Source organism: Schistocerca cancellata, chromosome 4 (genome assembly GCF_023864275.1).
Source record: "Schistocerca cancellata isolate TAMUIC-IGC-003103 chromosome 4, iqSchCanc2.1, whole genome shotgun sequence".
NCBI lineage: Eukaryota > Metazoa > Arthropoda > Insecta > Orthoptera > Acrididae > Schistocerca > Schistocerca cancellata.
This window is the reverse complement of record NC_064629.1, coordinates 827,501,159-827,769,085: the sequence shown is the minus strand read 5'-3', so window position 1 is coordinate 827,769,085 and position 267,927 is coordinate 827,501,159. Positions and strand designations below refer to the sequence as shown.

The window sequence follows — 267,927 nt, the reverse complement described above, 5'->3', positions numbered from 1 at the left end:
AAAGCAAAATTGTACTTCTCACATTATTGAAGGGTGAAAGAATTTAGTAGTAATATAGCGCCTGGATATTGCAAATCATCAACTTTCGGTTGCTGGAGGAAATATAGAATACAGATAAATAAAACCGTATGTAGAAGGGAACATAAAGAGCCTTTTTACTTTATCGACTGCATTTTGTTTTATTTCCAAGCATCAGGTAACGTCAAAGAGCTATTTTTCTACCTAGACAGATCTGACATTTTCACTGATAACAAGGTTTCTTATGAAAATAATTTCATGAGATTATGTTCTCATTCATGCCCATTTCAGATTTTCTCTTTGTCCTGTGGAACCTTTGCAAAGTCGCACAAAACAAAGCAAACAGTAAAATAAATATTAACAGGTGATATATTTCACTACCATAACATGAGTGAGTGCTGCAAGAATAGCTTGCCTTCTGTTGTTATCAGACTAACCTCTCCTTTCGTTGATTGAACACCTGACTAAGCAAATGTTGATTTTCTATTGGCCAGTAGTACATGTTTCTTAATTTTATATTCCTGTGATTTATGAACATTGTCTCATTACTAAACAATACTTTCTCCAAAAAACTATTGTATTTCTGGAGAACCCATCGACAGTATTCAAAACGATGTTGAAAATCGCTTCCTCGTAGCTCTTGATGTAGAAATATATGAAACGAGTGATATTAACGTTTTTTTTTAGAATAAGCAGAACGTTTATTTGGCTAATACCTACCTCTTCTTGTATCTGATGAGAACTGTCATTTTGATTTATTGCAGCAGCTACCAGAATTGCAGCAGCTACCAGAACCACTACTTATGCAGCTTTGTTGGTAGCAGTTTTCTTTTGTATACATTTTCTTGAGGCACAGCTTCAAGTCTCGCGACGTCTTTTGATGGTATTAACAGAGATGCGACTGGTTGAACAGCACCTACATGGGAATATGCTGTTCTTGATGAATTTTGGTAACAGTCACCTTAAATTAAGAATCCCTGAAGATAATAAAAAAAACTGATCTATGTCGACAGTGTTCTACTGTAGTCCAATTAACTTCAGTTAATTTTTCTGGTGGCAAAAACACAACTGACAACATATCCCTTGACTCGACTAACCAGGTTTCCTTCGAGAATAGCTAACTTAGGGTGTTATGAGTGGAGATAAGTTGGATAGTGGCGTACATTTATGGGGGGGGGGGGCGCTGAACAGGAGCAACAACAACACAAAATTCCGTGCGTCCGATATATTTGTACTTTATGATTTCTTGTTAGGCCTACAAAAGAGTTTTATAACTGAATTTGTCTCCTAGAGATCTACTATTCAGGTGTAAAAAATAGCATAGTATCGTTTAAAAGAATAAAACTGATGCCTGTATCTAGCTGCAGATGAAATTTTAAGAATGAATTGTCATTTGTTTCGACTAAGCGAAAACAGATTTCAGGTCACAGGTCTAAAGTAATTTCAGATGAAGCAGTTAGACACCTTACTACGTAAAGAATGTTCAAAGAGTCTGTGCCCAAAATGATAGGTATGACGATGGAGACAACAACAAAAACATTTCGTCAAGCAACCAGGTCTTCGAAATTTACACTGAATGAGTATGGAGTATCCAGAAGGCCATTGGAAGTGACTGAGAATTTAAAAAAAAATGTTAAATGTGCGTCAGTTCATTATTATTCTGATCAGTTACAATAATTGTTCAAAATGAGCAAGACGTAGCAAGGTGTTTTGTATTCAGTGGAAAATGTGTGTTGTGTTCCATATAAATGTGATAGCTGCAAGAAATCTTTCTAATAATCACTTCTTTTAGTTCATAGGGGTGGAATACATTTCCAGTGAAAATTTTATCTCATATAAAAAGGAGGCTACTTGCGTGGAGTGAGGTACAGAGAACTTGCAGGCAGTACGTAGTGCTCCATGCTATGTACTACAACCACCAAGCAGGCACCATGTACTGTTTATTGGCTCAATGGGAACGTCGTTACGTCACAACACTATGAACCTCAAATTAACTTTGGTGTGATGATGTTTGAAAATGGTACTTTTTTTGTTTATCCCCTTAGCTGCCAGAGTACTTACATATGCATAGTGTTCGCTCAGTATATGTTTCCGACACCTGGTTGCTTAACGAAATATGCCAGTTGTTGTCTCCGTCATCATATCTGTCAGCCTGGGCACTGAATTTTGGAACTCCCAGCTTTAGGTAACACTAAATTAGCACTTTTCACATGCTTTTCCACACTGCGGTGTGAGCAACCGAACTCGAAGCCTGTCAGTGATCGTGTGCATCGTCGCACACCTCCTGCTGTCTCTCATAAGTATGGCAGGAGCTCTGAAGGTTTATTTAAATGGGTCATTTTTTAGGAAATGTGCGGCCACGTGGTGTTGCGTCAACATTGTTGTAGCTACAACATTGTTGTAGCTGACACACATGGCATTGTTGCAGTATTAGCCGAAAAGATTGCTGATAGAGCAGGTTGTTACAAGTAGTTACAGATGTATGACCAAGGTGTCGCTAGTGTTGTGCAATAAGGTGGAGTACATTTAGTATGCCGACAACACTGCAGTGCCAAGTCAAGTAATCTGAGAGATGAAACAGTATTTTTTGCTTCAGTTCGAAAAGGTGGCATGGACCTGTAAAGGCACTCGATTTGTCTGGAAGAATGTAGAAGTGGACAAATAAATTTGATATTTACAGTTATGGCTGCAGCTATGGAACATACAAACTGCTATTACAGATACAGCAAACTGAAAAAAGTTCTTGCTGCTACTGTTGTAGTAGAAAATCTGCAACAGTTAGATATAATTCTATTTCACACAGGATAAATCTTCTAAACCTTTTTAAGCCTCTTCACACATGTTTCATATTCATGGACAACAACTTGCCAACTGCCTCTTTTTATTACTGTTTTCATATATGTTCCACAACATTGGTTGTAGATGTATCATATTTGTTATATTCACAGTTCTCTCATTGTACTACTGACCGAAAACAAAATATTATGAAACTTATTCCCAATTGCGGAATCTATCTGACATAAGCTTCGTTAGGTATGATGGTATTACCCATTAATGAAATGTGAAAATTTGTTCCACCGCGATTTGAACCTAGATTTCCCACTTGTCACAAGTGGTCACCTTAACCACCTTTTCTATCTGAGTACACTTACTCGACCGACCCAAACTTCTGTATGTCACACTGTATTCGACACCATCGCTCGCAACTTTAATGGGATTTCAACCACAGGGCTTCAAGTAGACAAATGTATTCCATGTTAATGTCACAATTTTGCTCATCGAAGCTGATGATCCTGTAATACTTCTTTTTAACAATATCTTAAGGAACAGATATTAGTGAAGCTCTTGTAGATTTACTAAATTTATGAAATTCATTCGCAACCATGTAATCTTTCTGACATTAGCGGCGTTAGGTATGAAGATATTACCTGTTGATGACACATGAAAATTTGTGTCTGTCTGGGTCGGATTTCCCACATGTCTCGAGTGGCTGCCTTAGCACTAGAAGGACCATACCGGCATTTCGAAGGGTGCTTTGCTTTAGTAAAGTTATTTTCTTATAAATGGTTTATTCTACAGTTCCCATTTTCTACAACATTTAATAAATATAGTAGAAGTACATGTCTGCCAAGAACTAAACGTTTAGGACCTTTCTGAAGAGTTGCACAAGGAACTCCTGCTAGATTGACCACCATCTGTCAGTTTGACAGGTATGAATGTGTGAAAAATAGCTGTCGCACTTGCCCACTACTATTGTTGTATACATTTGTAGTAAGTATATTGCATTCTGCAGACACTTTGCTGATGAGAAAGGAAGCTTCATTGTTCAAGTAGCATAGTTTGTGTTGAGCACATTTCAGTTGCTTCATAATGGCGTTTATAAACCATAGTTTGTATGGTAAAGAAATTTTAAAATATATGATCAGTTTTCCGCAACACAATGAGTAGAAATAAATTCACTGATAATTTGTGGTTTATGCAATTTGATGAAAAGGACGCACATTCCTAAGGACAAGGATAGATCGCTTTGCACCTGCTACCTCTGCATAGAATCGTTTTATTGCTAATCCCAGGTGAAAATATCACTGTGGATGAGCAACTGTTTCCATGCAAGGCTTAATGCTCTTTCGTCCGCAGCTCATGGTCTCACAGTCGCGTTCTTGCTTCCTGAGCATGGGGTCCAGGGTTCGATTCCCAGCGTGGTCAGGGATTTTCACCTGCTTCAAGATGACTCGGTGTTTGTGTTGTCCTCATCATTTCATCATTATTCATGAAAGTGGCGCTGATAACCGCGTAGTTGAGCGCTCCACAAACCAAACATCATCACCATCATCAATGCTCTTTCATTCAATATATGAGCAATAAACCTGACAAATTTGGAATAAAGTTTTTGCTGCAGTTGATACAAATTCGAGGAATCTGGTGAATCGTTCCTCTTGCTTAGGCATAGATGGGCAGTGCCCCTCAGGCATTCCTCTTGCAGAGCATGTTGTAACACATTTGTTTCCATAGGAAAAATATTACATGTGACAGTTTTTTCGCAAGCAAATGCCTTGTAGAAAGTTTGAAATGTAAGAATAGAAGCTTGCTGGGCATAGTGGAAAGCTCTAAAACGGAAATCTCTCAGTCAGCGAAAACTGCTGTAGCACCTCTTGCATACAACTACGCTTTATAAGTCCTGTTATATGACTAACATGCTATCAAGGGAAAAGAACAACAATGTGCTTCTTTTGAATCGAATGCATAACTCAGTAACTATCGATTAATGACACCTGGAAAAGCTACCAATGTCAGTCGTGGGCCATGCATGTTTCTTTCAATATATTGGACTTGGCAGCTATTAATGCATGAGAATTCTGCAAGAAATAAACATGTGAAAAAGTAAGCAGATGTCAGTTTACATACAAGTTCGATGAAGACCTTCTGCATATAAGGCCATGAGGGTATAAAATGTGCTTCCTAACACAGTATTGCAACATAGCAACATTCCCAAGACTTGTCAAACTGGAAGATGCAGGGGGGAGAATAGCTGCAAGCATTTATGTACAAAGTGCAGGAAGTATGTCTGTGGACAACATTTAGGCAATGCTGAATACATATGTGCTAGGTGTCACGATGCAGCAGGAGGCTTTGAAGAAACCAAATCACAGCTAGGAATGCTATGTATATGTTGTGATTCATGAAGATATGCAAATATTTTAATATGTTATTCTACAAGTAAAACTAAAGAAAAAAGTTCCTATAAACATAGGTCCACAAATGACTAGTTACGACGTTACGCCTAATAAAAGATTTTGTCAGAAATTTAGCAATTTCGCTAATATGAAGACATCACAAAATTGTATGAGGTTTAAGTGAAGCACGATTTCTATTTATTAATTGTTATTGATCAAGTGAATCTAATAAAACATGTCCCAGACGTGTCTCTGCAGTAGTTTTCCAGAACATCCAGAGAAGCAACGATTATTACACAAGTAAATTTGTTTACTTTCCATTAAGAATGTAGAAACGTTTATGTCACTGTTGGCAACCGTTAGTGAGTTGTTTCAGTCGTTTTTTAAGCCTTAAACGAGTTAGTTTTCTGCAATGTTCAGTGAAAGAACATAATAACAACAGTGTATTTAAGTGAAACCACACAGTAACTGTCGTAGTTTGTAGATTATTTATGAAATAGGGATGCCTTTCAAATTTACGACAGAGGAATACGCCGATATGGTGTTTATTTATGGCAAATGCGATGCAATGCTGCAGCTGCAGTTAACGAATATCGCTAAGTTATCCAACTCGGAGGATTCCGAATTCACGAACCATTAGTGGAGTATTTCGAATGTTACAGGAGACATGTTCTCTACCTAGCGTTCATAATCAGTACGAGGGCTCGATACATAAATATGATGATGGGGATATTATGGATGCTGTTCACTGTAGCCTGGGTACCAGTACACAACGTATCTATCAACGATTAGGCATTTCAAAATCTAAGGTATGGCGTACACTGAAGTACACAAATAAAAACTGCATCATTTACATTTCGCTTGGAGCTGTGTAACTGGTTAAATACTAATAGGCAGTTATACAAATACATTTTAGTTACTGATGAGGTACAGTTTACTCGAGATGGTATAAACAACTTACATAACAAGCTCATATGGTCTGAAGCAAACCCACCTGCAACAGTACAACACAATTTCCAGCAGCGATTTAGCATATATGTGTGGTGTAGTATAATCAACACACACGTTATTGGACCATTCATTTTCCCAGGACGTCTAACTGGCGAGACGTACTTACAATTAATTCAAGAAGAAATGCCCCGCTTGCTCGAAGGTGTTCCACTTATTACACGATTGCAAATATATTTTCAACATGACAGCGTGTCTCCAAATTTCACCAATGCCTTACTAAACATTTAAATGAACACTTTCCCCAGAAATGGATTGGTCGTGGTGCTACAGGTCTGTGGCCTTGCAGATCGCTCGATTTAACACTAATGAATTTTTGTGTGTGGGGATGGATGAAAGACATAGTTTATGAGGACAAAGTCAATACACATGTGGCATTACTTGCTCTCAATATGAATGAATAGACGAAATTAAGAAAAACCCTGTGAAACTGAGACGAGCAACAAAATCTGTTCATACACGTGCAACTAAATGCATTGAACTCGTTGGAGACATTTTTGAACATTTATTGTGAATGTATTGTGAAACTGTATGTACACTGTATAATTTCCTTAACACTGAGCTTTGTTTTTTTCCGGATTACCACGAATTCACGTGTGCTATGGTATTAATAAAAGCTGATTATATGACACAGTCATACAGTTTCAGTTAACGTTATTACCATCATTTTTCCAAAATTAAATTCTCTATAACTTCTGGTAAAAACTTTTGGCAGTTATGTGGATTTCAGACAACAAATTGGGTTAAGTAGTTAATAAATTAAAATTTTTACAAAATTACTTCTTTACTTCTCTAGATGTTCTGGAAAACTACTGCAGATACATGGCTGGGACATGTTTTATTAGATTCACCAGTTCAATAGCAACAACATAAATGAAAGTTGTGCTTTGCTTCAACTTTGTACTTCATATTAGCGTAGTTGCTAAATTTCAGGCATAGTCTTTTACTAGCCATAACTTTGCGAGGTGCCGGGGCTAGCAGTGTATTTAACACTAAATTCTTCTAGCATCTACAAATGTAAATGATGCTCTAAGCCCCCCTCCCGCTATTCTAACTCCAAGTTTTGCTGCTGCACATGGATTAAAAAGATACACGAACTGACTGTAACAAACCCTGCAAGTGGAGTAGAAAAAGAGTTTGGCACCTGCAATAATTTAATTTGATAAATAAGTTAAATAAAGGAACGTTTTATTAATGTAGTGAGAAATGATAGGGTTGCTCTACCGATTAATAGAATGAAAGTTCTGTCCAAAATAACAATATGATTTATTAAGACTAAACACAAAATAATAAACAAAAACACATGAAACATTTACAATACATCAAATTGGCTCAAATTGGATACTCAAATAAACGCTGTGAAGGTGAAGTTGTCACTAAACTAGATTCTGACGTTTATGACGAAGTGGTATGTGGAGCCAATTCCTAGCAACTCAAATCTTAAGAGAGACACACAGCTAACCCAACATTAATTGCTACTACATTAGTGAGAACTCAGACAATGAACACCCAAGACAGAACAAAGTTAGAAAAGACGAACAGGCACGCTCTGCTGAGCTCTGATTATCGCCTAGCAAAAATACCTGCTTTGCCGGTGCTGCAGACGTACATTACCAAGCTGTCTTCTTAGCTGCAAGGACACGATCTGGCGTACTGGAAGCGATGGCTGGTTGCTTCGACGTCCCGTCGTGGTGATGATAATGTCGCGAGTATAGCCCGAAACAAATTGTCCTGGTCTGGTTGTTCCAGACTAAAGACTTCCTAGCAATACAAATGCGCCTTTGAGGGAGACGAAGAAGGCTCGCCACACAATCACTGACGGTACAGTGATTCAAAATTGTTAAGGCTTTCGTGGCCACTTGTTGACAAACTGCCTATTGGCTTCTGTCTCGGGTTCTTCGGCCGACGTTCATCTAATGATTTTTCTGACGATTCGCCAGCACGAGTGGCTGGCATTGTCCAAGCTTCACCCTCCATTGCCGGTGGTGAACTGGAGGCGAGCTCGCGGCCGCAGACTATATGTACCTGGCGCGCCAACGTCCGAGGGCTCCTCCGCGGTCATTTCCGGTGCGGTTCTCCTCTTGCTACCTGCGATGGTCGTTCGCTGCAGTACGGGAAGCCAGGATCCGTTTACCTTAAGGCTTTCCTCTTTCTTGTTGAAACTGTTCTCGTGTTTTTGGATTTCTACAGCTTAGTGCTTCTCTACAGCCAGAACTTCCGTGTCGGAGAATTTTATTACGTGGTCGGTCTCATTCAGTGCGTGCTCCGCCACGGCCGATTTCTCCACCTGCCCCAACCTGCAATGTCGCTTATGCTCTTTGATCCTGGTGTTAATGGATCGTCCAGTCATTCCGACATAAACTTTTCCGCATGTGCAAGGTATACGGTATATTCCCGACATTGCAAGTGGGTCTCTTTTCTCCTTCGCCGATCTAAGACACTCTTTGACCTTCCTTGTCGGTTTGAAAGTCGTCTTTACGCCGTGTTTGCGCAATATAGGCCGATTCTGTCCGTCACTCTGGGAATGTATGGCAGAAAGGCCGTACCCGACATTTCTTTTTCTGGTTCCTTACTTCGCCGAGTGTTTGGCTCTGTTACACGTCTAATGTAATTTGTGGAGTACCCATTGCTCTTCAGAACAGTTTCCAGGTGTTGCATTTCTCGTTTGAGGTGTTGAGGCTCACATATTCGTCCTGCTCTCGTTACGAGCGTACTAATCATGCCTCTTTTCTGGCTCGGGTGGTGGTTTGATAGTTTGTGCAGGTATCGGTCCGTGTGTGTCGGTTTTCGATACACGCTGTGTCCCAGGCTTTCGCCGTCCCTTGTGACCAGCACATCTAGAAATGGCAGTTTCTTGTCCTTTTCTACTTCCATGGTAAATGTTATGTTGGCATGGAGGCTGTTCAAGTGTCTCAGGAATTCACCAAGCCATGGTGAAGAACAGCTCGGTGAATTTCTGAGGGAATATACCGTATACCTTGCATATGCGGAAAAGTTTATGTCGGAATGACTGGACGATCCATTAACACCAGGATCAAAGAGCATAAGCGACATTTCAGGCTGGGGCAGGTGGAGAAATCGGCCGTGGCAGAGCACGCACTGAATGAGACCGACCACGTAATAAAATTCGCCGACACGGAAGTTCTGGCTGTAGAGAAGTACTATCACACACGCTTGTTCAGAGAAGCTGTAGAAATCCAAAAACACGCGAACAGTTTCAACAAGAAAGAGGAAAGCCTTAAGGTAAACGGATCCTGGCTTCCCGTACTGCAGCGAACGACCATCGCAGGTAGCAAGAGGAGAAACTCACCGGAAATGACCGCGGAGAAGCCCTCGGACGTTGGCGCGCCAGGTACATATAGTCTGCGGCCGCGAGCTCGCCTCCAGTTCACCACCGGCAAGGGAGGGTGAAGCTTTGACAATGCCAGCCACTCGTGCTGGCGAAACGTCAGAAAAATCATTAGATGAACGTCGGCTGAAGAACCCGAGACAGAAGCCAATAGGCGGTACAGTGATTGATTTTAACAAGCGAAGTCACACAGTAACTCCGATACAGTCAACTTTAGCCAAAACTGCTCTAGACAGACAACATAGGCCTCTCGTACGCAGAACGCTCAATTGCCTACTGTACTCGGAAAGTTACGTTGAAGTCGAAACTTCAGCAACTTTGTCAAGCAGTTACAATAAAATAAACGTATATTAGACAACCAACGACGGGCGCTGATAACCACGCAGTTGAGCGCCCCACAAACCAAACATCATCATCATCAGACAACCAACGAAAGCAGGCTGACCAGAGCAGCGAGAGCTCAGTCTTGTAACCTACTCCGACCGAAAGTCGAGAGCCGACTACCCCACAAGAGCGCCCATACAAACCGAACACAGAACATTCCCGCCCCCACGACAGTGGCCGTGGTTAACCGTTCCAGTCAGCAACTCGAAAACCGGCGGAAAATTCCACTCTATTGCCGGAGCACTACCATTCCACCAATGGAGATTCTTGGCGCCAATTTCTGCGCCGATTTTGCTACGTCACGGAGTTATGCCCTGAGCAAGCCAATCACAGTTACGATTTTGCAGAAAGCGCGGGAATTTGCCCGCCACAACTGCCTGGGTACACAAGTCATACCCACGCCTCGCTGGTAGCCCGCCAGAAAGTGTTTTCGCTAAGTTTCTGCGAAATAACGGAACCTCTAGCCCAGCTGATACTTCAGGCCCCTGCGAGCGTGTCTGCCGCTATTGTACAATGTCGGCGTCTGGAGAGCATTCACTCGACTCCCTCACATCCGTCGGATTACCCTTTCAAAATCAGCAGATCCCGCCTGTCACCGGACCACCCGGGTGACGAGAGACGCTGCGTGGGAAGTCCGCGTGTGAAGGAATAGCAACTTTTCACCGCATGCAATTAGAGAGGGAAATCGTAAGATAGAAAATGAGAGGGGGCTCATGCCACCTCTCAACTTCATAACTAAACATTAGTGGACCTATGTATACATGAACTTTCTCATTAGTTTTACTTGTAGAATAACATATTAAAGTATATGCATATCTTTGTGAATCACCCTGTATTGCACTATTCAAAATTTTATGTCGAAACAAGTTTGTGTTGGGTGAAGCTATCCATTTCACAACTTGTTATCATATATAGTTCGTATGAAGTGTTCATTATACCACACAATGTTTCCCAAAAAGTAAAATGACATCCTGGCAACATATATAAATACTACGAAATAAATTGGTATATAGACAAATTTGTTTACTATTTTAAGTAGGAAAATGAAACTGTACCTGTCAAAATGGCAGGTTGGTCCTGGGGGGACCACAACCACCAGTCCTTCTAGTGTTAACCACTTCAGCTGTCTGAGCGTGCTTCCAGAACTGACCCCAACTTCCATGTCATACTTCTGTATGTCATACTGTATACAATCCCATCACTTGCAACTTTACATGGATTCCCACAACAGGGTTTCAAGTAGACAAAGGTATTCTCTGTTAGTATCACAATCGTTATGTACCCCTCAAGACATGTAATACTTGCTTGAAGAAACAGATATTGAGGAATCTCTTGAAGCTGTACTAAATTTGTGAAATTCGTTTGCAGCTGTGAAATCTTTCTGACATTAGCTGTGTTAGGTTTGAAGATATTATCTATTGATGACACATGAAAATTTGTGTCTGACTGTGAATCAAACTGCGATTTCCCACACGTTGCAAGTGGTTTCCTTAACCACTCCAGGTCTCTGACCATGCTTCCAGAACTGACTCCAACTTCCATATGTCATACTGTCTATGACACCAGTGCTCGAAATTTCTTGGATTCCCGCGATTGGGTTTCAGTATTACAAGCCTTGATGAGCAAAATCATGTTTGTAATACTGCCATTGAATATTTTTGTCTCTTTGAATCGTTTTGGTGGGAATACAAGTAACGGTAGGAGTGATGGGATTGTAGATAGTATCACATATGAAAGTTTGGGATGGTCCAGGAAGTTTGCTCCAACAGCTGAAGTTGTTAAGGTGACCACTCGCGATAAGCAGGAAATCTGGTTCTGAGTCCTGGTCTGGCACAAATTTTCATGTGTCATCAATAGGTAATATTATCATAACAAATGCTGCTAATGTCTGAAAGAGTCTGCAATTACGAATAAATTTCATGAATTTAGTATAGCTGCAAGAGGGTCACTAATGTCTGTTTCTTCAGAAATGGTTAAAAGTAAGTAACAAAATATTAATTTAAAAATTCAATTCCTTGAGCTCTTTTGCCAAAGTGTTGCAGTTAGTGGTACAAAGAGGCATACTCGTGAAGAGTGTACTTTAAAGAAGTATACTAAACTTGTACATGAATCATCAGTAGCCAGTGATATTACAAACTGCTATACAATCTTTCATATTAGTATTTATTTTATTAGTCCTTGGACCAATTGCTTTTCTGACAAATTTATTTTGTGTTTCAATATTCTAAGTGAGGTGTGCATCCAGCATGAGTTGTACATTAAAAATTGATAAAGGTTTGCTTATTTAAAAAAAGAATACACCTACAAAGCCCAAATCATCTTCATATTTTATCTTTTTCGTTGTGGAATTAAAATGCAGTGGAGTGCAATATAAATTTATAAAAATACAATGGCGATGTTGATTTTGTTGTCTAGGGGATGATAATTAAAAACAGTACTGTCACTTTAATTAATAAAAATAACGAAATTATTTCTGAATTGTTAACCAGCTTTAAATAATGTTTAGTTGAATGTAGGTGCAGCAAATGTAATTAAAGTTCCTCAACTACTAATTGTTACAGTTCAATAATGAAGTTTACTCTCCTTTTTCACGTATTCTGAATGCAGACTGGTGATTAAACTCAACTGTGAATTTAAGTGACTCGAAAATAGCTTGAGACTCAATGTTGTAGTTAGTAAACACACTATATAATTAAAATAAGTGGTTAACACAGCAAGTGTTTACAGTTGAAGTTTTTCGAAGTGACAAATCAACACAAACACAATAAAATACAAGTCTAATAGAAACAAGATATAACGATCATAAATATCGATCAGCATTGCAATGTACAATGTCCCCATTAGCGAACTAGGTTAAAGTTAGACTCAGTGCATAAAACTATTGCGCCCCAGAATAATGTTCCAGGCAGATAATAAGCAAAGTTCTTTTTTGGCAAACCAGAGGCAATGCATAATGGTCAAACACCAGACAGAATGCCAGCAAGTGAGAAACACTGATGCAGTAGCTCCAAACATTCGAGCGACCGCAACGTTGTAGATGAGCTGGTACTCAAGGAAGCGAACACAGCAAACTGGAGTCATGGCAGCACAGGCAAAACGTCATAGTTTTGACTGCACAAAGTGTCACAAAAAAGCTCAGATGTAATGCAGGAGTAGGTAATCATTTAGTTACTGATTCAGGTGAAAAGAATGTCTGAAAGGTGAAGGTGCGACATCCTCAAGTGACCAAATGCCCGGACGAACTCCGAAAACTAGACCACGTTCGGTCAGCCCCGCTGAAAGATATCAGCATCGACACAGGCCAACAAGTACTTACACCCTGGCTACCATAGCTTAGCTCTCAGTTATTGTCAGTTATGATTCAGTGTTGCAGTAAGTAGTACCGACGCAGAACCTGTGATACTCTGTCTGCAGCCTACTGCAATCTAAGATGCCATCGCCAACTAGATGTTATGAAGTTTGGTGCCGAAAACTGCTGCTACCTCATCCTCACCATCACTGATGGGAATACTTTGGCGCCTTACAACATCAGTGCCTCTGCAGGTCTTACTGATGGACCTTGGCGAGCTGATCAATCATCATCCTTCCAGGGGAATGCAGTAATTTCTGTGTCCAGACTTCCAGATATGACCAGACACCAGCTCGTGGGTTGATCTCTCTCTCCTCTGGTGCCAAGAGAAGCTGCTACCTCATCCTCACTATCACTGATGGGAATACTTTGGGGTCTTACAACACCATCTACATCTACATCATACTCCACAAGCCACCTAATGGTGTGTGGCGGAGGGTACTTTCGGTACCACTATCTGATCCCTCCAACCCTGTTCCACTATCGAATAGTGTGTGGGAAGAATGATTGTCGGTAAACCTCTGTTTGGGCTCCAATTTCTCAAATTTTCTCCTATTGGTCAATATGCGAGATGTATGTGGGGGGGAAGTAATATATTGGTTGACTGCTCCTGAAAAGTGCTGTCCCAAAATTTTAATAGTGAATCTCTCCATGATGCACAACGTCTCTCTTGTAACATCTGCCAGTGAAGTTTGTTTAGCATCTTTGTAACGCTCTCTCGCCAGCTAAACGATCTCGTGACGAAACGTGTTGCTCTTTGTTGGATCTTCTCTATCTCCGGTATCAGCCCTACCTGATAGGGATCCCTGATAGTTGAACAATACTCAAGAATCTGAGGAACAGGCGCCTTATAAGCCACTTCTTTCGTGGATGAGTTACATTTCCTTAAGATTCTTCCGATGAATCTGAGTATTGTGTCTGCTTTTCCCACTATCTATTTTATATGGTCATTACACTTAAGGTCACTCTGAATAGTTACGCCAGACGCTGTCTCCAGCTGTTTGTCATCAATAGTGTAGCTGTACAGTAATGGATTTCTTTTCCTGTGTATGCGCAATATGTTACATTTATTTACGTTCAGGGTCAACTGCCAGAGTCTGCACCATTCATGAATTCTCTACAGGTCGTTCTGCAAATTCTTACTATCTTCTGGCGTTGCTACTTTGGTTTAACCAACTGCATCATCAGCGAATAGCCTTAAAGACCATCCGATACGTGTTGAGTGCCATCTGCAAGAAAGTCTTGAATCCAATCACAGGTCTGCTCCGATACTCCGTTGTTTTCATTAAACGCCAATGCGGGACAGCGTCAAATGCCTTACTAAAATCAAGGAAGACGACATTAGCCTGAGCGCCGTTGTCCACTGCACTGCGGATCTCATGGAGGAAGAGTGCGAGCTGAGTTTTGCAGGATCTCTGTTTGTGGAATCCATGTTGCTTTTTGTAGAGGAGCTGTTCATTTTCCAAGAACGTCATAATTCTTGGGCATAAAACATGTTTCATAATTCTACAACAGACTGACGTCAACGATGTAGGTCTATAACCGTGTGAATCAGTCTTGTGGCCTTTCTTAAAAAGGGGAATGACTTGGCGAATTTTTCCAGTCGTTAGGTACCTTTCGTTGCTCAAGCGACCTACGATAAATTACTGCTAGAAGGGGAGCAAGTTCTTTTGCATAATCTTTATAGGAGCTTACAGGATCTCATGCGGTCCTGCAGTCTTTCCACTACTAAGCGACTGTAGCTGCTTTTGAATTCCGCGATCGGATATCCCAGTATCTGTCATTTCGACGTTCACACGATGATTGAAAGAAGGGACAGTGTTACGATCTTCCACCGTGAAACAACTTCAGTATTTCGGCCTTCTCTTTGTTATTTTCCGGTTCTGTGCCGGTGTGGTCGCTGGGAGAATGAATAGATGATTTAGACCCACTTATTGATTTTACATACGACCAAAATCACTTAGGGTTTTTACTCAGATCGGTCGACAACGACTTACTTTCGAAATCATTAAACGCTTCCCTCATTACTCTCCTTACGCTCATTTTCCTTTCGTTCAGCTTTTGTTTGTCAGCTACTTCTCTTGAATCTGAGATGAAGTGCTTTTTGTTTACGTAGCGCTTTTCTAACACGGCTATTAAACCATGGTGGATCTTTCCCGACCCTTAAAATCTTACTCAGAACATACTTGTCTAGGGCATACTGAATGATTCCTTTGAATTTTTTACATTTGTTCTCTACATCTTCGTACTCATCACAGAATATTTGATTCTGACTGCTGAGATATTCTGAAACTTGTATCCTGACACCCTCGCTGAGAAAATATATCTTCCTACCTTTTTTAACATTCCTTGTAGGAACCGTCGGCATAGATGCTGTCACAGCCTTATGATCACTCTTACCTTCCTCTAAGTTACTGATTCGATAAGTTCAGGTCTGTTTGTTGCCAGGAGGTCTAAGACTTTACCCTCACGAGTTGGTTCTCTAACTATCTACTCAAGGTAATTTTCGGACAAAACATCCAGAACAATACCACCGATTCCCTGTGTCTGGCATCAGTTTTGATGGCATAACACTCTCAATCTATACATGGCAAGTTGAAGTCACCGCCTATTACAACTGCATGGTCAGGAAAATTACTAATGTCTGAAGGGCTCTTCAACTACAGATCCTGACTTAGGTGGTCTATAAAAGCATCCGATCACCATTTTTGATCGTTCCTTGATTCTCAATTTCACCCTGGTTAATTCACATTCAGAATCCGTGATAACGTCGCTAGACTTTATCGAGTTTTTTACTGTAATAAACATGTCGCCACCATCCTTACGATAAATATTCCACTCTGAACTTAGTATTACGTTGTCATTGACGTCTGGCTTCAACCAGCTTTCTGTTCCCAATACTATCTCTGCATTATAACCTTCAAAAAGCAGTACTAATTCTGGGGCCTCTACACGCTGTACTGATGGACCTAGGAGAGCTGATCAGTCACCTTCATTGTAGGAGACTTCAGCAACTGCTGCCCCCTGATTTGCAGCTATGAACAGACTCCAGCTCGTGGGCTGGTCTCTCGTAGAGAGGCTGTGAGGTAACTCTTCATGACTACAGCCACCTTGAACAGAGCTGCTGGGTAATTTTCTGAGGCACAGTCTATAATATCAGCAACAGCGCCCTGGGAGTTCAGTGGGAAGAGCTGCAGGCAGCCAAGCAGAACTGGCTGTGCTTGCAGTGCTACTGGGTAAGCAATCATCCCTAACTTAGTGGCTGCTATGTGAGCTTCTCCACTGCTGTGCTGACAGAGGGGTGGTGCCCATGTCCACAAATATTAGCCATTGACCACTCTGCTGCTGCCTGTCTGCCACCAATCTGAGGAAATATGGCGCTGTACTAATTGTTAATAAATATTTAAACTGACAGAAATGTTTCTTCAACACTTTCGAGCATTTGACAGATCCTCACTACCGCATTCCACAGGCCTTACTGATGTAATTAACTGCCAGTATCTTGATAAAAAAGTGCATTGATGTTATTTGATTTCAGCAAGTGGCTGCCAGCAGCAGAAATGTCTACACCTGGTTCCACATCTATATGTCAGTAGATATAGTTCTGGTTTTGACTCAGTTCCCAAGAAAATGGTTTTCCATATCCATTTCCTTCGAAACCGATCCATAAATTCCAAATGATATCTACTCAAAGTTAGTTCGTTTAGACAAAAACTTTTCAAGCATGAACTCGAGATATAAAACTTTCAAATCATCTCCTCTTTTCACCCCTTTTTGTGCTCTTGAAGATCTGGATAAGAAACTGGAAAAACTCAGATGCAATAACTTTTCATTTCTCTCTCTCATTTAATCCCTTAAACATTTATATCAAAAATTCTATTTCATTTATATGGGTTTATTCAAAGTTTTGGAAGAGTTAGGAAATTTTAACATTAAACATATTTTATCTCGAATACTTTCACCATTTTTTGAGTAATTTCACAATTTTTGAAGTTTTTAACCCTTTTTTCAAAACCGTTTTTAATGACCAAATATCCCCTCATCATTTCGTGAAATTTCCTATCACAGTCCACAACATTTACTAGTAATTTCGTGGTTTTCCATTTCTTTGGAAACTGACCCATGAATCCCAAACAATATCTATTCAAAGTTAGTTCGTTTAAACATAAAACAGTGCAGACTTTTCAAGTATAAAATCTAGATATAAAACTTTCAACTCATTTCCTCATTTTCACCCCTTTTTGTTCCCTTGAAAATGTGGACAGAAAATGGAAAAACTCAGATGCAATACCTTTTTCATTTCTCTCACTCATTTAACCCCCTAAATTTTATGTCAAAAATATTTTTTCAATGTAAATTGGTCTCTTCGAAGTTTTGGAAGAGTTATAAAATTTTAACGGTAAATTTTTTTGTTATTTGATAAATATATGAAAATGTTAATTGAAACATACACATTCTATAATGGGAATTAAAAGTTTAAAAGTTGCTTATGATGGCCGGGAATATAGACTAGGAGTCAAATAACATATCACTGATTATTTTTTTCAATGAAAAACATGAATATTAAACATGAATTTTAAAAAATTGAGAATATATGAAATGTAAATTTTATATTGTGATATACTTTCATGATCTCCATATGTTAACATATTTATTTTATTTTACAGAACATATCTTATGTTATCATGAGAACAAAAAGTTTTTGTACTAAACTCAACAGAATAAATGGGGACCTAAAGTGGTTTTATAAACCTCAACAGAATAAACTACATGTTATTTTCTTTGAAAGAAATTCTGTTCCGTGTTGTTCAATACTATTAAGAAAAGAATTTTTGTAATTTTGTAAGCTTATTTTGGTATTTAAACGCATTTATTAACTTCTTTACATTTGTCTCCTCAAAATAATCAATTTTATATGTATATATTTTTGATGTTAAACAACAAAACTCTTTCATTATTTTTCCATTACATTCATCTTTCATTTTACCTAATATCATTTTATTTACCCAAGGAATAACGTTAAAGTCATCTTTTGGATATTCACAAGGTTGAGATGTATCAAGCATTTTCTTCATATCTTCATTAAGATCTTGTAATTGTATATGATAAAAGTAACTGTCTGTATCTCGATAACAAAGAGCAGTTTTTGTCGAAATTTTGGTTTTCTAACATGATTGTGAAAACTATACATAATTCTTTAGATAAATCCAGTATAAATCGAATTGTTTAAGATAATTTCTCTCTTATTTGTGTGAACTACAACAATTTTTTTATTTATAATGTAATAAACATATAATAGAACTACTATAATACTTATTTACAGTGAACACATTACTGCACTGAAATGGTGCAGAACCTGATATAGGTACAAAACTTGGATATTTTACTTCCAATTATCACATAACAGAGTTACATATTTTACTGTTAAATACCCAGGAAGACGATTGTTTGTGGATAGTGATTTCTTATGTCTCAATTGATGCCTTCAGATGTTAATGGTGCCACTTCTTGAATTACAGTGTATAAATTACCTATTTTTACAACTTCTTTTTTCATGCATTCTACAAATTTTTAGGACAGTTTGGTCCTATGTATACAACTAGATTTTGTGAATGTAAATTCATATATTTAATGTAATAACAAAAACCATTTGGTACATGTTTTGGCATTCCTTTGTACATGATTTTTCAGGGCCCGGTTGTCAATTACCGTTCTTTGAAATTAAAGTTTCTAATTAAGCATAAATAATAAAAGGAAATTTCATTGGATGTTGAAAATTTTTGAATTTGCATATGATCCTTTTTCTGGTAGTCTAGTTTTAATTGTTTGTTACCTGAAGAATTTGGAATGTGACTTCATAATTTTTCTTTATTATTAAAATGGATTTAAACACATATAAGAAATAAATTTCGATTCCTTATCTTTTGAGATATGAGTTAAAATAAATCAAGATAAATCTTTAATCCAACAATAATGTGAGTTACTTTCATCATTAATATATAATAGCTTAATATGCTTCTTTTATTTGCATTTACTTATTTTCAACAGATTATCTTAAGCTGCTGATTGATAGCTTGTCCAACATTTTTATATTTTCTTACTCTTTCTACATTTTTGTCTGCAGAGTGTAATGCTGATTTTTTAGATCACAGAAAACATTTTTGATCATTGTTTTTAACATTAACACAAGCTTTCTTATTTTTATTTTTGTGGTAATTCCCTGTAAGACGACCCTGTTTATGGAAGTATTCATTAATTGCTAACTGTAATCCAAGAACGAGTTTTAGGCTCCAAGCACATCCAACAGCCTGATATTTAGGCATTTTACGCATATTTATAACGTATAATCAAATCACTTTGAATCATGATTATATAGCTATGTGCTTGAATTTTAATTTGCATTTTTCACACTCTGATATTTTCATCTTATAATCACAACAAAGTATAAAATTTAATTGCAACCCATTATGTAATTTTCAGCTTTCTTTCACTATTTTCATAATTTCTTGTTTTTATGTATTCAAAAAGGAATATGGATCAACCACCTTTTGATTATAGATACGTGCATGCGGATACACTGAACAAGTGGCCACAATTTGATCTGTACTAGTTTCATTTCGAAAAAACCAAAAGAAAGTCTGTTGTTGTCAATAGCAACACTCTGGTCCAAATAATTATACGAACGATCGTTATTTGTAATTCATAAGTGAAGCAAATTTTTTCATGAAGAGCAAAAACTGTAACTTGCTGTAATACTATGAGCAGAAAAACAGAGGATTAAAAGCTAGAATAGAGTATAATGGCATGTTCTATATAATTGCATCATACTTACTACTGTTATAACCATAAAATTAATTATATCGAATTATCTATTATGATACTGGTGAATACACAGGTAATAAATTTTATGGTGTATATAGGAAAGAATGTATCAATTATTACATATTTGAAGAAAAATTTAAATCTGCTTTTAAACATTTTAAAATATTTGGAGGTAAAGACATATACAACTTGAAATTTGATGGCATTAAACATTATTTAGATTGCTCTGTTGATGGTGAAAGTAATTTAATGCTAAAGAAATATGAATTAAATATTGATGAATCATAAAACACATTATGTGAGAATCTTCTAACACCAGAAAAATATATTCAGTCACTTATTGTCGCTCAAGAACTTACAACTAATGTTAGCATCAGGATAATTGATACAATTGTGTTAGGTAACCTCAGTGATGAAGAAATAAAACAAACAATAAAATATTGTTAGTCAATTTATCCTGACACAGGAAAGAACATCAAAAAAGATTTTGAACAACATTGATGTGATAGAGCAAACAATGGATAGGAAGGTGCAAGTATGCAATTTTAGTAAAGAAATACTTTGGGATAAAATTAAATATGTATTTTAGTCCGCCACTTGTGATAGTAACAAACAATAAAAATTTCATCATGATTCAGATTACATAAATAATTGAAACAATTATAGGTCAGTTGATTTATGAATGTAGATATATCATCGCCATCAAGATAACAAACACATAGAAAAGGTGAGAGTGCAAATTCCTTTGTTGAGAATGCATCCATATTATGTTAATAAATTCTTATACAATAATTTTATATTCATTTATCCAAGTATTATATCAATTGCCGAATCCTAACCTTTTAAGATTTATTTTATCCTCTTTTGTTTCAATATCTTTTTTAGGATATATCTACATCCAGAAATTTGGTTCTTGAAGTTATTTCAAATAACAATTACCTTCTTAATCTTTCAGGTTGTAAGTACCTGAATCCGAACATATAACATCCTATATTTCAAAATTTTCTGTCAACCAGTTTGTCAAAAATTCTTTTCAGTTTGCTTAACCCTTATTTTAAATTTGGGTTTATAATCGTTAGATACAATTTTATTCTGATTTTAATTAGATTTGTTTACATCTTTTTGTTCAATTTTTCGAATTGAAACTTTAATATTACAATAATCATCATTCAATTTTACAGCAAAATCAACCCAACTGTAATGAACTTGAACAGACAGTTTTTCACATTTTATTTCTTTTAGTGTTTTATGGAATATGTTAACAACAGATGTTTTAAACTTACAAAATTTCAATAATGTTAATGTTATATTTTTTCATAAGTTCTTGAAAATCTTCTTTAAGGAAGGCATTTCCACTATCTGTTGTTAGATCTCTCATAGCTTTTGTTACTAACATTTCTTCAAAACCTCCTGAAACATTTATACCTGTTTTATCTTTAACTGGAATACTCCAGGTGAATTTTAAAATAATAACATCAGCTATAATTAATACATATTTGTATACATTATTTATTTTTGATGTTCCTTATAATTTACAAGTATCCATTTCTACTAAATCTGCTCCAATAATTGTCTAACTCAAATGACAGAACATTTCTTGTACTAGACATTTTCCTTATTGACATATGTAACTTATTAATTATTTCGTCACAGACGTATAAAATTTTTTTAAAACATTCACATTTTTAAGTTCTACATACCACACAAATTCCTTCAATCCTCTGACTTCCATCTTTACTTATTTTTCTTTGATGGTGATGAGTTGAAGAAAGTTCTTACACTTGAAACACAAAATTGACAAAATAACTTTTTTAGATCACATGCTACTGTTTTAACTGAATTTTTTATTTTACTGTTAAAAATTTCATTTATTCACTATTATTGATTGTGTCTTAATATTTACTTCATACTGAGTATCATTTACACTTAATGTAATATCAAAATTAATAAATGTTAAATGTTTGGTTGTATTTTTACCTGTGACAAATATTTATTCAGCATAAAATCATACTAAAAATTATATATCTGACAAACTGCCTATTGGCTTCTGTCTCGGGTTCTTTGGCCGACGTTCATCTAATGATTTTTCTGACGTTTCGCAGCACGAGTGGCTGGCATTGTCAAAGCTTCACCCTCCATTGCCGGTGGTGAACTGGAGGCGAGCTCGCGGCCGCAGACTATATGTACCTGGCGCGCCAACGTCCGAGGGCTTCTCCGCGGTCATTTCCGGTGCGTTTCTCCTCTTGCTACCTGCGACGGTCTTTCGGTGCAGTACGGGAAGCCAGGATCCGTTTACCTTAAGGCTTTCCTCTTTCTTGTTGAAACTGTTCGCGTGTTTTTGGATTTCTACACCTTAGTGCTTCTCTACAGCCAGAACTTCCGTGACGGCGAATTTTATTACGTGGTCGGTCTCATTCAGTGCGTGCTCTGCCACGGCCGATTTCTCCACCTGCCCCAACCTGCAATGTCGCTTATGCTCTTTGATCCTGGTGTTAATGGATCGTCCAGTCATTCAGACATAAACTTTTCTGCATGTGCAAGGTATACGGTATATTCCCGACATTGCAAGTGGGTCTCTTTTCTCCTTCGCCGATCTAAGACACTCTTTGACCTTCCTTGTCGGTTTGAAAATCGTCTTTACGCCGTGTTTGCGCAATATAGGCCGATTCTGTCCGTCACTCTGGGAATGTATGGCAGAAAGGCCGTACCCGACATTTCTTTTTCTGGTTCCTTACTTCGCCGAGTGTTTGGCTCTGTTACACGTCTAATGTAATTTGTGGAGTACCCATTGCTCCTCAGAACAGTTTCCAGGTGTTGCATTTCTCGTTTGAGGTGTTGAGGCTCACATATTCGTCCTGCTCTCGTTACGAGCGTACTAATCATGCCTCTTTTCTGGCTCGGGTGGTGGTTTGACAGTTTGTGCAGGTATCGGTCCGTGTGTGTCGGTTTTCGATACACGCTGTATCCCAGGTTTTCGCCGTCCCTTGTGACCAGCACATCTAGAAATGGCAGTTTCTTGTCCTTTCCTACTTCCATGGTAAATGTTATGTTGGCATGGAGGCTGTTCAAGTGTCTCAGGAATTCATCGAGCTGTTCTTCACCATGGCTCCACACCACGAAAGTATCATCGACGTACCTGTACCACACCTTAGGTTTGCAAGTCGCCGAGTCCAGTGCCTGTGCTTCGAATTGTTCCATGAAGAAGTTGGCCACCACTGGACTGAGAGGACTACCCATGGCGACGCCTTCCAGCTGTTCGTAGAAATCGCCATTCCACGTGAAATAGCTCGTGGTGAGACATGCATGGAAGAGCTTTTTAATGTCTTGCGGGAACATGGAACCGATATGCTCCAGAGCGTCGCTGAGTGGCACTTTCGTAAATAACGAAACAACATGGCGATTTCTACGAACAGATGGAAGGCGTCGCCATGGGTAGTCCTCTCAGTCCAGTGGTGGCCAACTTCTTCATGGAACAATTCGAAGCACAGGCACTGGACTCGGCGACTTGCAAACCTAAGGTGTGGTACAGGTACGTCGATGATACTTTCGTGGTGTGGAGCCATGGTGAAGAACAGCTCGGTGAATTCCTGAGACACTTGAACAGCCTCCATGCCAACATAACATTTACCATGGAAGTAGAAAAGGACAAGAAACTGCCATTTCTAGATGTGCTGGTCACAAGGGACGGCGAAAACCTGGGACACAGCGTGTATCGAAAACCGACACACACGGACCGATACCTGCACAAACTGTCAAACCACCACCCGAGCCAGAAAAGAGGCATGATTAGTACGCTCGTAACGAGAGCAGGACGAATATGTGAGCCTCAACACCTCAAACGAGAAATGCAACACCTGGAAACTGTTCTGAGGAGCAATGGGTACTCCACAAATTACATTAGACGTGTAACAGAGCCAAACACTCGGCGAAGTAAGGAACCAGAAAAAGAAATGTCGGGTACGGCCTTTCTGCCATACATTCCCAGAGTGACGGACAGAATCGGCCTATATTGCGCAAACACGGCGTAAAAACGATTTTCAAACCGACAAGGAAGGTCAAAGAGTGTCTTAGATCGGCGAAGGAGAAAAGAGACCCACTTGCAATGTCGGGAATATACCGTATACCTTGCACATGCGGAAAAGTTTATGTCTGAATGACTGGACGATCCATTAACACCAGGATCAAAGAGCATAAGCGACATTCCAGGTTGGGGCAGGTGGAGAAATCGGCCGTGGCAGAGCACGCACTGAATGAGACCGACCACGTAATAAAATTCTCCGACACGGAAGTTCTGGCTGTAGAGAAGCACTAAGGTGTAGAAATCCAAAAACACGCGAACAGTTTCAACAAGAAAGAGGAAAGCCTTAAGGTAAACGGATCCTGGCTTCCCGTACTGCAGCGAACGACCATCGCAGGTAGCAAGAGGAGAACCGCACCGGAAATGACCGCGGAGAAGCCCTCGGACGTTGGCGCGCCAGGTACATATAGTCTGCGGCCGCGAGCTCGCCTCCAGTTCACCACCGGCAATGGAGGGTGAAGCTTTGACAATGCCAGCCACTCGTGCTGGCGAAACGTCAGAAAAATCATTAGATGAACGTCGGCCAAAGAACCCGAGACAGAAGCCAATAGGCAGTTTGTCAACAAGTGGCCACGAAAGCCTTTACAATTATATATTTGTTGCTCATTTCCTAACAGAAATGAAGATTTAGTTTTTTGATTAAAATGTGACTTTTTTTCTAGTACACCAACAAAATCTTTTGCACAAATTTCTAATTCTCTTTTCAATTTATTAATCTCTCCACTAAGATATGTTATAGTGATGTAATTATCATTATGAGGCTGATGAATTTTTTCCTTAAAATGAGTTTTAGTTAACTAAGTACAGAATTGAGTTAGAATACTTTTGTCTTCAGATTTTGGAAAAGGATTATAAAATTCTCTTTCTAAGTTCCTTTTATTAACTGCATCTTTTTTGTCAGCTGGACTATTTACATCCATTAATGTTCTGCTGGTGGATACAGTATCAATTTTTGTTACTTGAAAAATGTTACTCAGTTCGATACAAAACTGTTGAACTAAATTTTTTGATTGCATACATTCCCTTATTCTCTTAATTTTATTTTATAACGCTTTGCAAGTTTATTATACCTCCCAAAATGTAAATCAATTAGATTCAAAATATCGTTAAACTTATAATTATTTGCCAGCAGCTGTACCACAAATAAACAGAAATGATGACATATGAATTCAAATGATCTTGTAATCCTTCAATATTTTAATATAATTTATTTACACCTAAATATTTAATCAGTAGTTTCTGAAAGTTAATGCTGGTGGGGAATGGTTAATGGACTGATTGTGTTGGCATAATATTAGTGTTCAAGCAACATTTATTTTTCTTAACCAAAAGAGAGATAAATAATGCTAAACAAGTTATTGATTGAATATCGTAAACAATTAACAGGTGGTTTAAGACTACACAGGGCAAGGATCCTAGGTTGGCAAAGACGGTTTAACTCTTGCCCTAAAAGTGTGGATAACGCAATCTGAATTGATCTGACGCTGAGAAGACTTTGATTGATCAAATCTACTTAAGTTTCTCTATATAGCTGCAGCTGAGAGCAAGTGGTGATTGAGATCTGTACGCCATGACAATGCTTGAGTGGCAATACGTTACCCTGTTTACTCCCTGTGACGATGTAAACTGCAGCTGGCGAGATGTGTGTGGCGGAGGTGAGACGTGAAGGCAGCACCTGTGACTCTATCGTGGTCACGAAAGAAATGCAAAAATCTCACTGTCTAACGATCAGGCAAACGGATCGCAATTTACTCTCTACCAAAGCCTTGAAATTACAGTAGATTTCAGTGTGTGACACACCTGTTCGCTGGTTTACCAAGGACCAATTTGGCTCGCTTATATGACAGAGCACACAAGGATATCAAACGTCAAGACCGATAAACCAAAAACGAATAAGTGTACCCTCAGAAAATGAGCAGTCTGAGACATTTGAAGTCACACTGTTGGTAGAGTAAGATCTTCACAACAGGCCCCGCAGTATAAATTACTCGCATGTGAAGTCAGTCTCAGGACAAGTATCATGTACCAAATACACATGCCATAGCCTCGACTAGAAGTGCTTACCAGACCTAAGTCCTGCACCAGAGCCCAGAAAAAAAATCCGCTTTCCCGCAAAGTGTATGAAAGATACCGCCATCACCCCATCTTGAGCCAATCACAGGGCTCTAGAGGCGCTAAATGTCCCCTCCCACATGACAGCACCAACTCATGCCAAAAGCAGCACAAGAGTTAAGAAATCTGCATCTCTGGAAAAAAGAGAATCCGCCAATTATTGGCTTTTTTTAGTTTTCATAGAGGGGGAAGAGGCGATTTTCTCTGGTGTCATGTTGCTTCCCATGGAAACAAGCGCACAGATACAATCTTGTGAGTCCTAGCTATGAGGTGTAATAAAGATTCTATCTCCAAACATTTCTCAGACACCGGATTTTTCTTATACAACCAAGACGGCCTAGGGGTGTGACTCACTGGCCTATTTGCACTTTCGGCGAATATGAAAACTTGTGAATTTGTATTACGTGTGGCTCTGCACACAATGCCCGGTTTATGTCTTTACTGTGTAGACGCATTCCTTCTGACTGTCACCTCACCCCAGGCCTTCTGCTGGGGCAACGGCAGGTATCACAGTATTGTTCTGCTGGAGACCTGTCTAGATGAGGAGCTGTCCTGTCTGCCCTGTCTGCCATGTATGGCTGTGGGTCTGTCCAACAAGATTTAGTAAGGGATGGGCTGGCTGCCAATTCCTTTCAACTCCCAACATGCCGTTTCTACGAGCTAATAATCATAAAAATACCTCATGTTTTTGTCACACTACCAGGCTCTAAAAACATCTGCTCTGGTCTTTAACTTTCCAAGTCTCGTTCAAGGTGCATCACGTTGTAATAAAATCGTTAATAATTTTCCATATGTGGAAAATAGGTGAGAGAGTAAGTTGTCCTCTCTCAATTTTGGCATATTGCAACCAACTGAATCAAATACAATTTTTGTATTCCTTTATAATAACAAATCCAATGTTTACATATATGATTTGAAGTATCTAATGATTGTTGGTACAAAAAACTTCGGTTTATTATGAAATTTATCAATCATAAAACACAAAAAAATTTTTAGTTTTCAACTGTTTGACTAAATTTTCTAGTTCAAAATTTGATAAAGATCTATAATATTTTTGATTTATCTTTTCGAATTTTTAATTCCATTATTTTCATTTCTGTTGTTAAATTATATCTTTTTTGGTCTTCTAATTCAACATTAATTTTTTTTTCATGATCTGATTTAGCAATGGCTGCTGTTCCGCCAGATAATGAATCAACAGCTATTAATTCTACTGATAAAATAGGTAAAAAACCTCCAAGGCAGCTTTTTTCATTAATTATCCAATTTTTTGTGTAACTGGCACATGTAATGTAATAAGCAAATTTCCACCAATATTTTACCTGTCTTTCTTTTTTGAGCAACAACTACAAAATTATCAATACTATTTGATTGTTCATTATTGAGTTTAATTTTAATTGACTAAGCTTTTGGTTTTCCTAATCTCTTTATTTCCATACATTACTGCTCTAAATGTTCTTCCACCTAATTTTTCTCACAATGATGCATTGTTTCTTTTGTGATTTTATGAGGTTGTTTACCTGCATCATGCCTAGATTCCAATAAATTTTTTGTGTTTCAAATATCATGTTTTTTATATGCTCTACCTAACAGATTTATAATGTGACCTACTCTAGCTAATCTCTTTTCAAGTTCAGTTCCTTGACCACAACAATTATAGCAAGGAAGATGCATTTAAAAACTAATTTCTTAATTAACATGGGCTGCTAAACCATTATCATATTTCTGACATTTACAAAATGCATGCTTAAATTGTTCAAAATTTAATTAATTAATGTATACCTTTTGGACTGTTGATAATATAATCATTAGGCTTCCTAGTTAACATTTAAGACATACCAAAATTATCATTATGTTAATTCTTATTTTCACCTAATTGTTCATAAAAAATTATCATTAATGTGTTGATTACATTTCTTACATAATTCATACACACATATTCTACTAGTTTTACCGTGTAGATTTTTGTGAATCTTTCACCTGTTAAATTATCATCATAAGAATCTGCTGCTAATGTTGGAAAATGAACCAAGAATTTCAGTTACGAAATTATTGTGTTAATACCATTACTAGACTTCATTTTATTTGCATTTTTTCAGAATATAGTACTCCTGAATCAAACAATATATTTCTATATTTTGAAAAATGAACAAACACAAATTTTGAAACTGTATCTTCTACCATACATCTACATCTATATCCATACTCTGCAAGCCACCTGACGGTGTGTGGTGGATGGTACTCTGAGTACCTCTATCAGTTCTCCCTTCTATTCCAGTCTCGTATTGTTCGTGGAAAGAAGGATTGTTGGTATGCTTCTGTGTGGGCTCAAATCTCTCTGATTTTATTCTCGTGGTCTCCTCACGAGATATACGGAGGAGGGAGCAATATACTGCTTGACTCCATGGTGAAGGTATGTTCTCGAAACTTTGACAAAAGCCTGTACCGAGCTACTGAGTGTCTCTCCTGCAGAGTCTTCCACTGGAGTTTATCTATCATCTCCGTAATGCTTTCGCGATTAGTAAATGATCCTGTAACGAAGCGCGCTGCTCTCCGTTGGATCTTCTCTATCTCTTCTATCAACCCTACGTGGTACGGATCCCACACCGGTGAGCAGAATTCAAGCAGTGGGTGAACAAGTGTACTGTAACCTACTTCCTTTGGTTTTGGATTGCATTTCCTTAGGATTCTTCAAATGAATCTCAGTCTGGCATCTGCTTTACTGATGATTAATTTTACATGGTCATTCCATTTTAAATCACTCCTAATGCCTACTCCCAGATAATTTATGGAATTAACTGCTTCCAGTTTCTGACCTGCTATTTTGTAGCTAAAAGATAAGGGAACTATCTTTCTATGTTTTCGCAACACATTGCACTTGTCTACATTGAGATTCAATTGCCATTCCCTGCATCATGAGTCAATTCGCTGCAGATCCTCCTGCATTTCAGTACAATTTTCCATTGTTACAACCTCTCGATACACCACAGCATCATCTGCAAAAAGCCTCAGTGAACTTCCGATGTCATCCACAAGGTCATTTATGTATTTTTTGAATAGCAACGGTCCTATGACACTCCCTTGCGGCACACCTGAAATTACTCTTACTTCGGAAGACTTCTCTCCATTGAGAATGACATGCTGCGTTCTGTTGTCTAGGAACTCTTCAACCCAATCACACAATTGGTCTGATAGTACATATACTCTCACTTTGTTCATTAAACGACTGTGGGTAACTGTATAGAACGCCTTGCGGAAGTCAAGAAACACGGCATCTACCTTTGAACCTGTGTCTATGGCCCTCTGAGTCTCGTGGACGAATAGCGCGAGCTGGGGATTCACACGACCGTCTTTTTCGAAACCCATGCTGATTCCTACAGAGTAGATTTCTAGTCTCCAGAATAGTCAATATACTCGAACATAATATGTGTTCCAAAATTCTACAACTAATCGACGTTAGAGATATAGGTCTATAGTTCTGCACATCTGTTCGAGGTCCCTTCTTGAAAACGGGGATGACCTGTGCCCTTTTCCAATCCTTTGGAACGCTACGCTCTTCTAGAGACCTATGGTACACCGCTGCAAGAAGGGGGGCAAGTTCCTTCGTGTACTCTGCGTAAAATCGATCTGGTATCCCATCAGGTCAAGCGGCCTTTCCTCTTTTGAGCGATTTTTATTGTTTCTCGATCCCTCTGTCGTCTATTTCGATATCTACCATTTTGTCATCTGTGTGACAATCTAGAGAAGGAACTACAGTGCAGTCTTCCTCTGTGAAACAGCTTTGCAAAAAGACATTTAGTAGTTCAGCCTTTAGTCTGTCATCCTCTGTTTCAGTACCATTTTGGTCACAGAGTGTCTGGACATTTTGTTTATATCCACCTACCGCTTTCACATAACACCAAAATTTCTTAGGATTTTCTGCCAAGTCAATACATAGAACTTTACTTTCGAATTCATTGAACGCCTCTCGCATAGCCCTCCTCACACTACATTTCTCTTTGCGTAATTTTTGTTTGTCTGCAAGGCTTTGGCTATGTTTATGTTTGCTGTGAAGTTCCCTTTGCTTCCGCAGCAGTTTTCTAACTCGGTTGTGGTACCACAGTGGCTCTTTTCCATCTCTTACGATCTTGCTTGGCACATTCTATTTATGGCTGAAATCATCAAGGCAGTAACCGCTTTATGATCACTGATTCCCTGTTCCGCGTTAACTGTTTCAAATAGTTTGGGTCTGTTTGTCACCAGAAGGTCTAATAGGTTATCGCCACAAGTCGGTTCTCTGTTTAACTGCTCAAGGTAGTTTTCAGGTAAAGCACTTTAAAAAATTTCACTGGATTCTTTGTCCCTGCCACCTGTTATGAACGTTTGAGTCTCCCAGTCTATATCCGGCAAATTAAAATCTCCACCCAGAACTATAACGTGGTGGGGAAATCTACTCGAAATATTTTCCAAATTATCCTTCAGGTGCTCAGCCACAACAGCTGCTGAGCCAGGGGGTCTATAGAGTCATCCAATTACCATGTCTGAGCCTGCTTTAACCGTGACCTTCGCCCAAATTATTTCACATTTCGGATCTCCATCTATTTCCTTCGATACTATTGCAGTTCTTATCGCTATAAACACGCCTCTTCCTTCACTGTTGAGCCTGTCTCTGCGGTATACATTCCAATCTGAGTTTAGGATTTCATTACTGTTTACGTCTGGTTTCAGCCAACTTTCTGTCCCTAGTACTATATGGGCGTTGTGACCGTTTATTAATGAGAGCAGATCTGGGACCTTTCTATAGACACTCCTGCAGTTTACTATTAGCACATTAATGTTGTTATTCCCTGTTGCATTTTGCCTACTCCTACCTTGCCGCGTCTCAGGAGGCGTCTTGTCGGGCCAAGGGAGGGAATTCTCTAACCTAAAAAACCCACATGTGCACACCACACATACTCTGCTACCCTTGTAGCCGCTTCCGGCGTGTAGTGTACGCCTAACCTTTTCAGGGGGACCCTACATTTCTCCACCTGATAGCGGAGGTCAAGAAAATTGCAACGCAGATCTCTGCAGAATCGTCTGAGCCTCAGGTTTAAGCCTTCCACTCAGCTCCAAACCAGAGGACCGCGATCGGTTCTGGGAACGATACTACAAATAGTTAGCTCAGATTCCACCCCGCGAGCGAGGCTTTCCGCCTTCACCAACTCCGCCAACCGCCTATACAAACTGAGGATGACCTCTGAACCCAGACGGCAGGCGTCATTGGCGTCGACATGAGCAACGATCTACAGTCAGGTGCACCCAGTGCTTTCTATCGCCACCAGTAGGGTCTCCTCCACATCTCGGATGAGACCGCCCGGCAAGCAGACAGAGTGAACACTGGCCTTCTTCCCCGACATTTCCACTATTTCCCTAAGGGGCTCCATCATCCATCTAACGTTGGAGCTCCCAATAGGTAATAAACCCCTCCCCCCATATAGTATATGTTATAGTTAAAAGATTCATGAATCCATCTCTACCAACGTATTCTCTTTAGTCAATAATTTATTTACATACATGAAATTTTACAGGTAAGGTACCAATATTTTTAAACATATTAACAGCTCCCACTCAAAAAACTGTACCTTATCTATCGTTAACAAATTTCAACATTTGTTACCTTATTCATATTTACACTTTATTCCTTTCAATTTTTCTTCATATTAATTTAATATGTCTTGTATTTCTGATTTGCTTAATATAGAATCACTTGGTGGTACATCTTCAAATTTTCATAAATACTGCATAAGATTCGCTGCAATAAGTAATAACTTTGTTTTTCAGCTTCTTCATTTTCTTCAATAGCTTTATCTTGAATTCCTTATTTATCTTTTTATGTTATATCGCAAACAGGCTGATGTTCTCTTTTAAAATTCTCATATTCTGTTCTCTGTTGTTTTTTCTATTTTTTAAATTCTTCTTTTGATTCTCCTACATTTTCTATTGCATGTAAATTATTTAACAGCTTCAAAACAGAATGAAGTAATTATCAGATTGTATTTTGCTAACATTTAATTAGAATATAAAAATTAGTAATGTATTATTTTAACATCTGGGTATATGTATAAGATGTTTAATATTTATGTCTAATGGTCATGTTTAATGGTTATGTTCAACATATATGTTTAAAGTTCAACATCTATGTTTCTATTTAAGATTCATTTCTAATGTATATCTTTAAAAAATTATTCTTAAATTTTACTTTCAAAATAATGTCCCAAAAATTAACATTTAGTTATATTAATAGGTTTTTCATGTCCCTTTTGTAAGATCATTTAACTAAGATGGAAAATTAGTTCCTTCTGTGGAAATTTGTTTTCTTACTTTGATATTTTCGAACATGAATTTTTATAGTTGTATGTGTTGTAAAAAATTCGAAGCTCTCTCACTCCAACATTTACTACATTTTTCATTAAAATCATTAAAAATTAAATTTCCACCAACATTTGTAAATATGACTTAAACTTCTCTCATTTTGTCTTGATGTATTTTAAAAATTGAGGTTATCTTTGATCAATTCTGTAGCTAGTATCGGATATGTGTGATGCAAATAAAAGCAGTCTATTCTTTTTTGTCTGTTTCTGGTAAAATAATTTTTCATTCCATCCTTATTTTCAAGAATGAAATCACGAAACAAAACAACTGTATCGTTTCGAACCCTTATCTGTTGCTGCAATTTCAGTTTTTTTTTAAAGAGTACCAATATGCTGTTTAAAATTTAGACGTTTCTATATATTGTAGGTAATTTCTTTTAGAATCAAAATATAAATTATTGATATTGTCTTATTTGAACTGTCTTATAGCTAAAATGTAATTAGTGATCTTTTTTATGTTATTTTTCCAATTCTGTTTAGAACAGTTATTTGCATTAACCTGAATTAGGTATAGGTTTTATATGTTTATTTTACAATTTCTTCTTCTAAATTTTTATTCCTGGATCCCAATCATTTTTCAATTGAATTAGTAACAATTTATTAGTTCTAAATGAGTCAGTTATTTAAATTAAGTGGTAATTCACCAGTTCCCAAGGAAAGATCAACTGTACCCATAAGTTATGGTTATAAATATGTTGCACTCATTATTTTTATTCGACATTATTAATTCCAAATATTATGTCAAAAAATATTCAACTGTATTATGAAGGAGGAACAGTAACAAATCCTGTAGATCAATGTAGTTTAAAAACAGCTGAAAAATTAATTAACACAAATTATTTGGTATTTATACTGAAGCAGATGAAAATTTAAATATATTTACTATTGATAGTCATATTAAATTTTATAAGGACTTAAAAGATACAATTCAAAGTGTGTTACAATTTACTAATCAAATTAATGAAGTTAGTAAAATTATTATTAGATATTACATTAGAAAACTATACCATATCATTTAATGAAAATTAGTTTCAATTTAGCTGATGGAATCTTTGAAAAATGGTGATTCTTTTGACCATGAAACTAGTAACATTGAAGACCAATGTTAAATTAGGTGTGCCTATAATTATGAAACAATTAATATTTTATTTATTCCAATTCATGTTATAATTCATAATTTAGAAGTAAAAATTAATGCTGAAAATGATATTTTGATTGACTTCAATGCTAATAATTGTAACAGTTATTTTAGGATTGAATTAATAAATTTTAATCTTTATAAATGAACAGGATTTCAAGATATCAGTTTTATTGTTTTGCAGTGCATGAGAAAAATCATGATAGTATAAATTTTTCCTGATAAGAAAGTAGGCGTTAACATTGATATTAGTCATGGGTGCTTCTATTCAAATCATATTCAACTGTACATAAATTTTAAAATTATTACAGCTGATGAAGCAGATAATCCAACATATGAGGGAAGATCTAAGCAGAAATTAATTGATACCCATGTAACAAAACCACCGGATTTTGTAACTATCAAGGAAAGAAATAATGATTTATCTAGGCTAGAACATCCTTTTATTTCAACATCAGTTTCATTACATTTACCTCTATCTCTTGCTGATAAAATGTGTGCGTTAGGACATCTTTAATAATGATAAAATAAGGAGCATCAAATGGATTATTATATTAACTTGAGATTTTTGTTGGATTTTTAAATATTTTAAATAAGTAATGTGGGAAGGAGGCTTAGTTATATTTTTTACTTGAAGTTCAAGTTCAAATGACGTTAAATTCCGATTGCCTCATTTTAATGATGCTAGAGTCCAAATAAAACTTGCAAAATCAAAATAATATAAAATTATAGTTGGAAATGTGGAAATTTAGCTATCAGTTTGAAATATGACCCAATTTTGAGCTTGAACAACGTTAAATTATATTGAATCTCCTAATATAATGATTTTTTATATAAGTAGAGGGAAAATGTATGTTCCACTGTCAACTTACACTTTTATACAATTATAAGGCATTTTAACCAATTTTGATGTAAATTAACAAATCCTATAAATGCATGTGCATAACTCGTTCACAAAATGGTAATCTCATTTTAGTGTATTCATGAAAATAAATTAATGCAGCTAGTGATTACAAATGTAATATGTACAACAAATGTTGAAATATTATGTAAGATTTTCGAATGCATATTATAAATTTAGTAAGACTGTATGGAAAGTATAACTCTAAAATAAATATTGAAGTAGCTTGTAGAAAAAGTAAGAATCAGTTTAGATAAATAACATATTTATATGAAAATCTGGAATCAGATAATACCTAATTAAATGATGAGGTTTGAAAAACCAATTGTGATTAATCTACCTGGCCTACCTGATTATGATCAATCAGGCTTTTGTCAAAATTGTACACAGTGGTGGTGTGATGGTAAAAAATGTTACTATCGCTATCCTAACCAGTCACACTCGCATAACAACCAAATATATATCTAAATATTTTGATAAGCATTTAATGCATTTTTGTAAAATGGATAATGAAGGTGTAGATATGTTTATGTTGAAAACAAATAAAAAGGATTTATTGAAGAGTTGATAAGATGGATAGTTTTTATGAGGCACTCAGTGATGTAGTTGTTAGAGTAAAGGACAAGGATAGTGTTCTGCTCATGGGTGATTTTAACGCCAGGATTGGAAATCGAGCAGAAGGGTATGAAAAGGTTATGGGTAAATTTGGAGAGGATATGGAGGCCAACAGGAACGGGAAACAACTCTTGGATTTCTGTACCAGTATGGGCTTAGTAATCACAAACTCCTTTTTTAAACATAAGAACATTCACCGGTATACTTGGGAAGGTAGGGGAACCAGATCTGTCATTGACTATATAATAACAGATCAGGAATTCAGGAAGGATGTGAGGGACACACGTGTATTCAGGGGATTCTTTGATGACACTGATCATTATTTAATCTGCAGTGAAATTGGGATTGTGAGGCCGAAAGTGCAGGAGGTCAGGTCCATATGTAGGAGGATAAGAGTGGAGAAACTTCAGGATAAGGAAATCAGGCACAAGTACATAACAGCGATCTCAGAAAGGTACCAGTTAGTTGAATGTAGTCAAATACAGTCATTGGAAAAGGAATGGACAAGGTACAGGGACACAGTACTAGAAATGGCTAAAGAATGTCTTGGAACAGTAGTGTGTAAAAGTAGGATGAAGCAAACAGCTTGGTGGAATGACACAGTCAAGGCAGCCTGTAAAAGGAAAAAGAAGGCGTATCAAAAAGGCTACATACCAGAACCCAGGTAGACAGAGAAAGTTATGTTGAAGAAAGAAACAAAGCCAAACAGATGATTGCAGCATCGAAGAAGAAATCTTGGGAAGACTTTGGAAACAGGTTGGAGACTATGGGTCAAACTGCTGCAAAACCATTCTGGAGTGTAATTAGCAGTCTTCGAAAGGGAGGTAAGAAGGAAATGACAAGTATTTTGGACAGGTCAGGAAAACTGCTGGTGAATCCTGTGGATGCCTTGGGCAGATGGAGGGAATATTTTGAAGAGTTGCTGAATGTAGGTGAAAATGCGATCAGTAATGTTTCAGCTTTCGAGGTAGAATGGGATAGGAATGATGATGGAAATAGGATCACATTTGAGGAAGTGGAAAAAATGGTCAATAGATTGCAGTGCAATAAAGCGGCTGGGGTGGATGAAATTAAGTCGGAACTCATCAAATACAGTGGAATGTCAGGTCTTAAATGGCTACACGGGATAATTGAAATGGCCTGGGAGTCGGGACAGGTTCCATCAGACTGGACAAAAGCAGTAATCACACCAATCTTTAAACATGGAAACAGAAAAGATTGTAACAACTACAGAGGTATCTCTTTAATCAGTGTTGTGGGTAAAATCTTCCCAGGTATTGTTGAAAGGAAAGTGCGAGTATTAGTTGAGGACCAATTGGATGAAAATCAGTGTGGGTTTAGGCCTCTTAGAGGTTGTCAGGACCAGATATTTAGCTTACGGCAAATAATGGAGAAGTGTTATGAGTGGAACAGGGAATTGTATCTATGCTTTATAGATCTAGAAAAGGCATATGACTGGGTTCCTAGGAGGAAGTTATTGTCTGTTCTACAAGATTATGGAATAGGAGGCAAACTTTTGCAAGCAATTAAAGGTCTTTACATGGATAGTCACGCAGCAGTTAGAGTTGACGGTAAATTGAGTTCATGGTTCAGAGTAGTTTCAGGGGTAAGACAAGGCTGCAACCTGTCCCCATTGTTGTTCATATTATTTATGGATCATATGTTGAAAACAATAGACTGGCTGGGTGAGATTAAGACATGTGAACACAAAATAAGCAGTATTGCGTATGCGGATGACTTAGTTGTGATGGCAGATTCGATTGAAAGTTTGCAAAGTAATATTTCAGAGCTAGATCAGAAATGTAAGGACTATGGTATGAAGATTAGCATCTCCAAAACGAAAGTAATGTCAGTGGGAAAGAAATATAAACGGATTGAGTGCCAAATACGAGGAACAAAGTTAGAACAGGTGGACGGTTTCAAGTACTTAGGATGCATATTCTCACAGGATAGCAACATAGTGAAAGAACTGGAAGCGAGGAGTAGCAAAGCTAATGCAGTGAGCGCTCAGCTACGATCTACTCTCTTCTGCAAGAAGGAAGTCAGTACCAAGACTAAGTTATCTGTGCACCGTTCAATCTTTCGACCAACTTTGTTGTATGGGAGCGAAAGCTGGGTGGATTCAGGTTACCTTATCAACAAGGTTGAGGTTACGGATATGAAAGTAGCTAGGATGATTGCAGGTACTAGTAGATGGGAACAATGGCAGGAGGGTGTTCACAATGAGGAAATCAAAGAAAAACTGGGAATGAAATCTATAGATGTAGCAGTCAGGGCGAACAGGCTTAGATGGTGGGGTCATGTTACACGCATGGGAGAAGTAAGGTTACCCAAGAGACTCATGGATTCAGCAGTAGAGGGTAGGAGGAGTCGGGGCAGACCGAGGAGAAGGTACCTGGATTCGGTTAAGAATGATTTTGAAGTAATAGGTATAACATCAGAAGAGGCGCCAATTTTAGCACTGAATAGGGGATCATGGAGGAACAGTATAAGGGGGGCTATGCTCCAGACTGAACGCTGAAAGGCATAATCAGTCTTAAATGATGATGATGATGATGATGATGAAGAGTTGGTTAGTATATTTAACACGTGCTACAAAAGTAAAACTTTTTCCATATAAAGATTTCATTGTAAAGATTACGAACTGTTAAATATTGATCATCAAATAAAAATACATATCACATTGTGTTACATTAATTTAAGGTATTAATTTTTGAAGATGACACCATCTCATGTGATTCAAAAACAGAAGAAATTTTATGGATATGTGGAGGCTCAGCCTGTGGAGTACCACTAATATAAAATGAAATTTCATTAGGTAATGTAGATGGATAAAGTTAATAATTTTCATTTCATATGTGAGATTTTTCTTACCATACATAATTTTCTAGGTTTTGTATCATTTTGTATGTAATCATTAGGAGCTGCACACATTTTTATAGGAGTTTTTTCAACGTGTCATATTAATGAGATAGATACAACAATCTGTTCCAAAATTATCAAGGGTTATTTTAGGATTAATTTGAAATGCAACAAAAACAGAAGAAGGCATATAAAATTCAATCAAATTATAATAATTTGTGATACTTGTTTCAAATTTTTTTCTTATACTTTAATCGAGTAGCGTCTGCGGTTTGTACTTTATTGAATGATATCGATATTTATAATTTTTCAGCTTTTTTTCTCGAATTATGTTCGTATTTAACAATTGGTGTTCGAATTTTCGTATTTTCAACTACAATTTTACCTTTTTTTCTAAGACTGTTTTTTATTTTAACTCCTGCATCATTATAATCAGTCCATCTAAGAATACAGTCATTTGCACTTGAACACCACATGAAATATACAGTAATATCATCATACAACATAACTTCTATGTTATAATCTTAAAAAATTCCACTGTGTAAGTTAATCAGATGAAGTACACTATTTTTCTTGCTTCTTAATTTGCCATTGTGATCTAGATGTCCTTCCATGCTTATTTTATCAACAATATATCATGTCAAATGTTACAAAACTGATGATGAAATAAATGGATGTAGAATTATAGATAAAACATTATTTCCGTTTTTTATTGTTACAGTGCAAATAATTGCATATTACACATTACATATTACATGAACCATGGACCTTGCCAATGGTGGGGAGGCTTGCGTGCCTCAGTGATACAGATAGTCGTACCGTAGGTACAACCACAATGGAGGGGTATCTGTTGAGAGGCCAGACAAACTTGTGGTTCCTGAAGAGGGGCAGCAGCCTTTTCAGTAGTTGCAAGGGCAACAGTCTGGATGATTGACTGATCAGGCCTTGTAACAATAACCAAAACGGCCTTGCTGTGCTGGTACTGCGAATGGCTGAAAGCAAGGGGAAACTACAGCCGTAATTTTTCCCGAGGGCGTACAGCTTTACTGTATGATTAAATGATGATGGCGTCCTCTTGGGTAAAATATTCCGGAGGTAAAATAGGCCCCCATTAGGATCTCCAGTCGGGGACTACTCAAGAGGATGTCGTTATCAGGAGAAAGAAAACTGGCGTTCTATTGATCGGAGCGTGGAATGTCAGATCCCTTAATCGGGCAGGTAGGTCAGAAAAATAAAAAGGGAAATGGATAGGTTGAAGTTAGATATAGTGGGAATTAGTGAAGTTCGGTGGAAGGAGGAACAAGACTTCTGGTCAGGTGACTACAGGGTTATAAACACAAAGTCAAATAGGGGTAATGCAGGAGTAGGTTTTGATAATGAATAGTAAAATAGGAATGCGGGTAAGCTACTACGAACAGCATAGTGAACGCATTATAGTGGCCAAGATAGATACGAAGCCCACACCTACTACAGTAGTACAAGTTTATATGCCAACTAGCTCTGCAGATGACGAAGGAATTGAAGAAATATATGATGAAATAAAAGAAATTATTCAGATTGTGAAGGGAGACGAAAATTTAATAGTCATGGGTGACTGGAATTCGAGTGTAGGAGAAGGGAGAGAAGGTAACATAGTAAGTGAATATGGATTGGGGCTAAGAAATGAAAGAGGAAGACGCCTGGTAGAATTTTGCACAGAGCACAACTTAATCATAGCTTACACTTGGTTTAAGAATCATGATAGAAGGTTGTATACATGGAAGAACCCTGGAGATACTAAAAGGTATGAGATAGATCGACAGGAAGTGCAAAACGGCTAAGCAGGGATGGCTAGAGGACAAATGTAAGGATGTAGGGGCTTATCTCACTAGGGGTAAGATAGGTACTGCCTACAGGAAAATTAAAGAGACCTTTGGAGATAAGAGAACCACTTGTATGAACATCAAGAGCTCAGATGGAAACCCAGTTCTAAGCAAAGAAGGGAAAGCAGAAAGGTGGAAGGGGTATATAGAGCGTCTATAGAAGGGCGATGTACTTGAGGACAATATTACGGAAATGGAAGAGGATATAGATGAAGATGAAATGGGAGATACGACAATGCGTGAAGAGTTTGACAGAGCTCTGAAAGACCTGAGTCGAAACAAGGCCCCGGGAGTAGACAACAACCAGTTCTTACTAAACTCTACCATCTGGTGAGCAAGATGTATGAAACAGACGAAATACCCTCAGACTTCAAGAAGAATATAATAATTCCAATCCCAAAGAAAGCAGGTGTTGACAAATGTGAAAATTACCAAACAATCAGTTTAATAAGCCACAGCTGCAAAATACTAACACGAATTCTTTACAGACGAATGGAAAAACTAGTAAAAGCCGACCTCGGGGAAGATGAGTTTGGATCCCGTAGAAATACTGGAACACGTAAGGCAATACTGACCTTACGACTTATCTTAGAAGAAAGGTTAAGGAAAGGCAAACCTACGTTTCTAGCATTTGTAGACTTAGAGAAAGCTTTTGACAATGTTGACTGGAATACTCTCTTGTAAATTCTAAAGGTGGCAGGGGTAAAATACAGGGAGCGAAAGGCTATTTACAATTTGTACAGAAACCAGATGGCAGTTATTAGAGTCGACGGACATGAAAGGGAAGCAGTGGTTGGGAAGGGAGTGAGACAGGGTTGTAGCCTCTCCCCAATGTTATTCAATCTGTATATTGAGCAAGCAGTAAAGGAAACAAAAGAACAATTTGGAGTAGGTATTAAAATCCATGGAGAAGAAATAAAAACTTTGAGGTTCGCCGATGACATTGTAATTCTGTCAGAGACAGCAAAGGACTTGGAAGAGCAGTTGAACGGAATGGATGGTGTTTTGAAGGGAGGATATAAGTTGGACATCAACAAAATGAAGACGAGAATAATGGAATGTAGTCGAATTAAGTCGTGTGATGTTGAGGGTATTAGATTAGGAAATGAGACACTTATAGTAGTAAAGGAGTTTTGCTATTTAGGGAGTAAAATAACCGATGATGGTCAAAGTAGAGAGGATATAAAATGTAGACTGGCAATGGCAAGGAAAGCGTTTCTCAAGAAGAGTAATTTGTTAACATCGAGTTTAGATTTAAGTGTCAGGAAGTCATTTCTGAAAGTATTTGTATGGAGTGTAGCCATGTATGGAAGTGAAACATGGATGGTAAATAGTTTGGACAAGAGGAGAATAGAAGCTTTCGAAATGTGGTGCTACAGAAGAATGCTGAAGATTAGATGGGTAGATCACATAACTAATGAGGAGGTATTGAATAGGATTGGGGAGAAGAGAAGTTTGTGGCAGAACTTGACCAGAAGAAGTGATCAGTTGGTAGGACATTTTCTGAGGCATCAAGGGATCACCAATTTAGTATTGGAGGGCAGCGTGGAGGGTAAAAATCGTAGGGGGAGACCAAGAGATGAATACACTAAGCAGATTCAGAAGGATGTAGGTTGCAGTAGGTACTGGGAGATGAAGAAGCTTGCACAGGATAGAGTAGCATGGAGAGCTGCATCAAACCAGTCTCAGGACTGAAGACCACAACAACATTACTTAATTATCAATCACGTTTTTATTGGATTTTTCACCATGTGTTGAGTAATCTGCTCCTTCTGCTTGAACAATTTTAAAACTATTGTATAACTGAGCATGATTATCATGTACCTGTCCATCACCAATATGAATGCTAATTTCTGTATCCTTTTTAGGAATAGTCAGATTATCTTTACTCTTTTCGTTCACAGGAAAGGAATGGAATTGATAACTTTCAATTTTGTACACTTATTACAAATAACAGTTACAGTAGCATCACTGAAACCAAGTACATGATCATTCGTTCAGATTTAGATTATCATTGTTGCTTTAATATAAATTAACCTGCCGCATGCAACATGGGTCGCAAGATGTTGCCTTTTGTAGCATAGTACAAGACGACGCATGTCACATTTCTGTAGCATGCCACAATGTTGCAAGATGCTTCCCCAGAGTAAACGGGCCTTAAGAGTAGCGACACTCCCTGCTGTTACAGGGTTTTACCGTTTGACAGCTGGAGCGACACTAGCGCTTCAAGCGGCGACAAAGGAGAACGTCGGAAGCGTTGTAAGCATACCGTTTGTTTTGCATCCCTTTCCTACAAGATTTACAAAATATTTGAATTATTTTCTTACCTCAAGAGTTTGTGTACTATCAGGAGATGTAGATGTTTCTAAAAATGATTCCAAAATAAGTGCAAGTTGGGATAAAAATCACGAATCCAGTGGCTAGCTACAACACTTTTGTGTAGAAACACTTGTGACTTTGGATAGAACTACAGCTTACCGCGTTGATATCAGAGGAACAGAAACACATAGATTCACACATAACAAGCACAGACATGTACCTCTACATGCAAAAGGGATCGACGCCCCATTTGTCATCCCGTAGGCCTACTGTGTTTTAGTCATTGTCACCTGTTGCCAATAGTACGACCTTCATGTTTATATTATTCTAAGTGGGACTAACAACAGCCAAATAGTGGGAGAAATGTGCAGTACATGTAAATTCAAGGTTCTCAAAGACAATAACACTGTCAGAAATGCAGTCATATGTTAAATTTGACATTAGAGACATTTCATCCAATGAGATATTCACTAGTTTATCTGTGTCGGAAAAATGTTGTACTTTCTGCTTTAAAAGGTGGAATATATTGTCAATTACTCATATTTTACTTGTATGCCTTCCACATACCTTTGTAATGTACGCACTGATGGAAGCATAAAACATTCTGACGAAATCTCTATACCTGAATGCTGCAATATATTAAATTTAGAGCAAACAGCTTATTTTCCTCTTTCCAGCTTGCAGCACATTTCTCCTTCAGTGGCGTGTTAATCTGACTTAACAAAAACTCAAGGGCATCTGTTTTTAAATATCGGGACATTATAGTCTTCGAAAATAGTTCGTCCTTGTTCACTTGATCCTCCTGACACAGTTTCTGTTGCTGTCTGTACTTAAAATGATAGCCACTCTCCTTGTCCCGTAATAGTTTAGCACAAAGTCTAGCGATCTGCACATCCTGACACTTCACACGCTTCTGCAATACACAAATAGTTGCACTTAATCCAACCACTTCATCATCAGAGCAGGCCTGTGTTGACGATTCAGATGAATGTGGCACTGAGATATGGAGAGTTGAAATGGCTGCTTTCTTGCAATAGGACTATTCTACAGCCTTAGACGAATTGTCGAATCTTTGTGGCAGTTTCCTCCTCGTCGTCAGATGAGGTGGCTTATTTGGGATGTCAAAGAGTGTGGGTTACTGCATTCCACATACGTTTATTATTGTCTGCATTCATGAACTGGTTTTATTCGAAGTGTAGTGAACAATACTTAACATTATATATAAAGGTAAGCTGGCTCTTTTTCAAAAGATCTTGTCTGCTATTCAAGAGTCATTTTCTGCTTCTAAAACGGAACATTAATCATTAACACACACATAGAATGAAATTTTCACTCTACATCGGAGTGTGCGCTGATACGAAACTTCCTGACAGATTAAAACTTTGTGCCGGACCGAGACTCGAACTCGGGACCTTTGCCTTTCGCGAGCAAGTGCTCTACCAACTGAGCTACCCAAGCACGACTCATGCCCCGTCCTCACAGCTTTTATTCCGCGAGTATCTCGTCTCCTACCTTCCAAACTTCACAGAAGCTCTCCTGCGAACCTTGCAGAATTAGTACTCCTGGAGGAAAGGATATTACAAAGACATGGCTTAGCCACAGCCTGGGCGATGTTTCTAGAGTGAAATTTTCGCTCTACAGCGGAGTGTGCGCTGATATGAAACTTCCTGGCAGATTAAAACCGTGTGCCGGACCGCGACTCGAACTCGGGACCTTTGCCTTTCGTGGGCAAGTGCTCTACCAGTTTGTAAGGTAGGAGACGAGGTACTGGCAGAATTAAAGCTGTGAGGACGGGCCGTGAGTCGTGCTTGGGTAGTTCAGTCGGTAGAGCACTTGCCAGCGAAAGGCAAAGGTCCCGAGTTCGAGTCTCGGTCCGGCACACAGTTTTAATCTGACAGGAAGTTTCAACACACACATAGTTTGCAAGCGAAACCTGTTGGTACAGTTTAGTAACATGATGGTCTATACCTCTCAGTGTCGTTAGGAAACCTACAAAAAGACAGATGAGGTGTCTTCTTCTTCTTCTAGTTGCTGCGATTTAGTGCCCTACAGACGCTGCCGTTTGTAAAAACAGTTGTACAAACCAAAATAAACCACTTATACTCGCTTTCACTATCGCGCCGAACTCAACAGACTTACTTAGTGGCCACTTTGGCGCGCTACTGCCGCAGTAGGCAACCAAATTGAGGAGAAGTGTCGCGACTGTTATGTTAGACTGTGGCGGCACTGTGTATGCAACTACTGAAATGGATTTTTTCTTCACAATAAAGTTTTCATTTTATACAACTAAAGCATTGCCAATTGCAGAGTTTTAATTTGTTTCTTGCTTACATTTAGGAGATGATGCCTACATGCAAGTTTGACTAAAATTTTCCTCTTTGATATCGCCGCAATACCGGCACATAAAAATGTAAAAGAAATGAGCGATCGTGAATGAAGAACAATGAAACACAAAAAGACTGACAATGAAGTCTCCTGGTAAGTTAATGTTTTTCGGGTGGACAATAGCACAGACAATTGGCCGCAGAAGGGCGGACGACAGAGAGATGCACGAATGTTTCCCGCTCCATATCTCACACCTTTTAGGAATTTTTCTGAACTGGCTACTGCAAGTTTTACATTACGTTACTAATGATAATGGCTGAAAAGTAACTACATGAATTTGTGCAAGACAGGCGGAGATCGGTTTTTATTTTTAACTACGGCTTTATTCATGTACTGTACACTATAAAAGACTGTCATTAGACTTTTTCAACAAAGACAGTGTCGTATAAATGTGCAATTTTCATTTAATACAACAAAAGTAATATTTTCCGTTTCTGAAAATCTATACCTTAATTCATAACATGGCATTTTCTTTTTTCTGAATGACATATCTGCGACATCCACACAGAATTCAACACCACGATATTGACACAAAGCGAGTAACAACTGAATGACAGTTTGTGGTTCGTTATCTGTGGTAAGGTTGTTGAATATGGCGGAAAAACAAAGTACAAAAGTTTCGGCAGATAATGGGCAATGAATTCTCTAGCTTAAATTGACTTAATCCGTGTGTTAATCGTTACTGACGCGTGTTTACGTTTCTCATGTGATGTGCTACTCAGCAGAAGAGGAGGACTTCTTCAATGCCGATAATATAAGGTGAGGCACGAAATGATAGCATTTGTTTTGCTGAGAAGTTTGTTTGAGCAAACTGTCGCGTAAACACAAACAATTCTGTTTCCACTGAGATATTTTCAGAAATTTAGATTCTTGTGTGACCAGACTCCATTGAAACATCGGGTCTACGTCCGTACTTACCTCTCTCGTGAATTGTCAGTGCCTTTCATGTTTGTTTAGTTCGTGTGTTACGAGTTCGTAAAACTCCACGAAATAAATCTAAGTCTCATATCACGCTTATCTCCTTTGTTTTGGTTGGCAGCTGCTGAACGTGAATAATGAGATATTTTTACCATGTGATTCTGGTCGTACCTACTGTTAACAGTCAAGCAAGGTGACATGATACAGAGAGACACTTTCTTTATGTTTCGGTTTGTATCGTTCGTTGATTAGTAGATTGTAATATTCCGTATTCATGTCCCAAGCCCATGCCCAATATTGTTGAATACTACAAGCGAAGACAGGGGTTGATGTGCAGTAAACATGCATTCTTCCATGCAGAAGGGTGTGGTCATTGAGTATCTGGTAACAAGATACTTTATACTGTTGAATGGAGTTCTTTTACATCTGAATATCACACTTATTTTCTAAATTTAAACATAGTTTTGGCAGTATATATATGTAATATATGGATTATTATTTTGACCTGTAAAGTAATAAAAGTTTATATTTTGTAAACAAAAGTACCCACCCTTTCTAATAGATAATATCACTTTCTGACAATGTGACTAGAGTTGTTATGTGCTGATTATAAATGCACATGTATACCTGAAGTGAATTGGACAGAAAATCTCACGTTAGTTAACAACTTCTTTTTTACTATTTTCTCAGAGATCACTAGACACACATTCTGTTGAGAGCATGGTAACTGGAATACGTACTGTGGCGAGGATTATCATTTTTTACCCATACAGTTTCAACAGTATGAGCTAACATGCTTAGGCGACATTGTTTGGTAAATGTTGGTAATGAAGACTGTTGATTATTATAGTGCTCGTTGGTGGTCATAAATGATGGGAATAGAGCAGTGTAGTGAAAAACTCAATATTCTGCCTCTTAGAACAGAGAAATTAGATCTGTCATTTGACTGTAATTAACAGTACATTGTATGTAATTCCGTGTTGGAATAAAATTTCACTCTGATTATTAAAACTTTGTTAAGTTATGGATCTCGAATAATTTTTCTGTAAATATTATCTAACTAAAAAGATAAAGTTCTGTGCAGTAGATTAGATTAGATTAAATGTACTTTTCATTCTAATATACCCATCCATATTGAGGTGGTCCTGCAGGGTCTAGAACATGTCAGAAAAACAAGAATACACTATAAATATTTACAGAGAAAACAAACATACTGATGTAACTTACTAGATCCCTAGTGAAATGATCCTCATGGATGGGGAAAAACAAACTTAAATACATTTTCATTTAAAAGGTAATACATAAATTATCACAAATCATGTAAATACACTGATTATTAGGCGATTCCATTATGGTTAGTCATGCGTGGTCACATTACTGTAATAAATTTTTACAGGAGACAGACTGTACAAATACTTGCATTATTTGATGTTATTAGTAACATGTACACATTAGTTGGTTCTACTAAGACTTCATCAGTGGATTAGAAGGAGTTGGCCACCAATAAATCCTTTATGTTCTTCTTAAACTGAACTGTATAAATATGTAAACTTTTGAGGCATCAAGGGATCACAAATTTAGCATTGGAGGGCAGTGTGGAGGGTAAGAATCGTAGAGGGAGACCAAGAGATGAATACACTAAGCAGATTCAGAAGGATGTAGGTTGCAGTAGATACTGGGAGATGAAGAAGCTTGCACAGGATAGAGTAGCATGGAGAGCTGCATCAAACCAGTCTCAGGACTGAAGACCACAACAACAACAACAACAACACATCAGTGTGTGCACCATTAGTGGCATAGATGGCTAGTCAAGATTCCATTTCTCTCCATGTATGATTCAAGATCGAAGTGGTGATTTGTTCAAATGCATTGGAAATGCGTGCCTTGAAGTCCTGTAGGTTTGATTCGGTATACCAGATCCTTTACAAAACACCACAGGAAGAAGTCTAGTGGTTTGAGGTATCAGATGTCATCTTTATGAACCAGAAATATTTTTGTTGTTTGTATGGGACACTTTTGCCTTGCCCTGCACTGAGCTGCTCTGCTCTCATACTGATGCAGGCACATTTTAAAGAATGGGGCACTTCTACTTTACCCTTCGCTCACCGTAGTATTGACTAGATGTGATTGGTATGCCTATGGTCTTTTAACGTTGTTCACCTGATGATGCGGCTTAAAGTCACGAAATAGTCTTATTTTAATAGACAACAATTTTACCAGCTGTAAGCAGAGAAGCAGAGTTCTTCCTGACATCATGTACGAACCAGGTCAAACACTGAATTTTTGACTGTGGTGTCCACATTTTATGAGATTTTAAGTTCAATTTTGCATCAAGTTATGTCACCCTGAGATTAAAAAAAAAAAAACTTTATAATTTATCTTATCACATGTTGAAAATCATTTGTTTATATCTTATATAATTTTCAAGTTGTTAAAGTGTTAGGCTGTAAAGATAATGTATGGACACCCTGTATATTTTAAATGAAAAAAATTATTAAGGAATAAATGTATTGGGAAGCAATAGTTAATATCCGTGGTTCCTTGAACAGGCATCTGCAGGATGTTCTTTAGTTCACATCATAAAAATTTTGAATGTGGAAAACTTTGAAATGAATTGATTTATTTGGCTGTAAACAACTGTTGTGCAGTCCAAGGCATCATCAGTAGATACATAATTGTACAAATGGTTAACATATGTAAATATTATTACATTGATATTGCTTGCCTTGTACTCCTCACATAATTACTTCTACATCCGTACTCTGCAAACCACTGTGAAGTGCATGGCAGAGGGTACGTCACATTGTACCTACTTAGTAGGGCTTTTCCCATTCCATTCACATGTGGTGTGTGGGGAAAAATGATTATTTAAATACCCCTCTGTGTGCTGTAATTAATCTAATCTTATCCTCAGGATCCCTACGAGAGCGGACACTTCAATATGTAACTGTAATCAACATTTGTCTATATTCAGCACAAGCTCCTTTGCTAACATACTGTACAGCTTTTCTGGGTGGGTATTCCAACATAATTTATTATCAAGGTATATGCCTAACAGTTTTCTAAAAGAGGGTGTGTTCAGTTTTATTTTTATTTAATGTCAACGTATATTTTTGAAACCAGTGAGGTGCCTTTCCCGTCACAGAGCTGTTGATTTGTTTGGCAGTTCATATCATTATGTGATACGATAAGAGTTTGTGTCATTGGCATATATCATGGATTTATATGGTAGTAAGTAGGGTAGGTCATTCACATAGACAATACATAAGCAAGATCCCAATGTAGATCCTTATGGGACCCCATATTTTATCTTGCTAAGGTCTCATGTTTTATTTGAGTTTACAAACACCATTTGGTTTCTTTTTGTTAAATAGGATTTCAGTAGTGCTTGGTCTATTTCAGGTATTCCATATCTGTCAAGTCTCTTAATTAAAATGCTACACGAGACAGTGTCAAATTCTGTAGTTAAATCTGCTATAGTTGTATAGGTGTGCTCCCTATTTTCAAAACCCTGCACTACTGATAATACAACTTCTTCAACTGCCTTAATTGTTGATAGCCCACTTCAGAATTCATGTTGGGTCTCATTAAGTAGTAACACCCAAACGAATCATTTCAAGGCTGCCACATGTTCTGGAAATCACGGAATATCCAGGAATTTTCATACATGTCGGGGAAATCAAGGAACTATCAGGAAAATAAATAAAAAATAAACCAAACTGGGAAATCTTGTTTCTGTATCAGTAGATGAAATGATTTGTTTACTGAGATATCATGCATCATCGCAGGCTGGGTGCAGATGACTATGTGCGCTGCTTCCCTACTCCCTCATTCTTACTGCTTCTCTCCTCCCTACCACTCCCCTCAGCTTGTAGTCAGTGCTGTCACCACATCTTGCCACTAGCCTAGCAGCTGCCGACAAGAGGCAGGGAGGCTTGAGGAGAGGTTTGTTTGGATCTGATTCTCAGATACTGTTGATGCAGTGGCCAGAGATGGCAGTCATGTGTGCATGAGTTGTGTGAGTGATTGTGTATGTGCACTCTCGTTTTCTGACAAAGGCTATGCCCGAAAATTTAGTTGTCAGAGTGTGATTGTGTTTCCTACGTGCCTGTCTGCAGCTCAGCGATCATCATTACAGTGAGTTGTTACATATCTTCATTAGTATTGACTCTCATTGTATTTGTGCAAGTTACAGTGAAGTGCTAAAGGAACTGGTATAGGCATGTATATCCAAATACAGAGATATGTGAACATGCAGAATACAGCTCTGCAGTCGGCAATGGGTATATAAGATAACAAGTGCTTGGTGCAGTTGTTAGATTGGTTACTGCTGCTACAGCAGCAGGTTATCAAGATTTAAGTGAGTTTATACGTGGTGTTATAATCGGTGCACGAGTGATGGAACACAATATCTCCGAGGTAGCGATGAAGTGGGGACTTTCCCATATGACCATTTCACGAATGTATCCTGAATATCGGGAATCTCATGAAACATCAACTCTCCGACATCGCTGTGGTTGGAGAAAGATCTACATCTACGTCCACACTCCGCAAGCCACCTGACGGTGTGTGGCAGAGGGTAATTTTAGTAGCTCTATCGATTCTCCCTTCTATTCCAGTCTCGTTTTGTTCGTGGAAAGAAAGATTGTTGGTATGCCTCTGTGTGGGCTCTAATCTCTCTGATTTTACCCTCATGGTCTCTTCGCGAGATATATGTAGGAGGGAGCAATATACTGCTTGACTCCACGGTGAAGATATGTTCTCGAAACTTCAATAAAAGCCCGTTCCGAGCTACTGAGCATCTCTCTCGCAGAGTCTTCCACTGGAGTTTATCTATCATCTCCGTAACACTTTCGCGATTACTAAATGATCCTGTAACGAAGCGCGCTGCTCTCCGTTGGATCTTCTCTATCTCTTCTATCAACCCTACGTGGTACGGATCCCACACCGGTGAGCAGAATTCAAGCAGTGGGTGAACAAGTGTACTGTAACCTACATCCTTTGGTTTTGGATTGCATTTCCTTAGGATTCTTCCAATGAATCTCAGTCTGGCATCTGCTTTACTGATGATTAATTTTACATGGTCATTCCATTTTAAATAACTCCTAATGCCTACTCCCAGATAATTTATGGAATTAACTGCTTCCAGTTGCTGACCTGCTATATTGTAGCTAAATGATAAGGGATCTTTCTTTCTATGTATTCACAGCACATTACACTTGTCTACAGTGAGATTCAATTGCCATTCCCTGCACCATGCATCAATACTTTGCAGTTCCTCCTGCGTTTCAGTACAATTTTCCATTGTTACAACCTCTCGATATACTACCGCATCATCCGCAAAGAGCCTCAGTGAACTTCCGATGTTATCCACAAAGTCATTTATGTATATTGTGAATAGCAACGGTCCTACGACACTCCCCTGCGGCACACCTGAAATCACTCTTACTTTGGAAGATCCTGCAAGAAAGGGACCAACAAAGACCGAAGAGAATCATTCAACGTGACGGAAGTGCAACTCTTCTGCAAATTGCCGCAGATTTCAATGCTGGGCCATCAAGTGTTAGTGTGCGAACCATTCCATGAAGCATAATCGCTATGGGCTTTCAGAGCCAAAAGCCCATTTGTGTACCCTTAATGACTGCACAACACAAAGCTTTATACCTCGCCTGGGCCTGTCAACACCAAAATTGGACTGTTGATGACTGGAAATGTGTTGCATGGTTGTACGAGTCTTGTTTCAAATTGTATCGAGTGGATAGACGTGTACGGGTATGGAGACAATCTCATGAATCCATGGACCCTGCATGTCAGCAGCGGACTGTTCAGGCTGTTGGAGGCTCTGTAATGGTGTGGGGCATTTGCAGTTGGAGTAGTATGTGACCCCTGATAAGTCTAGATGTTACTCTGACAGGTGACACGTACATAAGCTTCCTGTCTGATCACCTGCATCCATTCATGCCCATTGTGCAGTCCAACGGACTTGGGCAATTCCAGCAGGACAATGCGACACCACACCCAGAATTGCTCCAGGAACACTCTTCTGAGTTTAAACACTTCTACTGGCCACCATACTCCCCAGGCCCGAACATTATTGAGCATATCTGGGATGTCTTGCAATGTGCTGTTCAGAACAGATCTCCACCTCCTCGTACTCTTGTGGATTTGTGGACAGCCCTATAGAATTCATGGTGTCAATTCCCTTCAGTGCTGCTTCAGACATTAGTTGAGTCCATGCCACGTCATGTTGTGGCACTTCCGTGTGTTGCCGGCGACTGTACGCGAAATTAGGCAGGTGTACTAGTTTCTTTGGCTCTTCAATGCGGGTGTTGCGTGGATTGATTACCTCCTTATCATCTAATCAGGATGCTATCTGTGACATGTGAATAGTTGGCCACGTGAGTGGACTTCCACTACAGGCCATAACCGCAGGCCATTTCTGTGGGTATCTCTAACGGATCAAGCCTTCTGATCTGAAGCCCATCATTTCCCACTAATGCGCAAGCTCTGTCCGTCAGATCTTGTCTCATCAATCTGACCACAGGCTGCGTCTGTTTGTGTGTTGCATAATGCTTTGGATTTTTGTGATTTATCCAAGGACACAGGACTGCGGTGCTTCTTGGCAGGTCAGAGGCCACAGATGATGGATTTCAGGAATTTTGACTGCGTCACCCCAAGTACATTGTACAGTGCGGCATTTTATAGACATTTTATTTATTCTATACATTTTGGCACTTTGAAAGTAATTTATATATCAGAAAGCATGGATGATAGGAAGAAAATTGTGGCTGTCGCTGGCAGTTTGTATGCTATGTACTAATATATTTCTCAAAAGAAAAATTGCACACTACCTGTAAAATAATAGACATAACACAGTGGTTAATAACTGACAATAACGAACATAGTAGAATCAACATTTTAATGGCGGTCACCCATGCTGTTGGTTTACACAGCTCTTCACTGCCTTATACACTTCTTTCAAGAGGCCTACTTTTGTCTGAGGTTATTTCTCAAATCAGTGAAGGTATTTTAAATCTGTCTTGCAACTCCAAGGAAATGTGTGTTTTTGTCACCAAATGTGTTTTGTTTTATTGAAATAAAATAACAGTGGTCTTAGCGAAACACACATACTATTTTGCCTGCTTTCTCCATCTATAAACAGTCATTACAAAAGATCTTGATGTTGGTACTTAACATTTTTGCTCACACGGGGGAGAAATACAGAAGTCGGTAAAATTTTTTTGTCTACTTATGTCTTTACTTACCCTTGAGAGCTCAGAATTTGTCAGGGAAAAATGCTAAAACTTGGCTGGAAACCAGGGAATTCCACTTGAGGAAACTTGTGGGAACGCTGCATTTAATTGGTCTTCCATTAAACTTTCAATAATTTTTTTATATTATTGGTGCAGGTCTATAATTTTAGGGTGAATTTCTGCCTCCTTGTTTGTACATGGGCAAGACAATTGCCAGTTTCAGGCTGTATAGAAATGTTCCCTCTCGAAACATCCTGATGTTGTAAGGTAAGACAGTGGAATGTATATAGTATCTATTTTCTGCAGGGACTGTTAGACCAGTGTAAGTAAAAAGGTATGTTAGATTTCAGTTTTGACAGCACTTTATCTCAACAGTCAAGATTAGGTATTTTGTGTATCATAAATTTATTAAAAGTACATAGCTATGTTTCATTCTGACAGTGTATTTCTTCTTTAAATATTAGCAATTCCAGTATACTATAATGTATTCACATATCTTAACAATCTCCTAACACACAATCAGGAAAGTGACTATTATATTATCACATGTTGTATGTTTTTTATGTTATACTTTCTGATGTGTTCCATACCCTCAAGAATTATCTCATTTTTGGGCTTACAGAACGAGAACTGAATGAAATCTAATCTAATCCAAATCCTAATGTATGTTTTCAGTTCTGGAGTTGCTTTTGGCAAGTCTACTGCTGACTCTGTTTCCTGTGAATATGGAAGTCTATCCTCATTGTCATCTAAATTACTTTTATCTGCCATAATTAATTTTCCAGACTTTATGACTCTATTATTTAGCTCATCTGCTCTTAAAGGAGCCCTGTTTCCACTTTAACTATGTTCCTTGCTGCTTTACATTCATTACTAAAATGAAAAATATAGTTATCATTGGCTCTTTTCTTTGCAGAAAAGGTATATTTTCTGGAAAGCTTTTTTAATTTGGAACATGAATGTTTATACTCATTATTAGTGCAAGACTTGTCGTGGTACATTTCTGATGTAATCCTTATATTATTTAAGTAAAGTGTATACTCATCAGTTACATTTCTCTTTTGTTTTTTCCTTGCATTAAATCTATCGCATTTAATGAGGAGGAAACACTATTCATTAAAGATAGTGAGTGGTAATGGTTTGTAAGAAATAATCAAAGGCATCACTTAATGACTCATTCTCCATGACAGTGGTACACCAATGCTCAAAAGACTTTGTGTGAGATTTGTGACATTTCGTAGATCTGAGTGTGTCATTGCCCTGGGTTCTGTAAGTACATAAATAGATTATCTTTATCTTGGACAAAAACTTCAGTACCAGGTTTGGGCTTGGCTTGATGAGTCAACCCGAAAAATAACCCTGTAAGACATTATGGAATGAAAGCAAGCATAGTATGCCAGCTTTTTAATTTTTCTATGACCTATGTCTGACAACATTCACTCTGCAAATAGAGATTTATTTCGGGGCTTTGGAGTTCTGTGGTGTGCTGCTTCCAGTTGAACTTACCATCGTGCTGTAATCCCAATAATTTAACACTGTCAACTTCTATGTGTTTGTCATCATATTTTAGGCATATACTGGTTGGAAACACCTTACAAATTCTGAACTGTGTATGGTGTGTTGTTTCAAAGTTTTGTGACAAAGAATTGGCTAGGAACATTTTATTAATATCCATGAAAATTTCAGTACCTAATATTTCTGAAACTATACTTGATGCACACAGAAGTGGTGCAATACAACATGCCATGGACTCAACTAATGTCTGAAGTAATGCTGGAAGGAATTGACACCATGGATCATGCGGGGCTGTCCATAAATCCGTAAGAGTATGAGGGAGTGGAGATCTCTTCTGAACAGCCTGTTGCAAGGCATCCCAGATGCACTCAATAATGTTCATGCCTGGGGAGTTTGGTGGCCAGCGGAAGTGTTTAAACTCAGAAGAGGGTTCCTGGAGCCACTGTGTAGCAATTCTAGACATAGGGGTGTCAGATTGTCCTGCTGGAACTGCCCAAGTCCGTCGGAATGCACAATGGACATAAATGGATGCAGGTGATTAGTGAGGATGCTTACACATGTGTCACCTTTCGGAGTTGTATCTAGATGTATCAGGGGTCCCATATCACTCCAACTGCACACGCCCCACACCATTAGAGAGCCTCCACTAGCTTGAACAGTCCGCTGCTGACATGAAGGGTCCCTGGATTCATGAGATTGTCTCCATACCCGTACACGTCCATCCACTCGATACAATTTGAAATGAGACTCGTCCGACCAGGCAACATGTTTCCAGTCATCGACAGTCCAAATGTTGGTGTTGATGGGCCCAGGCGAGGTGTAAAGCTTTGTGTTGTGCAGTCATAAAGGATACACGAGTGGGCTTTCATCTCTGAAAGTCCATGTTGATGGTGGGTCATTCCACGTCAAATCATCCAGAAATTTTAGGAAATGACACCCATCATCATGCAGATCCTTGAAATTTTGGGTGGTGGAACTTTACATACATATATTTACATTTCCAAAATGTAAATGTTGCAGGTCAATTACTTTTTCACTTATGATGATAAGAAGTTGTATAAATTCAGGAATTTAGGCTTTCATACACAAGCTCCTTTGTAATTTAAAAACGAATAATTCCTACAGATTTTGCAGTGGAAGCTTGATTTTTAGTTAAAGAGGAAGCTTTATATTTTTATAGTAATGCTTCTTTTAGTGAATATCCATCATCTACATCTCAGAAAAAATTGTAAATAATTTCTTTTAAACAAAATTCATGCATGGCCATTATAATTTTTTAAGGTATTGCCCCCTCATAGATACCTTCGAAAAATTTACAGTATTATTATAAATATTCCATTATGTCACACAAAAAGAAACAGTTTGTAGAAATAACGGGAAGTGTGAAAAACAACATTATTTTAAAAGAAATATTGATGTTGCCAATTCATGTCACCCCTAAATTGCTGAAATTGACTTCACTGGATTTTCCTAGGAACAAATCATATCTGAGAACACTGTTTTATTGCCACTACATGTAATGCATCATCAAGTTCCTTTGTTTTGAGTCATGTGTTCACTGAGCATGCAGTTCTGAGCTCTTCTACCGAGTTGTACTCAGAGTCAATTATTGGTTAAAAATTCAGTTGTTGCAGTTTTTAACTATTCATTCCAAAACATAAGTAAGTACCCTAATGTTGCAATAATAATGTGAAATACTTTTGTAATGAAACAATGGGATAGAGTGATTTCTCATTATTTAATTACTTTTTATTTTACTCCAATCATATTTTTAATTATTTATGACAGATATTGGTTTTTTGACTGAAACAGTATGGAAAGTACAAGTAGGCAGTGTTTTCTTGGACAGTATCTGCAAGATAATGCTCTGACTTGCGTGAATGAATTGACCAGTGAAGAACAAGAACAAAGCAACAGTCATTCATACTGTGATTTAAGTGTTTCGTGTGTGTGTGTTAAACACAAAGACAGATTCTCTCACAGATTCTCTCTACATAAGAAAGTTTGCTGTGATCCCTTCAAGCGCCATGAATGATTCGTTTCATCTGGATTGCATAAATTAGTTTAGAAAAGGCAAAGACCTTCAAAATGAGAGGCTTTAGTGTTATTCCTGGGGAGAAAATGTGCCCAACCTGTATCAAACTTTTTATTAATTAAAAAAAAAAACCAAGCAAGTGGCGACTCATCACCAGACTATATAAATGACAGTAATGTGAAGGTGCATACTCCTGAAAAAACTGTGCTCAATATTAGCTTAACTAGCTTAGGAATATCTGCTGCAAAGCTGCATTCAGTTTTTCGGCATAGTCGGTGTATAGCAGCCAAATGAAAATTGGATTCAGCAGCTGGGGCTCTGAAAACTAAAATTCATATACATATCAAATTGAGCTGGCTGCTGATGCAAGCACTATCCCTGACAGTGATTTAACTGAACTGGAAGAAAATGCAAAAAATCATGATGAACTCATCAACAAAATCAAACAGAAAATTGAATATGCAAATAATCATGAAAAAATTTAGTTACTTACTCTTGTGCCACCAACTTGATCTCGACAGAAAGTCTGTTCCAAATTTCAGGTTTCTGAATATTTGGTACGACAAGCACGAGCTCTCTTAATGCAGAAGGGTATTTTATCAATGGCTGAGCAGAAAAGAGGAAAGACATTGCTACATTATACAGTGCAAAAAGTTGAGAGCTTACTTGGATGACGAAAACACAAGAATAATGCCTGGGAAAAAAGACAAAAGTGAGCACCAGCAAAAATACCTATCAACAAAAACGTCTTGTTTTAAGTAATTTAACTGAACTGTATTCTCTCCATAAAAAGAAGTATCCAGAAGACAAAGTAGGATTATCAAAATTTGCTTCTCTTCAGCCAAAACAGTGTATACTTGAAGGATCATCAGGAACACATACCGTGTGTGTGTGCATTTACCACCAAAACGTAAAATTGCTTCTAAATTCCATTTCTGGTAAAGAAACATAGCAAGATATAATTAAAATAACAACATGTGATATAAATAACTGAGCCTGTATGCTTCGTCTGTCTGAAAAATGCCCCACCAGTTCATTACTTCAAACCCACTTAGAAAATGAAATAGAAGACTATGATCCTGAAGAGATGGTTCAGTATGGTCAATGGGTATCAACTGATAGAATGACTTTAAGTGTTCAAATCACTTCTCTATCAGAATTCTGTGACACACTAATTAAGAAAATTGAAAAACTTACTCCACACTCTTTCATTTCTCAATGAAAATCTGATTATCTGAAAATGAAGAAGGAAACACTTGAAGGATCAGTGTTAATTTTAATGGATTTCAGTGCAAATCTCAATTTTGTTGTTCAAGATTAAGTTCAGGGGTACCATTGGAACAGTGGCACCTGCACTCTTCACACTGTCCATATATATTACAAAAAGAACAAACAGTTGCATGCAAAAAGTATTTGTATTGTTTCTAATGATCTAGAACATCTTGTTGCCATGGTGTACCAGACTCAGAAGACTGTATTGAATTTTTTAAAGTGTGAATTTCCAGAAATTCACTTTACGTATGTTGAATATTTCATTGATGATGGTTGTGCTGCACAATATAAAAATTGTAAGAACCTCAGAAATATGTGCTACCATGAGCACGACTTCAACATAAAGTGCAACTGGTCCTTTTCTTGCTACCAGCCATGGCAAATCTCCCTGTGATGGTATTGGTGGTACTGTTAAAAGACTTGTTACAAAAACAAGTTTTCAAAGAGTTTACAAAGGTCAAATACTTACAGCTTCTCAGGTATTTGAATTCTGTCGCGAAAACCTGCAAGGCATTTCAGTTGTCTTTGTTTCAAAGGATGAAATGGTAGAAGTCAGACATTATTTTTCTCAGTGCTTCACAAGTACAAAAACAATTCCTGGAACATGATCTATGCATCACATTGTACCAATATCACCAACCACGATCGGAGCAAAATGGCGGAGCTGTGATACAGATCTTAGTATTGTGCATGACTTCTCTGATGCACTTCCGCCACTAATACCAGAATGCACTGTGCAGCCCAACTGCTATGTTGCATGTGCATATGACTCTTCTTGGTATTTGGGAATTGTTGAGAAGGTGAATTGTGGAGGAGGAGATATTACAGTAAGGTTCATGCATTCTCATGGACCATCCCCGTCCTGTTGGCCTGATGATGATGATGATGATGATTGTGATGTTTCTTTCTCTCATTTTCTGTGTGAAGTTGATATAATCACAGCCACAGGTCATACTTATTCTCTGAGCAAAGAGTCCACAAAGTAGCCTGGTGACCTCGTCTGGATCTTCACTCCTGTTCGGAAGGTTGGTCTCTCTGAGAAGCTCCTCAGGTGCTACTTTGGACCTTATAAGGTTGTAAGACAGTTGTCTAATGTTACTTATGAAGTTGAACATTTTGACCCTGACGCAAGACAATGAAAGGTCAGAGATACGGTCCACGTCCTTCGAATGAAGCCCTACAAGGATCCTGCCACCCAGGGTAAATTCGAAGCTCCGGACTGTACAATTTTAATTTCTATATTCGATTTGAGTACATTCTAGAAGTATCCACAAATGTCAAGAATCATTGTACTGGAATGTTCTGTAGCTGTATATATACTGTATGTGTTCTGGCCGGAGGCAGTTCACTTCACGCTCTTGTATGTGCAAGTGCTGAATAAACCTTCGTTAAGTGGAGTTAGTGTTCGTCATTCATCTAATTACATCTTCTTCTACGTGAGAATATGGACGCCTAAGAACTTTGAAGTTTCCACCCTATTTATTATTTCCTCACCATGTGTTAGACTTACCATTGATGTTGTACCCTTAGATGTCGGGAGCTGAATATATTGCGTCTTTTTAAAATTTAGAGTGGGACCATTCCCAGAAAACCAGTCAGTAATGCTTTTAAGAGCATGGTTTTCATTTTCTTCTGTTTTTGATGTATGCTTGGATTGATTACAATACTAGTGTCACCTGCAAAAAGAACTAATTCTGCTTGTTGTATATTAAATGGAAGATCGTTTACATACATGAGGAACAATACTGAACGTAAACTTGAGTCTGACGGAATCCCACATGTGATTTCCACCCAGTCAGAATAATGTCTCTGGATTATATTGGTTCATTTTCTTAGTACAACTTTCCACATACTTTTGGTTAGATATCACGTTATCCATTGATTGGCTATACCATCAATCCCATCAAACGTCAATTTATGTAGGAGAATGCTGTGATTCAAACAGTCCAGTACCTTAGCTAAGTTGCAGAAAATACCAACTGGTGCTACTTTATTATTTAACGCATGTAAAATTTGAAACTTCCTTGCAGATTAAAACTGTGTGCTGAACCGAGACTCAAACTTGGGACCTTTTGCCTTTCCGGGCAAGTGCTCCCCTGTGGGTCTTGAGGTTAGAATAGGCCTGAGGTATTCCTGCCTGTCGTAAGAGGTGACTAGAAGGAGCCTCTCACTTTTTGGCCTTTATGTGTTAGTCCCCCTGTAGGGCTTGACCTCCATTTTTCAAAATTTTCCTGAAAAGCAAGCCAATTTGGGAAGGGCACCTTACATGGTGCATCGTGTCCATCGTGCATTGAGATCTTTAGCCCACTTTCTCGTCGTCACATTGCAGTTCCGCCCATTCTCCATCTCTTGGGCGAGGACACCCCCTGGGTGCATTTTCCACCATGCACTATGCAGTGTCACTACTGTGCCGACGATAACCATGGACTTCCTTGCACCTCATATCCAGTAAGGTAGCCAGTCTGTTGTGGTGGGGCCGACATGTATCCTGTTGGTTGTAGTCCCCTGACAACACAGGTATGGCCCTGTTGATGCCTGCACCGTTAACTCCCCATGTATGCCAAGGAGTAAATGCTCGTCACCCTGGGGCATTGGGACTCCCGGCAATGGCCATCCTGCCAGCTGGCCTTTGCTGCGTCTGGGCCCCTGGTCGGATTGGGTGGCATCAGGGCGGATGACACGCCATGAAGTGTAGTATGTCATCTCTTGCTTGTGGTCCACTGCCAGCAGTCTCTAAGCAGGCAAATTCTAACTTTAATGCTAAGAAATGTGACCCCATGTCATTCCCCTCCCAGGCCACACCATCGGAGGAATGCCAGGCTAAGGATGGCAGTGAAGCTTATTCGCCCTATTACCTCATATGTACAAGAGTTCATGGGGAATCTTTCATGTCCATGAAGCCTCAGTTTTTTGTGGAGCATTTGGAGGACAAGTTTGGGGAGGTGGAGGGCTTGTCCAAAATGCGCTCTGGGTCAGTTTTGATAAAAACAGAATGCTTTGCCCAGTCATGGGCATTAATCACTTGTCGAAAGTTGGGGGCTTTTTCTGTTACCGTCACGCCTCTGAAGAGCTTAAATATGGTTCAGGGTATTATATTCCTGTGGGACCTTCTTTTGCAGTCTGACGATGAGCTGCGCGCCAATTTAGAGTGGCGATGTGTTCATTTCGTCCGGCACGTCCATCGGGGTCCGAGGGATAATCAAGTAGCCACCGGTGCGTTCATCTTGGCCAAGAGGGTGACACATTGCCCGAGAAGGTCAAGGTGATGGTCTACCACTGTGACGCCAAGCCATATATTCCTCCCCTGATGCGGTGCTTTTAAGTGCTGGAAGTTCGGCCATGTGTCTTCCCATTGTACTTCCAGCCCCACCTGTCGTGGACATCCATTGCATCCCAATACTCCATGTGCCCCACCTCCCATCTGTGTCAACTGCAGAGAGCATCATTCACCTTGCTCACCAGACTGCTGGAGTTTACAGAAAGAGAGTAAAATCATGGAATGTAAGACCCTGGACCGACTGACCTACACAGAGGCCAAGAGGAAATTTGAGCACCCACATCCTGTGGCTATGACCTCCTCATATGCCGCCGCTATGAGAACAGTTGTCGCCCCATCAGTTCCTCGAATTCCTGTTGTTGCCTCTCAGAACTGGGAGACTACACCTGCCCCTTCGATGGTGGGGGGCACTTCCCTCCCTGTTGCTCCCGCACCATCTACTTCAGGGGCTACACCCTCCCCCCCTCCCCCCCCCCAACAATTGGGGATTTCAGTCCCCACTTCTGGGCCAGAGAAGCGTAAGGCTTCTTTGGCTCCTCTCGCTAGGAAGGGGTCCCTTGGGTCACTCCCTTCCCAGGTTTCTGCTAGTGGGACTCCTGCCAATAGCTGAAGAGCCCAAAAGCAGCCAGGGAAACCTGAGGAACTGCACGAGAAATCGAAAAAGAAGACCCATAAGAACAAGGAACTTGCATTGGCACCCACACCACCGCTACCTACCAGCTCTGCGTCTGAGGATGGGCTGGAGATTCTGGCGTCCGCTGAGGACCTGGATCTCACCAGACCCTCAGACACAATGGATATAGACTGCTCAGGCAAAAAGTCAGTGGCAGCAGGTGACCCTGAGGCGTAAACTGCCTCATTGAATGTTCCATGCTTTCCCAGTCTCACTATGATGTCATCCTCCAGTGGAATTGCGGCAGTTTTTTCCACTGCCTGGCTGAGCTATGGCAACTGTTAAGCTTTACACCTGCCTTGCCCTCCAGGAAACCTGGTTCCTGGTAATGTGAACTCCTGCCCTCCACGGCTATAAGGGATATTACAGGAACCATAGCGACTAATCGAGTGTCAGGTGGAGTTTGCGTTTATGTCCTAAACTCAGTCTGTAGTGAAACTGTGCCCCTTCAAACCCCCTCGATTCGGAAGGACGATGGTTCAATCCCGTGTCTGGCCATCCTGATTTAGGTTTTCCGTGATTTCCCTAAATCACTCCAGGCAAATGCTGGGATGGTTCCTCTGAAAGGGCACGGCCGACTTCCTTCTCTAATCTGATGAGACCGATGACCACGCTGTCTGGTCTCCTTCCCCAAAAACCAACCAACCAACCAACCTTCAAACCCCTCTTGAAGCTGTGACTGTCAAACACGAATGATGCAGGCAATGACTGTCTGCAGTGTATGTCTTCCTCCAGATGGTGCAGTACCCCTGAATGTATTAGCTGCACTGATTGATCAACTCCCTAAACGTTTCCTACTTTTGGGAGATTTTAACACCCATAACCCTTTGTGGGGTGGCACTGCGCTTACTGGCCGAGGGAGAGATGTCATAACTTTACTGTTTCAGTTTGAACACTGCCTCTTAAATTCTGGGGCCGCCACACATTTCAGCGTGGTTCGATGTAGTTACTCGGCCATTGATTTATCAATTTGCAGCCCAGGACTTCTCACATCTATCCACTGTAGAGCACCTGATGACATGGGTAGTAGTGACCACTTTGCCAGCTTCCTGTCACTGCCCCATCGTCAGGCCCACAGACGCCTGTCCAGATGGGCTTTAAACAAGGCAAACTGGGAAACTTTCACCTCTCGTGTCACCATTGACTCTCCCCCACATGATAACATCGATGTAATGGTTGAGCAGGTGACTACCACAATCGTTTCTGCGGCAGAAAACTCAATCCCTCACTCTTTAGGGTGCCCCCGACAAATGACAGTCCCTTGGTGGTCGCTGGAAGTCGCTGAGGCAATTACAGAATGTCTGTGAACTCTACAGCGACATAAGTGACACCCTTCCCTAGAGCATCTGATAGCCTTTAAGCGGCTCTGTACGCGCATTCGCCAACTTATCAAATGACGGAAGCAGGAGTGTTGGGAGAGGTACGTGTCGATCATTGGGTGCCATACGTCAGCTTCCCAAGTCTGGACAAAGATCAAACATCTTTTTGGGTACCAGACCCCAACAGGTGTCCCTAGCATTACCATCAGTGGCATGCTATGTACCAACACAAACGCGATTGCTGAGCACTTTGCTCGACCCTCTGTATCGAACTACCCCCTAGCCTTTCGCACCTTCAAACGGTGGATGGAAAGGAAAGTCCTCTCGTTCTCTACATGCCACAGTGAACTGTATAATGCCTCATTTACGGAGTGGGAGCTCCTCAGCGCACTTGCACATTGCCCCGACTTAGCTCCTGGGCCGGATCAGATCCATAGTCAGATGATTAAACATCTCTCATCTGACTACAAGTGCCATCTCCTTGTCATCTTCAACCGGATCTGGTGCAATGGCGTCTTTCCATCGCAATGGCAGGAGAGCACCATCGTTCCGGTACTCAAACCCAGTAAAAACTCGCTTGATGTGGATAGCTATCGGCCCATCAGCCTCACCAACATTGTAAGCTGCTGGAACGTATGGTGTGTCAGTGGATGAGTTGGGTCCTGCAGTCACATGGCCTACTGGCTCCACGTCAGGGCGGGTTCTGCCAGGAGCGCTATACCACTGATAATCTTGTGTCCCTTTAGTCTGCCGTCCGAACAGCCTTTTTCAAGATGCCAACACCTTGTTGCCGTCTTTATTGATCTATACAAAATGTATGACACCACCTGGCAACATCATATCCTTGCCACATTATATGGGTGAGTTCTCGCAAGCCTGCTCCCAATTTTTATCCAGAATTTCCTGTCGCTCGGTACTTTCCGTGTCCAAGTTAGTGCCTCCCATAGTTCCGCCCATATCCAGGAGAATAGGGTCCCGCAGGGCTCTGTATTGAGTGAGTGTATCACTATTTTAGTAATCATTAACGGTCTAGCAGCAGCTGTAGGCTGCCCGTCTCACCCTCTCTGTATGCAGACAACTTCTGCATTTCGTACTGCTCCACCAGTACTAGTGTTGCTGAGTGGTGCCTACAGGGAGCCATCCACAAGGCACAGTCATGGGCTCTTGCCCACAGCTTCTAGTTTTTGGCCTCTAAGTCGTGTGTCATGCACTTCTGTCAGTGTCGTACCATTCATCCGGAACCAGAACTTTACCTTCATGATGATCCACTCACTGTAGTGGAGACCTATAAATTCTTAGGAATGGCTTTCGACGCCTGATTGACTTGGCTACCTCACCTTCGTCAGCTTAAGTGGGAAGTGCTGGCAGCACCTCAATGCCCTTTGCTGCTTGAGCAACACCTACTGGGGTGCAGATCGCTCTACTCTGCTGCAGTTGTACAAAGCCCTTGTTCAATCCTGCCTTGACTATGGGAGTCTGGTTTATGGTTCGGTGGCAACCTCAGCGTTGCGTGTACTTGACCCAGTGCACCACTGTGACGTTTACCTAGTGACAGGAGCTTTAAGAACGAGTCCGGTGACCAGTGTCCTGGTGGAGGCCGGAGTCCCTCCATTGCAGATCAGACGTTCACAACTGCTCACCAGTTATGTTGCCCACATTTGTAATTCTCCTGCGCATCCAAATTACCGTCTCCTTTTTCCACCTACGGCAGTTCATCTCTCGCATCAGTGGCCCAGGTCAGGGCTAAGAATTGCGGTTCACGTGCGATCCCTTCTGTCTGAACCTGAGTCCTTCCCTTTACCACATCCCATCTAGGTCCATCTGCATACACCTCTATGGTGTACATCTAGACTGCAGATTCGTCTAGACATTTTGTGTGACCCTAAGAACTCAGTTACTCCTGCCGCTCTCCACTGTCACTTCCTCTCGGTTCTTGATGTGTTCTGGGCCTCTGAAGTGGTTTATGCCAATGGCTCAATGGATGATGGCCATGTTGGCTTCGCCTATGTCCACAGAGGCCATTTTGAGCAGCATTCCTTGCCTGATGGCTGCAGTGTATTCACTGCAGAGCTGTTGGCCATCTCTCGTGCACTTCAGTATATCCTTTCTTGCCCCGGAGAATTGTTTCTTCTGTGTACTGACTCTTTCAGCAGCCTACAAGCTATTGACCAGTGCTACCCTCGCCATCCTTTGGTAATGTCCATCCAGGAGTCCATCTGTGCCTTGGACTGGTCCTGCTGTTCAGACTTGCCAACAGGCTGGCCAAACAGGCTACGCAGAAACCGCTTTTGGAGATGGACATCTCTGAACCTGACCTGCGTTCTGACTTATGTTGTAGGGTTTTTCGGCTTTGAGAGACGGAATGGCGTAACAGTACACACTACAAACTGCTTGTCATTAAGGAGACTATGAATGTGTGGAAGTCTTCCATGCGGACCTCTTGCAGGGATTCAGTTGTCCTCTGCCGGCTCCGCATTGGCCGCACTTGGGCGACCCAGGTTTACCTCCTGCGCCGTGAAGACTTTCTTGAGTGTCGGTGCGGCGCCCAGTTGACAGTGTCCCATATTCTGGTGCACTGTCCCACTTTGACTGCCTAGCTATGAAATCTTGGGTTACCAGACTTGTTCCCACTAATTTTATCTGACAATGCCTCATTGGGTGATTTAGTTTTACGTTTTATTCGTGAGGGTGGGTTTTATCATGTGATCTAAGTTTTAGTGCATGTCCTTTGTCCCTCTGTGTCCTCCACCCTAGTGCGTTTAAGGTGGAGGTTTTAATGTGTTGCAGAGTAGCTGGCTTCTCCTTTTTTTTTTTTTTTTTTTTTTTTTTTTTTCAACCAGCCGTGGTAATTGTTGTTTTAATTTCTTCATCCCGTTTCTTGGGTTTCTGTTGTTTTTGGGTCCCTTTTTGTCCGTTTACATGTTTGGTGCCCGTAATTGTTCTTGTGATTTTTCCTTTCATTCCGTTTTGAGTTGTCAGTCTCGTTTATTTTATTCTCACACTTGTGGCATTGTTTTATTCTGAACAAGGGACTGATGACCTCGTAGTTTGGTCCCTTTCCCTGTCTTTTAATCCAACCAATCAATCACGGGCAAGTGCTCTACCATATGAGCTACCCAAGCACGACTCACGCCCAGTCCTCACAGCTTTACTTCTGCCGGTACCTCGTCTCCTACGTTCCAAACTTCACAGAAGCTCTCCTGCGAAACTTGCAGAACTAGCACTCCTGGAAGAAAGGGTATTGTGGAGACATGGCTTTGCCACAGTCTGGGGGATGTTTCCAGAATGAAATTTTCACTCTGCAGCAGAGTGTGCGCTGATATGAAACTTCCTGGCAGATTAAAACTGTGTGTAGGACTGAGACTCAAACTTGGGACCTTTGTCTTTCGTGGGCAAGCTCTCTACCATTTGGTGAGTGAACATGTAAATGTCATTCTCAGTAGAGTAATTCTTCTGAAATCCAAATCGTGATTTGCTGAAGATATTATTATTGTTACGGTGAGATACTATGCAAGAATAAATTACACCCCCCCCCCCCCCCCCCCAAAATATTTTAAAAAATATCAGCAGTGGAACAGATTGGTAATTACTGACATATCTCATATCACCTTTCTTAAATAGGGGCTTGACAACTGCATATTTCAGTCTCTCTGGAAAAATGCCTTGAGTTAGTGATGTAATGCATATTTGAAATAAGATAGGTCTTATTATAGGGGAACAAATATTTATCATTCTGTTGGAAACCCCCATCAAAACCAAATCAGTTTTTATTTTTTAGAGAATATATTATTTCCTTACTTTCAGAAGGAGAAGTTGATAATACATTCATACAATTGAATGTTGTTGGTTTTACTTTTCAAACTACTACTTAAAGCAAAGGCAGTGCTAAGTCGTGATGATGGCACTCGAGTTAGATTTTACATAGAACATGGCACAGAATTCTCCCTATCCTAGCTCATATTTGTTGAGAATCTCTTGTGTGGTGAATAGTCTCATGTGGCTGGCAAAGAGTGCAAGTCACTCCTGTTTGCCAAAGGGATGAAGAGACCAATATCTCTGTTGTCACGCTGTTGCAGCTCAGTAAAGCGTATTTTAAGCTCAAACATTGCTGGAGGAAATGATGAATTCACGGACATGGATTCAGGAAAAACATTGAATCTCTCTCTCTCTCTCTCTCTCTCTCTCTCTCTCTCTCTCTCTCTCTCTCTCTCTCTCTGTGTGTGTGTGTGTGTGTGTGTGTGTGTGTGTGTGTGTGTGTGTGTGTGTGTGTGTGTAAAAGTAAGCAAGTAAGATATAATTCATTACATTGTACCTGACAGCAACACATAAATACAAAAGAAGGTGGTAGGGCTTGTATAGGAGCATACTGGCTATCAGTTTCTCCATTTATAATTGGAACAGGAAAAGCAACAATATAGTACCTTCCGTCATGTAGTGTACAGTGGGTTGCAGGGTGTTGTCTTCTGTAGTCCGGGGCCACAAGAAAACTATTTTCATTACAAAAGGAAACAAATGTGATACATACTGAGCCAGGCTCCATAGCTGCATTTGAAAATGGCATGTAAGGTTGAAATTGGCCAATAGTGCAAGCTTTAATAAAGTGAACACTTGTCAACAATTACCAAGGTGGAAACCTAAATCTTCTAAGAAATACATGGTACACCTCATGAAGAAAATGATCAAAAAATATTGTAATTTATTTGAAACATTATTCGATTGAGGGAATGTAAATTTGTAGGTCATATGTTATTGAATATGTACTACAGCTACATCTACATATGTGCTATGGTACTTGGTGGGGGGTACCTTGTACCAACACTAGTCATTTCGTTCCCTGTTCAACTCACTAATAGAGCAAGGGAACCATACAAGCCGTAATTTGTCTCACCATATCTTCATGGACCTTGTGCGAAATGTGCATTCGCAGCAGTGGAATCGTTCTGCAGTCAGCTTCAAATGCTGGTTCTCTAAATTTTCTCGGTAGTGTTCTTTGAATAGAATGTTGCCTTCCCTCTGGCGATTCTGATTTGAATTCCTGAAGCATCTCTGTAATACCTGTGTGTTGTTCGAACCTATCGGCAACAAATCTAGCAGCCTGCCTCTAAACTGCTTAAATAACTTTTGCATTCCACTCAGTGGTGATCACAAACACTCAAGTAGTACTCGAGAATGGGTCGTACCAGTACCCTGTACACAGTCTCATTTACAGCTGAACCACATTTTCTTAAAATTCATCCAAAAAACTGAAGTCAACCATTTGCCATCCCCACTACAATCCCCGTGTGCTCATTCCATTTCATATCACTTTGAAATGTTACGCCCAGATATTTAATAGACATGAGAGTGTCAAGCAGCACACTACTAATACTTTATTCAAACATTATGGGTTTGTTTTTCCTACTTGTCAAAACTGACGTACATTTTTTGACATTTAGAGAAAGCTGCCATTCGTTACACCAACTAGTAATGTTATCTAAGCCATCTTATATCATCCTACAGTAACACAATGATGACACTTTCCCTTTCACCACAGCATCATCAGCAAACAGCTGCAAATTTCTGCTCACTCTGCCTGTATGGTCATTTATGTATATTGGAAAATAATAGCAATCATAACACACTTCCCTGGCGCACTCCTGATGATACCCTTCTCTCAGGACAACATACTGGGTTTTATTACATAAGAGGTATCTGAGCCACTCTCATAACTGGGAACCTATTCTGTATGCTTGTACCTTCATTAACAGCCTGCATGGGGGCACCCTGTCAAATGCTTTTTGGAAATTCATAATATGGAATCTGCCTATTGCCCTTCATCCGTAGTTCACAGAATGTCCTCTGAGAAAAGGACAAAAAGAGTTTCGCATTAGCTTGATTTGTGAATATAAGCTTTTCCATCTCAAGGAAATTTATTATATTTCAACTGAGAATATGTTCAAGAATTCTGCAGTAAACTGGTGTTAAGGATATTGGTCTGTAATGTTACAGGTCTGTTCTTTTACCTTCTTGTATACGGCAGTCACCTGCATTTTCTTGCAATTGCTTGGGACTTTGCGCTGGGCAAGATATTTGCATTAAATGCAAGCTAAGTAGGGGGCTAATGCCCCAGAGTACTCTTTGTAAAACCAAACTGGGACTCCATCGGGACCCGGATACTTACTTGTTTTCAACACACTGTTGTTTTTCTATGCTGGTGATGTCTATTACTGTCCCCTCTGTATGGCAGTCTGTGTGATGTTCAAATGATAGTATGCTTGTAAGAGTCTTGTGTGTGAACAATTTCGTAATTGCGAAATTTATAACTTCAGCTTTCCCTTTGCTACCATCTAGTGCTACACCATACTGGACAACAAGTCACTCATAGTAGCCTTCAGCCCATTTAGCAATTTTACTTAGGACCAGAATTTTCTTGGGTTATCAGCAAGATCTTTTGCTAAGGTATTACAGTGATCTGATAGTTGAACGCTTTGCTCATCGATCCTTTTACAAACGCATTAATCTCTACTAACTTCTGCCTGTCATCATTTGCACTTTCTCTTTTGAACTGAAAGTGCAGCAGTCTTCGGTTTCTCAGCATTTTCCAAATGATGATGTTAAACTGCAGTGGAGCTTTTCCATTCTTAATCCACTTACTCGAGACACACTAAACTTCACCCATAAATCCTCTATGTCAATCATACTGCAAGTAAATGATGTGAATTCGTTGTCTAAGTGGGATGCTAACAACTGATTATTGGCCCTTTCCGATAAGAACACTGTCCAAGGCTTCTTGACTGATTTATTAACTTTAGTAACCATGATCCTAGATGTGAATTGTCAGTGGCGGAGTTTAATATGAATCAGTTATGAAGCAATAATCTACCAGTTGGTCTCTCTCTTGAATTGTTATTTGTCATGAGTGTTTGCCTTGTTTGCCGACTAGATAGGTGAGAGTGAATTGCTGAGCATGGGCCTCCGAGGTAAAGTGACGAACTGCAAAGAGAACTCGAGGACGCGCTGATTGTATAGGCAGTGCAGAAGGTGCCACTGTCCATCACAAGGTGTCAGCTTTGAGATCGTCTCTGGTAATGCCAACATTCTCTATTGAAATTAACCAATCATCACACTTCCGGTGCAACACTGACATCTAAATTTTATCCAGTTTAACACTTTCCTCTTTCCTGTTAAAATTATTATGGTGTTAACCAATCTCGATAGCCTCTCTATTCGTGTGCGCATAATAATGCGAGGCTTTAGATATGACACTCATCTCGCTGAATTTTATTTCATGATTACCTTTCCGGTATACATGTTCTGCTATGTCCGATTTATCTGTGTGACCCAGGCTGCAATTCCTCTTATGTTCAACAAGATGGGTGTTAACACTTTTCTTTGTGGTACCGATTTAAACGTGTCCACAACTACAAGGAATTTTGTATACCCCAGTGTAGCCAAAGGATGTCTTGCATCTTTTGATGATCTTAAATATTTTTTTATTTTCCTAGTGGGTCTGAAAACAGTATGCACCCCGTACTTGCTTAACATTTCCCAATGCGATCTTATGAACGAAAGAAAAACCTTGCTGTTGGGCAGCTGTTGTTCATCGTTGCTCCTGATTCTCTGCCTACAGCGAAGTGCTCGATCTATCTCCTTGCTAGAATTGCCATTCTTCACGAAGTCGACCGTAGATGTTCAGTCTCATCTTTTAAATAAATAGGTTCACAAATGTTGTACCAAGGTTTTTATTACACCTCTTGTTTGTCGAGGGTGGTGGTTTGAATCTTTATGCAGATAATGATCAGTATGTGTGGCCTTTCTACACTCCTGGAAATTGAAATAAGAACACCGTGAATTCATCGTCCCAGGAAGGGGAAACTTTATTGACACATTCCTGGGGTCAGATACATCACATGATCACACTGACAGAACCACAGGCACATAGACACAGGCAACAGAGCATGCACAATGTCGGCACTAGTACAGTGTATATCCACCTTTCGCAGCAATGCAGGCTGCTATTCTCCCATGGAGACGATCGTAGAGATGCTGGATGTAGTCCTGTGGAACGGCTTGCCATGCCATTTCCACCTGGCGCCTCAGTTGGACCAGCGTTCGTGCTGGACGTGCAGACCGCGTGAGACGACGCTTCATCCAGTCCCAAACATGCTCAATGGGGGACAGATCCGGAGATCTTGCTGGCCAGGGTAGTTGACTTACACCTTCTAGAGCACGTTGGGTGGTACGCGATACATGCGGACGTGCATTGTCCTGTTGGAACAGCAAGTTCCCTTGCCGGTCTAGGAATGGTAGAACGATGGGTTCGATGACGGTTTGGATGTACCGTGCACTATTCAGTGTCCCCTCGACGATCACCAGTGGTGTACGGCCAGTGTAGGAGATCGCTCCCCACACCATGATGCCGGGTGTTGGCCCTGTGTGCCTCGGTCGTATGCAGTCCTGATTGTGGCGCTCACCTGCACGGCGCCAAACACGCATACAACCATCATTGGCACCAAGGCAGAAGCGACTCTCATCGCTGAAGACGACACGTCTCCATTCGTCCCTCCATTCACGCCTGTCGCGACACCACTGGAGGCGGGCTGCACGATGTTGGGGCGTGAGCGGAAGACGGCCTAACGGTGTGCGGGACCGTAGCCCAGCTTCATGGAGACGGTTGCGAATGGTCCTCGCCGATACCCCAGGAGCAACAGTGTCCCTAATTTGCTGGGAAGTGGCGGTGCAGTCCCCTACGGCACTGCGTAGGATCCTACGGTCTTGGCGTGCATCCGTGCGTCGCTGCGGTCCGGTCCCAGGTCGACGGGCACGTGCACCTTCCGCCGACCACTGGCGACAACATCGATGTACTGTGGAGACCTCACGCCCCACGTGTTGAGCAATTCGGCGGTACGTCCACCAGGCCTCCCGCATGCCCACTATACGCCCTTGCTCAAAGTCCGTCAACTGCACATACGGTTCACGTCCACGCTGTCGCGGCATGCTACCAGTGTTAAAGACTGCGATGGAGCTCCGTATGCCACGGCAAACTGGCTGACACTGACGGCGGCGGTGCACAAATGCTGCGCAGCTAGCGCCATTCGACGGCCAACACCGCGGTTCCTGGTGTGTCCGCTGTGCCGTGCGTGTGATCATTGCTTGTACAGCCCTCTCGCAGTGTCCGGAGCAAGTATGGTGGGTCTGACACACCGGTGTCAATGTGTTCTTTTTTCCATTTCCAGGAGTGTATACACCTTATGGCCCAATGTTCCGTCCCATGTTTAATCACGGACACATCCAGAAAGTTCATGCCTGCAGTGACTCTCTCATCCCTCCAGTCGCAGTTAGCTGAGCTGACTACAGAAATTGCTGCACTCCAAATGACACACTCATCAATGGCTGTGTGCCAATCGTCCTGCTATACTGAATAGCTGCTGGTACCATAAGAAGTTTGTCAACAATGTCTGAAAATATAGTCTTCTGAGTTTAAACAGTTCCACTGGCCACAAAACTCCCCAGACATGAATATTATCGACCGTGTATCAGATGCCTTACAATGTGCTGCTCAGAAGAGATCTCCACCCTCTTTTACTCTCACAGATTGATGGACAGCCCTGCAAGATGTTAATTTTCTCCAGCACTACTTCAGACATTAGTTGAGTCCATGTCATGTCGTGTTGTGGCACTTCTCTGTCTCCATAGTAAATTGGATTTTTGGGCTGTTTAGATGTGTCAGGAAGGCATTCAACTCTTCTGCTCCATGTGTCCATACTTTGAAAGTGTCATTGACATAGTGATACCACCTGGCTGGTCTCTTACTGGCAGTCTGCCACGCCTGTTGCTCAAAAATCTCCTTAAACAAGTTAGCCACAGCAGGACTAAGAGAACTGCCCGTAGCCACCCGTGAATCTGTTTATAAAAGTCACTATTGTGTTTGTTGTTGGTTGGCAGGAGAGCCAACACCGTGTTACTAGAGGAATCCGAAAGGCACGCGTTTTAGCTCACGCAGGCTGGCGCGAGGTCTGGAATAGGACCAGGAAATTAGAATTTAGAAAAAACGGACGTAGCTGGTGGAATACTTAACTTTAATCCATTTATGGCGAACGTTGCTCTTGACGGCACATAATTACAGTATCAATAATAACTGGTAATGGCACCTTGCTAGGTCGTAGCAAATGACATAGCTGAAGGCTATGCTAACTATCGTCTCGGCAAATGAGAGCGTATTTTGTCAGTGAACCATTGCTAGCAAAGTCGGTTGTACAACTGGGGCGAGTGCTAGGAAGTCTCTCTAGAACTGCCGTGTGGCGGCGCTCGGTCTGCAATCACTGATAGTGGCGACACGCGGGTCCGACGTATACTAACAGTCCGCAGCCGATTTAAAGGCTGCCACCTAGCAAGTGTGGTGTCTGGCGGTGACACCACAGTATTGAAAGTAGGTTGTGGTGAGACAGTGTCGGAATAATGCCACAATGTCAGTAGGAAAAATATCTTCTATGCATGAGATAGCTTTGTTTACCAGAATCACGGTAAATAACGACACATTATCAAAACTCACGAGGATATCATCTGGGCCCACACTCATTTCCTTTAACTTGTTAATGAAATGAGCTGAATTTTTAATATGACTGTCAGTCCTACCAACATAAGGTTGCAGCAATGAGGCAATGTGTCTAGCTAACTTGGTGGGGCCACCTACAGTGCTGAAAATTGACCTCCAAGGAACCTCAGGTTCATGCACTTTGGGTAATCCATAGTGTCTAGGTGGGTACGCTTCTCTTTTACAAAGCAGCTTCTTATCTTCGGAGGAGAATGAAGATACTTTTACCAGTTGATTTTTAAAAATCTTCATATTCGGATCCTTCTGAAGTTTTTTGTAATTGGAGTAATGTTGAAGCACTCCCAAGTTTTAGGAAGGAAGGTGGGAGCACATGTCAAGAAACTGTAGATAATAATTTTTCCTATGAAACGATGTTGTATTCTTTTATAATTAGCACCATTAATTATTGTAGTATACTGGGCAACTTGTAGAACTTTTTTGCAATTTCTAGTAATAAACAAAAGGTAAAATTTTATATTTCAATTGAAGCATCTTTTTGTTGAAATTTAACCATGTAGTGGGACACATTTCAATAGGGGATATGTTGTACTTTTCAGCACCTAAATGAGATCAGTTCTTTTTATTTTTAAGTCAACTAAAGATATATTTTTTGACCGTATCACACACACACACACACACACACACACACACACACACACACACACACTTCCAGGACTAAATTGGTGATCCCTTGATGTCTCAGGATATGTCCTATGAACCAATCCCTTCTTCTAGCCAGGTTGTGCCATAAATATCTTTTCTCCCCAATTATACTCGGTACCACGTCATTAGTTACGTGATCTACCCATCTAATCTTCAGCATTTTTGTGGAGCACCACATTTCAAAAGCTTCTATTCTCTTCTTGTCTAAACTGTTTCTCGTCCAAGTTTCACTTCCGTGCAAGGCTACACTCCATACAAATACTTTTAGATAAGACTTCCTGACACTTAAATCTATACTTAATGGTTACAATTTTCTCTTCTTCAGACACATTTTTCTTGCCATTGCCAGTCTACATTTTATATCCTCTCTACTTTGGCCATCATTAGTTATTTTGCAGCCCAAATAACAAAACTCATCTACTGCTTTAAGTGTCTCTTGTCCTAATCTGATTCCCTCAGTATCACCTGATTTAATTTGACTGCATTCTATTATCCTTGTTTTGCTTTGTTGGTGTTCATCTTATATCCTCCTTTCAAGACACTGTCCATTCAGTTCAACTGCTCTTCCAAATCCTTTGCTGTCTCTGAGGGAACTACAATGTCATCAGTAAACCTCAAAGTTTTTATTTCTTCTCCGTGAACTTCAATTCGTACTCCATTTTTCTTCTTCTTCTTCTTTTTTTTTGTTTCCCTTAATGCATGTTCAGTGTAAAGAATGAATAATGTTGGGGATAGGCTACAATCCTGTCTCGCTTCCTGCTCTACCACTGCTTCCCTTTCATTCCCCTGGACTCTTATAACTGCCATCTGGTTTCTGTACAAGTTGTAAATAGCCTTTCGCTCCCTGTCAGAGAGGGTATTCCAGTCAATATTGTCAAAAATGTTCTTTAAGTTAACAAATGCTATAAATCTAGCTTTGTCTTTCCTTACCCTATCTTCTGTGAGAAGTCATAGGGTCAATATTGCCTCGCATGTTCATATATTTCTCTGGAATCCAAACTGATCTTCCCCGAGTCTGGCTTCTACCAGTTTTTCCATTCTTCTGTAAAGAATTTGTGTTGGAGCGACTTATTAAACTAATAGTTCAGTAATATTCACACTTTTCAGTACCTACTTCCTTTGGGATTGGAATTATTAAATTCTTTTTGAAATCTGATGGTATTTCACCTGTTTCATACCTCTAGCTCACGAGATGGAAGAGTTTTGTCATGGCTGGCTCTCCACAGGCTATCAGTGGTTCTGACAGAGTGTAGTTTACTCCTGGGGCCTTGTTTCGACTTAGATTTTTCAGTACCCTCTCAAATTATTTTCATGGTGTCAAGTCTCCCATCTCATCTCCATTTATGTTGGATGAGGTCTGTTCAAGAAATTCCATAACATTTGTGATTTTGCGCCAATGAGTGTTGGAGCGAAATGCAGTTGGCATCCCTGCACACACCTGTGTGCAATGTGTAACTACTGGAAGTTTCATTGTTTTATGTCTGTTAGTTATTGTTCAGAGCTGTATTGAGTGGAACGTTGTGTCACACAGTTTGCGAATTTCGAGATGGCAGAGTTAGAGGAGCAACGTGTCTACATTAAATTTTGCAGGAAACAAGAAAATCTGTAGACGTACACCAGATGCTGCAGGAAGCCTATGGTGATGAGTGCTTAAGCCATACTCGGTGTTACAAGTGGTTCACGCGATTTACGAATGGCCAGACAGAAGTTAAAATGACCCTTGCTCAGGACGCCTTTCGACGTCTACTGATGATGCTCATGGCAGTAACGCCAACAAAATTGTCCATGCCAATTGAAGACGGACTGTCTGAGAGTTTGCAGAAGAATGTAACATTTCAGTTGGATCATGTCGTGAAATACTGACACAGCATCTTGGAGTGCACCGTGTTGCCACCAAGTTCGTCCATGGCTCATGAGTCAAGACCAGAAAAACTTTTCCGTCGCAATCTGTGAAGATCTTTTGGATTGCACAAATGAAAACGAGATGTTCCTTAAGAGAATAATAACTGGTGATGAGACATGGGTCTATGATTATGATGTTGAGATCAAGGCTCAATCTTCAAAATGAGTTGGGAAAGATTCTCCAAGACAAAAAATACTTGTCAGGCCAGATCAAATGCAAAGCCATGCTGAGAGTTTTCTATGACTTTGAATGATTAGTTCTTCATGAATGTGTGCCACAGGGACAAACTGTTAATCAGTGGTACTATTGGAACGTATTGCAATGCCTGCAAGAAAATGTGAGAAGGAAATGACCTGAATTTGATGAGACAATGTATGGCTCTTGCATCATGATAACGTACCCCCACATTCATCCATTTTGGTGTGTGGCTATTGCACGAAAAGTGCAGTCACTTTGCTACCTCATCCTCTGTACTCTCCAGACCTGGCCCCTGCACACTTTTTTTAACTTCCGAAGTTGAAAACCCCATTGAAAGGATGAAGATTTGCAACAATAGATGAGATGAAAGAAGATGCACAGATGTCATTTCACACGATCCAGCAAGAGGTGTAACAAGACTGCTTTCGGAAGTGGAAACGATGTTGGGAGCAGTGTATGAATTGGGAACATAGTATTTTGAAGGGGACCATGCTCAATGAGCAAAAGGTAAACATAGAAAAATTTTGTGATTTTTTTTTTTAAACAGACCTCGTATTCTATTTCTATAATACTGCCCTCAAGTACGTCTCTCTTGTATAGACTCTGTATGTACTCCTTCCACCTTTCACCTTTTAGCTTTCCCCTCAGTGGAGGACTGGTTTTCCATCTGAGCTCTTGATATTCACACAGGTGGTTCTCTTTCCTCCATAGGCTTCTTCAACTTCCCGTAGATGGTATCGATCTTTCCCCTAGTGATCTATGCTTCTAAATCCTTACATTTGTCCCTGCTTAGCCATTTTGCACTGTTTGTCAATCTCGTGTTTTAGACATTTGTATTCCCTTTTTCCTGCTACCTTTACTGAATTTTTATAAATTTCTCCTTTTGTCATTTAAGTTCAACATCTTTTGTGTTACCCAAGGATCTCTACTAGTCCTCATCTTTTTCCTTATTTGATCATCTGCTACCTTCACTGTTTCATCTCACAAAGCTACCCATTCTTCCTCCCTTGCTCTTGTTAATTCTTCCCTAATACCCCCTCTGAAACTATCAACAACCTCTGGTTCTTTCATTTTATCCAGGCCCCACTCCTTAATTTCCTACCTTTTTGCAGTTTCTTCAGTTTTAATGTACAGTTCATAACCAATAAATTGTGGTCAGAGTACACATTTGCCCCTGGAAATATCTTACAGTTTAAAATCTGATTCTGCAATCCTTGACTTTTCGCTATGTAATCAATCTGAAACCTTCCGGTGTCTCCAGGTCACTTCCATACACACAGACTTCTTTCATGGTTCTTAAACCAAGTGTTAGTGATGATTAAATTATGCTCTGTGCAAAATACCACTTGGCTTCATTCATGCCTTCCCCTCAGCCCATATTCACCTTCTATTTTTGCTTCTCTTCATTTTCTTACTATCAAATTCCAGTTCCCCATGACTATAAATTTTTTATCTCCCTTAACTATCTAAATAATTTGTTTCTCATTGTACATTTCCTCATTCTCTTCGTCTGCAAAGCTACTTCGTATATAAACTGTACTACCATGTTAAGTGTGCGCTTCATGTCTATCTTGGGTACAATAGTGCATCCACTATGCTTTTCATAGTAGCTTATTCACATTTCTATTTTCTTATTCATGATTGAACCTAAACCTGCATTACCCCTATTTGATTTTGTATTTACGACCCTGTATTCACCTAACCAGAGGTCCTGTTCCTCTTTGTGTCGAACTACACTAATTCCCACTCTACCTAATGTTAACCTATCCATTTTCCTTTTTAAATTTTATAACTTACCAGCCCGATTAAGGGATCTGACATTCCACACTTCAATCCATAGAACGTCAGCTTTCTTTCTCCTGATAACGACATCCCCCTAAGTTGCGATCAACAGGGGGGACTATTTTACCTCTTGAACGTTTTACGCAAGAGGATGCTGTCATCATTTAACCATACAATAGAGCTGCATGCCCTCAGGAAAAATTATGGCTGAAGTTTCCCCCTTGCTTTCAGACATTTGCAGTTACCAACACAGCCAGGCTGTTTTGGTTGACGTTGCAAGGCCAGATCAATCAATATACAGACTGTTACCCCAGCAACTACTCAAAAAGGCTGCTGCACCTCTTCAGGAACCACACATTTGTTGGGGGTTTCTCAACAGATGCCTCTCCATAGTGGTTGCACCTGTGGTACAGGTATCTGTATCACTGAGGCCCACAAACATCCCCACCAACGGCAAGGTCCATTATTCATGGAGGGTGGGGGGGTGGGTTCTATGTTTTTCACATTTTACTCCTGCCTGAGGAAAAAACTGGATTTTGAAATGTTCTGCATTTGTGCTTGCTTAAAACAGATATTTGATTTTTCTCTTGCAGGCGTAGGACTACATCTTGTGAGTTGGCACGAAAGCAGTGCTGTTCTCAGCTTTCAGCTGCGTAGCACTAATGGTTGCAAGCGAAAACAACAGCTGTGACAACGCTGAGGCGTATTCATATTTATGTTTACAAAATTGCATTACATGATTGGTTGATGTAGGCACACTACAATTGTCGGGGATCTTCTTAATGCTGACTGAACTACAGGTTCTCATGCAATAGTGCAGCTTCAAGCAACTAAGTGAAGCGTCTGGGATGTGTATTCAGTCTACTGTTGAATCATCTGAAATAATAGTACCTGCATAATTATGTGTCATTTGCTTTATTAAAAGTTGCTACTCTTGTTATGCTAGTTTGTTCAGGTTTTCATTAGGTGAACTATTGATAACGACCCCTGAAACCCTTGACCAAGTCAATTCACAATATTTATTTACATTCCAACTACTTTGTATGCTTGAACCCAGCTATTTTGCATATTTTTATGCAAGCTGTCATATCTGTTTGTAAGACATTCCTTAAATATTAATAATGTAATCACCAAGCTTATGTTCTTCATTTGCAATGAAAACTTGTTGACTTGTATACATAAAGTGATAACAGTTTGGTGATGGTGGTGTTTCATTACTGTCGCTCGGCCACTGCATTACTGTTTCTTAATCTGTCAAATAAAGCAGAATAGTACATTCTAAATAGCTCTACAGCATAAGAGACATTTAATCTTTTATTGCGTTCATGCCCATTACGATTTGTTCTTCGCTTGCTACTAATTTAAGACACATCTTTCGACTTACTTTGTACGAATTATTCCTCAAGTATATTATTCTTTAAAGAAATAATTTAGATGCACTGCGAGGGACATTTCAACAGTGTTGAAATCTACCCCCAGGTTTGGTTGAAATCTACATCTACATACATACATACATATATATACAGGGTTATTACAAATGATTGAAGCAATTTCACAGCTCTACAATAACTTTATTATTTGAGATATTTTCACAATGCTTTGCACACACATACAAAAACTCAAAAAGTTTTTTTAGGCATTCACAAATGTTCGATATGTGCCCTTTTAGTGATTCGGCAGACATCAAGCCGATAATCAAGTTCCTCCCACACTCGGCGTAGCATGTCCCCATCAATGAGTTCGAAAGCATCGTTGATGCGAGCTCGCAGTTCTGGCACGTTTCTTGGTAGAGGAGGTTTAAACACTGAATCTTTCACATAACCCCACAGAAAGAAATCGCATGGGGTTAAGTCAGGAGAGCATGGAGGCCATGACATGAATTGCTGATCATGATCTCCACCATGACTGATCCATCGGTTTTCCAATCTCCTGTTTAAGAAATGCCGAACATCAGGATGGAAGTGCGGTGGAGCACCATCCTGTTGAAAGATGAAGTTGGCGCTGTCGGTCTCCAGTTGTGGCATGAGCCAATTTTCCAGCATGTCCAGATACACGTGTCCTGTAACGTTTTTTTCGCAGAAGAAAAAGGGGCCGTAAACTTTAAACCGTGAGATTGCACAAAACACGTTAACTTTTGGTGAATTGCGAATTTGCTGCACAAATGCGTGAGGATTCTCTACCGCCCAGATTCGCACATTGTGTCTGTTCAATTCACCATTAAGAAAAAATGTTGCTTCATCACTGAAAACAAGTTTTGCACTGAACGCATCCTCTTCCATGAGCTGTTGCAACCGCGCTGAAAATTCAAAGCGTTTGACTTTGTCAACGGGTGTCAGGGCTTGTAGCAATTGTAAACGGTAAGGCTTCTGCTTTAGCCTTTTCCGTAAGATTTTCCAAACCGTCGGCTGTGGTACGTTTAGCTCCCTGCTTGCTTTATTCGTCGACTTCTGCGGGCTAAGCATGAAACTTGCCCGCACGCGTTCAACCATTCCTTGGCTCACTGCAGGCCAACCCGTTGATTTCCCCTTACAGAGGCATCCAGAAGCTTTAAACTGTGCATACCATCACCGAATGGAGTTAGCAGTTGGTGGATCTTTGTTGAACTTCGTCCTGAAGTGTCGTTGCACTGTTATGACTGACTGATGTGAGTGCATTTCAAGCACGACATACGCTTTCTCGGTTCCTGTCGCCATTTTCTCTCACTGCGCTCTCGAGCGCTCTGGCGGCAGAATCTTGAAGTGCGGCTTCAGCCAAACAAAACTTTATGAGTTTTTCTACGTATCTGTAGTGTGTCGTGACCATATGTCAATGAATGGAGCTACAGTGAATTTATGAAATCGCTTCAATCATTTGTAATAGCCCTGTACATACATACTCACTCCGCAAGCCACCGTACATTGGGTGGCGGAGGATATACTGTACCACTATTAGTAGTTTCCTTTCCTGTTTCACTGATAGATAGTTGTTGTTGTTGTGGTCTTCTGTCCTGAGACTAGTTTGACGCAGCTCTCCATGCTACTCTATCCTGTGCAAGCTGCTTCATCTCCCAGTACCTACTGCAACCTACATCCTTCTGAATCTGCGTAGTGTATTCATCTCTTGGTCTCCCTCTACGATTTTTACCCTCCACGCTGCCCTCCAATACTAAATTGGTGATCCCTTGATGCCTCAGAAAATGTCCTACCAACCGATCCCTTCTTCTGGTCAAGTTGTGCCACAAACTTCTCTTCGCCCCAATCCTATTCAATACTTCGTCATTAGTTATGTGATCTACCCATCTAAGCTTCAGCATTCTTCTGTAGCACCACATTTCGAAAGCTTCTATTCTCTTCTTGTCCAAACTAGTTATCGTCCATGTTTCACTTCCATACATGGCTACACTCCATACAAATACTTTCAGAAACGAGTTCCTGACACTTAAAACTATACACGATGTTAACAAATTTCTCTTCTTCAGAAACGCTTTCCTTGCCATTGCCAGTCTACATTTTATATCCTCTCTACTTCGACCATCGTCAGTTATTTTGCTCCCCAAATAGCAAAACTCCTTTACTACTTTAAGTGTCTCATTTCCTAATCTAATTCCCTCAGCATCACCCGACTTAATTCGACTACATTCCATTATTATCGTTTTGCTTTTGTTGATGTTCATCTTATATCCTCCTTTCAAGACACTGTCCATTCCATTCAACTGCTCTTCCAAGTCCTTTGGTGTCTCTGACAGAATTGCAATGTCATCGGCGAACCTCAAAGTTTTTATTTCTTCTCCATGGATTTTAATACCTACTCCGAAATTTTCTTTAGTTTCGTTTACTGCTTGCTCAATATACAGATTAAATAACATCGGGGAGAGGCTACAACCCTGTCTTACTCCCTTCCCAACCACTGCTTCCCTTTCATGTCCCTCGACTCTTATAACTGCCATCTGGTTTCTGTACAAACTGTAAATAGCCTTTCGCTCCCTTTATTTTACCCCTGTCACCTTTAGAATTTGCAAGAGAGTATTCCAGTCAACATTGTCAAAAGCTTTCTCTAAGTCTACAAATGCTAGAAACGTAGGTTTGCGTTTCCTTAATCTTTCTTCTAAGGTAAGTCGTAAGGTCAGTATTGCCTTACGTGTTCCAGTATTTCTACGGAATCCAAACTGATCTTCCCCGAGGTCGGCTTCTACTAGTTTTTCCATTCGTCTGTAAAGAATTCGCGTTAGTATTTTGCAGCTGTGGCTTATTAAACTGATTGTTCGGTAATTTTCACATCTTCTTTGGGATTGGAATTATTATATTCTTCTTGAAGTCTGAGGGTATTTCACCTGTTTCATACATCTTGCTCACCAGATGGTAGAGTTTAGTAAGGACTGGCTCTCCCAAGGCCGTCAGTAGTTCCAATGGAATGTTGTCTACTCCGGGGGCCTTGTTTCGACTCAGGTCTTTCAGTGCTCTGTCAAACTCTTCACGTAGTATCGTATCTCCCATTTCATCTTCATCTACATCCTCTTCCATTTCCATAATGTTGTCCTCAAGTACATCACCCTTGTATAGACCCTCTATATACTCCTTCCACCTTTCTGCTTTTCCTTCTTTGCTTAGAACTGGGTTTCCATCTGAGCGAGGGAAAAATGACTGTCAGTATGCCTCTGTATGAGCCCCAATTTCTCATATCTTATCATTGTGGTATATTGGCAGAATAGTATTACTCTGCAATCAGCTTCAAATGCCACTTCTCTAAATTTTCTCGATAGTGTTCTGTGCAAAGAATTTCACCTTTCCTCAAGTGATAACCATTTGAATTCGTGAAGCATCTCCGTAATACTTGTGTGTTGTTCAGACCTACCAGTAACAAATCTAACTGCCCGCCTCTGAATTCCTGAACATCTTCCTTTAATCCAAGCTGGTGAAGATCCCAAACACTCGAGCAGTACTCGTGAATAGGTTGCACTAGTGTTGTGTTTGTGGTCTCCTTTACAGGTGAACCACACTTTTCTAAGATTCTCCCAGTAAACCTAAGTTGACCGTGCACCTTCCCTACCACAATTCTCACTTGCTCATTCCATTTCATATCACTTTGCAGTGTTACACCCAGATATTTAAATGACGAATGACGCAACTGTCGATCGTGACAGTGCTAATGCTGCATCTGTACAGTACGGGTTTGTTTTTCCTACTCATTTGCATTAACTTACATTTTTCTACATTTAGAGCCAAATACCATTCATCATACGAACTAGGAATTTTGTTTAAATCTGCCCCACCTTCAGCCATTAAGGTAAAGCTCTGTTACCCACTTTTCAAAAAAGTGCGTCAAGTGGTTTATAGTATATTAATAAACAGAATCTCCTCCTTGATTGTGTGAAAAAATCTCACTTACCTCAGTTAATATTAAGTACCAGTAATGTGCTATTGAAAACAAAAGTACTTGTTAAATAACAATCCTCTTATGGATAATAATGGAGAGCAATCTGTGGTCAGCTTTTGTCCTCTTGAGGAACTCAATTGTTGGCCTGTTGATAAGTTAAACAGAGGTTCTGGCAGTGAATGACTAATGTGTGCACCTATGAGAAAATGTTTTGTGACTATGACCAAAGTAAAAAAGTTATATTAGTGATAGTGTTTTTTGTGTACTGAGTGGGGGAAAACATAAAATCTTTTGTTTAAATTTGATTATAAGAGTTTTATTAAAAAAATTATTTTATGTGTTAAACTCTCTCCTGTTTCAGACAGTATTGTTAATTTGGTTTGCTAGTTTCCAAACTGTGTGCCTTATAATGAGTATGAAGAGGATTCGCCGCAGGCTTTCTCAGACGTTCCGTTTCAGCATTGAAGGATCATTATCTGAGTTAGCTGAACAGTTGACTATTGATAATAATGAAGAAATTAAGAAGAATGGTGAGTCAAATAAGTCTTTACAGATTTTTTCCTTCTTATTGCTCATTGGCACTTAAAGTGGAATTGTAAAAGTTAAATAAATTTGCGATAATTTACTATTGCTGAGGCTCTCCAGTATTGGAATAGAACCCCAGCATTGTACGTAATGGGGAAGTCATGCCTGTACCTCAGGCGTAGGTGATGTATAGATCTGATATAATTAAATTTTCCTTGAGACATTTGAATGATGATCTAAGAAGGGGAAAATAAGCTGAATATGTGAATTGAAGTTTGTGTTAGGGAGGGGATTTTACTAGGGTATTCCGTGCAGCTATGCTAGTTGTAGTGCTGTGGTTGTTTAATGGCTTGCATACCTGCCTAGCAACCAAGGAGACCTGGCTACAAGTCCCAGCTATGGCACAAATTTTAAATCATATCTTCAGCTTCCATTATTATTGTTGATAAAGATGAGACTCAAATGCCTTGAGGAAAATTTAATTATATCAGATTAACTAAATTTAATCCACTGTACAGTGTGTCCCACCCCAGTATTCATGTGAAATTTTTTAAAACAAACAATGGAAACTATAAATTTAACTGTGTGGATGAAACCTGCCTCCACTAAAACAAGTCCAATGTTTAAACCTGCTAGGTGTTACAAAATGCTGTGTAATTGAAAAGGCCTATAATTTCACAACTGTTCAAGGATTGTCCTCAGTGGAGTGGCATGTGCATGTGTGTGTAGCTATTATGTGTGAGGCTACCAAAGTACAAGATACAACCTGCATCCCTCCATGTTAATAAATGTTCTATAGCCAAGAACTCAGCTTACTTCTGTGTTTTCACATATCTGTAGGATCATTTGGTATCAAGAGAGGGTACGGAGGGCGGAAGAAGAAAACCCATAGGCCTGTGTAATTATTTGACTTGAGTTGAAGGCTGTCAGTTGGTCTGTGCTTTAAAGGAATGGCTCCTTTGTTTACACCACTTTACGGTATTGAGATGATTCAAAGAGTTGCAGGATGAAATGTCAACCTCAAGGACTCTCCCCGGATAGCTTGACTTCCTCTGCCATTTATTAAATAGAATATTGCTGCAGTACTGAAACTAATGGAAGAAAATGAATGTGTGTTCAAGCATACTATAGCAAGGCAGCTTTGTTCTTTGTGGACACCACAGTTCTTTCCACAGGAACAAAACACACATCATGTCTCATGGTAGAAAAGAAGAATTTTTACAAATTTCTTACATAATGCATCTTGCTATGTGAGTAATACCTCTACAGGCAGCAGAAAATGGGTTTATTACTATGGTCTTCAAACGAAGAAATGAGTTTTGAAGATGGTGGTACACTTGTTAGTCTGAAGACCCTTATCTTTCTTGCTATAAGGAGAGTGTCCAATCATTTGATGTTTGACTATCATAAAAAAGCCACTGGTATGTGGCACAAAGCTCGTGTTGAATCACAGAGTACTTCAAATTATCAATCAAAGAACAAAACACATTTAATTTTTACTTTGTTCAAAAGTTTTTTTTCTGACTATTCAGATTCGGCAGGCTTCAAACATCAGGTGCATCATTTGGTACAGCCTTGATCGTGCCACATGCAACTTGGCTACTTTCTACATGTAAAGACTTCTGAACTGATAAAAAATTTGCATTGATAAAGAAGTCTTAAGATACATGGGATAATGAAAAAACTCACCTGCTCAAAGACACGTGGAAAAGTATTTTAATGAGTGAGTTTGAAAAATGGACAGATACTTTGACTGTAACTTACTTTTTCTTTTTTCAACTGAGTAAAATAAATAGTGATGTATTACTCTCCTAATATCTCTCATATATATAGTATATAGGGTAATGGCATGGAAATTTTCTGCTGGTATTGTTATTTATGAGAAATAAATTCCAACTGAATTCTACCAAGTATACAGCTTGAAGTAATAAAGGAATTCTCTAGTGGAAGATGAGTATTACCACCATTATTTCAAACCGAGTCTGGTGGCGGAGTGGGTAGCACACTGGACTTGCATTCAGGATGATGACGGTTCAAACTCGTGTCGGGCCATCCTGATTTAGGTTTCCTGTGATTTCCCTAAATCGCTTCAGGAAAATGCCACAATGGTGCCTTTGAAAGGGCACAGCTGACTTCCTTTCCCATCTTTTCCTAATCCAGCAGGACTGATGACCTCAGGTTTGGTGCCCTCCCCTAAATCAGCCATCCAACGAACCAACCAATCACCATTTAAAAAGCAACAGCAAGAAATACGAATCAAACACTATTTTGTGTGTTACTTGATATGTCACTGAGTCACCATATCCATTATTAAACATAGTTGTTTCCACTTCATGATTGGCAAAAATTTAATCATTTTGTTTTTAGTGATTTCAGTTTCAAGTATTACTCAACTTCAGGCAGTTTGAAGCGTACAGCGTATCACTTATTTACAGCACTTGGTCAGTCCAACTTCTAAATGCACAAAGCTTTCCACACAACTTAATTTCCATTATCGTGTTATAAAGACACATGCATCGCCTGTCAATTTTAACCGTGTTATATTCAGTTATCGGTCATTTGACAAGTTGCGAAAGTCACTACAGCCTTCATATTCTCAAGAAAAACTTCAATTTTTTTCCCAGATTTCCTGTCGAACAGTGCGATCAAAGCAGATGTAGTGTAGTCCAATACTGGGGTAGGTGAACTAGGAGACACTAGGGTTTCTTCCCCTCTGGCTATGCTCAACGTATTTAGTTATCAGCCAAACTACAATTATCCACATGTAACTGTGCAATCTAGCACAAAAATGGTGCAATCAATCTTGAGCAGTAACTTTTTTGCCCCCGTCCCCTTCTTGTAACTATTAATTATTAAGGATAGAGAGGGAAAACACAAAAATAGATAGGTCGCAGTAGGTCGCACATGGCAAAAGCACCCACCCCGTAAATCCATGCTTACTCACACTGTTGGCTACGATCTGGCAGAAACAAAGTATGCAGTGGAGTCATGTTTGAGCACACCAGTTGAATTAGTGCAGTGATGTGCTGAAAACTGACCACACTAGTTTACTCAATGCCACTTCTGTCACCAGTTGTAATGAGGGCGGAGTAGAACAGCAGAGGGTTGTCAGGATGGCGTGCCTAACAACATATCAGATGGTTGTACTGGGTCTGTACATTATCGGTTTCTGTTCGTAGGCTGACACAGCAAGGCTGTGAGTAGCAGCAGTATCTGTGTTTGTTATCTGCAGCTGTGGCTCGGTGATGCATTCTCAGGTTTGAGAACTGGCTCCAGTAAATAATCGAAGACCTGGACAACTTTAATGGATTTATTATGACTGTCCATCCAGTACAGTTCACGTCTTTGGCAAGTCTAATGGTGGTCAAACTCCACACACCAAGACATCTGTAGGCTTCAGTACTATGAACTGACATAACCTGTTGGATAGTAGCCACCACTACCACCATCACTGTCTTTTGGGTGGGTTGGTGAACATATTTATAGGCTGTGAGCCAGCCCAGCCCACACCATTCAGCAACTTGAATGAGATGCTGATAATGGCCTAGGCACCTGCATCTTCACCATACACACTGACAGCAGTTTTCTGTCTCTTATAATCAATTATCCTTTCAATCATACTCGGCCCTGTGCTTCAACGGTGATGACTGCATGTAGGAAGAAAACTCCACAGTATTTACATTGCAGACACGATTGTTATTTCTAGCAGTTCTTTGCTCCAGATTCCTATGTGATTTGGTACACTGTAGAATATGACCTCCTTACATAGCTCCTGTAAGCAAAGAAATGAATTTTGGACGTTCTGGCCTAGTTTCTCTGAGAAATACATGCAATGGATGGCCTGAAACACAGTTAAGGAGTGGGAGTGGATTGAGGAACTAGAGTCATAAACAGATGTGGGTCATAACGTACTTAGAAGCTCACACTCAGATCGGAGGTGACGTTGAATTTGATGTCCTCTGCCTCTTGGTACACGAGCTGCTGCATACAGAACTTATGTAGCGATGGGGTCAAGTTGAGATTTTTCAGGTCTCTACTGTTTCTTCACGTGTTTGCATTGAACATGTAGAAGACCAGAGACACCAGTTAGTAACATTAGTAAGTGTAAAACACAGACATAGCATAGTAGATTTTCCATTAATACATCCCTGTGACGCAAGTGCATACTATAAGTAATCACATCTTCTCCATCCTTCATCTGCACTCCCAGAATTTCCTGTGAGCCGGATTGCAATTCCGTGCACATGGTCATAACACTTCTCTTCTTTTTCACTTCATGCACTGGATGCTGCATGTGAGATATCTAAGCATCACTCCTTTGGTTACGAATGTGGTGGTGGTTACCAACGTATAGATGGAAATGCGTGTTTTCCAGTTGAGTCTCTCAGTCTCTGCTACCATTTTGTATAATCCAAAGTTATTTTCTAATTCATTCATATGCTATCCTATCCCTCCTGTGTGCTACTGCTGCCAGGGTTAGGCTAATAGTGGCAAAGTGACAGGGGCTCATCATGTCTCTGATGATGATCACCTCGTCTCCCTCCCCAGTACCTTAAGAATTCCTATACACAAGTCATTAATCAGTTTTGAGATAGAATTTAGCCTTTTCTTCTTGCTTTGTATTTCAGAATACATCAACTCAACTTTTATCACAACCTCACATGTCTAAAGTTAAATGAGCTCCTTTAATCTGTACACGTATACTGTTATGAACTTTTTATTTGTTAATTGGAGGACTGCATTTGGTCCAAGCATCCTTAAAACATGAAAAACACCTTGTCTCCTGCTCTGAATTCCTTGGGGTTTTGAGCACATTGATAATACTCCTTATTCTTCTCCCTATATTCCTTATGACCTCTGTATGTGTTTCCTCTATCTTTCTCAAGGGTGATGGTGGATGGGGTGTCCATTTCCCCGCTCCAGTGCAACTCGGTCACATGGTGTCTCTTATCCTGATGCATCTCTCTATAGTGCAGTTCCTTGCACAATGACTTCCTCCCATACATCTAAAACAGTAATCTCTCATAGACTGGATTCACCAGACTTTTCTTTACAAGAGGCGATGAATGCTTTTTTTTTTGTTAATGCTAGATCCACTGCTTGGGCTAACATTAAATCTTCTGTGCTTGCTCTCATGACTGTTTCAGTCCTCTCATCTTCAATTCACCGTATGAATACTGCTCGTGCCACTTTCCCAATTAGCACTAGGCTTCCCAGAATGTCAGATTTCCCATTATTTCCAGGATGGCTTCTCAAAATTGGTCCTGCAATGTGTCAACAAATCATGCCCATTTGGTCGTATTTTCGGCCCTGTTCTGCGTACCAGAGAATGACAGACGTGCAGGGTAATCCAAAGTCCATTTTGTCTCATAGTTCTCCAACAAAATACCCTTCACATTTACCCAACTTGTTGTCAAATTGCATACAAGTGGTTTTCTTTGAACTGCACCCACAATCCTAATTTCAATAGCACACTGTGACTTGGTCACAATTGTCTATGAATTCTCTAATTTCATCATACAAGACTATATAGTGAGCAGGGCCCTCACTAACTTCCAGATCCATATTAGGTGGTTTTTTATCCTTTCTGAGAAAGGATAGTCTATGGCTCTGAGAGTTTTCGTAACAGCTGCAAAGCCATTTTCTGTTGTTTACTCCAGTGGGCTGCTCGCTGCTTTATTGTAATTTTCCAACACAGGACTGTGGACAACCTCCTGACTTCTTGTTTTGCTCCTGCTGTATGCTGGAAAGGACTGGTCTACCTCGGTGGACAACCTCCTGACTTCTTGTTTTGCTCCTGCTGTATGCTGGAAAGGACTGATCTACCTGTTCATTGTACCTGATGTACCTCGAAAGCTCAAGCCGATTCATTCTAAGATGGGGTTTGCTATTTCTCCTTAGAAAAAATTCTATCTTTCATGCTCTAAGGCACCTTACTTTTTAGTAAAGATAGTAAGCCAGGTATTGAAGTCTGGACCCAACACCTGGCACCAGTTTGTGTGTGGTAACCTGACATGGACCGTAACGTACTTACTTAGTTGATGCGGGATTTGAGGTGATATGCGTCATGGTACATGAGTGGCTGTGTCTAGGACTGAGATGATGATGGGTTCAAGCTAAGGTTTTTCTGGTTTCTGTGGTTAGAGACAGCATGGTATGACTTGGATGTTAGGCTAAGGAGATAGATGCAGTGATGACAAGGAAATGAGACTCTGTGTTGGTTCACTGGCCTGCTTTTTATTGCTTCTTCATCTTTGAAATGAAAATGCAGAAGAGGACAGACACTAGGTTACAATATTGTATGTGTAAGGCATAAATGAAGCTTACTAGATTCTCCAGTCAGTAACCAGAAAAAATGGCCAATCCGGCTTATAACTTCATTAAGATTTGGGTATACACAGTACCGTATGGTACTGCAGACCACAAACCATGGAAGTGCCTGATCATCACTGTAATCGAACCTTTAGTTTGAAGTCCTTGTCACATTGAAAGTGATGTGCAGATATAGGTACATGCAGATAAATGTATGGTTGTTGTTGTTGTTGTTGTTGTTGTTATGGTCTTCAGCCCTGAGACTGGTTTGATGCAGCTCTCCATGCTACTCTATCCTGTGCAAGCTTCTTCATCTCCCAGTATCTATTGCAACCTACATCCTTCTGAATCTGCTTAGTGTATTCATCTCTTGGTCTCCCTCTACGATTTTTACCCTCCACACTGCCCTCCAATGCTAAATTTGTGATCCCTTGATGCCTCAAAACATGTCCTACCAACCGATCCCTTCTTCTAGTCAAGTTGTGCCACAAACTTCTCTTCTCCCCAATCCTATTCAATACCTCCTCATTAGTTACGTGATCTACCCACCTTAACTTCAGCATTCTTCTGTAGCACCACATTTCGAAAGCTTCTATTCTCTTCTTGTCTAAACTACTTATCGTCCATGTTTCACTTCCATACATGGCTACACTCCATACAAATACTTTCAGAAACGACTTCCTGACACTTAAATCTATACTCGATGTTAACAAATTACTCTTCTTGAGAAACGCTTTCCATGCCATTGCCAGTCTACATTTTATATCCTCTCTACTTTGACCATCATCGGTTATTTTACTCCCTAAATAGCAAAACTCCTTTACTACTTTAAGTGTCTCATTTCCTAATCTAATTCCCTCAGCATCACCCGACTTAATTTGACTACATTCCATTATCCTCGTTTTGCTTTTGTTGATGTTCATCTTATATCCTCCTTTCAAGACACTGTCCATTCTGTTCAACTGCTCTTCCAAGTCCTTTGCTGTCTCTGACAGAATTACAATGTCATCGGCGAACCTCAAAGTTTTTACTTCTTCTCCATGAATTTTAATACCTACTCCGAATTTTTCTTTTGTTTCCTTTACTGCTTGCTCAATATACAGATTGAATAACATCGGGGAGAGGCTACAACCCTGTCTTACTCCTTTCCCAACCACTGCTTCCCTTTCATGCCCCTCGACTCTTATAACTGCCATCTGGTTTCTGTACAAACTGTAAATAGCCTTTCGCTCCCTGTATTTTACCCCTGCCATGTTCAGAATTTGAAAGAGAGTATTCCGGTTAACATTGTCAAAAGCTTTCTCTAAGTCTACAAATGCTAGAAACGTAGGTTTGCCTTTTCTTAATCTAGCTTCTAAGATAAGTCGTAAGGTCAGTATTGCCTCACGTGTTCCAACATTTCTACGGAATCCAAACTGATCTTCCCCGAGGTCGGCTTCTACCAGTTTTTCCATAGAATTCGTGTTAGTATTTTGCAGCTGTGGCTTATTAAACTGATTGTTCGGTAATTTTCACATCTGTCAACACCTGCTTTCTTTGGGATTGGAATTATTATATTCTTCTTGAAGTCTGAGGGTATTTCACCTGTTTCATACATCTTGCTCACCAGATGGTAGAGTTTTGTCAGGACTGGCTCTCCCAAGGCCGTCAGTAGTTCCAATGGAATGTTGTCTACTCCGGGGGCCTTGTTTCGACTCAGGTCTTTTAGTGCTCTGTCAAACTCTTCACGCAGTATCGTATCTCCCAATCTCCCATTTCATCTTCATCTACATCCTCTTCCATTTCCATAATATTGTCCTCAAGTACATCGCCCTTGTATAGACCCTCTATATACTCCTCCCACCTTTCTGCTTTCCCTTCTTTGCTTAGAACTGGGTTTCCATCTGAGCTCTTGATGTTCATACAAGTGGTTCTCTTATCTCCAAAGGTCTCTTTAATTTTCCTGTAGGCAGTATCTATCTTACCCCTAGTTAGATAAGCCTCTACATCCTTACATTTGTCCTCTAGCCAACCCTGCTTAGCCATTTTGCACTTCCTGTCGATCTCATTTTTGAGACGTTTGTATTCCTTTTTGCCTGCTTCATTTACAGCATTTTTATATTTTCTCCTTTCATCAATTAAATTCAATATTTCTTCTGTTACCCAAGGATACCAATGTATGGTGGAAACCAATAACCCTAGTCCAGAGGTACATACAGGCATACTTTGCAAGTCCTTCTTAGTTTACAAAGTTAATTCAATATAATTTTCACTCCCTTGCTATCTGCTGTGGGCTGTTTGTCATCCAAGGCTTCTGGCTGGAAGTCTCCCCAGACTGGAACTCTACTTTGTTTGATGTGTGAGGGCCCTTTGGTGCTGTTTGCTTACTAATAGTATATAACAGCATCATTTTATAGCCACAATTTGCAGCCATTTAGCATGAAATCAGTTTCTCAATGTGTATGACTTCTTTGTGGAGTCACAAAAGCGGTTTGCACTGTACCTCTCTAAGTTACAATGCTTACTGCTAATAGGACAGGAATTCTGCCTTATGCAAGACACTTTTTCAGTTTCGTTTTACACAGACATGGTTCAGCACTTTTTGCACTATCTTCACTGGGTTATTTTATTTAGCACAAAAAGTGCTGAAATGTGTCTGGGTAAAACAAAACAGAAAAGGTGTCTTGCATGAGGCAGATTTCCTCATTCTATTTTCATAGCAAGCATGGGCATAAGAAGTACTGCATCAGCACAAGATGATTATTTATTTCTAATATTCATATTTAGACGATTTTTTTTCGGCAACCGTTCATGATTCGGTCAAAATTTCTTTTGACATCCATCCATTATTGGCTTGAGTGGTATTTATTTTTCACAAGGATTCCCACTTCACCATAAGCTCTCTCTTGTCTGATGATTACCTTTGTATGGAATGTATATCTCATTAGCACAAGGGACTCTTAAAAACTGGTCTTGTGCAGACTCCTTTCCTAATAATCTTTCTTTGTTCTACAAGCACCATGGGGCATGCATATTAAGCACTATAGTATTGGAGCCAGGTTACTGTATCGGTTTTTCTTTTCATTTGCCTTTCAGCCAACATTAAGAACTCACAACCAACAGTGGCCTGATTGTGGGGCTAGAGTTCCTTGTAATATACTTTATATTCCATGTCTTCTAAGATTGGGTCTTAAGCAGACCCTTCAGATGAAATGTACACCATTTTATCTGGTGACTTGTTTGTCATATTACTTGGTATGTGCTTTTTGGTTCCTTATTTGCTCGATGGGGAGTATCTTGGTTGTGTTTCTAAGGTATCACTAACTGTAGTGAGTCTGTTTCAGGTATGATTATTACTTTGGTCATAATTGTTCTCTCTCAATTTTTGACATGGGAAGATGGCAGGTTTAGTGGTAGAACTTGAAAGAACTGCATGACACACATGCATACAAGAGCCTGTTGAGTCCAAAAATGCACCATCTATGTCTCTGTATACACAATTTTTGCTATGATATTTCTCACTGCAAAGACAAAAGATATAACAACAATTAATAGCTACATGAATTGGCACATTTTTCTAGCCTCGGGCTAGTGTACACATTTACTCTTCTCTATTTCTTGGATCTTTTTGTCTTTATTATAAACCAGAATCCTTGCTAGTAGCTGAATTTTAGCTTGAAAAGATAATAGACTTTTGGTGACAATTATCCTTTGCCCAACCTGTGCTACATCGCTAAATCAAGTAGCAAGACCCTCACAAACAAGTGTGGTATCGCTAATTCTTTTGGCATTTGAAGCTCTGGAGATGATTTGGGATGTGTGAACCAACCCGTTAGCAGATAAATCAAGGCTTAATATGTTCAGGCAAAACTGCTGAATTGAATGTCAGAATGAATGTGGGGTATTTTCTGGGTTAACGGTCATCAATTTGTTATATTTAGCACTTGAGAAACAGCACATTGCTCCCATACTATATGTAGTTTGACAGGAGCCTACATTGTTACGCCCTTGAATGATATGACCCGGTATCTTGAATTAAGAATTTTGTGCAATTTTGCTACAAAGGGATATGTGCTACTCATTTCCCCATTCAGAATTTGCCGTCACTACTCTAGATATCACATTGTCAATAATACCGGGTGATCAAAAAGTCAGTATAAATTTGAAAACTGAATAAATCACAGAATAATAAGGATAGAGAGGTACAAATTGACACACATGCTTGGAATGACATGGGGTTTTACTAGGGGGACTCAGTATGTCCACCATCATTCCTCAACAATAGCTGTAGTCCAGGAATAATATTGTGAACAGTACTGTAAAGTATGTCCAGAGTTATGGTGAGGCTTTGATGTTGGATGTTGTCTTTCAGCATCCTTAGAGATGTCGATCGATCACGATACACTTGCGCGACTTCAGGTATCCCCAAAGCCAATAATTGCCTGGACTGAGGTCTGGGGACCTGGGAGGCCAAGCATGACGAAAGTGGCGGCTGAGCACACGATCATCACCAAACAATGTGCGCAAGAGATCTTTCACACGTCTAGCAATATGGGGTGGAGCGCCATCCTGCATAAACATCGTACGTTCCAACAGGTGTTTATTGGCCAGGCTGGGGATGATGCGATTCTGTAACATATCGGCGTACCTCTCACCCGTCATGGTAGCAGTTACAAAACCAGAATCACGCATTTCCTTGAAGAAAAAAGGCCCGATAACAGTAGATGATTTTTTTCTTTTTTTCCTAATAAAACCCCATGTCATTCCAAGCATGTGTGTCAATTTTTACCTGTCTATCTACATTATTCCATGGTTTATTAAGTTTTCAAATTTATACTGACTTTTTGATCACCCGGTACTTTCAGCATAGTCCTCCAGCAACCAGTGGTGATGCTTTGTAAACTCGTATAAAACAGTGTGAAGGCTGATTTCTCGGGAACATATCTAGCCTTTCTTTGATTCCTCACTGCAAATTTTAAAGACTCTGTTACCTAATCTGTGGTATGCACTTTATTTCATTCATATAGATCCTTCAGAGTGGTTGTAATTCTCCTAAAAACCAGTGTGAATAGGATACTGACAACTCATTAATTGTCCCACTTGTGTTTTTCTGATGAGAAAAAGAAAAGGAAAAAAAAGAACTCACAATTTGAATCCATTTGTCTTGGTACTTATAACGGATCCTTGTTGTAGCCAATATATGCTTAGGAAATTACCTTGTTGAGTTGGATGTTTGTATTTACCAAGAATCAACTCATCCTGTTGGGAGTAGAAGAAAAAAGCTATGTAAGAACCATCTTGATCCCCCAAATAACTGTGGAAATGTATATCAGCTCAGGTAGGTAGTCCTGTGTGTGTCTGAGGAAGCGTAATGTGACTCAGGGAAGATAAGTGCACTGAGTTTGTCAGTTAAGATGTGTTTCACCTCAACATCCATATACTGTAATAGCATGTAGCTAACATGGAGGTTGCATCTATGTGGTATAGAGGCTTATAACAACTTCATGATCTATGTGGTAAAACCAAGGTCTCTACTCACCAGTGTTTTAATATCGTGCCTAGTGGTGGGTGCTGAAGCATTCACAAAGGACATCTGGCACTGATCAGACCCACTCTCACTTACAAATGGCATGTTCATCACGCTTATACCCAGACAGAACTAAGTTTCCTGATGTACTCATCATTTAGAAATACTTCAGGAGTGGTTGAGAAACGTGCATGTGGTTTGAGATTCTGCCTAAAAACTGTTGATATTTGTTTCATGAGCATTAAAATGTGGTCCAAGGCAAGACAGATAAATCAGCAGTAATAGATCGTGCACTAGGGCAGGGAAGCCATGAAATTGATTTCTCAGACACTGTTGTTTTACAAGATATAATAATTACTCTCCTAGGTTGTGCGGAGGCCATAGAAATATAAAATCACAAAAACAATTTCAACAGAAGAGGAGGAGGCTGAGGAGGAGGATTGAAATTAGGCATGGTGTGGGAATTAGTGTTTAATAAAACAAACTGTGCCAGCTCTTCCCCACAAATCCATTGCATACATTGGCATGACTCCGTGATCTTAGGCAGGAGTCTGATGACATCACAAACAAACTCTTGTGTGGATGCATGTAAACAGTTTGGCTTTCTGAGTTGTTAAAGCCTCCGATGATGTGTCCAGCGTTGGAAGACAGCACATTACGCAGAGAATTATGCCTTGAACATTGTCCTAAGGCCCATAATACAAATATCAGCAATATTGCAGATACCAGCCATGGAAGTTTGCCTTCTGGATTATGTTAAGTTTATGTTTTAGGGTTTGTGTGCATAGTTCACTGTTTCCATTTGACACAAGTGTGTGACAAATACAGTGTAATGACTCTGCTACAAATGTCAATTATTAACAATAACACCTTCCCTATCTTCAAAAAATCTGCAAATGAGGCTGCGTTATAAATCTAGTAAAAAGTAAAAACCTCATTCAACTTCATAGCCACTCTGATACCTCCTTGCATGCTATCCTGACTCTCAAAAACCCTCAGATTCTGTTCTTTGAGTTCTTGTCATTTTTATTTCTTATTATTTCATGGAATCTTTTCATACATTTTCAGTGTTGATATAGGTTACTAGAAAGTTGAATGGAGAGGTTTGAGAACCACTTTGAAATAGATAAAAAATGCTTATAATTCAGGAGTGGAGTACTGGAAGTGGTGTGTCAGTTGACTAAAGATATATACAATAAAAAGGATATCTCAGTAAATGCCAAGATCAGTTTTGTATCAGTTCCCCATGAGAATAAGTAATCGCTAAACACAGCCAAGTTCATTGTGAGCTGAGAACTCAATAAATACCAATAAAAATAACCAGAAAATTAGTGTTGAGAGCAGGGTTGGTATTCGACTACTTTACGAGACTGACTTGCAGCTCCTTGCATAGCCCTTTTGCTGTGAGTGATTGGGCCCATATGAAATGCTGCACACGCCTTTGGTGGGGACGCCTGTCAATCACAAGCAGTAATGCCTCTGAGTCACTATCAATATTGGACAGCAGTGAGGATATTAGGTCCCTTCCCCCTGAAATTGGCATTTAGGTCTGAAAATGTCCCAGCTGCTTTCAGTGTTAGTGGGGTGGGGAGGGGATTGGGGGGGGGGGGGGGGGGAAGTTGGATGGAGTAGCAGCACTCTACACCAACAGAACCATGGGCTTAGGGCTGGCCTTCTCAGGCAACCTAGCTGCGAACTGCGGGGGCAGTGCACCGGAGGCAACAAGCTGCATCAGTACAACCTGGAGGCAGTGAAGATGGAAATGCATCAGAGGCAGCAAACTGCACTGGTGCAACCTGAGTGAGGGAAGGTAGGGTCGGAAAAAATGGGTCTGTCTCCACAGACTCTGAAACTGTGATCCCCTCGCCGTCCTGCTGACAAGCGGAGTTGCAGGGTAGAGGTTGTACTGGCTCACGAGGCAAGACCAAGAGGCATCGCTGGTGGCAGCTGTAGTGTCCTATCTGGGGAGCAGAGACAGAGTTTGGGAATGCCAGTTGCAACTAGTCTAAGCAGGAACTAGTTGCAGAGGTGGGCCATTGGATGTGCCTGTATGCAACATCAAACAACTGAGTGTCCCTGTAGCCTGCGAAAACCCCATAGATGCACCCTGGATACCAGCTGAGTGTGCATGCCCAGTTACAAGTGCCCCATGCACAGGCAAGCCTGTATGCAGGCTGGGCACAGTGCTTGGGATGCTGGAATTCTAAAAGGGCGCAAAGCTGATGCAGTATTCATCTGGCCTTGAACCTGTTGACTGTGGTGCACTTTGTACATTATGAGGGAGCTGTGCAGGGCATCCTTGGCACATGACATTCGTATAGTGATCAGCATCTGAGTTTTGAATGTCTGGAAGAAGCTGTGCAGTTGTCAGTTGGGATCTCTAGTCGACACCAGGGGGCAAGTCACCCGGCGAAAATCCTCTCGAGGGCACGGATGGTGACATTCGTTTCACATACGAGAAGTTAGAGAGCGTGTCCCCAAACTGCCACATAGTTCCCTTAAATGGCCCAGCAAAATCAATGTAGACCCTCTCCCATGGGTGGTGGGGCTGGGGACATGGTGGGAAACGTGAGCAGGAGTCGCCTGATTGAGGGAGCAGGCATGACAGGAGTGGCACACACATTCAATTTTGGCATTAATGGTAGGCCAGTTGACGTGCTGCCAGGCCAATGCCTTCATGCATGTCATCCCCCAGTGCAAAGGAAGCAACAGGCAGATTCCATATTCCCAGACATCCAGAAAGTATTTGACATGGTGCCTCAGTGCAGATTGTTAATGAAGGTCCGCAGAAGTGCCCCAGGGAAGTGTGATAGGACAGCTCTTATTCACTATATACATAAATGATCTGATGGACAGGATTAGCAGCAATCTGTTGCTGTTTGCTGATGATAGTGTTTTGTATGGATAGGTTGACCGACTGCTGAAGGATACAAAAATGACTTCAAGGTGATGAAATGGCAGTTGTATTTTATTTTATGCTTATGGTATGTGAAGTTCAAGACTTGAATGTTGATATCCCAAAGTTGTTTGATGCAACTCTCAAAAAGATTGACTTTGAAATTTTCTGAGCACCTTTAGTACACTAAATTAATCTCGATATTTTGACAGGCAGTGTGGCTTTGTGGTAGGGCGCTCGCTTGGTGAGTTGTTGGTCTGGGTTCGATACATGACCAATGCAAATTTTATAAAAAAAAAAAAAAATCTAAAAGGTTTTCCATGAAGAGTAAAGTAAATAAAGACAAAAAAATTTAATTTGTAATTTTTTTTATTTTAACAATATTTTGCAAGAGATCAGTGACTAAGAATTTATATTTGGAATGAAAATTGACTTTTTGTGTGTGATATATAATTAAGAAAAAGATGTTCATTTTTCATAAAAAATGACAATTGTATATGTGTTAACTAGCATAATATTGATGACTTTTATATTTAAATGCAGTAGGTATTCAAACTGGGGGAAAAAACCAAAATGTGACTCTAAGCAGCTTACCAATCTCTAGCATTACCTTTTTTTTTTCATCTTAACGTATTTTATGCTTCAGGGAGATGCTCGTAGTAGGACCTGCACCTTTGTTTAAAAATTTGGTTTGTGTGACAGTCGAACCCAGGCTGCTCTCATTTAAGATGAGCTTTCTACAACAGAGCTACACTACCTGTACAAAATTCGACCTTAGTTTAGGATATTAAAGGTACTTGGAAAATTAAAAATGGATTTTCTCGAAAATTTTTGAGAGTTGCATCGGTTTGCTGTGGACGATCAACATTTGAGTTCTGGACTTTACATACCATAAACATAAAAAAAAAATTCAAAAATCTGATTGCTGTGTGGGCTTCTTGGATAAAATACCCAGTTAGTGTGATGAATGGCAGCTTTGCTGTAAATGTAGAAAAACGTAAGTTAATTCAGATGAGCTGGAAAAACAATCCTGTAATATTTGAATGCAGTATCAGTGGTGTATCACTAAGGCAAACAGTAGACTTTGATCTATTGGGAGTATTTTAGGAAAGTGTAGCTCATCTGTAAAAGAGACCACATATAGAACAATAGTGCAACCCATTGTTGAATACTGCTCGAGTGTTTGAGATCCCCACCAGTTGGGTTTATAATAAGACATCAAAGCAATTCAGAGGCATTCCCCTAGATTTGTTACGGTAGGCTTGATCAACATATGAGTATTACGGAGATTCTTCGTGAATTCAAATGGGAGTCTCTGGAGGGGAGACGTATATTTTGTGGCACACTATTGAAAAAAATTAGAGGACCAGCATTTGAAGCTGACTGCAGAACGATTGTGCTGCATTCAACGTACATTTTCCCTCAAGGACCACAACCATTAGAGAAATTAGGGCCCATACAGAGGTATGTAGACAGTTGTTTTTCACTCGTATTTGTGAGTGGAACGAGAGGAGACAACTAGATGTTGTACAAGGTACTCTCCGCCATGCACCAATGGTGACTGGTGGAGTATATACGAGGTCTGTTCAAACAATTCTGGAACTTTGTCCACAAAATTTTTGTACACTTACCTTTTAGTGTAGATTGCTCATTCAGACATATGCTCATGTTAGAGTTGTCCATAGTTCTTCTCATTATGAAATCTATAACTAATATGAGAAGGAATGGTGACGAAATGCATACTGTGTGATGCGTGTCAAAATAGTAAAGAAAAGGGTGTTCTCATCTTTTGTTCTCATACAGGAACTCGAATCTATAGATACAGGGTTCTGAAAACCTCAATGAGATGGTCAGGAATTCCTTCTAGGCCTACAATATTCTGCAAGGATTCTGTCAAATGCTTTTCAAAAACTGATGAAATTTGTGTGCAGTGCACAGTTGAATTTTATGCACTGTTCAGTTATATTTTGCCGAACAAATGTATGTTCAGAGCAGGATCTCCAACTTTGAAAGCCAGCCTGTTGTTCTCATAGTTGACAGTCTGCTGCTTCTTGTATCCTTTTCTAGAAGAACAGGGCAAAAGACTTCGCTTGGTTGTGAGAGAAATGTGATATCTCACCAATATGTACATTCTACATGTACATCTTTACTCCACAAGCCACCTTACAGTGTATAGCAGAGGGTACTTTGTGTACCATTGTCACTTCCCACTTTTCCTTTTCCACTTGCGAATGGTTCGTGGGAAGAACAATTGCTGGTAAGCCTCCGTGTGGGCTGTAATCTCTCTGATTTTATCTTCTCTGTCTTTGTGTGAGATATGTGTAGGAGGATGCAATATATTGGTTGACTCTTCTATGAATGTACACTCTCAGAACTTTAACATACACCTCTCTTGCAGCGTCTGCCATCAGAGTAGGCTGAGCATCTCCACGACACTATCGGCTTACTAAATGAACCTGTATCAAAATGTGCTGCTTTTCTTTGGATCGGATCTTCTCTGTTTCATCTATCAATCTTATCTGGTATGGATCCCAGACTGCTGAGCAACATTCAGGTATTGGTGGAACGAGTGTTTTGTTAGCTAATTCCTTTGCTGATGGACTACATTTCCTGCGTATTCTTCCACTGAATCTCAGTCTGATGAATGCCATACATGCAATTAATTTTATGTGGTCATTGCACTACAAATCGCTCCATATGCATACTACTAGATATTTTTTGAAAGAACTGCTTCCAGTGACTGTTCTGCAATTGTGTATTCATACAGTAAAGGACCTTTCTGTCTGTCTATCTGCAGTACGTTACGTTTGTTTATGTCGAGGATCAATTGCCACTCCCTGCATCAAGCATTGATCATCTGCAGGTCTTCCTGCATTTTGCTACAATTTTCTAACATTGTGACTTCCCTGTATACAGTAGCATCATCCGCAAAAAGCCTCATGGAAAACTTCCCACATTATCTTCTAGGTTATTTATACACTGTGATAAGACAAAAAATTATAACCACTGCCCATCACAACATTGGATGCTGCCTGGTGTGGTTGCAGGCACATGAGGCGGTAACAAAAGTAAGCAGAGCAGACATGGACAGGGAATCACCCTAGCGGTGATATTAGCTGCAAACAGGGAAATCCATTGAGATAAGCAACTTTGACAAAGGGCAGATTATTAATGTGCAGAGCCTGTGATTGAATATTTCATAAACGGCAAAGCTCGTTGAATTCTCGCGTGTTACTGTCGTGAACATCTATGGAAAGAGGTAGGAGAACAGTGAAATGACCAGTAGGTGCTAAATGGTGGGGACACTCATGACTCTTCACAGAACGTGGGGTTTGGAGCCTTGTTGGCCCTGTAAAGTAGGGTAGATGGTGATCTGTGTCGTCTCTGCTGAAAGAGCACAATGCTGGTGCACGCACAAGTGTTTCGGAGCACACCGTTCATTGTACATTGTTGAACATGGAGATTCGCAGCAGACCACCCCTCTGTTTTCACATGTTGACCCAGCATCATCATCAATTACAACAGTGGGCATGGGACCATTGAGATTCAACTGTTGATCGATGGAAATGTTCGACTCTTCAGGTGAATCAAATTTTTGATACACTAGGTCGATGGTCATCTCCACAAAAACAGAATCGCAGCTCGAAGCATGCAGCGCGCCATGGACACAGTCTGGTAGGAGAAGTATTATGCTATGGGAGACATTCTCCTGCATTTGTACGAGACGTGTGGTAGTATTCGAAGACATGTTGACAGTTGTGAACTACCTGCATCCCTTTATGTTTGTTGTCTTCCCCAATGGTGATGTCATCTTTCAGCATTACAATTATCCATGCCCTGTAGCCAGAACTGTGCTACGGTGGTTTGAGGAGCATTGTGATGAACCCATATTAAAATCTTGGCAACCAAATTCACGTGATGTAAATCATATTGAACTTATCTGGGGCACTATCGGGCGCCATCACCACATACGCAAATCAGCAGCCCATTATTCACGCGAATTACACAAGCAGTGTGTAGACATATAATGCCACGTACTTCCACAAAACTACTGACGAGCTGTTGGATCCCTGATACACAGAATCAGTGATGTGTTTCGTTCCAAAGACGGACAAACAAGCTTTTAAGCAGGTGGTCATAATGTTTTGGCTCTTCAGTATATGCATTGTGAAAAGTAGTGGTCCTATAACATTCCCTTGGAGAACTTGTGAAGTTACATTTATGTCTGAAGACTTCTCTCCATTCAGAATGACATGCTGTGTTTTGTTTGCTAGAAACTCTTGAATCAGATTGCACAGCTGGCTTGATATTCCATACACTCAAATTTTGTTCATTAGATGGCAGTGCAGCACTGTATTGAACACCTTCCAGACGTTAAGGAACACTAAATCTACCTGGATGCTTTTATCTGTTGCTTTCAGGATGTCGTGGACAAACAGAGAAAGCTGCGTTTTACATGATTGTTGTTTTCAGAACCCATTTTCATTCCTACAGAGATTTTTTGTCTCCTGAAATGTCATAATGCATGAACATAAAACATGTTCTACTAATCTACAACAGATCAGTGTCAGGAGTATAAGCCTATAAGTTTAGTGTGTGTTTGGTGTCCCCTCTTGAAAATGGGAATGACTTGTGCTTTTTTACAACATTAGGAATGCTTTGCTCCTCAAGAGACTTACGGTACACTGCTGTTAAAATAGGAGCAAGTTCTTTCACATACTCTATATAGAACCAAAATAGTATCCCATCAGGTCCAAAGGCCTTCCCTCTGTTAAGTGATTTCAGTTGCTTTTCTATTCCTTGGTCACTTACTTCAGTACCTGTCATTTTTGCAACAATTTAAAGGAGAAACTACAGTGCAACCTTTCTCTTTGAAACATTGTTGGAAAAGGATGATTAGTATTTTGGCATTTTCTGTGTATCCTCTGTTTCAGTGCCATTATGGTCACAGAGTGTCAGGACAGGTGGCTGCTATCCATTTACTGATTTAACACAAGGCCAAAACAAAAGGATTTTCTGTCAAGTTTGTAGATTGAATTTTACTTTCAAATAAATTGAACTCTTCGCACATAGCCCTCCTTATACTAATTTTGGCTTTATTAAGTTTTGTTTGTCAGTGAGGCTTTGGCTATGTTTAAATTCACGGTGAAGCTCTCTCTACTTTTATAGCAGCTTTCTAACAGGGTTGTCGAACCATGGTGGGTATTCTCCATTCCTCACAATTTTGCTCATCACATGCCTGTCTAAAGTGTATTGTACAATGCTCTTGAACTTTGTCCATTAATGCTCAACATTGTCAGCTATAGCAGTCTTATGATCACTGATTCTCTGTTCTATGCTGAATGAGTTGAAAAGTTCAGGTCTGTTTATCAGCAGCATGTCCAAGATGTTACCTTCATGATTCAATTCTCTGATTAACTGCTTGAGGTAATTTTCAGATATGGCATTTAGAACAAATTCACACGATTCTCTGTCCATAGTACCTCTCCTGATCACTTGAGTCTCCTAGTCTATAGTTGGTAAGTTGAAATCTCCACCTCAAACTATAACACGACAGGAAATACACTAAATATTTTCCTAGTTTCCCCCAGTGACTGATCCACCTTAAACATTTTTCTTTACCCATATCTGAACTAAACCCACTAGTTGCTATCATATTTTTTATTGCTATAAATGTGTATCCACTACCAGTGTTCAGCCTGTCTTTGCAATACACATTTCAGTCCTAATTTAGAATTTCATTGTTGTTGATGTCTGATTTCAGCCAACATTCTGTCCTGAGTATTGTGTGGGCAGGGTTACCATTTATGAGTGAGACTAGTTTGGGGACCTTCCCATGGATGCTTCTGCAGTTAACTAATACTTTATTAACATTCTCTGATCTGCAATGATGAGTGCTACAATTTCTGGACTCAGAACTCATCTTATTGGGCCTGTGGAGGGATTTCTCTATCGTAAAAACTTTACATGTGCATCCATCTCTTTGGTAGCAGCGTCCTGCAGGTCAGGCATGGCTGACCCATTAAGGGGGGGTCTACGTTTCTACACCTGATAGCAGAGGTCAAGAAATCCACATACAATATTATCACAAAATTGTCTGAGCATTTAAGTCTTCCACTCGGCTCCAAACCAGTGAACTGCAGTCCATTCTGGGGATGATAGCAAGGTTAGGGCTCTTCACTCCATCAGCCATCTGCCTGTAGGAACCAAAAATGGCCTCTGAACTCGGGCAGCAGGCATCATTCTTGCCAATACGAGTTACAATTTGCACTGTGTGCACCCAGCCCACATCTCACATCTCAGATTGCATTTTTATCGTTTCATGGCTCAATAGCAGGAAAGATTTGCTAGCTCGAACAGACATAAAACCAACACTGTCTTTGGGTCCCCAGCAAAGATCTTGCAAATAAAGAATCTGGTGAAAGATGATGTGGGCCTCAGAACACTTGGAATATACTGTATGGATGTGGGTGGCTTTATGTCAGCCAGACTGTCCACACTATTTAACACTGGTGCATAGAACATTAAAGGTGTTTCTGCCTATGCTATCCCAAGAAATCAGCTGTAGTGGAACACGCACTTGAAAACACACTGAATTAAATTCAACTGGACTTCTATTATTAAATGGGCCAACAGTTTCTGGGATAGTGTAATAAACGAAGCAATGGAGACAGCACAAACAGTAGAGATGGTGGACTGCAACTGAGTACAGCCTGGCATCCTGTGATTTAGGAGTTGAAGTGGGCACAATGGTTGCACCACCAAAACATCACCATAGATGGTGTGGGACTGAGCACAAGTGATGTCACTGGCAACAGCGTGGATATATAAGCACGGTAGCAGCATCCACATAAAGGTCAACCACTTGACAATGGCACAGGAGATCTCTGCCAAAAGCTCATGGGCAGTTAACCACTCGTCGCAGCTTGAAACCCAAGAATATTTTATTAATGAATATCGCTGTGAGAACATGCATTCATTCTAGCATACACAAGTAAAATGAGGTACAATTCACTTCATTGCTGAAGTATGTGAGAAACAGAAACTAAACTAAGTTACTGTGTATTAGCAAACTGCAACAGTTCCAGTTATGTTCTCTCAGCTCTGTGATAACTGCTACACTTAGATTTTCTTCCTTCAGTAGTTCAACAGTGGTGTCACACCTTTAGTCTTTTGGAACTTGCCTAGTTTGCAAAAAGGTATTGCACAGTTTAGTAAGGTGGTGAATTAAGAGTGGACTCAACATTTTGGAATTTCAGCTGAGATTGGATCCAAACCAGCTGCTTTATTGTTTTTAAGTTCTGAGATTCCTGCGCACACCTCTTCATCTGTGATATCACTTTTTTTTACTAATAGCTCCATTTTTGGCTCATTTTTGATTAAGCATTAAAACCATTAACATATAAATACACTATCTGATGAAAAGTATCTGGACATCCCTACGTAAAGTAGGAATGACCACTGGATGTCATGAGAGGTGGACCCACCAGTATAAAGGGAGATGGAGAGTATTGTGTTCTCTGTAGAGAAGCAGGAACACAGAATGGTTGGTCGGGATGGCTCATTGTCTTTGGACATGGACTAATCATTTGATGTCACCTTAATATGTGTTACAGGACAGGATCCTTCAAGCATTTTGGAGAGTGGTTGTAAAAAATCACAAGAAGTCAGCAGAAGGAATCACTCGTGTGCTCCAAAGTGCTGCTAGCAGTTCAGCTGATACAATGGATATGCATAGGGAGTTAAAAAAAATGGGGTACATTGTTCGAGCAGCTCCTCATAAGCCATACATTTGTTTAGGGAATGCTAAGTGATGTTTGAGGTGGTATAAAGGGCAATGCTACTGGACAGTGGATGGCAGGAAACAAGTGATTTAAAGTCTTGAATCTTGTTATACACTGGCAATGCAGTGGAAGTGTTCGGGTTTGCCGAGTGCCTAGTGTGTGTTAACCTGCCATCATGTATAGTACCAACGATGCATTATGGAGGTGGTGTTACCGTATGGGCTAGTTCTTGTGGTTAGGGTGTGTTTGCTTATTGTGGTTAAGAAATTGCAAAATGTGGAAGGATATTAACATATTTGACAGTGTTGTGCGCTCTGTAGGGTAGAGGGGAAATTCAGAGGCAATGACTGTTTCTATCAGAGATGATAACTGTTTGTGTCAGAGACAATGATTGATTGTATCAGCACAACAACGCATCATATCATAAAGCAGCATTGTGAGGCAATGGCTTGTGGACTATAAAATTCCTGAAATGGACTGGCCTGCCCAGAATCCCAAGTTGAAGACAATGGATCACTTCTTGGATGAGTCAGCACATTGACTTCTCTCCAGACTGCAGTGTCTAACAACACTACCTTCTGTGGTTTTGGTTCTTGGGGAAAAATTGACTGTCATTCCTCCTCAGACATTCATACACATCACTGAAAGATTCCCTAGCAGAGTTATAAGCAGATGTTATAAAGATGAAGGGCAGACACACCCCATATTAATGTCCACTAATAGGTGATGGGACACTTTGGATCAAATAGCATATTTAACAATTAATGACTCAGATACAAACAACAATACATTATAAAAATGACAGACTGATAGTGCATTGACAAGAAAAAAGTAGTGAAAAGTGTTAGACTTTCCAATTTTAATTGATTTCTGAACTTTACTTTTTTCATTTCATGGCAAATTTAATGGCAATGAAAGTTATAACAAAAGATAAAACAACCATAAAATTACTGGAAACAGTGGAAGAAACTGCCATAAAATTACCGGAAGCACGTGGAAGAAGACTGTTTTAAGAAATGGAACATTCAAAATTGCAAATAAACACAGCTAACATATTTTAAAATTTGCTTTTTCTAGTGTTTCATGGAAATGCCCTTTATATCACCATTGAGTTCCAAATAATATTGGTTATTATAGTACTAAGATTCAATTTCCAAATGTTATTGCTCAATTAGCTTTGTTTATACATTCAGTTTTACATATTTCTGTGTGATTAATTTTTAGGTGTTGTTTCTGGATTTTCGGAATTCAACAGGAAGCTGTCACTGTCACATTCTCGAATTCTGGAACCAACGCAGCATGGAGGTAAGCACATCACCAGGTTTCACTGTTTGTGTTTTGTATTTGCACTTTCTTTATGTACTCTAAGATCATCACCATTATTATTTGATATTAGTGGCAAGTAATCGTTCAGTTACATATTCCTTATTGGAATTTGTTTAATATCATCATATCCTATACATTTGACAGCTATTCCATTGTTAAATAACCTTCCAACTACTCATTAGTAAAGAGTTTAACCACAATTGTACTATGACATCCTGATTATATGTGATACAAACTTGGAACACTCATAATGAAATACAACAATTTTATGAAAAGCATTCATCATAACAGGAGACGTTGAGTCGCAGAGAGGCACAACAAAAAAGACTGCTATAAATTTTAGTTTTTGCCCAAAGACCTTCTTCTGAAATAGAAAACATACACACATTCATACAAGCACATCTCATGCACGCAACCTCTGTTCCCTTCCACAGCCCTCATTATCACACCAAGGATTTCTGGCCACAGTATGTCAGATTGCTTAGTCACCCTGTTTGATTCATAGCCAAGGGTTATGCTCTTTGGGTCTTGAAGGTACACCACTCACCCTCCTCAATTGATGTAAATCTCATTTTTCTTTGTCCCTGGAGTCTATGGTGAACCTGCAAGATAACTTTTCAAAATAAAGTCCCAGCAAAAATGCAATTACAGCAGTGATATGGAATCTGCATGAACTCACAAAAGCAGTATCCACACATTCTTAACAGAGAAACTGTGAAGAACCCATGGGACTGGAAGTGTACATCAATTTCCCCATAGCATAGAAAAGGCAAAAATGTGAAACTGACACAACCGCAAAGACTGATTTTCTCTCTTGGCAGTTTCTTAGACAGTTATTTTGTAGAACTGTAGTAAACCATCTACAAGAAAACAGACCATTTAATTATTTAATTGAAGAATTCAAAGGGGCTTCAGGGAAGATATATGGTTGAGAAGAACAACATGTTCAACAATTCCATATATTTCGAGAAAATAACTCTGTGCTCAGGTAGCCATTTTTTTCGTAGAGGAACACAGAGTGAAAAACTCAGTAACTAATCTGTCAGATGCTCATGAATATGACATTGAATATAAAATCTCAGAGTCCTTTTGTTTGACAAGGAGATGGGGTCTCCCATCTCCCTCTCTTGTTTAACTAATAAGCAAAGTTATTATAGAACAGGAAAAAAAAGCTTCAGAACTTATAAACAATGGACTTTGTGTGTGTGTGTGTGTGTGTGTGTGTGTGTGAGAGAGAGAGAGAGAGAGAGAGAGAGAGAGAGAGAGAGAGAGAGAGAGAGAGAGAATCAGTGTTCAAAGCTTAGCCTTTACTGATAACTTAGAAGTTATTGCTAATACTAAACGCTGTGTTTAATGGCACAGTGGTTAAGGCACTAGACTCGCATTCGAAAGAAGCAGTTGTTCAAATTGCCACCTGACCGTACAGTAGCAAATGTTTTCATGGGAAACCACCCTTTCAAACAGGTATCATCCTTGCATAATCTGAACTCATGCCAGACACTTGTGACCTCATCATGGATGGGGCGACTAACCCAAGTAGGTTGTCAGTGTGGTTTCTGGACCATATAATGGTCTTCTCTGATTGTCATTGACGAGAACTTCCAGTGTCAGGGTTCACACTTCGGTTGCTTATATTCATGGTCACCCACACTCTCCGATCCCCTCCCTACCCCCCATCGTGGGGAGTCACTGGGAATTGATCAAGGTCATCCAGGGGAATGCCTGCCCAGCCCTACCCATACAACTTAGGCAAGACGACTACTTACTATTCAAGATCATGATGTGTGTAGACCTTCATGCTGGATTGGAGCCTCACAGGGGATAGTTCTGGTTTGCTGTAAACAAGTTATTAAGAACAATAATTCCTTAGTGGCAGAGTTTGGAAATAATCACAATGATATAACAGATTAAATAGTAGTTTATTATGAACAGTTTTTTTTTTGCTTCATATTATTTACAGTTTATTTATATTTTTACAATGGTATTTGTTAAGAGCGCGCGCCGTCCCCCCCCCCCCCTCCCGCCCCCCACACACACACAGGTAGAGAGAGAGGGAAAGGGAGAGGGAGAGGGAGGGAGAGTGTGCGTGTGCATGTAGGGCTTATTTACAGAGTTTTACTTCTGAAGACTGACTACTATTAGGAACAAGAAGACATAAACACCATGTTTTCCACTATCTGTCTGTGTAGAATTTTTTAGTAATTTTCCTTCTGATTGCTTCCATTGTTTTATACACAGCATTTACATTTAATCATTTGTTTCAATATAAACATTATTTACATTTAATCAATGTTTTTGTTTCTCTATATACAATATATACATGGATAATGGGGACTATAGTCTGATCAAAAGTACTTTAGGATTGTGGAGGCACGGAGCAGATTTGTCACATCCCTCACGGAACACACATATAATCTTGCATTTCATTCAGTTCGCAAACCACTCACTTTGTAAATGTGGAACTTGCATCACTGTTCTGGTAGGGCCGCCCTTTGTTTTCATTTTAATGTTATTTGCTGAGACACATTATTAAGACTGTATATGGTCAGTCACCGAAAATGCTTTTTTTGAGAATGTTACCAAATTGTCAAAGTGGGGGAACTTTTTCGGTTATTGAAGTTATGTGAACACTTTGAGTGAATGAAATCTTACAGAGACATCAAATTTTTATCTACTCCAAACTGGAACACTGTTAGTTTTCTAATACAAGATAATTTCAGTAAAATATGACACACTATTGTACGCCCTTGCATCAAGTACCAAGTGGTCACCCATCGAGACTGACATTGGACTGTTGATGACTAGACACATGTTGCCTGATTGGACAAGTCTGGTTTGAAATTGTATCGAGCAGATGGATGTTGTTATGACAAATAGATCACTAGGTTCATAATTAACCTGTAATAATTTTTCTGGACCCCCAACTTACTTTGAACATAATAAAATACACTGAAGTCCCAAAGAAACTGGTGTAGGCATGTGTATTACAATACAGAGATAGGTAAGCAGGTAGAATACGGCATAGCCGGCAACAGTCTATATAAGGCAATAAGTGTCTGGCAGAGTTGTTGGATTGGTTACTGCTGCTACAATGGCAGGTTATCTAGATTTAAGTGAGTTTGAATGCAGTTTTATAGTTGGTGCACGAGCGATGGTGAACAGCATCTCTGAGGTAGCAATGAAGTGGGGGTTTTCCTGCACTACCAGTTCATGAGTGTACCATGAATATCAGGTATCTGGTAAAACATCAAATCTTTGACATCGCTGTGGCCGGAAAAAGATCCTGCAAGAATGGGACCAACGACAACTGAAGAGAATCGTTAAACATTATAGAAGTGCAACCCTTCTGCAAATAGCTGCAGGTTTCAATGCTGGGCCATCAAAAAGTGTCAGCGTGTGAACCATAATCAATATCTACTTTCAGAGCTGAAGGCCCACTTGTGTACCCTTGATGACTGCACAACACAAAGCTTTACGCTTCGCCTGGGCCCATCGAGACTGACATTGGACTGTTGATGACTAGACACATGTTGCCTGGTTGGACAAGTCTGGTTTGAAATTGTATCGAGCAGATGGATGTGTATGGGTATGGAGACAACCTCATGAATCCATAGACCCTGCATGTCAGTAGCGGACTGTTAAAGCTGGTGGAGGCCCTGTAAATGGTGTGGGATGTGTGCAGTTAGAGTGAGATGGTGTCCCTGATACATCTAGATACAACTCTGAAAGGTGACACACACATGTAAGTGTCCTGTCGGATCAACTTCACCCATTCATGTCAATTGTGGGTTCTGACAGACTTGGTCAATTCCAGCAGGACAATGCGACACCCCACACATCCAGAATGGCTACAGAGTGGCTCCAGGAACACTCTTCTGAGTTTAAACAATTCTGCTGGCCACCAAACTCCCAGACATGAACATTATTGAACATATCTGGGCTGTCTTGCAACGTGCTGTTCAGAAGAGATCTCCACCCTTTCATACTTTTACAGATTTATGGACAGCCCTGCAGGATTCATGGTGTCATTTCCCTCCAGCAGTATGTCAGACATTAGCCGAGTCCATGGCATGTTGTGTTGCAGCACTTCTGCGTGCTTGCGGGAGCCCTACATGATATTAGGCAGATGTACCAGTTTCTTTGGCTCTTCATTGTATAAGACGCATGTGTTTTTAGCATGGTGACAAAATGTATCTTAAAATGGTGAACCAGTATTGGGACAAAGAACAAATGTGATACAAAAAACATTGCTTCAGTATCACTGTAATTATATCACAAACAGTAATATATTTTTTTCAGTGATATAGACTGAATTCCTGAGACGAACTTCATTTGTAGTTGGTTGCTGATGAAACCTTCTTACTAAAATGTCAAAACTTATACTAATTAACATTGTAAAGTGCACACTTCAAATATTTAGTTGAATCCACCTATACTTTATGTCTGTGGTGATAATGGAAAACTCCACTGACATCACTCTCATCACTATGACATGTGATTGAAGTATCATTGTACAGATCACTGTTGTTATTTAATGAAATGAAAAATTTGTGTGCAAATAAATTTATAGTTGTAAACCACTTATCCCTTGAATGTTTGTTGTTTTTCCCCCGAAGAGTTTCAAGCTTCGGTGTTTTCCAGTTTCCTTGTATTCCTCGAACATTTCCTTGTCCTTCTTTGCAGTACTATTTTTGTTTATGTTCAGAGCTGCAGCATTTTATCAGTTACATTGTTAATGAAGATTAGTGAGCCACCATTAAGTATTTCAGTCTCAAAATAGCGGCATAACACACAAACCATTTCTCTCGGCTGACTTCATATGGCCATCCCCTTGCCAAGAGGACAACATTGAACTTTTCCAATCACAATTTTCAGTGAGATTTCTGCAGACATTGTTCGTTACTACAGTAACAACAAATAAGAACAAATAAAATAACAACTCGTGCAACAGTAAAATCAACAGGAAACAAAACCACAGGGTCAGCTATCATACAGGACAGAAAGTTGCCTGAAACTCAAAAAACAGTGCAAGAGGGAAGTGTTGTGGAGATTGGGTGAAAGTTAGCAAGCTTTAGGGATGTGCTATGGCTGTAGGTATTGTGGGGCTGGCAGAATGCAGACTGTGCCTCCTGAATGGGCTCCCCCTCTACTACTTCCATCTTTAGCTATTAATCCTAAAGTAATTTTCAACAGACTAGCAGCACCAGGCGAAAGGGAGGAAAAATCACTTTCTTTCTGAGAGCTTTCATCATTTTAAATACAGTATTTACATTTCACTCTTTTCTTACACACAAACTATTTATGAACAAATAAATAAATAAATACACAGCCACATGCTCAATGACTCCAATGAATAGTGTGAGTACAGGAGTGTCCCGTCCCCACAGTTGACAGTTTGTCGTCTTGATGTGACAGCCCTACGTTCAGCTGCAGTGCAATGTATATCTCATGACCACCCAACTGAAAGATTACCTGGTGCACCATATGGGTCCCCCAAGCAGGCACCACTTGTAACCATTAGTCATGAGAGCCTTTGAGACCACTTGATGCACACCCTTAACCAGATTTTGGGTGGCCCCTGCATCTATGTGGTATGTGTTCGTTTTCAGTCTTAGCCTTACAAACTCCATGATCTGTGAACTGGTCACCTCATCTTTGATCACGTTGATAACCTTCTTGTTTTATGTTTTTATGCCAAAAGGATTATAGACCCCGTATCCAGGCATGCCAAATTGTCTGTGAATGTAGCTGATTACTTCATGTGGATTGCAGCGTTTTATCCAGCATAGGAAACTGTGGAATTGGTACATGTGGGTTTTGGAGAGGTCCAGAACATGCATACTGATATTGACAGGCTTTGTGAACTGCAATGAAACCTTTGCCATCTCCACAGTAAGGTGGAGGCCCTCTTGAAATTGGGCCTTGCGATGTAATCTCTTGCGCCATAATGCCCATTCCACCACTAAACTTGATGAATTTTGTGGTATTCTGTAAATTTTCTATTGTTTTTCCAAAAAATCAATTATTCATTAACTTGTAAAAGTCACATCACAAGAACCCCCTGTTTGGTGCTAGCACAAATGTACTTCTTCAGCCAGCAACGCTGCTTGAAGAAGATACTGAGGGTGGTACTAAGAAGTTCTATAATCCAACCTGAGACATTGCCGGAGGTTTCTGTAGTGCAAAATATATTGCCGTTTATTCCCCAACATTGTCAACAGATTTGGGATGGAGCCATTTTGCTGGACTAGGCTCTCTGGACACAGCAGCAAGTCACTGTGCATGCCACGCAAATGGTGGAATATGCCAGTTTTACCTCCAGAACATATATCTTACCAGAATCCTCAGCCACATCATGCATTGTTTCTTTCTGTCTGGCACTTTCCTCCTCGGGCAGCCCTCGGAACTCTCTGAATGGTGCACTTGGTTGTGTGGAGTACCCAGTTGTTTACATCCAGGCAAAGGACATAACTTAAATCATCATGTGTCCTGTCCTCCTTGTCACTCATTCACAGGTTATTCACTTGTACACACTGGCTAAGTCTACCATGAATCCCACATTCGAAGAAGGGCAACATGATAATATCAGTCAACTGTTTGATGCTTACATTTGTATTCTTTCACATTGTGTCCCATTGAAGTTGTGGGGTGGTGAAGTATGCCTAGGAGGATAGCAAGTTCTTAAAGATTAAGAATGGTTGCTATGAGGATTGATGCCCCTTCGTCGCTAATGCTGACTTAGAGTGTCTTCTGGTTCGTGTGGCTCATTGTGGTTATTTCCATACTAACTTCACAGAACAGCACCTACTGTATGTGGCAGCGTATCAGCTTGTATGCTCATATGACTCCAGTTCAACAAATTCGAATCATACATTCGCGATAATCCTGCAAGGTGGCTGCTTGCCGAAATAAAAAAATGTGTGTGGGAAGTTGATGGGACTTTGTTCCCATGACTGACACGCAGGAGAATGATGCCTTGTATGAGCAGGCAGATAAGTGTCATATTTGTGGGCTGCTGTTGGAGGCAGAAGCAGAAACCCCACATAAGAGACCATTCTCATGTAACAAGGAAGTTCTGCGGCACAGTTCACAATGCTTGCAACTTGAAGTACTAACTGCCACAGCACATTCCCACTCAACACTTGGATAATTTCAGTGTGAATAATGATAACGCCAGTGTCATTTCCAATACCACTGAAAAATACATTCCTTTTCCCTAGAGAATGACGCCAAGAATGTCGCTCTGATCACTGGATTTGCTTCAGTTCATGCACATGTCACTTCAGAAATTTGCTGAGATGGCACATCAGGAGGACATGCATGTCACCAGATCTATATACCTCAATGTACATAGTTTCAGCTTGTGATAAAGAAGCGGTGGCCTTTCCATACAAATACCTTGATTTGATGATGATGAAACTACATTATATATCAAAACAGCATTCTCCAGTAAATTACCAGACACTGCCATAATGCATGTGGTGTATGAGCACACGGTAAATGTTTGGCAGGAATTCGGCATCCCTTATTTAGGAGAAAGTGCTATGAGGGGTGTTCAATAAGTAATAGCAACACATTTTTTTCTGAAAGCAGGTGGCTTTTATTCAGTATTCCAGTACATCATATTATTCATCTCTCTTTTTGCTATAAAACCATACTTTTCAACATAAGCTCTGTTCAATGTGATGGTCTTACACCACCTTATTGGGAGGGCCTTTATGCCTGTATGATACCGTTCTAATGGTCGACATGGGAGGCAACTTTGTGCTTCATCAGTAACAGAGACGTCCAGTTGAGCAGTGAGGTGTTTGATTGTGATCCATCGTTCACCTCAAATGAAAGTGTCCACAGGCCCCAACATTGTGAGAGTGTCTGCACATCCCAACATTGCAGGAGTGACAGTGGTTTGCAGCCAGCTAGCACGTGGAAGATCATACATGTTTGCACGACCTTGTTGCAGTGATGACAGGTACCTTACCCAGTGACTAACTGTGCTTTTGTTCCCTGCCAGGTCTCTGTGGGCATTCTGCAAGTGCTTATAAATATCTATGATGCTCTGGTTTTCTGCCAAAAGAAACTCTGTAACAGCTCTGCTTGGGACACACATCCATTACAGGTGCATTTTGAAGGCTAGGTATAAAATTGCCACCTATCGGAACTTAATGAAACAAGAGGGACTGAAGCGGGAATATTCCATGAAGTCCCACAACTAATTCTGCACTTTTCAATTTAAATTGGGCGAGGAAAATATGTGTTGCATTACTTACTGAAGACACCGCATCCATGAACACTGATGTGCACCTGCATGCAGACAGTTTTGAGACATTCTGAAGTGTATGCCTGTGCACATACTCTCTGGATCCTGCCATCTATTACACTATGCTAGGGCTTTTGTTGGCACTATGTTACGAAGAACATTGAACTGTTGAATGCAGGATTCACGGTGGATTTAGGCAGTGTGTGCACAGGTAAGCCAAGGAGAATAATCCACGAATGAGTGATGAGGAGTGCTAGTCATCTGAAGATTTAAGTTACAGCCTTTACCTGGATGTAAACAACCTTTGCAGATACGCAATGCAACAGAGCCTACCATTTAGAGGGTTCCAATGGCTGTGTGGGGAGAGAATCATCAAATTGAAGGAAAAGATCCACGGCGTGGCTGAGGATGCTGATGAGTGATATGGTGTGGAGTGAGAACTGGAGCATCCTACCCATTTGTGTGGTGTGCACAGCAACTTGCGACTGTGTCCGGAGTGCTTAGTATCGCAAAATGGCTCCATCCTGAAGCTGTTTACAATGCTGGTGAACAAACCACAATATATTCTACATTACAAAATCGTCTATTAACGTCTCAGGTTGGGGATGGTACTTCTTAGTATCACCCACAGTATCTCCTTCAAGTAGCATTGCTGGTTGGAGTACATTCATGTTAACACTAGACAGAAGGTTATTGTGGCCTGTGACTTTGAAATTGACTTTTACAAGTTAATGAATAATTCAGTTTTCAGAACAACCATGGAAAATGTTAGAGAATACTACGAAATTCATTTAGTTTAGCAGTGGGATGGGTGTTATGCTGCAAGATGTTACATTGCCAGGCCAAATTTCAAGTGGGCCATCATCTTCAGTGAAGAACTATTTGCTGTGGAGATGGCAAAGGTTTCAGTGCAGTTCATAAAATCTGTCTACGTTGGTATGTGTGTTCTGGACATCTCCAAACTCCGCTTGTGCCAATTCCACTGAGAGTTTGCAAATCCAGATAGAATGAGTTTCATCTACTGGGTGAAAGGTGAAGTAATTAGATACAAGTACAAAGAATTTGACAAATCTGGATATGCGGCTGACAATCAATTTAGAATAACATAAGGTTATCAGCTTTATTAATGACAAGGTGAATCATTTACAAATTGTGGAGTTTGTAGGGCTCAGATTGAAAATGTACATATACCGCACAGATGCAGATGCCACCCAGAAGCATTCTAAGGTTGTGCATTGTATGAACTCAAGGGCTCTCATGACTGGTGATCACAACCGGTGTCTGTTTGAGGGCATTGATACCACACACTATCTAGTGCACTCATTCAGTCGAGGGGTCAAGAGATACACATAGCACTATAGCTGAAATTAAAGCTGTTGCATCATGGTGAAAAGCTGTTCATGTGTGGGATCAGGGTCTGCACCCTCCTGTACTCACACTACCCATTGGAGTGATAGAGTGTGTAGCTGTGTGTGTGTGTGTGTGTGTGTGTGTGTGTGTGTGTGTGTGTGTGTGTGTGTGGTTTGAAAGAAATGATTGAAATGCAAATACTGTGTATCAAATGGTGAATACAATCAGAAAGAAAATGATTAAAACATTTCCCATTTCTTCAATTTCAACGGTTTGTTGAAAGGAAACCAACAACTTTGTTAAATACCTTAAAGTGTTCATTAACGACTGTGTCAACAGTTGCAGTATTTACATTAGGTGACTAGTTTTGAACCTTACCGATTCATTTTCAAGCCTGACCTACTGGAGCTGCACTCAGAGTGCCTTATCTTAATAATACATATCAAAATGGCAACATAGCTCTTATAAATGTTTGCAAAATGAATACCCCAATCCACACATGCCTCTTATTAAGTCAAAATCAAACTGACCTGGTAAGAGGTGTGTATGGATTGTGGTAATTATTCAGCAAACATTTATAAAACATGTGTTGCCACGTTGATGTTTATTATTAACATCAAGCATTGTCAGTGCAGTCTCAGTATACCAGGCTTGAAAATGAAAATGAACCTGTAAAGTTCAAAACTAGTCGCCTAATGTAAGTACTGCAACTGTTAACAGAATCATTAATAAACACTTTAAGGAGTAAAACATATACAGAGACAGATAATAGGTAACGTAGTATTTAAGTTTGTCTTGTGCCTAATGGTCATAAGTCTTCAGAAAAAATACTTCGTGTGTCTGGGAAAGGGTGTGGGGGGTGCATGGGCATGCATGTGTGTAAATACACCAAAAAACTTATAAATTATTGTATATAAGAAAACAGCCTTGTAAAAAATACCGTTGTGTGAATAGTGAATGATTTTAATTAAAAGTAATTGATAAACAACAAATTATTGTGAATAAAAACACACATTGCATATAACAAATAGCATTGTATAAAGGAAAATAAATTGTAATCATTGTGATTATTTCCAGACACTGCCACTATAGAATTACTGTTAATAATAATTTGTTTATAACAAACCTGAACGTACCCCTCGTGATGCGCAGAACTGGAATGAAGTATACTACACGGTTGAACTAGTTACAAAGGATGATAAGTGGGAGGAGGGGAGCTCGAATCTTATTGCTTCGTGTGGTTTCCCACCAATTTTATGTCACATGACCAGTATAGATTTATATCATGCATGACCTTGAATATAAGTAGCCCATTTTCCCAAGGTGCATGGGTATGGCAGGGGTGCTCTTGGATGACCTTAATCACTTTCCAGTAATTCGTGGGGGGGGACACATGAGTATAAGTCACCAAAGTGTGTAACGCGATACCTGAAATACTTGTCAGTGACCTTGAGATGAGATTGTTATATGGAACTGAAACTGCTCTGATAATCCACTAGCCCAATTGTATGTTTTTTTAAGATGACAAAATAAATTTGAAAAATGACTTAATGCTAAAGGCATGCCTCAAAATATTGTATGACAAACCTGTGCTCTAGAAAATGCATCATCGTAAGAGTGAAACTCCACTATGGATAGAATAAGTTAAGTTTTCAGAGGTATTGTATTTCACACCCCTTAGAGAGAGGAGACTGCCATCAGCACTGAACAATGTAGCAACCTAAGAATGACAGTCGAACTCCAGAAAAGCCCACAGCCTAACACAGGATTACCAGAACAAAAAGTAAGACAGTGCTGTGCACTATTGTGACATTACAGAATACCTGCGTTTGGAGGGAGGAAGGAATATTATTAGAATTTAATGTCCCATTAATGAAGAGACCATTATAGACAAAACACAAGCTTGGATTGGGAAAGGTTGGGGTAGGAAATCAGCCATGTGTATTTCAAAGGAACCATCCCAGCATGCACCTAGCAAGATGCAGGTAAACCACAGGAAACCTAAATATGGATGGCTTGGTGGGGACTTGAACAGCCACTCACCTGATTACAAGCCCAGTATATAACCACAGCACCAGCATGCTCAGTAAGAGAGAGAGAGAGAGAGAGAGAGAGAGACTGACTGACTGACTTCTTACATGCACAAGTGAAAAAAAGTGATATGGTAACAACCATCCATAGTGGTTATCGCTAGAATTCATAAAAAAAAGGAGTAAAGATGTTTTGTCTATACTGAAGAAAATACTTTATTGAAATATGTAATACATACATATTGCCCAACCAAAAAAGTGAAGTGGCCAGGAGGGCAGGAGCAAAATTGAGTCAAACCTCATTCCTTGACCTCTCTCTGTGTGGGAACATCTATTAGATAGTCAGTGGCAATGCACTATGCGTCGAACAACTTTAGCCGCTGAATTTATCTCCACACTGCCTCGGCCGAGGCACTATGAGCCCACCTATCAGTATCACATTGCACTCACTCTTGTGTGGTTGCATGCTTTGTATCCTGAGGCTGGTTCACAGTAGTTGTAACTGGACCATGATATCCTGGATACTGGCTTTGGGATGGAGCTCACAGCAGAGCTTGGCCCACATGTGTCCTGTTGAGTACATATCTTGGGATTCCCTCAGGGTGCTCATTACTCTTTCTGTGAGTACCTGCTTTGTGAGCACAGGGCTCAAAGCTATTGTAGCATCTCCTTTCTCTCCTGTGCTTCAATCCCGCATCTGACTACCCTTCCTCCAGTTCTATTTCTCATGGTGGCAGCCTTTGATGTTAGCCCATCTATTCCCTAGGTTTTGCCTTCCTTTCTTAGAATATTCTGTCATTCACCACCTTTTGGCTGAAGTAATTTGTGGTCTCCTAGATTTGACCATTATCAAGTGGGTTTGACCATTATCCAAATTTTTCTGTGGTGTGGACAAGCTGAGGAAGAATGTCTTAAATAGCACTTACTGCATACAGTATTACAGATCATCTGTGCACAATACCTGCGTAGGCACTTCAAACCCGATACGGTAGCCAATCTGACATGATGGGGTAATTATGTACCCTCTCGGTTGACTCCTGACTGCACAAGGATGGCACTGATAATGAATGAGCTGCTAGTGCCCCACATATGCCAAAGAATAAATGCCCATCTTTCTGGGGCATCAGGACTCTTGGCAATGGCTATTGTGTCAGATAGCCTTTGCTATGGCTGGGTGGTGCCCTTTGGGAGAGCTCTTGATCAGAGTAGGTGGGATCGGGCATTTCACACATGAAACATATTAACTTACACTAGAACAGTGGCCATTCTGATCCAGCCAATATGATCTCTTCAGACAGGAATCGAAACTGCAATGCAAATTTACAGCCCTACTGTTTTCTCTAACCTGACTACCCCATGTGTAGAAGGACAGCCAGATGTCCAGGAGTAAAACAATTTATTCAGTACTTAGTATGTACTTAAAGTGATGGAGATACTTTCACTGTGACAAAGCCATTATTTTTTATGGAGCATATTGAAGATAAATTTGCAGAAGCTGAATCATTAGGAAAAATGAACAATGGATTGCTATTGATTAAAGTGTCTTCTGTTACACAGTCTACAGCTCTTCAATCATTTGACTGTCTAGCTGGCATAGCAGTGGCCATTGCTCCACACAAGACTTTGAAGATGGTCCATTGAATCACCTTCAACCGAGACCTTACCCTCCACACAGACAATGAGCTATGGGCTAATTTTGAACAGCGAGGTGCAAATTTTGCCTGACTCGTTCAAAAAGGTCCTGAGGATAATAGAATAGATACAGGCACCTTTATCTCAACCTGTGAAGAGAAGTACCTCTCAGAAAAAGTCAGTCATGGTGTACAGATCTGATGGGAAACCTTACATGCCCCTACGGTACTTTCAGTGCTTGCACTAGATCCACATGTCGTCCCATTGCACAGAAAACTTAAAACATGGTAACTGTGGATGAACACTCCACAAAGGTAGTCTTTGTGAACAACCACCTCTGTGTGTGTAAATTGTACAAAACAGCATCCTCCACGTTAATGGGTTTGCCTAGTCTTCAAGAAAGAAAAGAAAATACAGGAATATAAATCTCTTGATTGTCTGTTGGATACTGAGACACATAAGAAAAAAAATTATGTAGAAGTCATAATCATCACACCCACTACCCCAATTTTTTCAAAATGAATTCTCCCACCGCACCTCTCTCTTGCAGTTCCCATGGCACCATCTTTGGGAACCATTTCTCATACCCGGCCGGAAGTCAGCTTTCTCCTCCAGTGTCTGCCTCTCTCTCAGGACCCCTCTCTTTGGAAACCCATAGATCAGAGGCTTGATACGAATCAGGAACGACCACTTTTGGGCCCCAGGACTGTGCCTGCTCTTCATCTGTCCCCATGCACATTGGGGATACACCTCCACAAGAATCCTGGCCGCCAATGGCTGCGAAGCAGAAGCAGAAGAAGAAGAAGAAGAAGAAGAACCAGGGCTAGGCTACTGCGGTGACACTGGAGACACCAGATCCCCACATGCCATTGTTTTCTGGACCAATGCTCATTGATGTGGTTACACCACTATTGGTGGCAGCCAGCGATTCTGGGGTATGACCAGTCCTCCTGGCCCCTTCACTCATAACCTGGATACCCTTAACATGGTCGTTCAGTGGAACTGTAATGGATATTATGATCACCTGCTGGAACTAAAACAACTTATTTCCTCCTCTTGTGCCATCTGCATTGCCCTACAAGAAACGCACTTCACCTGTCATCAATCCTCACTACTCCATAGTTATTGTGCATTCTGTCAGAACCATGCTGGCCCTGAGAGGGCATCTGGAGGGGTCTGTACACTGATCAGCCAGAAAATTACAACTGCCTACTCGATTGCCAGTATGTCCACCTTTGGCATGGATAACAACAGCAATGCATCATGACAGGGAAGCAATGAGGCCTTGGTAGGTCGCTGGAGGGAGTTGGCAGCACATATGCGCACCCAAGTCACCTAATTCCCACAAATTCCGAGGAGGGGGCCGATGAGCTCTGATGCCACGTTCAGTCACATCCCAAATGTGTTCGATTGGGTTCAGATCTAGTGAGTTGTGGTGCAGCATATCAATTGGCACTGTGTTGCTTGAACCGCTCCATTACACTCCTAGCCTTGTGAAATGGCGCATTATCTTGTTGAAAAATGCCACTGTCATCAGAAAACATGATCATCACGAAGGGCTGTATGTTCTCTGCAACCATTATACGATACTCCATGGCCATCATGGTGCCATGCACAAGCTCCACTGGATCCATGGATGTCCACATAAATGTTCCCTAGAGCTTAACGTAGCCACCGTCAGCTTATCTTCCAGGGGAACAGCTTCTTGATGTCTGTATTGTGGGTTGGAGATGATGGATTTGCACCCTCCCATCAACATGATAAAGATGGTATCGGGATTCATCAGAACAAGCAACACTCTACCACTGTGCCAATGTCCAGTTGCAATGATCACATGCCCATATCAGTTGTAGTTGCCAGTGTCGTGGTGTTATCATTGACACATGCACAGGTTGTCGGCTGCGGACGCCCATCATTAGGAATGTTCAGTGCACTGTGTGTTCAAGTGCATTTGTACTCTGCCCAGCAGTCAAGACTGATGTTAGTTCTGTCAAATAGGCATGTAAAATTCTACTTCAAAAATAATTGTTTTTTGTAATGGGAAACAAATTGACACTTTCCATTCACACTGGGAGTCACTTGAAGGATGTAATGAGCATTATTTGTTTGGGCTGACTCCAGCTACTACATTGCAAAAATGAAATTGCAAACACATGCTGAAACACCAGAGAAAATGTGCCTAATGGCACACCAGATGGTGCATTTAACTATGGATAAGAAAAATGCAGGTTCGAATCCTGGAAGGGTCAAGAACTCATTGTTGTTTGGATGGTGGGATGTGTTGTATACAGCTTCACATTAATCTTAGTCTGAGAAATGGGCAACTGAGGATAAATGCATCTATTTTGCTTACAAACAATTGGCTTTTTTAGAAAGCTTTGCCAGTAGTGAAGATGTCACCATACTCCTGCAGTACAACGAGGTGTAGGACAATGAGGTTTTGTATGCGGAGAGATATAAACACAGCATGCAGGTAACACAGATGTAAGGACTGTGGTGTTTGTGAGTGTAAACTAATGTCAGTGTCTGCAGCAGACTTAGCTTCATCTTATGATGATGATAAAACTTCAAAAGCTTAAACAGTAGGGATCCTACATGGACATTACAAAGATAAAAAAAGAAAAAAATATTATTTCTAATAAAGTAAAAAGTGTGTGTGGTCACATTAACTAGAAAATATCTTTTTGAACATGACATGTGGCACAGCTATTGCAAATGTAAGCACATGTAAACGCTAAGGAAAACACAACAGTAATGTGTTTCTAAGCAGTGGGGTGAAGTTTTTTAATTGTGATTTGGTCTTCATATGAATGTACTGTTGCTTTGTTTTATAAATAAGTTAAAATGTTATTGAAGGCTAGATTTGAACCAGGGACCTATGTTAATCATCTTGTAATATTGGACTATCCACTGCTCTGCCTACCAAGCTACCAATGATGTTGGGGGGGGGGGGGGAGGAAAGTGCAGCAGCTATAACGACTAATGTTAACTTTAGAATGCAAGGCATTTTTAATTAAGTAAAGGAACTTGGACATCAAAGTGGTGGCGTTTTGCTGGTACAGTGCAACCAATTTTTACACACCTTCTCATTCTCTGAAACACACAAAAACAATTTTTCAAGAGTTTTTATAGAGATATTTATACGGTGTGTTACTACATACAATTTGTAATTCGTTTTCTGAAACGCAAATTCCAAAATAAGACATCACTTTGAATTAGCTTTGTGATAGTAGGAGCAGCGAGCTAGCCAGCGATGTCAAAGGCATCACATGATTCGAATGGAGCGTTCCAGTGGACTTTCACATTATTTGAATTTTATTTCCAGTTAAAAAAAAAAATACTGAAATTCAAGAAAGAAGAACCCACACTGTGACATAAAATGACATAATTAACAAGACCAATTCTCTTGTTGTATCACAGTCATGATGCTCTCGGCCAATTACAATGCAGCATGTTCTTGAATTATTTATCACTGCTAAGCCACCATTACATCAATAGTGTGTGTGATGCCATAGTGTATGTGTTAGAAATGAACCCATTGGTAGGAATGAGGACATTATATCACATCACATCATGGCAAATTCTATAAGCACCACTGATTTCCAACCAAAGATAATGTACAAGAAGTACCTCATTGCAAAAAATTAACCTCCTGCTAAGCCACCACCACATTACTATATTGTGTGACATTGTAGTAGAGTTCAGATGCCTGCGTTATGAAATGGAACAAGCATGTGAGGATTGTAGTAGGGAAGGCGAGTAGTCTACTTCAGTTTATTGGGAATATTTTATGAGTGTGTAGTTCATCTATAAAGGAAACAACATACAGGTAGCTATTGTGACCTGTTCTTGAGTACTTCTCGAGTGTTTAGGTTCCACACAAGGTCGGATTGAAAGAAAACATCAAAGCAATTCAGAGGCGAGCTGCTAGATTTGTTACCAGTAGATTCAATCAGCATGTATGTGTTAACAGATATGCTTCAGGAGCTCTAGTGGGAATCTCTGGAGGGAAGAAGACATCCATTTCAAAGAACACTACTGGGAAAGTTTAGAGAACCGGCAATTGAAGTTGACTGCAGAACAATTGTACTGCTGCCAACATACATTTCTCATAGGGATCACAAAGATAAGATGCAAGAAATTAGGGACCATACCAAGGCATATCGATAGTTGTTTTTACCTCGCTTTATGTATGAGTGGAACAGGAAGGGAAACGACTAGTTGTGGTAAAGGGTACCTTCCTCTACACACCGTACAGAGGCTTGCATACTCCACAAGGTAGATACAGGTGTAGACAGCTAGGTCAGTGCAGTGTTAAAAAATTATTGCTATGAAAACTGGGAGACATCACGCATATATGTACGATTTAATAGTGGGAAGTCAGTGCATTACTACTAACCTAAAACAGCAAAGTATTTATACAAGTAACCCCTGTGTTATTATTAGTTTGCGGCGATGCTATAAGACTTGTCAATAGATGTAGAAATAATCCAAAGTATATACATCCTTATCACACACAAATGAGATTGATGAATGACTGCAGTGCAGCAAAAACAAACTATTTTCTATATACAATGTCATAAACTCACAGAGGTCACAGCCCCCGCCCCCTCTCTTGCTAAGACAATCTTGGAGAGCTGCAGAGTTCACAAATTGTCTGTTGATAAGCATATTCTTCAAAGACTCAGTTATAATTAACCTGCCATCATATGGACTCAGGCTGTAAATTGCACATGCACAGTGACTGTTGGAAAAACTGTTTGCACATACCTGATAATGGTGCAATCACAATCACATTTAGGGCTTGATGGCATGTATTTGTTGGTGCTGCTGCAGCACCAGTCCATGAGGGATCGACATTGGCACTGTGAGGCATCAGACAACCCTGGGAACAATGACTTGATCTCAGCCATGCAACACATCTCTCACTAGTCCCAGGGCTCCAAGTAACTGTGGGAAATGTCCTACGCAAACTGATAAATCTCCGACCTGTGTGCCAGTCTAAGGGTTCTTTCAATGGACAGCAACACATATGAACACTTTTGCCTGATAACTCGCCACTCTTCTTAAGAAGTTTGTCCAGTGACTGTTAAAAAAGAAAGAGAAGCTGAGAAGAACCTATGCACTGCCAGTACCGGAAGAAACCAATGATTGATAAGGTTGACAGTGTATGTCACCTGACGAAGACCAGTGGCATCCAGAGAAAGCTGTATGAATAAAAACATTCTAATTTTGTTTTTATTACATGTCTGTGAACTGGTGGATTTAACCATAAACTGCTATTAACTGAATTATTTAGCTGCAAATAAACCCCTACATGTACTAGATACAATAACATCATCAGGTATAAAGTGTCAGACATTTAAAACTTTGCCACGAATACATCTCACTCCCAGCTATCACATATTGGCAGAGCTCCAATAAAGTCACACCTACAACATATTCGTTGATAACTACAGTCTTCCACAACATGTACACATCCAGCTACAAACATAACACCTATGTATTGTAATTATAGGAGCCATAACGGTAAAAGTACGTCACAATTAACATCATCTAATCTAGTATTACTTCCCCAGTACACAGGTTGCAGAACAGTCATGGGGCTCCTGTATGTATCGGGAAGGTATAATTTGCTCGACATAGTTACCATTAAGACAACCAGGACTCAACTTTGCCTTGTCAGAATTACTGTCCTTGGATTTCTTTCATATTCCTAACATATATGTACAAAACATTTTAGGGAGGGTTGTGCAATTGATAGCCACAGTAACTGCAAATAACAAACATGCTTCTAACACCATTAACTTTACTGACTAAATGATTAGATGAACAGACAACCACATCCTTCTGCCAATAGCAAAACCTTACAGGTCCAGCCTGTCATTTTTCCTTAAGAGTATCGATGTGTGGTGTTGCACCCTACCATTGCCAAATAATCTAGTAAAATTAAAGTCTTCCACAACGTGTACACATCCAGCTGAAAATTATAACACTTACATATTTGAATTTTATGAGCCATAAGTACAGAAGAAGTCGTCATCAATACCATTGTAGGTAGTATCACTTCCCCAGTAGACAAACTGCTGAACAATATTAGGGTTACATAGACAATAATTTTAAAAGGGTAGTGGTCTAAGTCTGCTTAACACATATCGCCCCCTTTATGTATCAGGAGGATATAATTTGTTCCATATCTCTGCCACCAAGACAGTCAGACTCTCTACGGATGTTTAGTTATTCTGGCATTCTCATATTTATGGCTAACAGAAGTGTCCATTATTAAAAAAATCTCTGGGAAGGTATTGTATCCCACACTTGTTTGATTATGATAAATGGAGTGTCATCCAACCTACATATGATCCACAGTAGAACTGACATCATCTCTGTTTGGTGGCTCATGTAATCCATTTCCGGGTTAAATAATTACAACTACAGACAGAGCATAGTGTTATAGCCAATTATTGACTCTGATTATGTGTAATGTGTGCACAGCCACACAAGTCAACAGTATTTACTTTAATTCTGCAGAAGATGCTGGTTTAGATATCACAGCAATCTGCTTTAGATATCGCACCAATCTGCCTCAGTATTTGTAAAAGTGTAGGACAGACACTGGTTGCATCATAGCATGTCAGTATGACCACCAACAGGAAATGCCTTTTTCACAAATGGTGATTATTCACTGTAGTAGCAAAATACCATGATGGCAAAATTTCTGTGTAACACAATCTTCTAAATGTGACTGAAGTCTCACTATGTTGGGTGTACCATGACATGAGTAACCCAGTACCAGGGGACTGGGACATGGAGTCTGGCAACAATGAGCAAACATGCATAGTGCTACTCTGTATACCAAAACCATGTACTTGGTGGTGCCTGTTTATTAAAATATCAGCCTCAGTGTGTATTAAAAAAATGCGATATTGTTCTAAGTAGAACTAAGACGTGTGAAGTCCTCAGTCTTGGGCTTGTGTACCCTTTGTTTTAGTTAATAATTAAAAATTATAGATACGTAATATTTGGCGTTAAGCAAAAGCAGGTCAAACACAGTGTAGTTGATGAGTCATAAACCATCCAGGTTAAGGCCCAAGATGACAATACTTTTTTGTCATACATTCTAAATGTGGCTGTAGTTGTGCTATTTTATGTGTGTTCTGTGATGTGAATGTTCCAGAGGAAAGGGTGGGGGAGGAGGGGTGGGGGAGGTGTGGTGGATGTGATTTTTTTTTTTTTATGCTAATGGAGGAAATTCCCTTTAAAAGACACTCAGACCACTTTATAGCAAGAGAGTCATTGTTTATATTTTTTTTAAATTATAATAATGTATGATGGTAAAATGTTAACCAGAGGATGGACAGAGGATGTTGCATGCTGTCAGATACAGCTATCTGGGTGATTCTGATGATTCAGCTGAGACTATCCTACTGCACATCACTGTAGCAAGGAGGTACGAAGCAGCATCTCTGCTGATGGCATCTTAGACCATCCATCACCAATGGGGGTTCACTCACCACCAAAGCAGTCAATGTTATATGTGCCGAAAGCAGTGAATTTCCCCTAATGGGTACTTCTGGAGAGAACAACTAGAAAAAAGGTTAAATGTATGATAAATGGGGTTAAAATTAGACAAATGCCGAACAGTAGTACTAGGAGGTAATCTAAATCATGTTGATATAAATTATGTTACGCATGTTGTCCACAGAGACCCTTTTTATCCTCTATCAGCAAACTTCTTAGTTGTTCCAATTCCTCTTGACTGACTACCCGACCTGTATAATGATTTTGTTTTTTTCTAACAAGGAAAACTCCCCAACGCACACCCCCTCAGATTTAGTGGTAAGAGGGTCCAGTGGAGAACTCGTCAAAAACTGAACACAGATCAAGCACGGAAAAGGAAAGAAGGTGTACTAGACTGTAAAAGAAAAGCAAAATAGAAACAGTGAACAGTTCAAAAACAACAAGTGCGATATAGAGAAGCGGCCAACAAATGTCGTGGTTAAGTGGTTATGGTGTCGGACTGTCAAGCGGGCGAGGAGTGTTCAAACCTCCCAAGTGGCATTTTTCTTCTCTTTTTTTTTTTCCCCCACTTTATTCAAATTTGTGTCTGTGTCATGGTGTAATGTCCGTTTGCAACAGCGAGGTGTAAGGTACGGACCTATAATGAAACTTGATTCTGCACAGCTACTCTGTTAGGAGCTGAAAGGAAGTGGCTTTCAAATGGGAATCACAAAAGTTTGATGAGAAGGTGGCAAGCCAACTGAATTTTCCACCAGAAAACACATCTGGTGTTTCATACACAGCATTAACAACAGTATGTGTTTCAAATCACAGGTATCTCTTAGAGACCCACCTAATTTTTACAACTGGTAAGTGAGTGAGAGATATGCCTCCTTTCATGATATATGTGTTTGTATGAATGTGAATGTGGTCACTCCCAAGGAAATGAAGAAACATAATAGTTTGCCACATAAGCTGCAAAAAGTGAATGCAACAGTTTCACAATCACACAGTTTATCTGTGTTCTGTCAAAACATATGTTCTTAATGTTTTTGAAGTTGTGTTCCATTTTGGAAGTCTTAACTCTTGAATTCCTTTGTTGTAACATGATTAACACCCATTTATTTGCTGTTTTGACTTCTGTGAGACGTCTCTGTTGTATCTCGCCTGCTCTCATTATTCATCACATTTACTTGTGATGGTACTGTATTCTTACCACATAACTCATGTTCTATAACCAAAGTATTGTATGATAACTGTGAAGACTACAGAGAGAGAACAAACAGTTCAGTGACCAGACAGTTCATAGTCATATTGTGAAGAAGAAGAAGAACAAGAAGAAGAAGATCTCTCTCTCTCTCTCTCTCTCTCTCTCTCTCTCTCTCTCTCTCAACCTTTAGTGCAGATCTCTGTCAATTTGGAGACAGTTCATTCTGTGATTCTTATCAGTCATATCCTTGTTGTATTATAGGAACTATCAAAGAGATCTCGCCAGACACTTTGATCTAGTGCTTATGTCACATCTTGACTACACTATAAGTGTAAATTCAGATATCCTGTGTGACAATATTGTATTTGGGTGTTTTTTCCAAATTTTTGACATTTTCCACATTTTTCAATATTTGTCCCTTCTCCCCATATTCTTTGTGTAAATGTAAAAGAGTACGAGTATATATGCTCTTATTGCCAGTGATGCCAGAGGTGTTGGTGGAGGGAGGCAGTGGAGTCCCCAGTGGGGAAATCAACACAGGAAATTGTGTGGCTGTGCTGTGTGTGTGTGTGGGGGGGGGGGGGGGGGGAGGTAGTGTTGATATTTGGAGACGTAAGTAGATACCCTGGTTTTGACTGTTTTGGTGGAGAGTGAATGCCCATTGGTGATGGATGGTCTAAGACACCGACAGTGCAGATACTGCTTCATTTCTTATCGATACGGTGCTGTGTAGTAGCTTAGCCTCAGCTAAATTGGCAGGGTTGCCCAGATAACTATATCTGCCTGCCTGCGACATCCTCTGCCCAGCCTTCTGTTTAACATTTATGGCCATACATTATTATAATTTAAAATCACATCTGTCATACCTCCTGCTGGCCCTGGAGCATTCACATCACAGAACATGCATAAAATAATATAATTACAATCACATTTAGAAGGTATAAAGGAAAAGTGTCATCATCTTGCACCTTTACCTGGCTGTGTTATATGATTCATCTACTAAACTGTGTTTGATCTGTTTTGGTCTAATACAAAATATTATCTGTCTATAATTTTTAATTATTTATGATAGGAAACAATTGGACAAACTCGTGCTATAGGTGTTATTTAATACAATATCAGAGTAATCCATATATTATGATGACCCTGGTGTAGCATTACCATGTTCCTCCATATGGTTGTCAGGTTTGAAAGCTGCATATCACATTTTTTATAGACATCAAGGCTGATATTTTCATAAATAAGACACCACCAAGTATATGGTTTTGGTGCTCATTGTTACTGAACTCCATGTCCCAACCCACTGGCCCTGAGCTATCCATGTCATGGTTCACCCAATATAGAGTGATTTCAATCACATTTAGAAGATCGTGTGTCCTGGAAGTGTTGTCATCATGGTCTTTGCCCAATGGCTTACTGCTTCTGCAGTAAATAATCACCATTTGTGAAAAAAGCATTTGCTGTTGGTGTTCATACTGACATGCTATAATGCAACCAGTGTCTGTCCTACACTTTTACAAATACTAAGGCAGATTGATATGATATCCAAACCAGCATCTTCTGCAGAATTAAAGTAAATACTGTTGACTTTGTGTGACTGTGCATACATTACATATAATCAGAGTCAATAATTGGCTATAACACTATGCTCTGTCTGTAGTTTTAATTATTTAACCTGGAAATGGATTACATAAGCCACCAAACAGCAATGTTGTCAGTTCTACTATGGATAATATGTAGGTTGGATGACTCTCGATTCATCATAAACAAACAAGTATGGGATACAATACCTTCCCAGAGATTTTTTTAATAATGAAGTCTTCTGTTAGCCATAAATATGAGAACGCCAGAACAACTACACATCCGTAGAGGGTCTGACTGTCTTGCTGACAGAGATATGAAACAAATTCTATCCTCCTGATGCATAAAGGAGGCAATGTGTGTTGAGCAGACTTAGACCACTACCCTTTTAAAATTACTGTCTATGTAACCCTAATGTTGTTCTGCAGTTTGTCTACAGGGGGAGTAATACTAGCTCCAGCGGTGTTGATGACAATGTATTTCGTGCTTATGGCTACTAAAATCAGATACATAGGTATTACATTTTTTATCTGGATGTGTAGATGTTGTGGAACTCTGAATCAATTACACAAAACAGCAGAAAATCTGTCAAAAATGTAACAAATAACCCCAAAATTGTAAAGAGCAAGAGGTGTTCATACTTTGGAATTCTTATAGAATATGACATTACATATTAATAATATGGGACATGTTCCTTACAGTGAAATGTAGACTTAGTATGTAGCAAGAGTTTATTTAATCAAATAAGACAAGGGACATTCATACATTTCCTGTTTTTGTAACTTCATTTAACATTGTATGGTGTACTTATCCCCCCATGAACCATGGACCTTGCCATTGGTGGGGAGGCTTGCGTGCCTCAGCGATACAGATGGCCGTACCGTAGGTGCAACCACAATGGAGGGGTATCTGTTGAGAGGCCAAACAAACATGTGGTTCCTGAAGAGGGGCAGCAGCCTTTTCAGTAGTTGCAGGGGCAACAGTCTGGATGATTGACTGATCTGGCCTTGTAACATTAACCAAAACGGCCTTGCTGTGCTGGTACTGCGAACGGCTCAAAGCAAGGGGAAACTACAGCCGTAATTTTTCCCGAGGACATGCAGCTCTACTGTATGATTAAATGATGATGGCGTCCTCTTGGGTAAAATATTCCGGAGGTAAAATAGTCCCCCATTCGGATCTCCGGGCGGTGACTACTCAGGAGGACGTCGTTATCAGGAGAAAGAAAACTGGCGTTCTACGGATCAGAGCGTGGAATGTCAGATCCCTTAATCGGGCAGGTAGGTTAGAAAATTTAAAAAGGGAAATGGATAGGTTAAAGTTAGATATAGTGGGAATTAGTGAAGTTCGGTGGCAGGAGGAACAAGACTTTTGGTCAGGTGATTACAGGGTTATAAACACAAAGTCAAATAGGGGTAATGCAGGAGTAGGTTTAATAATGAATAGGAAAATAGGAGTACGGGTAAGCTACTACAAACAGCATAGTGAACGCATTATTGTGGCCAAGATAGACACAAAGCCCATGCCTACTACAGTAGTACAAGTTTATATGCCAACTACCTCTGCAGATGATAAAGAAATAGATGAAATGTATGACAAGATAAAAGAAATTATTCAGGTAGTGAAGGGAGACGAAAATTTAATAGTCATGGGTGACTGGAATTCGTCAGTAGGAAAAGACAGAGAAGGAAACATAGTAGGTGAATATGGATTGGGGGGAAGGAATGAAAGAGGAAGCCGCCTTGTAGAATTTTGCACAGAGCATAACTTAATCATAGCCAACACTTGGTTCAAGAATCATAAAAGAAGGTTGTATACCTGGAAGAATCCTGGAGATACTAAAAGGTATCAGATAGATTATATAATGGTAAGACAGAGATTTAGGAACCAGGTTTTAAATTGTAAGACATTTCCTGGGGCAGATGTGGATTCTGACCACAATCTATTGGTTATGAACTGCAGATTGAAACTGAAGAAACTGCAAAAAGGTGGGAATTTAAGGAGATGGGACCTGGATAAACTGACTAAACCAGAGGTTGTACAGAGTTTCAGGGGGAGCATAAGGGAACAATTGACAGGAATGGGGGAAAGAAATACAGTAGAAGAAGAATGGGTAGCTCTGAGGGATGAAGTAATGAGGGCAGCAGAGGATCAAGTAAGTAAAAAGACGAGGGCTAATAGAAATCCTTGGGTAACAGAAGAAATATTGTATTTAATTGATGAAAGGAGAAAATATAAAAATGCAGTAAACGAAGCAGGCAAAAAGGAATACAAACGTCTCAAAAATGAGATCGACAGGAAGTGCAAAATGGCTAAGCAGGGATGGCTAGAGGACAAATATAAGGATGTAGAGGCTTGTCTCACTAGGGGTAAGATAGATACTGCCTACAGGAAAAGTAAAGAGACCTTTGGAGAGAAGAGAACTATTTGTATGAATATCAAGAGCTCAGATGGCAACCCAGTTCTAAGCAAAGAAGGGAAGGCAGAAAGGTGGAAGGAGTATATAGAGGGTTTATACAAGGGCGATGTACTTGAGGACAATATTATGGAAATGGAAGAGGATGTAGATGAAGACGAAATGGGAGATAAGATACTGCGTGAAGAGTTTGACAGAGCACTGAAAGACCTGAGTCGAAACAAGGCCCCGGGAGTAGACAACATTCCATTTGAACTACTGATGGCCTCGGGAGAGCCAGTCATGACAAAACTCTACCATCTGGTGAGCACGATGTATGAGACAGGCGAAATACCCTCAGACTTCAAGAAGAATATAATAATTCCAATCCCAAAGAAAGCAGGTGTTGACAGATGTGAAAATTACCGAACTATCAGTTTAATAAGTCACAGCTGCAAAATACTAACGTGAATTCTTTATAGACGAATGGAAAAACTGGTAGAAGCCGACCTCGGGGAAGATCAGTTTGGATTCCGTAGAAATGTTGGAACACGTGAGGCAATACTGACCTTACGACTTATCTTAGAAGAAAGATTAAGAAAAGGCAAACCTACGTTTCTAGCATTTGTAGACTTAGAGAAAGCTTTTGACAATGTTAACTGGAATACTCTCTTTCAAATTCTGAAGGTGGCAGGGGTAAAATACAGGGAGCGAAAGGCTATTTACAGTTTGTACAGAAACCAGATGGCAGTTATAAGAGTTGAGGGGCATGAAAGGGAAATAGTGGTTGGGAAAGGGGTAAGACAGGGTTGTAGCCTCTCCCCGATGTTATTCAATCTGTATATTGAGCAAGCAGTAAAGGAAACAAAAGAAAAATTTGGAGTAGGTATTAAAATTCATGGAGAAGAAGTAAAAACTTTGAGGTTCGCCGATGACATTGTAATTCTGTCAGAGACAGCAAAGGACTTGGAAGAGCAGTTGAACGGAATGGACAGTGTCTTGAAAGGAGGATATAAGATGAACATCAACAAAAGCAAAACGAGGATAATGGAATGTAGTCAAATTAAGTCGGGTGATGCTGAGGGAATTAGATTAGGAAATGAGACACTTAAAGTAGTAAAGGAGTTTTGCTATTTAGGGAGTAAAATAATCGATGATGGTCGAAGTAGAGAGGATATAAAATGTAGACTGGCAATGGCAAGGAAAGCGTTTCTCAAGAAGAGGAATTTGTTAACATCGAGTATAGATTTAAGTGTCAGAAAGTCGTTTCTGAAAGTATTTGTATGGAGTGTAGCCATGTATGGAAGTGAAACATGGACGATAACTAGTTTGGACAAGAAGAGAATAGAAGCTTTCGAAATGTGGTGCTACAGAAGAATGCTGAAGATAAGGTGGGTAGATCACGTAACTAATGAGGAGGTATTGAATAGGATTGGGGAGAAGAGAAGTTTGTGGCACAACTTGACTAGAAGAAGGGATCGGTTGGTAGGACATGTTTTGAGGCATCAAGGGATCACAAATTTAGCATTGGAGGGCAGTGTGGAGGGTAAAAATCGTAGAGGGAGACCAAGAGATAAGTACACTAAGCAGATTCAGAAGGATGTAGGTTGCAGTAGATACTGGGAGATGAAGAAGCTTGCACAGGATAAAGTAGCATGGAGAGCTGCATCAAACCAGTCTCAGGACTGAAGACCACAACAACAACATGCATATAATTCTTTATCTACATCAAGTAGTGACAGTGCACCATACATACTGCATACATAAGCACAACACTCATTGAAATTCTTTGGAAAATCGTCCTCCGAAGTGTTCTGATGGCTATGCTTTTTAAGCATGTACCATGCATTTCATAAAAATCCGTATACAGCCTCATACCACCTATGACACTCATTTACAGCACACTGGTTGACTGAGCAAGCACAAAAGAAGTTTTTGAACGTTGATGACTGAAGGTAAGTGCACTCCTTGGTATCCAATTGTTATATGTTTTATCTGTTTGCGGGTAGTCACCAACACATACAGACCAATAGATGAATACATTAAGCAGATTCAGAAGGATGGAGGGTGCAGTAGTTACTTGGAGATGAAGCAGCTTGCACAGGGTAGAGTAACATGGAGAGCTGCATCAAACCAGTCTCTGGACTGAAGCCAACAACAACAATAATAACAACCAGATAAACACAAAATGGCTTCATACAGGGAAATGATCAACAGAAAGCACAAAATCCCATTAGAAACAGCTGACCACACTGACGAAGTAAACACCATTAAAGCAGTTTCTTACAATAATGGCTACAGTCAAAATTAATAGATGAACTAAATATTAAGAATAAATTCCCATGTAATCAACCACAAATACAATCCAATGCTAAAGACCACATCATAACTAACAGAAAATGTGTAAGCATCACATTTTTAGGAAACTTGTCATATAGTACCGAGGAAGGAATGTCAGAATCAGCTTTTACACAAATAACAAAATGAACCACCGTGTCATCTAAAATATTAAATATAACAGCTAGCTATACAATTGATCAGGAATATAGTAACTTCACTGCAATTCACGTTTGAAGATACGTGGTGATCAAACAGGAAGAAACTTCAATATATGTTTCTGTGAACATGTGGATGCTCTTTGCTGAAAAAAACTTAAACAAATCCACAATTGTTTACATGTAGCTGGAGATGAACATCAAGTGAGAGACAGAGAACCCAGTCTACAAATATTTCACGTGGCAGCAGAGGTGTAAGAATGAACTCCCTTGAAGAACTTGTGATTTATTCTCACAAATTCACACCCCCAGATGACGTGCTAAATGACCAAACAAAGTTACCCAACAAAATGATTCTAAGTTACTTCCAAAATTAATTCTTCAATCACACACTTTTGTGCAGTCATGAAAAATAATACTAATAATGAATAAAAGGTCACATTTCCTTTGCCACTTTATAACTGACACTCCAGCGTGTCAAATTTACTAACTGTGTAAATAAAGTAGGTGATATAAGTTCTTTTGTATAAAATGTACTATATTTTTGTGATATATAATATACAACCAGTTAGTACTGCACTTAAAAACCACACATAACACTCTGTACATTCATACTAAGAAATTTAAAAATATTTAATGTTTACATCAGACAGACTTGCTGTAAGTTGTTACAGTGGTAAAATTCAGAATTTAAGTAAACTCTGGTGTCTGTTAAATTACAATTGTCGAATTCGCTCGAGTCACATTTGAGGTTTGCTTTCCTGTCAGTTTGAAATGTGAGGATGATAAGTTGAGCGGTTTCTAAGTGAACTGATTATGTGAATGTTGCGTGATTGTCTAGATGGCCTTGGAAGTTGTGGGTATTGAAACAGCTCCCATGATTTGTAATTTAAAGACATCTGAATTCCAGATGCAAGAAAATTAAAAGTTTCAAACGTCCTTCATCAGTTACAGAGACATGAGGCACTTTCCAAGTTAGTTTCTGGAGAACAATCTTGCTCTGTTACCCATTGACACCTCGAATATATGCATTACCAAATTTTCCACTTCTTTCTAATATAAGATCATGCATAACTAGAGTCCTCCACATATCCTCAAAGTACCCGACACACATTCTGAGAGCTATGCGTGCACTAAATTGCTTCACTTGCCTGCTGATGATGGAACCATCCTGTTTTTTCTGCTCTCTTCAAGTCCGATTTTGATGCTGAAATGTATGTTTTTAAAGTTGATGTAAAACTTCCTTCTGACTGTGCTCAATTATTCAGCTCATATCTTATTTCCTGATACAGGAAGGAGAATGTGTTAGTTGTAACATGGGATACTGCTTTGGGACTTCCGATCATTTTCGTGAATTTACCCTTCAAGTACAGGAAACTTGCTTGGAATGGTCAAAGCATCGTGGTCTTGGATCACAATGTGGACCTCATCATTTTTCTCAAATGTTGCTGGAGCAAAAGGTTTGTGTGCGAATCATTTCTGCTTAATGATTCGTTCCTCATACTGGACTGGAGCAGTTCAGTGATGACATTGTTCTTGCGCGGTTTTCAACCTAGCGATTTAAGGATTTGGCGTTGACACATTGTGTTTTGGTTTTAAAGTGAACTGCTTCTGGCTATGTTTGCTGGTTTTATACCCATCCTGCTTCAGGTGAATTCCGTCAGGGTTTCTTCATCGCGAAAAGCGACGAGACTGTCCCCTTGGTTCACAAGCCTGAACTAAAAACTTTGCGTTGCTTGGCGTCTCCACAGTTTTATATCTTAGAGCGGCTGCAGGGAAAAATCCGCAGATCGTCTAAATCACTGTGTTGAGAAATTAATTTGTCGCAATACTGCACATGACTTGAATTGTGCTAACCGGTAGTATAGGCCCATCCACTGAATGAACTGATTTGTAAATTTTATTCAGATCGTTCAGCAGAATTTGATCATTTCGAAACCTATTAGCGATTCTATTGAATTATCCTTTGTAAAGTCTACCACATGCTCGTCATTCAGTTTCGCGTGTGTTGATGTTCATGCATAACTCGAAATCGGTACTGCCCATTCTAAACATCCATTTGTATCATCAGTGTCGTATGCGTTGTGCTGTACTTGCACAACTTCGCCACTTCTCAGATGTAGATTCTAGTTTGACCTATCAGTGCAGTACTCCAATCTCCTTTCCCAAGTTCGACTGGTGGGAAGCAGTTCACGCTTAATATCGATGATTGACCATTTAAAGTCAAAATGCATCCCTGCTCAAGCTCAGCTGACGAAGAAGTGTGTGTGTGATTACTGAATTTGTATCGTCATTGTAGCTGTCAGGATGAACATGAGACAGAAATGCCTACAGAGACAAGCAATGAACTTTTGGTAGCATTGAAAATTGTAAAATATATGATTAACTCCAAAGTAGGAGCGTAATTACTCTGGAGGCTGTAAATCGCCGAATGAGTCAAAGTAATATACACTTCTTCTTCTTCTTCTTCTTCTTCTTCTTCTTCTTCTTCCATACGCCACCCAGTGAGTTCCAGGTCCTCCCGCAGCATCTAAATTAAAACTCCGTATTCATTAGAATTGCACATAGTCTTGGATTGTGTATTCCGCATGAACACACCACCAAATCTACGGATAGAGACCATTTTGACGAATTTCAGCAGGTCGGCGTTTGTAAGTGGTCTGTTGGGCATTACAGCTAGGCTTATATATACACAATGCAAGCCTGTACCTGCGCAGTTTTGAATATATTCCTTTCCAAATAGCTACAGATTCCAAGAATCTGTTGTGCCTTTTGGCCTCGTTAAGCTGCTGCTGTGTGTTTTCCACATTTTTTACTGTTCTAGCGATAGCTTCCACTCTGCCGGTTAAATGACCAACTGAAAGCCCTGTGCCAAAGCTGGAATTAAGAACGGAAGGATTTTACCTGATATGCCTTGGTAGTGGTAGGAATGTAGGTGTCTTAAATAATTTTCGTTTTGAAGCTCTTTTAGCTGCAGCCAATGATCACTGAACCCATTTTTAAATACCGTGACTTGCCCTTCTTCCTCTTCTTCTTCTGCTTATTTTTCAGCGGACGATGAGTTGCAACCATAAATTGACTGAAATTTAACCCCATACCCAATTTTCGGCACGCATTGCGTTACCTACGAAAAGTGCGGCGATACGTTGATTAATACTGGTATCCCTTCTTGAACGCATTTCCTTAGCTCTGTTGACAAATTTTCTAACCGTGACGTGGATTCCTGGGAGATTCTTATTTGCTGCGCACACGATGTAGTGACTTCTGCAGGCCTCGTTTAAAAGATTGACCCTGATTCAATTGAATCGTCGAAGCCCTGAGCGGCAACTGCACACTCTTTCAGAATAATTTAATTAAATCAGCAAGACACGTGCAAATCCGTCCATGTGATGGCAGTCACGCTAAACTACTGTTAAAAGGCAGTGCGTTCCTAAAATTTAGAAGCAGCCGTGTCTAGTGAACTGATCTGAAAGGCATAGTGATATTGTCAGCATTCTTATTTATGAGGAGACAGGAAATAGTAACTATCGAGGAAAATGACTGGAGTACGTCACGAGGGTAAACGCATGTTATAAACTGCATTAATGAAGGGACACAGATGCCGGTGAAGTTAAGGTGCATACACACGATGCCTTTTCCTGTTCAGCGTTGCGTATGCGCATAAATCTGCAACAGCACAAATACACATCCGCATTTGTGCATGGATAATTTCCTGGAAATGGAGGCCGCGCGTGAAGCACATTGCTTACCGCCTTTGGAGGGACTCATTGCGCTTTTTAGGGCAGCTGGGTCCCTCGCCCAAGTGCGTCTCATTGTGTAATGCGCTCAAGCTATGTTGTGAAGCGATTTATGTACAGTGATGTCAGCTTATAAAAATGTGACATGTGATGCCCTAAGTGTCAAGTATTAGATGAAGTCCTGTTCATATTACTGTAAAGAATAAGATGCCGATACCTAAGTTTAGATGTAGAAAAACAATAGCTAGAAATTTATGGTTCAAATGGCTCTGAGCACTATGGGACTTAACAGCTGCGGTCATCAGTCCCCTAGAACTTAGAACTACTTAAACCTAACTAACCTAAGGATATCACACACATCCATGCCCGAGGCAGGTTTCGAACCTGCGACCGTAGCAGTCGCGCGGTTCCGGACTGAGCGCCTAGAACCGCGAGACCACCGCGGCCGGCTTCATATCCGTAACCTCAACCTTGTTGATAAGGTAACCTGAATCCACCCAGCTTTCGCTTCCATACAACAAAGTTGGTCGAAAGATTGAACGGTGCACAGATAACTTAGTCTTGGTGCTGACTTCCTTCTTGCAGAAGAGAGTAGATCGTAGCTGAGCGCTCACTGCATTAGCTTTGCTACACCTCGCTTCCAGTTCTTTCACTATGCTGCCATCCTGTGAGAATATGCATCCTAAGTACTTGAAACCGTCCACCTGTTCTAACTTTGTTCCTCCTATTTGGCACTCAATCCGTTTGTATTTCTTTCCCACTGACATTACTTTCGTTTTGGAGATGCTAATCTTCATACCATAGTCCTTACATTTCTGATCTAGCTCTGAAATATTACTTTGTAAACTTTCAATCGAATCTGCCATCACAACTAAGTCATCCGCATATGCAAGACTGCTTATTTTGTGTTCACAAATCTTAATCTCACCCAGCCAGTCTATTGTTTTCAACATATGATCCATAAATAATATGAGCAACAGTGGAGACAGGTTGCAGCCTTGTCTTACCCCTGAAACTACGCTGAACTATGAACTCAATTTACCGTCAACTATAACTGCTGCCTGACTATCCATGTAAAGACCTTTAATTGCTTGCAAAAGTTTGCCTCTTATTCCATAATCTCGTAGAACAGACAATAGCTTCCTCCTAGGAACCCGGTCATACGCCTTTTCTAGATCTATAAAGCATAGATACAATTCCCTGTTCCACTCATAACACTTCTCCATTATTTGCCGTAAGCTAAAGAATTGGTCCTGACAACCTCTAAGAGGCCTAAACCCACACTGATTTTCATCCAATTGGTCCTCAACTAATACTCGCACTTTCCTTTCAACAATACCTGAGAAGATTTTACCCACAACGCTGATTAAAGAGATACCTCTGTAGTTGTTACAATCTTTTCTGTTTCCATGTTTAAAGATTGGTGTGATTACTGCTTTTGTCCAGTCTGATGGAACCTGTCCCAACTCCCAGGCCATTTCAATTATCCTGTGTAGCCATTTAAGACCTGACATTCCACTGTATTTGATGAGTTCCGACTTAATTTCATCCACACCAGCTGCTTTATTGCACTGCAATCTATTGACCATTTTCTCCACTTCCTCAAATGTGATCCTATTTCCATCATCATCATTCCTACCCCATTCTACCTCGAAATCTGAAACATTACTGATCGCATTTTCATCTACATTGAGCAACTCGTCAAAATATTCCCTCCATCTGCCCAAGGCATCCACAGGATTCACCAGCAGTTTTCCTGACGTGTCCAAAATACTTGTCATTTCCTTCTTACCTCCCTTTCGAAGACTGCTAATTACACTCCAGAATGGTTTTGCAGCAGTTTGACCCATAGTCTCCAACCTGTTTCCAAAGTTTTCCCAAGATTTCTTCTTGGATGCTGCAATTATCTGTTTGGCTTTGTTTCTTTCTTCAACATAACTTTCTCTGTCTACCTGAGTTCTAGTATGGAGCCATTTTTGATACGCCTTCGTTTCCCTTTTACAGGCTGCCTTGACTGTGTCATTCCACCAAGCTGTTTGCTTTATCCTACTTTTACACACTACTGTTCCAAGACATTCTTTAGCCACTTCTAGTACTGTGTCCCTGTACCTTGTCCATTCCTTTTCCAATGACTGTTGACTATATTCAACTAACTGGTACCTTTCTGAGATCGCTGTTATGTACTTGTGCCTGATTTCCTTATCCTGAAGTTTCTCCACTCTTATCCTCCTACATATGGACCTGACCTCCTGCACTTTCGGCCTCACAATCCCAATTTCACTGCAGATTAAATAATGATCAGTGTCATCAAAGAATCCCCTGAATACACGTGTGTCCCTCACAGCCTTCCTGAATTCCTGATCTGTTATTATATAGTCAGTGACAGATCTGGTTCCCCTGCCTTCCCAAGTATACCGGTGAATGTTCTTATGTTTAAAAAATGAGTTTGTGATTACTAAGTCCATACTGGCACAGAAATCCAAGAGTTGTTTCCCGTTCCTCTTGGCCTCCATATCCTCTCCAAATTTACCCATAACCTTTTCATACCATTCTGTTAGATTTCCAATCCTGGCGTTAAAATCACCCATGAGCGGAACACTGTCCTTGTCCTTTACTCTAACAACTACATCACTGAGTGCCTCATAAAAATTATCCATCTTATCTTGATCTGTCCCTTCACAATGCAAATATACTGACACAATCCTAATTTTCGTGCTAGACACTGTCAAATCTATCCACATCAGTCGTTCGTTTACATACCTCATTGCAACTACGCTGGGTTCCATTTCTTTCCTGATGTAAAGCCCTACACCCCATTGTGCTATTCCTGCTTTGACTCCTGACAGGTAGACCTTGCATTCTCCCACATCCTCTTCTTTCTCACCCCCTTACCCGAATGTCACTAACAGCTAAAATGTCCAGTCCCATCTTACTTGCAGCCTCTGCCAGCTCTACCTTCTTCCTAGAGTAGCCCGCATTGATATTAATAGCTCCCCATCTCATTACCATTTGTTTGCCAAGTCGTATCTTAGGAGTCCCTGGTTTGTCAGTTAGAGGTGGGACTCCGTCACCTCCAAAGTAGAGATGGGGGATCCGCTCTTGAACTAATTCATAGAGTTGAATCTTTTAAAGGAGTGAACAATCAGTGATTCAGAAAAAAAGAACGGTAGCTCCAAACGTTTCCCACGGCAGAGAGAGAGAGAGAGAGAGAGAGAGAGAGAGAGAGACGGAGCATATCAGCAGCGCCTCTGCTGGTCAGAGCACAGTGCACGCCACACAACACAGCCAGCGCCGGCCTCTGCCCTGCTTCTACCTTGGCTGCCTGCATTGTGCAGTGCTCCATTGGATTTTGTGTTTCACATATTCCGTGCCGTCTCTGTGCGTCGTCTGCCGCGTGCAGTGTCGCACTCTGTCGGCGATCATTTCAGTCGCACGTCCTGCCCTCTGGGCAGCTGATGCGAGCAACAGGACAGAGAGCCACCTAGCGGATAACATAGGAACTACTTGCAACAACCTGCTCGCAAGGGAACGGACGATTTGTCTCGGAGCGGGTGAGTTCACCGCTCCCCCCCACCCTCAGAACTCGCCCGTTCAACGCTCACCCCAACGTCTCGACTCTAGCCAGAGCGTTGAGCAAAGCGACTCAGGTGTCACTCTGGTCGCTGCGGTCTCAGCTCACGCAGTAATACAGCTCGCGGCTCGACCTACTCGACTCAGCGCCTCTGCATCGGAGTTCGTCCCTACTGGATATTGTTCTTCGTAGTAATACCGCTATGTATATTACATTATTATGTTATGTATACATCAATTGTTTTTATTTTATTTTTATTTGTTTAAACTGATTAGATTAGGTTCCTGATGACTCCTCTTACTATAGGATTTTTATTATGGACACTCGAATTTACGCTTTAATTACGAGCGAACCGATAAATGTATCGCAAAATGTGATACACCAATATTTTCCTTGTTTTATTCTGCGTAAGGCTATATGCAGCACTTTCGTTTTACAGTCAAATTTATATTTTGCGATTTTAGGCGTCTTCGGAAGGAAACGTTCACTTTAAAAATATATGGCTTGCGATGTATTTGTATGAGGTTAATGAAATTTTAATACATTATAGCCAAATATATTGTTAATGTAAATCTCAAGTTACGAAATTTTCTGATCACCCAAAAAACCACGATAGTGCAAAATAAATCAATAATCAAAAACTTTGTCATATCATGGAAATTTCAATAAACAATACAAAATTCTTACTCATTATCTGTGTTCAAGATCAAAATACAGGTATAGTACTGGAATCAACCAAGTTTAAAGGGCAATGTGCCTTCCATTTATTTTCTACTGTAAATGAGTGGTGAGTCATGAAAAAGAGCTAATTCATTTCAGGGAGTGAACAGTTCTGATCCAATCTCTGAAAAGAACAGTTTTGCCCATCTCTACTCCAAAGGTCTGAGGCATTTTGCTTTGATTGTTGCCAGCATCATATTTAAAGTACCAGGGAAGCAGGTTGCTAGCCTTGTTTCCCCCGAGTCCCATTGAGTTTTACCCCTAACGGCTGAGGGACTAACCGGTGGATTTGGTAGTCTTTGCCGTATGAGCACAAAGGTGACCACGACTCAGAATATGTCCGAGATGCCCAGCCTTATTCCAAAGTAACTGGTATCCCGACTGTCGGGACCACTTACTTGGCCACTCATACGTTGCCCGTGGTTCATGAAATAGGACATGACTACAGGAACCCACACCATGAACCACACTGATGATACAAAAATACAAAAGTAGAAAACACATCATCTATTATAGTGCATTTTGACGTCTATGAAATTCCCAAATTTATCGATTCTGAGGATATTAACCTACATATTATCTTTCATGATGATAAAAGTTGTGTAAACATTTTTTTCATATGAAGTACAAATGACGCACTGAAAGTTAATTAACCTTCACATGATGACTAAGAATCTCCCTTAAGCATTTGTGCTTCTGGAATAATCACTGAAATACTTTGTTTTGAAATTTAAACTAATAATTCGAACTGTAAGTCTCCTGTTGCTTGCTAACGAAATGTTGTTGCCAGCCTTATCGCTGCAGTTTCCCGAGCAGAAAATCTAAAATCTCGCTGTGACCTCCTCCTGAAATTTGCAAACAAAACTTTATCGTCACTCTGTGTTTCTCTTACCTACAGTCGCTTTTGCGCTTTCCCTGTCGCCTTTTCAGCATATTAAACGCGGTGCAAGGTCCCAAGCAAAGAAGGGGAACCATAGCATCCGGCTTGCACAATGAGACAATGTGTGGACACGAGAACGCCCATGCGTATATGCGCCCTTCCCACAAATGTTTGTGGATGCCCTTTTATTTCTTTGCGTCTGCGATTGCGCATGGGGAAAGAGGCATAACTGTCTCCACACTACGTCAGTTTTGGATGTTTCACTGTTCTGCTGTTGCTGATACATATTTACGGTTTGCGTCTACGCCTTGAAATCTGAAATACTACGGCACGTCATGAGATGACTGTATCAAGAACTGTAATTACTTCGAGCGAAGTGTCCCTTCTTTTTCAAAAAATGCAAATAAATTCTTGTGTACATCCTTTACTGTACAATGTAGTTACTGATTCAGCTAAACAAACTTTTTACAAAGCAACAACTAGTACAAATTCCAGTGATATTATTAATGCTGTACCCTACATTCTACGGCCATGGCGTATCCCAAAAAGAATGTCACGTTTCGTGACCGCAGGAACTACGTATGACGCATGCACCGAACATACACATCACATTCTTATCTAAATTACATGCACCGCAAGAATTTAGAGGTACCGGAACGGCTTGGTACTGCGAAACATCCAATATACACTAAGCGGTTGGAAGTGGACTAGACATTGGATGTCACCCGAGTAAGAAATCCGTCGGGGATATTTCAGCTCTTCTAAAGCTGCCTAAGTCGGTAGCTAGTGATGTGACTGTGACGTCCAATCGCGAGGGAAAAGCCACAACTAAACCAAAACCAGCCAGACCTCGTGTACTGACACACAAAGACGGTCGAGCACTGCAGAGGGTAGTCGTAAAACACAGCATGAAATCAGCAGAAGGAATCACTTCCGAGTCCCAAAGTTTTACCAGCAGTGCAGCTAATACAAGGAGTGTAATGACTGTGCATTGGGAGTTGAATGATCGAGCAGCTCTACATAAGCCACACACTTCTGTATCTGATGATGATGGATATGTTGGTATGGGCGCACGACAGCAAGGTCTTCAGTGCCCGCGCGATAACAGTTTGAGGCCAGTGTCGGTAAAATACACCATACAGGAGGATAAAACAGCAAGTAAAATAAAGGTAACAAAAGCTGGAAGACTGTGTACGTGTACCCAAACGGAAGTACGGAACGACGTATGACGCCAGTATTAAAACACTGACTAAACAGGAACTCTGGAAATTTGTGGTAGGTTCCTATGGGACCAAACTGCTGAGGTCATCCGTCCTAGGTTTACACACTACTTAATCTAGCTTAAACTAACTTACGCTAAGGACGACGACGACGACACACACACACACACACACACACACACACACACACACACACACACACACACACACACGGCCGAGGGAGGACTCGAACCTCCGACGGGGGAGGCGCCGCGCGAACTGGCAAGGCATCCCAGGCTGCGCGGGTACTAAGCAGGACAAAAGTGGTATAAGGAGCTGAAACACTATAGCAGATATGTGACTGACTGACAGCAAGAATAAAAAAGGAGGAGCCAGCCACTCTGCAACACACTAAACCTCCAGCCTAAAAGCTTAAGGCCAGAGTCCAGACACATCACAAAACTTAAAACCTTAGTTACACAAGTCTCACCATCAGCTAAAATAGAGGGCAGATCCCCACCAATATTTGCTTCTGCCCTTGTATCACGGTATAAAACGTACTCTGTTAAAGTATGATGTACAAAGATTTGCACGCCCCAAGTATCACAAAACGGGGCACCCTCTCGCCGTAGTAAAAAGCAATGTGTCTGAGGGCGGTGCCCAGTTTGAAGACGTGTGAGGGTACTTCTGTAATCAGTCTTAAGCAATACATCAGATGGTGCACAGAGTGACGCTACTGGACTACTGGACAGTGGATGACTGTAAACGAGTGATTTGGTATGATTAATCACGCTATCTTTCAGGTTTGGTTAATGCTTGGAGAACGTTACCTGCCATCATATGTTGTGCAAACAGTGAACTAAGGAAGAGATGGTATTATGGCATGGGGTATGTTTCGTGGTTAGGGTGTGGACCCCGTATTACAATTGAGAAAACAATAAATGTTGAGGGATACTAACACATTTTACAGCATTATGTCCTGCATACAGTGGAGGAACGGTTCAAAGACTATTGATGTATTGCAGAGGATGACTGATTGCATCAGCATGACAATGCACATTATAATAAAACATAGCATGTGAGGCAAAGGGTTATTAAGACACCTCATTGAAAGTGAAAGTGTCCCCAGCAAAGTAAAAGCCCTCATAAAGGCGAAAGGTGGACACCCTCCCCCCCCCCTCCCCCAATATTAATGTCCACTAACACATGTCCAGATACTTATGACCAGAAAGTGTATGTTGGTACTGCAAAGAGCTGAACGCAGTGGAAACTTCGGCTGCTATTTTCGCCGAGGGCATGCAGCTCTGCTGTATTGCTTTATCATGATGGCATCCTCTTGAGTAAAATAAACCAGCTACGACGCACCACGAAGGAATTATCCAAATGGGATGGAAGTTGGTAGATGTCATATCAAGGTACAAACAAAGAAATGATTACAAATTCATAAAAATTGGTCGATTTATTCAAGAGATACAGCTTCACAAACAGAGCTCATCAATAATACGTTGGTCCACCTCTGGCTCTTACCCAAGCAGTTATTCGGCTTGGCATTAATTGATAGTGTTGTCGAATGTCCTCCTGAAGGACATCATGCCAAATTCTATCCAGTTGGTGCGTTAGAGAAAAATCTTGAGCTGGTTAGAGAGCGCTGCCCTATAATGCTCCAAATGTTCTCAATTGGGAAGAGATCCAGCGACCTTTCTTGCCGAGGTAGAGTTTGGTGGGCACAAAGAAAAGTGTGCATGTGGGTATTCTCATGTTGAAATGTAAGCCCAGTATTGCTTGCCGTGAAACGCAACAAAACGGGAGGAAGAATATCGTGGACGTAGCACTGTACTGTAAGGGTGCCGCTGATGACAACTAAAGGAATCCTGTTATGAAAAGAAATAGCACACCAGACCATTACTCCTGGTTGTCAGCCTGTATGGTGGGTGACAGTCAGGTAGGTATCCCATCGCTGTTCGGGGAGTCTCCAGACATATCTTTGCTGGTCCTCAGGGCTCAATTCGAAGTGGGACTCATTGACGACATTTCTACTCCAGTCAGCGAGATTCCAGGCTGAAGACGTGTCTGGAGACGCCCCAGACATTGATGAGATACCAACCTGACTGCCGACTGCCACACGGTACGGCAACCAGGAGTGATGATCTGGGGTGCCATTTCTTTTCCTGGCAGGACCCCCTTACAGCACAACGGTACGCCGACTATACTGTGTCCCCCTGTTTTGTTGCCCTGCATGACAAGCTGTGCTTGCCAAGCCCTAACTTAGCCAACAAGGTCTCAGGATCTTCGCCAACTGAGAACGTTTGGAGCATTATGGGCAGGATTTTCATGTCCTAACACGCCAATTGGACAGAATGCAGCAGGTGGATCAATGCATTACTGGCTTCCTCGCTTTGTGAAGCGCTCTCTCTCTCTCTCTCTCTCTCTCTCTCTCTCTCTCTCTCTCTCTCTCTCTGTTTCTTTCTTTCTTTCTTTCTTCCTCTCCCTCCTCCCTCCCAATTTTTCTGAAATTGTAATCATTTGTTTGACTGTGCATGTACAAGACATCTAACAATTTCCATCCCAGTTGGTTAATTTCTTTCTTTCATATTTTTAATTGTGTATTCTGAAGGTAAAGTACTCCCCATTTGGAACTCTGTCTGGGAACTATTCAGGAGCACGTCATCACCAAGGAAAACAAGACTGGCGTTCTATGGGTTGGAGCCAGGAATTTTAGTCACCGAATATAGTAGTAAAATAGGAGAAATTAGATACAGTGGTACTTAGAGAAATGTGGTGACAGGATAAACAAAACTTATGGTCAAGTGAGTAAAGGATTAGCAATACAATATCAAACAGGGGTAATGCAATAGGTCTAATAATGAGTAAGAAAATAGGAATGTGGGTCAACCAGTATGAACAGCAGCGTAGAAGTACTATCATGACCAACATCTTTTATATGGCTATTCATTAATCAGGTGATGAAGAAAGTGAGTTAACATCTGACGATATAAAAGAAATTATTCAGATAATTAAGGGAGACGCAATGTTAATTGTGATGGAGAACAAGAGTACGTACGATATCAAGAAGAGTTGTAGATTTATGGGAAGCATCATTCAAAATAAAGTAAGGTAACGGTGTAACCTGATACCCCACCCACGCATTTCCGTCAAATACACTTAGTAGCTTCAAGGTCACGGGGAACTACCTCCCCCTGAGAAATCCCTGATCTCGGGTATTTGACTGTTTTCTGGAAATCATCTTAAATGGTTAATTACGTCATTTTGTGCTCATAACATGCTTTTTTCCCTTCTTGAATTCCAGTATTTTATAAAAACGGAAATGTAATTCAAATAATTTAAAAGCCCGCTAAAACGATACCTGTGACGTCGCTCGCTAACTCATTGCCTTTACTGTCATAAAGCTAATTCACAGTGATGTCTTGTTTTGGAATTTACGTTTCGTAAAATGGATTACAAATACATTCATACAAATACTTGAAAAATTATTTTTGAGTGTTTCAGAGAATGAGAAGATGCGTAACAATTGGTTGAACTGTCCCGGCAAAACGCCACCACGTCGATGCCCAAGTTCCCTTACTTATTAAAGATGCCTTGCACTCAGAAGTTAACATTAATTTTCCTCCAAGATACACTTTCTCACTGTTACAAAGAAGGATAGCGTCAGTCGACGAAATTAAACTGTTAGTAAAAATTATCGTTATACCCGCTTCCATGCACACCATTGATGACTCGGTTGGTAGAGCGGTGGACTGCTGAATATGAAAAGATGAAATCTACAGGTCCCTGGTTGGACACTAGCCTGAAATATTTTAACTTATTTGTAAAGCAAATCGACAGTACATTAAAATGAAAATCAAATCACTATTACCAAACTACACTGCGCCAATTATAAACATAGTATTATTGTTTTTCCTTGGCGTTTACATGCCCTTGCATTTGCAATAGCTGTTCACACACGTCATGTTGAAAAATATATTTTCTAGTTAATGTGACCACGCACTTTTTCCTTTGTTAGGAACATTTTTTTAATCTTCGTACTTTTCAGCTAGGGGCTTTATTATGTAAGCTTTTGATGCTTCACCATCTGACATAAGACGAAGTTAAGTCTGCTTCAGTCACTGGCGTTAGTTTACACTCGCAAAGAGCACCGCACTTACGTTTGTGTTACCCGCATAATGTAGATGCTTTGTATCTCTCCGCATACAAAACCTCACTGTACTACACCTCGTTGTACTGCTGGAGTGTGGTGATATCTACAATACTAGCAAAGCTCTCCAAAAAAGGCAATTGTTTGTAAGCAAATGGAGTGTGGTGATATCTACAATACTAGCAAAGCTCTCCAAAAAAGGCAATTGTTTGTAAGCAAATTAGATGCATTTATCCCCAGTTGTCCATTTCTCAGACTAAGATTAATGTGAAGATATGTACAATATATCCCACTTTAGAAATAACTGCTACAATGAGTTCTTGCTAGCCCTGTTTTCATATTTCGAGTAAAACTTTAAAATGCTTGTGCCCCTTCCAGGATTCGAACCTGTGCTCTTACTCGTAGTTACATGCGCTATCCGTTACGCCACAGAGCTGTCGCTTCTTCGTGCAGGTCTGCTGGGTGCCTTGTATAACGGAAATCAGCATTAAGATTTGCAAAGGATAATTTTGTTGTGCTTTGGTTCGTATTTCATGACTGATAATCGAGAATACAGATATAAGATACGGGCCCATTTGCAAAAGTTTCACAATTCCTTAGCTTTGAGCGGATTTAATAATGTTGCAGGGAGCTGGGAAAAGAATGTCCACCCTTGCGCATATCGCCGCCCTAAATGAGTGGAGCATAAACGCATAAATTTTCGAAAGGTTTCCACTATCAGCGTTCACAAAATTCATTTCTGTTACTTAAAAACTGTAACTGCGTGTTCCATCACGAAATACCGAAATTATTTGTAGAAAAAGTACGTAAAAACCTAGTAACTACGGCTAATACACCTATTACACGCGTATAGCTTCGTCTTACTCCTAGTCTGTGACGTCATCAGATCGCCATCCAATGACAGAGCGTTTTCTATCAGTTACCATATCTTGAGTATTTAATGATTTTTAATCTTTAATTACATGATAATAAGAGATATTATGTGACAATATTGCCGTATATGCAAGTTGAATCTTATTATCACTCCGATTAACGACGAACCGAACCATATTTTTAACATTGGAAAATAGCCCATGGCTTATGGTACATTCAAGGTCACCGGCCTTTTATGTGAGAGTGAATATGTCAGAGAGAGAGAGAGATTGATTTTACATAATATGTTCAATCCTCGTGTATGTACATTTATCAATGTTATGGTATTCAGTGTGGGGACTGTCCACGATAGTCCATCCTGTGCAAGCAAAAAACACCTTCATCTCTGCATAACTACCGCAACTTCCGTCCATTCAAAGTTGGTTACTGATTTCACCCTGGTCTCTGTTCACAAATATACCCCCCCCCCCCAGCCCCACACACACATGCACACACTCCTTCCAATTACCAATGCTAAAAATCCCTTGATATCTCAGGATATGTTCTTGGTACCTATTCATCACTCATCCGATCTACCCATCTTTCAACAACATTTTTGTGTTTCATTTCCTAATCAAATTCCCTGAGCATTGCGTGATTGAATTTGATTATATATTATTATACTAGTTCCACTGTTGTTGTTATTCATCTTATAACCTCTCTTCATTCCGTTCAACTGAACTTCCAAGTATTTTATTGCCTCTTACTGAATTACAGTTTCATCAGTAAACCTAAAACTTTTTATTCCTTTTACTCAACTTTAATTCAGTTTCCTAGTTCCTCGGTGTATTTGTTTCCGTCTTGGTCAGTATGTAGATGGCAAAACGCCACGAGGGCTTACAGCCCTGTCTCATTCCATTCTCGACTACATCTTCCTTTTCATGCCCTTGGACTCATAACTGCAGTCTGGTTTCTGAACAAGTGGATTACTTTTGCCCCCCGTAAATTATCCCTGTTACCTTTAGAAATTCAAAGACTATATTCCACTCAATATTGTGGAAAGTTTTCCCTAAATCCACGAATGCTATAGAAGTGAGTTTGCCTTTCTTCGGCCCCACGCAAATCAGGAAAATTAATTACATGATAATAAGAGATATTATGTGACAATATTGCCGTATATGCAAGTTGAATCTTATTATCACTCCGATTAACGACGAACCGAACCATATTTTTAACATTGGAAAATAGCCCATGGCTTATGGTACATTCAAGGTCACCGGCCTTTTATGTGAGAGTGAATATGTCAGAGAGAGAGAGAGATTGATTTTACATAATATGTTCAATCCTCGTGTATGTACATTTATCAATGTTATGGTATTCAGTGTGGGGACTGTCCACGATAGTCCATCCTGTGCAAGCAAAAAACACCTTCATCTCTGCATAACTACCGCAACTTCCGTCCATTCAAAGTTGGTTACTGATTTCACCCTGGTCTCTGTTCACAAATATACCCCCCCCCCCCAGCCCCACACACACATGCACACACTCCTTCCAATTACCAATGCTAAAAATCCCTTGATATCTCAGGATATGTTCTTGGTACCTATTCATCACTCATCCGATCTACCCATCTTTCAACAACATTTTTGTGTTTCATTTCCTAATCAAATTCCCTGAGCATTGCGTGATTGAATTTGATTATATATTATTATACTAGTTCCACTGTTGTTGTTATTCATCTTATAACCTCTCTTCATTCCGTTCAACTGAACTTCCAAGTATTTTATTGCCTCTTACTGAATTACAGTTTCATCAGTAAACCTAAAACTTTTTATTCCTTTTACTCAACTTTAATTCAGTTTCCTAGTTCCTCGGTGTATTTGTTTCCGTCTTGGTCAGTATGTAGATGGCAAAACGCCACGAGGGCTTACAGCCCTGTCTCATTCCATTCTCGACTACATCTTCCTTTTCATGCCCTTGGACTCATAACTGCAGTCTGGTTTCTGAACAAGTGGATTACTTTTGCCCCCCGTAAATTATCCCTGTTACCTTTAGAAATTCAAAGACTATATTCCACTCAATATTGTGGAAAGTTTTCCCTAAATCCACGAATGCTATAGAAGTGAGTTTGCCTTTCTTCGGCCCCACGCAAATCAGGAAAATTGGGGGAAATAATTTATAAAGCTTTGAAAGTTTGGGACGTAGTAGTATGAAACAGAAAAGTTCCCCCTCATGGTGGGTGAGCATTTTCCTCCCTCATGCGTTAATTCTATTTTTTTAACCTTTTTTCAGTTTTTATGAAATCAGTTCATTTCTTGAAGACGCTTGTTATGACAAAAAATATTTCTAGTGAAATTCTCCTCAAAGGAGGCCATATGCATTTTTTAAGCAAGATAACCAGTTTTTGAGACATTCTACCTTGAAGAGTGAAAATCCATGACTGGATGAACTTGGATTAATTTTCAATTTTGATTTTCATTCGGTTAATTCTTTCTTATGTTACTTCACAAATACTTGACTTTAATACATACAGGAACATATATGTAGCACATAAATGTTAGTACCAAAATCTGAAGGTAAAAAAGACTGAAATTTCTTTTATAACTGACTTTTATTAATTCTGGACAGTTCAGGAGACATGTTTTTGTTCAGTGCTAATATTTATATTGGAATCAAAATTCCTTTGTCAAGAGAATGTAGAATTATTTTAGAGTTAATGTACAATTACTGTCTTTGTAACACATTTACAGTAATATGTACTACATGTACACAACTAAAATACCAGAATATCCATTGAACAAATAAGCTGTTCTATATAATTATTTATAGGTAACCATTCTCCAAATCATGTATCAAATCACTATGAGTCTTGCTAACAAAGCTTTATCATTGACAGATTTTACACATTGTTGTGATGCACAAGTCATCCTTCGCACACTTGAATTACCTTCCACAACCTTGGAAACAGCCACATGAAATAACTAGTAATATCGTGTCTCGAACTGGAGGTCATTTCGTGTGAATTGGGGAGAGGGATGAGTTTGATCCCTCCAATCCTAGTTTCTGGGGTTAGCAACCATAGCTGGGCTTGTACATAAACTTGGTAGAAATGGAGGCACAAACAAAAGTGTATGACTGAATACGTATTCTGGGGACATAGTGCCATGAAGGTATGCCACCGAAGGCTTTTGATTGTGTAAATCATGAAATTCTGCTAGACAAGCTCAAGTATTGTGGCATGAGTGGGACAGTGCACAAATGGTTTAATTCGTACCTAACTGGAACAGTGCAGAAAGTTGAAATAAGTAGTTCTCATAATATGCAAAGATCAGAACATTCCTCAAACTGGGGAACTATCAAGAATGGGGTGCCACAAGGGTCAGTCTTGGGTCCTTTGTTGTTCTTAATATATATTAATGACTTGCCATCCTATATTCATGAAGAGGCAAAGTTAGTTCTCTTTGCTGATGATACAAGTATAGTAATCACACCTGACAAACAAGAATTAACTGATGAAATTGTCAATACTGTCTTTCAGAAAATTACTAAGTGGTTCCTTGTAAACAGACTCTCACTGAATTTTGATAAGACACAGTACATACAGTTCCGTACAGTGAATGGTATGACGCCATTAATAAATATAGACCTTAATCAAAAGCATATAGCTAAGGTAGAATATTCCAAATTTTTAGGTGTGTCCATTGATGAGAGATTAAATTGGAAGAAACACATTGATGATCTGCTGAAACGTTTGAGTTCAGCTACTTATGCAATAAGGGTCATTGCAAATTTTGGTCATAAACATCTTAGTAAATTAGCTTACTACGCCTATTTTCACTCGTTGCTTTCATATGACATCATATTTTGGGGTAATTCATCACTGAGGAATAAAGTATTTATTGCACAAAAGCGTGTAATCAGAATAACAGCTGGAGTCCACCCAAGATCATCCTGCAGACATTTATTTAAGGAACTAGGGATATTCACAGTAGCTTCTCAGTATATATACTCTCTTATGAAATTTGTTACTAAGAACCAAACCCAATTCAAAAGTAATAGCAGTGTGCATAACTACAATACTAGGAGAAAGAATGATCTTCACTATTCAAGATTAAATCTAACTTTGGCACAGAAAGGGGTGAATTATACTGGCACTTAAGTCTTTGGTCACTTACCAAATAGTATCAAAAGTCTGACAGATAACGAGCAAGTATTTAAGAAGAAATTAAAAGAATTTCTGAATGACAACTCCTCCTACTCCATAGAGGAATTTTTAGATATAAATTAAAAACAAAAAACATAAAAAAATAAAAATAAAAAACACAAAAAAATGAAAAAGTTAATATAATAACGTAAGTATGTTGTTAAATTAAATTAATTATGTCGTGTATTGGAAAATTTGACTCGTTCCACATCATTACGAAATATCGTATTCATGATCCATGGAACTAGTATTAATCTAATCTAATCTAGACATTACTGATGAGTCATGGAATTTCGCACCCCTCCCCAATCTAACAAAAGTCAGTTGTCCTTATAAATGGCGTAAAATTCAGATTTTGGTGGGAAGCTCAAAAAATAGCCCAATTGTGCTAGTATCTTTCCCAACTCCTGTGGAAGTCAGGCTCTTATTCTAAGTATATACACTATGTGATCAAAAGTATCCGGAAACCCACAAAAACATACGTTTTTCATGTTAGGTGCATTCTGCTGCTACCTACTGGCATGTACTCCATATCAGCGACCTCAGTATTCATTGGACATCTGAGGAGAGAGCAGAATGAGGCACTACACAGAAATCACGGACTTCGAACATGGTCAGGTGATTGGGTTTCACTTGTCATACATCTGTACACGAGATTTCCACACTCCTAAACATACATAGGCCCACTGTTTCCTATGTGATAGTGAAGTGGAAACGTGAAGAGACACGTACAGCAAAAAAGCATACAGACCGACCTCGTCGGTTGACTGGCAGAGACCGCCAACAGTTGAAGAGTGTTGTAATGTGTAATAGGCAGACATCTATCCAGACTTTCACACAGGAATTCCAAACTACATCAGGATCCACTGCAAGTACTATGAGAGTTCGATGGGAGGTGAGAAAACTTGGATCTAATGGTTGAGCGGCTGCTCATAAGCCACACATCACACCGGTAAATGCCAAACGACACCTTGCTTGGTGTAAGGAGCATAAACATTGGATGATTAAACAGTGGAAAAAAAATTGTGTGGAGTGATGAATCACAGTACACAGTGTGGCAATCCGATGGCAGGGTGTGGATATGGCGAATGACCGATGACCGATGAACGTCATCTGCCAGTGTGTGTAGTGCCAACAATAAAATTTGGAGGCTGTGGTGTTATGATGTGTTCGTGTTTTTCATGGAGGGGGTTGCATCCCTTGCTGTTTTGTGTCACAGCACAGGCCTACATTGATGTTTTAAGCACCTTCTTGCTTCCCACTTTTGAAGAGTAATTCAGGGATGGCGATTGAGCACCTGTTCATAATGCACAGCGTGTGGCAGAGTTGTTACACGACAATAAGATCCCTATAATGGACTGGCCTGCACAGAGTCCTGACCTGAATCCTATAGAACACTTTTGGGATGTTTTGGAACGCTGACTTCATGCCAGGCCTCACCGACCGTCTTCGATACCTCTCCCCAGTGCAGCACTCCGTGAAAAATGGGCTGCCATTACCCACGATACCTTCCCGCAACCTGATTGAACATAGGCTTGCGAGAGTGGAAGCTGTCATCAAGGCTAAGGGTGGCCGAACGCCATATTGAATTCCAGCATTACCGATGGAGGGTGCCACAAACTTTTAAGTTATTTTCAGCCAGGTGCCTGGATACTTTTGATCACATAGTGTAAATATGGTGGGAAGTCAAAGATTGCACATTGTCATACTGGCTGTCCTGGAATACTGGCACTGACACTATGACGTCAGAATCAAAGACTCAGAATACTGGCACCATTACGTCAGATTTCCTGAACAAAGGATGTCTACATTATATGATCGCCCCCCCCCCCCCTCCCCAACCCGTTCACCAAATCTACTATTTACTCAGACGTGTACGGTGATTGCATACAGCTTTTCCTAACTCTCAAGTTTGGATCTCTCCACTTGCATCATTATTTAAACAAACACCAGGGGTGGGTAAGGGCCTTCTGGGCATACCCCGATGCCGCTGCCCTAAATTTAAGTCCAAACTGTATGCTGTTTAGTCTTTCACCTTATTTTTATTTTTCGAGACAGTGTTAGAAAAGGATATTTTAGATTTGAGTATTGACTTTCTGTATGGAATGTAGCCATTTTTGGTGTTGTATTACTCAAGAGATATGTAGAAATATTGTAATGTGCAATGAAAACACAGGTCCGTATGGGAGGGCGCGGACTGAAGATCATAATAATGTGGATAAATCTATACACATGAACACTAAACCCATAAAAATATGAGGTATAATCACTCTTACTCTCTCTCTCAGCCGCATTCTCATTCATACACAAGACTGGCACAGTGGTTTTGTGACCTGGGATGACCACACCGGGATCCGTGGATTTTCCAGGGGAAGGGGTTCCCCATGACCTTGATGATAACAAGCGTATTTACTGGAGATGTGTGGGCGGGGTATTGAGTTACACCATTATCTAGAGTGACGTGTGCCATAAATATAGAACTCTGCCATAAATCTAGAAGTCTCCTTGATATGCCACTGTTAAAATGCCAGGTCAGTCATATCGTTGCCCCTCCAAATACTGAAAAAGCCGCTATCCCACTTCAGAAAACATACGTTAGCCTGGGCTTTCCACACGCATCTCTCTCTCCCGTGTGGTTGCACCTGTACGACTATCCGTATCGTGGAGTGACGCAAGCTATCCCCGCCAGAACTAAGTCGGTTTATCCATATTCGTTTCATATATTGTTTGTCAGGGTGCTAATAATTACAGTCTTAAAACGCTTTAAAGAAAAAAATAAATCAGTCCATCGAACATATTTGTGATGAACTAGAGCGTTGGGAGCGTGCGTGCGTTAATGGAGAAACATTCGCCATGCACCAGAAAGAATGGAAGTAGATTGAGCCTGCAGTGGATCAGAACTTAATGGACAACCTTACATTACATTAAAGGCTTTACTATGAGCTAAGGGAAATCCTGACTGCCATTACTTTCATTATTTACATGTTACGAACGTGCGGTAGTAGTTGGTCTACGACTCCCGGCTGTCTAGTGTATATAGGATGTTTCGGAGCACCAAGCCATTTCGGTGCCTCTAAAGTCTTCCGGTGCATGTAATTTAGACAAGGATGTGATGTGTAGTCGGTGGATGCGTCATACGTACTTCCTGCGGTCACGAAACGTGACATTCTTTCTGGACTACGCCATGACCGTAGAATAAAGGAGACAGCATTAATAATATTACTGGAATTTGTGCTAGTTGTCGCTTTGGAACATAAAACTGGTTGTAAAATTTTATTATTTTGCTGAAGTAGTAATTGCATTGTCCAGTAAACATCTACATAAGGATTTACTTTCTGATTTACCGAAAAAAGAAAAACACTTCCCCTAAAGTACTTAAAGAGTTCTTGATACAGTTGTCCCATAATGTGCCGTAGCATTTCATATTTCAAGGCGTACGGGTGAACCGTTCGTATATGTAACAGTAGTCGCAAAACAGATGAACTGTCGTTAATTTGTGGATGCTTGTTAGTCTCGTCCACGTAAAACACCCAAAGTTGAGGTAGCGAGAAGGCTGAAATGTATTAACTTTACAGATAATCTGTGTCCTTTCATTGTTTATAATACAGTTTATAACATGAGTCCACCCTCATGACGTGTCCATTCTTCCTTTTCCCCAGTCGTTACGATTTCGTATCTTCTCACAAATAAGAATCTTGAAAATACCACTATGCCTTTCTGATCAGTTCACTAGACGTCGTTGCTTCATAATTTTGAAGACAGTGCCTTGTAAGAGTAATATTGGTTCGTGTGACGCCGTAGCAGCATGGAAGAGTATTCAGGCACGACTCGGGGGAAGTAGGTAGTTTAGTGTGACTGCCACCAGATGGACGGATTTGCGCGCGCCTTACTGATTTAATTAAATTACTCTGGGAGCGCGTGTAGTCGCAGCTCGGGGCTTCGACGGTTCAGTTATGCAGACAGGTAACTAGAGTATTTTGGTGAGCTCTGCACTTTCTTGGTGTGTCACAGTTCCCATTGTTGTTGGTTTCTGCTGCGTAAAACTATGAGCGTATTTAGCGCTTTCCTGTTTGAGGGGGGAGGGGTTGTTAACAAACTCTTTCAGTTTTTAATCACGTAGATTTTTCTGCGTTATTAGTGTGTGTGTGTGTGTGTGTGTGTGTGTGTGTGTTCACAGTAGTGACAGTTTCAGTTTGACACTTGGAATGGAAACAGCACTGAAAGTAAAAAAGGATGTTGCTTATTTATTTACCAGCAATGTCACGACTTGTATGTATGTGTACTCCCTAGTGTATCTTTCTGAATGTGGTAGATCGTTTTTATGGGTTTCATTACAGAATTCAGATAATGTTTTATAACTAGTTAAGTAAAATGTGATGTGGTCCATTGCATTATAATACTGATTTTGCTCAGTATTAACTGCAATGATTGATGGATCAACACAATGCATTGGCATCTGAGACATCTTCTACTAGCCTGTGATTAAACAGCATGCCCATAATTTGCAAATAAATAAATAAGTAAGTAACTGTGCCTGTCAGATAATAAAGAAAGTACGAAGTACTAAGAGACTGCCTGAATGGACTCTTAATAAACATGTTATTTTCTGAAGTGTTTCCCCCAGTATTACAGCAGAACTTCATCTGCAACTGTGTAAAAAGTAAGTTGGAGTCTGTCTGTGATACACATCATATTCAGCTGGTTTAATGAACTAGTAGTTCTGGTAAACAGTACATATCATGGGGGACTAGATACGCCGCAGTGTTTGCCCGAGTAAAAATCATAAATTTGTTCGATAGTGGCATACACCAGATTAATGATTTAGCAGAATGTGATCTCCGGTCGGCACACTTTTTGGCTGAAAGTAGTCATTTTACCTGAATTAAGTTGCACCCCCCCATATATTGCTCTATATGAGATCAGGGAATAAATGGATGTGACGTAAATTAGCTTAAGTGAATTACTACAGAGACTGGTGGTGGACATTATTCGAGCAATAGACTTAGCTGCATTTAACAGTTGCAGGGGATCATGAGGTTGTGTCTTCCATTAAAGTTTATCTATTGTCAGTCCTAGGTGTCTGAGGTACTCAACTATGTAAGGATGTAGAATATCACCCACAACAGAATTATGTTTGAGAAATGGAACATATGATACATTATTGTTGTTGAGAGACGGCCTATTAGATTTGACCCAAGAACTGATTCCCTCTAACCCATCATTAGCTTTATTATTTGGTTACTGATGTCATCCCTTAACAAATATTTTTATGTTATTGGCACATACAACAGCTCAGAAGCTATTTAATACAGTGAGTAGTAAGTAATTGATGTATATTAGAAAATGGTGCCAGTCCAAGTGTGGTACTTTGAGGAGTTACCAGTGTCCCAGTCAAGAGTAAGTTTATTCCTAGGTAGATGACATTGGAATCAACTGTTTGACTTTTCCTGTTTCCAAATTATGTAATTCATTTATCAGTAACACCATGGTGTTGCCCACACTGAAGAGCGTGAGTTAAATCTCAAAATGTTTTTATTTATTTATTTTACTAAACCCCTTGGTGGCTTCATGTAGGAAGTATTAAATCACCGTTTCAACTAGTGAGCCATTTCTGCAGACAAAATGAGTCTGCATTAGTAAGTTAAATGATTAGTGAAATGATCGGCTAGTCCATTATACTTTTGTAATTTTAGGAATTTATTACTATTGACAGTCAAAACTCATCTTACCAAACTATGACTATAAATTTCAAGTAATTCTAGAGTTCAGCATATAGTCCCCTCTGAAGTAGTGCTAATTCCCCTGCCCAATACCAGTACTGCTTATCTTTCTTTTATCTTCTCTATGGATCAATCCATATGTATTAGTCCAGTAATGGTTGCTTGACCATTTCTAAATATTTTAATTTTTTTATATGTGATTGCCCTATATTTGAGAAGTTCAAAACAGTTATTTAAAATAATTTATCTTGCACCTTTACTGGATGGTGGCCATTTTTATTTGGAGGCGCGCAACGATTTTTCAGTCTGGAGACATTAGTGAAAATTTGAATATCTCTGCACTGGGTTAAGTTACAGCATTGCAATTGCCATGATTGTTTTTAGAAAAGTGTCCTCTACAACATTGTCTATTACACAAAATACCCTAAATTCAAAAATAACCAGTCAAAATTACCTCCAAAGTTTGGTATCCAAATTTTCAAAATCCACTTTTTAGTTCCAAAAACAACAAACAAGGAGTGATTTCTGAGAGTCTATTTTTCCCTATAGTTAGATATCATACACTAATAGCCTCATATAGAGCAAGAACATTTAAAAATGTTTCCTTAATTTTTTTATGAATTTTTGGAATTTGAAAACTTTCATTTTTTGTAAAGTTTGGGGTTGCTTATCTCAGGTAGGACTGAATATAAAAATATGATTTTTGCACAGTTTATACACCTATATGATAGCAACATATTGTAAAAATTTCAACATTGGTATCTGACTATGAACAAATATATGAATTTTTGAAAATAAGTAAATAATTCACGTTACTCTACAACTGATCTTATGTCTGTTGCGTATTTAAATGGTTTATTGTTTCATTGTAATAAAATTTAATTGTGACATATATTTAGTTAACACTATCATCCAATATTCATTTAGTTTATTTATTTTTAATAATGCATTATTAAGCAATAGGAGCTTTTGCTTTTGTTCTATGGTAATAAAATTGCCCATTTACGTTTAGGTTTATTGTCAATAAAGAAGTACCTTATTGCTGGGTGTGGCATTGTTGTAGTCCGTCTGTTATGAAACCTCTGTTAGAGTGGATGTACATACTTCATCAACAGTGTATAATGTGTTACGTGCTTTGTTCTGTGTGTAATTTGTAATTAATTTTGAGAGATAAACTGGAATGCAATAACAGGGATGAACAGTGCTCTGTTGCACAGATAGCAAGTGAAGTGTGTCACAAAACAGTTTATGGTTCAGTTTCAAAATACTTGAAAAATGTCAATGAATTTGATGAAGTTAGACAAACTTTGTTTAAATTTTGAGTAAGTTCTTCTGTAACATCAGTGTGTGAGTATCATGAGAAGAAATATATTCTGAAGTACAACCAAATTTTTGGAAGAGAGTGCTGTGATCCACTGAAAGTTCATAAAAAGCCTATTACTAGAGGTTTGAGGGAAATAAAACTTGAACATTTGTCCTTGTTATGTGAGAGTGAAACAGCTTCCAAAGTGAAACATAATATGATTCCTGGAAATTCCCTGTGCCCAAATTGTTACTCAAAAATATTTGTTGTGAATCCAGAACCAGAATCATGTAACCTTGTTAATGACATTTATATTCTTAATGAGGAAGCTGTTAGCATATTGCATTTTGCTTGTTCTAAGTTAGACATATCCCCTGCTTCAAAAATAATAAAATTAAGTAGCAGAAAAAGAAAAGCAGCTATTGAAAATAAGGTGCAACAAATTTCAGACAAAATTATAAAAGACTTGGAATCATGCTTTAATAATGCAGATACCAACATTATTTCTGAAGAAGAAGAAGAAAAAAAAACCAATCACCAGCATCATCTGACACTGAATATTTAAGCTTTATAGAGAAATTAAAAATTAAATGTTCAGTGACATCTAAAGAGGAGAAAGTTAAAATTTTATGTTTGGTCCCTGACTCATGGTCAAGAGAAGAAATAGTTCATGAATTCAATGTTTCTCATTGTTTGGTTAAACTAACCCAAAAATTAGTGAAAGAGCAAGGCATTTTTCCAGTTTTAGGAAAGAAGAAAGGAGTAGGTATAAGTGAAGAAACAATTAAAAAGATTCAGCAGTTTTTTGAAGATGAGGAAAACAGTAGAATGTGCCCAGGTTGCAAAGATAGCAAAAGAGTTGTTATAAATGGAATTAAAGTAACAAAGCAGAAATGACTAGTGCTGTCAAATTTAAATGAATTTTATGTAGCTATCAAAAATTCTCATCGTGAATGCAAAATTGGAAGTTCAAAATTTTGTGATCTCTGCCCTAAGCGGTGTATTTTTCTGGATCCTCAGGGATACACTCTGTATGTGTTTGTTTATATCATCAAAATGTCAAACTGATGATTGCGGGTGCAAAACTCAGTGATCTTAACTACAAAGAGTTCCTAGATTTAATGGTCTGTGACAGTAACAGTTATGACTGCATGATGATTTTATGTAATAAATGCCCTGGTAAGGAAACCGTTATTGAATTGTTTCACGAATATGATGAGGAAATGCCAGACAGTATGACCTTCAAACAGTGGGTCACAACTGACAGGACAGAAATAATAACAATGGTTAAATCTCAGGAAGAGTACTTGGAATCTTTAATTGATAACTTACAAAAACTCAAAAGTCACCACTATGTTTCTAAAATCCAAAGTAAGATTTTGAAGGACAAAAAAGGACAACTTCATGAAACTGAATGCATATTGCTAGCTGATTTTGCAGAAAATTTTACATTTGTGATTCAGGCTGCAATACAAAGGTACCACTGGGTCAATGACCAGGCAACAGTGCATCCATTTATTCTCTACTTTAAAAATGAGAAAGATGAAGTTTAGAGTTCTTCAATTTGCATTCTAAGCGACTACTTGGAGCACAACACTTTGGCTGTACATGTATTTCAAAAGTATGTAATAAATTACATAAAAGAAAATTTTCCCAAGGTTGAGAAGCTGATATACTTTTCAGATGGAAGTGTTAGTCAGTATAAGAACAAAAAGAATTTTTCAAATCTGTGCAACCACAAAGTAGACTTTGGGTCGGAGGCTGAATGGCACTTTTTTGCATCTTGCCGTGGTAAAAATGCATGTGATGGAGTAGGAGGTACAACAAAAGATGAAGTAAGTAAAGTCATCCTACAAAGACCAACTACAGACCAAATTCTCACAGTATAGGACATGTATGTCTTTTGCAAGGATAATATTAAAGGCATTACCTATTTTCTGATCAAGAAAGAAGAAGTGGTTCTACATATGAAATAACACTTCAAACCAGATTTGAAAACTATATTAGCAATAAAAGGAACAAGGCAGAAAACTTAGTTCGATGCTATGTAACATCAGAAACCAGAATTTATGAGTATCATTGCGTCAGTAAAATTACATCACTGAATGAATGACATAGTGGCATGTGTGTATGATGGACAGTGGTGACTTGCAGAGGTTGAAAGAATAAGTTTAAAAAACAATGATGTTTTGTGCATTTTTACCGCCCCACTGGCCCAAGAACATCATTCAAGAAATCTACTAGTGACAAAGTTTGAATACCAATGAAAAATGTTTTAAGGAAACTTTCTGTGCTTGAACTTACCACAGCAACTGGAGGTCGTATTATATATCACAGAAGCTGCCTGAAGAAATAAGTGTTCTTAACATTCACCACCAGGTTTAGAAACAGTCGCATCTTGAAGGATGTTAATTGAAAATATTTATTTTAAGCATGTCAAAATAATATAGATGTTAATTTCAGTGATGTTTCCATTTTTTGCATATAATTCAGTACCTTACTTCAGTAATAATTGATTATATCCCACCCATGTCACACATGAATAGGCAACAGCCATAAGATCATTTGTAGAGTAATGTGGATTATCTCCTCATTTTCAAAAATTTATATCTTCGTTCACAGTCAGATATCAGTGTTGAAATTTTACAGCATGTTGCTATCATATAGGTGTACAAACTGTGCAAAAATCATATTTTTATATTCAGTCCCACCTGAGATAATTAACCCCAAAATTTGCAAAAAATGAAAATTTTCAAATTTCAAAAATTCATAAAAAATTAAGGAAACATTTGTAAGTGTTCTTGCTCTGTATGAGGCTAGTAGTGTATGATAAATAACTATAGGAAAAAAATGGACTCTCATAAATCACTCCTTGTTTGTAATTTTTGAGACTAAGGAGTGGATTTTTGAAAATTTGGATACCAAACTTTGCAGGTAATTTTGACTAGTTATTTTTGAATTTAGGGTATTTTGTGTAATAGACAATGTTGTAGAGGACACTTTTCTAGAAACAATCATGCAATGTTGTAACTTAACCCAGTGCAGAGATATTCATATTTTTGCCAATGTCTCTAAACTGAAACATCATCGCGTGCTTACAAATGAAAATGGTCGCCATTCAGTAAAGGTGAAAGGCAAATTAAAAAAAAAAAATTGTTTTGAACTTCTCAATTATGGAGTAATCACACATAAAAAAATTAAAACATTTAAAAATGGTCAAGCAACCAACTTAATTTTTATTGGACCACTTCATTTGGATTGACCCCTATGAAATTTATAGTTGTAAAAATGTATAAATTGCATCATTAAGTCAGTACCAAAATTATGTTTTAAGGTGTAGTGTATGAGAATCGACGGTTTGGATCTGATGGAGAATCAGAAGAGGCATCAGGAACTTCAGATGAAGTAATGTCTCCAGCTCCTGTGAAACTTCGTCCAAAATGTCGGAGACTGAGTGAGGTATGCAGAAGTTTATTTAGGGATATTTTGAAGGTCAGGAATGTGTTTCTGCCTTACTTTATCAGTGTATAAAAATGTTCATCATTTAATTAAGTGGCCATTAGATTTTACTGAATGATTATCATTAGACTTATATGTACATACATGACGTCTCGTGTAATGGTAATTATTTTTTTTTAAACCTGTTGTCACATTGGGGAACAGATTTTATAGAAAAGATTGAATTATGCAGTTGAAGACTTTCTGAATTCATGAAATATAATTTCTTGTGTTAACTACTAGAATATTATGGAAAGTCAATGTAGGAATAACTTCAAGGGAAGGTCCAAGATGAAAGATATTGTTCCAATTGTAGTTTAATTCAGAGTTGTATTGTAGTTTAATTCAGACTTGTCATTGTTATCTAAGAGATTAACACTGCCAAAGAGAAAAGCAGTACTTTGCCCACCATTTTTCGGTGACTTGGAGTCAGTTTAACATCACTTTAAACATTTGTTTTTATACTAATCTCTAATGATAAATTTTTATCATTCTTGTACTGATATCAGCAGATTGGAGCAGCTGTAATACTTCAAATATGTATCCAGGAGAACTTGTTGATGGCCCTTTGAATTTCAGTGAAAGCCTGACTTACTGATCACAGTAACATTGTTAGCGTACGAAGCGTGATATATGAGAGACACTAATGTTCATTTTCAAGTTTACTAGATCCAAATTATGTTCTTGCGAGTTAATATGTATGTAGCTTCATGCAGTGTTGATTAAGACATCTCTGTATGCAATGCGAAGAGTGTACAAAGTTTGTCTTATAATAAATTAGTCAGTTTAAACTCAAACTTACATGTATACTGTTTTATAAATGTGGGCCAAATTCACATATCGTAGATAAAGAGCTTTTGGAAAGCATAGAATATGTATGTATAGATGTACTCAGTCGTATCACAGTCATTTCATGGCATATGACAGTTCTTTCTCTGTGTGTAAAGGCTCATGTAGTGCACTTTGAGCTGCATTCTCTTACAGTGAGATTGTAATGTTGGCTACAGGGAAGGGAATAAGTTATTAAATTGGCATTGTACAATTTTATGTTTATGGTGACTGTGTGGAGAAGCAGATGAAGAAATATGACACATAGCATGGGTTCGTTCTGTGGCATATTGCTGATAAAAACTTTTCTGTGTTGAAATAGTCTTTCTTTTACTAACAGTAATTGCATGGTTATTCTGTAAATATTACTGGGTCATTCCATGTCAGTTCGACCAACTCCAGCTCATAGTCTCAGATTTGACTGAAATTCAGTACACTAATTCTACCATGTGTGGAACACTCGTGTACAAAGTATTAGTTTCCCCTGCCAATTAGTTCCACAATTATGGCTTGTGAAAGAAGGTGGCGTGACCCGGAAATTGCAACCCGCATCTGGCAGTCTATCTTCAGACCCATCTTCAGATCTTAATAACTTTGAAACTATTCCACACAGTCCAGTGAAATTTTTACAACCCAGTAACATCCATTTAGAGAACACACTCCATGAATCAAAACACCAACAACATATTTCTGAGGGAAAATAAAAAATTCCAAAATGTGATTTAAAAAATGTAATACATTAAAAGGTACATATTGTAGGTGCCCTCTATGCCAAATCTAATTCACTCAGAAAGGGTATAAATTTTTTGTGGTAAGCTTAATGTGACCTAAACACACACAGAACTTATCTTGCCCATATCAGTCACACAAGCAGAGTTACATGCACACGAGAATACAACAATTTGAAAAATTACCTAAAAGACATGGATTTTCGAAGTGTGGTAGCACAAAAGGGACAAGTGGTATCCAAGCCAAATTTCACACACTACATAAGTAGACCATAATGATATATATCTCAAAATTTCAGCATGTTATTGCAAGAAATTTGTGTACAATGGAAGTTGACAGATGTATTTGGTGATAGGGCCATTGCTCCACAACCCAATTTTGTAAAAACATATCGTAAACTATTCTGCCTCTCGTATCCTCTCCCACAACTGTTTAATCACTAAGCAACAACATATAGACAGATTAACACAACCTTTAATTAATGTTTACTGCGCCTTAACTGCTAAAAACCAGTCGATTGTGCTTCGAACAGAAATTCTCCCACACTTTAGCTACTGTACTCTGTACATTGAGTGGCAAATTGTACTGTCTTCCTGACACTGTGGTAGGAACTGGAACTGTCATAAGAATATGTTCAAAAGGAATCCAACACCTGTCTGCCAAACGTGGCCAATGAAATGATCTTGCTGGTCCTGCTGGTGCCATGAAGTTCACAAATACATCACCTTCTGCTTCGCAGCACTCTGCAACACATCCTAAGTACCATTTGTCATCATAATCAGCAATAACATAGCAACCTGGTTGTATGTTGCTGCTTTTGCTTCTGAATCCTGAGTCAGACACACTGTGAAGACACATGTTGTGCATGAACCTATAGTTATAACCGGACAGTCTGCTCATCTGCACATTGTCAGAGTCTGCTGGAGAGAAGTGATGATGGCTCCTTGTGCCGGCAACAGTTTTAACGTGTTCTAGTCTGCTTTCTAGCAACTCTTTGACTGATTTCACCTCATCTTTCAAAACATAGAATGATTGTATGCCAGAGATATTTTTCTGTACCTGGGGAAAAAATTGAAGAGGTGTTAGAATGTGACCTTCTGTAGGGTGCTGCAGTCTAGCTCGTGATGCCATGTACTTAATGGTAGCACCAATACCATCACATCTATTTTTACCATGACTTGTGAAAAAATTCCATTCGGCGTGAATCTGAAAACCATGGTAATGCATGCATAAATTTTTGAGATTTTTTACAGTTTTTGTACTGACTAACTGCCCCATCACTGAAGTATTTCGCAAAATGTATGTGAGGCAGCTTGTTTTTCACATGTGTCATGACAGTGCGAATGCGGGCATGAACTGCAATGGCATCATGAATTAAACAGTCACTAAAAACGCACAGGTTCATGACAGGCACATCACCCGATTCACCTCTATAGTAAATCGCAAATGGCTGGAGAGTTGCTTGACTGTTGTCCCAATGATATCCTTGGATGGCATCTTGAACTATAAATGCATAATTTTCAGAAAAGTCTAGTATTACTATAATTTCATCTTGTTTCAAATTATCCTTACAAAACTGGAGATAAACCGATTGTGCTGTTGCTGTGAAGCTGTGTGTTGTCAGTTTGTCTGTTTTTTGACAACACATTTAAAAAAAAAATCTTCCACTGTACTTTGCTTTGTTTCAAGACTTGTGCAATCGATGTGTGTCCATTGTTTATAAGAAACAAGTTCATTGTCATCCATAAGGAGTTCACCATACAGTTTGTTATTCATGTGTTCTGCAAGATTTGCCTTACCAGGACATTTTTCACACCTTTGTATCATGCACTGGTAGGAACGGATGTTACACACTAGCAGCTTCATTGCACCTTTGTAATCCAGACCAGAATCCTTTATAGCAGCAAACATCAGCTTAGAATTTTGATGGGTCGCACATACACAAACATTATGTGTGCCCCTTGAACTTACAGGCACAACCCATTTTGGCCGAAGATTGAAAAAAGATGATAAACCTACTTTGGTATTGGGATACTTTTCCTTGAATTCTACATATAGTTCTGATATGTTGCATAGCAACAGTCTTTTTTGCATCTGTACACGTACATTTCCCATTTTTGCCGTTACATAGTCTTTTTTTCTAGGCATTATTCGGCTGTAGTCATTATTTTCATAAAACTCCGACACTAGCACCTTTATTTCTGAACTCAGTTGCTTACCCTGAGCCTGCTGAAGTTGTGGAAGCTCTCCTTGGATTGCTTTTATTTTCCTACCTTTCTTTACCATATATGTAGAAACATTGAATTCTTTTGCAGTGTAGTCAATAGACCAGCTGGAAGGTGCAGGGGTAAGAATAGCTACTTTTTTCTGGCGTGTGGATATGGCACATTTTTCTTTCAAATCATGCACAATTTTGTCCAAATCAGAGCATTTCTGGCATGATTTCTGTTCCTATGGAGCAGATAGTTCTTCCTCTTCCACCATTAGTGTGTCAGCTATTTTGTGTTTTAATTCTGTTTGAGCTTCTTGTAGTTTTCTTCTACCATAGCTGGGCCTGTCTCTTTTTCCAACTTTGTGTGTCTTCATGAGAGACAAACCAAGAGCAGTAACTGAAGTATTTAATTGCTCATCCGCTGTGGTTGTAGGTGGCTGATACTCTTCGTCACTGTCATGTAAATTATCAGAATATTCATCATTTTTTAGCAGTGTAACACATGTGGATCGTAACTTTTGTCCTGGTTTCATGTTAAGTCCCATGCACTGATTCACTTTCCATACTGATATTATATCAATTTCTCTGAGGCTACACTTGTCTTCTTATGAATCCGAAATGGATTAAAACAACTTCTTTGTAGGAAAGAATACTTATCCAGAAACAGTTTCATATGATGATAAAAAACACTAAAGTTTCCTGGAACTGTACTTCTTGTGCCCACATGGTGTATCCCGAATCTCCATAGCAACAAATCTTGGTCCAATTCATTCAGATCATACAGTACAAAGTGAATGCCACATTTTGTTCCACATGTTGTTTTATGACATGCAGATGCTTGTGCTCTACCAATACAACAACTTGTTTGAACAAAAGCACCACCAGTAGTACACTCTTCTGCCTCCATACTGATTTTCCACAACAGTACTGACCAGTCTGAACTAGAATCTTAAAAACATGAGTAACCTGTAATTGTTGCTTGTTTCCTTTGTTGTTCCTGCCTAACAATGACTCATTCTGTCCCTGAAAACTACCATTGATTACCTTTCTGTTGCCTAATGGTTCCCAACAATTGCTGCAGCTTTATTTGAAACAAGCTGTCTGCATCATTACTATTACTTGCTAAATCGTGTTAAAAGAAACGTAACCAACTACATCTCTGTCAACTTTTATTGTACACAAATGCCTTGCAATAACAAGTTGAAATTTTGCCACATATTATATTATGGTCTACTTATGCAGTGTTTGAAATTTGGATTGGATATCACTTGTCCCTTTTGTGCTACCACACTTCGAAAATCCATGTTTTGTAGGTAATTTTTCAAATTGTTGTATTCTCGTGTGCATGTAACTCTGCTTGTGTGACTGATATGGGCAAGATGAGTTCTGTGTGTGTTTAGGTCACATTAAGCTTACCACAAAAAATTTATACCCTTTTTGAGTGAATTATATTTGGCATAGAAGGCACCTACAATATGTACCTTTTAACGTATTACATTTTTTTAATCGCATTTTGGAATTTTTTATTTTCCCTCAGAAATATGTTGTTGGTGTTTTGATTCATAGAGTGTGTTCTCTAAGTGGATGTTACTGGGTTGTAAAAATTTCACTGGACTGTGTGGAATAGTTCCAAAGTTATTAAGACCTGAAGTCTTAATAACTTTTGTCATACGTGAGGAAACAAAAGCTTGAGCTCTGGTTGTTGTGACATTATAAATAGCACATACTGAAATTAGTTAAGTTTTTACATTTTGTGTTTTCAGAATTGTGGTGTGTTATTTCTTGCTAATTATTTGAATCTGGCATTTATTTTGCTAACTATAATGTGTCAACAGTACTACTAGAAACAATACATACAAAGCAGCACTTAATCTTGCAGGAATTTCATTTATTGTATTATATGGAATTTGTGTATGATTATTTTGCAGCAAGACATTAACAAGCGACTGTCATTACCTGCTGATCTTCATCTTCCGGAATCTTTTATTGCAAAGCAAAATGTGAGTCCTACAATTGAGGGTCCACTCACACGTGCTACGAGAAGGCAATCGCTTTCAGAGATTGGATTTGGGCGTATTGAAACGTATACAAAGTTAGATAAACTTGGGCAGGTATGTACAAGAAAAAGTATAGCATTATTTTAATTTTTGCTGTTCTATATGTATTTAGAGTTACTTTATGTGAAAATATACATAGAATATAAAATACACATAAGATCATTTGGCATTATAACTATCACAGCCATTAAATTTTTACCAAGCTTCACTTTGTGACTATATAGGAGCAAATTCTTTTCCACAGAATATAGAGAAGGATGAGAAGTTAAAATAACAAATTTAAAGAAAATGGTATGAAAGAACCACAATGCATAATTTTAATGATGGTAGGGAGGATTCGAAAGGGTGGTTTGCTATGCTTTCATTGGTTCCATCATTCGTTCAGATTATAATGCCTAAACTCCAAACTGGACTGTCATAACATTTTAAACTCCATCACAATTGTTGACCCATAGCAGCAGGATTTTACATGATATAGAGTGTTACGGAATTAATTTAATTTTTTGAGTCACTAACAAGGCACAAATCTTAAAAAACTTCAATCGTAAAATGAGAAAAAATATTTGATGGGACTCAACGTTAGGAATTTGCGCAGAATTTAGATTTATTACATTTAACCAACTTTGTTCCCTATTTTACTTTTGAGGAAGTCACAGTGTAGGCTAATTCCCAAATCTCCAAAGTACTTAGTAATATACAGGGTGGTCAGAAACAGTGTGTAAAGCTTGTGAGGGTGTTGCAGGGTAGGTTGTGCTGAGAAATAACTGTTAAGAAACAAAATTGATACTGTGCACTGTTTCAAAGTTAATTAGCATTGAAGTTACCTAATCAAGCCACTGCATGCACAAATTGAAGTGGCCTGCCAGAGATGGTGCTGCCAAACATGTTCTTGGTTTTCTAAAACCAAGCAAGAGAGTGATACAAAAATTGGACATGGGATGGTCGTAGGGATCAAACACAAGCCAAAAGCTGAACAGTCTCATGTGCTATCATCTATGTTATGAGAACAACTGACACAAATTGTATCTGGGAGGCCACTGGAATTTGCGTGCACAATGGCCTGATTTGCTAACTTTGATGCTAATTAACCGAGAAGCAGTGAAAAGTAATGACTTTTTTTTTTTAAACAATTATTTCTCAGCATGTTAAAAGTTTCTCAGACTGTTTCTGACCGTCCTGTATATGGGCCCATTGCGGATACAAATCCTGAAAACAAATTGTGAGTGGGCAGTCATCCTTAGAAAGAAGAATCTAAAAATGAACAACTACAATTCTAATAAAACACAAGATCTAAACTGATTATGTTTCATCTTATTGGTATTATGAAAAAGACATCATGCTTATGGATCCAGGAAGCGTGTAAAAGAATTCCTGTAATCTGAAAAGTACTTATATTTGTTGGAAGATACTTGGAAAAGTTTAGTTCACCTTCCAGGAGGTAGTAGACTTCGGGAGCCCACATCCCTTGAGGAAAGTCCAAGGAAGATGGGGAAGAAGAAGGCATGGAATCAGACAAAAGTGCATGGTTTTACGCACACAAATTTACTAAAATGAGTCTTGTGCCATTTCATCACACACATTTACTAAAGTATTATGAAAAGGAAAGTTGCTATTCACCATATAGCGCAGATGCTGAGTTGCAGATAGGCACAACAAAAAGACTTTCACAATATAAGCTTTCGGCCAACAAGGCCTTTGTCAAAAATACACACATTCATGCCCGCACACGCAAATGCAACTCACACACACGTAACTGCAGCCTCTGGCAGCTAAAGCCACACTGCGAGCAACAGCAGCAGTTCATGATGGGATTGGCAACTAGGTGGGGGTAAGGAGGTGGCTGGGGTGGGGAGGGGGAGGGATAGCAGAGTAGGGACAGAGGGCAATGAAGTGCTGCTGGGGAGCACATGGGGACAAGGTGGAGAGAGGGTAGGGCAACTAGGTGCAGCCGAGAGGTTAAATCGAGGGCAGGGGAGAGGTGGTGGTGGTGGTGGTGGGGGGGGGGTTGTGGAAAAGGAGAGAAGTAAAAAGACTGGGTGCATTGGTGGAATGAGGGCTGTGTAGTGCTGGAATGGGGAAGAGAAGGGGCTGGATGGGTGAGAACAATGACTAAAGAGGATTGAGGCCAGGAGGGTTACGGGAACATAGGATATGAGTATATTGCAGGGAGAGTTCTCACCTGTGCAATTCAGAAAAACTGGTGTTGGTGGGAATGATCCATATGGCACAGGCTGTGGGGCAGTCATTTGAATGGAGGATTTCATGTTGGGCAGCATGCTTAGCGACAGGGTGGTCCACTTGCTTCTTGGCCACAGTTTGACAGTGGCCATTCATGCAGACAGACAGCTTGTTTGTTGTCATGCCTACATAGGTAGCCCAGCCTTTTAAGGGATATGTGATGTTTGTGACCAGACTGGAGCAAGTGGTGGTTGTGGTGGTGGTGGTGGTGGTGGTGGTGGTGGGAGGATGTATGGGATAGGTCTTGCATCTTGGCCACTGACAAACTGTGGCAAGAAACAAGTGGACCACCCTGTTGCTGAGCACACTGCCCAACACAACATCCTTCATTTCAATGACTGCTTCACAGTCTATGCCGTGTAGACGCTTCCCACCAACACCAGCTTTTATGGATTGCGCAGATGGGAACTCTCCCTGCAATATATCCTACGTTCCTGTAACCCTGCTTGCCCCAACCTTCGTTTGTCATTGTTCTCAACCATCCGGCCCCTTCCCTTTCCCAGTGCAGCACTACACAGCCGTCATTCCACCAATGCACCCAGTCTCTTTACTTCTCTCCTTTTCCGCTACCCCCCCTTCCAACCCCCCCACCCACCCACATCTCCCTTTCCGCAACCCCTGCTCCACTTCTCCCCTGACCACCCAACTGCAGCTAAGTGTCCTGTCCTCTTCTCTACATCGTTCCTGCGCACTCCCCAGCAGCACTTCACTATCCCTTCCCCTCCCTGCCCCAACCTCCTCCTTACCCCCACCCAGTTGCTACTCCCATCATGCGCTGCTGCTGTTTTTGCAGTGTGCCAGAGGCTACAGTCGCGCGCGCCTGTGTGTGTGTGTGTGTGTGTGTGTGTGTGTGTGTGTGTGTGTTGGCTGAAAACTTATATTGTGACAGTCTTTTTATTATGCCTATATGTGACTCATAATCTCTGATATATGGTGAGTAGCAACACTCCTTTTCGTAATACTGTTACATTCTGTTCAGGATTTTCCATTGTTTGACATTTATTAAAATGAGTCTTGTGTCATCTTCAAACCAAACTCTAAGGAAACTCCACACATAAATACCTCCTAAGATCCAGTGGAACATACTTGGAGCATCTGAAACTTGAAACTCAAGGATGGTCTCAATGTTTACTATTATGGAAAAAATACTTATTGAAATGGCACCCATGTATTAAGGAAATACAGTCTCTACTGAAATAATGCCTGACAGGGGGACAGGCCTAAAGATGGACTGACAGTCAATATGAATGTTGCACACACCATTCTGCACCTTTTCCTCTCATTACAGATTGTGAAACAATCACTGAAAGAGTGCATATTTTACTTGGTGTTACTGTGTTTAAAAATTATGTTCTATTCCAAGAAGTTCACAACATGGACAATTACACTAACTCTCAGACCTCCCTCAACTATTATTTCTTTCTAGATTTTTTAGAGCATATAATATGCTATGGGATTCCACATCATACTGTCCAGGAATAAAATGACAGTCTGTGTCATACTTGTCAGCTAGGGTGAGGCATATGATTGTGCAACAGTTCAGAAGCTAACCATCTGCAGAGGACCCTGGAGCCTTACACACCAGCAAAAACTGAGTGAAGTTGTCTCGAGATAATTCACCTGTTCACACAACACTGAATTTTCCAACTTGGTTTAAATTTATCAGAATATTCATACTATGAGGAATGCATGGAATGTTATGAACTCTTATCAGTCATTAACACAGGCCTTTCTAACATTCCATCAGCAAAGGCATCCCTTATCATACGTGTAGGCGAGTGAAGATAGTGTAGGCTACCCACCAGATGGCCCTATTGGAAGCATTCTGTGTATAAGTGAGCTGGTTGGCTACCCCTACCCTTCATGTATTCAGACAGTCCAATACGGTCACTTACACTATGCCTTGTCCTCAAGACCACCCCCACATCAGCTGTTTGCCCACCCCAGCCCACCTCTGCCGGTGGGTGTCTGGCTGCCAATGGTGCATGCTTGAGCTGGAACTGCTTGCATTAAAGTGTCGTGGAGAGCTTACACTATTCTAAATGTCTTTCATCTATTAGCATTTACAAAAACAGAATGGCTAGTAGTTTAGTATCTGCTTATTGAGTCCCCTAAATATTTCTTTACTCACAGCCTATTCAGCATATCCATTATCTCCACAGTTGCCACTTCTGTAAGACAGTGGGAAAGGAATTATCAATCTGTTGGTTAGTCAGGCAGGTGGGGAATGAGGTAAATGAGGTAGCAGATACAGCAGCATAATGTACAACAGAGAAATGGAAATGAGCGTACGGCATTGTGGACCGGGAGTCTCCCATTCGGGAAAGTTTGGCCGCGGAGGGCAAGTGCTTATTGCATACGATGCCACATTGAGCTACTTGTGTGTCGGAGGTGGGGGTGAAATGATGATGAAGAAAACACAATACGCAGTCCCTGAGCAGAGAAAGTCTCCGGCCTCCTTGGCGTGGCAGCATGCCGCCGTGCTGACCACTCAGCTAACGGGGGAGACTACAACAGAGAATCGTGGTGACACAAGAAGTAAGGAAGAGTAAATGTAGTTGCATTTTAACACAGTTCTGTTGTATTTAAAGCATAGAAGTTTACATAAAATTGTATTTTAACTGGTACTGTTTTATAATCTGATGAATGAGGAGCCATCATAACAGCAGGGATCCATCCTTATGTTCCAGCAGAAGAAAAATACTGTAAGATTTTTGAAAGATTACTATGTTATGTCAGTTATTACTGTATTGTTAGAAGGAAGTATTTTTGTGTTTTTTCAATGTCTGTCATTTTCGTGTAAGTTGCCTGCAACATTCCACCTATCTACTGTTCATTTCTTCGTTTTAATTTGCTTTTTATGGGTTAGACATTTTTGCGTTGATAGAATGTCTGAAGCCTTATTAACTGATGTGGCATTCCACATGTGCAGGATGTCTCTCCTAAGAGTCCTCAGGTCCATTTTCTCTGGTGTTTTGGTAAATTGTTGGAATTTAGTTTTTGCTATGTGTAGCTGGAGTTACCCCAAACAAATGCTACTCATCTCATCTTCCACACGACTTCCAGTGTTGATGGAAAATGTCAGTTTCTTTCGATTACAAACAAAATTATTTTTAAAACAAAATGTTGTGTGCCCATACATAAACCTTTTTCATTATCTTCAAGGGCACTAAAATTTTGCTTTGGGAAGGGGTTTGCACAGGCTTACCACATATACCTGTGGTATGGAGAGACCCCCAGTAATGTCATTCTAAACTCTAACTCTACATACCAATTATTTTATATCCACACTCGATGTGATAATGCTGCGAACTGTCACTGTCAGCACAAATGTAACTATAGGAGCTGACTGTGGCTCGACAACAGGGCCACGGAGCTGAACACCAGAGGAGGGAACAAAACTTGATGTGCTAGTCAATCTGTGGGGAGCAGTGAGTCTGAATGCCTGTACAGATGAGCACGGATATAAATGAAGACATTACCAGTACTATCAACTGGCACTAGCATGCTAAAACCTCGTGCAGTGCAGCACGAAGTCCATGTAGTTGAAATCAATGTAAGAGCTGCTGAGCCAGGCCTGTCACAGCCGACAGGTAAACACCTTAGTCAGTGACTCTGCACATGACATACTTCATGTGCCACCTTCATGACAGTGTTCTGTCCTATTCCACCGCTGTATCTTCACCACCTCATCCGCATCCATTTCAATGGCTGAAAATGGCCTGGCTTCTGCTGCAAAACCAGTGAGGGCGCGAGGTTCCCTGGCAGTAGATCGACCACTGAAGGAAGCAATGCTGATGCAGCTAGATGGAAGACTGTGGAGGCTTTTGTGACAGTTGGTCCACCAGCATCAGTTGGGATGGGCACTTGACCATTAGGAAGTAGGGGGAGGAGGGCACTGGGTCAAATTCCAGGGGCACCACATCAGCAGTTGTGGGAGCTATGCTCGCTGGTATCCCAGTCTACTGTCAAAGGTAGGCTGGCGGAAGGCACAAAGAGCTGCCCACAGTGGCACATACTGCAACTGGTAAGAGCACTCCCCACCCCCCATTACTCCTCCCTCCCTCCCCCTCATTAGACTAATGCCCTGACCGACCGCGTCACTGGGGCAGCTAGGAGGTGGCGGCAAGGTTGCAGGCACAACTAATTGGAATAACAGATCCAGTGCTCACAACCATCATCTGCCACAAACAAATGCTGACTTTTGTGGCCCACCACTACAACCAGCAGCCATCTTTGCTGCCAGCCACAAGACCGCTTGTGACTCAGGGTGCAACAAATCCAAAAGACCCCTCAGTTGGCGCCCTTCTAAATGCCCCATCAGATTGCGCCCATTAACCAATGTGACCCATTATGTGGCAAGAAAACTAGATAGTCCATTGTCACAGTATGAGGCAGACAGAGGCTTTTTCATTTGAGTCTTGAATGTTTACACGAATCGCTACACCTCCATGTTAGAGGCTGTGTGGAATGGTGCAGTTTTCAGATGCTGGATACCAATGTGGATGCAAAAGTCCGCGATCTCCCGCATCGCGAATCGCCAACCGTTATCAGAGACTAGGATCTGTGGAGAGCGCTTGATAACAAAAATGACAAACAATGTGCAAATAGTGACTGTCAATGTCATGGAGGACAGTTTGGCAACACATAGAAAACTGACAATACATTGATCACCAACCTCTACTCACAAAGGGACCCACAAAGTCGATGTGCGCCCTGTCCCCAAGGTGCTCCAGAATTGGCTGAGGGGAAAACTGATGCAGTGGTGCTGCCTGATTCTGCATACAGGCTGCACAAACCTGCACACGGTGTTCAATATTGCTATCAGTTTCTGGCCAGTAGATGCGATGCTGCACCAAAATCTTCATGTGGACATAACCCAGTGCATTGCATGCAGCAGCTGGAGTATGTGAGGACGCAATACTGGAGAGACAACCACTCAATATCTTTACTCAAGCAGATGATTCCTTAGCAGCTTTGAGGTATGACACGTGTCTCCGAAAACAATACTTTTTTCTTTTGATCTGATGGATTTTTGAATCCTGAGTAATTAGTATAGCCTTTAGATTGCCTATAAGTTTTCTGTGAGAAGGCCCCATATCACATACAAATTCAGATTCAGTGTTTCTACAACTTGAATTATTTCAGTTAACATTTACTTATAAGTGGCTGTATAAAAAGTATAATCAGTAAGCTCCTTTCATTTTCGTACAAACTTTTGATGATCATAACTTGAGAATTGTTGTTGGATTCTCCAACAATCTCTTCTACCCTTGTAAAAACATAAGTCGTTGTTAACTTCATTTCATCAAAACTAAGAATTACATGTTTTTTCCAAATTTAGGTAGTATCTTTGATTAGTTTTTCATCATATTAAGGCTTAAATCAGCAACACTTTGTGACTCTCTAAACTCCTTTAGTGTTCTTGTAATAATGACTGCACTAGGAAGAGGATATTTCAATGTTTCCTTGGCCAAACATAACACTTTTTGAGATAAACAGTGTAAAGTCACTGCCCTTAAATATCTTCAGATGACCAGTTAGTCCACAATCTTTTCATAATCTCTTGTTGTTGACAGTCAGGAAAAGAACCACAACCCCTCTTTGAAAATGTTTCATTTTAGTACCTCTGCATTATACCAAGAGTGACGAACTTGTAAATCTGTGTTATTTTGCTTAAGTTCTTTTATTTCATTTTCCATAATTTACCGGGTGATCAAAAAGTCAGTATAAATTTGAAAACTGAATAAATCACAAAATAATGTAGATAGAGAGGTAAAAATTGACACACGTGCTTGGAATGAAATGGGGTTTTATTAGAACCAAAAAAATACAAAAGTTCAAAAAATATCCGACAGATGGCGCTTCATCTGATCGGAATAGCAATAATTATCATAACAAAGTAAGACAAAGCAAAGATGATGTTCTTTACAGGAAATGCTCAATATGTCCACCGTCATTCCTCAACAGTAGCTTTAGTCAAGGAATAATATTGTGAACAGCACTGTAAAGCATGTCCGGAGTTATGGTGAGGCATTGGCGTCGGATGTTGTCTTTCAGCATCCCTAGAGATGTCGGTCGATCACAATACACTTGCGACTTCAAAGCCAAGAATCGCACAGACTGAGGTCTGGGGACCTGGGACGCCAAGCATGACGAAGTGGCGGCTGAGCACGCGGTCATCACCAAACAACGCGTGCAAGAGATCTTTCATGCGTCTAGCAATATGGGGTGGAACGCCATCCTGCATAAACATCGTACGTTCCAGCAGGTGTTTATCATCCAGGCTGGGGATGATGCGATTCTGTAACATATCTGTGTACCTCTCATCACGCAGTTCCTCGAAGAAAAAAGGCCCGATAACGGTAGATGTGGTAAACCCAACCCATACCATGACTTTCTCGTCGCGCAATGGAGTTTCCACAACAGCTGTAGGACTTTTGGTAGCCCAAATTCTGCAGTTGTGGGTGTTGACAGACCCTCGGGGCAACGTAATGAGCTTCGTCGGTCCACAACACGTTCCAATCGTCATCTTTTGAGACGCCCACACCTCAAATGCCCTCCGCTTCACTAAATCGTCAGGTAACAGTTCATGATGCCGATGGATTTTGTACGGATAGCATCGGAGGGTACGCCTCAGTGCCAACCAAACAGTAGTGTATGGAATGCCGGTGCGACGTGCGACTGCATACATAGACGAACCCGCTACAGTCTCCATTTCTTCCCGAACTGTCTCAGCAGCATTACGCCTTGTGCTCGGTCGGCCACTACGAGATCTATCGTCTAAACAACCCATGGCTTTGAACTTCGAAATCATTCTCGCCACAGCTGCATTTGTCAATGGCCCTTAACCCATTCGAATTCCCTTCCTATGGCGATAGGATCGTAACGCTAAACTAGCACATTCCCCATTCTGGTAATACAGCTTCACTAAAAGCGCCTTTTCAGGTAACGTCAACATGCTGCGGGTGCTGGCGCATCTGATTCTCTCTCTCATTACAGCTTCTTTTACACACAATTGTCATGTGCAGTCACTCACGTTTTGCTGTCCAGCGCCATCTGTCAGACATTTTGTGAACTTTATTTTTTTTCCTTCTTTTTTTTCCGATCTACATTATTGCATGGTTTATTAAGTTTTCAAATTTGTACTGACTTTTTTATCACCAGGTATAATCATTTGATACAAATGTGCTCTGACACATTTACAGCATTATTTGTTTTCATAGTTAATGTTTCCTTTAATACCAATTTGTCTGTTAATTCGTAACATATTTACTTGTAAAATCTATTCTTGTATTTTATGGTAACTTCATTTTATGTGTGTGAATTTTTCTCTCACTGTTGGGCTCATTGCTGCCTCTAAATCAACCACGGAAAATGGAAGATATAGAGCTGGGACAGCATAGGGGGGAAGGGGGGGGGGGGGGTCAGCTTGTGTTTTGGAAGCAGATTCAACACTTCACTTTACAAATACCTTTCTTAATCTAAATCAGCAAAATGTTATGGCAACAGAGAAAAAATTGGCATGTTTACTGGCATTTATCCATATTTGTTTTATAAATGTTTCTCTTTTTCTGCAGGGATTAGTATAATTCATGATTGCACAGTAAATTGTTATTTTTCGCCATAAACAATTCATAACATTCTCTCAGAACCCCTCAAAACACAATGGCAACACAATAGATTATGGCAATGGCTGGTTGCTGGATGGTGGCAGGGTCACATGCGACATCATCGTTGCAGCTTGCTACTGTGCGCACGCTCTGTGATCTTTACTTTGTATTATAGTAATGGTGGTGTAAATATTTTTCAGATAGCTCTACTTACCACCCCTTACCTTTTCTCCAAATCTTGTATCTTCATTTCTAGTCTAGGTTTGCAGTTGTCATTTTTCTGAGAGATTAATGTTTCAGATTGGTAAGTGTTGTTATTTCCAATTTCAGTTAATTTTTTGTGAATATTTTCTGTCTTACAGGGCACATATGCAACTGTTTTCAAAGGAAAATCACGGCTGACTGATAACCTTGTTGCCTTAAAAGAAATTCGCCTTGAACATGAAGAAGGCGCTCCATGCACAGCAATAAGAGAGGTTTCTTTACTTAGGGAGCTCAGACATGCCAACATAGGTAACATTATTTTCTGATGTAGTGTACTTGAACTACTGATTCCATCATTAATTTTTTTTAAATTTGAATGGTTAATATGTTAACATTTTTACGATATACTAAAAAAAGTATTAAGTTGTTTCAGTCCTATATCATATGAGTTTAGTAAAAAGAAACAGTGACATATGATCATTTGGGTGAAAGCAAGTCAGTATATCACATGTCATTGGATAGCATTCAGGATACATATTCATTGTGAGTTAACCAATACACATGTAATGCAATGGACTTGAATTTGTAATTTTGTTTTTGCAATTCATTTATTTGACTTCTGTAAGCAGATATGCCCATTATTCACGAATTTAATAGTCGAGGAACTGTAATGACCTTCCATAAGAACTTTGGAGATTCACTTATTTGACAGTAGTATGCAATGCAAACAATTAGGTAACAAATGTTGTTTTATTTTCATGTGAGCAAGCAGATCAGTAGAATAAATAGTTGACAAAATGAATGACCTGTGGAAATAAAAAGTTCTTCTCAAAGCTTTTCTTTATGAAAACTCACAGTAGCAAACAAAATCATTAAATATTATAGTAGTCCAACAAATATTAACCAATGTGAATAATAACCATAATTGTCTGTTGGAAAAAGCTGCTATTAAAATGTTGTTATCTTACATACTAAATGGAAAATTGTTTTGAGTCAAAAGATATGAGGTCATTCAAGCTGCTATGAAGTTATTGTTTCTGTTTCACTTGTATGACAGCGTAAAAAATTCTCTTACCATCACTGAGGCCTATAAATCCTCAAAATGCAGGATTCTGTGTAGAGTTATGCAATTCATGGCACAGTGGCCAAATACAGTTAAACCTAATATTAACCCTCGAGTGTCCGCATCCATGTATGAAGTGTGCTAACAATAAAAAACATTGTCTTACACCGTTCCATTGTTATTTTACAACTGTGAGCCCAGAGCTTTTCCTTCATTATTGCTTCAGCTAACACAGTGATAAGTTGTGCTGTTATGTGTCCAAGTTGGCAGCAGTAATACAAAATAAACAGCAAGCTAGGTGAGAAAAAATTTATGATCTGTACAAGAAAATTATCCAGATTCCAAGCTAGCAGCACAGTCCCACAATGAGGCAGTTGGGTGGGATCTTATGCAACTGTGCTGTTTAATGTGTCGAATGGGTCATTACCATGAGATAATGTGTACGCAATAATGGAATGATACAATGAAAGTTGCCGCGCAGGATTAGCCGCGCGGTCTAGGGCGCTGCAGTCATGGACTGTGCTGCTGGTCCCGGCGGAGGTTCGAGTCCTCCCTCGTGTGTGTGTGTGTGTGTGTGTGTGTGTGTGTGTGTGTGTGTGTTTTTTTTTTTTTTTTGTCCTTAGGATAATTTAGGTTAAGTAGTGTGTAAGCTTAGGGACTGATGACCTTAGCAGTTAAGTCCCATAAGATTTCACACACATTTGAACATTTTTGAACAATGAAAGTTTATTGATTATACAGTGATTTGGTTTATGTAATGTAAGTTTATTTTATCGTTTTCTAATTAAACTGAGATTAAACTGTGGTTTTGCTCATACATGTGTACACTGGTAACAAAGGCAGCTGTTCTGTAAATGTGTACTACGCACCCGCTCATGTTATAAAAACAACAGTATGCCCGTTCGAGGGTTAAAGAAACTACGTTTAAGAAACTCCAACATTTTGATGGTCACTTCTTGTGGTTCTGGTGAAACTGCTGTAAAAATTATTATGAAATTATTTATGAATTACAGCTTATTTTTTATTTAATTCTTAACATACCAGAGAGTTTGTGGTTTCTTACTATTGACGACTGGCAAAATATATGACAGAGGTAAAAGGGTAGAGATGGGGGACAACAAAAAACCGATAAGAATTGTGTGTTATAATTGATGGAAATGAAATGATCTCATCATTAATAATGGTTAAGTTTAAAACGATATGTTTTAAAAACATGAAAGGAGTTCCATGCACTTATGACTTCAGTATCAATGCCTGGATGACCACAGAAATTTTTACAGTGTTACCTAAAAGTTTAGGTGCCAGGACTGGAACAAATGAATGGTTGTTCTTATGACAGAAAGATCCCTTCCACGTACAGAGGTGACTTAATTTTTTTAGCAATGTCAATGCTGTGTTTTTCCTGCTAACTGCACAAGTCACCTACACCTCTGTACCTGGTCATAGTTCATTGCATGAAACCAAAATACGAAGTGGTTGTTGTGGAGAGAATAATTTAGTCCATGAGGAAATATGAACATTTTGAAAACTATACACTTGCTTGTTGCTGCCAGGAGTGTGGTGACTTAAAATACTGCACTGAACTGTTTTGGAACTTTTGGCTTTGGTTCAAGGTCGGTTGCTCTAAAAGAAAATGACTTACCTAAAAAAAAATGGAAAGACGTCAGAGATATGTTTATGGTGATGGGATTCAGGCTTTCATTCACCAGATAGTTGCAGATGAGCTGTGTTATACTCTTGTGAGCTGAATACAAGCTGAATAGGAAGCTGGCAGTTGCAGCACTGAGAATGGAAGAGAAGACAAAGAATCAGTTGTAGCTTTGGAAGTACCTCATATACTTTGGAACTGTTTTTTCCTCAGTTCATTTACAAGTCACCAGTGTTTCGGTCAGGTGATTGTATATGATATGTTGCATGACAAAGATACTACATGTCATGTGACAACAAAGATTGTATTCTATTCTAACATAATGTTTTGTGCTAATTTTTTGTGTACATGTTTCTCAGATAATGACATTTGTTCCAGTGACATTACATGACATAGTTCATACTGAGAAGTCTCTCACCTTAGTGTTTGAGTATTTAGAAAAGGATTTGAAGCAATACATGGATGAGTGCTGCAACATTCTCAGCATGAACAATGTAAAGGTATGGAATGTTAATACTTTATTACATTTAATTAGTGAAAATTTGCTGTGTAATAGTAAAGCCTCTTTTGGTGTGACAGCTAACTGGATGGAAATAAAGTAATAAAAGGAACACATAATGTTCCATTAGAATGTGTTTTTCTTAAATTGTATACATCTTCTAACCAGCTTCTTACATGTGTTCAAATTTTATTTGAAGGACACCTAGCCTCTGTTGTAAAGGGGATGGGGTAGTCTAGTTGAAATTTGACTGTTGCAATTCCACAACATCCACACTTCTTGTCTCAGTGCCACAACATTACACTACCACTGTGGGAGGTGAAACTGCAGGTGCCCTCCATTTCAAAATATTAGTATCATTAGAGAAAAATAATCATCCATATTGTATATATGCAGCCCATAAGAACAAATTTATTATATACAGAAATGATTCTTACTGAGAACTGTCCACAGTTGTTGATTCTCTATTAAATATGGAATCTTTAAAGTGTGATTCCATCAACCACATTTGAAGACAGTATCTGTATAAGTAGCTCTTTGAACTATCTGGATGCAAATCAGTTCCCTGGTGACTCACTTTGTCAATACTTTCACTTCAAAACTGTATTACAATGTTTTTCAAGTTCCTGCAACATTAGAGCATTGCTGTGCCAATGTTTCCTTCCAGTGTTTTTCACGTATACAGCCACATTTGTCCAGTCTTGTACTGTTATCTCCCTTGTGCACCTTTGTATCATCCTTTCTAAGTTTGTAATGACAGATTGCAGAAATTTGTCACATAATATTTTTGTTTAATTATGTTTCAAATCAGTTTGATTGTATTCAGGTAGGGGAGTGTGTGTGTGTGTGTGTGTGTGTGTGTGTGTGTGTGTGTGTGTGTGTGTGTGTGTGTGTGGTGGGGGGACATTTTCTTTTAAAACCCTTCCCACAATGTCCAAGGTGTTCTGTCACTGAGGTATTACTTTTTCACAACCATTACGATGTATTTACTACATGGGAAACAAGATTCAGAGTTTAATTTCCTTGAACTGTGCAGCGTGGTGCACTATCATGTACACTATGCATCTGTTAAAGAGATTTGAGATGCCTTTCATGCAGCCACTTATTATACATAATTTTTGTGTTCATCCTATCAGCTTTGCAATGCATTAATGAGGCACTTCTGTTTCCATACTTTCCTCATTGCTTGGTTTTTGATATTAGTACGTCTAGGCCCTCAGTTCGGTCCACTCTTTGGCCTTGTAATTCTGTTGTGTTGTCTTCGAAGTTTGGCTGTCGCTGTTGTTGTCTGTCTGTGGTTTTCGGCGACTCTCCATTGACAGCCTTGACCAGTCGGCCATTGTCTTCTGGTCTTGTGTGATTCCAGTTACTATATGTTGGAATGCATGTGAACAATGGCTGTGTTACTCAGGTACAGCTATAACTACCCCTTGTGGGAGAACATGATTTCCCCCACCCCACCCCTTGACAGCCTGCAAAGTTAGTTCCAATATTTTCCTCCAGTAAAGATATTTCAGGTAAGTTATACACTCACTACTAAAAGGTGTTTCCATGTGACTCTGAATGTCCATTAGAGCAAAAACTTCAATAATAACAAATTATTTAACTCACATCACTACAAGCAGATAATGGAATGATTTCATACCAGTACAATATTACGTCCAGCACGATAGTGGTACCTTTCCTGTGACCAAAAATAGTATCTTTAACCATGGTTTTTACTGCTTCTCCCATATCAAGCTATTCCAGTTAAAGTGTCAACCTGTGGACAGCTGGGTGCCCATGGTTACATGTGGGCAGTAGAGATCAGAAACAAGCTCTGTATACTCACCTTAAACTCGCCAGCAGGTCCTATGACACTATCTCGGATACTTGCCTCACCAGTCTCCACTGCTGCCCATTTAATTGAAAACTCATCAGTTTCATCTATTGTTGGTACATGTGGACTATGCCAGCATAGAAAGGAGAGCGAGTACACGAGTTCACCGAGGGCTCGTGCCATTGCTGCTACATAGACAACAACCATTGGGCATGATGAGTATTATATACAAATAAGGTGGCTGTGTGTGAATAATTATGTTGAGTTAAACATACTTTCAACCTGTTACTGAGTTGTCTGTCATGCCAGTGTAAGAAAATGAGGATAAAATGTATCCCCTGAATGGTGATTAATTTTTAAAATAAATTTTCAGCAGTCTTTGAGAAAGTTACAAAAATGAATTATAAGTGACACAACTTGCTATTAGCCCATAAATACAAGTTTCTGTGGCCAAAAGAACACACAGATAGCTTGATTTTTGGTTACAGGGACACAACAGTGATGTTGTTCTGTGTCTTATTTTGATTTGAGAGGGCACATATGTTTTTTCCTATGACATATGGACTATAGCATGAAACTTTTTCCAGGCATCAATATCAGTTGCACATTGGCAATTGTATACACTGCATCACTTAATTTATTTCTTACATGCTTTATTGTCTCACAAAACATTGATTCACTAGGGCTCATCTGATCCCAAAAGTCAGTCATTTCCACTCTATCAGTGCTAATTTACTACAGTAAGACTGCACACTTAACTTCCGTACTATGTCACGACTAGCCTTCCGCCTTAGCAAGAGAGAACTAGTTGATGAGTAGAAAGTGACCACAGTGTCACTGTTCTCAGACTCATCGCACTCGCAGAACAGTGGGAAGAAAGGAAGCCAGTATATCACTGATGTAAAAGTGGTGCCTTGATTTCTAATGTATACAACCCTCAATTTTTGACTCAAACTTGTTCCATTTCTGATCTCCAGGGGGCAGGGGTGTGCAGTCAGCTGACTTGGGTATAGTCTTTCAGCCAAGCCATAGAGTACGTGATCATATTGCACTGTCATAGAACATGCAGGCTGTAGTGGCCAAGCTGTTCGTGCATGTACACAGTGTTCGCAATAGGACCGCCTGGTGGGTACCTGCACCAGTGTGCAAGTGTGATATGGGACAGCATTGGACTGGAAGTACATTTTTTGTGTGTAGTAATGGTATCATTCACTCAGAAAATTGTAGGAACTGCCAAGGGATACTAATATTCTTAAAATTCTGGTCTTGTATATACAAGCCAGTTAATTAACCACATTAAAAGCATTTCCAAGTTGCAGTATGCAATCTTTTGATGTGTTCTGAAGAAGATGTTAACAACCCTTAACAATTACAATGTAATTTTTCAGTATAGTGTATTGCAATGTCTTTCTTTTTTTTTCCCAAGCACATGATCATAATGCAGTTTGCGTAGTTTGTGTATTAATTTTTTTTTATTTGTTGTTCTTTCAGATATTCCTTTTCCAGCTTCTTCGTGGTCTTGCGTACTGTCACCGAAGGCGAATACTACATAGAGATCTTAAGCCACAAAATCTCTTAATAAATGAAAGGGGTGAACTAAAGGTAAAATAATGGCAAATTTTTGTTTCAAAAATTTTTATTATTTGGGCTGTGGAAGAAATGCAATATAATGTAGCATAAGGCTTTTGTTAGTTGCTGTAGAACTTTCCTCAATGCCATGAAACTGTGAAATAATATTACCTCGTATTTATTACACGATCATATGAATCAGTCCAGCTGATCCCTGAAGCACACTAAATAGAGTAGCTTAATTTCCCAAAATCGTCATTGCTAGCTAGTTACTACTTCGTTCACCATATCCTTCCATTTCTCTTCGTCTAATTTGTGATTTCGCTTATTTCAGGTCTATGTTATGAGGAACTTAGTTTACGTGCTGCCTAGTGTTGTTAATGTAATTCATTTTAGTTTCATCTATGGGATATCTCTCCTTCTTCTTCTTCTTAACTGTTGACAGCTAGCTCTGACTCCATAAATATATTTCCAGTTTGATTTTCTTTTTTTCTGTTGTTTTTTGTCAGGATAGTCATATAACATCTCCTTCTAGTTTGTCAGTGCTGGAAAATACCAAATCCTCTGTGTGAGTTATTTTTTAGTTTTATTAGGTTTAATATCTTAGGCTGAACAAACAGTGTAACTACAGTACACCAAACCTGATTTCATACTCTGGTAAACTTCAGGAAGATTACACTTTTCCTTTGCCACCAGCTGTCCTCCATTTGAATGATATTCTCAACTCTTTACTGCATTTGGCTATCCAGTGGGCATAGAGTGATTTAGGTTGCAAAATCTATGTGTTCTATATGTGACAATATTCCATATACAAGGGCTACATATGAGGCTTCCATATGGTTTTGGAACACTGTGTTATATGAATGTGGGTTTATAAACTGGTTACTTGTTTTAGTTTCATAATGAATTATTCATTTGTTTCCTACCTTTTTTTTCCAGCCATCAGTGTGAAATGTGGCCTGAAAATGATATTGCTGTGCTAGGCATGGTACTGGCACAAGATATATGCGGTCCTTCGTCTGACCTTTGAATCAGTTCACCTACGGTATTATAGTGAGATCTACAGTTTAAGATTGAATGTTAACTATGGTGCAGCATGCTATATTTCACTTAGTCAGAGCAGTCCCAAAGAAGGAAAGTCATGTTACGTGTCATAAAAAAGCCTGAGAAACATATTCAAAGCTTTGGATGTACAGTCTGGCACTTAACTGTACATCCACCAAACCATTGATTTCAAGTTAATCCTTTTTTTGTTAATTGATCACCAAAGTGTGTCAAGCACATTTTTAACCAAAATAAATCTTTCGGCATATAAATAGCTTCAAGCATACCCCAAGGAAATGTTGTAGGTTCAGTACAGGATCAGCAAGATTTGCTAGTAATGTTCAAAGACAGTGTTCAAATGGCTGTATTTTGAATATTGTTTTAGAGATGTTGTTGAAGTTCATCCATTTACTGTAATGCATAACTGGCATCTGTGTGCTAATGATTGTCTGACACTATCAGAACAACCAAGTGTTTCACAAAAAACAGGTTGCAGCTTAAGCCAAACTGGCAACCAGCTCTTCTGGAATGTGTATCAGTGTCTCATACACCAAATGCTTCATCTCCACCCACAAAAAGAACCTCTAAGAGGTCAGTAACATCTCTAAACAATACTCAACACACAGCATTTTGCGCACCACATCTGAACATCACACATCAAAACTTTCATGAACCTCTAGTCAGGAAACAGTGCACCTGTGACATTTTTGTCACATAACAAATGGTGTCCTTTTATCTTATCTAAAAACTTCAAAAATTTGTATACTTTTTTTTCACCCTATGTACAGAGTGATTCATGAAGGTGTGCAAATATTTTAATTGTTATTCTACAAGTAAAAATAAAGAAAAAAGTTCACATAAACATAGGTCCACAGATGTTTAGTTATGGAGTTATGGGTAATTTTGCCTGAAATCTAGCAACTTCACTAATAGAAGCCATCACAAAACTTTATCACGTTAAAGTAAAACACAATTTCTATTTGTGTTGTTGTTATTGATCTGGTGCATCTAGTAAAACATGTCCCAGATGCATATCTGCAGTAATTTTCCAGAACACCCAGAGAAGCAAAGATGTAATTTCATAAAAATTTTAATTTATTAACTACTTGGCCCAATTTGTTTTTTAAATTCCACACCGTTGCATAAAGTTGTCAACAGAAGTTATAGAGAATTTTGGAAAAATGATGATAATAACGTTAACTGAAACTGTATGAATGTGTCAGATAATCTGCTTTTATTAATACCATAGCACACGTGAATTCATGTTAAACCAGAAAATACGAACCTGAGTGTTAAGGAAGTAGTACAGTGTACGTACAATTTCACAATACATTCACGATAGGTGTTCAAAATGTCTCAGAGTTCAGTGCATTTAGCTGCACGTGCATGAACAGATTTTGTTGCTCATTTCAGTTTCACAGGGTTGTTCTTAATTTCATATATTACACTCATAATGTGAGCAAGTAATGCCTCACGTGTATTGACTTTGTTCTCATAAACTGAACAATACAGAAAACTAACTCATTTCAAGATTAGGAAGTGACTGAAACAACAGACTAACGGTTGCCAACAATGACATAAAAGTTTGTACATTCGTAATGGAAAGTAAACAAATTTACTTGTATAATAATCTTTGCTTCTCTGGATGATCTGGAAAACTACTGCAGATACACGTCTGGGACACATTTTATTAGATTCACCAGAGCAATAACAAAAAAATAAATGGAAATCGTGCTTTACTTTAACCTTGTACAATTTTGTGATGGCTTCATATTAGCGAAGTTGCTAAATTTCAGGCATAATCTTTTACTAGCCGTAACTCGTAACTAAACATTTGTGGACCTATGTGTATATGAACTTTTTTCTTTAGTTTTACTTGTAGAATACCATATCAAAATACTTGCATATCTTCGTGAATCACCCCATATAAATGACCTGGTAGATAACGTTAGAAGTTTCTTGAGGCTCTTGGTGGCTGATGCTGTTGTGTATAGAGAAGTGACAACACTAGAAAATTTCAGGGAGGCAATTGGCCCTCAGTATAAAGAGTTGTAATATATTGCTCATAAATATGTGGAAAGACCCATTATTGTCTACTTACACAGTTGTCACTCAGTCACTGAAAGCAGTCACATACCTTAAATATCTCTGAATATGCAGAGTCACATGCAACTAGTCATAGGTGAAGGAGATGTGAAACAGATTTATATGGAAGAATCATCAAGAAATGTAGTCCACCCATGAAGGAGATAGCTTACAAAATTTCTTTTCAATTAGTACTTAAGTACTACCGCTGAGATTGGAACCCTAGGACTGATAGAAAAAATAGAGAAGATACAAAGAGGGGCTTATTTCACCTCAGATTTGTTTACTTAATGAGGAAGCATCATTAAGATGTTTGTCCAGCTCCAGAGGCAGACCTTACAGGAGAGATGTTGTGCATGATGGTGTGGTGTACTGTTAAAATTTCAAAAGCTTACAATACAGTCTGTGTATTTTAATCACAAACTGCCTTGAGGCATACATTTGTTGGTGTTCTGTGTAAAGGTGTGTGTGTGTGTGTGTGTGTGAGAGAGAGAGAGAGAGAGAGAGAGAGAGAGAGAGAGAGAGAGTCGGCTGAGGATCACATTTTTTTAATATTTTACCACCTGTTGCATACTTTTCATGAAACAAAATCGTGTTCATCACCCATCAGTTGAGTATGGGCACTGATGACATTGCTGTTGAGTGCCCTATATGTACCTCCAACACCGCCATCCCAAGAGCTTACAACAATAATAATAATAATAATAATAGGATAGATTGTTACTCACCTCATAGAGGAGGCATTGAGTGGCAAGTTTAAAAGTGGACTAAACTACCAGGCACATTCCTCCTCCAGATTTAGAAAAAACACACACACATTCATACATGTACAACCTTTTGGCCACTGTCATCTCCATGTGCTGAGACCTGACTGAAATGAGTAGGAATCTCGGGCGGGTGGTGTGAGGGTACAGAAGCAACAAGAGGGAGATGATGAGGAGGGAGAGTCGGGAAAGGATGGGGGAAGATGCTGTAGTGCTGCCTGTAAGAGTCTGTAGGAATGTGGTAGGAATAGGATGATCAGCTGCTAGATGCAGCATCAGGAGGCCATGTTGGAAGGGGCGGGGAGTTAGAGAGAAGCAGGGAATGGGAATATATAGTGTACATACACTAAGGGGACTATATAGTGGACGTACACTGAGGTGACGGAATTCATGGGATAGCGAATATGCACATATACAGATGGCGATAGTGTCATGTACTTGACGTATAAAAGGGCAGTGCATTGGTGGAGCTGTCATTTGTGCTCATGTGATTCATGTGGAAAGGTTTCTGACATGATTATGGTCACATGACAGGAATTACAGACTTTGAACGCAGAATGGTTGTTTGAGGTCAACACATGGCACTTCCATTTCAGAAATTGTAAGGGAAATGCCAAATTTCAGGCATTACCTCTCACCATGAACAAAGCAGTGGCCAACAGCCTTCACTTAATGACCGGGAATAGCGGTGCTTGCATAGAGTTGTCAGTACTAACAGACAAGCAAAACTGCATGAAGTAATTGCAGAAATCAATGTGGGATGTACAATGGATGTACCCATTAGGATGGTGCAGCAATATTTGGCATTAATGGGCTAGGATATCAGACAACTGATGGGTGTGCCTTTGCCCACAAACAAATTTCCCACACCATATTCTCACACACCTCTAATCCACCCACCACCCACTCTAAAACCAGCTACAAAGGGATGTCTCCCACTCCAAAAGTCACTCAGTGTATCATCCTGGACTGGAGCAAATGAATCGTGTCCTTCGCCAGTGTATTGACTACTTATCTTCATGTCCTGAATTGTGGAACTTCCAACCCACGATACTTCCCACCCCTCTTAAAATAGTATTCTACTGCCTATCCAACTTACACAACATCCTGCCCCATCCACACTCCCAATCCCTAGCCACAAGGGTCATATCCCTGTGGAAGACTCAGCTACACAACTTGTCCAGTTCACTTACCCAGTATATACTATAGTGGTTCTACCACTGCGTCAGAGGCATGACTACCTGTGAAAGCACCAATGTCATACTAGCTCTACTGCAATTTCTGCACAGCATTTTATGCAAACATGGTCACACAAAACTGCTCAAGAGCATAGTTGATCACCCAATGGCAGAACATGCTGCTGAGCACAACATGCTAGAGTTTAAAGTGCTGCTTCACTGTCAGTGCCACCTAGCTCCCCCTCGAACACCAGCTTTTCGAAATAATGCTGATGACTTGTAACACAGTATTCACTCACATAATCTCCCAGGCTTCAATGTCCACTAAGCCACCTCACCTACACGCTCTACTCAACAGCCTCATCTTCCTCTGTATTGTCGTCCCTTCCCTCTCTACTCCCTCATGTCATCATCTTTGTGCACCTACTGCCTCTGCCTCCCACTTCCAATCCCACACATGTGCTGCATCTTCCTTGAGCTGCCAACTACCCTTTCTCCTACCTCTCCTCCCACTTCCTGCCTCTTTTCTCCCTCTTCCCACCCCACCTGACACAAGAACCTCAGTCCACCTACTGAACTGCTGTCCTGGCTTTGTATATTCAGCAGTCAGTACAATGTAGCTAGCTCATAAAATGGTTCATCCAAAAACTAGCAATGTTTTCATTCTTTTTTGTGTGCCTGTCAGTGACTCAGTGCCTTCAACTGTTTGGCGAGTGGTCTCCTTTACTCATAAATTAGCATGTTAGAAAGCCCTGTGTATCAACTCCATTCCCATCATCTACCAATAGGCACTCTGAATTTGAAGCAAGTAGACATTGTGTATCCCACGATTTTATTTTGGGGTCTTAGTTATTTCAAGATATTCCACTGCCCTGTCACAAGACGAAAATTTTGCCCCTTTTGCAGATGATATAAGTATAAAAAATAGTGTAGTTCTCTTGCTGGAAAGTATTCAAAAAGGGTAACAGATGGTTTGAAGCAAATGGATCATCATTAAATTTTTATGCCTACCGGCATGTACAGTTCAGTACTTTTCATTGAAGCCGTAACCATTGTCTTTGCACAAGATAAAATAAAAGAAGTAATAGTTTTTAGTTTTAATGACTACTGATAAATCACAACCTGAATTGGAAAACCAGCACCCTAGAATTAATGAAGGGACTTATTTCAGCTACTTTTGTGTCTACTTACAGTTATAGAGGATTTAAAAATGAAGAAATCAGTTTATTTCACTTATTTATATTCAATAAGGAATTACCGAATCATTTTTTGGGGAGCTGCCCTTACAGGGATAACGTTTTCAGACTACAGAACTGAGTTGCAGACAGTATTTCTAGAACACCCTGCAATGAACTCTTTAAAAATACCTAGTTTTTTGAAAACAGTATCACACTGCATGATTTCATTAATGTCTTTTGTTTTTGCCTGCATCCCACCAAACTTGGAGAAAGCTTGCAGGGGTTTAACATGAGTACAGAAAGGAGTAAGATACATGCATGCACATGTGTGTAACAACTTGCCAGAGTATATTAAATGTGTTGCCTGTAATATAGTGGAGTTCAAGAGTGAATTATATAAAACTCTTTCCAAAGACTTTTAAAAGTAGTGTATCATATAATTAATATTAGCAGTGTAATACAGTAAAACTCCAGTTAACCAAACTAAAGGGGGGAGTGGGGGCGCAACCGTTCAGGACAACAGTTTTTTCGATTAAATCGTTAACATCTAATGTGTACTGCAGTATTTTGTTTTGTAATTACAGTATGTATTTATGAAAGGTTTTTAAGTCAAATGAATTCTAAAATCTCTTTGTACACTAAGCTTATGTTCTTTATTAAGGTTAAAATTACAATACATCATTATACAGTATATTGTACTTAATAATTTATATGGGATGAATTATTCATCCCTCCAAACGTTTTCTATTGGTGATGTCACACCATTCAAAATCTTTGTGGAACCACATGAGGATCATCAGCAACAACTCTGCGGGATTCTGCAGCGAGCTTAGTATATACTCCATGACAGAGCACTATGTACCGACACGGTTGAACAGTGCTCATGACAACACACCTTTGAAATACATACTTAGATGCTATACGCCAAATAAGTAAAAAATAAATTCATTTGGACATTAACCAGCATTGATTCACTGCATTGTTCAACAAATCTTACAGGAACCCAAAATAACAACAAATGTACTATAATTTCTGTGTTGTTCTATACCCAGTAGGTTGTTGAAAGATAATGGATTCTTAATTTAGGCTTATCTCTAGTGCTTCAAAACCATTGTCAGTTGGCACACTGTCATCTGCTTTGAGCTCTTCAGTTCTGTCAACATTTGATTGCAATGCCGTTTCGTGGTCTGTGATTTCTGGCGAATTGTCTGTGGCATTGTATTCATCCACCATGCACTTTTCCATGTCTTTGCACCCGGAAATTTGCCATTTCTGTCAGGTGTTCATAATTTTGTGAGTTGTCTCCTTCAAGCCCATCATACAGTTTTCTTCAACACCTGTGAAGAGGTTCTGCTTTCGCTTTATCCAAGGCTTGCACATGTTGACAAATTATGTGTTTGATAGTTACTGCCTTCATTCATGTTTTCATTTTGCATATCACTATCCTGTAAGATGGTTTCCAAAAAGTCACTATTACCCCTCAATGCAGTGGGTAAATGAGACAGGTAAAATGTAGGTGAACGAAATGCACAGCAATATTGCAACTTTTTTACCTCAATTTTGCACAGGCAAATGTCAATAAGATCACATTTTTGGACAGCTCTTCTTCAGTTAAAAGCTTTTCAACCTCCAGTTTAGACTTATCACTAAACCATGTTGCTCAGAATTCACAAGACATCCAAAAAGTGTCTTGGCTTCCATAAAAAACTGGTAGTGCATTTCGGGCAACATCCTCCAATGTTTGATGATTTTTCAACTTCATGATGCACATTGGAGCAGTTTGTGCGTGCCAGAAGTGTTTTATGCTAAGATAATAGTTCTCCATTCTTTCCTCTTTTTGTGTCCTAATGCAGAACTTTCTTTTGAGGTTTCTAAGGGTTTTGAAGGCATCATCTTGAAATTAACACTTGTGGCATCGGTATTGTGTATTTGATCCTTAGTGTAGCCTTGGCTATAGTCTTCAAACTCTGTTTTGAAAACATCAGCCATGAATGGGTCTGCGTATATGTTTTCTCCACATATATTCAATTGTCAAATGCTTTATCGGTTTTTAAACCTCTCTAACCACATAGAGCTGCAGAAAAAAATCTTTACCCTCCCCGCCAGACAACTCTGTTAACTCTTTGGCTTTTTCTTGCAGTATCGGGCCAGTCAAAGACATGCCTTTTTCTTGTTGTTGGGTGAACCAGATATAAAGAGCTTCGTCTACTTTTTGAAAGTTGGATGTTTTTGTGGTTTTTCTGAGGGTTTTTCACAGCTTGCTCTAGAAATTTAGCTTTACATGTCACTGATTCTGAAATGGTAGAAACGTCATCTCTGTAATTAGTTGCAACAGTTTGCAGTGAATGTCCTTTTTCACTATCTTTGAAAGTAGGTAATTTATTAGTGAAAGTAATCATAACACACATTCACTTAGTCACTGTACCATGAAAATACACACACAATGGAAATAAACACTCATGTGGATGCACTGGTTTTTTTTTTTACAGAGTAGCTATGTTTATACTGATGAGTTGGTGGCTGGGGAAGCAACTGAAGGGTGGGAGTTCACCTCTCACTGCTAGCCTCAGTCTGACTCACTCTCACTGTCGCCCTCGAATTTTTTCCGTGCAGTACAGTATTGTTTTTTGGAGTTGTTGTGTTCGGACGCATTTCCGATATCGCAGGTTTTAGGTGATCCAAGTTTGGATAACTGGGGTTTTACTGTATTGTAATGTTACATAAAGTTAAGTCCTTATATTATTTTGTCTTATTTTGTACTTAAGTCAGAAGTATATGCTTGATTTCTTTCCATATACCAGGGACTTATCTTCCTAGGATCCATTAAATAGGATTCGTGTAATGTAAAATAGATGTCATTTTGACTTAAGTGAAAAATCTTAAGGTCTTCTCAATAATCACACTGTACTTCTTACAACTGAATTAAAATGGCTGATTTACGTAGATAATACTTTTGCTGCATGTTGTATTCTTATTTCAATCTGTGGGTATGTACTAGATGTAAAATTGTACATGATGGCTCATCATTTGAAGGTGGTATTATCTTTTCATCATCATCTATTCCATTATCACATTACCGTGTAAAGTATTGTGTGCCACATTGTTTTCCACCCACATAGTCACATGTTACAAATTATACTAGTTTTATAATTGTAGGTTTCCTGGAAAGAAATATTATTTTCAGTTTGATTAATACATGGTGTTCTGTTATGTGCCAGAGCTCAATGTGCAAATATACAGAGACACCACTACCCTTCATTGGGTCATATACACTTATGAGCCAAAACATTATGACCACCTGTTTAATAGTGTGTTGCTCCAGTTTCCAAACACAGTACAACAGAGATGCTTCTCGGTATGGGTTCTACATAACTATTGATGTCGTAGGGTCAGCATAGGAACACATAGTGGTTGTGTGATGTGGACTCCATGTTCCGTGGTGGCCTTTGAACGATGTGATCCAAAACACTTTTGCCTGCACCAGCATTGTACTTTGTCGTCAGATCTGCCACAGATTGCTGTCTATCCTGGATCACACAGTGGGAGATCCTCCAACCTCTATGTTTTGTGATGAGATGTGGTCATCCAATACCATTTGACCTACTCATGGTTTCACCGTTCTTCGGCCACTTTCCATGGGTACTCGTGACAGTATTATGTCAACAGGTGACCAACTTCACCATTTCAGAGGTTCTCGTTTCCAACCGGAGCACTACATCAATGTGCCCTTTGTCAGAACTGCTTATATCAGCATATTTTCACATTTGTGACCCGTATCTTCGCTATAATGGCTGTCCATTCATCTCTCTTTCACTTACATTCTTTCCTTATTGCACCACGTGCCTGTAACACCACCAGAAGGGATTCAGCTTCGCGCTGGGCAGTGGTCATAATGCTTTGGCTCATCAGTGTATGCTTTGTTAGCTGTGTTGTATATGTGCTTTGCAAGGTTCAGTGACGAACTGAAGTAGGGCATCCCATTGAGAGCTGTTTTTCAAATTCCAAGAACAAGTCTTAAATTATGATTCTAAAACCAGTTTTTACTTTCGCCTCTTTGCCTGTCCTTTTATAAACACACAATGCAGAGGTGAAATTAGTGAAATAATGACATGCAGGGACACTTAAAAACAGTCTATTCACCTAGCCACTTAAAAAGGTGGCAAATAAAAAGTTGGTAATGTTACATTACATAGTATGTTATACAGTGGTAAGTGAAGTTTAAATGTAGGTGCATGTATATATATAAATGCTGTGTCCATAAGCTCTCACACTAACTGTTTCAGTGTATTGACAGGCTTTTAGGAAATATCTAATACTACATATTGTGAATAAAACTTGTTCATGGGTTTCAAGTCAACTTTAATATATTAATAAGCACACTTTTAAAAATGTGCATTACCTGCATCAGTACATGGCTATAAATCCACTCTAATTTTCAACATTTGCCATTGTTTTTTATCACTAAATAATGAACTATAAATGTCACAGATTTGCATAAAAATTACCTTTTGTTTATTTTCTTTAGCTGGCTGATTTTGGTTTGGCTAGAGCAAAGTCTGTTCCTACAAAAACATACTCAAATGAAGTCGTAACACTTTGGTACCGCCCACCAGATGTGCTTCTCGGTTCTACAGAGTATTCAACTCAGATTGATATGTGGTAAGTAAGGTGTTCCAAATCATGTATTGACTATGTTGTTTTATATCATAGCAAACTTAAAAGGACTTTTATGGTTATGTGAAGTAGATTACCTTGTTCCTTACATTGTTAGTGGAAGCAGCAAAGCTGTGTCTGAAACCAAAAAGATTTTTCATGATGTGGCCCATCATGGAGGAGGAACTTATAAATTTGATACACAGTCACACATCAGTGTTGCAGTGACATTCATTTGCTGAAAGTTACATTATAAAATAGTAGGTTAATGAAACAAATCTTATGTTGGACTGTGAAAGCTCTTTTTATTGAGTGATCTGTTAGATAACAAAAAATTTTCATTTGTCTTTATTTGTAAGGAAATCACAAGAGAACAAAATAAGACAATGACACAAAGTTTTTGCTGACTATGCCATAGCTTTACACGCAATCAAATTGTACTTTTGACTGTTAGCTACCTTCATTTGCAAATGCTGGTTCATATTACAGTGTGGTGATAAAGAGTAGAATTGGTTAAGAAAGGAATCACTAACTAGAAAAAGAGATAGGTTGATAGGACACAGACATGTGTTAAGATAACAAGAAATAACTTAAATGGTACTAGAGGAAGAGAAAACCTGTTGGGGAAGACAGAGATTGGAATATATCCAACAAATCATTGAACACATTGGGTGTAAGTGCTGCTCTGAGATGAAGTAGTAGACTCAGGAGAGGAAACCAGGGCAGTCCACATAAAACCAGACAGAAGGATAATGTTAAAAAGAAAAAAAGTAATCAAACAAGTAGAGGGAGACCACTGACCCACTAGTTTTGATAAACTACAACGTACTAGCGAGAAGAGGGGGTGGGATCACTCGAAAGTAACTCTTGTGAAAGAGTGTAGATCATTACATTCCAGGTTTTGAAAAAATATAAATATCAAACTTCATGACAGACAATCTGTTTTGTACCAGATGGAACAGAACATTTAAAAAGGGGAAAATTTTCTTTTACATATCAAGCCTGCCAAGTTTCCATACCAAGTTTCAAGCAAATTGGACAGTGAATGAATTTCATCAACTGCAGATACACATGAAGAGGAAAGCCCTTGCTAAGTCAGGTTGTGGCCATGTGGTGTGTAAGGCATGCATTCATATCTGTCAGTTTCATTGCACCCATATTGGAATCACACTTTTTTGCTGTGTTTTACTCATTAACAAGTCAGTGAAAGATACCATGAAACGTTTATATAAATATATTGAATGAAACGAATTTTACACATAGAGGCATACTACCCTTTGGTAGAGTCAGGATAGTGGCTTTACTTTCAGTATGACATACACAGCAAGATGTTGCCGATAGGTTATGTGTCTGTCAAGTGGTGTGTCTAAGGTGTGGAGAAAGTACAGAGAGATGGGAAATATGGACAATAGGCCTCACAATGGTTGTCCTCATACGGTAAGACTGATGCAGAACGGTTTCCTCCAACTGTCAGCTCGCAGGCACCCAACATCATCTGCCAGAAATATTCAAAATTACTTATCCTGAGCAACAGGGACTTGTATCTTAAACCGAGCAGTGCATAGAAGAGTGCATCAGCATATTCTTCATTCAAGAAGACCAGTGAGAAATTTTGCACTGAACCAACGGAACAGACGCAATTGAAGAATTTGGGCTCTTGCACATCAACATAGATAGGACCATTGCAGAATGGAGTATTGTCTTGTTTGCTGATGAAACCAGGATTGGTTTATGACTGGAGACTACACATTTTATGGTTTGGAGATGCACTAGATGACACCAGGAACACCAATAGGTTCAGGAAGTCCATATATTTGCAGGTGGAAATGTAATGTTCTGGGCAGCAGTAATGGTGGGATGGCAGACCCCTCTAATTTCCATCTACGGCAATTTCACTGGGTCCAGTACCTCTGAGAGGTCCTACAAACAATTGTAAGGTCCTACAGGTGCGAAGTCGGTATCAACTTCATCCTAGTCGATGACAGTGTGAGACCGCACCATACTCGTAACAGTTTTTCAGTATCTTCAAAGATGCGAAATCGACCAAATGCATTGGCCACCACAGTCCCCGGGCATGAATGCAATTGAGCATGCATGGGACCTGTTGAAGATGGCCATTGCACAGTGTCCGGATCCACCTGACAGTCTTCAGGACCTCACTGAAGCTGTCATTGAGGAGTGGGATCACATACCCAAAAATAAACTTTATGATCTTATCCAGAAAATGCCTCGCAGAGTGGAAGGACTCATCCATGTGTGGGGAACACATACTCACTACTAAAGACATGATGATGATGATGATCTCTATTTTTGTTTTTAAGATTTACACTTAGGAGAGATCCGGCTTTGTTCTGTAATGATTTTTTCTAATTAACCAAAATTGTTCTTGTTTTCAGAAGGAATTATGCTTATTTTGTTAATAAGGTATTGCACAAGCATCAGTGGGTGTACTATAAGAAGTTATTGTAGTAAACACTGTGATATTCCAAACTTTTTTTGAGGTGTGTGTACCTGTCGTAGGGATCATGAGGAAAAGATCGAGAGATTAGGGCATGTACAGAGGAATGTAAACAAGCTCTGTACTGGGGTATCTGAAGTATTTATGTAGATGTATACTGGTAAGTATAGAGTATACTACTGCTTTTGCACTTTGACAGTGTATGTTCTTTTCACAATAAACTCTAACATTTTTACTCCTCCAAATGTTTACAACTTAAAGAAACATTCCAAATAGTGGACAATGCTTTTGCTTTGTCACAACTGACTCCATAAGACACAGGAAGTGTTTAAGAGCTATGCTAATCTATAACCAATCAACAGTCACTTGCAGCTAATGTAGTTCGCTCAGGGAATAGGCCACATTCGTGCCCCCAGCATCCCAGACATGACAAATAGGGTGGAGATTATGTGATCTAGGTCAGACAGCTAAACTGCATGTCAGTGGGATGGTCATCAAACCATTCCTACATAGTATGCGAACATTGGTTTCATTATTGCTTTTCTTTCATTACAGATTTCCAGCTCGATTCGATTGGTTAATGAATGGGGAATATGATGTGCCTGTACAGTTTCAAATATGTACCAGCAGTCCTTATCACACCTCCTGTAATAAACGTCCCCAGTACAAAGATAGTAACCAGTGAATCCTGCTGGGACTTCATTAGCTACCAGCACACTTATACCCTGCCATCACTATATGCAGGGTGTCTTATGAGAACAGGACAAGTGCCATAACAGAATTTCCCAGAAACTTTGCTCAGTGAAAGAGGGGTCAAAATAAACAATCACACGTGTCAGCTTATCGGTAGACACTCGGCCATTTCTGAGAAAACTACAGTCAAAGTTTTCAAGATATTTTGTGTCATTCAGTGACTCCAAATGAAGCAATGGCACAGTGGCCAACATTACAGCTTGACACTTTTGTGTTTCATGTTAGAAACCCATTTATCATTTTCATTTTTCATTTATCTACCCATGTCTGTAGAAGGTTATTACATGAATGTTGTCCAATATATGTTGAATTAACATTGTTCTTATTCGTCTGCTAATTTATGTCTGGTAAATGAATGAAAAAAAAAAGAAAAAAGCAAAGGACAATAAATGAATTAGAAAATTTGAAATTTTTTTTGATGAAATTCCTGTAGTATATCTTGATTCATAATCAGTTGCAAGGGCCAGCTTTTGGTAAAGTAATCCATTATGCGTGGCTTGCCATGAAATTTTTGCCAACACATGAAATCTTCAGAAATGTTAACATTGTTTCTTTCCTGCGTGAGATTCATACAAAGAATTATAACTGTGCGTAACCTGCCTTCACGTGATGCTCATTGTGTACAGAATTTCTGTGTTCCAATTGTGTCTATGATTGGTATCATCCAAGGGAATGCACCACCCACTTGTCCATTATTATTTTCAATTTTTCTTTATTTACCCTTCTGCTTTTTATAGACAAATAAAATATCTGTAATAGAGGTGATCAAGATTTTGGCTCATGGGCCATGCTCAGGCCTGAGTGCCAAAGTGCTCAGCCTTGCTTCACATATTCCCCACTGCCATGCCACGCTGTCTGTGCATGGAGGGGGAGGAGGGGAAAACAGCGAACACACTGCATTTAAATGGCAGAACAGTCGCACTGCATGACTTGGTTTAAGAGTTCGTATTCTCATAACACAGATCACAAGCAAAACAAGTTTTCAGTATTAATTAATTATTTTTGGTGAACTGAAGACATAATATAATTTTTATCTGGTACAAACTGTCGGCATAGCGACAGGTGCAGGCAATATCACTGGGTTTCGCACGCGAGTTGCCACATAATCGTGACTCATTCAGTTTCATAATCGAAAAAAGATCTTTCGCCCAAATATGTTGATCAAAATGTTGTAGTACTTGTGCAACCTCATTATGAAGACTTAAAAAACCTACCTGAAAAAAGCAATGTAGATATCCTGGACAGTTTTACTGTAAAAAGCTTTGTAATTAAAACTGGAATCACTTTGCAAGTGAGTCAGTTACATTTGCACATGCACAGGGGCACTTTCAATGGAAACAGCAAGCAGTCTCAAAAAAACTCGAAAACAGATGTAAGATTGACAGTGTCCTCGAAACCTTTATGAAACTATCGTTGTAATCCTTGCAAGGCCACAATGAATTCTTCAAACCTCGTGCTTTATGTAATTCCAGTGAGCTTAGAGAACTGGATTGTGTTTGTCAGAATGTGTCCTTTCTACAGTGCAATTTTTGCATCCCCATCAAATAAGAAAGAAGTTACCTTGCAATATCGCATTGTGGGCAGCATGCAGTCAAGTCTACTTAAAATATGAAGTGTGCAATCCATTCCAGATGTTCTAATTTTCGTTCCAGCACTCCTTTTTCCTTCATAAATCCAACAGAAGTGAGATTTAAATAAAAAAAATCATTCCAGGCATGCCACTTGACTTAAGCAACTCACTTTGCAGTGATCTATGAAGTCTCCATATTCTTCGTTCTTTTCCATCGAATGTTGTTGCAACTGAAAGTGTGTGTGTGTGTGTGTGTGTGTGTGTGTGTGTGTGTGTGGGCGCGCACGTGCTTGTCGTCCCCCCCCCTCCCCCCCATCGTTTTGTATTGTGAAATCTGTTCTAAATTAATTATGTTCCAATGACACTGTTCAGGAAACTGTCTCATGCAGAAATAATTAGAAACACACAAGGGTTTGAGAACCTTTATAAATTAGAGGCAGTTAATCAGACTGTCGTGTATAAATTTTATCTGTATATTAATATAGCACTGTCTCATAAACATATGGCCACAAAATTGCTGAAATTATCTCTGCAGTGCAAGATTTTATAATACCATGTCTCAATATTTTTCCAATATATAAAGTGTCTCACATCAATATGACATTAATAGTTATACTTCTGTTGTAATAGTATATACATGTGAAGAGTAACTCATCTTCCTTTCACACACTTCTTTTTACATCCATAGCAATGACAATACTGCACCATAGCTGTTACTAAACCTGGACAGACAAGTAAAACAAGGCGAATAATTGTAATATTCAAAGTTTTGCTATTATTGCAAATTGTAGACAAAGAGTGTTGTCCCAAAGTCACTTGACTAGCCTGGTGTGATGTAGAGAACACATGCAGTAGGCAATGCTCACTCCTTAGATATGTATACTCTGAGGTGGGCTGCACTGGTGGCATGCTAGTATTATCCGGAAGCTACAAATCCAACTGACTACAGTGAGCATGTAAATACCCTCAATGAATACTGAGGATCAAATTATATTGTTTTTAAATGTGTCTCATGTCATGCTGTTCTACAGTGATGGCCATCAGGCTTTGAATAGCATAGTGGAAAACGTCAAGTGGAATAGTTTGGTGTTTGTTTGATACATGTGATCTTGACTTCTAGATATTGAGAGCGATCCAAAGAGGAATCACTACATCAGGCAGACTTTTGAAGACTGAGATATTGCCACACCTTCAAACCAATCCACATGCCATATTTCAGCAGGACAGTTGCCTCAAAGTTAGATTGTCACCTCCTCCAGCAACCAATCTTCATCCTTTGTGGAGTCACATCCAATTTGTGTGAAGGGAGATTCCCTAGGAACATACCTAGTCCCTCTTTGTTTCCATGCCATGATGTTTAAAGCTGCTAATTGTAGCATAACACTAAACTCACAGAGTTGGAGAACATGTACAGTCTGTTGATTCTAATACACATATAATTTATGGTATAATGTTCTAAGTCACACATAGCATCCTTAATGTTGCAGTTTTTATAAATGTTAATTTACATACTGCTTCTTTTCGGGCCAGGTGACGTTTTTTATTGCTTTGAGCATCAGTGAATAGTGTTCTCTCTCTCTCTCTCTTTCTTTTTCTTTCTCATAACCTTGACAACGGCATCTCATAAGGCCAGTGTTTGCACAACTTCAGTAAGGGCATCTGTTCTCAATGACACGACATCGAGATTTTCTCCATGTCACTGCTTTGTGTTACTGACAGTCAGTATGAAGTGTGATTACATCTCAGTCATATGCTGGAGTGATTTATTCCATTAACTGTGGGAGCAGGAGCACTCCCTTCAACACAGTATTCATGTCTGATTCAGTTGTACTTGGGTGTACTTGACAATGAGTGTGAAGAGAATGTGAAGAAAATGGTGAAATTAGTATAAAATCGTTATGAGTAAGGAAAAAGTTTCAATTTATTGACAGCTTTGTTGCAAACATGTAGAAGATTCTTCACTGACTGACTGTAATGTTTTTTATTTTCAAATTGGTGTAAAATAACATTATTTCCATAGGATCTCTGGAAAACAAAGCAGTAAATGTTTCCTTGTTGAAACCTGTGTAATTTGTATCTGAAACGTTTTTAAAAACCTTGAAGACTAGTTGCACAGATCTTTTTGAGCAACATGTTTGTTGTGCCTTTCTTGAAGCCCATCTGTGTGCACTATTCTGAATGTGTTCAAAGGTGCATTGTAGGTGTTTTCGTATCTGTGTATGAAAATTGTGCTGAAATACTGGTACATAATTTGGTGTAGATTTGCAATTTAGTACTGTTCAGTCCATGATTATGACAATGTATCCACAGTAGCTTATTGCCTCCTGGACAATGTCTGATACATCCTTGTTAAAATACATTATAACCAGAGATCTGTTCTATTACACAAAAAATTCTTTGTGTGGCTGCAATGTCAGCGTCATTCGTAACAGTACCTATCATGGACAAACTCCTTATGAAACACTCATTATCAAAGATATTTGAAAGTATCCTAAAGTTGGTGAATTATAATTGTGATTCAGAAAATAAATTTCGATGTGATGCTTCACAAAAATCATAATAAAAACACAACTCTTTGTTGTATATCCAAATATGTACCTTCCATTACTTTTCTGCATTATTTTCTCTCTTACTGGGACACTTACAGTAGTACGAATCCAGCTTTGTGTACCATTATAGCAGATTAGTGCCATTTATACCGATAACAATTTCATGCTGATTTATTCATGGAATTTTCTAAACTGAAACATACATCTCAGGAATGTGAAATGCCTTTTCTCTCCATTCATCACTGCAGCTCTCTCCACAAATTCTTCACTCACTTTTTAAGATCTGCTTGTTTTTCTTCATTGTGAATATCCTCACATCCTAAACTGAACAACTGCTTCTACCTGTGAATCATTGGTTCACTTATTGTTCCTGTACCTCACTAGCCTTGGTTATTCTGATTCTGTTCTTGGCATAACTATCTGTCACGACGTGAGCACTGCTCTGGCATAAATGCAAATAGTATTTTTTAGCTATGACAAGAACCTCTATGTGGCAGATATACAAAGGTGCAGCAGTGCCAGTGGTATCAGGATTCACCAATGAAATTACTGTCCAGGTGACATAGAGTGTCTTTGCTTGCATGGGATTCAGTATCCTCATATCCTGTACCCACGTTTTTGCCAAGAATACTGTCATCCATATACCTATGCAGGTAGATGTATTATTTATACATGGAAATCAGTACTGTCATCCACATACCTATGCATGTAGATGTATTATTTATACATGGAAACTGGCATGTAAGACAGCATTGATAACTGGCAGTATGATTCTGCTTGAATCAATGTATTGTCTCTCACCATTCTGTCCATCTGATATTGAAGGATGAGGGCTACTTCCCTCTTGTTCTTATTGATTTCTTGTTGTTATTGTAAATGTCTTGCTTTCACTTTTCTGTGCTCTTTCTGTGTAAGCATTATTCTAAATCCATTATTAAAAACTTGAGCACTCTCTTTGCAGTAATTCATCACAGAGCAACGTAAGTACAGTGGCTAGGCTAATGGACTCACATTTGTGAGAATTGTGGCTCAGCCCTCCATATGCCCATCGAGATTTAAGTTTTGATCTTCCTTCCTTCTGGTACAAAATAAAGCAAGAATTGATAATCTCTCAATGTTTTTTTTTTTTTTTTCTGACCACAGCGGAAAGATACATAAAATTACCGTATATCCCCTCTTGCCATCACTCCTCTCCTCTCCTCACCTCACCACAATTTCACAAATTTTACTCTTTAAAGATTTCATTTCAACATAACCCTCTACATAGATAACTCCAGCTTTTGTTGTATGCTGTTGATAGTTCTGACCTTGGAGGTTTCTCTTATGCACCAAGTGAAATAATGTAATAGGAAAATCTCACTGTTGCAAGAATTTGAATTCAGATCCTAATCCTGGTTGGTTCATTGTGGTCTGTGTCTTTCACGGTTTCTGTAAATAAGCTCATGAGCTTATTTCCTGCTATGCCTGCTATTCTATATTTATTTGTTCCACAGAACTCTTTATGTGGAGATTGATACAGGAATGTTGAATGTCTGTTGGGAAGAATGATTTCCTCATCGTACTTTGTTAGAGAAATTGTAGCTTTCCACCTTAGTCACAGACTCATGAGCCCTTCATTATTTTATCTTTCATGTTAGTTTTCCAGTTTGAACTGTTACAGCTGAACACATATACTAAAATATGATCAGTTTTGTCTTATTTTAGTATAATGTTTGCTTCTCTTGTGATCTAGTGGAGTTAAAAATTCTATCTTCACAAAGTTCATTTAGACGTGTATTTTTCCCAGGACATGTGTTGTTGAAAAGTAATACATATTCACTGTTTTGTGATTTAATCCCTCATTTGAGATGCATAGTTATTTTATATTACACTCATGACACACACAGATCTTAGGCATTGTATTCAGCAATGCACCATGTAGGTACTTAAAACAATGTTCCGTTGGAGCTTATTGCATGAGGTTGTCCACCATGTCAGCATATTCTTCAAACCTTTTTCATGTTTTCAGGCAACTTGTGTAGCTTGTTTTGAGAAAATAACAGATTTTGGCACTGCTGTTTTATTTTGTGTGATTACTTTTTTTATATATATTAACAAGTCATAATTTGAAAACATGTAGCTTGATGACTATTGCATGTGTTTTTCATGGCTGCCATCGAAGTTGCTTAAGGACCACCGCATAGTGAACTGATTTTTTTTTTTCTTTTTTAATTGTATCCTGACCAACTTGTCTACATTTTTCAGTTGAGAATGTGGCTCTTAAGACTACACCACTAGCTTCTATTCACCCTGTGTCCAGAGTGGCATTTCTGTGGTCACAGAAGACACAATCGATTGTGCCTGTGAGGTAAAGAAAGGTACTGTGGCAGGCTTTTGACTCTGATGATGTTACACTCTTGCTAATATACTTCAAGTAGTCCATGGTGAAATGGATTGTGTCAAACTGATATGTGTTCAGCTGGTTGAATCTGGGATATAAAGTCTTTGTAGAGCTTCCTGAAATGTCCTGCCATTGTATTCACTGACATTGCATGTGTGGCCAGCTTGGGAGCCATCAAATTGTACATATTTATAGCTGAAGCGCACATGAAATTTGCAGGAAGTAACATGGGAACGTTTAAAGATGGTGGTTCGGCACTAGCTTTTCCAATTGCACTGTGTGTCTTTGTGTGATCATTTCTTTATGGTGTTTTTGTCTACCTGTCTTATCAACCTTTCATTCTTTTCCTATCCTACCCCCATAATCTCGGTTTCCCTTGCAGTTTTTGTTATATGTGACACAACTTATCAGCTTTAATGAGCACTTGGGGCTCTTTCTATCTGTTATTCCCCAGTCACTGCTACATGAAACATTAAGAGCAAATTATATACCTGGCTTTGTTGTTGGGAATTCCTACTTACAGGTGACAGTTTAATGCATGTGAACAAAAACGGCTACTTCAGAAAATTTACTGAATGTAATGTAACTTCAAACAATTAATTTATGAGTGTGTGCATGTGAGTTACAGTGGAAGGCTATGTTATGTAAAGAGTTACATGATATGAGAAGATCTAAGTGAAATAGAAATATCGTCTCATTTGGAAGTCCTTTTTTACAAATGGGGATAACAGAAAACAAAATAAATCTGAAAAGGAAGATAAACTTTAAAGAATGTCAGTTAGTTGGTTTTTAGATTAGATTAGATTAGATTGTAATAAATGGCTATTTGACTTTGACTAACAGAAAGTTTTGACATTATGTTCAAAAGCCTGAAATCAGTAACATTCACCGTAAATCACTGTGCTCCTTCATATGGCTCATGTATCTTTCATTACCCATTATAATTAGTTTTTTATCATGAGAAGTGTGCTTTTAGTTAATGGACCCTTATAGACATATTGTTATGTTGATCAGAAACAAGCCTTCACACATAAAGCAAGTATTTTCAGACTACTTGTTGTTGAACTTGAAATCTATGTTGTATTTTTTGAGAAGTCCTTAAGCACCTTTTGACTGGAAGAGATGTTGGTGATGCTTTTCTTACAGTAATTGGAATCATCCAACCAGACTGTTTTGACTTGTGAAGCATACCCAGAGTTTTACATAATTATTGTCGTCCTTTTCTGGAATGATAGATTTTGTGATGGACATTTAATTCAGTGAAAAAGAAAATCTTGCATGAAACTATATATGCTAAATATCTACAAATATTCCATATTAACTTCAAATCCTGTCATAAAGTATGTTACAATGTTGCAGGATGTTATTTTTGTGATTTATTTTCACAAACAAAAGTACTTGGCTTTAACCTTTTAAAATTCTGCAGCCGTTTGTACTCAGACACCACTTACGTATAAACTTGTCTGTCACATAGCTTTTTAGGCTGGAGCTCATGTTCATCAAAAAATGGATGTGCCACCTGGACATCTTTCACCTTAATCAAATTTTGCTTCTGTAGAGTTTTTTCATGTTTCAAAAGTTAGTGTGACGTTTGTCCAAGTATATACAAATACCTGTGAATATTGCTCTGAAATTACGCACCTCGAGCTCTACCCCATAAAAAACTGAACTTTAAAATTAAAATACAGATAAAAAGTAATTCCTAAAGTTAGTGTTAAAACTTGCCAATGGCTGTCATGATTTGTCACCAAAAATTTTCGTAGAAGGTGGAACTGTGGTGTTGGTTACAAGGAACAGGTGACTAATGAAATACTATCTAGAAACAAGTAGTCCTCTTGATGTTGGAACTGACATCCGTAAATAATGTTTTTATTGATGATTCATATCCAGTCAGCAGATTTCAACATAGGAACGATTGTTGTCTGCAGTAGTTATCTTTGTTGTAACTGCTAATACATAATGTAGTTTAATACAGAGACATTTTAATAGGAACAATTATTGACCAGTAGTGAAACTAAGATCCTTACGTGAAGAATAGATTTAGGTACAGGTGGTTAAAATATTTTATGGTTAAACTGTTGCTAGTTTTAAATATTTCTTTTGCCACATCATCTACTGAAAACAAGAGGAAAACAATTTTGAAATGTACCATTTCTGTGCTTTCAAATTTCTTAGAATCCAGGCTTGTAAGAAAAACAGTTCAGACGAGTATGTGAAATGTTGAAAGTAAGTGAAAATGACATAGACAATTAAATACTTCAAAATTTGGATATTTATTTAAATAAAAACAAAACAAAGTCAGAATTATTCCCAGGAATAAAATGTTAGTTCATTTAGTTTGTAACTTTCATTCTGGCTTCTTTTATACAAAATCATGCACATTGGACATATGTCACGTGACTCACAGTTGCACAAGATTTTCCCACAGGTACTTTTACATTGTCAAACCTGCCATTTTTATGGTTTATTCATAAAATTTATGGAAATTGCAGCATTTTACAGTTTTAAAGATGGACAGTGTCTTTTACGATTTCGCAGAAAAAAATTTGTAATTTAACATTCAATAATCACCCCACTGCTGAACAATCAGTTGTTTGCGTGGGTCGAAGGGAAGTCTACGATAGTCGATAACTCACTCTTTGATATGATTAGTACTTTTAACCATGTGATGTTCGTGTCATCATTGGAATTGAATTTAAAGCCAGGATAACAGTTCTTTCATTTGAATCTTACCTGTTGACAGGCTCTGCTCCACAAATTCTTTGTTCTGTTCCATTCACTTGTTGTGATTTAACCCATATTCTTTGCCCATATGTGGCCTAATTACATTTGTTCCGTGTGTGTGTGTGTGTGTGTGTGTGTGTGTGTGTGTGTGTGTGTGTGTGTGTGTGTGTGTGTGTGTGTGCGTGTGCGTGTGTGTGTTTTTCCATGTTAATAGTATTTGTTCACAAGGTTGGCGATGTGTTCATTTAATGGTTTAAGACCTTTATGTGCTTTGACATGTTTCGATGAAGTGTTTGACTGCCTTGAGTGTTTATGTTATAATTTTATGTGAAGTTCAGTGATCCAGGTTCCTTTTGATGTTTCAGTACATACCGAGGCATTTGTTCTCAGACATTTTCATACGCAGTATTCCTGTTGTAGGGTTCATGAATAAATCCAACAAGAGATAGTACTTCCAGATGTAAAGAATCATATTCTGTTGATTTTCTGTGCATACTAAAATCAAGAAAGGGAGAAAAATTTGCCTTTTGCACAGTATGTGGGTGTGATATTAGTATTGCACATGGTGGAAGAAACAATTGAAGTAATCATATGAAGTGCGATAAACACGTAAGTTATGTTAAATTGAAGGAAGATAACAAGAAAATCAACACCTTTTCGCCAAGTCTGGAAACGTTTACAGTGACATAATTAGGGCCGAGTGTCTGTTTACTTCCTTTTTCGTGGAATGTAGTGTGCCCGTAATTGTGGCTGATCTTGCTGGTGCTTTATTTAAGAAGGTGGTTCCCACATCAGAAGTTGCAAAGAAATACAGCTGTGGTCACACAAAAATAACATGCGTTATAAATAAAATGGTCAGAATGAACCATTTTCTTTGACAACTGATGAAGCAATGACATGAATGCCAATTTGTATCCTATTGTTACATTCTATGATATTACGCAGGAAAAGTAGTGGGAAATGTGCTGTCCATACCAGCGTTAGATGCGACTCAACAGGGCGAAACATAGGTAACCTGGTGTTGTCACAGCGGAATTCTCATAACATACCAATTGAAAACTCTGTGGCTTTCTGCTCCAACAATGCTCCTGTTGTGATAGGACACAAAAATTTGGCTTCAGCAGTTCTGACGGAAGTTCAACCAGTATTGGCATTATAGGTTGCGTTTGCCACCTGATTAATCTAGCAGCAGAAAAAAAAGGTGCTGGAGGATTACCACTCAAAGTGGATGAGATATTTCATTTTTTAGAGAAGGGTGTCAAAAGAAAAGAATGCCTTTAGAAATTTCAGAACTTGCACAATAAAGAGGCAAAGAAAATTCTGAAGCATGTACGTACTAGGTGGTTATCTCTAGGCAGATGTTTGGATAGACTACTGGAACAGTGTGATCCACTTCTTTCTTTCTTTCTTTCTTTACAAAGCGGATCCAAAGAGTACCAGAAGAAGAGAATTTTTGATACTGCTACTAAACATGACCCTAAAAGAATAGCATAGTTTTCCAAATGTGACAAACCCACCCTAAAAAGTAAGACTTCTGCTAAAACACCTGAGGAAAAATTGTTTGTATCAAACTTCAATAAGGCCTTTTACACTTTCCTTCATATGACTATTCCTGTGTTTGACAAACTGAATGTTGTCCTTCACAATTCTTCCCTGCAAGTTGTCTTGTGTGTGTGTGTGTGTGTGTGTGTGTGTGTGTGCGTGTGTGAGAACTTCTAATGGATTTGCTAAAGCAGTTGTTCACCAAGTTTATTAAGCCAAAAATTGTCAAAAGCTCCTCAGTGCTTGAAGTTGAGTATAACTTGATTCAGAATCAAAGAAGTGTTGAAGGGTTAGTTATTGGCATGCAGACTTCGAGCCTAGTGAATGATCTCCAGGATACAGATAATTCCCTTTTCCTTCCATCAGTGAGGAACTACTTTTGTACTGCCAGTGACTACATCATTAACAAGTTTCCATACAAGGATGATATGTTAAAAGCATGCTCAAGTTGCTAGGTTAGACTAAATTGAAGATGCACAGTTTTTTTTCCATTTGTTTTTTCTTGGAAAAATTTCCTATCATGTTATGCAAGGAAGAGAATGAAACTACAGATGAGGTGGTGAATGAGCTACAGAGACAGTTCAAAGTTCTTCAGGTAGATTACACTTTGGCTGCAAATCAAGATGCTGCAATTGATTCCAGCTGGGCACAAATATCAAGAATTTTTGGAGCCGATGGACTTCTTAAGTGTAACTGAATTTCTAGAGTAATGCTCTTTATTCTCACCATACCCAGTAGCAATGCAGAATGTGAATGTGTTTTCAGCCTTATGAAGAAAAATAGAACAGAGTTCAGATAAACCATGTCCAGTGAATCTCTGGAATCTATTTCTGTTTTGAAGACCTGGAGTTCTGGTCCCTGTTATGACAAAACATTTTCTCAATACTTTTTGGAGGAAGCTAAAACATTCACAACTATGATGATGAACTAGTGCTTGATTTGCAGTGTGTATTTCATTATTTCTTGCTTGTGTTACATCAAACAAGTTTTATCGTGTAAAGCCTTTTTCAGTTCTCGTATATCTGCTTAATTTATCAAGGAAGTCTTGGTATGTATGCTCCTAACCAATATCGCCACACCTGCTGTTTTTTAACATGGATTTCTTCTTGATTGTTATGTTCATCTACAGATCATTGACGTATGATGCAAATAGATGTGGTTTCATTGAAGTATCCTCATTAGAGCATGAATTATTGTCCAGAATGAGATTTTCACTCTGCAGCAGAGTAACAGAACATCTGTGCAGTTTGGAAGGTAGGAGACGAGGTACTGGCAGAATTGAAGCTGTGAGGACGGGTCGTGAGTCGTGCTTGAGTAGCTCAGATGGTAGAGGACTTGCCCGCGAAAGGCAAAGGTCCTGAGTTCGAGTTTCGGTCCGGCACACGGTTTTAATCTGCCAGGAAGTTTAATGCATTATTGTGTTTTGTAGCCCAGATGTATTGTTATTTTTGTCAAGCTGCGGGTATGTCGAAAATCATTATATCTTTTTGTCGTGCGTGAGTTTCACTGGTAGCTCTTCTGAAAAGTTGGCAGGTATGGGCATGTTTCAGTAAAGTAAAACACACACAAATTATTTATGTCCTCCATACACTTTCTCATTCTTTCTAAACTACTTACACAGCAAAACATAATTAAATGAGAATGTTGATAATATTAATTTTAGCAAACTATTGTAACCAAAAAGAAAGAAGAGTCTACATAAGCAATTTCTGTGAACTGATATTATAATTCTAGTTTCAGATGTTTGGAGTACAAGAAAAGTTATTATGGTTTTTAGGTAAAATTTCTATCTCCGAAAGTATTGTACATAATGGTCTGAGATTTTAACTGTACAGTTGTAGTAGTGACGCAAGACTGTATATGAAGCAAGAAATAAATCAGAGAAAAATTAACACTATTTTCTTCAGCTTCATAGGGAGTGTGAATATGTGTTTCGATCATACGCCAGGCTGGTTCATTGATCAAACGCACAGTGTTGGCTGCACATATGCTTGAGGGGGGAGGGGGGGAAGAAGGCCTCACACCTGGCTACAGGACAAGACACTAGGATTGTGTTATTATCTACTACATCACAAACTATTGCAACAACTGAAAAGATGACCTCGTGCATTGTGCTGAATATCAGTTGCTTCACCTTTCTAATTTTTATTGGTTGTTTGTTAGAAAACATGCCCTGCGTGTTGTGTAAAGCTTTTATTTGAAATATTGCACAATGTTCCAGTTATATCCTGAAAACATTTTTCTAAACCAGATTCACTTGGCCACTATCCAAAACATTTCCTCTTATCTGATGTGTCTGACTTCAATGAAATGTCAAGATCCCATTTCATCGTTACTCCTGATTTAACTTGTTTGAAGTTCAACAACTAAATATTTTCATGTAAGTTGCTCTGAAAGTTTCAGGAAGTGATGAAATGGTTACATTAATGAAAATTCACTTTAACATCTTCCAGCCTACTTTTCAAATTTTGTGAATAGTTGCATGTTATCATAAACATTGCTAAAGGCTTGTTGGGAAGGTTGTTCACAAACACTTATGGGTAGACACAGACCATTTTGGAGACCCAGTTTGATGTCAACACATGGCCTTTTTTTTCTATTTTTGGTTAGAGAGGAAAATAATCACATGGCTGGGAAGAAGGAGAGGGGATTAGATACATTGTAAGATAGCTGCAGAACTGTTTGGTTTTGAAATTCCTCAAATCCACTTTGGAATTGTAAAAACAGCAATCATATGTAAATGCTCCCATTATTTCAGTACCATGACTGTCACTGAATACTTTGTGATGCTCAATGGCAAAGTACTTTCCACAGCTTCCCAGTAATTTGCACATGGAAACCCAAAAACATTATCGCAAATTTGTTTTATTCACTTCAGTAACTGGTTTCGATTGTTATGATCATCATCAGTATTATCTAAAAAAGAATGTGCATATCTATGAGGATGAGCATTGTAATAAGTTACAGCAATGCAAGTAGTAGTGTTGATTCACATGATCAGAGACACATGTAACAAATAACATACCTGTCTCCTTAAACTTAGGAAAATAAGCAAATAAAATGTATAGCCATGATTAGCATCATCGCATAATATAAAAACATAGTGAAACTGTGAAGAATGTAGGGCCACTGTGAGCACACTGTGCTGACAGCTGCCGTACAAACAACTGAGGGGGCTTGACTGCTAAGTGTCACTGCCTGTAAGCACAGTTTTCATTGATATGTTACAAAGCCACAAATAGGATGTTTAAAATCATACATAAGCAAAAATTTCATTTAAAATTATCATATCTTTTTTTATTGACATTGCTACTCGTCAACTTATGATTTTTTAAAATTTACGCTTTCATTGGCTAGCTGTCGAGCCACAGCAGACTCATCAGCAGTTCGTGGGTATTCTTGGATATTACATACTTACTGCAAGATGCAGCTAATTGCTAGAATCTTTGTGCTGCTGAAAATAGCTACTTACATGATGTAATTCTCAGGGAATTAGATTAGGAAATGAGACACTTAAAGTAGTAGATGAGTTTTGTTATTTGGACAGCAAAATAACTGATAATGGTCAAAATGGTGAGGATATAAAATGTAGATTGGCAAGGGCAAAAAAAAAAGTGTCTGAAGAAGAGAAATTTGTTAACATTGAGTATAGATTTAAGTGTCAGGAAGTCTTTCCTGCAAGTATTTGTATGGAGTGTAGTCATGTATGGAAGTGATACATGATCAATAAACAGTTTAGACAAGAAGGGAGAAGAAGGGATCAGTTGGTAGTACACATTCTGAGAGATAAAGGATAGCCAATTTAGTGAAGAAGAAGAAGAAGAAGACGACATGTTATGTAATTCCTGAAATTGTGTGTGTGTGGCACTTCACATCGATCCATCACATGCCAGTGCAGAAAATGCACCACTTTATACACTTTTAACAAGTTGGGTAGAAACATCTGATTGAGTGCTAAGAATAACAAGTTATGAGATACAAAAATTTGGTACATCAAGTAGTTTCATATGTAGAAGTCCGTTGTTGAAAGATATTATTTATAGCTATCCTCTCATGTATTCAAAGGTGAAGATATATGATGATATGACCTTAAATGTACATGTCTAGAGAATATATAAAGTTCATTCAACTATTATTATTATATTTAGAATAAACAGATAAAATGTGTGAGTTATAACTGTGCAATTATGGGCAGCAAGTTCTAGTCCATTTCAGGCAAGTCTCTTCACAGGTGTCTGAGCAATCATTTGTCTGTCTTGCTCTTTCACAAACACACAGTACTTAAATGAACTGTATCAATGTATTTGGTGCCCTGATTTAAAGATTATAACATCTTATATATCTTCATGTTTGCACACATGAGATGATATTGGCATAGCTATTCATAATATCTTTTGGCAACGTGTTGCTACATCTCCAAGAATTTGATGTAGCAAATTATCATATCTCATAATTTGTCATTCTCAGTACTTGGTTGAATGTTTGTACCAGAGTTCTTAAACCAAGTGTATCTGAGTGCTGTTTTCCATGCTGGCCTTTAATAAATTGCTGTGAAATGCCATTAGTTACAACTTTAGGAATTACGTAACTTGTAAGTAACAAAATTACACAGTTGTTTATTTCTCTGCATAAGATTGCTGAATATATATAATTCCAACTATTTTCACTAGTGCTGCAGTCTCAGCAAGTAACTAGACCTGGTACAAAGTATAAAATGCCTGTGAATACCTACAACTAGAGGACGAACCTACTGTGAGTCAATGGCTAATTGCAAAATTTTTTTGTTAAACAGTTATGAAGCAACTAGTCACAGTATCAATACAAAGCATATATTTTAATTACAACTGCAGGTTGTGCATCTTTAATGGTTTAAAATTGTTCCATATTTTAAGTCCTTTAAATAATTTTAAAAGTGTGGTCTTCTTAAAAAGCAAACTCCTAGCAAAGGGTAGCTGTTCAGGTAGTGAGCTCTGATGTTGACAGTTGTTCCTGGAAAACTGCTTCTGATCTCCAACTGTGCCATTTTATTTTGTCTTTCAGCTACAGGTTTCTCAATTTTTCATTTGACATTTTGCCATGTAATTTTCCTTCAATGATAAGTTGTATTAACTGATGCCCCATATCCCTCATTTGTCCAAAGTATTGTATCTTTCTTTGTTTTATAATACATAGCTGTTCTTTTTTGCATTTTCATCCAATGAAGCACCTCGACATTTGATATTTCCAATATCCATGGAATACACAAAAGATTATGATAAAAATACATTTCAAAGTCTTAGTATGTTTTTCAGTACTTCAGTTCAAACTCCATATTTTACTACTTTCTTAAAAAGCCTAAAAACTAAGTATCAAATAATGAGAATATTATGAAAAGGCTAGATTGTTACTTATCATACAGTGGAGGTGTTGAGTCACTGACAGGTGCAACAAAAGTGATTCAGCATCTCCATTATATGGTGAGTAACAATCTGTCCTTTTCATAATATTGTCATTGTTCCATCCTGGAGTTTACATTGTTAAATATCAAATAGTTACAGAGTTAGCACTTCACACGTAACCATACAGAAGAGGAGGCTGTGCAGTACCATCTAAATACCAAATAATCTTAAAAGTCATTTGTCATTAGACTGCTGCAGGGGATCAGTGGGCATCCCCTATATCTCAACTTCAGATGATATCAGCCTGAAAAATGGACAGAAGGCCAAGAAAAACACTGAAACCAGTTGTTTTAATAGTTGGCTGCGTCTCCACAATGCTTTAAACAAATCTCTTCATGGCTCCTCATCAATGTTCATTGTGTTACCTCGTGAACTTTTTAAACAGGTCTTTGTTTAAAATTTTCGAGAGTGCTTCTAAAATTAAATGCAGCCATTGTTTGTTCTGTGAGTGAACCCCCCAAGTTAGCCGAGAGCACTAAAGCACTGCTTCCTGGACTCGGGTGGGCGTGGCGGTCCCCAGATCGAATCTGCCCGGCAAATTAACTTCAAGGGCCGGTGTGCTGTCCAGCCTGAATGTGGTTTTTAGAAGGTTTTCCACATCCCACTAGGGCTGGTCCCCATGTATCACCTCAAAGTTACATGCCTCGTAGACATTTGCAACAGGTTCTCACTATTTCATGATTTATACTAGACGCAAACAGCTGGGGTGCACTGATTCTGTCCCAGAGGGTACAGGGTGGCAGCAGGAAGGGCATCCAGCCACCCCTTCAAAGTAACCAAATCCAAATCTGATTATAACTACACCGACCCTGTGACAACTGTAGGACAAAGGCGCAAGTGGAAGAAGAAGAAGCAGAAGAAGAAGTTTGTTCTGTGAGTGAATGCATTATCTCAGATCTTCATCCTGTCAGTATACTGTGTCGCTATAAGTGTGAGGAGAAAATTTGTCAGCCTGTCACAAAGATGATTTTGATATCTGGTTAAATTTTGTTTTTGTTATGTTGGTATGTTCTGTGCAGTAAAACAGCAGAGAGGCTACTTCATCTGTAATGCAATTAGGTTTATATTGCTTTTTTGAGTAGCTTTCATGGTTCATTCAAATGAATGATCTGCAATATGATGATGTCATAAAATTCTTTAACATCAATTCAGTTATTTCACAGTTGGGGAAAGTTATGTGAAATGTGGTCCTGGATTTTCAATGGTTAAGAAATAACAGCTGAATTTATACTTGGCTCTTGTTCTCTTGAACAGGATCAGTGTGAAGAATGTTCCAAAACTGCAAACATAAGTGAAAATTTTGAGAAAGTGCACAATATACATTATGGTATTAAACAAACAATCATTGATTAAAGGAATTTGAAACAGCTAATACCATAAGAATATCAGAAGAAAGGTTGCTGTATATTTCATGCAAGGAATTAACCATGAAAAAAACTATGTTCAAGATGGGCTTTGCACTTGTTAAATGCTGGCCGAAAGCTAATAGGCAAATGACTTTCTGAGTGATGTTTGGTCAGTTTGGAGGAAAATCAACCTGATTTTGAGTGGGTGTTTGTGGTTACTGTGAATGAGACATAGTTCCACCAATCCATGCCAGAAGTGACCAGCATTCAAAGCAGTGGATGAAAGCCCTTATAAGTGGTAAAATACTGGGGAATACTGCAAAAGTCTTTTGAATCAACATGATGATGAAAAATATAAGAGAAGCAGCTTGGGTTACCAAAGAAAGAAATCGTCTTTCATCAGAACTATTAGTGAGAAAACTGAGGGATGTGCTGTACAGATTGATGGGACAGTGAACACTGGCAGCCATGGATGGATATTGTGCGGTCATTTTGTTTGCCACTTGGATGCTTTGAACTTACACCTGAATTTAGTGAAAAGGATCCACACAAGATTGCATTGTGGATAAATGAAAAATTGTTTTGCTGTGTATTTGCATAATTGTCAAACGGTGTGGTACTTGTTCTTTATTGAGGTTTGGGGATGCTTACAGTCAAGGGCACTAGAATGTAGTCAATTTTCATGTTGTCCCTGTTCTGTGCTTTATACTTTGCACTTCACAAGGAATTGTTGGTATAATACTAGAGGGCAGTTTTTATGTAAACATAATATGTGATCCTACTTGAAATGACATGGAATATATAAAATTTTATAATAAAGTTGTAGACACTGAATTTGTATTCAGCGTTAAGAAAATGTTCCAAATGTTCACAATGGTGGTTCCAGTTTGATACATGCAATGTCAATGCAGATTTTGATTATATCTATCAAGCTTTCTCTTTGTGATAAATAACACATTGTTTTGTGAGCAATGTGTTGCAGCTCTTAAATGTTGTAAGAAAAACTTTTTCATGTAGTAATCAAAGTTACAATCAATTTTGTTGCTACCTAATTTTGGGCATAACCCATTTTTGCAAGAGATGTAATCTTTATTTAAACATATATGTATTTTGTGTGAATAACTGTATGTATGTCGATCACCCTTCAGGTGGAGGTAAGATCTCATTTATGCACCATAGTATTATTTGATCCATTTAACATGTGTAGTCTATATTGTGCATGACGGTGGATATGTTCTGATTAGATTTTACTTTGTTTTATGCTGGGTTACTTCACGTAAGACAGTATCATAATTTGACATAATAGTTAGTACATACAGTTCTGTATCATTATTTCAGGGGTGTTGGGTGCATCTTTTATGAGATGGCAAGTGGCAGACCACTTTTTCCAGGATCTACAGTTGATGAGGAGCTAAGACTTATTTTCCGGGTGCTGGGTTCACCCCCAGAGGATGCCTGGGGTGGTGCTGCTGCATCATATGCACATCCTTACAATCCTCCTACACCACTGAATTCTTGGGCTCCTCGTTTAGATGTTGATGCCACTGATTTACTCACAAAGTTCCTCAATGTAAGTATATTTGACTTGCTATGGAATCTAATATGCAGCTTCATCTTCAGATTTTTGATTTAGAGCAACATAAGGACAAGAAAAACTTAGGCAAAAACATTATATTGAAATGGATTTCAAGCTTACATTCCCATTTCCACATTGTGTAATTCAATTCAGACACAGATGTATAGTGATTCAAACTAAGTTTTCCAGTTCAAATCAGACTCCTGAAAACTGTTGTTGGCTTGTTTCATGTTTAAGGGTTTTAATAGGGCAGAGTGTAACTGCACTGTATGAAACTAAGTGGGACTTCACATTATGAAATGCGATGTCAGCATTGATCATATCATCTCCAAGTCAAGCCTGTGGGACAGGCAACATGTAGTTCACTGCAGATGGTAGGGTACAGATTGACTAAATACACTGATAATATAACTTCCTGGCAGATTAAAACTGTGTGCCAGACCGATACGTGAACTCAGGACCTTTACCTTTCATGGACAAGTGTTCTACCGACTGAGCTGTCCAAACATGACTCACAACCCACCCACACAGTTTTAGTTCCACCAGTACCTCATATCCTACCTTCCAAACGTCACAGAACCTCACTTGGTAGAGCACTTGCCCATGAAAGGCAAAGGTCCTGAGTTTGAATTTTGGTTCAGCAAACACTTTTAATCTGCCAGGAAGTTTCATATCAGCGCATACTCCACTGCAGAGTGAAAATTTCATTCTGGACACTGATGTGTCATTCCTGAATGGTGGGACTCATTCTAATGAAAAGGTTTCATATGAATATCTCAATCAGTGCTCTACGTTGCATAACTGTGTGTTAGAAGTGACAGGCTTCAACAGAATCAGATTCCTTTGGTATCTTCATAATGGAGAACAATACAGAAAGGAGCTGGACATTCCATAGCAACTAGCTGCAAACTAGAAGCTGAAACCAGTAGCACCAACTAGGTGACTCCCAAATGTGCTTTGTAAGCTGCAGCTAGAGATGTAGTGAAAGGTGCTTCTGGTTTTATATGAAGAATGGAACTAAGCACCACATTTGATTTGTACTCGCCATACCTACACCTACATCTATATCTACATCTACATTTATACTCCGCAAGCCACCCAACGGTGTGTGGCGGAGGGCACTTTACGTGCCATTGTCATTACCTCCCTTTCCTGTTCCAGTCGCGTATGGTTCGCGGGAAGAACGACTGTCTGAAAGCCTCCGTGCGCGCTCTAATCTCTCTAATTTTACATTCGTGATCTCCTCGGGAAGTATAAGTAGGGGGAAGCAATATATTCGATACCTCATCCAGAAACGCACCCTCTCGAAACCTGGCGAGCAAGCTACACTGCGATGCAGAGCGCCTCTCTTGCAGAGTCTGCCACTTGAGTTTGTTAAACATCTCCGTAACGCTATCACGGTTACCAAATAACCCTGTGACGAAACGCGCCGCTCTTCTTTGGATCTTCTCTATCTCCTCCGTCAACCCAATCTGGTACGGATCCCACACTGATGCGCAATACTCAAGTATAGGGCGAACGAGTGTTTTGTAAGCCACCTCTTTTGTTGATGGACTACATTTTCTAAGGACTCTCCCAATGAATCTCAACCTGGTACCCGCCTTACCAACAATTAATTTTATATGATCATTCCACTTCAAATCGTTCCGCACGCATACTCCCAGATATATTACAGAAGTAACTGCTACCAGTGTTTGTTCTGCTATCATATAATCATACAATAAAGAATCCTTCTTTCTATGTATTCGCAATACATTAAATTTGTCTATGTTAAGGGTCAGTTGCCACTCCCTGCACCAAGTGCCTATCCGCTGCAGATCTTCCTGCATTTCGCTACAATTTTCTAATGCTGCAACTTCTCTGTATATTACAGCATCATCCGCAAAAAGCCGCATGGAACTTCCGACACTATCTACTAGATCATTTATATCTATTGTGAAAAGCAATGGTCCCATAACACTCCCCTGTGGCACGCCAGAAGTTACTTTAGCGTCTGTAGATATCTCTCCATTGATAACAACATGCTGTGTTCTGTTTGCTAAAAACTCTTCAATCCAGCCACACAGCTGGTCTGATATTCCGTAGGCTCTTACTTTGTTTATCAGGCGACAGTGCGGAACTGTATCGAACGCCTTCCGCAAGTCAAGGAAAATAGCATCTACCTGGGAGCCTGTATCTAATATTTTCTGGGTCTCATGAGCAAATAAAGTGAGTTGGGTCTCACAGGATCACTGTTTCCGGAATCCATGTTGATTCCTACATAGTAGATTCTGGGTTTCCAAAAACGACATGATACTCGAGCAAAAAACATGTTCTAAAATTCTACAACAGATCGACGTCAGAGATATAGGCCTATAGTTTTGCGCATCTGCTCAACGACCCTTCTTGAAGACTGGGACTACCTGTGCTCTTTTCCAATCATTTGGAACCTTCCGTTCCTCTAGAGACTTGCGGTACACGGCTGTTAGAAGGGGGGCAAGTTCTTTCGCGTACTCTGTGTAGAATCGAATTGGTATCCCGTCAGGCCCAGTGGACTTTCCTCTGTTGTCTTTTTTTGTCTAATGGAGTCTGTATAAGCAGGCTTCATCTATTAAGAAATCCATTTCAGTCACTGTGTCTTGATACAAGGAAGACAGCTGAAATCATTTCATCAACATATACAACCTGTTTGATGTCTAGAGTGAATGGAGTGTTTCGCTACAATCACTTCAAATCATTAGCATAAACAACAGTAGTAACCAAAATGAGAAACATTTTGTGGATAATTGGCTGGGAGCCTCTGGTTTGGCTTTTTGATAACTGTTACTCTCTTCACTTAAATCATTAGCATGAACAACAGTAGTAACCAAAATGAGAAACATTTTGTGGATAACTGGCTGGGAGCCTCTGGTTTGGCTTTTTGATCACTGTTTCTCTCTCTCTCTCTCTCTCTCCCTCTCCCCCCCCCCCTCTCTCTCTCTCTCTCTCTCTCTCTCTCTCTCTCTCTCTCCCCCTCTCTCCCCTCCCCCCCCTCCCCCCTTCTCCCCCTCCCCCCGTCATTAAATTCTCTATACCCTTTCTGTTTGAAACTAGAAATTAAAACAATAATGTGTAATAAAGAAGAAATGAAAATCTTTCTGTGCTTAAAAAACAAATTGGTAGTAAATAATGTGGATAAACCTTGTGTTGTGAGAATAAATGAGTATATTACAAACACTAATACAGGGTGTTTCAAAAATGACCGGTATATTTGAAACGGCAATAAAAACTAAACGAGCAGCGATAGAAATACACCGTTTGTTGCAATATGCTTGGGACAACAGTACATTTTCAGGCGGACAAACTTTTGAAATTACAGTAGTTACAATTTTCAACAACAGATGGCGCTGCAAGTGATGTGAAAGATATAGAAGACAACGCAGTCTGTGGGTGCGCCATTCTGTACGTCGTCTTTCTGCTGTAAGCGTGTGCTGTTCACAACGTGCAAGTGTGCTGTGGACAACATGGTTTATTCCTTAGAACAGAGGATTTATCTGGTGTTGGAATTCCACCGCCTAGAACACAGTGTTGTTGCAACAAGACGAAGTTTTCAACGGAGGTTTAATGTAACCAAAGGACCGAAAAGCGATACAATAAAGGATCTGTTTGAAAAATTTCAACGGACTGGGAACGTGACGGATGAACGTGCTGGAAAGGTAGGGCGACCACGTATGGCAACCACAGAGGGCAACGCGCAGCTAGTGCAGCAGGTGATCCAACAGCGGCCTCGGGTTTCCGTTCGCCGTGTTGCAGCTGCGGTCCAAATGATGCCAACGTCCACGTATCGTCTCATGCGCCAGAGTTTACACCTCTATCCATACAAAATTCAAACGCGGCAACCCCTCAGCGACGCTACCATTGCTGCACGAGAGACATTCGCTAACGATATAGTGCACAGGATTGATGACGGCGATATGCATGTGGGCAGCATTTGGTTTACTGACGAAGCTTATTTTTATCTGGACGGCTTCGTCAATAAACAGAACTGGCGCATATGGGAAACCGAAAAGCCCCATGTTGCAGTCCCATCGTCCCTGCATCCTCAAAAGGTACTGGTCTGGGCCGCCATTTCTTCCAAAGGAATCATTGGCCCATTTTTCAGATCCGAAACGATTACTGCATCACGCTATCTGGACATTCTTCGTGAATTTGTGGCGGTACAAACTGCCTTAGACGACACTGCGAACACCTCGTGGTTTATGCAAGATGGTGCCCGGCCACATGGCACGGCCGACGTCTTTAATTTCCTGAATGAATATTTCGATGATCGTGTGATTGCTTTGGGCTATCCGAAACATACAGGAGGCGGTGTGGATTGGCCTCCCTATTCGCCAGACATGAACCCCTGTGACTTCTTTCTGTGGGGACACGTGAAAGACCAGGTGTACCGCCAGAATCCAGAAACAATTGAACAGCTGAAGCAGTACATCTCATCTGCATGTGAAGCCATTCCGCCAGACACGTTGTCAAAGGTTTCGGGTAATTTCATTCAGAGACTACGCCATATTATTGCTACGCATGGTGGATATGTGGAAAATATCATACTATAGAGGTTCCCAGACCGCAGCGCCATCTGTTGTTGACAATTGTAACTACTGTAATTTCGAAAGTTTGTCTGCCTGAAAATGTACTGTTGTCCCAAGCATATTGCAACAAACGGTGTATTTCTATCGCTGCTCGTTTAGTTTGTATTGCCGTTTCAAATATACCGGTCATTTTTGAAACACCCTGTATATTTATATCTCCTTTCAATATAAACACATTGTATGTTAATTTAAATTTGTAAATAAATACCTATAATCCTCCCAATGCTTGCATAAAGCCCAGAGGGAGAAGGGAAAAATAGAAAAGAAAAACAGGGTGGCAGAAGGGGGGGGGGGGGGCGCGCAGAGGAGGGCGGGTGTGTGTGAGAGAGAGAGAGAGAGAGAGAGAGAGAGAGATGTTGAGCACGTTCGAAGTACACTATTGCGCTCCAGGGGCACAGCTAGCACTGTGACAGTGCAGCACTCAATGTGTAACCAACACATCTCGCATACCACAGCCAAAGGATTAATGATACGGTAAAAAAGTAAGTGATTCTTTATCTCTCACTGTAGTGATGTGTTGAAATTTGTAGTATTAGACTCCCAGAATTAGTGGATGTTGCACAATATGTGCCGAGACTCAGAAAAGTGTGTAAAACCAATCATCTAACTTCAAGCCACCACATTCGTTTCTTACATCACAAAAATACTCCAGTGCTGTGGACAAGAATACACAGCATACTGGTCATTACCCTCCGTTAAAATCGTGCTCTGCAGTCATAACTTTTCTGCTTTCACAAGTGAATCACATACTGAAAGGTCTACAGGGAATGATTAATGTGCCTATCTGTGAAAAGTAACTTGGGGAAAAATTGATTGTTGGACTGTTATCAGAGGATAAGAGATGCTATGATGGCAATGGAAATCATTTTGAAACAGTAAAATTAATGGGTTTGTTACACAAAAAACATCCCTTGTGCCCTTTGCACTTAGTTGGAGCTGTTGTTTGCTAAAATTTTGTTTAGTTAATTAGATATTGAACATTTACAGTCACCTTATACAAAATTTTAATGTACAAATTTTGTTGGTCTTCATAGCGAAATGGTTCACATGTGGACATAAGTGGTTTAGAGGATTGTTCATTTGACTCACATAATTTCCTCTTGGATATTGCAACAATACTGGTACTGTTCTGTCCCTGTTTGTTGGATGCAGTACCTAAAAGTTCGTAGTACCTATCATGATTACATGCTGCATCTGTCATTTCACAATAGACTATCCCTCGATGACAGTGATTTACTTATTCTCCATCAGTAACTGTATGGACAGTAGGCCAGCCCATGTTATTTCTTGTACCTGCCGATACTTTCCACTGAAGCTGCAGTGTTACTCTGTTTCTTGTCACCAAAAGTGTGGTGTCTTTCTCATAGTTGTGTGACGCACTGCAAATTTCAAACTATGGTTAAGAATGACTTTAGCTAAATAAGCAGTTATTCTACCATACTTAGTAGAGAACTTTTTTGTATATCACACTTTTATTCAGGTTTGCTCCTCTTGCTGAAGGCAGTTCAGTATAGTACAACAATTACAAGGTATTCGGTATCAGCATCATTACATTAGAAAAATAATGTACAGTATTGTTCTCTGACTCAACTTGCATATATATTGTAGACCAAACTGTCTAAAGTTGTACAATTCAGTTAATACTTTCGCTAGTTACAGGGGCCCAATGGAACAAAATTGCAGCATACATCCAATACCTCTCAAGACAATTTCTCCACTGGCTATGTTTGATATCTCTGGAGGTCACCAACCCCACTACACTTAAATTGAAATTGTTATAACTTTGAACTGAAGTTCGTGTACCGCCGTACACACTCGTGGGTGTTTCACAATATTATTCCCATTTGTTACTAAAGTGTATTTATTATCAACTAATGGAGTACCTGGCATTGCCCAGGTATGTATTTATTCCAGGCTTCTATTAGGCCATCTCCTCCTCCCTCCTTTCTCTGTCCATCTGCTCCTCCCCTCTCTGTCCATCTGCTCCTCCCCTCTCTGTCCACATTCTCCCCCCCCCCCCCATCTTATTTCCATCTCGTCCTCCCCTCCCCTCTTTCTGTCCATCTCCTCCCCTTTCTTTCCTCTGTCCATCTCCTCCTCTTTCCTTTCGCTGCCCATCTCCGCCTGCCCCCCCGCTCATCTCTCTCTCTCTCTCTCTCTCTCTCTCTCTGTCTGTCCACCCCCCCCCCCTTCTCACTGTCCATCTCCTCTGCCCCCCTCCCCACCAATCTGTGCCCATCGACTCCCTCCTCCTGACTGTCAGCCCATCTTGTCCTCCCCCCTTCTCTCTCCATGCTGTCATGCTTGCCTCAGTAGGAGGCTGGTGGTTCTTACCCCACAGCATTTCTTTCCAGATTGTAACTAATATATGTACCAAATTTGGTTGAAATCATTCGAAGGGTTTAGGATGTATTTATGCCATTGATATTTTTGCCTCTTAAAACATGTTCAGCAAGACTTTCTGGGTTTCCAGCTACGAGACATTCTCGTGACATTATCTGGACTGCCCTTTTTACCGCATTCACAGATGGTCATTATCCTCCTATCAATTTTCCTCAAATATATAGGAAATTTATTGCCCATCTCCAGAGAAGTAGGGGACCAGTCCCTTAGCTGGCTCAAAATGTGTTAATTGAAGCTTCTCATTTACAAGAGAAACATTGTCTTTCTGGTGTCTGAGGAATTCCACCTCTGGTGCCATTCTCCAAGTAACGATTTCTGTCTTTCTGACTTTTTTTGCAGTTGGATTCCTTACTAGTGCTCCAAGAATTTCTTGTGCCTTTTCATACAGTTTCTCCTTAGAACATTTGTTGACTCCTCTTTTTCTTATCAGAAAATCCAAATTACATATGCCTGCCCATAGATGGGGCACTAGAAGCTCCACAGCTGTGCTGTATTCTTATCACCACAACAACATGTTTATACTCTGAGTGCCCAGACACTGGCTCCATAACTCATAATTAAATTTAATATGAACTTGTGATAGAGCTGAAGTTAGTATGGGACATACATGTCAGGACTGTGGTTTGATGTTTCGCTTGGGCGATTGTAGTAGGGAAGCCACTGAAGTGTCAGATGAGGCTCTCTCGTGAAGTTGTAGATTATGAACGCAAGAAAAGAGTCACAGAACAGGGTAGTGAAATTTGTGCTCTTCAGGTAGAATTAGAAGCAGTGTACTTTGAATGAGTCAGGCTGAAGGGAGAAAGATACTATGCGAGCTGGGAAAAGGTAATGAGCGATAAACAGAAGGTGAAAACCTCAGAAATCACATGTCAAATTCTGGTTAGCAATCTGTTTGACTTGTTATGTAAAATAGGAGAAGAGCCTCAACTGGTTTTTGAGCAAAGTAGAGTGCAGCAGATTGTAGGAACAATTTTAAGGCTAGGTTGGTAGAGAAAGCAAGCAGGTAGATAAGAAGCCAACTAATAGGCAGCAGTCATGGGAGGAGTATAGGTCAAATGCTACAGGAGAAGCTAGGGATAGAACACCAGGACACAAGTATTGTGCAACCTAGTGCCGAGTTTAGCCAGGTGACAACATAGGGGCCGTGAGCAGAGATTTTGATGAAGAGGATCTTGTACTTATAGTAGGAGGAGCAAGAAACAGCCTGGCTAGCAATTTATTGTATTAAAGTTGTCCTGGAGGAAACAGGAACACCAACAGCATACACATGTATGGGGTATGGGGAGTTTTTGCATCATAACCAACCCTGGGTTAACATGGCTGTTAGGTGTGTAAATGAAGAGCTGAGTGGATTGCTTTTGACTGAAACAAAGTCTCATATCTGTTCTTTACCTGTTGCTGCAGTTTGGAGATGCAGATCCACAACGCAGGGCCTGCACTTGAATATGAGGGGCAAAGACAGATTAGCTGTATAAGGGGTGGAGAGTTGGGTGGGAGGCACATTTTTTACATTGGAGTGAGGTTATAGACAGTCTTGAAAGCAATTGGAATAGAACAAACCATAATATGTGTAACATTTTTTATGTGTTTGAAAAATAAGATACATGAGCTTCTTGTATTTCTAGAAGATGTGGAAAATTCTGAAGTGATGTACTTTTTGTGCCTCTCACCATATAACCTCAATAATAGAAAAGTTAAATATAAGGCATTATAGACTAGAATCATTTTTGTTTAGAGTGAACATGGAAAAAGCAGGAGTTGCAACAAAAGTAAAAGTTGGACACCAAGTTAAAAAAAAAAAAAAAAAATAGGGGGGGGGGGGCAGTTTCGTGTTGATCAGAAAATAGAAAAACAATGTGCTTGTGAGGTATTACTGCAGAATACTTTCCTGGTATTTGTAACAGTCTACAGAATTCCACTAGGAAATCTTCAGCTATTTATGAGAAATTTAGATACATTATTGAGCTGCTTGTCAGACAAGAAGAAGAAGTAATTAGTACAGATTTCAATGTAGATTTCTTCAAAGATATAGCTAGGAAAAATCAACTGGAATCGTTATTTGGGTGTTCCAATCTAATTTCAGCAGCAGTTAATTTTCCAACTCTTACAGCAAAATAGTGGGACCGTGATCGATTACATTTTCATAGAGTGTGCCCAGGCTAAAACAAGTAACTTGTAAGAAGAGAGAGTGCTTAAATGCCTTTATGCACTCTGTAACTAGTCTAACCTTATATGTGATGTCCCAATGGGAATGATATATAGAAAGCTGTAGTATACTCCAAGTTTCCACGTTTGAAACTGGTTCTTGAAACTGAGAACACAGAAAAAACAAATGGAACAATGAGAGGAAAAAGGATGTTAGTTTCAGAAACTTGATATTCAGTGTGATAGTTTATATGTTCCTGTTAAGTCAAACCCCTATTCCCAGAATACATACCAAATCAAATATTAGTGCTTTAGTCATGTATTTGAATTTTCATTATATTGCAACCTGTCAGTAGTTTTAGTCGGCTTTCCTGAGTCACTTAATTGAATTACTGTTTATAGACGGACACAAACCAGTGTTAAGTATTTTTCATACATTGATAATGCTGATTTCATTCAGGTTCCAATAATGTGATTATCTACAGGTATTATACACTGTGAAAATATGTGTGCCCTTTGAAGAGAATGTTTAAGGAAAGTAATTAAAGGCAGAAGACATTTCCAGCAGAGGTTACAAGCATTAGCAACCAGCCACAATTGTGAAAACAGCGCACTCATACACACACACAGAATATTTCATAAATATTTTTCGAGCTTGTAGTGGAGATGGTACAGCAACCAGTAATATATGACAAAGAAACAAATAGTCTTGTTTGCTGGATTGTAATTATTATTATTATTATTATTATTATTATTATTATTATTATTATTATTCCCCCCCCCCCCCCCCAATGACATGTTTACCTGCTTTAGACATCCTCAGATTGGCTGATGTTACATGCTGTTTGTCACATGGGATACTGAGCATACAAAAAATGCCAGCAGTTAATTGCATCATCAAATATTCGCAAACCTTGCACAGTGTCTGTGTTGAGGCATGCAGCGTAGCACAATGAATGCAAAATAGAATTAGGCCTGCATCGATCTCTCACCACTTAAAGGTGTTTGAGGCGTACTTGCTCATATTCGGGTTAAGCAGATACTATTTGCGTAGCCCAAATGTGAGCCAACTACCCCTCCAAGTTTTTGAGATGGTGACAAATCTGTGGAAGCCTGATCCTGACTTGTATTCACTGGACTATGTTGCATACATGAACAAGGACGCCATGCAGTGTTTTTGAATATTTGATGAGGGCAATTATTTGCTGGGACATTTTGTATGCTCAGTATCCCATATGCCCAATACCATCAGCCAAGCTGAAGATGCCTCAGTCAGGTGGAACGTGTCATTGGTAGACAAATAATAATGACAACCCTGCAACAGAGACTGTTTATTTCTTCATATGTCATAAATGTCTTGTGGTTGGCACTGCAGAAAGATCTTGCTGTGTTACACAGTTTATCTTTTAGGCAGAGTAAGCATTGATATTTACTTTCGAATTAATAGAAGGCTATATTGTTTCAGTACGAAGCCAAAAAACGCATATCTGCAGCAGACGCAATGAAACATCCTTACTTCCATTCACTGGGATCAGCAGTTCATAAACTACCTGATGGTACGTATTTTCCCCAATACATTTTTTTAGCAAACTCTTGTTTCTTTTTCAAAGTTCTAAACTGCTACATGGACATACCACAGTTTGTGCTTATCATTGTATATTAGTTTACAGTCACTAGTAATAATTTTCATAATTTCTATGTAGATCAGAATTTCAGAAATCTAATGCCTTATAGTGAAAGAAGTATAACTGAAATTAGAAGTTGAGAGTAAAGTGTATAGATAATTTAACAAAAGAAAAGAATATGGAAACCAATGAGTGAATAATGATTGTGAAAGTGTTATTGTACAACAACATTGCTTAGGGCAATATGCAACTAAGAATTTCTAATGTAGCATTAATCACTCTTGTTTGAGTAAAAGGGTATAGCTCCAGAAATGGGAAAAAATTTAGAATGGCTCTCTTATAGGAAATAGTGACAATTTAATTTGAGCAAAGGGTATGAGTGTAATTTCCTGGCAGATTAAAACTGTGTGCTGGACTGAGACTCGAACTCAGGACCTTCACCTTTCGTGGGCAAGTGCTCTAACATCTGAGCTATCCAAGCATGACATTCACCCCATCAGCTCAGATGGCAGAGCACTTTCCCATGAAAGGCAAAGGTCCCGAGTTCGAGTCTCGGTCCGGCACACAGTTTTAATATGCCAGGAAGTTTCATATGAGCGAACACTCCGCTGCAGTGTGGAAATCTCATTCTGTGTAAGCCTATTTTGAATACTTTGATGAAGAAGGATTTCTTTTGAATTTGGCCTTAACCTGCGCAAATATACACTGAGGTAACAAAAGTCGTGGAATAGCGATATACACATATACAGATGGTGGTAGTATCATGTACGTGAGGTATAAAAGCTCAGTGCATTGGAAGAGCTGTCATTTGTACTCAAGAGATTCATGTGAAAAGGTTCCTGACATGATTATGGCCTCACAACGGGAATTAACAGACTTCGAACGCCGAATAGTAGTTGGAGCTAGACCCACAGGACATTCCATTTTGGAAATTGTTCGAGAATTCAGTATTCCAAGATCCACAGCGTCAAGAGTGTGCCAGGGATGCCAAATTTCAGGCATTACCTCTCACCAAGGACACTGCAGTGGAGACTGCCTTCACTTAATGATGGAGTCCAGTGGCATTTGAGTAGAGTTGTCAGTGTTAACAGACAAGCAAGACTACATAAAATGGCCACAGAAATCAATGTGGGATGTGCAAGAAACGTATCCCCTAGGACAGTACAGCGAAATTTGACTTTAATGGGTATGGCAGCGGATGACTGATGCGAGTGCCTTTGCTAACAGCACGACGTCACCTGCAGCGTCTCTCCTAGTTTGGTGACCGTATCAGTTGGACCCTAGATGACTGGAAAACTGTGCCCTTGTCAGATGAGTCCCGATTTCAGTTGGTAAGAGCTTGTGGTAGGGTTTGAGTGTGGGACAGACTCAACGAAGCCATAGACTCCAGCTGTCAACAAGGCACTGTGCAAGCTGTGGTGGCTGCATAATGGTGTGGGCTGTTTTTGCTTGGAATGTACTGAGTCCTCTGGTTCAACTGAATTGATCATTGACTGAAAATGGTTATGTCTGGATTCTTGGAGACCATTTGCAGCCATTCATGGACTTCATGATCCCAAAAAATAATGGAATTTTTATGGATGACATTGTGCGGTGCCAGTGGACCCAATTGTTCATGACTGATTTGAAGAACATTTTGCACAATTCAAGTGAATGGTTTTCCCTTCAGTTTGCCCAACATGAATCCCATCAACAATTTATGGGACGTAATCGAGAGGTCAGTTCACACACAAAATCCTGCCCTGGGAACACTTTCACAATTATGGACAGCTGTAGAGGCAGCATAGCTCAGTATTTCTGCAGGGGATTTGCAACAACTTGAGTCCATGCCACATCTAGTTGCAGCATTACGCCAGGCAGGAGGAGGTCTGACAGAGTATTAGGAAGTATCTCATGACTTTTGTTGCCTCAGTGTATATAACCTTCAGGCAGCATAATATAAGTGTCTCCTATTAAATTGACGACGCTGGAGCTATACCCTTCTCCCCAAAGAAAAGTAAACTATTTGATGTCTTCTGTGTTGTACATATATTTGGCTGATACAGTAGCTAAAACTGCTAACACGCACTTGTTTAGTTGTGGCACTCTTGACATATTTTACTTTAACCCTCACCGTGAAGGAATATCATTGCAAGGATGCAACCACCAAACGCAGAAGAGATGATGACATGTAATTCCTTATCAGTAGATATTTCATCAATGCCTTGGATTAAATTTGTGCAGTTTTTCATAGAATGTGAGCTTATTATGACACAGTTCACTATGATTTATCTGATGGATGTGAACTGTACAGGATGGGATGAGGTTTGGCATGTATGTGTAGTTCCAGGATAGTTTTGTTTCTCGATGAGAACAATGAAGCTGTGGTAAAATGTGTGTGGCATTTTTTCTGTCATAAGAGATACGTTTGGTGCACTTAGGGAAGACAACATATTTCTGGAAGAGACTGCTGCAGCCAAAGCTCCAAATGGAGCCTAGAAGAGCAGGAGAAGAATGTGTTGAAGGACTGGAAGCCAACATCTGTGAAAGTGAAGTGTGTTTGTCTACATCTGAGATCCCACGTCAGGCCATTATGCTTTTATTGGTCGAAGGTTGCTTGCCCAAGAGTTTCTGTCAGCAACCTGTACTTTGAGAACCATGCTTAGTCCAGTTCCATGCACAGGGATGATGAACATATTCTCAGTGTGTTTTCTCAACAAGCATGGAAATTAATTCAGAATAAAGAATTTTGTAAATTGTTCCTACTCCCTCCAGCTGGGTAGAAAGTTAAACTTGGGGGGGACTATTTCATGCTTCAGGAGAGAAGTGGCTGTGTGACAGAATTGGAATTCAGCCTCTCTCTTCTGTCATTGTCATCATCGTAATTGTCCTCATCATTAACAACAACAACAACAACAACAACAACAACAACAATAATAATAATAATAATAATAATAATAATAATAATAATAATACTTCTACACCTATACAAATTAGTTACAATTATGACACCTGATGTGAAAGCCATTCGAGTAAAATCAGGTAGAAATGCATGCCCCAGAATGTGAGCCACATGAGAGTATCAGTAAAATATAAAGCTTTCCTCAACCCAGAGATTTGTTGGATTCAGTGTATACAGACATGATCCTGAGACTGTCTTTGCTCAGATTATGGCCGGAGTACTGAACACACCAGTTGGAGAAAACTACATGTACATAATTTAAAAACGAGCATGCGATATAAGTCAGAATAGCTGTTTTAAGTTATTGAAGTGTCGATTCCAGGAAGGTCCAGTGACCATAATATAATCATAATAAATCACAGCTGTGTAAGGTGGCCTAAGTCAGAGCTGTGCTATACATCTTCACAGATGCTTGTGGTTCCACTGAGTTTTGCCGACTGGCACGTCAGATGTCATAGAGTAACATAAAGACTTTGGAAAAGGGGTATAGTAGAAGTTTACTCATGATCATCTGAAAGAATCCTTGTCAGAGGTAAATTTTAACTATCATACTATTGTGTGTCAAAGATAAAACTTATCTGTCAATTCTGTAGAGCTTCTGTCATATATCACTAAGTTTCAGGGATTCTTTTTTCTGTTAAAATTCTCTCTGTGTTCATATACCTTAATGGTTTCTCGATATAACCTACATAAACCACGGCTGTATAAGGAAGCCATCAAAGTATATAAATCTGGGGATAATTTCAACAGAAGAGGAGAAGCCATAAAACTTAGTGACACATGGACAGTAGCTCAACATAATTGATAGATAAGTTTAATTTTTGACTGGTGACTGTTCAGTAGTTAAGTTTTACCTTTGCAGATCATGTGTAAACTTCTACCACAGCCCTTTTTCATAGCGTTTATGACACACTCTGACATCTGACCTGTCAGTAGGCAATACATTGCAGAACATAAGCACCTCTTAAGGTGCAGGTCTGGACAGAACACTAGAGCAAATAAGTTTCATGGACCACAGCCGTACAACCCATAAGATTTATGAGCAGCACAGGTCTAACCCAGAAAATATAAGGATGAGCATTATATTTTAATTATACTTGTACTTCAGAGATTTATGTACAACCTAATTAGATTGAAATTAATCAAAGCATTCCTCCCATGAAGTTTCCACAAAACTAAATGGAATACTGTTAGATAGGGTGTTAATTGAATCTTCTGTTTCAAAACCAAAGCAGGTAAAGGCATCGAGACCAAAAATGTTAGTTGCTACTGATGAAGGCACTACAAAATGTGTTATTACTGTACAGACATGTTTATAGGTAATGATGACTGTTACTTTTACATTTAAAATAATAGTTGAGTGCAAAACAACATTTAGTTGCCTCCAAAGACAAAAAGCTGATATGTCTGTACGTTTCAGCACCAATTAAGACTACAGAAGCTCGTATCTGCTTGTAAATCCACTTCCATATTATTGATTACCACTGAGATCATTGGATTTAATGATGTTTTGATATTGGCAGGTAGCACTGGTGTGATGGTCTGCAGTGCTTTATTGCATCATGATGCAGACCATACAAGGCTTTGACATACAGTGCCCACATAACCACATTTGTTGCATGCAAAACGCAGTGTTATGCTGTGACTGTTGTATTAGCTGTAATTGAAAGAAACCCTTGGTGCAGGATTTCCTTGTTTCCACAACACATTGCAAATATCATTATTACTAGAATTTCTATTTACGTGGCATGGTATTTTTGCTTGAATTAGAATTGAGGGGGACCATTCCATTCAGTTGACTGTAGAGAACAACATTTCCTGAATGCATTTTTCCATGCCTCAGTCATTGCTGGATGCATGTAGTGCAGTTAATGTTGCAGTATTGCATATGCTTTCCACACTGATGCAATTTCAAATGACTGAGTTATGTGAAGATCCTCACTTACACTACAGAATTTCTAGGAGTGCAAGCCATTAGTTTTGAGTTTCTAGTCACAACCTCTTTGTTGCAGCCTGACACAAGATACACAGATCACTGCTGCAAAAACATCTTATTTGTTGGCTGTAAGTACAGTAGAGAGTGAACATTATTGTACTGTCACCTCAAATCTCTGCCGATTGACAGAGGCAGAATCATATCACCATTCAGTCACATAGAACTCCAAATCGAAGACCTGGTCCAGAAAGTGAAGTAACAGTTGTATTTATAAATTTGTGTTCAGAGGGTTCAGTTACAAGATGCATTTTGCCAGTTCATCTGCCAGGCTGTTGGGTATTTATTTTCTGTTGTGGGCTAACCGTCACCTCCATGTGATTTGTTTACCTTGATGTCAGGAGAAATAAAAGTTAATTGTTGGGTGTTGTTGCCAGCCACCAGGTTCCACCGTGACAGTTCTAGAGTCTTTCAAAGGGAGTCTGCACACTGTATCGCGGAGGTGCCCGGATCCTGCTGTATTGGTTGGAGGCAGCTTCAACCTGCCTAGTATAGACTGGGATGTCTATGGATTCATTGCAGGTGGTGCAGACGGGCCATCGTGTGGATTACTTTTGAACACATTGTCCGAAAACTGTCTTGAGCAGCTAAATTGACAGCCAACGCATAATGGAAGTGTTTTGGATCTGGTGGTCGCGAACGGGCCGGGCCTCATCGGTGGTGTCAGTGTTGGGACGGGGATTGGTGATCATGATGTCGTTACGACTATGGTTACGGGGGTTGAAAGGTCGGTCAAGAAGGCTAGGAGAGTGTTCTTGCTGGGGGGAGCGGATGGGCAGTTGTTGGCATCCCACTTGGTAAATGAATCGACTTCATTTACTTCCGGTGCGATGTACATGGAGGAGTTATGGGCAGATTTTGAACACATTGTAAATCACGCATTGGATAAGTATGTGCCGAAAAAGTGGTTTACGGAGGGAAAGGACCCACCATGGTTTGGCGGCACAATTCGGAGAATGCTCGGGAGGCAAAGGCAGTTGCACTCGCGGTACAAGAAGGATGTGGGGAGTGGGGACGGGCAGGAGTTGCTGGACATTGGTGCTGCTGTGGGGGGAGCGATGCATGAGGCATTCAACCACTGCCACCGTCGTACCTTAGCAGGATATCTTGCTGGGGACCCGGGGAAGTTCTGGTCTTACGTGGGATCGGTAAGCGGGTCGGGGGCTTCCATCCGGTCACTCACTGTTGAGTCTGGCCTGGCAACGGAGGACGGCAGAATGAAGGCTGAAGTTTTGAGTTTGGCATTTGAGAGGTCTTTCACGCTGGAGGATCGTACAGACATACCGCCGTTTGAGTCTCGTACAGATTCCCGTATGGAAGACATAGTGATGGACATCCCTGGGGTTGTGAAGCAGCTGAATGGGTCGAAAATAAGTAAATCGCCGGGTCCTGATGGGATTCCAGTTCGGTTTTATGGAGGGTACTCTGCTGCATTGGCTCCTTACTTGGCTTGCATTTGTCGCGAGTCTCTTGCCCAACGTAAAGTCCCGAGCGACTGGAAAAAAGCGCAGGTGATGCCTGTATATGGGAAGGGTGGAGGGATGGATCCTCAAAATTACAGACCAGTATCCTTAACGTCGGTTTGTTGCGGGATTGTCGAACGTGTTCTTGGTTCAAATATAATGAATTTCCTTGAGACAGAGAAGTTGCTGTACATGCATCAGCACGGCTTTAGAAAGCATCGCTCCTATGAAACGCAACTCGCCCTTTTTCACATGATATGTTGTGAACCATGGATGAAGGGTATCGGACGGATGCCATATTTCTTGACTTCCGGAAAGCGTTTGACTCGGTGCCCCAATGCAGACTCCTAACTAAGGTACGAACATATGGGATTGGTTCCCAAGTATGTGAGCGGCTCGAAGACTTCTTAAGTAATAGAACCCAGTATGTTGTCTTCGATGGTGAGTGTTCATCGGAGGTGAGGGTATCATCTGGAGTGCCCCAGGGAAGTGTGGTAGGTCCACTGTTGTTTTCTATCTACATAAATGATCTTTTGGATAGGGTGGATATCAATGTGCGGCTGTTTGCTGATGATGCTATGGTGTACGGGAAGGTGTCATCATTGAGTGACTGTAGGAGGATACAAGATGACTTGGACAGGATTTGTGATTGGTGTAAAGAATGGCAGCTTACCCTAAATATAGATAAATGTAATGAATAGGAATAGGAATGAATAATAAAAAGAATCCTGTAATGTTTGAATACTCCATTAGTAGTGAAGCGCATGACACAGTCACATCAATTAAATATTTGAGCGTAACATTGCAGAGGGATATGAAGTGGGACAAGCATGTAATGGCAGTTGTGGGGAAGGCGGATAGTCATCTTCGGTTCATTGGTAGAATTTTGGGAAAATGTGGTTCGTCTGTAAAAGAGACTGCTTATAAAACACTAATTCTTGAGTACTGCTCCAGCGTTTGGGATCCCTATCGGGTCAGATTGAGGGAGAACCTAGAAGCAATTCAGAGGTGGGCTGCTAGATTTGTTACTGTTAGGTTTGATCATCGTGCGAGTGTTATGGAAATGCTTCAGGAACTCAGGTGGGAGTCTCTAGAGGAAAGGAGGCATTCTTTTCGTGAATTGCTACTGAGGAGATTTAGAGAACCAGAATTTGAGGCTGACTGCTGTACAATTTTACTGCCGCCAACTTACATTTCGTGGAAAGACCACAAAGATAAGATAAGAGAGATTAGGGCTCGTACAGAGGCGTATAGGCAGTCATTTTTCCCTTGTTCTGTTTGGGAGTGGAACAGAGAGAGAAGATGCAAGTTGTGGTATGAGGTACCCTCCGCCATGCACGGTATGGTGGTTTGCAGAGTATGTATGTAGATGTAGATGTCACAGCAGCTGAAGGCAGAACTCTCTATTGCACAGACAATATTACCATCACACTCTATATCAGTTTCCATACACTGGTATGATGGGATTGTAAGAGGTCAGCTTGAGATTAAAGTCCTTCAGCTGCTAACAATCACTAAAACAGCATAAATCACCCTCTGTCTGTTACAATTAGAGTGAAAGTCATGTCTTAAACAAATTTTGTGAAACCTTCTACAAGCTCTCTGTCTTGTAACAACTGTTAACTTCTGATCATTAATTATTAGTACATGACCATCCATTAGCCTCAGTTTCTTGTCTTATGTCTTCCTTTTTCTGGAGTGATCATTTGCTTTCAAACTGGATATACTGAGCTCATTCAAGAATTCGTTTTGTCTTTTTTAACAGATCTAAAAGTGGTTCCAGTAAACATCTGCATTCACATTGAATGCTCTCTGTTTTGATTTTCAGGTTTAGAAATCCGTACACTATGTGCTCCATATTTCCTTGGCACATTGTGAGGTTTCAGTGCCCTCACATGTCTAGTTATGGGCATTTCGATATAATTTAATATTTTCTGTTATTTGCACGTCTGGTGAGTGGCATACCATATCTGACAGATCTTTGTCTAATAGTAACGGAGTTTGGGTTGACAGTTTTGCACATGACTGGTATGAGAGTAACAGGGTCTCGCGGCAAAGGACAGTAAGAGTATTAGTGGAAGTTGTAGAATTCAACGTGGAATGAAATGACATGATTGTTGATGTATGGAGTAAAGTTCATCAGAATGTGCTAAGTTACTGTGATCTTTATGGTGAATAAATTCAGTGTGTATCATATGTAAAACTGACATTAAATCAAAAGAAAACAAATGCTACTCATGTCCGATCCTAAATGAGAAAAGTCACTTTTGTTGGTTGTGAAATGGAAGAAGTTAATATGGTGGTATTCAGCTTCTAATAGAGGCAGGAATCATTAAAATATGCTCGACACTGCTGTCAGAGTTTGCCAGTGGATTTGTCTCATGTGGTGGCATCCTTGTATGAGGTGACTCAACTTCTGCATCTGTGATCACTCCTGCTCCCCCAAATATATTGCAGTCATCTGGATAAATATTTGGTGGAGAATTATTGCCCATCCATGAAAAGAATTGAAGCAGATGTGTGTGAAGCGATGCTAGACATTCAAAAATATTTCACAACTGTTCATTCAGATTCAGATCGAGACTCTGATTAGTCTAGCTCATAACCAGTACATTTTTGTCGTGAAGTTGTAATCCTTCAAGACATGGTATGTCTCATAATTGGTGCTCATTCTCTGCTTGTTCATTGGTGGTTAAAAGAAAGTAAATGGCCAGAGGATCGATGTAACATACTGTCTTCACTTTGTGATAGACCATAACTGCTCCAAAAAGGAAATTTCATTGTAGCACACTGTAAACTGATAGAGGCCATTCATCAAACCTGAAGGTCTCTTCCATCTCCCCCATGGCACCATCTTATGACATATTGTTGTTAATTAGTCTGGAAACTTCGTTATACACTCCTGGAAATTGAAATAAGAACACCATGAATTCATTGTCCCAGGAAGGGGAAACTTTATTGACACATTCCTGGGGTCAGATACATCACATGATCACATTGACAGAACCACAGGCACATAGACACAGGCAACAGAGCATGCACAATGTCGGCACTAGTACAGTGTATATCCACCTTTCGCAGCAATGCAGGCTGCTATTCTCCCATGGAGACGATCATAGAGATGCTGGATGTAGTCCTGTGGAACGGCTTGCCATGCCATTTCCGCCTGGCGCCTCAGTTGGACCAGCGTTCGTGCTGGACGTGCAGACCGCGTGAGATGACGCTTCATCCAGTCCCAAACATGCTCAAGGAGGGACAGATCCGGAGATCTTGCTGGCCAGGGTAGTTGACTTACACCTTCTAGAGCACGTTGGGTGGCACGGGATACATGCGGACGTGCATTGTCCTGTTGGAACAGCAAGTTCCCTTGCCGGTCTAGGAATGGTAGAACGATGGGTTCGATCACGGTTTGGATGTACCGTGCACTATTCAGTGTCCCCTCGACGATCGCCAGTGGTGTACGGCCAGTGTAGGAGATCGCTCCCCACACCATGATGCCGGGTGTTGGCCCTGTGTGCCTCGGTCGTATGCAGTCCTGATTGTGGCACTCACCTGCACGGCGCCAAACACGCATACGACCATCATTGGCACCAAGGCAGAAGTGACTCTCATCGCTGAAGACGACACGTCTCCATTCGTCCCTCCATTCACGCCTGTCGTGACACCACTGGAGGCGGGCTGCACGATGTTAGGGCGTGAGCGGAAGACGACCTAACGGTGTGCGGGACCGTAGCCCAGCTTCACGGAGACGGTTGCGAATGGTCCTCGCCGATACCCCAGGAGCAACAGTGTCCCTAATTTGCTGGGAAGTGGCGGTGCGGTCCCCTACGGCACTGCGTAGGATCCTACGGTCTTGGCGTGCATCCGTGCGTCGCTGCGGTCCGGTCCCAGGTCGACGGGCACGTGCACCTTCCGCCGACCACTGGCGACAACATCGATGTACTGTGGAGACCTCACGCCCCTCATGTTGAGCAATTCGGCGGTACGTCCACCCGGCCTCCCGCATGCCCACTATACGCCCTCGCTCAAAGTCTGTCAACTGCACATACGGTTCACGTCCACGCTGTCGCGGCATGCTACCAGTGTTAAAGACTGCGATGGAGCTCCGTATGCCACGGCAAACTGGCTGACACTGACGGCGGCGGTGCACAAATGCTGCGCAGCTAGCGCCATTCGACGGCCAACACCGCGGTTCCTGGTGTGTCCGCTGTGCCGTGCGTGTGATCATTGCTTGTACAGCCCTCTCGCAGTGTCCGGAGCAAGTATGGTGGGTCTGACACACCGGTGTCAATGTGTTCTTTTTTCCATTTCCAGGAGTGTATACTCATGTGGTGGTGTATTTTGAACCATTCGTCCAATGCATCACATGTCAGTGACTGCTTGACCCAGAAAACGAAGTCAAAGCAGAACTGTTACAGTTGAGAATAAACACTAATACCATATGGGGTGTTTGAATGAGAATGGCAATGGAAAATTGTCAAATGGCATTTTCAGAACTTCATTATCTGGTAAGTTCAAAGCCTGAGGTCAGTGTTGGTTTGTGTGTATTCCATTATGTGTTGATTTGACCATGAAAAACAGGAACATGATACAGGGTGTTTGGGAATGCCTGTTACAAATTTTTAGGACTTGTAGAGGGGAGTGAGTGCATAATATTTTGAATAGGGACCCGTGTCCAGTAGTATACTGTTTCTGTGCTATAGTCATTTCAAACATGTTTGCTATATAGGTATACAATAGGTTAGTCATGGTTGGAAGTAGTTATGTTGGATCAGCTAGTCTTATTTGATGTCTGTCCTACTTCTCTGACCTGGTTCAAGCCTTATTCATGTGTCTGTGAGTGTTAAAGCAACTCAGTTGAGTACATGTTTGCAGAATTCACCAACACGATCCTTCTGAATGGCGAAGCTCACAGTAATGGAAGGGCTGCTGTTTTTTTATCTAGATCATTGTTCACAATGTCTGTGTCCATCGCATACACTTTTTGCCACATTTACACGATGGCTTCGAGAAAAGGTACCTTCACCATCAGCAGGCGTGACTGTGGTACTCCAAGGAGATGCCACACACCTGAGTTGGAAGCATCACGCTGAAGAGATCCCATCATCAAGTACATGTGGAATTTCTTTGGCTGTTAGTGAGTGGAAGTGTACTACAAGTGGTGTGGAATTGTAAAACAGGTTATGTACTGGGTCAAGCATTACCAACGTGTTTTCAGATGGTTGTAGCATGGAAACGGTACTTTCCTGGGCATGGATTAGAAGTCAGAATATTATCTACTCACCCCCCTCTACAAGTTCTAGAAGTTGGTAATGGGAATTTCTGAACACTCTGTAAATGTGTTCATGAGGGCTGTAGCCTCTTCCACTTTGTTCCATCGCTGACATTCATTCAACTGAACTTGTTAAAAGTCCCTTAACTCCACTGAGGAGCTTATTTCCAACTACCATATTATTTTTTTAAAATAGATGACTTACTTATATTCTTCTTGCATTGGGCAGTTTTTCTATGTGTACTATGTTCTGTGAATATACTTTTTGTCCTAGAGTGTAAGAAAGTATTGTGTTTATTGAAAGTGTTCCAATTTTGGTTTGGAAAAATTAACTTTTTATGCTTTTTTGTTTCTAGTTGCTTCTATCTTTACGATTCCTGGAATACAAATTACTAGAGATCCTGGATCTCATTTCCCAAAGTCAACAACAAGTGGGAGAAATCGCCGGCAGAGTATGTTGTTATGAGACCCTGCTCAATGTAGAAGAATACATTGTAAATAGTTTTATTATTGACTGTGCATTCAGACAGGACGACTACTGAAAATAGTAAATACGTTATTTTTTGATGATCATATTACCTGTGCCTGTTAGAAGTGTGTGGAAATGTTTACTTTTTACCGTATTTCAATATTCTCAGAAAAAGGTGCAAGATTGATGCAGTCTTCTCTCTGAAGTTGATAATTCATTGGAAGAACAGAATTACTCGAGTGTGAGAAATTATTATTGTTTTATTGAAAGTGTATATATCTATATATGGATCAGACACACAATGTGAATGAAGGTCATTTCAAAGCAGAATGTTATTTTGGCAAACTATTTAAGTAGCTGCCATTTTTCCAAATAATGATTGAAAGTTTTTCTTGGTAGTAAATGAGTAGTACTTTTAGTACATGGTTGATTATTTGTTGTGCTTATAAACAAAGCTGACTACATGTCCGCAATTGTTTCTGAAGAACCTGACTACCCATGCTGGTCATGGAATGGTGAGCAAGGCCCATGTATACACATCACACTGTGTGCAGACTACAACTGCTTAATTGTGAAAATTGTCTGTTAGTGGTGAAAATGCCAAAAAAATCAACACACTTTTGTCATGCAAGAGAATTTTTATACTATTTCAGTCGTTACAAAATGTGTCTAGCTGCTGCTGAAAACTCTATGAAGTATGACAGATCTGTGCCACCTCATTAAATATGTTATCTCGCCATACTGGTCATAAAATGTAGAGGCCCACATCATCACATCAGTTTTATGGAAAGAATTCCTTGATGTTCAGATAATTCAAGTTTGTGTGTGATTCCCATTTCATGCCATCCTTAAGGTGTAGGACAAAAGACACTGGCTTTAAATTTTTGCATGAGCAAATTTTATTTTTATGTTCCTCATTATTAATATTCATTCATTTTAATCTTCTTTACACCCTCTTTAGATAAGTGATAAGTTTCAGAAGTTCTGCATATTCCTGATGTTTCGCCAGTACCAATAACTATGTATGCTTTACTACTTCATACTTACCAGATGTGGCAGGAAAGGGAACAGCTTACCTAAAACTGTGTGACATTAGAAATTATGACATGTTCACTATAAGTGCAAATTGTATGGGTATTGAATGTGGTGCATCTCCAGTTTATTTAAAGCATTGGTGTAAATCTACAACGCAGATGCCAAAAAAGATTATTTCAAGTGCAATAAAGATTATTGTCATCTCACTGTATATATCTATTAATGATGATGATGGCAGCAGTTTTGACTCTTTCGTACTATTTCCCTAACTAATGAATTTTTGTTTACAGACTCTTCTGAACCTGATAGATGACATTCTGTGTGACCAGTGAATGGGTAGGGATTTGTAATTTATCAGATCCTTACATTACGAATGGAGTGGTGTTTATTTCGTTTTTAAAAAAGAAAAAAGCTTCTGTGTTGATTTCTTAAAATTTCTTGGTCTTCAAAATGCTTTAAATGAAAAGCTTTTGCCTCAGGAAATGAGAAGTTACATCTTATGATACATGACAAACTGATTTTTTAATCCTCTTCTAACACCTTTCATTATTATTGTTCTTCAAGTATCCATCAACCAGTTAAAATGTGCCTTGTTGGTTATGGATCTCCCTTTTTCCTCAAGACAGAAATGTCAATATTAAAATTTTAGTCACATTTCTGGAAACAGATAGCTTGATATAAACTTGTGCTCATGTGTACTTCATAGATCAACCCCGTGTGTGTGTGTGTGTGTGTGTGTGTGTGTGTGTGTGTGTGTGTGTTGTTGATCAAAAAGGGGGATTTACCATTTCTCCCAATAAGAAGCCTTTTCTTTTATTCTGGTTGAAACAAACTGGCTACAATCATTCTAATTTGTGATGACTGCCAGATTTTATACACTGCAAATCTCTTACTTTCCATTTTAGATACTACTGTCTGCTGTGTGCCCAGTTTGTCTTATGTACACCACAATTACAAAGAATTGTTGACATTGCAATGTTGTTTAGAAGATTTCATCTATATTTGAATTGGCCATTAATTCTAGCCATTGCATTGAAAAAAAATCTAGAAATAATTTTCCAAAATCACTTCCAGTTTTCCATTGGTGTTAATATGATCTTGCAAAAATGTGTTTGCAGTCATATGAGGAAAATTGTTTTTATGAATGCTGAACACTTCACAATGTGTGGATATATCAACAGTGCTATTATAGTTGATTTATTTCACTATAGTTTTTTGTCATCATTTAAAAAATTCTGTATGCAGAAGATTTCTTTTCAGCTGCTTGCAGCTCCTCTTTCTGCAACGTTTGCTGGAAAAAGAAAGTTATCATTTCAGAAATGTTAACATTGTGAAATTGTTTTATAGATGAATTTATCCACAAAACACTTCCACTGGTAACAACAGCGATTATCATATCTCTTTATGTTGAAAGAAGAGGTTCTTGTGATTTTGACATTTATTTTGTCAATGACATAGTATCATAAAATAATTTCATATTCTGACACACAAAATCTTTTGTTAGGTTTTTATTTATTTATTTATGTTTAGATACCTACAATATACTGACAGTTTCCTCAAGCAAGAGAAGTTTTCCTCAAGCAAGAGAAGTAAGATGTTATCTAAACTAATTTTGAGTAAAATACATCTTTACTTTAAAGTTTTTTAATTGGGATTAATATTAGTAATGACTGTGGTATTAGATATTGTGATCTGTAGCCAGAAATTTGAACTGCTATTCTCATTGCAGATCACTCCCAAAATAAATGAAATAATTGTGCCCATAGTTTGTCATTTTTATATATACATATCTTTCAGGTCCCTAAGTTTGTTAGCGTTGTGTGCCTATGACCCATACTTTGTGCACACCAAAGTGTACCTTTTTCTGTTTGAGTTTCAGAACAACATTTTAGTTATTTATGCTGGCTTCTGGACATTATCCTTATATTTCTAGACAGTAGATTGTATGGTTGTTGAATTTTTGTCACTAATTGTAGTTTATGGTGAGCCTAGCTTTGTTGCTGTTTTTGTGCAAAAGCTGTTACAGTCAAAGATTCACATTCCATATATTGACACATGTAGATCCTACAAAATGTGTTCATTATGTTCCAGAAGGTGATACCAGCTTATATTTAAATTGTATAGATTAGTGAATTTGGAAAATATTTGTTACTTTTGGCAGAAGATTAAGACAACTTCTTGTTCTGTAAAATTGCAGAGTGTATTTGACACTGGTACCTGCTTAGCATGTTGCATTTGTAACTGTTTGTAGGCTCCGTCATCAATAATCTCTTTGTTACTAAAAAAAATATCCTAAACAGATTTTCTTTTCTCTAATGAAGCTGTTGATATTAAGTTGAAGAGTAAAGTAAAGCAAAGCAAAGCAATACGCTCTTACCATTGTTCTGCCTAGTCATCAACCATTTCTTTACTTTTCACTACAAAAGTGTAATTTTTATGCCATAAATGCCTTGTATTGCTCCTAATATAGGCAACACTTTTCACTATTCTAATACAAGATTTTAATTAAAGAAAAATAAGTAACTTTTGTTCCTAAATGTGATGGAAATGGAAATGTCGTGTGGCTAGGGCCTCCCGTCGGGTAGACCGTTCGCCTGGTGCAGGTCTTTCGATTTGACGCCACTTCGGCGACCTGTGCGTCGATGGAGATGAAATGATGATGATTAGGACAACACAACACCCAGTCCCTGAGCGGAGAAAATTTCTGACCCAGCCGGGAATCGAACCCGGGCCCTTAGGAATGACAGTCTGTCACGCTGACCACTCAGCTACCGGGGCGGACCTAAATGTGATGAAAATTTCCCTTTCATGTGTAATTTCAAAGTGATTGTATTTTGTGTTTTCCACATTCTAAGTAAATTATCAAGCTATCTTTATTTATAAAATAATTACTTGCTTATTTCTTAAATAAACTGTTTCCAATGTAACATTCAATATACATTTTATCTCTCTTTTCTTTAAAATCTCTCTTAAAAATCATTGTTCTTTATGACTGAAGGGTAAGAGTGTTATTTCTTTCTGGTTCATAAGTAATTGGTTTACTTGGAAGTTTTGCAGTTTATTATGAAATTGCCAAATATCGCAGTTGTAAATGTATGCTACATTATTGACTTTATAATCATATCAATATATGTGTAATTATTTGTTTTGAGACTTTAAGTCCTTAAAGAATGCCTTCTCTATGTTTTCCAATATCTTATTTTTCATACTTAAACCTTATTATCTTTAAAAGATTTTTGCAGACTCATCTAATATTAAATATTGTTGGAGTATAGTGTTAAACAGCAGATCCTGTTGTAATGTGAATTAATGCCTCCATTGTACAAGTTTTTCTTGAACAGTTTTATCTGAAAGAGGGTATACTTCATGTTCTGAGCTATGCATTATAGATGTTTAAGCGGCCACAAAAATTACATTCTCAATTAATATCATCATTAGAATTGTATAGATCAGTGAGGTACTATAATGTATCCATAAATAATCAATCACTGTTATTGTTGTGAATGATTTGGAGCTTTGAATAATCCCACATTCATTTCCTTTGTGTTCAAACTGATTTTATATTGTAATTAATCAGTGGAAACCTCACCATAATGTCAGAAGTTGTACAAGGACCTTGTCTGTGTGCTAACAACTAATGTAAAATAACATACTTATGAAAAATCTGAATGTACAAATGTGTGTTAAGAGATTAAACTACTTCCTGCCAGAGATACTAACATCCTTTGATAAGGAATTTTGAAATGTGGAGAAATCACATTGATAGTGTTCACTATTCTTTTAGTATGAATATGAGCAGAACTTCCCATCTGGTCACTCACTACAAATGACAAAATTTTCTATTTATTGTTGGCATTAAAGCTCCAATTCATTCCATTTGGACAATGGTATTATTCAGCACTTACTTTAAACTAATTACAAAAGTGGTTTTAGTAGATGAAAATCGATAAGGCGTGAAAGCATATGTGAGCTACAAATTAACACTCTGTGTCTCTTATACTGCTCTAGATGAAGAATCAAGAGTTATTCATTGATCAGACCTTATCTTTGCTCTTCCTTGTCCAGACATACTGTAAGATGTTAGGTTCTTCAAATATGTGCTTTAGGTGCACTTTTTGTGATAATTGTGATTAATAATTTTGAATCCATTTCAGCTGTGAAAAGAAAAATATCATCTTGTATTTTGAAAATCAGTATTTAATGTGTTATTTTTTGAGGACAGTCTTTTGTGAGCTTTTATGTACAGCTCTCACATAGGAAAGAAGTGAACTCATTGTTGAAGTTGAGAAAATTATTTCTCACTATTTCCATTTGCATTTATTATAACTGTCTCAGTTTTCCTAAGTAGTTGATTTATTTCACAGCAATATTGTTTTAGAAAGTATTGCTAGACTGTTTGCTATTTTATGTTACTGCCAGTTTTGTGTATTAAGTTGTCCACTGATATTGTTGAAAGTGGTTACTGATTTTCAGTTAGTATGTAGAAATGTACACTCCAGTGGATCCTGGTCATCGTCAGTGCACAGTGCACAGTCGTGCTTTGAGGGAGGAACTGTAATAAGTGTACGAGTGTTCACAATGGAATTGTGTAGTGAACTCAGTTTGGCTGTGACATTAATCCAAAGAAATATGTGCTGTGGGCATTATGGAACATGGAATTAAAATAAATGTGTCAGATAAGTCCGAGTTCATGTAAAGTTTTACCGTGTGCATAAGGAGTCCCATTAAAATGAGCAAAGTTATGTTTTGTTGTTCGTCACTTTAACCTTTCTAAGTATGTAAGTATTACTAATGCAAGAATGGAATTTATGGCCATGTTTGAAACTTATCATCATTAGGAGATCCATTTACATTAATGAACATTGAAATACTATAAATTGCAGGACTGAAACAATATTAAAAAATGGGATTTGGCAACCACTCAATTTCAGTTGAATTGTTGTTGTCACAAAGATGCAGTTAAAGATTATATGAGCCCAAATATTTTCCTGTGTACACTGGTCTAGTTTGTTTTACACACACACACACACACACACACACACACACACACACACACCTGTGACACGAGGATTAGCCAGACAAGTGTAAAAAGTCAAAAAGTTTCTCAGCGACCTTGATTTATCAAGATATTGTGAAAGTAGTTTCATTTGAGTCCAAACAGAGGCTAAACACTTACTGAGAATAAAAATAAAACAGTTATGTCCTGAAACATTTTTTAGGCCGATCTCTATTAATTTCTTCATGACTGGGTAACTTTGTAATTTATTAAGGGTCTTGATAGTGTAGCTCTTAAAATGTTATATCACTAATGTGGTTTTTGAAAAAATGTTACTTTCCAACGCTGCTTAATCTGTCATTTACCACTCTTACAACATTCCTAAAACATCCTGTAAATGGTACTGTTGTTACATTTTAGTTTCTTTCAAGCCAAATATGTGGCTTGGTAGAATTATTTCAGACAGGTTACTTGCCTGGCTGAGATCCTCAAAAGCATTTGGTGGAGTGCCATACTGTTGACTGGTAACAAAGGTTTGAGCATAATGAATAGGTTTTCAGACATGTGAGTGGCTTGAAGCTATCTTAAGTAACAAAACCTGTACGTAGTCCTTGTTGGCAAGTGTTCAGTCGAGATAAAGGTGTCATCAGGGATGCTATAGGTAAGTATGATAGGACCACTCTTGCTCTTTATATATGTTAATGATCTGATAGATAAAGTGGGTAGCGAGCTGTGACCGTTTGCTGATGACGCTGTAGTGCATGGGAAAGAGTCAGTGTTGAGTGACCAGGAAGCTACAGAATGACTTGGATGGAATTTCTATTTGGTGTGATGAGTGGCAGCTTGATATAAAGGTGTAAAAATGTAAGGTAATGAGAATCAGTAGGAAAAACAATCCTGTAGTGTTTGAATACAGTAATAGTAGTGTGCTGCTTGACGTAGTCATCTTGATTAAAACACCTGCAGAAATGGAATGAAAACTTAAGGTCAGTTGTAGGGAAGGCAAATGGTTGACTTCAATTTATTGGTAGAATTATGTGAAAGTGAAGCTCATCTATAAAGGAGACTGCATACAGAACATTTGTGTGACTCTTTCTTTAGTACTGCTCACCAGATCAAGTTAAAGGAAGACAACAAAGCAGTTAAGAGGCTTGCTACTATATATTTCATCAGTAGGTTCGGTCAGCACAAGAGTATTACGGAAATGCTCCAGTGTAATGTAGGCAGAAAACTACTGAGAAAGTTTAGAACAAGTGGTGTTTGCAGCAGGTTACAGAATGACCCCACTGCTATGCATATCACATAAAGGCTGTGAAGACAAAAAAAGAGAGATCAAGCTCGTATGGAAGTGTATACAGAGTCATTCTTCCCCATTTCATTTGCAAGTAGAACAGTAAAGGGAATTGCTTGGAATGGTACAAGGTACCCATTGCCATGCACCTTATTGTGGCTTGTAAAGTATGTACAAGGTTATACAACATAGTAATGTCTCTGAGTTTTTTTAATGTGAAAACTCTTAAAGCTTTTTAAATAAAACAAACATTGTTAACATTCTACTTCTTTATTAATCATCTCTACATTTTTATTTAGATTAGAATGTTAATTTATGTAAATTACACTGTCATTAAAGTGTATTGTTATAAATTTCCTGTATCTGATAAAATCACTCTCTCACTATAGTTAAAAATTCCTGTTTATGGGCTTTATTCACATCACTTAACATTTCATGTCAATAGCTTATGTAAAAGTATGACTCTACATGTAATGTGGGTAGTCTCAAAATAGCTCCAGAAAGGAACAGGAACCAGTATCAAAAACTAGAAACTGGAAATTAGAACAGAAGGAAAAAAAGTACACTACTGGCCATTAAAATTGCTACACCAAGAAGAAATGCAGATGATAAACAGGTATTCATTGGACAAACATATTATACTAGAACTGACAGATGATTACATTTTCATGCAAGTTGGGTGCATAAATCATGAGAAATCAGTACCCAGAACAACCACCTCTGGCCGTAATAACGGCCTTGATATGCCCGGGCATTGAATCAAACAGAGCTTGGATGGCGTGTATAGGTACAGCTGCCCATGCAGCCTCAACATGATACCACAGTTCATCAAGAGTAGTGACTGGCGTATTGTGACGAGCCAGTTGCTCGGCCACCATTGACCAGACATTTTCAATTGGTGAGAGATCTGGAAAATGTGCTGGCCAGGGCAGCAGTCGAACAGTTTCTGTATCCAGTAAGGCCCGTACAGGACCTGCAACATGCGGTCGTCCATTATCCTGCTGAAATGTAGGGTTTCGCAGGGATAGAGCCAATGCGTGTAACACATCTGAAATGTAACGTCCACTGTTCAAAGTGCTGTCAATGCGAACAAGAGGTGACCGAGACGTGTAACCAATGGCGCCCCGTACCATCACGCCGGGTGATATGCCAGTATGGCGATGACAAATACACACTTCCAATGTGCGTTCACCACTATGTCGCCAAACATGGATGCGACCATCATGATGCTGTTCACTGAACCTGGATTCATCCGAAAAATGACGTTTTGCCCTTTTTGCATCCAGGTTCGTCATTGAGTACACCATCGCAGGTGCTCCTGTCTGTGATGCAGCATCAAGGGTAACTATAGCCATGCTCTCTGAGCTGATAGTCCATGGCTGCAAACGTTGTCGAACTGTTCGTGCAGATGGTTGTTGACTTGCAAACGTCCCCATCTGTTGACTCAGGGATCGAGATGTGGCTGCACGATCTGTTACAGCCATGTGGATAAGATGCCTGTCATCTCGACTGCTAGTGATACGAGGCTGTTGGGATCCAGAATGGCATTCTGTATTACCCTCCTGAACCCACCGATTCCATATTCTGCTAACAGTAATTGGATCTCGACCAACGCGAGCAGCAATGTCGCGATACGATAAACCGCAATCGCGATAGGCTACAATCCGACCTTTATCAAAGTCAGAAACGTGATGGTACGCATTTCTCCTCCTTACACGAGGCATCACAACAAAGTTTCGCCAGGAAACACCGGTCAACTGCTGTTTGTGTATGAGAAATCGGTTGGAAACTTTCCTCATGTCAGCACGTTGTAGGTGTTGCCACCGGCGCCAACCTTGTGTGAATGCTCTGAAAAACTAATCATTTGCATATCACAGCATCTTCTTCCTGTCGGTTAAATTTCGCATCTGTAGCACGTCATCTTCGTGGTGTAGCAATTTTAATGGCCAGTAGTGTATTTTATTGGAGGTGGGTGGGTTGGGAAGGGGGGGGGGGGGGGGGAGAAAAAGATAGAGGTATTTGTCTTATTTGTGTAAGTTAATCTTTTCATTTGCCTCAGATTTTTAGCCTATTTTTTTGTCTTCTGCTTTAGATCCAAGTTTACATATTACATGCAAAGTTATGAAAACATTGATTTAATTTCGCAGTACAATAGAATTACTTGGTGGTTAGTGACCACATTTTTTTAATGTCCTAAATGCACTTAATTTTTATCGTAGTTCCCTTTTAGACAAATGTACTCTCTTCAAAACATTTCCAGTAATATCTGTGCCTGCACTGCATTTCTGGAAGATCTGCAACCACTTTATGACTGAATTTGAAACAATTGATGTGCGTATATGTAGGAGTAGATAAAATTCAGAAGCCACCAAATCCAGTGCATACTATGGGTGTTCAGTAGCTTCTACTTAATGCTTCAGTTATCCCATTGCTAAAGCATCTTTTGGGATGACAAATTATCATTATTATTATAATAATTATATTTATTTTCATTTGAGGCCTTTTCTCTCCCTTGTTTTTCATCTGCAACCTCTGACAATAGAGTTTGGTGAATGAAGTCGGAACGATGGATCAGAAAACACTGGTGCCTCATAACGCTGCACCTGCATAGTGGCTGATGTTGACAATGTGCCCCCACCGTAGTTCAGTTGGGCATCGTGTGTGTTTCGTGTTAGGCCTGTTGGACGAAGTGCTTGTTTAGTGCGTTGGTTGTGAACTGAGAACAGGGCAATTCTACCTGAGGGAACGACATAAAATGCTGCATGGTAAGTTGAAATTGACCCGTTTCATGCAGCAACCCCAGTACGCACAAAAAGGGTCCTGGTTTTTTGTTCACGACAACGCTCACCCATACACAGCCAATATCGTCAAACTTCCTGGCAAAAAAGGGGGTGCTGCATCTTGATCATCCACCATACTTGCTCGATTTCAATCCTTCAGACTTCTTCCTATTCCCTCGACTGAAACTCGCTTTGAAAGAAAAAAGATTTGATGATATTCCTGACATCCAACGTGACTTGGCTTTTGAACACCATCCCAAAGGAAGACTTTTTGCAAAGTTTCTAGGACATGTATCACAGAGCTCAGCAGTGCATAGTTAGGAGAGGTGACTATTTTGAAGGACAGTAAGATAACTGTAGTTCATAGTTCATCTATGTTAATTTTACAAGACGATTCACCAAACTTTATTGTTAGAAGTTGTATTTGGGCCACAAGAATTGTGTGGTATTCGTCAGTTATTGTTTTATCCTTTGCGCAAGGTAAACAGTTTGAAGAATCCTTTATGAATTCCATTTTCACAGCATTTCTTACACATGAAATTGCCTTTTTTCCCTTTCTTTTGGCGCAAAGTGTTTCCAGTTCCTAACCACTGTTTTGAGTGCATTTCTGTTTCTGACATGAGGTGGCAGACCCACATCTTTGTAAAATTGCATTTACACATGTGCTTTTGGACGCATTCAACAAATGTACCATCCACAATGTTTGTTCATAGTTGTTTCTTCCTATAAAATGTATGATCTACTTTTACTGCTCCTGCCTACAGTGTCAGTTATTTCATTCATCTTTAAATGTTGATTGATGTGATTGATGCTTTGCAGTTTCTCAATGTTTTCAACTGTGACTGCAGTTTTGGAGTGTCCTGTATCTGGATTTACTTTTAAGAGAAGAATGGCCACATTGAATACAGTTACCCATTTAGTAATCAGGGAAAGTGAAGAAGTAGACTCTTTCTAAAACTTTGTTAATTTCTGATGAACTTTCTTTAGCAATAAACTATCCAAAACAAATAATTTTATACAGGCACAGTTGCCCACTTTGAACAAAACTAGCATAACCCAACTCCTTTAAAAAGCTGTTTAAACAAAACTATTCCATATATTATCCTTACACTTGATTTATATAGTTGTGCAATGTGTACCAAAATGTGTGGGCTGAATTGCTAATGACAACAGTAAGTGGTGTTATTGTTGTTAAATGTTTGAATCTCTGCTAAAAAACAGTCAATGTCTAAAATTTTAATGGTGTTATTGCCTACAGAATAATTACTTCCTGGATCTCATGACACTACCATACTTCAGAAAGCATTGTACCTCTTATGGTAATTATGATGATGATAGGCCATTTGTACAAAAGCGAAGCTGAATGATGTTACACAGTGCCCACTATAAAGTTCATGGCCTCTGGATAGAGCATTGAGGGGAGTGACCAGTAAATATCGACTACCCGACTCCCAAAAAAATCTGTGAAAGCAGTCACATACGTAAAGTATCAGGGAGTGTGTGTATGGAGTGATTTAAAGTGCAATGACCACATAAAACTTGTATTAGTGGAAGAAGTTGCCAGACTGAGTTCCATTGAAAGAAACCTGAAGAATGGTTGGAAGTTATACCACAAAGGAGTCAGCTTACAGAACCCTCATTTCACAATATTTTGCTTTTGCTCTTCAGTCTAGAACCCTTACCAAATAGGATTGATAGAGGAAATAAAGAAGACACAAAGAAGAGGAGCATATTTCATCATGTGACTGTTTAATAAATGTGAAAGTATCATGGAGATTCCTACAAACTCCAATGGTAGGCACTAGAGGATAGCTGTTTTGCATCAGTGTGGTTTGTTCCAGGAGTGAATATTGCTAGACAATTCAACAGACATAGTGCTTCTCCTACGCTTATATTGAAAAAACACCATGAAGCTAAAATAGATAAAATTTAAGGCTTGCCAACAGTCTTCCTCATACACTATTTGCAACTGGTAGGGGATAGGAGGGAAGTGATAGTGAAGCCTGAAGTACCATCCACCTCATTGCAAGGTGGCGTTCAGAGTATAGTTGCATATTTGTGCTCAGTCAGCTAGTTAACTGAGCAGCTGTACTTTTATTACTTATTCTCTCTCTAAACACTCAAATGGTTCATTGAACTCTAAACTTCCTTCATCCTCTATAACTTCTTGTGTCTTTTATAATGGCAAACGTCTTTGCCATTATATTGAAACTGTTTACACATTATGTATTGTTTACAGAAATTTCAAGGAAAATCCTCCTTCCGGATACTGCCTTTGCTGTCTTTAATTTTTCAGTGAGCTGCAGTGTTAAATTTCACTTAAGAAAATTGTTTTAAAGAAATTAGAAACATTAAAGGGTATTCAGAAAATACTTTTCTCAGTACCACTACAATCATTTTCAGCAGCTATATACATGCTGAAAGTCGCACTAAGAGCTAGTTACAACTTCAGTAAATTGATTACGAACAACTCATTGAAACATAGCCAGATGTGCAGCTCAGTGAAAACCACTGGCCCTCCAATGTCAGGGTGTCCAGCATCCTGAAAAACAGGGAAAACTCAGAAATTTTTTGCATTTTGCCTAAAAACCATGGAAAAGGCTTGGTGTCTAATTCAATTTTGGACAAAGGCATTTGCTTGCCTTCTGCTTGGCTTGATGCAGTACTGTGCTCACTGTTCAGCCTCAGCTCTGTGCTGCGAGTCCAACATCCACCAGGGTTTTGGCATCCCCCCAACTCCTCCCCTTGATGAATCCAATGGAGTGGTCAGCCATACAGCACAGCCTGCTTGAGTCCAGACAAGCTGTGTGGAAGTATGTTTTTGTTGACATGGAGTGGCTTGCACACCTGTCACTGTAGCCTGGCTGTGCTACCCTCTGTTGTGATTTTGGATGTCTGTGACGTAATATGACTACCAAGGATCTGTGATGTATTTGGTGTGGTTTACATTTACATCTGTTTAAGTGTACCGCCCTTTTGCTAACACTATGTAATCACAAAGGTGTGTTCTGTTAGGGAAGTTTGTGACCTATTAGGGGTCCATTTATTTTGCACCAAGGATACTATGGTGTGATAGGTTTTGTGTACAGTACATTGTTTTGGGTATATACCGAAAAATTACTGTTGTAAATTCCAACAGCTACTGATCTGGTGGCATTTTGTACGTATAAGATTGATTATAGATCTTTAGGGATGGACACAAAATAGTGTAATTAGAATACTAACAAGCAGTCATTTGGCTTTGGCGTGCAGTTGTTGATTTGGTTAACACTGAGCTGAAGCCTGCAGGGGGAACAGTTCAACGAAGGTGGCTAGAGGGAGAGTGAGGGCTTCTTGGGGAATGAGCGTGAGGCAACTATTTGCATTATTCCTATCCTCACTGGCTAATGTTACTGTTGCTGCTGTGAGTTGTAGTCAACATAAACTTTGTTTGATTACATGCAAGTGAGAAAGATATTAGTGCTTTAATTTGGACTCACTCAGAGAGAGATGTAGGTCAGGGAGTATGGAACTTTGTCATAAGTGCAAATTGAGTTTTTTTAATGGTTTTCCATGTTTGTGAATTCTTAGCCACATTTCACTGTTGTTTAGGTACAATTCTGTCTAATGCGTATGTTATCTCAGGGTATTGCAGAGCACACTTTGAAAAACTCAGTATTTGATTCATGCTCTGTAAAACCATCTTCTCGCTCAGCAGTATAGGCAAGCAAACCTTGTCCAGTCACGAAAGGGAAAGAAGCATGCTGGGCTCAAGGAAGAGTATAGTGTGTATATCCATCTTAATCACCACAAATAGCCTTGATTCCAATGCTTCTGCATCAGACGTAGCCCTTGCGTTGCTGCCAGCCACCTCTGGATGCACTCTGCTGATTGATCGTACCCTTGATTCAGCAAGTGAACTGGGAAACAAAATTACCAGTTTGAATGAAGAAAACTAGTATTTCTGATTAGCCTCTGTGTATTTTTAGTGTGCTGCAGTACAGACGTGGAATGCATCATGCAGTTCTGGTGTATCTCACAACCAAGTGCTACCCCGAGGCAATTGCATCAAGCACCTGCTGCAGGAACTTGCGGCGGCAGTTGGCAGTGCTAGATTATGTGCAGAGGGATGCATGACGAAGACGGGGATCAATTTGTGTCTTTTGGCTGCTGTGAGACACTTATCTTCTCGAGACATTGGCAGCTTGTTAATCTCTCACCAGATGTGTTCCCAGACAGTAACATTGCCTCCAACATGCAGCTACAAAAGTCAAAAGCAAATTATGGCATTGTGTTGATTAGAGCCGTGTTTCACTAAACAGCTACAGGATACACTGAGATGTTAAAAGTCATGGGATACCTCCTCATATCATGTCGGACCTCATTTTTCCAGGCGTAGTGCAGAAACTTGACATGGCATGGACTCAACAAATTGTTGGAACTACCCTGCAAATATATTGAGCCATGCTGTCTCTATAGCCATCCATAACTGCAAAACTGTTCCCACTGCAGGATTTTGTACACGAACTCACCTCTCAACTATGTCTCATAAATGTTCAATGGGATTCATTTCGGGCAATCTGTGTGGCAAGCCATTCGCTCAAATTGTCCAGAATGTTCTTCAGTGAAGTCCATGAATGGCTGCAAATGGTCTCCACTTAGCCAAACATAACCAGGGACGTAGTCTATTCCATGTAAACACAGCCCGCCCCATTGTGGAGCCATCACCAGCTTGCACAGTACCTTGTTGACAACCTGGGTCTATGACTCAGTGGAGTCGAACCCTACCATCAGCTCCTACCAACCAAAATTAGGACTCATCTGACCAGGCCACCGTTTTCCAGTCATGTAGTGTCCAATCGATGTCATGAACCCATGAGAGGTGCTGCAGGTAATGCAGTCCTGTTAGCAAAGGCACTCGCTTTGGTCGTCTGCTGCCATAGCCCATTAACACCAAATTTCGCCCCAGTGACCTAGTGTATATGTCTGTTGAACGTCCTACATTGATTTCTGCAGTTATTTCACAGTGTTGCTTCTCTGTTTGCACTGACAAATCTTTGCAGAGGCTATTGCTGTAGGTCGTTAAGTGAAAGCCATCTGCCACTGCATCACCCCTGGTGAGAGATAATGTCTGAAATTTAGTACTCTTAGCACTCTCTTGACACTGTGGGTCTTGGAACATTGAATTCTCAAATGATTTCCGAAATGGAATGTCCCATGTGTCTAGCTCCAACTATCTTTCTGCATTCAAAGTCTGTTAATCACCATCATGCAGCAATAATCACATTGGAAAACACATGAATCACAAGGGTACAGATGACAGCTCTGCCAATGCACTATCCTTTTATTCCTTGTCTACGCGATACTACCGCCATATGTATATGTGCCCATCGCTAGCCTATGACTTTTGTCACCTCAGTGTGCTGTTTCTTCGTGAAACATGGTAGTGACTGAGTTTGATCTGTTTGTATGCTTTTGGAATAGCATGTAGTACAAAGTTTTGAGCAGTGTTTTTGAAAAACAAATGCTGCAAAAGATTTAGTTAAAGGATTTGAGGTAGGTGCATCCCATTGTAAGGTAAACCTGAAAAGGCAAGTAGATCAGGTACCCATCAATGACCCCAGGGTTAATAAATCATTCCTAAGACAGCTGAAAACCAAGCTCAAAGTCAAGGCTAATCCAGAGAGTTCCGTGGTTTTGGATTTAGGGACAAGTGGCCCACATAAAGTGCATTGTAACTTTAAGGCAGAATGCACTAGCGTTTGTTGGAATACTGTTCAGTTTCTGTGAGTTTTATATACTCTATTTAAAGCATTAGTAGTAATGCAACAGGGGCATCAGGGCGTTTTGTTAGTGCGGGTTGCCTACATTCAGGGGTAAGTATACTTTCAGTGGCAAACCTAGAGTTCACTTTTGATTGACAGGTTCTTAACCTATTGTTGTACTAGTGGATTATGATCCCCTGGGGATGATCTGTCCTCCTGAGAAACTTCCCACTCCTACCCCTTAACCTAGTCCCTGAGGAAACCACAAATCCTTCACTTCACTGATACAGGAACACTTTCAGGCCTGAGTTGTTCAAATAACCCCCTTCCACTCTGTCAATTTGATTGGCTACTTAATTAAATTGATAAATTAATTAACTCCTAACCCTCTAGTAAACCCCAACCCTCCCCTCCCCTCTTCCACTCCAGTGGCTGGAGATTGCTGGCTCTATGCTGGAGAGGAAGGATCTCATGATAGGATATTCAGTTACATAGCAGAAAGTATATTATTTATTTATAAAAAAATTCAGTTAGCAAGGGTTTGACCTCTCTTGCTCTGCTCATCATTCTGTGCAGTTTGGGAAGATGCAGGTCTTTTCAAGTACATCAAAAAGCAGTAATTAAATCGATCGAATTTTTTATTCCTATTGGGCAAGGAATACCATCACGAAACAGTCATCACGCGTAATTACGCTGTTAAAAATCTTTCGATCGCGAAGCATGCAATGTCCATTGCATCAGCTTTCCCTTTGTGTCCAGCATTAGCCAATGGGTACACTGTATTCTGAGGAGAGATGAAAACATCCATCTTTGTGTTTGGAGACATTGGTTCACACAGACAAACAGGGAGTGGCGTCTTGAGAGAGACAGAGACAAGTAGCGAGTCTCAGATTTTCCTGTCAATAAACTGCTGCCGCTTGATGCCTTGTACGGGGGCTGCGAGACCAAAGGAGGTCGATATCTGGTCCGTGGTCGGCAGTATTTATTAACATGATCTGTAATTAGGACATTGGGCTGTTTTGACCTTCGTGACAGCGTCCTGACACACACACACACACACACACACAGGAGAACCCAACCATTGGCTACTAGACCACACTTCATTCCTTTCACTGGTGATTACTGTTATTATGTCATGGGGAGCAACGGTGGGCGGATGCAGTCATGATGTCTACTGAAGTAGGGGAACCCTGTCTGTCTCCCACAAACTGATTAAATAAAGAATATGTATCAATATATTATTTACTTTCATTTGAACATGACATCCTTCCTCTCCAACATAGAGTATGTGTTTTCTACCAATTTTTTCTGGGACGGGTGGGGAGGGAGGGGACGAGAGGTAGGGAGGGTGGGTAGTCCTCTGGTGGTGGCACTGTGCACTAGCTCAGTCGATCTCTGCATGTCAAGATGAACACACCATGAAAATTCTCCAATAAGACGACACCTCCCGTCTGCAGCAGCGTAATTACGTAATAAGCACATGTAGTTGCTGGATGTGAGCTTTCCCTACAAAATAAAAGTGAGATCCAGCCCCTGCAAATTGAATTTTGTAAATAAATGGTGTATCCAATGCTATGTAATTAAATTTCCACCCATGAGGTCCTTCCTCTCTAGCACAGACAGCAGCTTAGAGCCCATGGTGGAATCCATTATCAGTCAGGCATTTGCCTCGGAAGGAGTTCTCGATGCATCAGTATTCCACAGGAGTTTACTGGGCAAATACTGCTTTATTTGCTGTTCAGTCCAACTGTGACCAGCAGCGTTTGCAGGACTGACAGTGGGACACTACAGGAGGAGAAAGAGAGCACGTTTTTCGACAGGAATTTCTCGGGTATCAAGTATCATAGTGATGCCGCCATCTGATGCTTTTGTGTGGGGTTTAGCATGACGTTTGGTCTGTCAGTCGCGGGGCCCAAGCAGACACCTCTTGGCCATCAGCGCGTGGCATGGCCACTGACAGACACGCCTCTCCTCAGGGGCCCCCGGTATACCCCGACTCTGGGCAGCCTGAGCGAGTGGCATTCTGTATGGGCCAATGGACAGTGCGTGCTTCACAATCAAAAGATTTTAACAGAATATTTACGTGTAATGACTGTTTCATGACAGTATTCCTGTATTTGTATACAATCGGGATAAAAACAAGCAATCGATGTAATTACTTCTTTTCGATGTATTTGACAAGACCTGCATCTTCCCAAACAGCAGAGAATGATGAGCAAGAGAGATTCAACCACTGGAAACTGAATTTTTTATAAACAAACAGTATACCTTCTGCTATGTAACTGAATCTCCTGTTGCGAGATCCTTCCTCTGCGGCACAGAGCCACCAATTTTCTGGTATGGGAGGGGGACAGGGAGGGAGGGTTTGGGGGTTTACCGGAGGGTTAGGGGTTAATTAATTGATCAATTTAATTAAGTAGCCGATCAAATTGATAAGAGTGGGAGGAGGCTATTCGAATAACTCAGGCCTGAAAGTGTACCTGCATCAGTGAAGTGAAGTGGAGGGGGGAGGGTTGGTGGTTTCCTGAGGGGTTGGGAGGAGGGGGAGAGTTTCTCAGGAGGACATATTATCCCTAAGGGATCATAATCCACTAGCAGAACAATAAGCTGAATGTAGGCATCCTGCACTAACAGATGCCCTTGTTGCCCTACTACTATCATCATCTCCTCCCAAGGTGATTTCAACAATATTACAAGCACCTCTGTTTTCCCACGGAAGTTTTGTACTGTTGGTAGGTGAAGCTGATTTCAACAATATTACAGGCACCTCTGTTTTCCCACAGAAGTTTTGCGCTGTTTGGTAGGTGAACAATAAACTGGTGTCAGTCTGTGCTCAGCAAGTATTAACTGCTGTTTAAAATGTGTAAAGGGAGTAGAAAGAGCAGAGAAGGGACGGAAGTAGGTAAAACCACAACCTGAGGTCGCTACTGGAGTTTCTAACAGTCTTGCCTATCGAGTAGTGCGTGATTATTTGAGGGACAAGATGCTGATAGCTCATCTCGCCTATTTTAGACTGTGCTTACTCAAATTGAGTCATTTCTGACTAAATTTCAGTCACATGACCCCTTAACTCCTTTCCTCTAGACTTCTCTCTAGTCAAAGAATTAATGAGCAAATTTATCAAACTCGAAGTTTGTAGAAACAAACTAGCTTCAAAATAGAGCTGAATGACTACGTTCAACAGTTCCAACCTCAGAAAGTGGGCGTCAGGTACAGAACCAAAGAAGCTGTGTGGGTTAATGTGACTTATCTGGAAAGGTATCCTGATGTTGCGGAATGTGTGCCTTACATTTACGAATAGTATGGTATCCAGAATTCTGGATAAATCACCCCTGGCGTATTCCTGTATGGAAGCCATTCCATGTTTAGTCACAGAAGTGGCAATTAACGCCAACCATTAGGCATAGCACTAACACATCTCAGTGCTTCCCTTTAGACACTCTGGCTACAACTGTGTACAGTAACTTTTACTGTGTCTTAGGTGCAACAGAAGTATTTTTTCCCAATGGAAATCTGAGCTACACTTTTGCGAATGTTCAACGTTTTCATAATCTGTATGTGCTGCCAACTGTTGGGCAATGAAAATATGACGAAGTCAATGAAGCAGTGTGCAGCAGCTCGTGACCATCAGAATACATGGATGTGGTTTGTTCCCTATATTCCACTGTATGATTGAATATTGTTACTGTGCATAATTACTGAATGATCATTTTACTATTTATTATTTTTTCGAAATTATTTATCTTACTCCATAAAATGAAGCTAAATGTACAAAGCATGTTTAGAAGACGGGTACATATTTTTGTATTAAACGTGCTTCCAAAATCAATAAAAAATAACCTCAGAGCTTTACCACATCCAGAAAAAATTCAGGTCTGGAAGGGTTAACTCGCTATGGTGGTCATGAGGCTACTTCATTGCCCACGAGTTCCGAAATATAGTAGAGATGGTGTCAGTAAAGAAAAGACTCAAAGAATCTAGCGAGGGATCATGTTCACATCAGTGAGTTCTGGATCATGGTAAATGGGGTCAAGGGTGGATGTGAAATTTTGAAGAGATTGCTGGTTCTCTCTTCCATGGCAATGCCAACCTCGAAAGAGGTCTGTCTGGCTGAAAAATTCTGGTCAAAAATTTGACTGAAACCCCTGCAGACAAGGTTGCTGGAGGTCTTGTTGATCTGTAATTATCACAAAGCACATAACATGCAGCTTCCAAAATGCACATGGTAGGTACAGAGAAACAGTAGCAGAGAAAAGGACAGGTGAGAAGTTCACAAAAGAAAATGGGAGGAAGAAAAAAGTGAGTAGAGAAAAGTTAAGAGCGCTACAAACTATAAATAAAAAAGTCATGGAAGGTGCTGAGAAAGAGATTTCTCAGATTGAAGAAGTAATTCTATGACTAAAAACTGTATGCTTGTGACTTCACTTAATGTCCATGTATGCGTCCTTATCAGACTATTCTATTACTGTTTCTTCTTTAATCGTTTTGGTCAAATGGGATTTGGATTTTATTCTTAAATTTCTATGTAAAAAATATAATTTTTTACTGAAATAGGTAATGCTCTTAGTTTTTATGTCTGCTCCCAACAGCTGATTTAAATGTTTATTGATAATGTTGTACATCCTCTGCGACCTAACCTCATTCTGCACTGTCCAGTCACATTAATGTCACCATCTGTCAAAAGCTTGAATGTAGTCCTCTAGAATAATCCATACTTACGTCAATCTGTTGTGCCTTCTAGAATGACAAGATCACACAAGGAATGGGACGAAAACATCCCCCAGACCATAACACTTGCTCCTCCAGTATTGACCAGTCTGATGATTTTTGCAGGGTGTTTGATTTCAGTCTTTTGTTCTAACAGCCATCTGTCTGATGAAGCATAAAACTTGATTCATCTGAAAAGGCCACCTGTCGCCACTCAGTTGATGTCTAATTGCTGCATTGGCGCGCAAATTCCAGCCTTCATCACTAATTAACACCAGTCAGCATAATTGCATGAACTAGGCACATGCTGCAGAGGCCCGCATGCAGCAGTTATCACTGAATGGTCTTTGAGGAGACACTGTTGGTAGCCCTTTGGTTCATCTGGGTGGTCAGTTGTTGAACAGTTTCATGTCTATTCACCCATACACATCTTCGCAGCTGTCGTTCACCACCACCATCATCTGTGGCCTGTGGTGCACCACTGTTGCTTCAACTCCAGTTTTGGGTAGCACCATTTTGCCATCGTGGTATTCTTTAACCCTAGCAGCACATAAAAAGATTAAAAACTTAGCCATCATCAGAAATGCTTCCACCATTGTCCCAAAAGCCAATGATCATGCCCGTTTTGACATCAGATAAATCACTGTGTTTCCACGTTATGACAATGACTGCACTGTTTTCTGTGTCCCCAAATGGTCTACATACCCTCCACTACTAGTGCTGCCACCCGCCATTTGTGAGTAATTTTTGCACATTGATGTCAAACATAGGCAGTGGTCACATTAATGTGACTGGATGGTGTATTTTTCCTGTAACTTTTGTTCAACTTGCATTTTACACTTACCTCTGTTGTCAGATTCTGGTACATTTATTTCTTGTTTAAATAAACTGTATCCATTTTAAGGTTTTTTTCATTTTTAACTCTAGATTATAGCCCCCATTATGTTCCTATATATTGAAAAAATTTGTAGAATTTGTCATAAAATCGATCAAAATTGGTAAGGGTCTAAGCACAATGTGACCCTAGAAAAATGAAAAATTGTCCCAGAAAAGCTGAAAAACTGAGGGAAATTGTCTGAGAACTGCTAGACACACTGAATGTTCAATGGGACAATACAGTTTGTGAACAGTTTCCAGTCTGCTGATATGGCTCTAAAGATCAGTTCAAGATCTCTCATATGCACACTGTCACTTTGCGGCAAGAAGGGTTGTCAGTATTGGGAGTTGTTCCTACATCTACATCCATACTCCGCAAGCCACCTGACGGTTCTCCCTTCTATTCCAGTCTCGTTCGTGGAAAGAAGGATTGTCGGTATGCTTCTGTGTGGGCTCTAATCTCTCTGATTCTATCCTCATGGTCTCTTCGCGAGATATACATAGAAGGGAGCAATATACTGCTTGACTCTTCGGTGAAGGTATTTTCTCGAAAATTTAACAAAAGCCCGTACCTAGCTACTGAGCGTCTCTCCTGCAGAGTCTTCCACTGCAGTTTATCTATCATCTCCGTAACGCTTTTGCGATTACTAAATGATCCTGTAACGAAGCGCGCTGCTCTCCGTTGGATCTTCTCTATCTTTTCTATCAACCCTATCTGGTACGGATCCCACACTGCTGAGCAGTATTCAAGCAGTGGGCGAACAAGCATACTGTAACCTACTTCCTTTGTTTTCGGATTGCATTTCCTTAGGATTCTTCCAATGAATCTCAGTCTGGCATCTGCTTTACCGACGATCAACATTATACTGTATGATCATTCCATTTTAAATCACCCCTGATGCGTACTCCCAGATAATTTGTGGAATTAACTGCTTCCAGTTGCTGACCTGCTATTTTGTAACTAAATGATAAGGGATCTATCTTTCTATGTATTCGCAGCACATTACACTTGTCTACATTGAGATTCAATTGCCATTCACTGCACCATGCGTCAATTCGCTGCAGATCCTCCTGCATTTCAGTACAATTTTCCATTGTTACAACCTCTCGATACACCACAGTATCATCTGCAAAAAGCCTCAGTGAACTTCCGATGTCATCCACAAGGTCATTTATGTATATTGTGAATAGAAACGGTCCTATGACACTCCCCTGCGGCACACCTGAAATCACTCTTACTTCGGAAGACTTCTCTCCACTGAGAATGACATGCTGCGTTCTGTTATCTAGGAACTCTTCAATCCAATCACACAATTGGTCTGATAGTCCATATGCTCTTAGTTTGTTCATTAAACGACTGAAGGGAACTGCATCGAACGCCTTGCGGAAGTCAAGAAACACGGCATCTACCTGTGAACCCGTGTCTATGGCCCGCTGAGTCTCGTGGATGAATAGCGCGAGCTGGGTTTCACACGACCGTCTTTTTCGAAACCCATGCTCATTCCTACAGAGTAGATTTCTAGTCTCCAGAAAAGTCATTATACTCGAAGATAATACGTGTTCCAAAATTCTACAACTGATCAACGTTAGAGATATAGGTCTATAGTTCTGCACATCTGTTCGACGTCCCTTCTTGAAAACGGGGATGACCTGTGCCCTTTTCCAATCCTTTGAAACGCTACGCTCTTCTAGAGACCTACGGTACACCGCTGCAAGAAGGGGGGCAAGT

At 39.6% G+C, this 267,927-nt stretch overlaps 1 protein-coding gene across 4 annotated transcripts; it reads left to right on the top strand.

Annotated features, from left to right (window-relative positions):
* The first annotated feature begins 45,291 nt into the window (after positions 1 to 45,291).
* Positions 45,292 to 250,546, top strand: LOC126184877 (cyclin-dependent kinase 17-like). Of its 4 annotated transcripts, XM_049927502.1 has the most exons (12): positions 45,292 to 45,527; positions 83,863 to 84,031; positions 107,749 to 107,829; positions 165,974 to 166,098; positions 171,835 to 172,017; positions 182,177 to 182,327; positions 185,108 to 185,229; positions 188,539 to 188,649; positions 199,391 to 199,524; positions 221,617 to 221,848; positions 232,472 to 232,562; positions 244,657 to 250,546. In XM_049927502.1, exons 2-12 carry the CDS (start codon positions 83,911 to 83,913, stop codon positions 244,764 to 244,766), a joined length of 1,461 nt encoding a protein of 486 aa, XP_049783459.1. In that variant the 5' UTR covers positions 45,292 to 45,527; positions 83,863 to 83,910; the 3' UTR covers positions 244,767 to 250,546. The 4 variants fall into 4 exon arrangements, with proteins under 4 accessions (XP_049783459.1, XP_049783462.1, XP_049783461.1 ...); XM_049927505.1 differs by lacking the exon at positions 83,863 to 84,031; XM_049927504.1 differs by lacking the exons at positions 45,292 to 45,527; positions 165,974 to 166,098 and having other exon boundaries at positions 83,869 to 84,031.
* The last annotated feature ends 17,381 nt before the right edge of the window (positions 250,547 to 267,927 follow it).

What these genes read in the sequence shown, in the direction of transcription:
- LOC126184877 (XM_049927502.1), top strand. Translation starts at nt 83,911, where the DNA reads ATGAGTATGAAGAGGATTCGCCGCAGGCTTTCTCAGACGTTCCGTTTC. An exon ending in AATGTCGGAGACTGAGTGAG is followed by an intron (nt 166,099 to 171,834) that starts GTATGCAGAAGT and finishes ATTATTTTGCAG; the next exon opens with CAAGACATTAACAAGCGACT. An exon ending in ATGAAAGGGGTGAACTAAAG is followed by an intron (nt 188,650 to 199,390) that starts GTAAAATAATGG and finishes TATTTTCTTTAG; the next exon opens with CTGGCTGATTTTGGTTTGGC.